At 39.8% G+C, this 236,944-nt stretch overlaps 5 protein-coding genes across 7 annotated transcripts; 3 read left to right on the forward strand and 2 right to left on the reverse strand.

Annotated features, from left to right (window-relative positions):
• Positions 1-552: 552 nt before the first annotated feature.
• Positions 553-201,517, forward strand: LOC135086029 (pyridoxal phosphate phosphatase PHOSPHO2-like). Of its 2 annotated transcripts, XR_010260266.1 has the most exons (5): positions 553-928; positions 6,554-6,742; positions 19,404-19,625; positions 20,352-20,657; positions 201,497-201,517. XR_010260266.1 is itself a non-coding variant. In XM_063980801.1 (4 exons), the coding sequence occupies exons 1-4, from the start codon at positions 785-787 to the stop codon at positions 20,499-20,501; spliced, it is 705 nt and encodes a 234-aa protein (XP_063836871.1). In that variant the 5' UTR covers positions 553-784; the 3' UTR covers positions 20,502-22,976. The 2 variants fall into 2 exon arrangements, 1 of the variants encoding a protein (XP_063836871.1); XM_063980801.1 differs by lacking the exon at positions 201,497-201,517 and having other exon boundaries at positions 20,352-22,976.
• Positions 23,848-48,323, reverse strand: LOC135086033 (putative pre-mRNA-splicing factor ATP-dependent RNA helicase PRP1). Its single transcript, XM_063980806.1, has 13 exons — positions 48,179-48,323; positions 47,042-47,166; positions 44,906-45,187; positions 39,719-40,274; positions 38,914-39,049; positions 37,510-37,688; positions 36,328-36,464; positions 33,402-33,539; positions 32,271-32,393; positions 31,181-31,280; positions 29,261-29,351; positions 28,264-28,426; positions 23,848-27,253 (listed from the first exon to the last, which is right to left on the reverse strand). The coding sequence occupies exons 1-13, from the start codon at positions 48,226-48,228 to the stop codon at positions 27,126-27,128; spliced, it is 2,208 nt and encodes a 735-aa protein (XP_063836876.1). The 5' UTR covers positions 48,229-48,323; the 3' UTR covers positions 23,848-27,125.
• Positions 48,585-81,640, forward strand: LOC135086026 (suppressor of cytokine signaling 5-like). 2 transcript variants are annotated; one of them, XM_063980798.1, is made up of 12 exons: positions 48,585-48,871; positions 51,443-51,515; positions 56,311-56,407; positions 58,212-58,310; positions 60,760-60,830; positions 62,980-63,052; positions 63,685-63,769; positions 64,766-64,852; positions 67,212-67,326; positions 68,270-68,448; positions 70,400-70,517; positions 74,621-81,640. In XM_063980798.1, exons 2-12 carry the CDS (start codon positions 51,491-51,493, stop codon positions 74,734-74,736), a joined length of 1,065 nt encoding a protein of 354 aa, XP_063836868.1. In that variant the 5' UTR covers positions 48,585-48,871; positions 51,443-51,490; the 3' UTR covers positions 74,737-81,640. The 2 variants fall into 2 exon arrangements, with proteins under 2 accessions (XP_063836868.1, XP_063836869.1); XM_063980799.1 differs by lacking the exon at positions 48,585-48,871 and adding an exon at positions 48,987-49,235.
• On the reverse strand, positions 82,657-235,856 carry LOC135085882 (protein slit). The gene is made up of 41 exons (XM_063980668.1): positions 235,733-235,856; positions 175,127-175,327; positions 145,853-145,924; positions 145,489-145,560; positions 144,787-144,858; positions 126,122-126,265; positions 125,325-125,486; positions 124,602-124,672; positions 124,116-124,263; positions 123,307-123,450; positions 123,037-123,108; positions 122,887-122,958; positions 122,735-122,806; positions 121,571-121,734; positions 115,887-115,977; positions 115,415-115,440; positions 114,791-114,941; positions 114,184-114,275; positions 113,462-113,588; positions 112,918-112,989; positions 112,274-112,434; positions 110,056-110,185; positions 108,052-108,229; positions 107,242-107,351; positions 106,470-106,639; positions 105,502-105,715; positions 104,591-104,730; positions 103,933-104,102; positions 103,156-103,320; positions 102,573-102,642; positions 100,217-100,318; positions 99,447-99,579; positions 91,808-91,917; positions 91,204-91,317; positions 90,453-90,604; positions 90,039-90,158; positions 89,438-89,567; positions 87,282-87,365; positions 86,855-86,934; positions 85,967-86,101; positions 82,657-85,095 (listed from the first exon to the last, which is right to left on the reverse strand). The coding sequence occupies exons 2-41, from the start codon at positions 175,285-175,287 to the stop codon at positions 84,988-84,990; spliced, it is 4,761 nt and encodes a 1,586-aa protein (XP_063836738.1). The 5' UTR covers positions 175,288-175,327; positions 235,733-235,856; the 3' UTR covers positions 82,657-84,987.
• LOC135085859 (uncharacterized) lies at positions 117,564-120,354 on the forward strand (the record flags this gene model as incomplete). The annotated part of the gene is made up of 5 exons (XM_063980642.1): positions 117,564-117,610; positions 118,447-118,587; positions 118,713-119,100; positions 119,950-120,144; positions 120,298-120,354. Coding segments are annotated over exons 1-5 (828 nt in total), but the record flags the coding sequence as incomplete, so codon positions are not given.
• Positions 235,857-236,944: the final 1,088 nt, after the last annotated feature.

Consider the following 236,944-nt stretch of genomic DNA (forward strand, 5'->3'; position numbering starts at 1 on the left):
TAGAGGCACATAGCTCGTAGAGCTAATAGCTGTTGGGATAAAAAAGTTCTATAGTGGTGACCAAGCCTCGGTGGGCTGAAACTGCTGGAAGACGTAGTGTGGGCGGGCAGACTCCCCATTAGGTGGACCGACGAACTGGTGAAGGTTGTAGGAAGAACCTGGATGCGGGAAGTGCAGGACCAGTCGCTATGGAAACCCACAGGGGAGGCCTTTGTCCAGCCGTAGGCGTCATTTGGCTGAAACAAACGAACAAACGACCTAATGTTTAACAACATTAACACACGTTTACTTAGAATGTCAAAAACAATGACAACAGAACAGAATGTCTACTTGACGATACCACCATAGATTTCATACGATTTGGTTTCCCTCAGTACGTTTTAGATAAAAGTATTGTCCATTTTATCACAAAAAAACATTGCAATATCTAATTTTACCGCAAAAGTAACAAATACTAAAATACCGGTAAAATAACGAAGCCACCAACTTTTGACGTGTATCCGAAACATGTCCGTGAAAATGGCAGGTCATTCAGGTCAATGTCATCTTTGTCATTGTCAAATCAGCTGAGAGAAGTGGGTGCTGAAAATTCGCCAGTTTCCCAGAAAAAACATGCAAAAACCTCCGCTATGCATTACTTAGATATTTTACGTCAAGCACCCACGCACCAGGCACGAGGTAGAATGTGATCTCTGGCTGCGTCCGGTTGAAAACTTTAAATATTGGTCAGTCTTGCGCCAGTCGTCGCTTAGAGAGGAGTTCGCGCGTAGTTTGAAAGATCGCGATGGCTTCGCTAGCCGTGTTTGATTTCGACCGTACGATCGTGGATGCGGATTCTGATGCCACCATAATAAGTAGATTGCGGGAACGGAAGCCGCCTCCGGAGTGGGAATCTGGAAACCATGACTGGACGCCTTATATGAGCGATGTAAGTCAGAATTATTATTTATTTTCTTTTTCTTGGAGCTTAAAGTTCAACTTATCGTTTGGTCATTGCATAGAGAAGCATGAGAGCTTGATATGGAATAGATGCCTGATTATTTGACTCGAAATCCTGGGTATAATTAGTCAGAGTCCATTTAGAATAACATTTTTTTATTTTTTTGGGTGCTTGAAGATTTCTTTAGTAGTTGGGTACATTTGTAAGTTATACTTGTAAGTTGTTATAATACACAGGTAAAGGCACTAAATTTCAGACCATAAACTTGTAGATATTTTTTATTTATTATGTAGGTAGGTACCTACTTGTGCTAAATTTTTTGGTAACTTACATGAAAAAAATGGTAAAATTTTAATGTTATTGCTAAAAATCTCTAAAAATCTTAATTCACATGAATCTCTAGAAGTACACATTGCTCATTTGAAATAATTAATTGGTGAAATTTATAGTAAAAGAGAAATTAATAAACTATTGTTTCAATATACTAATAATCAATGTTGGTTTTTAAAAACTTGTTGACTTATTTCTATGTATCCCAGGACCTATGTGTCATTATACAAAAATTAATCAAAATCTGTTTAGCAATTTAGATGTCACATCATCATCAGTATAGCAATCCTGACATAGACTTAGACCCCAATATCCTTGTTTTTGGACCTTCAAAATATGCTGGGAACTATGTTCCCACTTCCTTAAAAAGGGTTAAAAGGTACCTCACTTAATCAAAATAGAACAATGCATTACAGAATAGGTACATTATACACAGATTCCATTAGGAAGTGATAAAACCTGAACTTGCAATTACAAATCCTTATCAGTGATAAGCCATTAGTACCATTTCAGATAATAATGGTGCCAATGTTTGTATTTGCTGTGCTAAGCTGTGGGCAGTGTGTAGGAAGCATAACCTGAGTAAATAGGCTTTATAACCTAAGGAAATATTGATATACAAATAAGCATAACTGCTATTTGAGTAAACTCATACCTGACCTGAGACATGCTCTTAGCCATGGGATAATACTAGCTTTTTCTCGTGGCTTTGCCCGCGTGAAATTTAGCTTGTCACAGATTGTCATAAATTATAGCCTAATGTTATTCTGGGTTATAAACAATAATACTGTAAAGTTTCATCAAAATCTTTTCAGTAGTTATTGCGTGAAAGAGTAACAAACATCCAGACTTTCGCATTTATAATAATATTAGTAGGATACAAATAAGTATAACTGCTATTGGAGTAAACCCAAACCTGAGACATGCTCTTAGCCATGGGGCTAGATTTACGATAATACTAATTTTGCCAACGGCTTCGCTCGCGTGAGAATGATTAAAATAATATTTCCCGTTTTTGCAACATTTTTCTTTACTGCTCCACCCCTATTGCCTGTAGGGTGATGTTATGTAGACAGCCTAAAGCCTTTCTCGATAAAATAGGCTATCCAACACAAAAATACTTTTTAAATAGGTACCAGTACTTCCTGAGATTAGCGCGTCCGACAGCTTTATAATATTAGTATTGTATAGATAAGAAAGCTGATAAAGGTAGCAGGAAGACGCTGGATGCAGACCGCTACCAACCGTGCGTGCGATGTGGAAGTCATTAGGGGAGGCCTATGTTTAGCAGTGGACGTCCTATGGCTGAAACGATGACGATGATGATAGATGAGAAAGTAATTTTTATATCGCAGAAAGAGTTAGTTCGTTACAGTCAAATGACGTCCATTGCTGGATAAAGGCTTTTCCTAAGCATTTCCGTAACAAACGGTCTTGCGCTGCCTGCATCCAGGTGTTACCCGCGACCTTCACAGAAAGTATGACTATTTCTTTTTCCCCATGGAATGCCTAGTGTGTAATAATCAGTTAGATAGATAACAGATAAACTTTGAAATCAATGACTTAGGTACAATGTCTTGTGTTTAACGGACAAATATTTGTGCCGTATGGGATACAATTTGCGCCTACTAGCTTTGTAATTCAGTTTGCCGACAATTTTAGTCGATAGGTAGCTAATTTTATTATTGTTATTTAGGTGATTTCATAGTGTCTACTTCTCCTGACAATGAAATCTACACTAATATTATTAGAGGAAAGATTTGTTTTTTTGTTTGTATTGAATAGGCTACGAAAGTATTGGACCGGTTAGAAAAACTCTTTCACCATTAGAACTCTACATTAATTTTGTTAAAGTGGTAGGATTAATACTGGGACGTGTAAACGTGCCTTTTATTAAAAACCTACTTGCAAAAGTAAATGAGTGTTATGAGTTTTATTATCTAGGCTTTAAACAGAATATGGATAGATAAAGACATTTTTGACCGACCGAAATTAACGCGGGCGAAGCTGTGGGTAAAAGTTAGTTTTTTATAAAGTTAACCTTATGTAAGCATTTTACGTAACCCCACTCGTGTGTGCCTTTATTCTACCAAATTGTGAAAATACGAATGGCCGAATAGGCGAAACTGAAGCTTGGCTCGACCCCAGCGGTCGAGGCCGCGAGCTTGGCATTGACTTTAGCACGCGCTAGTTATAAGATATAGCGATTTTAATCACTTTTAAACGCACATTTTTTAATTTTAATCTCAGACCTAAATATTTATCAAATGGGTATGTACTAGCCTTTTGCCCGCGGTTTCGGGAATTTTTGGAAAAAAACCTATTCGGTTTTTTCTCGGGTCAAACTGGGTAGTTTGAGTAAAGGTCTACTAGATTTTAAATTAAATCGGTTCTGCTGTGGTTTAACGTGAAAGTGTAACAGACAGATGATATTACTTTCGCATTTATGATGTTTGTAGGTAAGTTACAATTTTCCTGATATGAGCCATCCTTCGAATTCAATCACGTGTATTCAAGTTCACAGTCACGCTATTTCACTGAAATGGCACTTTACCTTTTATGACTGCCTTTACGCAATATTCCTGATAATCCAATTTTTCGCGAATCGGCTCGTGTTTTCGAGAAAACACGACTTACGGAATTCAACACGATTTACGATCTACGATACATAGCGTTGAAAATTATTCAAGCTATTTTTATTTACCCCACAAGATGGACCAACGACCTCATAAAGGTAGCAGGAAGGCGCTGGATGCAGGCCGTTACCTGCAGGCCCTGGAAACGGCCTAAGTACTGAATAAATGATTTAATTTGTTAGTAACATTTTTAAATACAAAGAAGAAAGAAAGTTCTTTCGCTAGCAATTTGTGCCACATCCTATTCGCGTGTCACGGGCTCTCGTGAACACTTCAGGGCTCCATTAACATATCTGATGGAGAATGCCAGCTATGCTACATACTCGTAAATAGGCAACATTATGTGAACTATGAGCTAGAAATGTGAATTTGTAGCGATAAAGCACTTAATAAATAATTAAATGTACCTACCTACCAAGGCAGGCGGCGCAGGACCGGTCTTTGTGGAAATCCTTGGGGGAGGCCTTTGTCCAGCAGTGGACGTCTTTCGTCTGAAACGAACGAACCTACCTATGTAAGATGGACCGACGACATTATAAAGGTAGCAGGAGGGCGCTGGACGCAGGCCGCTACCAACCGGGCAACATGGAAAGCATTGGGGCCCTTGGTCCCAGGCCTATGTTCAGCAGTGGACGTCCTATGGCTGAGAAGATGATGATGATGACCTACCTAATGCGCTACCTCATCATCATTTCTTTCAGCCATAGTACGACGTCCACTGCTGAACATAGGTTTCCCCCAATGATTTTCATATTGTTGACCGATTGATATCTGAAAATTAGTTTTTTAGAACCTATTGTTTAGTATTAGCAATAGGTTTTAAAAAAAATAGTTTTGGCAGACCTGATGCTATTAATTTTTGTTGCAAATCGCATTGTACTTTTCACAAGATTTGTTATCCTGACGTTGTCCATATCTTACCTACACAAAACCTTCTTTAAAAACGTTTAAACTTAGCAATAGAAGACCATGTTAACCCTTACACGAACAAAGCAAATTCACCATGTATAAGTTATTTGGACCTTAAGACAATACCATAAAGTTAAAAATTTAGTGGGAACAATATTCCCACTTTTTTATTAAGGTTAAAAGACCTTAAGGCAACGATATAAGATTAAAAATATAGTGGGAAATGTATTCCCACGTCCTTATTAAGGTTAAAGGAAAGCAAAAGCGAATTTAATCATTATAATCTCAATATGAATGACGTGCGAACTCGGCCTTCGAGTAGAAATAGTTCGTCCAAAAATAGTTTATTATCGCTTCCTGAAAACGCAATCTAAATTGAACTGTGGTCAAATACACAAGTTACTTAAAATAACTTGAAGGGCGAAAGAAACGCACATTTTTCATTGAAAGTTTCTACGAGGCGAGAGTCTGAATAGCCACTTACAGGGCAGATTTTTACCATCCTAGACTGAGCTTACTATGGGCCTCATAAGAAGGCTCAAGGTCACCCAAAGGGCGATGGAGCGGGCTATGCTCGGAGTTTCCCTGCGTGATCGAATCAGGATCGTGAACCAATCGAGATCCGCAGGAGAACCAAAGTAACCGACATAGCTCGCAGAATTGCTAAAATAAAGTGGCAGTGGGCGGGGCACATAGCTCGTTGAGACGATGGCCGTTGGGGCAGGAAAGTTCTCGAGTGGCGACCACGGGCTGGAGGACGTAGCGTGGGCAGGCCTCCTACTAGGTGGACTGACGATCTGGTAAAGGTCGCGGGAAGAGCCTGGATGCGGGCAGCGCAGGACCGTTCATTGTGGAAAACCTTGGGGGAGGCCTTTGTCCAGCAGTGGGCGTCATTTGGCTGAAACGAGACTGAGCATCTCACTTGAAGATCAGGTGCGGTTGCGGTCAAATACCTGCCTTGCTCTGCATAAAAAAGTAGTAACTTAGATATACTCGTATGTAGTCAATGACATAATCTTAGTATCTAGTTAATCAAAGGTATTTTATTGTTTAAAACACTTGCTTCTTCTTCCGTTCTTCAGTTTGTCACAGAAAGATAATCTACTTACTTAGCTTAGTATGCAAGTCACTCAGGAATAATAAAGCTTCTGGTACTGCTATAAGATTTTCAAAATCATTTCAGTTTTTGTAGACAAAACAACAAAACTTACATTGCGTAAAATTAATCATGGACTTTATTTCTTTAGTCTAGATCAGTGTTCTTCAACCTTTTTCATGACGCGACCCCCCTAGTATGCAAAAATTTTTTGCGACCCTCCGACCGTCCGCTTTTTTTTCATGCCTTTTACAAAGATGTTGTAGGGACCGAATTCTTCAATCTATACAACATTTATGCATTTGCATAATTAGATTTCGGATAAATCTAGCTTTTAAACTTCTCTGGCTTTTTTGCTAAGGTAGTTTTTACGACCTCTCGCGACCCCCCTATAGACGCTTTGCGACCCCCCAGGGGGTCGCGACCCACAGGTTGAAAAACACTGGTCTAGATAAAGATAAAATATTTATTATAAACTCTGACAGAGTTTCTTCCGCCACTTCTCCTCGGCTCTCCGAAACGTGTACCTACATTATGAATATTAAGTCAACATTATATTGGTTTCTTTACGGTGTCTAAGTAGTCGTAAGTTTTGGACTTCAACTTTCCAATTAAATAGTTAACCACATAATAATCCCACAGGTATTCGAGCACGCCTACTCAGCAGGGCTGCACCAAGACGACATCCTGGACTCTATCGGCTCCATGCAGCCCACCCCTGGCATGGAGCGGTTGCTGTCGACCCTGGCTGCTGAGGGCTGGGACATTCTGCTGGTGACTGACGCGAATAGCGTCTTTGTGAAGCATTGGCTGAAGGTGCATGGTTTAGAGGTAAGTTAAGTGAATGTTTATCCCAAGAAATGTTTTTCTTATGCAGAAGAAGGCAGGCATTTTACCGCAATCACACCTGATATTTATTGATCATGAGACACCTATTCATGCCTTGAAGAAGCCCGGACTAAAGTTTAATTTAGTAGGTATGCATCTCACCTGGTCCAAAGACATGATCAGGCCTAGGGTGGAAGCGAGTTTAGGCGGAATCCTCAACCACAGAGGAACTGGCTATCATAAGTCCAAATGTCGGAACACAAAAACGCTGTTACCATTGTTGTTATGTTATGGCGACAGACTTAGGTAAGGTGGTCTCTCCCAATGATTTCCACATCGCCCGGTTGGTAGCGGCCTGCATCCAGCGTCTTCCTGCTACGGCACCTTTATGAGGTCGTCGGTCCTTGTGGAAATAAAAATCAATGAATAAAATAAAATATAGAAACCACGATTCCGTTTCTTTGTTTAAAATAATAGATAAAAACTAACCAGTGCCAAGAAACTGTCTCAAGCAGCTCGTGCCAAAATTAGTTAAATTAATTTAAATATTACGGACGGCACAGAAAGCTAAATATTGTGGTATTCTATGTAGGTGTACATAGGGGCGATTTTCCAATGAAATTGTTCAGTTTAATGTGCAGTCGATTGTATATCAATTGGAACCAGAATAGCTCCCATTGTTGTATTTATAAAACAATCACACGTATTAAGAACTATGCCAATATAGCGTGAAATATTTATTACCAATTGCCTTCCTAATTGCTATAATAGCATTGATATTTTCATCATCATCTCAGCCATAGGACGTCCACTGCTGAACATAGGCCTCCCCCAATGCTTTCCATGTTGTCCGGTTGGTAGCGGCCTGCGTCCAGCGACTTCCTGCTACCTTTACAATGTCGGTCCACCTTATGGGTGGACGTCTCCACTCTAAAACCTTGCTGCCCCATCGGCCGTCAGTTCTGCGTACCTAAAATAGTAAGCTGAAGTCGCAATGGGCAGGGCACATTGTGTGCCCTGCCCATTGCGACTTCAGCTTACTATTTTAGGTATGAGGAAAACCAGGGATAATCTGATACAGAAAGTTATTTTAGGAGTGGAATAAGGATAACAGGTCATTTAGACCCCAAAGCAGAAGCACGACCTGTTCTAATTCACCTCTGGCAAATGGAGGGTTTGGTCTACACACCTCACGCTGGCCAGACAGGTTGGGGAGGCCTGATGTTCGCATATTTTGCCCCTTAGTCAACTTTCTAGAGAAGAACCATAACTTCGAAGTTCGAACTCACCCTATATGCGGGTCCAATGACAGTTTAACTTTCCCCCGGGACAAACTTGACCTTCACTGGTTGGTTATTGGCGGTCAAGCTGTAGATCCTGGCTACACAGGAGTTGCAGCGGTGGGAACGAGAGGTGGGAATAGTCCCGTTTCTAGGGAAGAATGTGGTACTATTTATCTACCAATAAGAATTGGTATTATAGCGCAAATACTTTATGCGGAAAATTGTACAATTCGAAGCGCTACGCGCTAGCTCGCACACCGAAGTATGGGCGACACACGGATGGGGGAAGGAAAAAGTAATCGAGATGGTGTTCACACTAATATATAGTCCAGTCAAATTAGACATGAACCGTTACCACATAAACGGTGACTCTTAGGAAAAAGGGGTAAAGACAATTTTAATAGATCATTTTATGATCTACTATTATTTCTTATCTATTTTTATGATAAATTTACTACTTGGCCAAAAAATGCAAAAAACTTGGGACTTCGAGAACTTTTTTTTTAAATGACGGATCGTCGGGGACTTTTGACATTTCATTTAGGATGGTGTTCTCAACATTCACACAAATTTTCAGCTCTATGCGAATTATTATAACCTGGACTGTCTAACTTGGTCGGGCTAAAAGAGTGACCATAGAGTTACAAGTAGAGTAGTAACGTGTGCATATAAGAGCTCTTAAACATAATAGACACGAAAACTTCGTATCTTAGAAACTCACGGTGCAGTCCTTCGTCAAAGTTGCACCCATTTTTCGATAATTAAAGATGACAGACGACATTGAGGTTGATCATTTTATATTCGACGTCGACAACACATCATGATACAATGCTGAGTCGAGGCACGAGGCGATATCACATTGGATTTATGTGTAAGACCGTTATGAAGAAAACACTTTTTTGACTCTTCGGATCATCGAATCTCAGAAACGCTGACTCTTAGGAGAAAGTGTATAGACAATTTTGATAGATAATTGTATGGTCTTAAACCTTGTCATACATATTTTTGTGATAAAACTTACCGTTTGGCTGAAAATCTCAAAAACCCGTATTTTTTAAGTTTGACCTTGAATTTTTTTTTTAGCACACGTCGGATCGATGGGGACTTTTCACAGTTAATTCATAATGGTGCTCCGAACATTCGTACCAATTTTCAGCTGTATGCGAATTATTGCAGGGTTCATGTCTAATTTGACTGGACTATATATTAGTGTGAACACCATCTCGATTACTTTTTCCTTCCCCCATCCGTGTGTCGCCCATACTTCGGTGTGCGAGCTAGCGCGTAGCGCTTCGAATTGTACAATTTTCCGCATAAAGTATTTGCGCTATAATACCAATTCTTATTGGTAGATAAATAGTACCACATTCTTCCCTAGAAACGGGACTATTCCCACCTCTCGTTCCCACCGCTGCAACTCCTGTGTAGCCAGGATCTACAGCTTGACCGCCAATAACCAACCAGTGAAGGTCAAGTTTGTCCCGGGGGAAAGTTAAACTGTCATTGGACCCGCATATAGGGTGAGTTCGAACTTCGAAGTTATGGTTCTTCCCTAGAAAGTTGACTAAGGGGCAAAATATGCGAACATCAGGCCTCCCCAACCTGTCTGGCCAGCGTGAGGTGTGTAGACCAAACCCTCCATTTGCCAGAGGTGAATTAGAACAGGTCGTGCTTCTGCTTTGGGGTCTAAATGACCTGTTATCCTTATTCCACTCCTAAAATAACTTTCTGTATCAGATTATCCCTGGTTTTCCTCATACCTAAAATAGTAAGCTGAAGTCGCAATGGGCAGGGCACATTGTGTGCCCACAAATAATACAAAAATATGTATGACAAGGTTTAAGACAATACAATTATCTATCAAAATTGTCTATACACTTTCTCCTAAGAGTCAGCGTTTCTGAGATTCGATGATCCGAAGAGTCAAAAAAGTGTTTTCTTCATAACGGTCTTACACATAAATCCAATGTGATATCGCCTCGTGCCTCGACTCAGCATTGTATCATGATGTGTTGTCGACGTCGAATATAAAATGATCAACCTCAATGTCGTCTGTCATCTTTAATTATCGAAAAATGGGTGCAACTTTGACGAAGGACTGCACCGTGAGTTTCTAAGATACGAAGTTTTCGTGTCTATTATGTTTAAGAGCTCTTATATGCACACGTTACTACTCTACTTGTAACTCTATGGTCACTCTTTTAGCCCGACCAAGTTAGACAGTCCAGGTTATAATAATTCGCATAGAGCTGAAAATTTGTGTGAATGTTGAGAACACCATCCTAAATGAAATGTCAAAAGTCCCCGACGATCCGTCATTTAAAAAAAAAGTTCTCGAAGTCCCAAGTTTTTTGCATTTTTTGGCCAAGTAGTAAATTTATCATAAAAATAGATAAGAAATAATAGTAGATCATAAAATGATCTATTAAAATTGTCTTTACCCCTTTTTCCTAAGAGTCACCGATTATGAGGTAGAACGATTCAAAAAGTTAGTTTTGATGTTCTCGTTATATGCACATGTTTCCACAACACCTATGAGGGTTATTTGGCGTATTTTATTTACCAGGTTTTCCCAGTAGGCCTTTTTTAAGATGTATTTGTTATCCTGTTCAATTCAAAACTATTTTAATACAGTTGAAGTTGTGGACTTTTGGAGTAGTTAACAGAATGCGAATTCTCCAACTTTTTGCATCGTTACCACATAAACGGTGACTCTTAGGAAAAAGGGGTAAAGACAATTTTAATAGATCATTTTATGATCTACTATTATTTCTTATCTATTTTTATGATAAATTTACTACTTGGCCAAAAAATGCAAAAAACTTGGGACTTCGAGAACTTTTTTTTTAAATGACGGATCGTCGGGGACTTTTGACATTTCATTTAGGATGGTGTTCTCAACATTCACACAAATTTTCAGCTCTATGCGAATTATTATAACCTGGACTGTCTAACTTGGTCGGGCTAAAAGAGTGACCATAGAGTTACAAGTAGAGTAGTAACGTGTGCATATAAGAGCTCTTAAACATAATAGACACGAAAACTTCGTATCTTAGAAACTCACGGTGCAGTCCTTCGTCAAAGTTGCACCCATTTTTCGATAATTAAAGATGACAGACGACATTGAGGTTGATCATTTTATATTCGACGTCGACAACACATCATGATACAATGCTGAGTCGAGGCACGAGGCGATATCACATTGGATTTATGTGTAAGACCGTTATGAAGAAAACACTTTTTTGACTCTTCGGATCATCGAATCTCAGAAACGCTGACTCTTAGGAGAAAGTGTATAGACAATTTTGATAGATAATTGTATGGTCTTAAACCTTGTCATACATATTTTTGTGATAAAACTTACCGTTTGGCTGAAAATCTCAAAAACCCGTATTTTTTAAGTTTGACCTTGAATTTTTTTTTTAGCACACCTCGGATCGATGGGGACTTTTCACAGTTAATTCATAATGGTGCTCCGAACATTCGTACCAATTTTCAGCTGTATGCGAATTAATGCAGGGTTCATGTCTAATTTGACTGGACTAATAGTAGTACTTGTGACATTATACTGTGATTGAAAGGAGTAAATTTCCGCAGAGTGATGTAAGTTGTCCAGTTTCCAATAAAAATATTGACATTTCCGCCATTATAATGTTTTTGTTGCTCTGCCAGCGTGTCACATTCTCACAATCACCGGGTCATTATTGAATGATGATTGTTCGAGAACAATGGTGATTCCCCGTGGGTTTGTTGTATAACATCCCCCGGGCACGTGGCATTGTTTTTTACCCGACTGCGTAAAAGAGGCCGTGTGTCATGCTAAAAAATTATGGTTGATAATCCTTGGGGGAAGCCTATTTTTTTTTATCCACAACGAGGAAGCTCTTGGCCTGTATCTCACCTGATGGTAAGTGACGATCAGGCCGAAGGTGGAAGCGAGCTTCACCCGGAATCCTCAACCACAGAGGAACTGGCTATCTTACCTCTAACTGCCGGAACACAACAATGCTGTTAACATTGTTGTTATGGCGACATACTTAGGTAAGATGGTGGTAGCTAGCCAGGCGGACTTGGAGCAAGCCCTACCACCAACCAAACCGAACAGAAAATTCTGCCCCCACTGGGAATCGAACCCGGGACCTCTGCGTTTGAAGCAGGTGGTCTAACCACTAGACCACAGAGGCGGTTATATCCAGCAGTGAACGATTTTAGGTTGAAACAATAATTTCGTAGTGAATGTAGGTCACTATCAGTGCCGTAACTAGCCTTTTATGCGCCCGGTGCGAGCTTTCAAAACTGCGCCCTTGAAAAATGCTCTTGTCAGAAATTACCAGAAATATTAAAAAATGTAACCTTTTTGAATAAAAAGTAACCTTCTAGGGGGGGGGGGGGGGGGGGGTGCGGAGCGATTGTGTAAGGTTGTTCATGGATGGAAAATGAATACAATTGATCATCAATCATTTACCTAAAATCGAAATTTTGACCATTCCATGAAGACCGAAAAATGACCGGTCGTATAAAAACGTTTCATGGATTTGCGTTTCACTATCGAAAAACATTGGCTAAAACTCTTTATAACAAATAATAAATCAAAATCATGTTTAAATGCAGTTTATGACATAATTTTTAAATTGTCACTATTAATATTTTTTACTGAATAATCTGTAAAAGTTAATTCTACAATTTCTGAAAAATCACCTAAAAGTAACCTTTTTATTAGTGTAACCTAAAAGTAACCAATGCAGTTCAAAAGTAACCTAAAAGGTTACAAAAGTAACCTTCTGGCAACACTGCGGCTATCTGAATGCGTGATTCTCGATGTATCGGGGAATCCCCGAACATTGGGTGGGACGGCGCGGCAGAATGGAACGTTTGTGAATCGTTTAGTTTTGTAAGTCATCCTTTTCACTCTTGTCGAACGATAAATTTTCTATCTATCTCTCGCACGCTAGTGCGTCAGTAACGCCGCACGTAGTTAATGAATAAAATCAAAGATAAAGGGAGGACCAATGAATGTGGCTGACAGCAATGACAGCGTAACGTGAACTATATGTACATCTCCTCAGCTAGATTGACAGATTTGCTTAGAACTTCTAAGTTAGAAGTGGCGCCCTCCAAATGAATATAGACAGAAATTGTCTCATAGTTACGGTATAGGTACTTTTGTTTGTGTATGTAATATTGCGAGCAAGACAAGGTGGATTTATATTTATCTGATGTGTCGTGACGTGACGCGTCAGAACTGTATCGGTTCTATACATAAGCCATCACAACACAACACGTTACGCACTAGTGTGAACGTTACCATCCTACTAATATTACAAACGCGAAAGTTTGTATGGATGATGGATGGATGTTTGTTACTCTTTCACGCAAAAATTACTGAATGTATTTTAATGAAACTTTACAATAATATAGCTTATACATCAGAATAACACATAGGCTACAATTTATAAACATATTGTTCGAAATACGCGGGCACCAGCTAGTACTAAATGTATGAAACCGACACCGTTCTGACGCGTCGTCACGTCACGACACATCAAACAAATATAAAACCACCTTTACAAGTGTTGTTGTTTCAAGATCGCTTGAAAAATTCCATATAGATCTAGATAGTACAGAGGGCGCGTCTACACCATATTCGCAATAAAACAAAATGTACCTACTAACTACCATGCATGAAACAAAACTAGATACTGGTCGGGTCATTTCTGCGCCCCTCCAGGGTCTGCGCCCTGTGCCTGGGCACCGCTGGCACCGCCCTAGTTACGGCACTGGTCACTATTAAATCTTTCAATGGCTTCCCGCAACATTAATTAACTTAACCGTCCATAAAGGATTAATCTATTAAAGTAGCCTATAACAATTATATGTGGGCGGGGCACATAGCTCGTAGAGACGATGGCCGTTGGAGCAGGAAAGTTCTCGAGTGGCGACCACGGGCCGGAAGACGTAAGTCAGGCCTCAGGTCGACCGACGATCTGGTAAAGGTCGCGGGAAGAACCTGGATGCGGGCAGCGCAGGACCGTTCTGACAGGACACTCATACAATAGTCACTCAATCACAGTCATCCCCATTTTTAGGGTTTCGTAGTCCTGACAAGGAAACCTTATAGTTTCGATATGTCTGTCTGTCTGTCCGAGGTTTTGCTTGGAAACTATTGGCACAAGGGAGCTGTAATTTTGTAGAGGTATGTATATTAATCACGCCGACAAAACTCCTCCCGTGCCGCTTCCATACCTCAGGCACTAAGTTAAGCGCTATTTATAAAATTTGAATTTATGTAGGTACCAGTGATTCTGTATCCAATCATTGACCTTATAAGGACGCCGCCATGTAGATTGTAGAGTTAGCAAAAGTATCGTAAACACACAAATTGGATGGTCCTTCTCGTGTTTGCCGACCGTACTCTAATTACTTACATTGTCTACACGTGATGGCTCGTGATGCCTGACGTCATTGGGCGTGACGTCATGGGTGTAGAAGTGATCTCACGTAAATCATAATCTATCTAAATAGTGATGAAATCTGTAGTAAGCTGTGATTAAGTTGGTTAGTTTTACAAAAGTAGGCTTACTTACCTATAGGTACTAATACACAAAATTTAATAATGTCTGAAAAAACTGTTCTCAAGTTTTTTTTTCGAAAAAAAAAAAACTGCCAAAATTATAGCAATTTCTCCAGCAGCGCAAGGTTTCAGTGTTGCTAACTTGGCTTGGGTATAAACTATATTTTTATTTTATTTTATTTTATTTAGGATAACAAACAATTGTACAATTCAGATATGCAGTAAAGTTATACATAGACATTTAGTTATTGTACAACCCGCACCGCTATCCCCATCTTACAAACATGCCTTGCCTCTTTGCACTACTAGCTGATTTATGGAAATGAACAGAACAATCAGTGGAGCCCACGGCCACGGATACCTCTATTCATTCCCACAAATCATTTAAATTGGAATTTTCCAAGTGAACAGAGTTATTTATATAAACAGTCAGACAGTTAACACAGCATAATAATATTTTATAACAATATTCTGATTTAAACAATGAATTTAATTTAATTAAATGAGATCTATCAGTTTTACTATTGAAAATCCACTAAGTTTACTGTTCAAAATTTGAATACTAAATTTAACAAAATTATAAAATTATAAATTTTACAATCCTTAGGTTTAATTCAGGTAGCTAAGTATATTAAATTAAGATATAAATTCCTCTAATTTAAGACGTACTTCCTTTTTAAAAGCTATTGGCGTAAGTTTAAACAAATCTATATCTGCAAAATATGTATTGTATGACTCCATAAGACGATGAAGTGGGGCACGCTTTCCGGCATTAGTTCGACATGATCTGGGCATAAATAAACGATGTACATGAGTGTCACGGATACGTTGAGACCGGCTAGGGACGCGATAATGCAATTGATTAGTTAGTTCATTACAGTCAAGTTTATTTTGACAAATATTAAACAATACACCTTGGTCTAAAGAATGTCTCCTAGCCTCGAGCGACGCGAGTGAGAACTTCTGCAACAGTACTTCATAAGAGGACTTCGCATGAAAACATTTGTAATTAGTAGTTTTAAGGAATTTGCGTTGCACACGTTCTAACTGATCTACATATTTAGCGTAGAGAGGGTTCCAGATGACACTTGCATATTCCAACTGAGACCTGACCAGTGATTTATATAAAAGAAGATAGGTTGATGCCTTTTTAAAGTTACTGCTAGCTCTTACAACAAAGCCAAACATCTGGAATGTCTTACTCACAACAGTAGAAATATGAACATCAAAATGTAGCTTAGAATCGATAAGCAGGCCTAGATCCTTTATAATAGAAACATTTTCTAGGCCAGTGTAACACAATTGATAGTTAAAGTTGATGGTTGACCTTTTTTTTTTTTGTATAAACTACACATAAAATCAAAGGATCTCCCTATCAACCATTTTACGCGGTTGCGATGTTTAAATAAATAAATAAATAAAAATTCATTTATTTCCAAAAATACAGTATACAGAGTTAATTACCGAGTCTTCCCGGTAAGTAGTCAGAGACACTTGTATTGGGAATAACTCGCTACTTCCCATTAGGATATCTCTAATTAATTCTAGGAGTATTAGTTCACTAAGTAAGCATTCACTTTGGTATGTAAGAAAATTACAGCAGTAAATTGTAATAAGTTATGGTAGATTACTGACTCTCATTCATTGACATAGAAAGATTGACGCTTAATGATAGTGATATAGATAATGATATTAAAAAAGAAAAGAATAGGATAATGCTCGTTATGTGTGGTTGTGTGTAGGAGTGTGAGTGTGAGTGAGAGTGTGTAAGTGTGAATGTGTAAATGTGAGTGTGAAGGTGTGAATGTGTAGTGGTTCTATATTGGCTCACATAAAATTCTAAATCCTATTCTTTGTCTTACTACCGATTTGTGTTCATAATAATCTCTCTTCATAATTTTATTTTTCATACTTTTTTTATTCATACATTTTTATTACTACCATCGGAGCTCATAACAGTTAGTAATCATAATTTTTTTATCAATACTGTTACTACCAAGAACCATTTAAAAAACATAATTTTTATTTTCAGATCTTTTTTCTTCATAACATTCATTGATCTTATTGTTTTAATTAATAATGTTGTTACTAAGAACATACTTCAACTCATAATGTTGTTGTTCAGAATAATTTACTTTATAACAGACATAATCGTATCTTTAAAAAAATCATGTATAATTTAATAGAGTAGATAAGCATGCAGAGCATGCAGCATGAAAGCAAGCATGCAGCATGCATTGGTATCTCCTCGTCTCCGGCGCTGTGGGATGTGCAGCCCTTCCGCCCTTGCGTAACGAGGCTCAGGCGCCCGGGCGAGCTGGAGCGGCTGAGGCTGGTCGCCGAGGCGCCGAAGGCGCCGATGGCGATCCAAAAAGCCGAAGCTGCGGAAGCAAGCATGCAGCATGCATTGGTATCTCCTCGTCTCCGGCGCTGCGGGATGTGCAGCCCTTCCGCCCTTGCGTAATGAGGCTCAGGCACCCACGCTTGCTTCCGCAGCTTCGGCTTTTTGGATCGCCATCGGCGCCTTCGGCGCCTCGGCGACCAGCCTCAGCCGCTCCAGCTCGCCCGGGCGCCTGAGCCTCGTTACAGCGGGCGAGGGCTGCCCTCCCTCCGCGCCTCCGGCTTTTAAATTACACTCTAGGGGTAGGGCAGACAAGACTACGTGGAGTCGGTTTTGCAGCGATTCGTTTCTGTCACGTTAGTTTTGTGGCACAAAATATTGCCTGTTTTGGACCATTTCAAATGAATTTAATGTTAAAATACGATTTAATACGAATATTGACATCATGATTTTCAATAATATGGATAAATACACTTATGAGTAATAAATTTATGAAAACAAATATTAGGATACATCATATTTATGAATATTATAGTTATTTATTCGAATGATTATGAGTTTCGATCATTAGTATAGAAAAATATATGAAAACAAATATTAGTAAAAACTAAGTGTATGATTAGTGATATTATGAATATCAATGATTATGTTTTTAAATATGTAGGTTTTAATTTTTTTATGAAGAATGATCATTATGATATCAAATTGTATGAGAAATATTTTCGGACCTTCAATGATAGGAATTGAAAAGTTATGTAAGAAAATGCGCTACCATGTGTAGTATATGTATTCGTTAAAGCATGAATAATATGAACATGTTCAAATATGTGTCTTGTCACGAGTCCGTCCTGTATGCCCTACGGAGTGGGTTCCTTGGGATCAGTATAAATGTATGTACTGCATACAGGGATCGTGTTCGTGATGGTGAGTTTTACAGTTAGGTTTTTAGTGGTGAAATTTGTTTAAATAATTCGTACTAGTAGGTTTTCAACCTCCTCATAATTAAGTGAATATAACCATTTAGTTAAGGTTTCCTTGCAAGTATGAGTTATCATTGGGTAAATATTCAGTAATTTATTAATTTTATTGTAAACAAAGGCAGACTGGCTCAAATATTGCCTTGTGGCAAAAACTGTACGTATTGTGGGGGCAGGCGCAACAGCATCTTTCCTTCTCTTGTGGGTAAGGTCGACATGAGTTAAAGATTTATGGCATTTCGGTACAAGGTTCAAAATATAAAGTTTCCTAATTGTAAGTAGACCGCTAATTTGATATAATTTATCCGTAGGAAAACGGTAAGGTTTAGAATACATGACCTTGATGAGGGATCTCTGAGCTCTTTCTAATTCAAGAGCGTGGGTTTGGCCTGCACCACCCCAGATTGGGATACAATATGTAAGTACTGACTGAGCTAGGGCTATGTAGATTTTGTTATTTAGTTTATTTGTCATGACCTGTCTCAGAGACTTAAAGACCCAAGTGAGCTTTCTGGTTCTATTGATTAAGAGCTCCATGTGTGGGTACCAACTAAGTCGCTGGTCAAGTATAACACCCAGATATTTGGTTTGATTGACTTTATCTATAGGGGGACAAGTACAGTTCAAGTTACCAGGGTTTCGACAATTGTGAATTTTTATTTGAAAATTACTGTTAGGTTGTGATTTGTTAGATGGAGTAAAGCAAATATAATTAGTTTTCTGGATGTTTAATGTTAGGAGGTTATCTCTGAGCCAGTTGAATATGATATTCAAGCCCCTCTCAGTCCGTACAAGAACTTCATTCCAAGTGTTGCCAGCAAACACCACAGCAGTATCATCCGCATAGGAGAAAATCCTCCCCCCAACATCCCGGAGATTACATAACTCGTTTATATATATTAAAAAGAGTGTTGGGCCGAGGACACTTCCCTGCGGGACTCCGAAGTTGACTGTTGCTTTTTCACTGATGAAGCTGTCAATTTTTACTTCCTGGGTTCTGTCCTCCAGGTAACTTTTAAATAGTAGGAGTGGAGTGCCTCTTATTCCTATATCCTCAAGCCTGCGCACAAGAATAGGCACAGAGACGGTGTCAAAAGCCTTTTTAAGATCCAAAAAGACTGTAAGACATTTGTTGCCTCCGTCAACCTCTTTGACTATTACTGAAGTAAGATCTAAAATGGCATCTTGCGTCGAGAGACCCTTCCTAAAACCATATTGTGAGTTAGATAGAATTTTAAATTTATCAAGAAAACTAACCAATTTATTATTTAAAAAGTTTAATGTTGATAAACCTAGAATAAAAGCTGTACTTATCCTAGTATAGGTATTTTTACAAGTCAATAAATTGCGAAGTTTTCAAAATTATACGTTCTAACTGTACCTAAGACTTGCCTAAAGCATTTTTAAATGCAGTCCGTTTAGTGATTATATTATTTTTCAAAAGTTACAAAATTAAGTAAGTATATTTCAATATTCTCCACCATCTTTCCAGGACGCCGTGACTTCAGTGATCACCAACCGCGCGTTCTGGCAGGCCGGCCGTCTGTACATCGAGCCGTGCATGCGCCAGACGGCCTGTGCCCGCTGTCCGTCCAACCTGTGCAAGTCTCTGGCGCTAGCACAGTTCTGCAGCGGTCGGCCGCCGTATGCACGAGTCATGTATAGCGGCGATGGCAGAAACGATTACTGTCCGTCGACGAATCTACCTCCGCATGTAAGTTAAATATAATACAATCATTTGTATTTGCTTGCGCGATAAATCTAAAAGTCTATTATAGCGGTTTGTTGTCGAAACCTACCAAATCTATGTAAGACCACTTATGTACCTGGAATTACGCAAATAAAGAAATTTGATTTGATTTGATTTGCGCCAGACGATCTGTGCCCAGTTCTCTACAAACTTGTGCAACTCTGGCGCATGTAGTCACAATATAACATTGATGCAATATAATATTACGAACGAATGTTCTTTTGTACTTAAATAGGTAGTTTTCAATTAATAGTATTATTACAAAAAATGGCACATTGTTTCATAAAGGTTTGCCACCTTATAAATTAGCAAAATACTGTTTTCCTTCATAATTTCCGACGTCCACTACTGTACCTCTAGCATGAACAACTTTCGTCATCGAACCGTTTGCGTATTCGACAATATTCGATACTCAACCTTCGAATTAAACGATAACGTGACAATTTTGATTCTCAAAATAAGTTTCGTGCAACCATTTCTCATACTACGTTCACTTTACGACACGTTCACAAAGGCGCTGTTGTAGTTTTCGTACTAAATCTTACCTCCCCAATGATTTTCAGATTGAATCGTTGGCAGCGGCCTGCATCTAACGCCTTCCTGCTACCTTTATATTATGGCCACCTGTCCATCGTTTTCCATCCATAATAAAATGAAAATAAATGTATTAATTCAGATTTTTGTTCACAGGCCGTGGTGTTCCCGCGCCGCGGCTATCCCTTGGACGACCTCATCAAGAAGACCTTATCCTCGCCGACTCCCCAGGTCAAAGCCAAGGTGGTCCCTTGGGAGCACTGTGATACCATCCTCCGGGAACTGTTCCCGGGGAAGATTGTGTAGTTTGTAGTTAGTGATGTTTTACAAGTAACTGTGCACCTGGCTGTGACGTCACATCGTTCGTGGCGTAGTGTGAGTTTACGTCAAACGCTTTCGATATCGACTACGTTAAAAAATATATGAAGATTTTAGTTCTTGAAAGTTTCCGCTAGGGGCGCTGTTCGTTTCAGCCGAAAGACGTCCACTGCTGGACAAAAGCCTCCCCCAAGGATATCCACAAAGACCGGTCCTGCGCCGCTTGCATCCAGGCACCTCCCGCGACCTTCAACAGAATGGGCCTCATAAGAAGGCTCAAGGTCACCCAAAGAGCGGTGGAGCGTGCTATGCTCGGAGTTTCCCTGCGTGATCGAATCAGAAACGAGGAGATCCGCAGGAGAACCAGAGTGACTGACATAGCCCGCAGAATCGCTAAAATCAAATGGCAGTGGGCGGGGCACATAGCTCGTAGAGCTGATGGCCGCTGGGGCAGGAAAGTTCTTGAGTGGCGACCACGAGCCGGAAGACGTAGCGTGGGCAGGCCTCCCACTAGGTGGACCGACGATCTGGTGAAGGGGCGCTGTAGAATCCGTCACACAATGTCACTTTTTCACACAGTCGATATCGAATGCGTTTCGAGGGGAGGTGCGCAGTAAATTTGACCGGGTTGTACTAAAGTAACAACATTGGGAGAAATCATTATCTTTGAGGCAGTTGATCTGCCAAATGGTTACTACTTTAACTTGAATCTAAAATTATGATGTACGTACAGTCAGCGTCAAATAGTTCGAGACACCCAAAGTAGCCAAAAAGTTCGCAACACGTCTTTGTTACAATGAGGGCTATCGTTTTTATACTTAACAGTTGGCACCCCTGGCAATTGACAGGACCTTACTCTACAGTGGCGCCATCTTGATGAGTGCAAATGCGATAGTCCTACCACTTTAGCGCTCACCAGTTGGTGCCACTGTCTTCGCTACTAGCAAGTGACAGGACCTTACTCTACAGTGGCGCCATCTTGATGAGTGCAAATGCGTTAGTCCTCCTACCACTTTAGCGCTCACCAGTTGGCGCCACTGTCTTCGCTACTAGCAAGTGACAGGACCTTACTCTACAGTGGCGCTAACTGGTGAGCGCTAAAACGATAGCCCTCATTGGAATAAGGTTGTGTTGTCACTTTTTGGCCACTTTGGGTGTCACAAACTATTTGACGCTGACTACTGTTTTGGTCCACGTGTGGTTTTGTTTTCCAAGGCAATGTATCATCATAAAATAAATAAATCATCGAGCCTCTCTGCCCAGTGTAGCAATAAAAAACCTCGGTAACCGCCCTGCCTGGTAAAACCACAGAAGTAATAATTTTCTGTGGTCTTATCAGCTCTGGATATTATGATTTTTCTAGGTAAAAAATGGTAAAGTCCGGTCGCCGAGCAGATAGAATTTCGTCCAATGACCCCAAGCTACCCATCCTTATCGCTTGCTGTCGCGCTCGCACACTCACTGCGGCCGCTCGTCGCACAGTTGCGACACCAATATAATTACGCGCGAGCGATAAGGATGGGTAGCTTGGGGTCATTGTACGAAATTCTATCTGCTCGGCGACCGGACTTTAGTAGCACTTAAAAAGTAAATTACTCAGATACTACGGTAACTAAAGCAGTAGGATATACAGTAGAACGCCGATTATCCGAATTAATTGGGACCGGGGTCGATTCGGATAATCGAAAATTCGGATAATCGGACATAGACTGGTATTAGAGAAAAACCAACTGTCACACATAGAATAAACTTTAATTAGTTTAACAAACAGATATATTTCTACTTGGCGTTATTGTAGAACTGCTACAATAACGCTCAGTTGAAATATATCCGAATTCCAACAAAAAAATCAAAAATTACTTGGTTTTAATTTTTTATATTACGCTTAGGACCGATCGGTTAATCGGCGTTCGGATAATCGACGTTCTACTGTACTTAAAAGCAGAAAATAGTCAATTAACTAGATTAATTAATATTCTTCCAACACATTCAATGTTATAAAAGAAAATTAAATATTGTAAGTTTGGTTCTAAGAATGTATTATAATTATTATGTACTGTTTGACATTATTTTGATATTTCAGAACATTACAATTTATTTCCGTCCATTTTTAATATGTTTAAAGCAAAATTCAACTTTTTTGTTTTGTAAAAGTCTCGTATAATTTTCTTATTTTTAACAATTCAGATTTTTAATGTAATGTCCCAATTTTTAATGTTTTTGTGTCAGGGTTACTGTTACATTGTTTTTTAAATAAAAAGTTTAATTAATTATTTAAATTGTTTAAAAAAAGCTGCAGGCACAGCTAGTGATAAAAAAGTTGTCAGTTTTTTTCTACTAATTTCTTCCATTTAAAAAACTTAGTTAATTTATAGTCAATTATTTTTAGTATTAAATTATTTTAACTTGATATCGTGGGCTAAGTCCTCGTGTACTTATTTATATTAATTTGTGATCTGAATAAAAAAATATTAATATGTACTGCTTGTGTTATTTTTCCATCAATGAGGGTTTTCGCGTATGAAAGATCCGCTAGATGGCACGATGTGGATGTGGGGTCTGACTGCTGCGTGATTGGTGGATTTTGACATATCTGTCAATGTCATGTCAAAAATAACCAATCATGCAGCATTTGGACCTTGCGTCTACGTATTGCCATCTGGCGGATTTTTCATAACAACCATATTTTATGGCATTCTCTTCCAGTCAACCTTTGGGCCAAACAGAAAATGTTTAAGGCTGGGAAGCACCATCTTATTTTAACTTTTACAAACGTCAAAAATCTGGCAAAACTTGATAAAAAAACACCGGTTAACGTCCTTCTGGTGCATAAGGTTCATAGTTATAGTTACGTGGTGCAACTAAAGCTGGGTTGAGTTGCACCATCTTCTTTAATTTTGACAAACGTAAATAATCTGTCAAACTCATACAAAATACATCAGTTATTGTTAAAGTAACGGTTAAAGTTAGATGGTGCAACTCTGCCTAAGCCTAAGATTATAAGAATGAGTTGGGTTTTAAACAATGTGTAAGGAATCATCATCATCGTCTCAGCCATAGGACGTCCACTGCTGAACATAGGCCTCCCCCAATGCTTTCCATGCTGCCCGGTTGGTAGCGGCCTGCGTCCAGCGCCTTCCTGCTATTATGATGTCGTCGGTCCACCTTGTGGGTGGACGTCCCACGCTGCGTTTTCCGGTACGCGGCCTCCACTCCAGAACCTTGCTGCCCCAATCGGCCGTCAGTTCTGCGTACTATGTGCCCTGCCCATTGCCACTTCAGCTTGCTAATCCGTCGGGCTATGTGTAAGGAATGGATAGTTAAATAAAGAGTCTTGTTTCATTGTGTGTAGGTCTATATTGACACGTTCAATATATTCGCTATTTCAATTACAGTATAAGAACTTTTAGTTCTACCCTCTTTCCGGTAGCTTACAATGCTACCTTGGATGTACTGGACCACGACAGTTGAACCTATTGCGGTTTATAGACCAAGAGCTAAGCTAAAAGTGAGTATAGACTAACGCCCGTATTCACAAACGATGCTTGCTTAAGTGAAGCAGAAAATCGAATGCACAGCGTTGGATAGAGCTGTGATTGGTTCGTGTGTCACCCTGTGCGTCCACGCGGACTGTGAGATCTCATAGTAATGTTTGTGAATACGGGCGTAAGTTAGTTGAGCTAAAGCAGTTTAGACTAGCAATAAAACTTGCAGAAGTTGACTTCCGCAAGCTGTCACCACTATGCAAATCTTGCAGAAGTTGGCTTGCCACAGCTATTTGCACAGTGGTAAACAGCTTGCGGAAGTCAACTTCTGCAAGTTTTATTGCCAGCCTAAGCGACAACGCACATTGGGCATCATTTCATATTATTGGTGTCGTCGCAAACCTCGGATTAGCTCGCATAACTTACGCATTTTTATAGTTGTGTGCAGATTGCACGACACTATGACAAACTGTGTCAGCTTTGCGATCTAAGAAACTACCTTAGCCCTTGGTCTACCGGCTATGTTTTCGCACTATTTCCGATTCGAATCCGTCAAAAATACGGATCTAAATTAATACTCAAATAAAATGAACGCGACATTTGTGACTGAGTTACATTATGTACTCACGGCTTGACGTTTCGGCTGCTATGCTGCAGCCGTGGTTACAAGCAGACTGGTGGCTCGCTAAATTATTTATTTGCTGTCTTTGCTGAATATAGGCTTAAAAAGCGCTTTTACACGTCCCAGTATTAACCCTACCACTGCTTCGGGACAATAAATGGGCCAGTGCTGAGAAGCAGCGCAAGAAGTACTAACTAGAGAAATTGGATGTAGTGTAAAATAGTTCTACAACTACTTCGAACCGTATTTTAACGGATTGGGATCGGACGTAGTGCGACTTACCTTTTATTCATAAAAATAAAACGTTTCTATTATCTTAAAAACATAATTCTCTTATAACTAGATCAAAATTATAATAAAGTGACAATTATTAGCTAAAATATTGTTTTATTTTTATGAATAAAAAATGTTTTATTTGGAAACTATAAATGACTTTTTGCCAAGAAATGAACGCCCGTATTTACAAACATTACAATGAGGTCACACAGTGCGCGTGGACGCACAGGATGACACACGAACCAATCACAGAGCTCTATTCAACGCTGTCCGTTCGATTGCTGATTAACTTAAGGAAGCATCGTTTGTGAATACGAGTATAAATCCCAGCTGCGAAAAAAACAAGTTCATCGCCAGTAACAAAAGTAGAAATCCTAAATTTTTACTATGTAGTTGATTTTTCTATCTTCAAATGTTTACACTCCCTTTGAAGTTGTTGATACTTATTATCAAGTTAGCCTAGGCAGACCACCGATTTTTTAAGTTGGCCGATAGTTGGGTCGGGCTGTTAATCAGTATGGGCATGTATGGAAGTGCGCACGATACACCGATTTCGATTTCATACAAATTAAAATTGGGCCCAACTATCGGCTGAAAAAGTCGGTGGTCTGCGTCTAGTCTAAAGGTTCTACTTATCGTGGTCTCATAGACAAAGTTACGGACATGATATTACTAAAGCCCGGTCCGTGAGCACGTAGAATTTTGTCCAATGACCCCAAGCTACCCATCCTTATCGCTCACGCGTAATTATGTTGCTGTCGCGACTGTGCGACGCGCGCCCGCAGTGAGTGTGCGAGCGCGACAGCAACATAATTACGCGCGAGCGATAAGGATGGGTAGCTTGGGGTCATTGGACAAAATTCTACGTGCTCACAGACCAGACTGTATCATACATCAGTTTTTCAAATTATACTAAAATTCCAATACCAGGAGCAATTCAACCTGTATAACAGCTTAATCCAAATCATTGTAACAGATTATCCTAATTGAAATCATTTGGGAATGACTAAAATCTATATAAATAAAAATGAATTGCTGTTCGTTAGTCTGATTAAAATTCGAGAACGGCTGGGCCGATTGAGCTGATTTTGGTTTTAAAATGTTTGTAGTAGTCCAGGGTAGGTCTAAACGGTGAGCAAATACGCGCGCGATATTGTTTTTCTGTGACAGACAAAATTCCACGCGGGCGAAGCCGCGGGCGGAAAGCTATTAAGTTATAAATCCTTCAAATATCATCATATAGATGACTAGCGGCCGCCCGCGACTTCGTACGTGTGGACCCCGTTTTACCCCCCTTAGGGGTTGAATTATGCAAAATCCGGTCTTAGTGAGCACCTATGTTCTAAAAGGAATCCCCATGCAAAATTTAAGACTCCTAGCACTTAAAGTTTCTGAGATTTCGTGATGAGCGAGTCAGTCAAGATAAGCAGTAGAAATCTGCATCAATCATAAATCAACTATACACAAATGCCTAAATGACAAAATGTGCAAACCTCGCCAGCGTGGGAAGTGTAGGATAAATCTTCCATTTGCCTCTGATAAATTAGAGAGGGTCATACTCCACTGCAGGGAGACTAGAAGATTATGTAGTCGTAACTATATTGATGACAAGGATGCGTTGTCAGTTCAGTCTGCACATATTTGATGTACTTGAATTTGGTTTTCTTACCGTTAGATAATTCCTGGCAATGAGGGTTTTCGCGAATGAAAAATCCGCCAGATGGCAATACGTAGACGCGAGGTCCAAATGCTGCATGATTGGTTATTTTTGACATGACAATGACAGATATGTCAAAATCCGCCAATCACGCAGCTGTCAGACCCCACATCCACGTCCCGCCATCGAGCGGATCTTTCATTCGCGAAAACCCTCATTAGTGGTGACTGAGTTTGTTCCGGCGTTTCTTCTCAGCACTTGCCATATGTTTGTCTCGAAGCGCTGGTAGGGCCCATAAGATAAGGAGACATGTAAAGTGCCCCTTAAGGGCTACCTTTTTTAACTGTATTTTGACATTCATAAGTGCTGCTAGCGGTCTAAATTGAATAAAATATTTTTAATTTTGACTTTAGCATTTTATTAACTAACTTCGGCCATTCCCAAACGACTGCAACGGTCAACTATCTTTTACATCAGTTCTTCAACGTTCAACACACATCACTGCACTGTCACATCACTGTAGTCACTTGTTTCAGACTGGTCCCAGAGACCGCGAGGCCTGGTGGCGGGCCTTAGAAGCCCTCCTGGTAGGCCTTGGAGTCCAGTCTCGCTTGTAACAGCTCTAGTTGACGTCGGGCCTCGCATTGAGGGAAGTTATTTAGCTCGTAGTACTGCGGTGCTATTTTTAGGAGCCATTCCGCTGGAAAGATAATGGATAATATTGTTAGATTTAAATGTATAAGTGCCCTGAAACAGACCTACATACTATGAAATAATATTAATAATGTATGTACAAGCTTTGAGCCACACTTGTCTATGCTAATTTAATTAAATCTTGTTGCAAAAAGATATGTATGAGTTACACTGGTAAGAGAGGTGAGTCTGCAACATTAATAACATCTCAAAATATCAAAAACTGACCCACTGTTTTTGATATTTTTAACAACCAGAATTGTGTAGCCAGGATCTACAGCTTGACCTTTAATGAAAACCCAACCAGTGAAGGTCAAGGTCGTCCCGGGGGAAAGTTAAACTGTCATTGGACCCACAACAAAATTAATCAGAATAAAATAGGAGTTCGAAGTTAAGGTTCGACTTCCTTTCAATGCAAAGCGGATGACAGTTTAGTAGCAGCCTTCATCCAACGCCTTCTTGCAACCTTTACGAGTTCATTTGGCCACTTTGTGTGTGGATCATAAAGTTAATATACCCAACGGAATAGAACAACAAAGAACTGAGCGAGCGAGATGTCACTAGAAGCAACACACGCAAAGAGATGCGTGATATTTTCAGATTTTACACGTCGTGGATGATTATGAGAAATAGTGCTTCAGAAATGCGGTGACTGGTTCAGTGATTGTTTATTGTACAACAAAGTGAAATAATCCTGACAACAGACACAAATAACATCCAGTGTCATCCAAAATCGGTTGTGTTAGACAGCTCGTGGTTTTCATCTGTTCCGAAGGAATATTAACTTTATGGGGTGGACGATACTCACGCTTGATGTCCGTGACAGTCCGGATGTATTTTTAACTCGTTGTATATGACCCAGTCCGATTGTTGAATTTTAGCAAAGTTGACATTTTAAGAAGTTGTAATTCCGAGAAGTGGACATTTTGCGTCCCAGTTGTCATTTTGAGAAGTTGTCATTATGAGCTGAAACGGTTGTGCGTTCCGTCTGTGGCTTGAACAATAATTTATACTCACGCTTGATATCCGTGACGGTCCGGATGTAGTTCTTTGTTGTGAGCACGAACTCGTTGTAGATGACCCAGTCCGGCTTGTGGTCCAGGCAGGTGGAGGGGTGCAGTTGGACCACCTGGTTGTCTTTCACCGTCAGGTAGTGCCCGGTGCGCTCTAAGTGTGCCACCTGGAACGAGATATGATAAGGAGTGAGTGATAGAAGGAATAGAATGGTTACTTGTGAGTTGTAGCAACGTCTGAGACACATCGACGACGATTTGTCATGTCGGCTGTTGATCTAATTCGAGCCATGTTAAATGATACAGTGGATCATATAGGCAGAGTAAATACAAATGAGTAGGTCATCTTCATAGAAACGCACCGAGCGCGGTTTGTATGTGAGCGCGCCGCATACAAATATTGGCGCGCTCACATACAAACCGCGCTCGATGCGTTTCTATGAAGACCACCTACTCATTTGAATTTATTCTGATATAGGTCACCATAGCTGTGGAAATCTTTTGACTAAAAACTACCAAGGTAAAGTCGGAGGTCACCATCCGTCTAATCTGTTTTTGGGCATTAAACTACTCTAAAGTTTAACATAACATTATTTTTAATTTTCAAAATTCATAAACAAAATATCGAAGCTACAGAATCAAACACCGACGGATTGTTCTTTTTATCAATTCTATCGTCGATCCGTCTTTGTTCGACGATGACGACGAAATAGTGCTAAGAATCAATTCCAGACAGATAGTAGATCCAAGCCTGCAGCAGTGTGCTGACAAAGAACAAATTACAATATCCATTCACCATAGGCTGGATGACAATTTTCGCAAAAAAAATCATAGTTGTAAATACAGAAAAGACATAATTATTCTGAATCATCAATTATTTACCACATTAGGTACACTGGAGCTTAAGGGTTACTTTCAGTTATTTAAAAGTTAGTAACAAACTAACAAATAAGTAGGTAGGTAGATATTAGTACATAATAATATGACAAAGTTCAATTTACCTGCATGAAAAATCCATTAACAAGTGCTTTCCTAATATTAATATAATAGTCTTTGCTCGTGAATTCTGTACTCGTCCTCTTTAGGTTAAACCTGGAACAGAAAAACATTATCTTTAGTAAATCAATAATACCCTTGGTCGAATTACACAGCCCTACAGTCCTCTCAACTTAAGCTGAGAATTGCATTTGTGTGAGTGCACACCGATAGTGTAGAGTGGCAATCGGCTTGAGGCGCGGCGCGTCCCGCGCATGGTTTAAACCGGTTTATACTAGTTTATAGCAAGCGGCCTGAGGCGCGGCGCGTCCGCCACGCGTCACTTCCCTGCCGCTCACATACTTCACTTCACCCCCGGTACTGGTAGCAGATAGACGTGTCATTTTATGTGATTGTGTTCCAAATATTAGTGAAATGGCTCCTACTGTAAGTGAATTTCCTGTACGAAAACCATTAAGCAGCCAAGTGAAAGAAATTGTATGTAAATGGAATACGTATTTTAAAGGTGTGAACGAAAAATTTTTAGTCTGTTTTTATTTTGTAATTTTATAAATTTGTTTGTCTTTTTGTTGTATATTGTAAGGCTGGCTGGACGCCCTCTCTATAAACGGTGCTCGCAGAATATCAGCGTCGAGGTACTTCGTGCCTTGGCATATGCTGAGCGAGGACCTGTTTTTATTTATTTATTTATTTAAAAGGATGTGTCAAGTGTCGTTACATCGGCCCAATTGGTAGCTAGTGTTTTATCGACTTCCTTTTAATAAAACATTAATTTTATTTGTATGTGTTTTACTAACTGTACTTTTGGCGATCACTCACACAAATGCAATTCTCAGCTTAAGTTGATAGGACTGTATCTTGTCTAGAAAAGGTATGGCAAATGCAACATTTGCACAAAGTTAAAATATTTCAAAGAAAGAAAAATATTTATTTGGTACTAAATGATACACTTTTTACAAATATCTTGTCATATGTCTGTCAGCATTATGTGTGCTTAAAGTTTTATCTGTTCATCATCATCATCAGGTCATTTAGCCTACATTTCAAGAGCACAATCCCTCTCTTAATTTACCAGAATCAGACAGATGATTTGGCATTTGGCCACACTCCCCACTTTGACCAGATGGGTTGGTTAGATCACATAAGGAAACTAGCACACCTTATACGAAGAGCCATGATGTTATAAGGCTCATAGTAACAGTAGGCGCACACCGTTGATTTTTAGTCGGCCTATAGTTGTGCCCGATTTTAAATCGTATGAAGAATCGGCCAAATCGAATCGGCGTAGTGTGCGCACTCCCATACATGCCCATACTGATCAACTGCCCGACTAAACTATCGGCCGACGAAAAATCAACGGTGTGCGCCTACTCTAAGGGACGATGTCTCTCCATTCTGTTCTTGATCATAGTACTTTGTGCACAAATAACTAATAACGCCGTTAGCCCCTCGCGGTAAGCTAAATATGCTTGTGTCACGAGTGCACCACAATAGTCGAGCGGCGGCGGGGACCGAACCCGCGTTCCTCGGATCTCGAGTCGGCCAGTCCGACCCCTTTATCGTTCGGCTATCGCGGCTTTAGGCTTTAAAATTGGGAGATGTATTAAATTTAGTACAACGTTAACGAACTAAAGTCGCTGACATAGCCCGACGGATAAGCAAACTGAAGTGGCAATGGGCAGGGCACATAGTACGCAGAACTGACGGCCGATGGGGCAGCAAGGTTCTGGAGTGGAGGCCGCGTACCGGAAAACGCAGCGTGGGACGTCCACCCACAAGGTGGACCGATGACCTGATAAAGGTAGCAGAAAGGCGCTGGATGCAGGCTGCTACCAACCGTGCGATGTGGAAGTCATTGGGGGAGGCCTATGTTCAGCAGTGGACGTCCTGTGGCTGAAATGATGATGATGATTAAATCTAGTTACCTGTCCATGATTCTGCTGAGCTGCTGGCGTACATTGTCACCGGACTTCAGCGAGCGGTAGTTGATGAAATTGTCGTAGCACCAGTGTGGGTCCTCCATATCTGGGGAAACAAGATTAGTCATTAATTTTCCGGAAAATTTACATGAAAATCTTTAAAGAAAGAAAAGCATTTATTTAAATAAAGCGAACCGGAAAACGCAGCTTGGGATGTCCACCCACAAGGTGGACCGACGACGTCATAAAGGTAGCAGGAAGGCTTGGACGCAGGCCGCTACCAACCGGGCGGCAGCATGGAAAGCATTGGGGGAGGCCTATGTTCAGCAGTGGACGTCCTATGGCTGAGATGATGATGATGAAATAAAGCGAAGGAGTTGGCCGCCAATCGGCTACGTTTAGCCATCTTCAGGCGCACCAGCGCCGCCAAGACAAGAGTCGAAGTGGTGGCCATGACAGAAATCGGTCAGATGAATCATCATCATCACTGCTTCGGGACAAAAATGTGATGAAAATCAGTGTGAAAAAATATTGAATTTTGAAAAACGTTGTGACGCTGAAAATTGAGATTGGCATAGAACTAACCGCGACCTGCCTCTAGGGCGTAGATGATTAAATAAATGACTCACTTCAAAATTTGGTCCTTCGAGCCGGATTTGATCCGCCGAACTTCAAAAGTGAGAAAGGGCTTTTATGTAATTTGCCGTATTGCAGGTATCATATTGTATCGTTGCTTTTAGTAGGTAACTCGTGGTAGGTAATAGGGATGATGACTGGGTAATGAAATCGAAATTTTATTTAATCCGTCAGACAGATAATAAAAAAAAATTGACATTTTTTAATTTTTTTCATAATCGAATAATTACAGTATTATATTGAGTTGAAATGTCGCGTGACGTCACTTTTGAGTAAAAAATCTACTCAAGCGTGACGTAACGCGCCATTTCAACTTGATGTAGCACTGTTATTATTTAATTATGAAAGAAAATAAAAAATATGAGTCTAATATTTTGTAATTCTGTCTGACAGACAAATAATTGAAATTTTGTCATCTAGCCTATTGACTAAAGATGTTTAGTTTTCAAGCAAAACTCACTCTGTTTGAAGGCGTGATACACGTTGAGCAGTGTCAGATGGTCGCCGTCGATGTGAGCGAACCGCATTTTGGCCTCGTCGGCCGCTTTGCGCGCTTCGTTCGGCCGCACGAAGCATTGTGGCACTGTGGACAGAAATAATATTGTGTTAGGTACTTTTCGTTCAAATAACTTCGTTTACACTAGTCGAGCAATTTACACCCGTATTCACAAACACTATGAGGTCTCACAGTGCGCGTGGACTTATATGGTCCCAAGAACCCGTTCATAGACAATACTTGAATAGCGGAGTGACTCACACGAACCAATCACAGAGCTCTATTCAACCATGTGCGTTCGAATTCGAATAGCGTTGCTGCTTCACTTAAGCAAGCATCGTTTGTGAATACGAGTGTTAGTTTAGCTACAAATGTGTCGAAATACCAGAAATTTAGTCGAGTAGATTATTAAGGGCTGATTTTCATCGTCGGATAGCTTTTATCTGAAGAATAAGTTTGGTACATTGATAGTTTCAGTATATGGGAAATATTTATTTATTAGGTCTACAACATTGTTACATAATACAACATGTACACTTAAAAATAACAAATATCAATATGTCGAAATGACAAGTTTGTTCTTCAGTTAAAAGTTATCCGATGATTGTAAAATCAGCCCGAAATCGTTTAAAATCCGGTCACCGAGTAGATAGAATTTTGTCCAATGACCCCAAGCTACCCATTCTTATCACTCGAGCGTAATTATATTGCTATCACGACTGCGACGGGCGGCCGCAGGAGTGTGCGAGCGCGACAGCAACATAATTACACGCGAGCGATAAGGATGGGTAGCTTGGGGTCATTGGACGAAATTCTACGTGCTCACGGACCGGGCTTTAGAAGAGAAAAGCTGCAAAATTCCATTGCAACCGAAGTCGGGGCAGGTCGCTAGTCTATATATATAAAAATGAAACCCGTTTTCCGTTGTCACGACATAACATGAAAACGGCTTGACCGATTTGGCTGATTTTTTTTTGTAGTTTTCTAATACTCTGTACAAGGTTTTTACGGAAAAAAATATAAAGAAAATCTCTACGCTAAGGCGGTACGAAGTTCGCCGGGTCAGCTAGTGGTTGATAAATCTTGTGTAATGACCTGACAGCATGGCGGTGATGGACAGGATCTCGTTGGAGCAGTTGTGGTTGCAGCTGGCGATCAGCATCTTGGCTAATTGAGGGTCCAGCGGAAACTCCGCCATCACCGCGCCCAAGTCCGTCAGGTTGCCGTCGTCGTCTGTAATTAGATGATATTGATTTGTTAGACAAATCGATAAATTGATGATAATCGCTGTCCATAAGGCCTCAGCCTCGAGTTTAGCGGGCAGCGGGGCGGGAGCGGCAGGATCTTATGCGTAAAATCAAATAGACCGGTTCTCGAAAACAGCGGCGCGGCAGCGGGCAACGAGCGGGCGGCGCACTCCTTCTTTTGCCCACAATAAATCGAGCGTTAGGAATAAATTTGAATCGAAAAAAAATTGGACATTTCGTTTGCGAATAAAAACAAATATCTCGACAACACAACCCCGAACACAACACTTCGCCGCTAAAGCGCCGCGCGAGCTGCCCGCTTGTTTCGAGAACGGGTCTGCGTTGCCCGCCCAACTAAAAATTGGTGGTCTGCGCCTAGGCTTAGGTCCTTTTTAGGGTTCCGTAGTCCTACAAGGAACCCTTATAGTTTCTATATGTCTGTCTGTCTGTCCGAGGTTCTGCTTGGAAACTATTGGCACTAGAGTTATAATTTTGTGGAGGTAAGTATATTAATCACGCCGACAAAACGGTAAAATAAAATTTTGAAAAAAAAAAAACATTTTTTTTTCAGTGTTTGAGTGAGTGAGCAAATGAGTGTGTCACTCACCCAAGGCCGCGAGGTAGTTGAGTAGCTCCAGCGCTCGCATGAGTGTCTCGGGCGCCGGTCAGATCGTCGATGCCAAGTTTATTAGTGTTTCAGTGAGTGAGTGAGCAAATGAGTGATTGAGTGTGTCACTCACCCAACGCCGCCAATAGGGGTCACATAAAATTTAGGGATTGATAGTGTAAGCGGGCGTTAGTGTTTCAGTGAGTAAATGAGCAAATGAGTGATTGAGTGGATCACTCACCCAACGCCTCCAATAGGGGTCACATAAAATTTAGGGATTGACAGTGAAAGCGGGCGTTAGTGTTTCAGTGAGTGAGTGAGTGAGCAAATGAGTGATTGAGTGTGTCACTCACCCAACGCCGCCAATAGGGGTCACATTAAATTTAGGGATTGATAGTGAAAGCGGGCGTTAGTGTTTCAGTGAGTGAGTGAGTGAGCAAATGAGTGATTGAGTGTGTCACTCACCCAAGGCAGCCAAGTAGTTGAGCAGCTCCAGCGCTCGCATGAGTGTCTCCGATGCCAAGTTTCTTAGTGTTTCAGTGAGTGAATGAGTGAGCAAATGAGTGTGTCACTCACCCAAGGCCGCGAGGTAGTTGAGCAGCTCCAGCGCTCGCATGAGTGTCTCCGATGCCAAGTTTATTAGTGTTTCAGCGAGTGACCAAATGAGTGATTGAGTGTGTCACTCACCCAAGGCAGCCAATAGGGGTCACATAAAATTTAGGGATTGATAGTGAAAACGGGCATTAGTGTTTCAGTGAGTGAGTGAGCAAATGAGTGATTGAGTGTGTCACTCACCCAACGCCGCCAATAGGGGTCACATAAAATTTAGGGATTGATAGTGAAAGCGGGCGTTAGTGTTTCAGTGAGTGAGTGAGTGAGCAAATGAGTGATTGAGTGTGTCACTCACCCAAGGCAGCCAAGTAGTTGAGCAGCTCGAGCGCTCGCATGAGTGTCTCGGGCGCCGGCGGGTCAGATCGTCGATGCCAAATTTATTAATGTTTCAGTAAGTGAGCAAATGAGTGATTGAGTGTGTCACTCACCCAAGGCCGCCAATAGGGGTCACATAAAATTATGGGATTGATAGTGAAAGCGGGCGTTAGTGTTTCAGTGAGTGAGTGAGTGAGTGAGTGATTGAGTGTGTCACTCACCCAACGCCGCCTAGGAGTCACATAAAATTTAGGGATTGATAGTGAAAGCGGGCGTTAGTGTTTCAGTGAGTGAGTGAGCAAATGAGTGATTGAGTGTGTCACTCACCCAAGGCCGCCAATAGGGGTCACATAAAATTTAGGGATTGATAGTGAAAGCGGGCGTTAGTGTTTCAGTGAGTGAGTGAGCAAATGAGTGATTGAGTGGATCACTCACCCAAGGCCGCCAATAGGGGTCACATAAAATTTAGGGATTGATAGTGAAAGCGGGCGTTAGTGTTTCAGTGAGTGAGTGAGCAAATGAGTGATTGAGTGTGTCACTCACCCAACGCCGCCTAGGAGTCACATAAAATTTAGGGATTGATAGTGAAAGCGAGGGTTAGTGTTTCAGTGAGTGAGTGAGTGAGCAAATGAGTGATTGAGTGTGTCACTCACCCAACGCCGCCAATAGGGGTCACATAAAATTTAGGGATTGATAGTGAAAACGGGCGTTAGTGTTTCAGTGAGTGAGTGAGTGAGCAAATTAGTGATTGAGTGTGTCACTCACCCAACGCCGCCTAGGAGTCACATAAAATTTAGGGATTGATAGTGAAAACGGGCATTAGTGTTTCAGTGAGTAAATGAGCAAATGAGTGATTGAGTGGATCACTCACCCAACGCCTCCAATAGGGGTCACATTAAATTTAGGGATTGATAGTGAAAGCGGGCGTTAGTGTTTCAGTGAGTGAGTGAGCAATTTAAGTGGCAGTGGGCGGGGCACATAGCTCGTAGACGATGGCCGCTGGGGCAGGAAAGTTCTCGAGTGGCGACCACGGGCTGGAAGACGTAGCGTGGGCAGGCCTCCTACTAGGTGGACCGACGATCTGGTAAAGGTCGCGGGAAGAGCCTGGATGCGGGCAGCGCAGGACCGTTCATTGTGGAAAACCTTGGGGGAGGCCTTTGTCCAGCAGTGGACGTCATTTGGCTGAAACGAACGAACGAACGAACGAGTGAGTGAGTGAGCAAATGAGTGTGTCACTCACCCAAGGCAGCCAAGTAGTTGAGCAGCTCGAGCGCTCGCATGAGTGTCTCGGGCGCCGGCGGGTCCATGAAGTCGAAGTGCACCAGATCGTCGATGCCAAGTTTCTTCAGCTGCAAAACTACAGACCCTAAGTTTGATCTGCAAGAGCAATGCGGGCCGCATTAGATCACTGCCGGTGGCGATGTGGACGGCTGAAGGCACACTACACAATGGTAAACTGGATTAGGACTCTTTCCCGTTTTTTGCAGGATACCGTTTAATGGTATAGATCGTTTCATCCAATCGGACGCGCCCCAGCAATGTTTGGTCTAGGTCGCGCGGGGTGCGGGGAGTGTGGTCCGAGCAATCCGTAAGGCATTACTGTGCGTGTGCACTCATGGAGCATTTAGCGTGTACCGATAACACTCAAACATTAGCGGAAGAATGGTGGGGCGCGTCCGAGTGGATGAAACGTGTCTAAAATATTAACATTCACACGAACATACTTTTTGCAGCATCCCTCAAAAAACAGATTAATTCGAATTTTTAACACGTTTGTGTGTTCACACAACAACAGTTCTCCGGAATACTGCATCACTGGATCCCAAAATCGACTGCCGAGGGAAAGGGCCCTTATAATTTTTGATTACTACGTAAAAGCGAAATATCTGGATTATGCAGGACTCGTATAATTCTGAAAACACAATATGCTACGTCTAAAATTGCTAGTGTGCCTTTAGCCTCATAGACTACAGATTCGAACAAGTTGTCAGTTAATAAATCTACGAAACTATAATAACATAATTATAAAATTTAATGATATGAATAAAAAACTTACTTTCTAATGTCATATATTGGTAATTATTACGACGAAAAATTGGACCCATACCAACTTAAAGTAAATAAACAGTATTTTTTAATAGATCTACCGCTAATTTTTTCCCCAAATGATGTCTAACAAACACGTTCATCCACTTTTTTCATCCAACCCAAAAGGCTTAAGTGTTCTCCCCCCATAGACTTCAGTATATTGCGGTAGGACCGCCACAAGAGGTCGTCGGTCTATCGAACTTCTGAACTACTCCCCCTACCAAGTGTTGCCTCGGCTGACCTCTGTATCTCATTTTGAGGCCCTCCACAACGCTCATCTGTCCATAAGCTGTGACTATGCTCCCAATCGTCGGTCCATCTAGTCCCCACTAACCTCAATATCTCCGGATACGTGTTGTCCTGCATCTCGTGCTTGTAAGCCTTCTCTGTGTACAGTCGGAAGCATTTTCCTGGTCGGGTCCGGCCGGCGCGACCGGCTCTTTGCTGTGCGGAGGCCTTGCTGATGGGAGAGACGAGGAGGGATTCTACTCGGATACGTGGGTTGTAGACTTTCTGTGGGCAAAATAATTTGATTGTATTATCAACATCAAGACACTGGCTAACGTTCGTTTCAGCCAAACGACGTCTACAGCTGGACAAAGGCATCCCTCAAGGATTTCCAATGACCGGTGATGTGGTGTCCCTGCACATATCCGGTATCCGGCCAAACAACTATCCGTTTCATCTCTAATCAATATTTTACTTGTTCTTTAGAATCTATTATGGGTTTTCTTCATTGCCACCACAACTAGAAATGGCCTCTTCATAAATTAATGTGGTAACAACAGTGACTGAGTTTCTTGCACTACTTCTCAGCACTAGCCCATTTACTGTCCTGAAGAAATGGTAGATTCTAAGTAATATTGGGACGAGAAAAAGCACTTAAAAAGCATATTCTTTGCAGAAAATAAACTACTTTTCCCACATTACACAATTAGATTGTTTCAAGTTATTTTAAAGGACATTGGGAACTTTAATATGAGAAAATGCCCCACGGCGGACAAAGATGAAACGTATTTTATTTCAAAGCTTTATACTTGTAGGTATATTCACTTAAAGCGCTATATTGTGAGATATGGGAATTCTGAGATATGACGAGTCTAAGTTGAAAATATATTTGACTAAAATGATTTGATATTTTTACATGTTATGTTGTTTGGCATTGCAGAGTAACCAATAAAAGTAAATAAAATAATATAAATAAATAAAAAATATAAATAAAATAATATAAATAAATAAAATATTATAAATACTTAAATTAATATTAGACAACATCTCATATATTACTCCAACCCAAAATAAGTAGCTAAGGCATTTGTGTTATGGAAATCGGGAACGACGAACCACAACACACCCAAACCAGAGACAATGTGAAAAGATCGTTTTCTATATTGTCCCGGCCAGGAATCAAACCCGGGACCTCAGGATTGGCCCGGCACACCTTGAAAACCGGTGTGTGCGCCTCTCCGCCACGGAGGTCGTCAAAAATGTTACCTAAATATAAAATAAAATAAAATATTAAAACTTCATTTTCTCAATATTCCCATATAAGAGAGAAAAAAAAAATGCACGGAAATTCATTGGATATTAGTATGTATCATCTGTGATAGGTTTCGTTTGTGTCCGCTACTTTTCGAAAAGTGGGGCAAAAAGTTCCCAATGTCATTTAGTTTGAGATGAGATTGTTAATGGTAGAAAATTTTAATAACTAAATTACTTTTATGACTTTTTAACGTACCTGCTTAGCAAATCCGGGGTCTATCACGAACACCACTCCGTCTATAGTGAGCGAGGTCTCGGCGATGTTGGTGGACACCACCACTTTGCGGCCGATGGCGCCGTTGCTGCGGTTGGGCGGCGCTGGCTCGAATATCCTGGAGAAGGGCACAATAAATAAATATCCTTGGACATTTTACACTGCGCTTCTAGTCCCAAACTAAGCAAAGCTTGTACTATGGGTACTAAGACAACGGATATAAACATAGGGTAAACCGACAGTCATTGGACGCCGCCAGTCATTGGACAAAACACCCCTTGAATTTTCTTAAAATGAATATTCCTTCAAATACACTGAAGATTCCCTAAAAAAAAAACGCCCTTTTATCTCCATCAGTCGGAATCTCATACTTATTATACATAGAAAACACCCAGTCCAATAAAAACAAATATGTTCATGCACACAAATGTTTGTACTGTGCGGGAATCGAACCCGCTACCTCCGGAATAGTAGTCCGTTTCGAACCACTACACCAAACGGTCGACTAACAATGTTTATAGTTTTTACAATGTCTGTACGAGGTGCGATATCGACATGCGGTGACTGATGATGACGATCTTTGAGAGTAAAAATTACCCAGTCTTTTAAGTTTCATTGGTTTTTCAAAAGTAACATCTAACGATTTAGTTCAGTTTGAGGCAAGAAATTGGACCCAATGGCATCAGTCAAAAACACTTTTGACTGATTTTTGCAGTAAAAGTGGTTTTGACCGATTATGAGTTTTGACTGCAACAGATATAAGTAGTAAACTGTAAACATTTATTACCTCTGTTGCAGATTAGGTGGCAGCGTCGAATACAGTGGAATACACTTCAACTCCCCAGCATCTGGCCCCAAATTGTCTATCTCCCTCTTAATCCTTTTACACGCATCTTCTATCTCTTCCTGTCCCGTCAAAAACAGCAATATATCACCCGCAATCTCTTCGCATATGTGTATCTGAACGACTGTTCTGATCGCTGCCTCTAAATAATCTCTCTCTGGCTGCGGTGTGTAAAATATCTCTACCGGATGAGTTCTTCCAGGCACGTTCATAAGTGGTGCGTTGTCAAAGTACTGTTGAAACTTCCCAGCGTCTAATGTGGCAGACATAATGACCAGTTTCAAGTCTGTACGCTGTTTTATAACTTCTTTCAAGACCCCCATGAGAATATCAGTGGCTAGGGTCCTTTCGTGGGCTTCGTCGAGGAGTATCACTCGGTATTGTTCTAGCATGGGGTCAGACATGGCTTCTCGGAGCAACATACCGTCTGTCATGTATTTGAGGACGGTTTGCGGCCCGGAGCAGTCTTCGAAACGAATGCTGTAACCGACTTGCTGACCTGTGGACAGATAATGTAATTTGTAAGAATGAAAATGATGATGAAGTTAATTTGCTTAGAGGCTTATATTTTGCGGCTTTTGGAGGTAATTAAATTAACTAGGAAACTTTGTGTTCATTCATCGCGTCACTATAATAAGATCATAGTTTGAAACCACATAGAGTTCATTTCAAAGTATCACCTGATTCTAATGTACCACATTGAAGATTCTAAAATGAGATATGTGGTAATATGAATGGTAACTTTTATAGAGCTCTTGTTATTTGGAAAACTAGACGCGAGTGTGTAGAGCTTGCAGCTAAATTGTAATGTTAAGAGCCATTTTACATTTTCGTGCGAATTTCTAAGATTTTGGAAGCATGAATTACTATCTTAAGCAACACCCAGAGATTATTTAATAACTGCGAAAGATAGGTCGATCCTTGGTGTTGACCATTAATGAAACGGATTTACTAAAACTCTTTTGCTTAATTCTCAGTGCCCCATCTCCCAAAACCATTTTACGGAAAAATTGCCGCAGACTCTATTTCAAAGTCCTGTATCTATTATTTATGCTCATATAATAAGCTTAGAAATATATAGTAATCATCAAACATATATTCTTGTAGTCCATTAATGAAATAGATTCTTGAATTTCATTACCATTATTGAGTAAAATCTAAAAATAATTTGGCAAATTTGAAGATTAACGTCACATTTTGATCGTGGTTTTTAGTTTAAAAACACAGCAATAACTGCAATAAAAGTATCCCAAAATGAAGAATATTCATTGTAGTATTGATTTCTACAGTTATTGTTTTAATATTAGTAACCACTTTGTCAAAATATTGATGTGAATATCAGTATAAATTACAATGCACAAGCCGACATCGATTAGTATGGCGCGAGCGCCCGTCAAGGCAGGACCTGTGTCACTTTTCCCGCCATGACGTTTACGTGCGTTCGTGTCGTGAAGCGGTGATTTATACGGCGACCAAATACATTTGATACTATGCCGAGTGGTCCCTGTTTCGAGTCGGCCGTTTGGTGTAGTGGTTTGAAACGGACTAATTTGTTTGTTTGGAGGCAATAGGCTCCGAAAAAAAATTATTTCACGATTAGAATTCAAAATGTTTTCGTATTTTATGTAGGCTATAAAATATTTTTAAAAAGTTTAGTCCAAAATCTTTAATAAATTGGACGTTTAATAAATAAATTTGATAACACATTATTTTTTTTTGTTTCCAGTACGATTTTAGTACTAGTTTTTCAGAAATTCTATGATTTAACTAAAGTTTTTATATTTTATGCATATTTATTAACTTCTAAAATATATTATATTCTATTGATAGATGACGTGCTTCGTATTTTATTAAAATTATTACCTGACTAGGTTCTATAGGTGTAGAATGTTATTTTGGAGATAACTTGCTTCCATAGAGATATTTTATAGAGATGCTTAGTAATGCGCTGAGTTCGAAACTCAGTGTCGCATTAGGAATTCACACACACAAAGTCAAAATATGTGCTCATTATCCACTGCGGTATTAGTATTTAATGTTCGAATAATCTTTAGTACTATGCAAGCAATGTAAACTGTTTACATTATGTCGTCGCTGCTGTCATTATTGCTTTCACAAGCAATATGTTCTGTTTTTGGGCATATTGTTGCGACACCGGCTCCGCTCCCTTGTCACATCTCCCTTTAGTTTCTGTAATCTGTGCTTGCATCGAGGTTGATATCAATTAAAATTAAATATTCCTTAGTGCTTTTGATTTAAATTATTTTTTTATTTTGACACGTGTTTGAAAAATCAAGGTCAGATCGCAATAAAATAACAAGTGAAAACGTAACATTGATGAGGTAATTCCATTAGAAAGTAGGTATGTATTCATTCCTAGGATTCCCCTAACACCATCAAATTCAAGAGAATTCAAGGGAGTGCAGTTTCCCATCTCATGCTTAGGGGCCACGGTTTAAAATAGCGTGGTTGCATAGAGCAACTACGTGCGCTGCTCATACTAATTTTCGATACAAAAGCAAGTGTTGGCGCCCTCACGAGTTTTAGCGGAGTGCCATATGGTAGCGGGAGTAGACTTAAGGGAAATCTATGCTTCTCCGACAGCCAGTTGTATGTAGCATGCTCCAGAGTATGCGCACAATTCTGGTCGATGCTAGGGATGGATAAGCGTCGCTGTCGCTGGCGACAGGGTCTTCTGGTTCAGGGTTCATGGCGTAGGTCTCAGGCAAAATTAAATCCACTCGTAGAGAATAATAGGCTAGATGTCAAAATTTCAATTATTTGTCCGTCAGACAGTTATTTAGAAAATATTACTCATATTTTTTATTTTCTTTCATAATGAAATAATAACAGTGCTACATCGAGTTGAAATGGCGCGATACGTCACGTTTGAGTAGAATTTTTACTCAAAAGTGACGTCACGCGACATTTCAACTCAATACAATACTATTAAAAAATATGTCTCCAAAATTTTTTAATTATCTCTCTGACGGACTAAACAGAATTTCGATTTCATTACCCAGTCATCATCCCTATTACACACAGCACTAGAGTCGTATCGGAACTGAGTGAACCAACGGTTTTGCGATAGGAACGTCCGACCCGAGTGATAGTACTGCTGTACTGTAAAGTTTCATCAAAATCTGTTCAGTAGTTTTTGCGTGAAAGAGTAACAAACATCCAGACATCCACACAAACGTTCGTATTTATAATATTAGTAAGACTAGTAAGATTTAAGATAGTTAGATGAATTATTTTAGTTATTTGTTTAATAATAATAATATTTATTTATTTATTTATTTCTTAGCTCTGTCTGATAATGGATCTGGAGGAGTTGCAATGGCCACCTCCATTGCAACTCCGTAACAAAACAATAGAACCCTATGGTCCAAACTCCATAGGCTATGGAGTTTGGGCTTGTGTGATTTGCTTTGAAGAATACTTCGTCCCTAAATAATATCCAGGGTCCGATGATGGAGCTGTAAGGGGGCAAATTTTTTTTTCACTATGTCACTGTCTTTATTTTTTACCTTTAGCCCGACCAGTAGGCCTACGATGCGCGCCGTGATAGGCGGTTATCACGCCATTTTATCGATTTTGCCCATACAAATTGACGTCGATAAAAGTTATCACGGCGCGCATCTTAGGCCTACTGGAACATAAAAACCCTGGCATAGAGGCGCGTTAATTGCATTTGATAGTGCAACACTGAGTACAGTCGTACCTGTGTTAAATTAATAGGCTAATTTTATGTATCAGGATTCAGGATTACGGGCTAATTTGATATTTTCATAAATTAACGAAAAAAGATTATACATATAGGTAACTTGGTCTAAATAAATTAAATGAAACCATCAATCGAGCTAGTAGGATTTATTTTATTATTCATCAATAATCAAATTCAGAACTTGAATATTGAACTGCAATGTCTGCTCATGAACGCTTCAAACTCGGTACTTCTTTCCCAATTCCATAAAATTCAACACTTTCAAAGTGACAAAAATCTTTAAAATAGGTAGTTGAAACAAACCACAGCTAATTTTCATAGTGGACTATACTATACGATAAACATGTCAGTCAATTTGACAACCTTTGTCGGAAACATTATTCAATGAAAATATTGTCCGAACCCTTAGTACTTCTCTTAGACAAATAATTTAACACATTGTGAACCAGTTTTCTTTCACGACTATAAAAAGTTTTTAGCAATTTAATTCCCAAATCCATTGCACACATTTAAAATAAAGTTTGTTTACACTTTGACAGCAATAGACAGTTTATTATTGACATGCAAGGTGACATGTCAATGAAGTTTTCAGTTACTGTTGCCATTAAAAGAAATTAGTACCATTAGTTTTCCGCAACATGGCGAGGCTTTTTATGTTCCTGGTCGGGCTATAATATATATTTTACATATTATACCTATACGTGTTTCATTTATTAATCGAAATATAAAAATCTTTGAAAGACTAAATACCTAAACTCTATTAAAATTTTAAATTAATTATTCATGTTTTAATAAGTTTTAAGACTTGATATAAGAAAAAAGAATAACTTATATCAAGTCTTAATACGGTCACGGCTCAAGATTTTTTTGTCCATTTCGGCGTTCTTTTTACTCTTTTGTCTTTGCGTTGACAGTTTGTAGCTAAATTCGCGCGGAATATTTTTGTGAAATGGCTCTTAACCCTATTCCTCTAATAAGAATATCTAGCTGGATGATAACATCATAAATTCCAGTGAATATGGAAGACATTGGCAAGTATTCATGTAGGCGCGCGGTTGGTCAAATAATGAACAATTGCGAATTTGTAACTTTTTACACCAATGGAATGAGACCAAAGGCTTTTTGATTATTGACATTTAGGGCGCTTTCAAAATAAACGCTTTTAACAAGTCAGTCGTGCGTTCTCAAGACTCAGTGCATTCTCAGGAGGATTTGATGAGTGCTACTGACAACGCCACTCTTGTGGCGGAGTTTTGGGCTGACACTGTGTAGGTTTGTTGTCGACACGAAGAACTTACTGATGGTAATTTGTCATTTTTATTCCATGCAATTGTCATACAATTTTCCATGTACACGGAAAACGTCTTATTTAAAAGCGCCCTAGAACTGACGTTGTCACATACCTAGAGCCACATCCATCTCCTCAGCCACTCTCTGAGCCACCGACATAGCTGCCACTCGTCGTGGCTGCGTACACGCCACTCCCTTCGACTTGCCAGCGGTCACCGTCGCAAACTCCACCGACCACTGCGGTATTTGAGTCGTCTTGCCGGAGCCCGTCTCACCGACGAGGACCACGCATTGGTGCGTGTTGAGGAGTCTCATGAAGTCGTTCTTGTATTCCCAGACTGGGAGCCCGAGCCGGCGTCGGAGAAGCTCGTGGTAGCGCTGGGAGTGTGGAAGACCTGTGGAGGGTAGAGAGTTTATTTAAAACTAGCTGACCCGGCGAACTTTGTTCCGCCTTAATGGCAATAAATAAGCACTTTTTTTTTTAAATTTCGAACGGGATAAAAAGTGTCCTATGTCCTTCTCCTGGCTCTAAACTACCTCCCTGACAATTTTCAGCTAAATCGGTTCAGCCATTCTTGAGTTATAAGTGGTGTAACTAACATAAAACTGTTACCCCCTTACTAATAAAAAGTTGCACAGTTATTGAACACTGATTTAGAATGACATTACCATACTAAACTGATTAGTAAGTGGGTTTATGTATAATACCAACACCCTGTCTATGAATCTAGTCATTTAAGTAAATCTATCTTTGATTGAAAAGTGACATAAGGGAGAGTCCGCTAATTTGGACCAGTTTTTTTCAATCCCAGTTTACACATAGTTTTCTTTTGTTTTTGCTAATGTCCATGGTATATAATAAAAGATACATTATTCAACTTACTATTTCATAAGTATTAATTAACATGATTGTTGTATATTTAGCACAAATCAACAAAGTACGAGTTCAGAGCTTCGGTCCAATTTAGCCAACCGGTTCGATAATTTGTACCACAGGGTTACTAAATTGGATTTCAATAAATTTCAAGCCTTTAAAAAAACTATGGCAAAATATTATACGATACATTCTTAACAAATTAGGGAACGAAGAGGAACAGTAGTTAATAACATAGACAATCGATATTGTTTTACACGTTATCACGATTTTGAGTACAAGTTTTGTAATTCCAATTATCGTAACGCATACTTGTACTTAATCTACTTTGCCAGTCTTTTGCTTTCATTTATTGTTAGTCAAACATAACTCCGCTATTATAACTTCAAAATATCTTTTACTAAAAAACATTTCAAAATCCTTTGGTAAAGTTCCATACAACTTGATGTGGTACAATTTAGCCGACTAGGTGATAGTGCTTTTAAAAAATCGGTAAAAAATATAGCTTATAAATACCGAAAAATGTTTCAAATAATTGTAATCCACACTAATTTACGCTTCTAAATAATATATTAGAAACACCCTGTGATTAAATTTAACAAAATTACAATCTAAACATGTATTGTCAAAAGTTACTTGAAAACAATGAAAAAATACTTTTCAAAATAAAACACACGTGTTTGTTGTCACGGCAAAAACCACATGGCCGATATTAATTGATTTTAGTTGTGTATCGCTGAGTGTTGCAATTACAGACATTCAATAAATACTTTACGAAATATGAGGGTGGTACAATTTACCCGGCGGTACAATATACCGAACTCTCCCCTAAGTGAAGGTGTTGAACTACTGGATTATTTTTTGCTTCCATTATGAACTTAAAAATAGAATATTATGGGCTCTTATCCCTAAGACCGTTTATTTAATTTTGCAATAATACAGTGAAATAGACGAACTTAATGGCCATAAATGGCATTTAGGCTAAAGAGGAATCAGCTCAAAGCAAATCTGGTTTTAGGACGATTTCCCCCAAACTACTTCATCATAGCCTGTAATATTTCAGTAGGAATTCTGTAGTACTGTATCATATACTCAGAAGGACTTAAGTTTTAATCAAGGAGTTACAGTGGTGGAAACGAGTGGTCCCAAATCCTGGCAACACACGAGTAAGGCTGGTTTTAGTATCGCGCTGACGCACGCTGATCGGCGGCGCTGACAGCCAAAATGTATGAAACGTCGGCGCCGAGCGGTCAGCGTCACTCAAGAATTAAGAAATCCTTCAATTACATACATATTGATCAGTCAGCGCCGACGGTCAGCGTGATTCTAAAACCCGCCTTACAGTAACAACAAAAGTCGTTTAGTTGGATCGTACCTGTAAAATGGTTGATCCCAGGCGTGCTGGTAGTCGTAGGCGGCATGCTGCTTCCAAGGCTGGCCGCAGGCTCTGACGACTCCCCGCTGCTCCCCGACTTGGCTGCGGCAGCTGCCTTCTCCTCTCTGGTGAATAACGATTGCATATTTTATGCAGGCTAATATCGGTAAAGACAGTGGAAGATACAGTCCCAGGTATTTATTTTATTCTTCTTTTATTGATGGCGATGAACTTGTGCTTATTTATTTTATTGTTAGGAAAACAAACAGTAGCATACATAGAGTTACTAATTAAACTTCACATTTGCCAAAACAGTTTTCACAAATTTCAATAGTTCTTTTTGAATTCGAAACCAGTGTGCACTACCACTCATCTGATGGTACAAAACGTAACTACCACATCAATCAAGTGGTCGCAAAAGACTGTGTAACAATTGATTTCTATTGTGTCTCGATTCAGGTGCTTGAAGGGCTACACAATAATACAAAACATTGATACAATGTTTTGCAATGCTGAGTATAGCATAATATTGAGAAATTCTTCACATGAGTAACTATAATTGATTAAATTACTGTTTCATCAAATAATACAGAATTATCACAATGTGTTGAAATTTATCTGAGTGAAGCCATTTTAAAGTAACAGTAATGTACTAAATTTTTAGATGACGTGAAAATAGATTTACTTGAGGAAATAGAACAAATTAGGAAGAGGATTATAAATGGAAAAATAGCATTCTATCTAGTTAATTAGATTTGGGCAAGGTTGTTAGCTTTAATCTTAAGGCTTATTTATCAGCATCAAACATGTATACTTGAAATAACTGTAATACTTAGAGAGTCGAACCCACTGCCTTACAGGAAATGTGAACGTCAATTTTAAATGGAGGAGCATCTAGTGGTAAACTTACATTTAGCGACCGGTATGTTTGTTTTTACTCACGAAAATTGTGAGTTGACATCAAAAGTAACTAACCTATACGGAGCTAATTACGATACAAGTAGTAATAGCGAAAATGTTGTAGATTTGTGGGTAATTTCAACCACAACAAAGAAACATTCGAAATCAAGCATGGTAGGTATACATACCATCAACATGTTGAGGTACCAAAGAATTAGGAAATTTGTTAATACTGACCTTTTTTTCTTGATAAAAGGGTCCATCACTTCAATCCGACGTTTGGACATCTTATACTAAACACCTAGAAGACAAATTATTTGAATTTCACGTGAAAATTCCGCTGATTTTCAGAAGAAAACGCGACGCACAAAATGGCGTCCGAAATTATTTTGAAAGAAAGAAAAATAAATCGATTCTCTATGGAAGACTAGTGATGTCCGATACATTCGATTTAGTCAGTTGAGCTTTTCTTGACATAGCTCAGTTCTAAACGGTAAGTGGTTATTTCTTTGCGTTACTAGTTGCAATAAAAAAAGAAATTAGATAGAAAACGTTTCATCGTATGCATTACACGTTTCATCATATATTTCGAAAAATAAATGACGATAAAAATAATTATGATCGGTGACCGGTATGTGAAACGGAGCGCTGTTAAACAAAAATGTCAGAATCAACAAGGAACGACGTATTTTGACTGCGTGCTAATTACTAAAAATTTGTAAATTACTTTTGTAAATGTGTAAATATCTTGTTTGTTTTACAAGTATAAATCAAGTGCCGTAGATTGGTGAATAAATTAAGCATGTGAGTGGATGTATCGTTCCACAATTGTTTATTGTGCAGTCGTCAATCGAGTTCACGTGAATTAGTGTTACATTACAACGAAAACGAAGCAGGCAGACGACTTTATTGCCAAGTTTCTCAATAGACGTGAGTATAGAGACATAATTACAAGATTTCCATGGAAATTCTGTATGAAATTCCTTCGATGTTCTTGGTGAGGTAAATTCAAAATGGCGGAGTGATTCCATGAAGTTTGTTTTGTTTATATTTTATTTATATCGTGACTAATCTGAGGTGATTTCGCGTGTGCTTTGTGCAGTAGTAGGCGCGGTATGTATGTGCGCTGGAGTGTGAAAACAAATTATATCGTTTTTAAAAGGTCAAAAGAGGTTAACGAACTTGTTCTAACTTGTCCACACTTGCACACTGATCATCACTGTTGACCCCTTCACGCATGCAATTTGCTAAATTGCGTATTTATATTCGCACGATATTACTGCCCTGTCTTTACGTAAGTACGTCTTAATTTTTGTTGTCATTTTTAAAACCAGTTTTTAATTTCTTATTTCTTGGTTACACATATCAATATTAACTTGTTAAGTCATTTGTTACAATTTAAATTAATTAAAAGTAATTATTGAATTTGTAATTTTAAGTATATCATGTACTAGCTTTTGCCCGCGGCTTCACCCTCATGAAATTTAGTTTGTCACATATCGTCATAAATTATAGCCTATATGTTAATCTGGTTTATAAACAATAATACTGTAAAGTTTCATTAAAATCCGTTTAGTGGTTTTTGCGTGAAAGAGTAACAAACATGTTCACATCCAGTCATCCATACAAACTTTCGCATTTATAATATTAGTAGGATGTCAAAATTATAAATGCAAAAGCAGGTACAAAATTTCTGTAAAACATTGTAGGTACATTGTATTGTAATATCTGTAGAACTATAGTTCTGAAAGATTATTCATACATGAAAGCAGAATTTATGAATCTTTAAAACGTAATTCAATTGAAATAAAAGAAAACAACATTGTATCCTTCTGTATTCCAACAGACGTTGAGTGTTTATTATTGAAATATTCAAATTTAACCATGTTAATGGGTTCACACTAACCGCTGTGACGCATGTCTCTCCGAGCCCTGTGTTAATGCACATCTGCTGAGATCTGGCCCATTTTTGTCCAGTTAGTGTTTTATTCCACTTTGGCTTGTTTCCAGCGTTGTTAAACGTACTTAAATTGAGACTAGACGTCTAGGTGCCCAGGTAAAATACCCATTTAATTTTGGAGAATGTATTTTTTGTTTCTATGAGTTACTTATTGAAGTGCATGAAATATTAAAATGTGAAATTTGCTAGGAAAAAATAACTATTCAGGCTGATTTTATGATACCACAAACTACTTTGGAGAAAGACAGTATTCACATTCAAGATAAAGATTCATACAAAATGTAAATTACAATTCAGCCACTTCTAAATTACGTTTTCTGCATCGTCGTTCGTTTCAGCCGAAAGACGTCCACTGCTGGACAAAGGCCTCCCCCAAGGATTTCCACAAAGACCGGTCCTGCGCCGCTCGCATCCAGGCACCTCCCGCGACCTTCACCAGATCGTTGGTCCACCTACTTTTTTGCATACTCTTTTGTTAAAGTAAATAGAAATGGTGGCCCCAATTACATCATTTTTGATTATAATACATATCTTGAACATGTCGTACCTACGTACAATGTTTTACGAATGATTCAACGCTTTTTACAATTGTAATGTTGCCAACATTGAGTCACACGATGCCTAACATTTAATTGCTTCATAATTGTGCTATCCCAATTCACGTTGTTACAACTAATTGGTGTTTTTACAGCATCATTAAGCGATGGCAACTGTTCGTCTAAACATATTCACTTTAAGGTTTTGTTGCAATATACCATAGCGAGCCGGAAGGCGTAGTGTGGGCAGACCTCCCACTAGGTGGACCGACGATCTGATGAAGGTCGCGGGAGGTGCCTGGATGCGAGCGGCGCAGGATCGGTCTTCGTGGAAATCCTTGGGGGAGACCTTTGTCCAGCAGTGTTTGTCTTGCGGCTGAATGAACGAACAAATTATACCATAGCTATTCTTTGTAAGAGATACCAAAGTGACCTTGATGTACCTTTACGGTATAAATCCAGAAATAATTAAATTAAACACAAATTACTCAGTATTTGTTTATCGTGAAGACCACAAAATACATTGTATAATTTAATTAATAGATAAATTGCAAATATTACTTTTCCGTATACATGTATAGGTACATGTTTTCCTATTATTTAGTGTCTTGTAATATTTACTGTAAATTGTTTCCTAATATCTATAATTTGGACAGTTATATTCTAGCTTTGTAATTTGAACTGAATACCTGTGTATTAAGTTGAATTTAATATATAACGTATTCACAAACATTATTAAGAGGTCTCACAGTGCGCGTGGCCGCACAGGGTAACACGAACCAATCACAGAGCTCTATTCAACGCTGTGCGTTCGATTTACTGCCTCACTTAAGTAAGCATCGTTTGTGAATACGCGCGTTATACATTTATGTCCCTTGAAACTGAAAATCTAGCTTCTAAGTTGAGCCTTTTTTACAGACTTAAACGGAGGAAGTTCCCAATTTGGTTGGATTTTTTCTTACATTTGATCGCTTTTTTATTAACTTGTTTTTCTTTATTTTCCAGATGGTAGTTCGCTGGGCGAACCTCTCATTGTACGAGTAGAAAACCACCATGGGTCAACAGACTTCAAGGAAGAGTGAGTATCGTCCCCATTGTTTCATGGTTAAATGCGTATGTAACTCTGTTATCTATTAGTTTTTCATGTTTAAACCAATGAAAAACGACAAAATGTTAGTACAGAATAAATTAAAATGGAAGAGCTACGGGACTATTCCCACCTCTCGTTCCCACCGCTGCAACTCCTGTGTAGCAAGGATCTACAACTTGACCGCCACAAAAACCCAACAAATGAAGGTCAAGTTTGTCCCGGGGGAAAGTTAAACTGTCATTGGACCCGCAACGAAATTAATCAGAAGAACATAGGAGGAGTTCGAAATTAAGGTTCGACTTCCCTCCATTGCAAAGCGGATGGAAGAGCTAGTAAACTTTTTTATGGAGAAAAAAGAGAGCGGGGTAGTGTCGTGTGAAGGTATATTCCCTTTAATATGGTCGAGTGAAGCGATGGCTGGTTCACACGTCATGTCTGTGAACAGGCGCTGCCTTCGGGGACTGGTCAAGGAAAGATAAAGCAAAAAAAAATGATTTCATGTCAGTATCGGACTGCCGTTCGTCGCTGGTTTGTGGTGAACCCACTACTAACACAAAATCTATACTATAATATTATAAATGCGAAAGTATCTCTGTCTGTCTGTCTTGCTTTCGCCTAAACCACTGAAGGGATTTCGATGAAATTTGGCATCTATAGAGATAGTTTGAGTCCCGGGAAAGAACATAGGATAGTTTTTATCCCGGTTTTTGAAACAGGGACGCGCGCGATAAATTTTTTCTGTGATAGACAAAATTCCACGCGGGCGAAGCCGCGGGCGGAAAGCTAGTTGCTAATATTTCTTTAAAAAAACTATCAGATTTCTTACTACTTCCGCCCGGTACGGTAATTTCGAAGCTAAAGACTTATTTATCAAACTACCGATTTTAATGATAAAAAACCGGTTCCCAAACCGCGGCGCCGGTGTAACATGATAGTTAATTAAGCTATCAATTAGTAGGACGGGTTGTGGCGCTCTCAACTAATTATTACGATTAATTTACTTTTTATAACTGTTCATGCGATAGTAGTTTTGGAAGGTATAGGTGTACTTTGTGGTTTAAACTATAACCAGACCTGAGACCTTAGACAAAGTGCAAATTATAATCGCAAACCAGTCGAAAAATGGTCGAAAAGCCCCTTTTTTGTATGGAGTTTTGACGGATTCGATTTTCGATTCGATCAAAAAGTGCGTTTTGTCTAGGGGGGCTGTTCATCTCCGCGAGTTTACATCGAAAACAAAACACGCACGATGGCCCACCTACAGGATACTATTCGACAAGACCTCACATACGAGCGAACATTGACTCACGCACGCGTATTCTTGTGTGTGATAGAAGAAAATAAAGAAAATGGTGTACCTACTAAATACTATGCAGTATTTAACTGCCTAAATAATAATAAAAACAGAATGTACTTTTTTAAGTTGCCTCAAGACACTGAGAGGTAAATAAGTAGTTAATATTATACATGATAATATTATACATGATAATTCATGCTAAATCATGTATTTCCTCCGCCATTTTCCGCAGTTTGGCACCTCACGTCACATCATTTTACCGAAGTCAGCCCTATAGCTTCGGCGCAGTGCCGATCACTGACGTTTGTCAACAAAATGGTGCTTGACTCTTGAAACAGGCTAAATTACAGCATATTGTTAATGTCATTGAGCATACATTTTTTTAAATACCTTCGCGAAGTAAAACTTCTGTACGTAGTACTTATTATTATTCTGTGCTATAACTTACGCCCGTATTCACAAACGATGCTTGCTTATGTCAAGCAGCAAATGGAACGCACAGCGTTGAATAGAGCTCGAAAACGTGCTCGTAAAAAAAACATAGCTCAGCTCGTAGAGACGATGGTCGTTGGGGCAGAAAAGTTCTCGAGCGACCACGGGCTGGAAGACGTAGCGTGGGCAGGCCTCCTACTAGGTGGACCGACGATCTGGTAAAGGTCGCGGGAAGATCCTGGGTGCGGGCAGCGCAGGGAGGAGGCCTTTGTCCAGCAGTGGACGTCATTTGGCTGAAACGAACGAACGAGGATTACGAGTCGCGACGACAGCTACTTAATACAGGGTGGCCCAGAAAGAAATTCACTTTTGAAAATTCAAGGAAAAAAATTCTGTGTAATTTTGTAGAACTTTATTCATTACAATTCAAAGAAAATTAAATGAAATTTATTTTTAAATTTACCTCCATTAAATTACATCATCCAAGAGATTTCCTTGACGCTTACAACATTCGATCAACATACATCAAAATCTTGAAATGCGTTCGTTACAATACCTCGAAACCTATTTTCCATTTTTTGCCGAATGTTCAGCTTCAGTTGTTGCATGGTTGTTAGATTATAAAAGTATACTCTATTCTTATTAGGGTTTATGATTTCTCGACTTATTTTTTTTCTCGAGTTTCGGGAATTCTCGAGGCCAAAGTCTCGAGTTTTCTCGGGTCTCGAGTCTTTTAATTAAAACTGTTGAAATTGGTTGAAATTTAATAAAAACACTGGTTTTTATTAATGTTATAATGTGTCTGGGTTATAATCAATAATACTGTAAAGTTTCAACAAAATCCGTTCAGTAGTTTTTGCGTGAAAGAGTAACAAACATCCAGTCATCCACACAAACTTTCGCATTTATAATATTAGTAGGATAATTATAACTTAGTAATTAACTAAAGGAACAACAGTCATAAAGTCGCGTGTACTTTAAGGATAAAAATAACCATACATATCTGGAGCTCCAATTGAATCACTTGTTTTCCAAAGAACACAAGTCCAAAATTAATAGAAAAATTACGATAATAAACCTACATTTACAAACAAAAAAAAAACTTTTAAATAAATTTTTAAACTTAAAGATAACGACTTGAATAAACGTATTTACGAGTAGGTACCTAAACTAACAGATAGTTAACAAAAAAAATTCAGTCAGTTATACAAACATAATAAAATATAGCATACTCGTAGGTGAACATTATTAGTTTCGGTTAAGATCATTACTTGCAAATCAAATTAGTTAAAAAAAGGAAAGACTAGGCCAGTATAAACGCAACGTTAACCTATTAAATAATTAAAAAACTTACTTTTGTCTAAGAAAATAGGCTTTCAAGAATATTAAAGCTTCAAAATCGAAACTCGAGAATTCTCGAGCTCCGGTAATTTTTTTCTCGTCTCGAATGAAGCCAAATTTCTCGAGTTTTCTCGAGTTCGAGAAAGCTCGAGCAGAAACCCTAATTCTTATGGTAACGCCACAAAAAGGAGTTTTCTGGAGTGAGATCAGGGCTTCCTGGTGGCCAGGAGATGTCACCGCTGCCTGAAATAATTTTTTTGTGGGAACATGTCTCTTACCATCTAAATGCTCTCATTTGAAGTGTGACACGTAGTCCCATCTTGATGAAACCATGTGCTTCTGTTATAGCCTTGCGAATTTTGCCACTTTGAAATCAAAAAGCTTTTCAGCATGTCAGTATAGCGCTCTCAAAAATTAATCATCCTTTCGATGCTACAAACTAATAAAGCAGGGGTGAAATCTCATTGCCACTAAGAAGCCCTAATCTTATTCCAGCAGACTTCTTTTTGTGGGGTTACATTATGAGCAGAGTATACTCTAAAAATCCAAAACCTCTGCAGCATTCATCCATCCTGAATCCATTTCAAGGCAACTCTTACGAAAGTTTTCCAAAATTTTTATGTATGTTGACCGAATGTTGTAAACGTCAAAGGAATCACATGTTCGATTAAATTTAAAAAAGAAAGTAAAGGACAGTGCCAATCCATGTATGGAAGTTGGACCAAGTGCTGCCCCGAATGAAACGATAGTGCATTTTGTTCCTCAGGCCAATACTAATTTGTAAACCGAAGCGCACTGAAATCTGTCCCTGGAGTTAGGAGAAAAAAAGATTTTTGTTTTGAATTATTTACATACAAAATATCATCGATGTATACGTACTACGCATAAGATTTCGCAATTGTGGCATTCAATAACACTTTCTACGTTGAACTTAACCATACTGCATCCGTACACCTTACTTTAGTACGACTTCGACATTCTTTATAAGCGATCAAGCGCTGTTTTAGTAGTTTGGTTACTTGACAAAAATTAATTATTTCCAAAATGGAGCAAGAAGTTTTAGCTTACAATAACTTCAATAATCGATTGTAATACACCTATAAATTGATTTTTTGCAAGTATAGAAAACTAAAACTTCTTGCTTCATTTTGGAAATAATGAATTTTTTCAACTTACCAAACAATTAAAACAGCGCTAGATCGTTTATAAAGAATGTCTAAATCGCACTAAAGTAACGTGTACGGATGCATTATGGTTAAGTTCAACATAGCGAGTGTTATTTAATGCCATAATCGCGAAATCTAATGCGTAGTACGTATACATCGATGATATTTTGTATGTAAATAATTCAAAACAAAACTCTTTTTTTCTCTTAACTCCAGGGATAGAATTCAGTGCGCTTCAGTTTACACATTAGTATAGGCCTGAGGAACAAAATGCACTATAGGTTGATTCTGGGCAACACTTGGTCCAGACCCTGGCACTATCCTTTAAAAATAAATTGCATAAAATTTCCTTTAAATTACGATAGTTAAAGTACTACAAAAATTTACAGTTTTCGTTTCCTTAAATTTTCAAAAGTGAACTTTCTTCTGGGCCACCCTGTATATGAAATGAGGCGCGCACGCGTTTTGTGGCTGCGTCTGTCGCGCGATTTGTCGCCCAGTGTGCCCTGTCGCTAAACTATTTGATTTGATTTGATTTGATTTACAGGCGGCGAGTGCACATGCGGTTGCGGCGCGTGGGAGCGGCGCCGCTACGCTGAGTCGCCGAGCAGCGTGCACCGCTACGTCAGCGCCGTCACCGACCGGTATGTAGCGTGCTCGCAGGCGGCGAGTGTAGCGCGGCTGCGGTATGTAGCGTCCTCGCAGGCGGCGAGTGTAGCGCGGCGACAGGTATAATAGATCGTTTCATCCACTCGGCCGCGCCCCAGCAATGTTTGGTCTCGGTCGCGCGGGGTGCGGGAAGTGTGGTCCGAGCAATCCGTAAGGCATTACTTTAGTGTGCGTGTGCACTCATGGAGCATTTATAACACTCAAACATCAGCGGAATAATAGTGGGGCGCGTCTTCGCGGATGAAATGGTCTATGCTTACATAAAACTTAACATTTTTACTTGATATAGTGTAAAGGACAATGGGCAAAATGGTACCCGGCTCCAATAGATATGCTTCTAGTGTCGTTTGAAAGGTCTTACCAAGACGAACAACTTTTACTATGGCCACTAGCCTCAGATCTGGTTGTGTTCGAAGATAAACATACTTTTTTGAAAAATGGTACCCGGCTCCAATGGTTATGTTTGTAGTGTCATTTGAAAGGTCTTACCAAGACGAACAACATTTACTATGGCCACCAGCCTCAGATCTGGTTGCGTTCGAAGATAAACATACTTTTTGTGTAACCGAAGTATCATACGTGTCCATCGTATGGTACTTAGGTTATGCGAGGCATGAAGGGTTTACTGCTGCAGTATCCTTCCATAACTCTATAATTATTGATAGGGATAATTGTGAAATAAATGTTTTTATTTGAAGAACTACTACCCCCTTATTAATAAAATGTTATACCTAGGATGAACCTTGGATTAAAATGACATTTCCATACCAAATGACAATTTAAGCCAGAGTTCAACTAGGGTGTAACTTTTATTAATAAAGGGGTTGGAGTTTTATTACTTCTTAAGGGTTTTATTATGGGTTGCTAAAGCGAATAAACCCACAATACCCAATAAGTCCACCCACAAGATGGACCGACGACCTCATAAAGGTAGCGAAAAGGCGCTGGATGCAGGCCGCCACCAACCGGCCATTTTGGAAATCATTGGGGGAGGCCTATGTTCAACTAGATGTCCTATGGCTAAAATGATCATGATGATGATGATGAAAGCGAATAAAGGGCTAATGGCTTGGGTAGTTCATCGTAGGTATAATCCTTTCCTTTTCAATGTTTATTTTAGTTTTATTAATAAATTCTAGTCATAGTACATACTCGTATACATGGATGATTGTGTTATACTTTCATAATAATACTTAGTGGAATTACTGCTTTCAAAACGTGAATTAGAACTGGCCCCATAGCAGACATTTTTCTACATCTAAAGGCCTTTTAAAATATATATTGGTTATGGCTATTGGAGCGGGTACCACTTTCCATACATTTGTGCCCATCATCCTTTGACTCTTGCGAAGTCTTCCAGCTATAGACAGCCATTTCAACTTTAGCACCTTCAACCAGCAAATAAATGGTTACTTACTTGACTTTCACTGGTTGGGTTTTTGTTGGCAGTCAAGCTGTAGATCCTGGCTATACAGAACTGGGAATAGTCCCGTTTAGCGGTCATTTCATTCGTTCAACCTAATGTGATCGATTGACGGGGATAACGTGGTTGTTAAAATATTTTTTCCCAACATGACAACGTGTTGGTTGGTCTTTCTAGAAACAAACGGACGTTATAAAGTTGGAAAGATGATTTTTGTATTGAATAGGCTCCGAAACTACTGAGCCGATTTGAGAAATTCTTTCACCATTGGAATCTTACATTATTTCCGATCAACATAGGCGGTACGAAGTTCGCCGGGTCAGTTGGTTTATTATAATAAATGTATTTTCCCTCAGATGGAGCGGGCGCGAGTGCGCGTGCCGCCGGCGGCGCGCGGCGTGCGTGTGCACCGCCTACCGCCGCGTCAGCGATCCCGAGCCCTGTCCCGACGACAGGTGATCACTACCCTCATTTTATAACTACCTTCGTTTTATAACTACCTTCATTTTATAACTACCTTCATTTTATTTCCTACCTACAGCTAAGAAGCTCTGTTGGCCTAAAGTCCGGTCGCCGAGCAAATAGAATTTCGTCCAATGACCCCAAGCTTCCCATCCTTATCGCTCGCGCGTAATTATATTGCTGTCGCGACTGTGCGACGGGCGCTCGCAGTGAGTATGCGAGCGCGACAACAACATAATTACGCGCGAGCGATAAGAATGGGTAGCTTGGGGTCATTGGACAAAATTCTACGTGCTCACGAACCAGGCCTTACCTTCATTTTAGAACTACCTTAATTTTATAACTACCCTCATTTTATAACTACCTTCATTTTATAACTACCTTCATTTTATAACTACCTTAATTTTATAACTACCTTCATTTTATAACTACCTTCATTTTATAACTACCTTCATTTTATAACTACCCTCATTTTATAACTACATACCTTCATTTTATAACTACCTTCATTTTATAACTACCTTCGTTTTATAACTACCTTCGTTTTATAACTACCTTCGTTTTATAACTACCTTCTTTTTATAACTACCTTCATTTTATAACCACCTTCATTTTATAACTACCTTCATTTTATAACTACCATCATTTTATAACTACCTTCATTTTATAACTACCTTCATTTTATAACTACCATCATTTATTACTACCTTCATTTTATAACTACCTTCATTTTAAAACTACCTTCGTTTTATAACTACCTTCATTTTAAAACTACCTTCGTTTTATAACTACCTTCGTTTTATAACTTACCTTCATTTTATAACTACCTTCATTTTATAACTACCTTCATTTTATAACTACCTTCTTTTTATAACTACCTTCATTTTATAACTACCTTCATTTTGTAACTAAAGCCTGGTCCGTGAGCACGTAGAATTTCGTCCAATGACCCCAAGCTACCCATCCTTATTGCTCGCGCGTAATTATATTGCTGTCGCGACTGTGCGACGGGCGCCCGCAGTGAGTGTGCGAGCGCGACAACAACATAATTACGCGCGAGCGATAAGGATGGGTAGCTTGGGGTCATTGGACAAAATTCTACGTGCTCACGAACCAGGCTTTACCTTCATTTTAAAACTACCTTAATTTTATAACTAACTTCCTTTTATAACTACCTTAATTTTATAACTACCTTCATTTTATAACTAACTTCATTTTATAACTACCTTCAATTTATAACTACCTTCATTTTATAACTACCTTCATTTTATAACTACCTTCAATTTATAACTACCTTCAATTTATAACTACCTTCGTTTTATAACTACCTTCATTTTATAACTACCTTCATTTTATAACTACCTTCATTTTATAACTACCTTCGTTTTATAACTACCTTCATTTTATAATTACCTTCGTTTTATAACTACCTTCATTTTGTAACTAAAGCCTGGCCCGTGAGCACGTAGAATTTCGTCCAATGACCCCAAGCTACCCATTCTTATCGCTCGCGTGTAATTATATTCCTGTCGCGACTGTGCGACGGGCGCCCGCAGTGAGTGTGCGAGCGCGACATTGAACGAAATTCTACGTGCTCGGCGACCGGACTAGTCTTATGTTCCCCGCAGATGTAGCGAAGAATCACTGCTTTTTCTTTTATCCACAACGAGAAAGTTTGGCGTGTATCTCACCTGATGGGAAATCGTACAAAATCATTTGCTACTAGATCACAAAGACGGGTATAAATAAATACAGAATAAATTAAAATAAAGAACAAAATTAATTAATCACGAATCAAAAACCATATCGTCGCTCACTAGTTGGCTCGTTAGTACATTTTTACATCGCTAACTGCCTGTATTGTTAAATCGTAAAAAACTAAAATGCAGTTCACCAGCGAGGAATCCAAAATAACTAGTGCCCATTAAACGATTTTCAACTTAGCATAGACACCTTGTAGGTCATAATCGAATGAGGTCAAATAGACTAGGGATGTTATGGATATGTAGTTTCGGTTTTTGGATATGGTTACGGATATAGGAATAATATTATACCGGTTTCGGTTACGGATATTTTTTTATTTCGGATATCTGAAAGTTTCGGTTACTGTTACGGATATCTGTGATTTAGAATTCAATTTGCAATAGTTGTCCAACACGGTTCATTCATGGCTGCACACTTTACATCGAATAAAAAGATAATAAATTATACTAGATGGCATTATAAAGGTAAATCAGGCTGTTATGCCTTTACATATAAGGCTATACAAAAACAATTTAAACTGCCTACATCCGTAACTATCCGAAACTTTTAAATCGGTTACGGTTACGATTTTGGATATTTTTTTATTTCGGATATCCGATAGTTTCGGTTACGGTTATCCATAACATCCCTAAAATAGACTGCTAGCATCACAGGATTCACGTATCTTTTCGTTGGCAGACTGGCCGCGGTACTGACGCTTGGAGCCAGGGACCTGCGGCGCGAGCTGGACGCTATCGTCATAAACGAAGGTACTGTGCACTATCATCATCATACTATTTAAGTATTTAGCATAAATTGAGAAACAGGGTTCGAAAGGATAATTATATTATCAATGATAATTATCATGATGTCGTTAACGCCCACCACTGGACGCAAGTGCGGAAATACACGTTCGAAAACTTCGAATACAGGTCATTTTCCCAACCGATAATTATTCATCTGTTATTATCATTGATAATTATCTTTTCGAACCCTGCCGCTGACAGATTGCCAGGGTCGCTGACCGACTGATTTTTAAAAGATGATTAAAAGGCTTGTTACTTCGATAGTTATGTGTAACTTAGGGGGCGTCCATAAATTACGTGAGGCTTTTAGGGGGGGGAGGGGGTCAACAAAAACCTCACCAAATCTCACGTGGGGGAGAGGGGGGGTCTCGGGAAATATCACGTATTTTTTTCCACAAGAAATAGAGAAATAGTTTGCCAGAAAACTGGGTTAAATCTTAAGTAAAAAAATTGGCCAAGTGCGTGTCGTGCCACGCGCAGTGTAGGGTTCCTTAGTTGTCCGTCGTTATCACAATATATTTCAGAAAGCAATTACTTCACCTAAAGTCACTTTTAATATTTTCTTCTAAGGAATTTTTATTAGGTATGAAATTTTATAATACATGAGTAAAACGACTATTACTCTTGAACTAACTGATCTATCTTAACCGCTATAGTTTTCCTTGAAAGTTCATAAAAAGCACTATAATCTTTAATTTTTCCAGATTTATCAAGCCAACAGTTTAGTTTTTAGCGGGGGGGAACGCCCTACTCGGACAAAAATTGGCACTTTAAACTTTAACATTTTGCAAACGGATCCCTAAATCGAAAAATGGTCTTAGAAACCCCTAAGCCATTTTAAAAGACCTATCCAACGATACCCCACACGATGGGGTAGAAGACGAAAAAAAAAACCATCCCCACTTTACATGTAGGGGAGCTAACCTAAAAAAATGTTTTTTTCAAAATTTTATTCTACCGTTTTGTCGTCGTGATTAATATACATACCTCTGCAAAATTACAGCTCCCTAGTGCCAATAGTTTCCAAGCAAAACCTCGGACAGACAGACAGCCAGACATATCGAAACTATATTAAGGGTTCCTTGTCAGGACTAAAAAATGATATTTGTATGATGATAATGTCATTTTATTCTATACAGTCTAAACAAATACAACTAAAAATTCTTCCGTCTGCATGTGTGAATACTAAAATGCAGAATAAATGACGAAATTAAGAAAATTGTAAAACAAGTTCTTTTTTATCAAAATCGATTTTGCTAGATTATTAGTGATTTTGTAGAAAGGAACAATTAGACTAGGTACTTCTGTAAAAAAACAATGTGACCCTAGTACTAACCGCTGTCACTACACGTGTTTTTCTGGATCTATTCGTAATCAGTGGGCTTAGTGCGACTTTACACAATAGTCATCCGCTAGCGACTGCGTAAAAAATGACATACATTAAATGTATGATGATTGTACAGCGTCCCTAGCAGATACTTTCAAGAACTAAAATCTTAAACTTTATAGATCTTTTTGATGCACTCGTTAGCAACAACGTTAAAGCACACAAAAAAAATGTTTCTCAGTTATATTACTCCAAAACTATTAAAATTCGGATTTTTTTTAATATCACGTGAGATTTGGGGGTGGGGGAGGGGGTCAGGCAAAATCTCACCAAATCTCACCAAGGGGGGCGGGGGGGTTGAAAAATAGCCAAAATTGTCTCACGTAATTTATGGACGCCCCCTTATGACTTATGGCTCGTTCGTTCGCCGAACGCTCGCCGCTCCCTCCGGTCACGCCGCCCGCGGGCAATGTCCGTGCGTAGACAAGGCATCATCATCATCATCATCATCATCATCATCATCATCATCATCATCATCATCATCATCATCATCATCATCATCATCATCATCATCATCATCATCATCATCATCATCATCATCATCATCATCATCATCATCATCATCATCATCATCATCATTTCAGCCATAGGACGTCCACTGCTGAACATAGGCCTCCCCCAATGCTTTCCACGTTGATCGATTGGTAGCGGCCTGCGTCCAGCGCTTCCCTGCTACCTTTACGACAAGGCATATTTATTTATTAATAATAAATATTTTTTTCCCAGACGGTGACGCTTTTCGTCGTACCAACGGCGAGCCCACAGCCGAGGTTTACGTGTTATCCGTCGCGCCTCGAACGTAAGTATACCCTTCTTAACCTTTCCGTACTAAATATATTACAATCCTAATCTTAATATTATGTGATTAATCAGCGTTTATGAAATGAACCCATTGGCGTCGTGTTAAGGATAAGAAAAACTTTGACAAAAAAAAAATCTAAAAAGAACAAAGGGACTTAAAAGTATACACGCATATTTTTGTGTCAAAAAGGCGCCCGCTCAGCATTAAGAAGGAATTAAAAAATATGCTTGAAAGCTTGGGTTAGCTTAACTCAATGTAAAGACATTTCTTCCAGTGACAAATTAATATTCTTTATGGATGGATGGACGTTTCACTTTCTGAAGGACGAACATGATCTTTTCTCTCACGCAAACGTAGAAATAATCCCTACTAAGTATTATAAATGCGAAAGTAACTCTGTCTGTTTGTGTCGCTTTCACGCCTACGATTTTGATGAAATTTGGCATAGAGATAGTTTCGAGTCCCGGGAAAGGACATAGGATAGTTTTTATCCTAGTGATAAAGTTTTTCTGTGACAGACAAATTTCCACGCGGCCGAAGCCACGGGCGGAAAGCTAGTTACTCTATAAAAAGATTTCTTGCGGATCACATTAGTGTCATCATTCTTTATTGTATCATTGTCCTTGCAGGGCGGACGGAGAAGCGTCTTCGGAGCGCCGCAGCGACCTGGCTCAGCCGGCGGACGGCTCCATCCGACTGCATCCGCATTTCCAGGTGACTGACTGAATTACAACCCCTAAACTAAATGGCAATGCCGGAAATTGGCGTCTTTTTTTTTCGCGCGGCCATCGACCAAACTTTGTTTTTTTTTTATTACAAAATAGTGTAATAAACCAAACTTACTATGCCATGTATACCTCTAAACTCAGTCTGAACTGAGTTACGAGCATTAGAAGTTTGATGATTTTCATACTAGATTTGCTTTTTGCGCGCAAAGTTTTCTAACAAATTGCAACAAAATAGTGAGATTGTATGTGTAAACAAACAATACCATCCATTAAAGGCTCCAGACATCAGTGTGGAGCAGAATCAGCGCAAAAAAAAGACACTATTTTGTTCCAATTTCTTACAAAACTTGCGCGCAAAAAGCAAATCTAGTATGTAAAATCATCAAACTTCTAATGCTCGTAACTCAGTTCAGACTGAGTTTAGAGGTATACATGGCATAGTAAGTTTGGTTTATTACACTATTTTGTAATAAAAAAAAAACAAAGTTTGGTCGATGGCCGCGCGAAAAAAAAAGACGCCACCTTCCATACAAAATCTGGCATTGCCATTTAGAATTTCCCAAATTCAAATCGATGAGCATAGAAATCATGATAATGCTTCTCACCACTGCATATTACTGTTCCGAGTGCTCTTTGAGAGCTTACTTGCATAAATAAACGGATTTGATTTTAAGTAAAAGACAAAATGTATTTATTTGTATAGATAGACAATTTAAATAGTGCTTTCAAAATATTTTGCTCTTATATGATAAGTGTTGGAAAGTACATCAAAATAATATATAGAGACATCTATTGATAGCTATGTGAACCTAAATGTCATGTATGATTTGTGTCACATTCAAATTGAAAAATAAAAGACAGTCGTAATTCAGCAACTGATTCGTTTTACTTATAATAAGATTAGATCTTAGATTTGATTTAACCTTGGAATGTATATTTCCCATGTGTATTTCCCATGTAAATTATTATTCTCCTTGCACAGGTGGTGTGTGGCGAGGAAATCCGCGCGTTGTTGTTACGCGCGCACGCCGCGCCGCAGCCGCAACCGCCGGCTAAAGTGCACACCCAGGTCTGTATATCTCTATCTTACTCACTTTTAGAAGGATAAAACTATACTTATTCTTTTGAGCTTAATGAGACAGCATTCCCTCACTTATTATAATAGCCAAGTAGTGAATACTCGAAGACGTTTGAACATAGTTACATTAGAATCATTTCGAACAGTCTTTGCTAAGAGATTTTTTTGTTATCTGGGCAAAAAGTTATACAACCAAGCAAATAAAATTTTGAACATCTATTCTAAATCTAAATCGGAAGTTAAAAAGTTAATTACTAAATGGCTTTTGAGCCAGAACTATGAAGAAACGGAAAAAAATATTAAATAAATAATAACAAACACATACACACCACATATACACACCACACATGCATACATAGTCACACGTCATAAAACATATTTATAGTAAATCTCCACAACACCTCTAAATTAATAATTACAAATTGTAAGATGTACCTACTAACCTAGAAATTATGTATCTTGGGTTGGAGGCCTGGTGCTCTAAGATACAGGCAGGTTACTGCCTAGTTTAGACACCAGTCTCCCACAGACAAATGTACCAAACTAAATTTAAGACTATTTTTAAGAATCTGTTTGTGGAGAGAAAATAAATATATTTATTTATTATTATATTTATTATTTATTATTATACTTACGAGCAAAAGTGGAATCACACCTTTGTGTTCCGAGCGGTCTTAAGAACTGAATGACTACGTATTGTATGTATCTATGGTATCAATTTTAAGTTTATAATATCACCTTTAAAATGGTACCATTTTTATTAAACTTCTATTAGTCATTTAGTTCTTATGATTGCTCGGAAAAAATGGGGTGATTCCATATTTTTGCTCGCGAGTGTATATTGTATTGGTCTTGTCATCTTTGCATGCATTGTTTGTGTAAAGATGTTGTTGGTAGATCTTTGTCAATAAAATAAAATAAAAATTACGAGGGTGGTCTGAAAAGTTTCCGACCTAACATAGATACAAGATTTTTTTTCTTAAAATTTATTTTTATTTTTCTACATAGTCTCATCTACAGTAATTAGTCGGCGCCAAAACTCGGATTTATTGCGCCTAAACTGCGCCAACAGAGCATTGGAAATGTTCATTCGAACACGTCGTTGGTCTGACGTTAGCAAACGCGGCACCCAACGCGCGGACAGCTTTCTCATGCCTAAATCTTGATTTAATATGTGACAAACACGTTCTTTGGACATTTTCATTGCCTCTGCTATCTCTCTCACTTTAATTCGGCGGTCGTCTAACACCATTTGGTGAACTTTAGCGATGTTATCGTCAGTAGTTACAGTTTTTGGACGTCCCGAACGTTCATCATCTTCCAAGCTCTTACGGCCACGTTTAAATTCGGCAGCCCAAAATTTTACTGTGGTAAATGACGGTGAAGAGTCCCCGTACACAGAATCTAACTCATCTTTGATTTGCGTAGGGGTATTCCCTTTCAAAAACCAATATTTTATGACAGCTCGATACTCGATTTTTTCCATTTTCACAAAAATACTCACATCGACTCACTCAAACGACTTTCAAATAAAAACCGCGCGTCAAAAATGGCTGAAACTTTGAAGTGTTGCTGTCAAAAGATGCACAATTACATTCCCTGACTTTAATTGATGTGTGCTGCCATCTTCACGTTGAGGTCGGAAACTTTTCAGACCACCCTCGTAATAGCAGGGACCAAGACCGTATCTATCCTACTTATCTCTTTCTTTCTTTTAAGGTTCTATAGTATAGAAGGAAAAACGAAACCTGTGTAGCAGGATTTCCCATGTAGGAGGGGTAGATAAATGTCAAGGGGGCGTAAGAAGATATCATGGGAGCGTAAAAAAAAAATCAGGGGAAATGGGAATAATGTCAGGAAGAAGAGAAATATGTCAGGAGGTATGGAAAAGTCAGGTGGTGTGGGAAAACTGTCTGGAGGAAGGGTAAAATGACTTGAGGGTCTGGGAAAATAGCAGGAGACGTGGAATATGTCAGAAAGGTGTGGAGAAATTGGCCCTTTGTTTCGGTCCATTCTATTGATTTTATAAATCATCATTGTTGCCGACGCGTAAAACCTCCGTGGTAGAGGTTTTTCTCTTAGGTTTGATTTTCATTAAAAAACTTGGTTTGACATCCTGTCAGTTGAAAAGTATTCCGTGCATATAGTTCCAAAATACTGGACTGTCCTGTCGATGATATTGACAGTGGGGCGCCACCGTCAATACCGGATCGCTGGTTCCGATTTTTGCCATGTTGGAAACCATATAGTTGAACGATGGTAGCGCCCCCCTGTCATTGAGTTTGGTGGGACAGTTCAGCGTGGGTCATCTATACGCTGGTGGCTTACAATCATTATGTCTATTTTACAGGTGGACTACATCCATTGTCTGGTGCCGGACCTTCAGCAAATCACGGCGTGCTCGTTCTACTGGGGCAAGATGGATCGCTACGAGGCGGAGCGGCTGCTGGACAACAAGCCCGAGGGTATAACAATATATCACCATTACAACGAATGAAAACCCAAAGAATATAGACAAATAGTCCCAGAAGAGAACTAAAGCTGGGTTGCACATCTTTAACTGACAAACTTCAAAAATCTGTCCAAATCCATTGTTCTATTTTCTCTTTCTCCGGGACGAATGTTCTTCTTTCTCGAGGACGAATGTTCTACTTTCTCTTTTTCGAGGACGAATGTTCCATTTTCTCTTTCTCCGGGACGAATGTTCTGTTTTCCCTTTCTCCGGGACGAATGTTCTGTTTTCCCTTTCTCCGGGACGAATGTTCTGTTTTCCCTTTCTCCGGGACGAATGTTCTGTTTTCCCTTTCTCCGGGACGAATGTTCTGTTTTCCCTTTCTCCGGGACGAATGTTCTGTTTTCCCTTTCTCCGGGACGAATGTTCTGTTTTCCCTTTCTCCGGGACGAATGTTCAGTTTTCTCTTTCTCTGGGACGAATTTTCCATTTTCTCTTTCTCAGGGACGAATGTTCCATTTTCTCTTTTTCGAGGACGAATGTTCCATTTTCTCTTTTTCGAGGACGAATGTTCTGTTTTCTCAGGGACGAATGTTCTACTTTCTCAGGGACGAATGTTCTACTTTCTCAGGGACGAATGTTCTACTTTCTCAGGGACGAATGTTCTACTTTCTCCCGGACGAATGTTCTACTTTCTCCTGGACGAATGTTCTACTTTCTCCTGGACGAATGTTCTACTTTCTCCTGGACGAATGTTCTACTTTCTCCTGGACGAATGTTCTACTTTCTCCTGGACGAATGTTCTACTTTCTCCTGGACGAATGTTCTACTTTCTCTTTCGAAGGGACGAATGTTCCACTTTCTCCGGACAGACAGACGGACATATCGAAACTATAAGGCTTCCTTGTCAGGACTACGGAACCCTAAAAATGTGTAAGTTTTTCTTATCATTGCAGGAACCTTCCTCCTCCGCGACTCGGCGCAAGAGGAGCACCTATTCTCCGTCTCGTTCCGCAAGTACGGGCGCTCGCTTCACGCGCGCATCGAGCACTATCAGCATCGGTTCAGCTTTGATTCGCACGACCCCGCTGTGTTCGCCGCGCCTACTGTCACTGGGCTCATCGAGCATTATAAGGTTTGTTCAAGCACACAGTAACTCACGCGCGTATTCACAAACATTACTATGAGGTCTCGCAGTGCGCGTGGACGCAAAAGGTGACACACGAACCAATCACAGAGCTCTATTTAACTCTATGCATTCGATTTGCTGCTTCACCCTATCCGTCCCCCGGACACGGCCTGAGCCGAGGTCCGAGCCTACCGTGGCGCCCTCAGGCCGCGTCCGTAGTCCCCTCGATCGGGCCCACTAGAGTGAGCCCGCCGTAGGCTGGACTTTGGTCCAACACCGCGGTGGGCAACCCTCTAGTTGGGTTCGCCACTGATCGGGCGCCTTATGCGCGAAGTCCACAAAAAAAAATTGCTGCTTCACTTGAGCAAGCATCGTTTGTGAATACGGGCGTCACTCACTCATAAACTTACCGTTGTGTAAGTTAGTGAGTTAAACAACTTAAAAATGTTTAATGTTTATTTTGTGACTTCTTCTGGCACAGGTGACACCTTTATTTATACTCGTATTATGTTAATGTTTGAATGCGAAATAAACGTTTTTGATTTTCATTCAATGAGTGAAATTCTTACATTGCGCGCTCGCGTGTATTGTGGACTCACGAGTATGTCAAGTGTTATCGGTTACGCAGCGTGAGTTCAAGCCGTAAAAACATTACACAAGAATGGTGGCACGACAGTTAGTGTGGCCCTGTATTCTATACTAGAAAATAAACGGAGTTATTCAAGAAAGTGCGTTTACGTTGCGAAGCCCGTTCTTACATACAGGGTAAATGATATCATCATTTTAATTATTTTAATTTTCATACAATGATGAAACAAAATTCCTGATGTATATGTTACGGTTAATGTGATAAATTGAAAATTATTAATAATAACCGGTTATTATGAATAATTACCGACAGTCGCGGTAAAAGTGATAAATTAATCACATTTAACAGTGATTATTTAATAATTCAACCTTAGTACTAACAAATTTCTTAAAAGAGAACAACATCTTGTGTACGTGCTCGTGTACAGCCAAACTTTTGAACGTTTTGATATCATATATTAATAAATTTGGCATAATGAGTTTGGAATGTTTCTTGCATAATATTACTTTTCCATGATGCCTATAACATAATGTTTTGATTTAAAGTGAAAAATAGGTAAAGGTGCGGCGGGGGTGGCCCTTGGGCCACCCCTAAGCCGCCTATTTAGTTTTATACACACATAAATGACCTCATATTAATCACATTAACCAAATCATGCGGTAATTATTCATAATAACCGGCGATTATTCATAATTTTCACATTTATCACTTTGACCGTAACATATATAAAAATGGCCCTACAAAATTGATGGTGAAAAAGCTTCGGGAATGGCTGACTACTGTTTGTTTCTACAGTGTTCGGGAATTCCTTACCCGTAAATTTGCATGTTAATATATTTTAACAGAATAGAGTCCTTAATACATGTAACATCAACAATAACATGTACTTACCTATTCTTGCAAATAAATATCTTTATCTTTATCTTTACAATTTTTGTATGAACATTTAAAAAATTAAAATGCTGATATCAAATTTCTGACTTCACCATACCATTTATATGCATATGTTAACATGGGCTAGTGTCGGCTCTTCCTGTATGACATTTAAAGTTTATTTATCTCTTAAAATATCTTAATGTAGATGACCCACGCTGAACTGTCCCACCAAACTCAATGACAGGGGGGTGCTACCATCGTTCAACTATATGGTTAGCGATCCGGTATTGACGGTGGCGCCCCACTGTCAATGTCATGGATAGGACAGTTCGTATTTTGGAACTATATTTTCCACAATGACCTTTCACTATGACATTCATTTGCCAAACGTCAAAGTCATAGACAAACCATCGACTAAAGTAAAAAGTATTTACTTTACAAATATTTGAGCAATATTTTAGTAAATGATAATGATGATGATTGTTTCGTCAGGACCCGGCGTGCGTGATGTTCTTCGAGCCGATGCTGACGGCGCCGCTCCCGCGCGCGGCGCCCTTCCCGCTCCAGCAGCTGGCCCGAGCTGTGATTGTCTCGCACACCACCTACGACGGTACGTTTAGCCTATAACATCCTATAATCATGCGTATATACAGGGTGTCCCAGAATGGGCGAATCAGACTACTAGGGGAGGTAGCTCTACTAATGTACTATCCCTAAAAATATGAAAAAAAAAATTGAGTTCGGATTTTTTTTTTAATAATGTGCTCTTAACTCGAGATCTAGTCATTATTTTCAAAAGTTTGTTTACAGATAAACGAAGCGATCATGTACAATTAATATTAGTAAGAAAAAAGTACAAATAAACTCCAAACGCAGCAATTATAGCTAGATACTTAGGCAAAGCTGCTTTATTTCACTTTTTCAAATTTTTTTTTGTTTCCTTTTTCGCTTTATTTTTTTTTCATATTTTTTAGGAATAGTACATTAGTAGAACTACCTCTCCTATCAGTTTGATTCACCCATTCTGGGACACCCTGTACAGCAGGTTCAGAATGGTCTGGTGCCCCTCAGGATGTTAGGCTACCGATTTGAAGTTGTTAGTACTAAAATCCGGTCACTGAGCAGATAGAATTTCGCTCGCACAGTCACTGCGGGCGCCTGTCGCACAGTCGCGACAGCAACATAATTACGCGCGAGCGATAAGGATGGGTAGCTTGGGGTCATTGTACGAAATTCTATCTGCTCAGTGACCGACCGGACTTTAACTTGACTCATGGACTATGATACTCTACGGAGGATACGCCCTTCCCGCTACAGCAGCTGGCTCGCGCCGTCATCGTCTCGCACACCACCTACGACTACGACGGTACGTTGCAGCTTATAACGTTCCCAAAAACAATGGATAATCCTGTAACCATCGATAGGCCTCGCCATCGTGTAGTAACCGATGGTCCGCGGACCACTGGTGGTCCCTGGAGGCATTCCAAGTGGTCCACGAAGTGCACTTGCACACCTTGATCAAAACCACTTTTAACAGATTTTTGCAGTCAAACTGGTTTTGACCGATTATGAGGTGGTCCCTGACAAGACAGAAATTTGGTATAATGGTCCCTCATGACTTAAAGGTTAAGCACCACTGGTCTAGAATGATAGCGACCACCTTCATTTTTGTGTTTGTGTGGAGGATGTTTCCTTCCCGCTACAGCAGCTGGCCCACGCTGTCATCGTCTCACACACCACCTACAACGGTACGTTGCAGCTTCGTTTCAGCCACAGGACGTCCACTGCTGAACATCGTTCGTTCGTTCCTTTCAGCCAAATGACGTCCACAGCTGGACAAAGGCCTCCTCCAAGGTTTTCCACAATGCACGGTCCTGCGCTGCCCGCATCCAGGCTCTTCCCGCGACCTTTACCAGATCGTCGGTCCACCTAGTAGGAGGCCTGCCCACGCTACGTCTTCCAGCCCGTGGTCGCCACTCGAGAACTTTTCTGCCCCAACGGCCATCGTCTCTACGAGCTATGTGCCCCGCCCACTGCTGAACATAGGCCTCCCCCAATGCTTTCCACGTTGATCGATTGGTAGCGGCCTGCGTCCAGCGCTTCCCTGCTACCTTTACGATGTAGTTGCAGCTTATAACGTTCTATTGCCCAACTACAACGAACCGTCACTAGTGGGTGACATTGACAGGGGGGCGCCACCGTCAATGATGCTGTATTAGAATGGTAACGACCACCTTCATTTGTGTGGACGATGATTCCTTCCCGCTGCAGCAGTTGGCCCGCGCTGTGATGATACCTTCCTAATGTACTTGGATAAAGATACTAACCATTTGGATCTGGTTGAGTGAAATAGGTCAATAAAAATCATATAGTGTCCTTTGTCTCCATGATTGATCCTGCTTTTAAAATGGTCTATTTCCTCCCATTCCTTTGTTGACTAGCATTTCCCAGTTCTTCTTTTCATAAGATCCTTCAATAGTTAATTAACATTTAGCAGTAGAATAACTCAATAAGAATGTGTGTTTCTGTGTTATCTTGTCAACTCTTAGTCACTTTAACTAATAGGTGTCGATCTATTGTGATCAATGTTAGTTTATCTCCAATTTTTATTAGATAATGCAATATCTTTTAGATAAAGATATGTTTTACATCCTAATCGGACACAACTTATCATGATGATCTTAATAATAGTCACTTATAACATTTTGTCTAGGGACTCCCTAGACAAATGTGTCCTGAAATGAGTCTATGAAGATTGAATTACTAATTAAGAATATTTAATTTGATAACAATGATAACAAAATCATATTATCATATTTCAAAGTACCACTATTGCATGCCGTGGCAAGGGCAACCTATAATTAAGGCAGTACTTAGATTACGTTGTTAAGATTGTTGTTGTGTATCTTGTTGTTGTATATCTTGTTGGTTGTCCTATTAAATAAAAAAATAATGGCGTCTCCCAGGTGTGGAGAAGCTCCCGCTCCCTCTGCGCCTCCGAGCATAATTTCTATAACATCTCCCAGGTGTGGAGAAGCTGGAGGTAGCTTTGGGTCATTGTACCAAATTCTGTCTGCTCGGCGACCGGACTTTAATGAGGATCAGTACTGTTGTAGAAAATGCAATAAAACTAGTATCTACGTTAATCTTTAAGACATAAGAAAGATATATCTTTTTGAATTATCCAAATCGGACCATTACTTACGAAGATATTAAGTAATAAACATAGGCCGTTTTTGCCGCTAAAAGTCAACGTACGCAGGGCCGCGTGACGTCACTATATCCGAATCGAGCGCAGCCGGCGTACTATTGGGATGGAAAATATTTTTTTCCAGCTAAACTATCAGTTTTAGAAAAAAACTTTTAATAACATTTATTCATCAAAATAAAGTAACCTATCGACCAGTAATTTTTAAAAATAAAAATTGTGAAAAATAAGTATCGCTATGTCCAAAAACCACATTTTTATAGGATTCGATGGAATGCGGAGACGCGGTTGGGGAGAGTGTAACTTTATGATTGTTTGTATTGAACATAATAATACATAATATGAATGCTAATACCCAGTTTCTGGCTTAGAGGGAGGGGGGGGGGGGGATAAGTCAAACCCAGCTTAAAGCCTGGGGGGAGGGGCAAGCCTTACCCAGCTTCTTGCCTTGGTAAGAGGGGGGGAGAGGCAAGTAATAGGTACCCAGTTTCTGGCCGGGGGGGGGGGGGGGGGGGGGGTAGTCATACCCAGCTTCTGGCCGAGGGGGAGTCATAGTCATACCTAGCTTATGCTTATGGACTGGGGGGAGGGGCTAGCCTTACCCAGCTTCTGGCCTGGGGGAAGGGGGGGGGGGTGTCAAGTCATAACCAGAAGTCATACCCAGCTACTGGCCTAGGGGGAGGGGCAAGCCTTACCACCCAGCTTCTGGCCTGGGGGGTGGGGGAGGGGTCAAGTCATACCCAGCTTATGACCTGGGGAGAGGAGAGGGGCGGGGGAGTCATACCCAGCTTCTAGGCTAAGATTAAATAGATTTCCAGGAGCAGCTGGCCCGCCCATGGGAACGGCGAATAGATAGTACGTAGGTTTAACTCAGAAAAACTAAATAACAGGTAGGTATTGCGTGTACATCGAAATGATCTTCATAGCAATGTCTTGTAGCCTAGGCAGAGTGTATCTGCCTCAGCTATACTTATTGTTAGAAGTAAGTAAATTAATACTTATACATTTTTATACTTTACTTGGACGAAGATATGACTCTAACAACACTTATGAACACTTTATTTGCATAAATCGCCAAATATACCACCGCGGAGACCCTAATCGCGTCTCCGCGTTCCATTGAATCGTATGAGCGTATGGATTTTTTGCGATATTTTTCACAATTTCTATTTAAAAAAATTACCTATCGATAGCTTACTTTATTCTGATGAATAAATGTCATAACAAGTTTTTCTCTAAAACCGATAGTATGGCTAGAAAAAAATATTTTCTATCCACGCAGTACGCCGGCAGCGTTCGGATCGGATATAGTGACGTCATCGGTCCCGCGCCGGGCGGTCAGTGAACTTTTTTAGTAATTTGGCCATAACTTTGTCAATTTTTGTCGTAGAACAAAAATTTTTGGACTGTATATTAAGGATTTCTTAGACCTATAAATCTGCATTCACAGCTAAAAATCGAAATGATCCTCATTGTCACGTTTTAATTTCTATGACATCTCCCAGGTGTGGAGAAGCTGCCTCTCCCTCTCCGCCTGCGAGCATACCTCAAGGAGTACCACTACCGGCTGCGGGTGCGCGTGCGCCGCCTTGAGCCCGACCTCTTCCCGCCGCACTGCTGAGGCGCCGCCTGCGCGCTGCCGCACTGCCAGCGCGCCGCGCTGTGGCGCTGACACAACCGCTGTCTGCTGTCCAGGCACGCTGGACACACTGAGTTGACGGTGTTGGACTGGCTGGCTAGACACTGTGTTTAAACTGGCGCTGGACTGTGTTAATGAGTGATAACTGTGCAATTGAGTGATTACTGAGTGACTTAATGATTACCCCTTGTGCGACTTAGTGACAACCCCTTGTGCGACTTAATGACAATCCCTTGCGCGACTTATAAGTCGTCTATAGACAACCCCCTGTGCGACTGAATGAGTGAGTGACATAACACCTGTTCCCGCCGCACTGCTGAGGCGCCGCCTGCGCGCTGCCGCACTGCCAGCGCGCCGCGCTGTGGCGCTGACACAACCGCTGTCTGCTGTCCAGGCTGTCTGAGAAGACAGTGCTCGACTGGATGGCTAGACACTGTCTATAAACTGGCGCTGGACTGTGTTAATGAGTGATAACTGTGCAATTGAGTGATTACTGAGTGACTTAATGATTACCCCTTGTGCGACTTAGTGACAACCCCTTGTGCGACTTAGTAATAACCCCTTGTGCGACTTAATGACAATCCCTTGCGCGACTTATAAGTCGTCTATAGACAACCCCCTGTGCGACTGAATGAGTGAGTGACATAACACCTGTTCCCGCCGCACTGCTGAGGCGCCGCCTGCGCGCTGCCGCACTGCCAGCGCGCCGCGCTGTGGCGCTGACACAACCGCTGTCTGCTGTCACGGAGTGCCAGCAGCTGTGGGAAAACTACGCTGGACTGGCTGGCTAGACACTGTCTATAAAGTGGCGCTGGACTGTGTTAATGAGTGATAACTGTGTGACTTAGTGATAACCCCTTGTGTGACTGACGGACAACTCCTTGTGCGACTTATAGACAACCCCTTTCGCGACTTATAGACAACCCCTTGTGCGACTTATCTGTAGTGCTCTGTCAGCCCTGTGTGAATGAGTCAAAACAGGCCATGTAACTGACAGATTACTCCTTGTGTAAATGCTGAAAACCTGCTATACAACTAACTTATAATTACTAACTACTCTTACTTATTTTTAACTACTTGTGTCTGACTGACTGACTGATGAATAACCCCTTGAATGAATGACGAGTAACCCCTTGTGTGACTTACTGATAACCCCTTATGTGAGTGACTGACTGATATTAACCCCTTATAAAATAGATCGATAACCCCCCTGTGTGAATGTGATTTTTCGTGGGGGTTCACCCCTTTCGTTAAGGACTAACTGGACTAACAACAGTGGACTGTAGAACCAGCGCAACGTATTGCTTGCTAGCAATGTGCGACAGTGATTCAGCGATGCAGTGTACAGTGACAGTAGTGCCACCAAACCCACGTGTGTGACTTACGATGGCTGGCACAGTGTTAAAGTGCGATGTTAAAGAATAGTGACTAAAACAGTTCAACATTAATATATGGAGTATCGTTGACCTATGCATAAGTCAACAAATCTTTTTTGTGTCTGGTTTTGTGACACTCGAATGGTGTTGAAGTTTAGTATCTCATCATATCACCAAGGCGTTCAGCAAAAAACAAGATCTACCAATAGGGTGACAGTACTAAACTGGGATATGGAAGAATGGAATCCCCAAACGTATGGTACATGGACCCATCATAACAGTATCTTCAGTGACAGAAGTATTATGCAATTTGGTGCCATATTGCTGACACAAAAAGAGCTACATTAGACTAGCAGTGAAACTGGAGTAAATATACTTCAAATCAGTGGGCCAATAATAGCCTGAGCTTATAAAAATGGATACTACGGGACTATTCCCACCGCTGCAACTCCTGTGTAGCCAGGATCTACAGCTTGGCCGCCGATAACCCAACCAGTGAAGGTCAAGTTTGTCCTGGGGGGAAATGGACACTAACAACAGTATAAATTATCGTTGATAATCAGTAAGGTACTTGAAAATACCTATTCCTGCTAAGATATTGGTTAATCTCAGTTTATCAAGAGAAATTATGAACAGCTGTTGGGAATTTGAACTGCGCACGGATAATAAAGAACATAATGAGCCTTGCTCAATTTACCATGAGTATTATACTATTTAAAATATTCGTTTGGCCATTATAACATAGATAGAGTGTGCCTACCGTATGATGATGTTGAAATATCGGATGAATTATCGAAGTGAGTTATGAGAAACACAGTATTCTGTGTTAATGAAAAGTGATTTGAAAGTGATTTAGAAATTAACGAATAAATTGTAGCTCAATATAAAAATGTGTCATAAAAATTTAAATAGACGTTACATTGAAGAAACTACTTGTAAATTGGTAAGACCGTCCTTCGTACGTTGGTGAGACAATTCAGTAATATTAACGGATAAATCATGGTAAAATCAATACAAATATACTAAACTACGAGAATATTATAATGTGTGTATATTAACAGAGGATATAGTAAATAACTATATTTTATACTAGTGTAATGGATATGTACATAAGACTATGTACAGGCAAGTGTTTGCTTGTGAAGTTAAAGTGTCATTAAATTTAATTTTTTATAAGTTAGCAAAATTATTTGTCTAATTCTGTGCCTTTCATAAGTCTCATATCTTCAAAGGGCTTAGTGTGAGTTTACATCAAAAACCGTCACTAGTGAGCTTGTTAATAAAAATTATGAAGATTTAAGTTCTTGAAAGTTTCCGCTAGGGGCGCTGTACAATCCGTCATACATTTAATGTCACTTTTATACGCAGCGACATCGAATGCGTTTGACGTAAACTTACGCTACGCCCCCATTTCATTAACATTTAACGATCAGCGCTTCAAAATAGAATGTTACATTATCTTATAGTCTGAGTAGGCGCACACCGTTGATTTTTCGTCGGCCGATAGTTTAGTCGGGCAGTTGATCAGTATGGGCATGTATGGGAGTGCGCACACTACGCCGATTCGATTTGGCCGATTCTTCATACAAATTAAAATCGGGCATAACTATCGGCCAACTAAAAATCAACGGTGTGCGCCTACTCTAACTGTATAATTATTATTGTATTTTTATTTTGTGTAATTGTTTAAGACCAGCTTACATAAACCGCTTTCACATTGGGGCGTTAGATGCGCGACAGTGGTTTTTTTTATGATGTAAAGGCAGACATCCACTGCCGTATTTAAAGTAGTATGAAATTCAGCAGTGTCTCTGTCGCGCGTTTGTCGCGCTGATGAATTCGCCTGAATGTGAAAGCGTTCTTACAGTCTTATTCTGTATTTGAAACGATGATTCAAGCCTTTGATTGGTCTAAATATCAAAATTCAACCAATCTCAGGTCCGAACCTTGGCAAGCATCGTTTTAGAATAACGCTCGTATTCACAAACATTACTATGAGGTCGCACAGTGCGCGTGGACGCACAGGTTGACTCGAACCAATATTTTTAATGCTGTGTGTTTGATTTGTTGCTTCACTTAAGCAAGAATCGTTTGTGAATACGGGCGCAAGAGCCTTTATAAAGTAACTCTGGGTCTAAACATATTTTTTGTACTTGAAGCATCGATTAAGGATTTGCCACACTTAGTGCGGTCTACGGTCATGTTTGAACCACGTTATCAATCGCTATGCATCTTGTATTGATGCGATCTGAAAGTGCGGGCACGAGCAAAGAACGCAAACTGACAGGTGCGGGCTGCGTTCATCTGACCTGTGGCCTAATTCACGTATTTTGACAGTCAAGATCTCGCTGACGTTCAGAAGTCGTCCGATTGAAAAACAGTTCTAAATCCGTATTTACAAGGGTCATTTTGATAGAACGATTACTCGATAGGATCGCAACTATTGTTTTGTTGTCGTCGTGAATAAGGCTACTGACCTCAGATCACAATATCTAGTGTGACAAATGCTTTATATTTAAGGAATTTCTACCCAACCAACAGACTAACGCCCGTATTCACAAACATTACTATGAGGTCTCACAGTGCGTGTGGACGCACAGGGTGACACTTGAACCAATCGCAGAGCTTTTCAACGCTGGGCGTTTGATTTGTTGCTTCACAAGCAAGCATCGTTTGTGAATACGGGCGTAAGACCATTTGATACGGTTATGGTATGGTTTTCAACTTCTCTGTCTCTGTATTTAAGTTACTGTATCTCTCTCACTCACACATGAGATGATAGCATGAGACAGATAGATGAAAAACGATTACCCATATCCCTACCCCAAAACTGCTAAGACGTTGTCCTCTTACTAATAAAACTAACAGATTGCTTTATAATTTTGTCTCTTTCTTTATAATTTCCAAAGATAGACACAACATTAAAAGCTGCTGATGTATTTTGAAATTCTTCGAGTAAGCAAAAAAGACTCATGTCTTTGCGAATTGTAATTAAAAAATACGTCTCATTATTTTATTAGTGAGAGATATTTAATTATACTGGATAATAGTGTATTTAATTAAATAATCTTACGGCTTGGAAATCAAGAATATAGCTGTCTCTTTTCAACCCATATTATATGAAAAGGTCAGCTATATTGATTGAAAAAAGTCGACAAACTTGTTTTAAGTTATGTTCTAAGAAAGAGAAAACATTTACTAAAGTAAAAATGTATTTTTTTTTCATTTTTTAATGTATTTTGTATTAATCATGTTTCAAAATTGTCTTGGGAGCCATCAACTATAAGTATTTGTACATATTGTATGTAAACGTTAAGTTTGAGCGCCTAGCGAGGTGTTGTTATGTATTTTGTGCCTGGACACTATATTTGGAGTTTGGAAACATAAAATCTTTAAGTTTTACTTTACAGAAGTCAGAGCCCCTCTAAAATTGGTTGAAAACCAATTTGGCACGTTATGTTATTACAAAGTCCGGTCGCCGAGCAGTCCGAGCACATAGAATTTCGTCCAATGACCCCAAGCTACCCATCCTTATGGCTCTAAAATATTGCTGTCGCGCTGGCACTCACTGCGGCCGCCGCTCGTATAATTACGCGCGACCGATAAGGATGGGTAGCTTGGGGTCGTTGGACGAAATTCTATCTGCTCGGCGACCGGACTTTAGTAGTGCTAAATTCAGTCAGTGCCTGAGGTATGGAAGCGGCACGGGAGGGTGTTATAGATGACCCACGCTGAACTGTCCCACCAAACTCAATGACAGGGGGGCGCTACCATCATTCAACTATATGGTTTCCAACATGGCAAAAATCGGAACCAGCGATCCGGTATTGACGGTGGCGCCCCGCTGTCAATGTCATGGATAGGACAGTTCAGTATTTTGGAACTATATTGTGCTGTCAAATGTCAGCGACACTTCAGATCTCGTTCAAATTTGTATGTTCTATAACGTCATAGTTCAACCACCCCTCCCGTGCCTCTCCCATACCTCAGGCATTGACTGAGTTAAGCACTTAGACCTATACAGGGTGTTAGGTAAATGGGTATATGAGCCGACACTAGCCCATGTTAACATGGGCATATAAATGGTATGTTGAAGTCAGAAATTTGATATCTTCATTTTAATTATTTTAATTTTCATACAAAATAAATTTTATAAAATCCGATTTGTATGAAAATTAAAATAATTAAAATGAAGATATAAATTTTCTGACTTCACCATACCATTTATATGACCATGTTAACATAGGCTAGTGTCGGCTCATATACCCATTTACCTAACACCCTGTATAATTATCCTGGATTGAAATGAAATATTCAACTTCTGTATATGTTTCTGAAGTCCATACATAGTTGTTGACCACCATTGATGAAAGTTGTCTGTACTAAAGTATATTTTTGATAAGAAAATTTTGTTCGTCTATTTCTTCTTTCATATAAAGTCAGCGTCAAATAGTTCGTGACCCCAAAGTAGCCAAAAAGTTCGCACGTCTTTGTTACAATAGGGATGATGACTGGGTAATGAAATCGAAATTCTACTTAGTCCGTCAGGCAGATAATAAAAAAAATTTGGACACATATTTTTTAATTTTTTTCATAATCGAATAATTACAGTATTATATTGAGTTGAAATGTCGCGTGACGTCACTTTTGAGTAAAAAATCTACTCAAGCGTGACGTAACGCGCCATTTCAACTCGATGTAGCACTGTTATTATTTACTTATGAAAGAAAATGAAAAATATGAGTCTAATATTTTCTAATTATCTTTCTGACGGACATATAATTGAAATTTTGTCATCTAGCCAATGAGGGCTATCGTTTTAGCGCTCACCAGTTAGCGCCACTGTAGAGTAAGGTCCTGTCACTTGCTAGTAGCGAAGACAGTGGCACCAACTGGTGAGCGCTAAAGTGGTAGGAGGACTATCGCATTTGCACTCATCAAGATGGCGCCACTGTAGAGTAAGGTCCTGTCAATCGCCAGGGGTGCCAACTGTTAAGTATAAAAACGATAGCCCTCATTGGAATAAGGTTGTGTTGTCAACTTTTTGGCCACTTTGGGTGTCACGAACTATTTGATGCTGACTGTACTGCAATCTGCTTTAATATTTAATTTTATACTAAGTTAGGGCTACAGAATATCGACAATATTTATATTTACGTTGTAGAAAAATCTACGATTATAGTTCTTTCTTTAGGTATTTTTTCATAGGAAATTTTTGTATCTAAACTATCATGTAAATTGTATGTACAATATTTTGTAAATAAAAAGATATATGAATTAAATTATGTACTAAATTATCTCTTTCTTTCTATCTTTCAATGTAATTTTTTGTTCTTTACAAGTTTCTTTTTATATTTTTGTAAAATGCGCGTTTTTGTAAAATTACAAAATGGTGGTTGACATATAAATGTAGGTACAGATATTATAATTAATTACATAATACTATTATGTGATAGTATTGGAAGTGCATAATAATATGTTCTTTAAAATATATAAAAAGTATTATTATATCACTTTGTTTTATTCTTATTTATTCAAATGCTTTTATTTGATTTTGGGTAGGTAAAGAAATAAAGATCTAGACTGAATAGAATTTTACAATTCTAGCGCATAACACCTAGTCAGTGCATATACACTCAACATCAAATAAACCGCACCTTCCGCGACGCGAACTTTAAAGATTTTCTTCTGACACAATCATGGTACCCCAACAATATTGGTGTTATTTGAAAGCCCAATAAATATCCTTAAAGAAAAATACATTTCATTTCTAAATAAATGATTAACATATACCATAAATGTGACTTGAAAATAGACCTCACTTTGGGCTCACCTGTGGGATCAATTAGACCAATTTTTATGGTTATAAAACCAAATAAAGATCTCACGTGTCCTCTTTAACAGATTGATAGCGATTAATCCCAACTTAACAGTTTTATAGTCATAAAAAATGGCTATAGCGTAACTACCTATTTTTTGAAGAAGTGACTCTGGATCCTTGTAAAGACACATTTTTGGGGTAAAAACCTTTCCTTTAATGAAATGAAGTTTGGAACTAGGCTTTCAAATGGTACCAACGTTGGTGGGAAGTGGGGATGCATACGTTTGATAAGTGCTTGTCGCGGGAGGTGCGATTTATTTGATGCCGAGTGTAGTTCCAAAATACTGAATTGTCCTATCCATGACATTGACAGTGGGGCGCCACCGTCAATATCGGATCGCTGGTTCCGATTTTTGCCATGTTGGAAACCATATAGTTGAACGATGGTAGCGCCCCCCTGTCATTGAGTTTGGTGGGACAGTTCAGCGTGGGTCATCTATACAAGTCTGAAGCACATCTGAAGTCTCGCTGACGTTTGACGTCACAATAACACCCTCCCGTGCCGCCCCCATGCCTCAGGCACTGATTTAGCTATGCGTTAGAACTGTAGCTATAAGGGAAATTATGTTGCATTCGTTTTCAACCTTATTACGTCTAATTTAAAGTTGAAATTAGCAATTATTAATGTAAAAAAAACTGCAGTAATATCTAACATCATCTTTTATTACATCAAATAAATTATAAAGGTCATAGACAATAATTATTATCGTTATTTATTAATAAGAAGCGCATGCAATGCCTGACACCCGCGACACATTCACCTAATAAGACCATTTCCATTATAAAGTAAATTTTAATAAAATAAAACATACGAAATACTAGAAACAGTCTTATCTCACAGAACTTAAAGCTTATACAAGGTACATTAACGCATCCACTGTCCTTAGCACTTAAAATAACAATTTAAGAAAAATCTACCAAAAAAATCTCATTATTTGATGTGGCAACATTAGTAAGATCCTCAATGGCAGTGACTATGGCAGATTTCTGATAGATTTCCCTAAATTAAAATTAAATATCTTTAATACTGATAATAATATAAATCACTCTATTTTCAGAAATTCCTAAAATGTGTATAGTCCGGTCGCCGAGCACGTAGTATTTCGTCCAAAGACCCCAAGCTACCCATCCTTATTGCTCGCGTGTAATTATATTGCTGTCGCGACTGTGCGACGGGCGGCCGCAGCGACTGTGCGACTTCTACGTGCTCGGCGACCGGACTTTAGTATTTAATTTAACTGCATTTACTACAAGGAATATTTCCTATAAAATGTATTAGGTCGTCAGTTGCGTTGTCCAGTGTTACCATGTTCAGAAATTCTACCATTTTGGTAGTGAATAAATACGGAATGCATATTAATGTATTCTTAAAATTAGTCTTACGTCTAAAAATTTACAATAACGCCTAAAGCGGTGTAGCAACGTAAGGGCAATAAATACAATACATTATATTACAAAAGTGTCACATTAAATTAGCGTCTTAAATGTAAAGATGGCAAGATTACTGAAGTACAAATCACAATAAAAAGATATTGAAAAAAACTTAGATATTTTAGGCAGAATAACTTCTGAATAAACTTTATAAAAAGTAATTTCGACTCATGATAAAACTGATCCTATTTCATTTCATAACTTATTCTAAAATATTATTATCATTCTACATCAATAATACTAAATATTAAACAACTAGAAGTAAAAATAAATATTTTATATAATTAATTAATAATTACAAAATTGAACACATATTTTTGTAATAAAACAAAAAAGGTTTATTTTAAATAGCGTCTTAGAAAAAAACGATAAATGCAATACTTTTTGTTCTTAAATATCTGAGTATGAAAGTTTTAAGTATACAAATTTATACTAAAAGGTATATTTTAGGACTAAATATTCCGTAGGTGCTAGGTTTCATACAAAATGTTAATAAAATGCTGGACTTTGTAAGTAGGTTGCATAAAATATAAGTATTTTAAAATCAGACGTTTTTGACTAAAAATTACTTCAATATAAAATCAGTGTTTTAAAGAACTGAAGGTTTTATATCAGCTTTAGAAAAATGTTAAAACATCTATGTTTCTTAGGCCACGACTACATTTTGTATTACTTATTTTTCGTACAGTAAATTCGTTAAAATTATGGTCTTCTACAATATTCTTAGCTTAAGTGTAAATTTAAAACTGTCCAAAAGCAGAGATAAGGGGTCAAAATTATTGTCTATGGCAACTCGTTGGTTTAGGCCCTGTTTTGTGGGAAACTACCATTATGGTAGGTTTTTGAAGAGATTTTGAAGTATGGCAATACATGAGTAGGGTTTTAGATTTTGAGACGTAGAAGATTATGGATTATGACTTGTGATAATGACTAAATTAAATATTATATGGCCACTTGTAAACATCATTATTAGATCAATAAAATAATGAATGGTAATATGATTTTCTACTAAAAAAATAATGGCAAGGTGGCATTTAGAAGTAATCATTTTGCCATTTCTAAAAAAAATATTTGAAATATAGTCTCCAAAACAGAGACAAATAGATATAATCCACAGAACGCAAAAAGAAGCATGTGGCACCACAGCTCTTAAAGTGATGAACCGATTTGGTTGCGGTTTTTTAATGGCTGGCTTCACTCCTACGCAAAGATGTTACAATATGTTTGATCGCTGTGTGTGTTTTGTGACACCGTAGCTCTTAAACGGCTGAACCGAATTGGATGCGGATTTCATGATATCCATGGTGTATGGGGTTCCATGGAGGTGTATAAGTGGCGACACCGTAGCTCTTAAAAGGCTCAATTGATTTGGATGCAGTTTTTTGTATGAGGTTCTATGGAGGTGTATGGGTGGCGACACCGTACCTCTTAAACGGCTGAACCGTTTCTAATGCGGTTTTTTACGATGTCAGTTGTGTATAAGATTCCATGGAGGAGTGTGGGGTTCTGAGCTGTATGGGGTTCCATGGGGGTATGGTAAGTATCCTAGAGCAGGAAGGGCGAGCTTCTCGGGCACTTCTTGCCGCACGCGCACTTGCGCACAATCTCTATCTCTTTGGTGTACCGCGTGCCGTCTGCGCACACTAGCCGGATCTGAAACGTAACAAAGATTGGAGTAAATAAGGGAAACAATAATAAAAGGCATTCTCTGCCAGTTAATAACTGAGTTAACACCATTTAACACCAGGTGAGATTGCGGTCAAATACCTGCCTTGTCTAGCATAAAAAAAAGAATAGTTTTAACTACGTCAGTAGTGCTGAAGTGGTGAAATTTGATGTAAAAGAGCGCTCGAGTTGAAACGTTACAGGCATTGCGTTTATAGGCCTGTTAACATCCGGCTCGAACGACCAAATCTGACACGAATAAATATACCTAACAATGTAGAATTTCAACCAAATACTGTCTATAGCTGGATAAAGGCCTCCCCCAAGGATTTGCAAAACGACCGGTCCTGGTCCCGTGCTTCACGCTACCTTCACAATCGTCGGACCGGTTGTAAGGATACTAAGTTCTAAATCAATTGGTGAACTCGTATCTCGATTTACACTATACAGAAAGAAAGCTGGAAACTTATAAGCGTTTAACAGCGCTGGTAATCCGCGCAGGAAAATATATAAACGCGCGCCGATAAGCACTGAACGGCGCCGACAAGTTTCAACACGCGCTGGTCAGCGCTGGACGCTGCCATATAAAATGCCATTCAACTTGCTTCCTTTATGAAGAACGAACGGACCAGCGCTGGTAAGCGCTTACCAGGTAAGCGCTTATAAGTTTTCATCTTTCTTTCTGTATACGGCCTTAGGCACGAAGATACCATTCTCTTTGTTTTTTATTTGAATTTTCATGTCAAAGAAAGTTTTTCGATATGGGAAACATCGGAGGCCTATGTTCAGCAGTGGACGTACTGTGGCTGAAATAATGAAAGTTTTTTTCTATTCTATTCTAACTCCATCGTCAACTAACCTTCCTCTTCTTAGTCTTCCTGGGCGCGCAGCAGTGCGCGCGCGCGCACGCTCCTTTCGCGCTCGCGCAACGCGCGCCACGCACCGCGCGCCGGCTGCGGCACTTGCCTTCCGATATGAACTCGCGCGTCGCCTCCTGATACGGAAACATATATTACGTTAAACTTGTAAAATCATACATGAAATCCGGCTCGAAGGACCAATTTCACTATTACTGTAAGATTTATTTAGTTCAACGCGTGTCAAAGTCGCGCGATGCGACACTTGCCCTCCGATAATGAACTCGCACGTCGCTTCCTGATATACAAAAAATATGTTAGGTTTAACATGCTGAACATCCGGCTCGAAGGACTACATTTTTTCTTTCACCCGCAGGAATAACAACGTTGAGGAGACATTCTACCTTTAGGAGGAGTGTTTATGTGAAGGACCATTTTTTATGTTCTTTTACTCGTCAGCACTAAAAATAACGTGGATACTGACTGAATGTTAAACTTGAAACATACATAGAAACATGAAACCCGAAGAACCAATGTTTTTTCTTTAATTAAGTAAAAAAAGTGTTGACGTAACAATATTATGGTCCAAACAAATCTCAAAACTGGATTCAATCTTAGTCATAGATTACGGAAAAGCTTAAAATATTAAAGTAATCGAATCAATGAGGGCTATCGTTTTTATACTTAACAGTTGGCACCCCTGGCGATTGACAGGACCTTACTCTACAGTGGCGCCATCTTGATGAGTGCAAATGCGATAGTCCTCCTACCACATTAGCGCTCACCAGTTGGTGCCACTGTCTTCACTACTAGCAAGTGACAGGACCTTACTCTACAGTGGCGCTAACTGGTGAGCGCTAAAACGATAGCCCTCATTGAAAGAAACATACCTTTCTACATCCTCCGCTAGCTGGCGTTGAGGGCGATGGGGCATGCTCGGCTGGTAACTGCTGTTTGTGCGCCGGCGCCGCTGTGGGAACACATTAACATCATCATCATCATCAGGTCTTTTAGACTCCACTATTAACTTTCTGGATGAGAAGGCATAATAGGTAGTTAGGTAGGTACTTCATAAACGAATTCATTCCTGCCCTACGTTTTTGGTATGAAGTTACTTCGCTCAGTGAAAGGATCTCGAAATTACAACTGTCAAGTCTGTGTGATGTGTTGTGTAGATGCGATCTGTGATGGAGTGAGTGAGCTTGCCCCAGAATATGCCTTCGTTCATAAAATAGTTACAGCGTTAAGTCCGCTCAGAGAGTATGTTTACCGTGACGTAAGGGTGGTATCCTGTAAAACCAAATATCAAAAACCAACCTGGAGAAGCCTGCACATTGCTGATGATTGAGGACTGCGGCTTCCTGACCGGCAGCTTGCTTTGCGTGATCACGGGGGCGCCTCCTGTCGAACAATTTAAACATAGAGGTTAAACTGCCTTTCTTTCGTCAATTACTTAGAGCAGTGTTTTTCAACCTTTTTCATGACGCGACCCCCCTTGTATGAAAAAATATTACGCGACCCCCCGACCGCTCGCTTTTTATTTTCATGCATTTTATAATGTTACAAGGATGTTGTAGGGACCGAATATTTCAATCCATACAACAATTATGCATTTGGATCATTAGATTTCAGATAAATCTATCATTATAACTTTACTGATTCTTTTACTGAGGTAGTTTTTACGACCTCTCGCGACCCCCCTACAGAGGCTTGGCGACCCCCCAGGGGGTCGCGACCCACAGGTTGAAAAACACTGACTTAGAGTATCATCTGGCATCTTTGTAAATCTGAACGACGATGGAGTTCTAACGGCGAAAAACAAGTCTCCTTTTACAGGCTGGTGGTAAATAAATAATTATTCTTACCCATGATGGCTCTGGAGCGATCTTTGTCAGTTCTAAGAGGATATATGCCATAATAAAGAAACATAGAACTCACCAATTTAATAGAAGCTCACAGCTCGCATTATTTGGCGAAGTCTTTAAGCAGCGTTTTGTTGTAACAACACACCGCTTGTGTGACACTCGATGTGTTGAAATTAGCGTCAACGCTCGCGTGGCAGCGCTCTAAGATTATGATGATGGCTAGAACTGTGGCGCCGCAATGGTTCCTAATGTTTAAAGGAATAAACAAACAACATATTCTTACCAATAGAAGCCCTAAGCTCGCACTGCGGGCCCGCGGTTCCAGCGCGGCAGCGGCACGTGTAGTCTGAAGGCGAGCCTTCTTCTCTCACGCAGCGCCCGCCGCGCGCGCAGGGATTATTATATTATGTCACTGTGAGAGTATATCCGTCTCTTTTACACCTTCATAGAGAGAAACTCCAGCAACATCGTCTCCCTGTCTCTTACCGTCACCATACGTCGTTAAAACCGTTCAGCAGGGTTACTCCGAAAGGTATCTGTCACCGTCGCTCATGCTAGCATCTTGCTTTGTGTAAGAGAGATGGCTTGCTGCCTGTTTTACGTACTAGTACGTAGCCTTTTTTCCAGGACCTTGCTGCCCCATCGGCCGTCAGTTCTGTGGTCTAATGTGTCCCAATAAAGAAACATAGAACTCACCAATAGAAGCTCACAGCTCGCATTATTTGGCGAAGTCTTTAAGCGGCGTTGCGTTGTAACAACACACCGCTTGTGTGACACTCGATGTGTTGAAATTAGCGTCAACGCTCGCGTGGCATCGCTCTAACATTATGATGGTGGCTGGAACAGTGGCGCCCCAATGGTTTCTAATGTCTAAAGGAATAATAAAGAAATATTCTTACCAATCGAAGCTCGTAGCTCGCACTGCAGGCCCGGGATAGGGTCTTAAAGGAATAAATAAATGAATAATTCTCACCAATAGAAGCCCTAAGCTCGCACTGCGGGCCCGCGGTGCCGGCGCGGCAGCGACATGTGTAGTCTGAAGGCGAGCCTTCCTCTCTCACGCAGCGCCCGCCGCGCGCACAGGGATTATTATATTACGTCACTGTGAGAGTATATCCGTCTCTTTTACACCTTCATAGAGAGAAACTCCAGCAACATCGTCTCCCTGTCACTTACCGACACCACACGTCACTGAAAGTCGCAGTCGCAGTTCAGCAGGGCTTCTCCGAACACTGTTCAGGGCAGTTTTAAGTGTATCTGTCACCGTCGCTCGTGCTAATTAATATCTTGCTTTGTGTGAGAGGGATAGCTTGCTGTCTCATCGGCTGTCAGTTTTATGGGCTGTTACATGGATAAACTCTAGAACATTGCTGCCTCATCGGCCGTCAGTTTATGCATAACAGAGCTCACCAATAAAAGCTTGCAGCTCACATTATTTGGCGAAGCCTTTAAGCAGCGTTTTGTTGCAATAACACACCGCTCGTGTGGCACTCAATGTGTTGAAATTAGCGTCAACCCTCGTGTGGTATCGCTCTGTGTGTGCTGTGGCGCTGTTTTGGTTTCTAATGGAATAGGGTCCTAAAGGAATAAATACAGAAATATCCTCACCAATAGAAGCCCTGAGCTCGCACTGCGGGCCCGCGGTTCCAGCGCGACAGCGGCACGTGTAGTCGGACGGCGAGCCTTCTTCTCTCACGCAGCGGCCGCCGCGCGCACAGGGATTGGGGACGCATGGGTCCTGCGAAGAGAGAAGAAAGGTTAGTATAGGTACATGACTATGATATCATGATCATCAGATTATTTAGGTCCGTTAATAAAACACCGCTCAAAATATCCACCAAACCAAAGGTGCGTGGTAGGCAGGGGATATGAGGAGAGGAGTATGGAGGTAGAATGGAAGAGGATAGGAGGAGGGATATGGGTATAGGCGATAGGGGAGGCATGGGTGATAGGGGAAGGAGACATGGATAAAGAGGATTGAGGCTTTGGGCTAGGGGGGAGACAAGGAGTTAGAGATGAGGACAAGGGGTTAGGGACGGAGGACAAAGGGTTAGAGGATGAGAGACAAGGTGATGAGAGGCAATAAGGGGTTAGGGGAAGAGACAAGGGGTTATGGGAAGAGACAAGGAGTTAGGTGGTCGAGAGACAAGGGGTTAAGGAAGAGATAAGGGGTTAGGTGGTCGAGAGACAAGGGGTTAGTGCTAGTTACCTGGCTATGCCTCTGTCCGTCATCTTGCACAGACGGCGCGGGTTGTGGAGCGGGCGGCTCGTCGTCGCCGCAGCCCGCCGCCGGCCGCTGCATGCGGACCGCGTTGCTGAAGTCCACGCGCTTTGTGGAAGACAGGGTGTAGGGACAGAGGGAAGGGGATAGGAAGAGGAGTATGGGGATAGGGGAGCAATGAGTGATAGGGGATGGAGACTTTTGGGGCATTGGTTTAGGGAAGAGACGGAGTTAAGTGGAAGAGAAAAGGGGTTAAGGGGAGATGTGCCATAGGGTTAAAGGGAGAAGGACAAGAGGTTAGGAAAGAGACAAGGGGTTAGAGGCAGACGGGATAAGGGGTTAGGGTAAGAAATAAGGTGTTCGTGGAAGAAACGAGGTTTGTGGAAGAGAGAGCCTAGTTACCTGGCTATGCCTCTGTCCATCATCTTGCACAGACGGCGCAGGTTGGGGCGCTGGCGGCTCATCATCGCCACAGCCCGCCGCCGGCCGCTGCATGCGGACCGCGTTGCTGAAGTCCACGCGCTTGTGGTTGATCCACGCTTCTTTTAGGCAGCCTGAGGTTACAAAATGATTACAGGTATTAAGTAGTCGCAAATTCGAATAGGCATGTTGAAGAAAAGAAAAAAAGGTTTAGGTGGCACTAAGCAAATAAAAAAAAATTCAAAAAATTTAAAAATAAAAAAACAAAAAAAAAAAACAAATAAAATGGCATTGAAATTATCTTCATTCAAAATAAGCCCGTGACACAGAATTTAGAGGTAATAAAGGGAAGCGCTAGGATGCGAGAAGCCAGGATTGCTCGTGGTGGAAATCCTTAGGGAAAAAAAATCTCACAAAACTCATATTTTATTTTTGCTTTTAAAAAGCACTTTTAGTTACAGGTTCCTGTATTTAACCCTACCATTGCTTCGGGACAATAAATGGGCCAGTGTTGAGAAGAATCAGCGCAAAAAAAACTGGATCCCTTTTGTTAGCCCCTTTTTCAAGGGTTTATAATACCTACAGTATCTATAATGTATAATTAATAAGCCAAAAAGAACAAAAAAAAAAACATAACTTTCCAAACTTGTTCAACAATATTGATCTTGACATTACTTAGACGTGTTTAGGCATTGTGATAGTTTTCTGATTTGATCACTCTTCGGTGCCTTACCTTTGAAGCTGGTAACGTTTCTGAGGTGCCAGCGCCCGAAGGCGACCTTAGCAGCGTCGTCGGGCAGCCCGCCTAGATACATTGCGTTCTCTAGTCGAAGGTACTCCTTGCTGCCTGGAAGATTAGCACTCATCAGCTGACTAGTTAGTTAGGAGTGATCCTAACTAACTACCTAATTCAAAACACATTATTATGCTCTTGTTTACAAGATTTGATTTTATCTTTGTTGAGTTCCGGTAGAATAGGATCAGTTTGACTCGTCCCATGGACATCGAAAAGGGCGACTATGAGACAAATATTTGCAATCATCAGGCGTTGCATCCCCAACACCGAATAGCATGCCTATACTATGCAGGAGCACGAACCTCTCTAGAACCAGAGGCAAAATTAAAATTTCGTCGATTTCGAATCTTAAAGAAAGATTAAGGTGTTATATGACATGCGTACAATTAGTTGTCATCTGGGACATTAGTTCGCGAAAAAATTATGCAATTTGATCACTTAATATTATGTTAAAATTTAGTTATCTACTTAACTACATAATATTACGTGTAAATCAGCCTTTAAATCCGGCCCTGCACTGCACACAAGTCTGTAAGCCTACCTTCATTGATGATGGAGCGCGCGGGCCCGTCGTCCACTCGAAGCGTGAAGTTCTTCTTGACGGCCAACAGCTCGGCTTTATGGTAGTTGCCGTCGGACACCATCTCGAAACTATGAGAAATAAAGTTGGTCTACAATGTAATTATTTGTCGTTTTCCTCTAATAAAATAAAATGAAAGAGGTTTGAATAAACCACGGATACTCTCGGCGCACTTAAGGGACTCTTATCTAGGTTTGCACAGCTGATTTGAACTTGTCCCAATTTATTTACTGATTTTTATTTAATTTAATATCATAAAAGGTCTCTAAACTCATCACTGTTACTGTTTTATGTAATTATAAGTGAAATAACGTTTAAATCTGTGTATTGCATTGTGTTTATGGTGCAAATTGTGCAAATACTTAGAACCGATTTGACAGTGCAATTACGAAAATATTACGTTGGATTTTGTTAACATTGTTCTATCTTTCGAAACAGGTACCTATTTGTTTTATATTTACAACAGTAGTGCATATTTTAGAAACGAAATACTATTATTGTGACCTTATACTGTCACCCGCGTAAGAGGTTATATTTACCTACATTTTTGTCAACCTCCAATTATTGATCAATTGATCCTTTGGCATTTACATTTTAATACTTTATTATTTACCAAAAGAAACAATGCTTACACGTAAAGCCTTTGCTCGCCGGGAGGAGTCCCAACTCCAACTGGCTTTGAGAGATTTGAAGGCAGCCAAAGACTTGATTGAGCAATTAAATAGGGAAAGAGAGGACAATGAGAGGGAGCTGATGGATGTGTGGGATAAAAACAAGCATTTAAAGAAAGAGATGGCTGAGCTGCACACCAACTATGATACAATTGTAGAGGAACGGAATAGGCTACAATTAATCATTGACGGGTTTGGTGAGTGCAATGAAGAGTAGGTACGTACACAACCTCAGACGTATGACCATCATGAAACAAGACCTTTATGATGCTCACAGCCATATCGAATTAATGGAAGCTGAAAGAGAAGCCTGCACAGCCACCAAAACCCAAATCATGTTTGACGAGTTAGTCGGTAGTGCGCCCAGCCTGACCCAAACTGCATCTGACAAACAATTAATTACCATAGACCTAACTTGTGATAATACTTTAAACAATACTCCTGTATGTGGTAAGATTGTCAGATGCAGTAAAAATAAATTTAAAAAGTATGTAAAAATTAGTAATTATATTAAAAAAACAAATAAGTTGATTAAAAAACAAAAATGCTTATACAACAAAGTAAACTATATAAATGAGAGACAGCGTCTAAAGAATGAGCTTGACATATGTTCCACAATGTTAGAGAATAGTGTACTGAAATATGAACATGATGTCGAAAACCTAGAATATAAATTATGTAATCTTAAGAAATCTTTGAACACAATGTCTGAACGGTATCAATGTACAAAAAAAGAGTGTGATGAACATTTCCAGGCTTTAAAAAAATTTATATCTAATTGCAACTGTCAAAATTCTATCCTATTGGATGAATCTTGTACAGATAGTTTTCAGTCTGGTTGTGAGTCACCACCTACTCTAAACACCCTAAACAAAGACTACTGTCCTAGGATATCACACACATTTACCAGCGGCTCCCCAACTAAAAATATTGAAAAAACCAACATAGTAATGTTCAGTGATGAGTTAGGCAAAAATATGGGCCAACTTATTAATAGTTACTTGGGACAAAGTGTAATCAACCATTGTTTACCGGGTGCTTCCTATTTACAAATTATGAGAAAAATAACAAATTATTCGTTCTCAATAAATACCACATTAGTAATTTTAATAGGAAATAGGGGCAATGTAGGCAAAAAAGACCTACTAAATATTTTTGATAGCTTATGTTTACTCAATGTAGATAAAATAATTTTGTTCACATTCCCCTACAGTAGAAGCTTGCCACAGGAGGAAAATAATTTAAGATATAAATTGAATTTGACATTGAATACACTGACATATAATCAATGCAAATTCCATGTAATTGACATTAACAATTATTTAAAAAATAAATGTTTATTGACAATAGATAAATATAATTATCTAAATAAATATTGTAAAAGACGAATAGCGAATTCGCTATCATATTTTATTAAATATTTAGCCATTAATTTGGCTAGCCAAACTGCTTTTATTGAGCAGAACATGGATGTTCGACCCTTGGAATCTGTTCCAAATCATAATTTAAATTACATCGTAAGACAATAGAGGATAACTCTGGCATACAAAATTCGGGTACAAAGAAATTTAACGGTTTTAATTTGGTGCATCAAAATGTACAAGGCTTCTCCGGCAAAGACTTGGAAATTGAGTTATTTATCCAAGAATTGAATATTCATGTCTTATGTTTAACGGAACATTGGCTCAGGCAATATGAACTAATGCTGAGCATTAATAATTATAAGCTTATTAGTTCATTCACTAGAGAGTTAGCTATTCGTGGAGGGTCACTAATATTAATCAATGATAAATTAAAATGTAAAGAGCGTAAAGATATTGTATCTCTCTCTGTCGAGCGAACTATTGAGCTGTCATGTGCAGAACTGGACGACTATGTTATTGTATGTGTATATAGACCCCCATCTAGTAACTATGAATTATTTGAAACCACAATGGAAGAGGTACTTAGAAGAGTGTGTAATAGTTCAAAGAAAGTAGTTGTATGTGGAGACTTTAATATTAATATAATAGAAGATTCCTCTCTTTCAATACGGTTTTTAAATTTATTCAAATCTTTTAACTTGTTAAATCTTTTCTCTGAACCAACTAGGGTGACTCCAACATCAGCTACTTGCTTAGACAATATATTCTGTAACTGCTTAGTGCTAGAGAAATCAATAATAAATTTTGTTAATTCTGATCATTGCGGTCAAATAGTGTCATTTCAACACCATTTTGTGCCATCGAGCAAGGAAATAGAATATACCTAGACCAGTCACTGCATCCCAGAAAGACAAATTTAAATCTCAAATATCTAATAAGGTCCCACTTTTGCATTATTTTAACTGTAGTATAAATATTTTATATGAGCAATTATTTGAATTAATTAAAAATGAGTTCAATAAAACTTTTCCTAAGAAAACAATTATTATTAAAAACAATAAAACTAAATTCAGTGACTGGGCTACAGTAGGTAGGTATTTATATTAGTAGGAAAAAAATGATTGAATTATATGGTAGAAAAGCCTATAGTAGCGACCCGGACTTTATAGAATATGTAAAAAAATACTCAAAAGTTTTTAAACAAGTTTGTACCATGGCAAAATCTATTTACATACGTGACAAAATTAAAAACTCTGGCAACAAAATTAAAGCTACTTGGAATTGTATTAATAAAGAAACTTGTAGAATTATATCTCGGGATGACACATTCGCATTAAAAATTGATAATAAGTATATTAAATGCAATGATAAGGTAGCAAACGCATTCGAAGGTTACTTCTCAAATGTACCAATCATAACAACAAGCAATCTTAATTCATGTTCATATCAGGCAATGTCTCTTCTCGAGGGTTGTGTTGATGTTTGCAATAGCCCATTAAAATTTAGACAAATAGACCCCATAGTTATTATAAAAACTTTCAAAGAACTAAATATAAAAAAGACAGAGGATATATGGGGCATATCAACAGACATAATAAAACCCATCATTCCTCTTATAGCTCCCCATTTAGCTCATATCTTTAATGAATGTATTAACGAAGGTCAGTTCCCTACCCTGATGAAACATAGTAAAATCATACCATTATTTAAAGCAGGAGACAAAAGTGACCCATCCAACTTTAGACCTATATCGATACTACCTGCGCTCAGTAAAATATTTGAAAAAATTATTTTCAATCAACTACTGTCTCATTTTAACTTAAATAAACTGTTTCATGAAAAACAATATGGGTTCACAAAAGGGAAAAGTACGACCGATGCAGGGGTTGCTCTTATCAAACACATTTTCGATGCTTGGCAGGAGAAAAAGGATGCTATTGGTGTATTTTGTGACTTATCGAAGGCGTTTGACTGTGTTGATCATCAAACTCTGTTATTTAAGCTAGAACATTATGACGTATCAGGCAAGGCCTTAAGCCTATTACACTCTTACCTCTCAGACAGATTACAAAAAGTAAATATTCACGGAACTAACTCTTCGGGCGCCCCCCTAAAAATGGGAGTGCCCCAAGGCTCAATACTGGGACCATTGCTCTTTCTGATTTATATAAATGATCTACCTTTTTATTCAAAGGACCTTTGTGAGATAGTATTATTTGCTGATGACACTTCTTTAATTTTTAAAACTGACAGGCGTCAGGAAATATTTGACGACGTGAATAATGCTCTTTCCAAAGTATTAGACTGGTTTACAACTAATAATTTGCTATTAAACGCAAAAAAAACTAAATGTTTAAAATTCACTATGCCTAATGTCAAACAAGTTAATACTAATATTACAGTAAATAATGAACGCATTGAACTGATAAACTCTACTGTCTTTCAAGGTATTACCCTAGACTGTAAATTACAATGGGGCCCCCATATTGCTGCCTTGGCGGGAAGACTTAGTTCAGCTGCCTTTGCGGTGAGAAAGATCAGAAACTTGACTGATGTTGAAACAGCAAGGCTTGTATATTTTAGTTATTTTCATAGTATTATGTCTTATGGTCTTTTACTGTGGGGCTCAGCAGCAGACATAGAATCAATTTTCATTTTACAGAAAAGAGCTGTTCGGGCAATATACGGTCTTAAACCACGTGACTCGCTTAGAGAAGTTTTTAAAGAAATCAATATATTGACTGTGGCTTCGCAATACATATTTGATAACATTATGTATGTCCGTAAACATATACATTTATTTACTAAGAAAAGTGACGTCCACTCATTTAACACGAGACATAAGAATAAACTTGCTGTTCCATCATTTAGGTTGCATAAGATAGGTAATTCATTCTTGGGGAAATGTATTACCATATTTAACAAAATACCACACAACCTTGTCGAATTGCCAATAAACAAATTTAAGATACATATAAAAAATACCCTTATGTCCAAAGGGTACTACAAGGTTCGAGACTATATTGATGACAAGGATGCGTGGTCAGTTCAGTCTGCACATATTTGATGTACTTAAATTTGACTATTCTTACCGTTAGATAATTCCTGGCAATAAGTGGTGACTGAGTTTGTTCCGGCGTTTCTTCTCAGCACTTGCCATATGTTTGTCTCGAAGCGCTGGTAGGGCCCAAAAGATAAGGAGACATGTAAAGTGCCCCATAAGGGCTACCTTTTCTTTTTTTATTATTTTCTATTGACGTTCATAAGTGCCACTTGTGGTCTAAACTGAATAAATATTTTTTGATTTTGATTTTTGATTTTGTTTAAATAAGACGTCAATATTTAGGTGACAATTTATTGCTTGACACAGGTTGTCAATGGTTCACACAGGTTGTCACAGGTTAACAGATGTCAAAATACTCCAGGTATATAAAGCCAGGGAAAAAAATCTGGACACCGCGGTACAGCTTTACGCGTCTCAAAGAGCAGTGACATCTCTCGGCAAATAACACAAACAAGTTTCATGGTAGGTTTATACAAGGTTTATTGGTAGGGCAAAAAAAGAATGAGACATGCAATGATATTATATAAAAACAAAAGCAGATATGTTATAATAAGCGCTCGCGCTGTGAATACTCAAATACGTCCCAATTGGGACGTCTTGTGTTTAGTCTTCGTGTGGCCTGCGTCGTGCGCAATCGCGTGTACCACACCGTAAGTTCCTGTGTTCTTACCAAAATAAATAAAAAATGCCATCGTGAGTGTTTCGAAAGTGTACCAATTATGACTCTAAAGTAAACAAAATACAAGGGATCTCTTACCACATGTGATTATGCAAAATTATTTAGTATTTATATTTTCAATTATTTATGCAAACAATCAAGACGCCATGCGCCATGTTCAAGTTAAGAAAGAGAAAGCGATCTTGTTTTGACGTTAGAGCGATAAGGATGCGTGCGCTGCGGACATAGATTAGTTAGTGCAGAATCGTTAAAACTATAGCTATCTCTTTCATTTGCGTGCTATTTCGTATCTTTTGTTTCACTTATCAGTTACATTTGTCAATGTGTGCAATTTGGAATAGCTCGGCACGGATTAAAATCGTAATTTCTATGAACGTAACATATCTATAGTTCTATAATATCATTGGAGACATGTATAGGCTCCTTAAGCGCATTTGACGATTTGCAAGTACTAATTTAATTAGTCTAAACAAATAAAGAAAATTTTGATTTTGATTTTCGTTATTAAACAATAAAATAAATAGAAGTGGACGTAAGATAGCTTCAAGGCCAGTTCGGATAGCACGAAAAACTTTCGAGTTCAAATCGTTTGCGTACTCGAATCGCCATCAAAAGATTTAGTACGAAAACTACAACAGCGCCCTTGTGAACGTGTCGTAAAGTGAAGTATAAGAAATGGTTGCACGAAACTTATTTTGATTTGAGAATCAAAATTGTCACGTTATCGTTTAATTCGAAGATTGAGTATTGAATATTATCGAATACGCAAACGATTCGAAGACGAAAGTTGTTCATGCTAGAGGTACAGGTGTTAGTGGTGGCTCACTGTAAATAGTAGTGTGGTGGCTCACTGGTCGCAGTGGCTCACTGCACTTGATGGCTTGGTAGCGCACTAGCGCGTACACGGTAGTGTGGTGGCTCGTAGTATATGGTGTCGTTGGTAATTCACTTTACATGGTGGCTCACTATTTGCGTGGTAGCTTACTGTACAATGTGTCGTGGTAGCTCAACTGTATATTGTGGTAGTTCATTGGTGGCGTGTTGCTCACTAGTGACGTGGTTGCTCGCTGATGGACTGGATGCTCGCTGGTTACATGGTGGCTCACCTGTACATTGCAGTGTTGCAGCAAGTGGGATGGTTTCTCACGTCGTAGCTGACACGCAGACGGCTGTTGATCAGCTCCACGTCCGGTGGTGCTCGCGGTAGCTTACTAGATAAAGGTAGCTCACTCGTTATATAGTAGCTCACTGGTTATACGGTAGCTCATCTGTACATAGTAGAAGTGGGATGGTTCCCCACGTCATAGCTGACGCGCAGGCGGTCATTAAACAGTTCCACGCCTAAATGCTCGCGATAGCTCACTGGTTTCATGGTAGCTCACTCGTTACATAGTTGCTCACCTGTACATGGTAGAAGTGGGATGGTTTCCCACATCGTAGCTGACGCGCAGGCGGCCATTGAATAGCTCCATGCCAGGTTCTAATGGTAGCTTACTGGTATCAATAGTTCCACGCCTAAATGGTCGTGGTAGCTCACTGGTTACATGGTAGCTCACTGGTTACACGGTAGTTTACTGGTTACTTGGTAGCTCACTGATTACAAGGTAGCTCACTGGTTACAAGGTAGCTCACTGGTTACAAGGTAGCTCACCTGTACATGGTGGATGTGGGATGGTTTCCCACATCGTAGCTGACGCGCAGGCGGCCGTTGAATAGCTCCACTCCTAAATACTCGCAGTAGCTCACTAGTTACATGGCAGCTCACTGGCTACATGGTAGCTCACTGGCTACATGGTAGCTCACTGGTTACATGGTAGCTCACCTGTACATAGTAGAAGTGGGATGGTTCCCCACGTCATAGCTGACGCGCAGGCGGCCGTTGAATAGCTCAACTCCTAAATGCTCATTGTCGCCGAAGTACATCAGTACGCCGTGCTTTTGGGTCGTACTGAACACTGCAATTGAAGAAAAACATGATAGATTAGATTGACTCGATGGATTGACGACCATAAGAGAACTGTCGATGGCTCAAGAAATAAATATAGCTTAGAGATGTTACAATTCAATCTCAATAATAGATTCTGTCATGTAATCTTACATACCGTCCAGAACAATACAAACATAATATTTATTAATATTTTCTGGAGTTAAGAGTCGCCTCTCGATCTAAATTTTTAAAATAACTTGAAATGTCGAACAACCTAAGGTGGTAATCGAACCCACGACCTTTCGCTTGCCAGGCGAATGCTCTTCCATCTGAGCTACTTAAAACACTTGAAAATTTCGAGTTCATCCAGTGTCTAAGTAGGTAGCTCAGTTGGAAGAGCAATCGCCCGGCAAGCGAAAGGTCGTGGGTTCGATTCCCGCCTTAGGCAGTTTGATTTTTTCAAATCACGCTAATATTATAAATGCGAAAGTTTGTGAGTGTATATGTTTGTTACTTCTTCACGTCTAAACGGATGGAGCGATTTTAATATTTGGTTTGGAGGTAGCTGACACCCTGGTTTTATACATAGGCTACGTTTTACGTCACAGCTAGTTATTTATAATTTAGTTCGAACTATGGAACAGTTAGGTTTAGAACGTACTTACGTAAAGTAACGTTTGCTTGCGGCATAGTGCGCAGAGGTTCTAACTCCACCCAGGAATCGTTGTGGCTGAACGTCAGCGACGTCAGGTACTCGCAGAAGCGGCCTAGGGAAGACAAATAAATAGATAAAAATATTATAAAGCTGAAGAGTTTGTTTGAACGCGCTGATCCCAGGAACTAATGGTCCAATTTGAAAGATTATTTTTGTGTTGGATAGCCTATTATCCAGGAACGCTTTAGGATAAAAAAATATCATCATCCTACAGCCAACAGGGGCGGAGCAGTAAAGAAATATGTTGTTTGCAACATTTTTCCGGGAAAATGGAAATATTATTCAAACTATTTTCACGCGTACGAAGTCGCGGGCACAGCTGGTTAACCAATAATTTGAAGACTACTTCTTTATTAACCTTCAATTATTGTTAGGCCTAGAAATTGAGTTAAGGTAAGTGCCCCCTACTTCGGTATATTAAGGCTCTTACGACTTTAACATTTTATTTAAAAATAACCAAGCATGATATCAGTATGAAAGCTTTTGTATGCTAAACTTTGGTCTTTTGACAGTAAGTTAATACATAATTTATAGTTATATAGTTTGAACTTTTTTTTATATTAATTGTTCTGCGGACCTCTTGTTTGGATCCTGTTTCGTGACAAAATTTTGCTCTGTTTCTAAGTTCGTGAACTCATGTCCCCTATTTCGGGATAAGGTTTTATGCATACAGTTAGGATATTTTAATAGTGATTAAAGGTTTAATAAATTTAAAAATGATAATAAAAATTTAGAATAAAATAATTATGTGAAATTGACGATATTACTTACCTGAAATATTCATAAGAAATAATGTGAGTCTAGTACAATATTTTGATTTGTTCATTCTAACAATATGTGAAAATATTTATATAACCATTAGAAATGTAGGAGCGGGGGGGGGGGAACTTAAACCCCCCCCCCCCCCTCGTACCCATAAAATTTAGATTTGTTATTTCTAGCGATATGTGAAAATATTAATATTAACCATTAGAAATGTGGCGGGGACTTACCCCCCCCCCCTTCGTACCCATAAAATTTTGATTTGTAACCCCCCCCCCCCCTTCGTACCCATAAAATTTTGATTTGTAACCCCCCCCCCCCCTCTTCGTACCCATAAAATTTTGATTTGTAACCCCCCCCCCCCCCTTAATCCCACCTGTTTCAAGTGAGGGTAGCCCCCCCCCTCCCCCCTGAAAATAATCCCAGATACGCCAATGACTCATAATAAAAAGTAAGTAATTAATTAATTTCTTAGGTAGGTAAGTATTAAAAACTAAAAAATATGTCGATTTCTTTGATGGTGTGTGTCATAAAAGTACCTAACACCATACATTTATATATCACGAACTTGGAAAAAAGTAACAATAATACGGTTCCTTGTTTCGTGATACTGATTATTCCAAATTCCCCAAGTAAAATTCATGGATTATTGTCAAAATGTGTCAATTAACTATTATCTATCCCATATACAATACAAATAAACAAAGATAAATAAAACAAATCGAAATAAAACCAAAATTATGCTGGTTCTACTTATGCTAATTTATCTTAAAATTGGTCATATATGTGAACTTCAAACTCGTGTCATATAAATTCTAGTGAACGAAACATATACCGAATTTAGGTCATGAGAAACTTAAATAAATGCATTATTTGTTTCATAACTTACATTTTAACTATCATAAATAATTATTTAAAAACCAAGCATCAAAATGTTATCCATAATATCCTTGAATCGGTAGTGTCACGAAATAGGGGACACCCGAAAAATAATATGTACGCTATTTCGTGAGTCAATTAATCGCAATTTTAAAGGAATTCTACGTTTTCATATAACTTTTTTCTAAGCCAAATCAATTGTCAAGGAACACATGAAACCACTATTACAAGTTTTATTTAAATGGACGTTCCTTCGCCTTTTTATAAGCTTAAGAAGTTGGAGCGCTAACCTTACGGTGAGAGCAACCTTTGCAAGCCGCACGGCTGTTTTTGGCTCTCTGAGAGTTTGAAGCTTCGTATTGCTCTCATTTTTGGCGCCACAATGTTGGTACTTGGTTTTTTAGATAGCTTAAATAATAGAGTTTTCGTAGTAATGAAGAATTTTTATAAATAATATTCCATTTGCTTGTTATTTGAGCTAAAAAAAAAACTTACGAACTTACGTACTATCACGAACTAGTAGCCGTTTACCTTAGTTTTCAATTTGCTGTTATAAACGATTTTTAGCAGCTTTGGAACCTTTTGTTAGCTTCAATTGTCCTCAATTAACTACACTGTTATTCTTCAGGTTATAAAGTTACTGTGTTATTTACTTATCAATTTACCTGAGTAACCTGGCGCGCACTTGCACAAGTAGTCGCCAGCTAGTGAAGGCCGGTCCATTAGCATGTCATCCTAAATAGAAAAGAAAGATTATTTTAAACATTTTTAAGTAAGACTGCTTGGAGATATGCACAGTTTCATGTCGCACAGATCTAATTCAATTTCTAAAACATTAAAATAACTTCGCCGAGGTCCAGGGGTCCAGGGGTCCATGAGTCTGGTGGCCAAGGGGACCTGAGGGCCACGATCTTGGGGGGGCCCGGGACCAGGGGTCCATAGTGTGGGGGTCCAATACCTGTTGAGGCCGGGGCAGGTAGCACACGCCGTGTCGACAGTCGTGGTGCGCGCAGGGCGAAGTCCCGAGTCCTGCGTAGGTCTGAGAGTCCAGTATCTGGGGGTCCAGGGGTCCATTACCTGCTGTGGCCGGGGCAGGTAGCACACGCCATGTAAACAGTCGTGATGGGCGCAGGGCGAAGTCCCAAGCGCGGCGTGGGGCGCAGCCTCGTAGTACCGGCCGGGGGTTCAAGGGTCCAGGGGTCCAAGGGTCCAGGGATACAAGGGTCCAAGGGTCCAGGGGTCCATTACCTGCTGTGGTCGAGGCAGGTAGCACACGCCATGTAAACAGTCGTGGTGGGCACAGGGCGAAGTCCCAAGCGCGGCGTGGGGCGCAGCCTCGCAGTACCTCCCGGCGTAGCCCGCGGCGCACGCGCACTTGTACTCGTCGAGGCCGTCTACGCAGGTTGCGCCGTTCTAAACGAACAGAAAAATACATAATCAGCAACATCAAGGTGGACAGACGACCTCTTAATGGTAGCAGGAAGGCGCTAGATGTATGCCGCTGTCAACCAGCCAATCTATACTAATATTATAAAGCTGAAGAGTTTGTTTGTTTACTTGAACGCGCTAATCTCAGGAATTATCGGTACGATTTAAAAAATTATTTTACTGTTAGATAACCCATTTAATTTTATCGAGGAAGGCTGGCTATTAATATATAAAGAGCACACGTCAGTTCCGCATTGTTCTAAAGAGCACACGTCAGCTCTCACGCTTACCTGGCACATGTGGTTGATGCAGTCGTCGGCATTGACAATGCAGTTCTGCCCCGAGTAGCCCTTGGGGCACGAACAAGTGTAGTGGCTGGTGTGATGTTTACAATTAAAGGACGACGCACATTTATCAACCCGGAAAGGGATCGTAACCATATCAACTCGAGGCGGTCAATATTCTTTGTATGAACTCCTTAATGAAACACTCAATTATCCGCACCGGAACGTAAACGCCTCGCCTCGTAATTGACAGCGCGCGAGAGGCGATGACAGCTCCACTTTACTAAACGGCCAACTAAGTTACACTTCTTACCTGGCACATGTGGTTGATGCAGTCGTCGGCATTGACCGTGCAGTTCTGTCCCGAGTAGCCCTTGGGACACGCGCAGGTGTAGTGGCTGGTGTGGTCGCTGCACACCGCTCCGTTGGCGCACGGGTTGAACTCTGCTGTGCAGAAGGGTATCTTCTTCTCGCAGAATTCGCCTGGGGAATGAAGACTAGAATTAATATTTATGCCTTTAAAGTTCCTAAATAGAGCCTTTTTCATCATCATCATCTCAGCCATAGGACGCCCACTGCTGAACATAGGCCTCCCCCAATGCTTTCCATGTTACCCGGTTGGTAGCGGCCTGCGTCCAGCGCCTTCCTGCTTTATGATGTCGTCGGTCCACCTTGTGGGTGGACGTCCCACGCTGCGTTTTCCGGTACGCGGCCTCCACTCCAGAACCTTGCTGCCCCATCGACCGTCAGTTCTGCGTACCCATAGAGCCTTTTTAGCTTGGGTTTTTTTTCTAATTTCTAGCCTGTTCCTCTGTGGTTGAGGATTCCGGATGAAACCTTCCACATTCGGTCTGATCACCACTTTGCATCAGGTGAGATTGAGATGCAGGTCAAGAGCTGAGCTTCCTCATTGTGGATTTTAAAAAAGGGATGATGACCTACAGATGACGATTATGATGATGATCACTCACCCATATACCCCGGCGCGCATTTACACGAGTATCCCTCCAGTCTGTCCACACAAGTCGCGTTGTTCTGGCAGCGATGCGCCGCGCAGTCGTCGATGTTCGCTTCGCACCGCACTCCTGTGTAGCCTGGCTGGCAGGAGCAACTGGGTAAGAAAGGGAGACGTCATTAGAAATATTGGAACATTGATGTCGGACACTAAAGCGACTGAAGTTCTTCTTCAACATCAGCTGAGAGTGTCAGTGCTGTGTTTTTGAGCACACGGGGCCTAATTACTCTAAAGAGCACACGTCAGCTTCGCGTCGTCCTAGAGAGCAGACAACTCCGAGAGTCAGCTACTCACTGGAATCTTCCGTCTCGCTCTAAAGAAGAGCACACGTCAGCTACTTAATTACTGAAATCTTCCTTCTTCTAATAGCTGACACTGACCGTGAGCGCACGGGGGGAAGCCTTTCGACTCGTTCTAGAGAGCACACTACAGTTCCATCTCGCTCTAGAGAGCTTACGTTAGCTCTGTCTCGCTCTAGGAGAGCACACGTCAGCTCCGTCACGCTCTAGAGAGCGCACAGCAGCTCCGCCTCGCTTTAGAGAGCACACGTCAGCTTTGACAATTGGCTACTTACTGAAACCGTCCCTCCTCTAACAACTGGCACTGCCCATGAGCGCACGGTGCCCCGTAGCACGCATCAATCTCGTGCTGGCAGGCGTCGCCGTGGAAGCCCCGAGCACAAGCACACTCGAAGCCGCCGCTGCAGGTGACGGAGCAGGCTTCACCGTAAAAGCCTTTCGTCTCGCTCTAGGGGAGCACACGTCAGTTCTGTCTCGCTCTAGAGAGCACACGTCAGCTCCGTCTCGCTCTAGAGAGCACACGTCAGGTCCGTCTCGCTCTAAAGAGGAGCACACGTCAGCTACTTACTGAAATCTTCCTTCCTCCAACAACTGGCATTGTCCATGAGCGCACGGGGCCCCGTAGCACGCATCTATCTCGTGCTGGCAGGCGTCGCCGTGGAAGCCCCGAGCACAAGCACACTCGAAGCCGCCGCTGCTGGTGGCGGAGCAAGCGCCGCCGTTGCGGCACGGGTTGTTGTGGCAGCGGTCGCATTTGGAGACCACTTCGGACGGTGGTTTGCCTGGGGAGAAAATAAAAATTATAAATAGGTAAATTTTCTATATTTAATCCCACCAACAACTGTGAAAAAGTTATTTGATCGCATGTAGAGCTAAGTTTCTAACTCTACACCTTAGTAAAAAAATATTTGACATGACCATTTCACTGTCGCCACCTAGGCGTAAGGTGAAAATTCACTGGTTTTTGCTTTTTTGCTATACAATAGTTCTTGTAGTAATTAACGAAACGGCCAAGCAACATATTTTGACTACTTATAGTGTAGTTGTAGGTAGTACCGTGCCCCCAGATTTTAAATTAAATTCACGGCCCTTCACTTTGAAATGCTCTTATCATTGAGCTACTGAGCGGACAAATGCTCTAACCAATGAGCTACCTACTTAGCGGACAACTGCTCTGACCGCTGAGCTACTTAACGGACAACTGCTCTGACCGCTGAGCTGTATACACCCAGGGTTGTGCTGATGTGAACTTCAGAACGTGAAATTCAGTTAACTGCTCCTGAATCGAATGTACCTACTACTGCTATTTCTATTTATTTATATTAACCGGCAGACAGTGGTGACTGAGTTTGTTGCGGCGCTTCTTCTCAGCACTTGCCAAGTGTTGGTCTCGAAGCGCTGGTAGGGTAAAAAGATTATGAGACATGTAGAGGCTCCTTAAGAGCAAAATGACGATTTGTAAGAACTATTTATTAGTCTAAACAAATAAATAAAATTTTGACTTTGACTTTGACTTTGATGATGATGATGACTTACCCTTGCATACGAATGCCGAGGTCTGCGTACTAAGCACCAGCTTATCTCGCATAGGCGGTGGACCAGCGCATCGCGCGATGCCTGGTTCGACGTATTCGCCCGCAGTCTTTACCCATTCTGATAGCCAGCGAGCGCCGCAATCACAGTAGAGAGGGTTCGAACCCAGCGCTCTGGGGAGAAAAAAAACATGAAAAGTCATAAAAATAAATAAAAAAAATAAAAATAAAAGTATTTATTTCAGATAACAGGGATCCATAATGTTAGTAAAAAACTTAGGCTATGTTAGTATCTTATTTCTAAAACAGACTTCGTCCTGCTGAGCATGTGGCCGATCAGTGGACAATCCCCACTATCGGCTATTTCCTAACGCCAAAAGTGGTTTGAAACGTCTTCTTAAAACTTATCGCTGCTTCAAAACAGAACAATAAGGGCCTTTTAATGGCATCCAGTTTTGTGGGATCCTGCATAACTGGATCCTGTAAACTGGACTTACGTGCTGCAAAAAAGCGGGATATTTCCGAAGAGTTAACGTCGACTAGTGATAAGAAAGAATCTCAAAACAAATATTAATAGCACCCCAATAATAGGACCCCCACCTAGGTGGACTGACGATCTGGTGAAGGCTGGGAAGTACCTGGATGCGGACGGACAGAGCAAGACCGGTCGTTAAGGAAATCCTCGGGGGAGGCCTTTGTCCAGCAGTGTGGACATGATTGGGCTGAAACAAACGACGAGCACCAAAAATTAAAACAATGTAATAATAAATACTCACACGTGCGAAATGGATTCCAAGTCCCTGAACACTCCGTCGGCTAGCGTGGAGATATTGTTTCCATGAAGAGATAGCACGCGGAGCTGCGTCAAGCCTCGCAGGGCGTCGCGCTGTCAAAGATAATGTTGACAGTTCAGGTCTCTAAAGAACAGGTTGACACTCAACAGGTCTGTTGAGGGAAGTCTGCGGAGTACAGTGGCCTAATTCACGTATTTTGACAGTCAAGATCTCGCTGACGTTCAGAAGTCGTCCCATTGAAAAACAGTTCTAAATCCGTATTCACATACAGGTGATACAGGCTACAGTAGCTTTATTCACGTAACAAAACTTCAACGACAACAAAACACTGAGTTGCGACCCTATCGAGTAATCGTTCTATCAAAATGACCCTTGTGAATACGGATTTAGAACTGTTTTTCAATGAGGAGACTTCTGAACGTCAGCGAGATCTTGACTGTCAAAATACGTTAATTAGGCAACTGGTCTGTAACATACAGGTCCGTAAAATGCAGGTACTGTCTGTAATGAACAAGTGTATCGGATGCAAGGTACTGATCTGTAGGTACCTACTACGTAAATAGAGTACCTACAGTACACCGAGCTCTTGTTGTAGCGGCGCTGTTCTGTTTTTCATACAAAAAAACAATTGCCGTAACATATTGATTAGTGCTTGGGGTACTGATCTCCGAAAGACAAGTCTGTGGAATAGTTCTATGATATAGGTAAGTAGAGTAATACTATAAATAACAAGCCTGTAGAATACAGGTCTGTGAGATGCAGGTATATACTTACAGCACTACAGTAACTGACCTGTACGCATCTCAGCTGGTTATAGCTCACAATCAGGGTAGCCAGTTTAGTCAACCCTTCAAAGGTGTCGTTTGCGAGCACACTGATCTGGTTGTTTGATAGATCAAGGCGCGTGAGCTGCGACAGGTGACGGATCTGGTCCGAGGTGATTGTTGTTATTTTGTTGGATTCTAGGTACCTGGAAAAAGAAGAGGATAATAAATGCTTTAGATAGGGCTGTTCTGCTTCTCCTTTGGTCCAGTGAAAGTTTAACTGTCCCCGGGACAAACTTGATCTTAATTGGTTGGGTTTTTATGGCGGTCAAGCTGTAGATTCTGGCTACACAGGAGTTGCAGCGGTGGGAACAAGAGGTGGGAATAGTCCCGTTCTCCTTTGGTCTGGTAGGATTCGATTAACTTAGTCTACTTTAGCTACAGCTACACAGCTCGCTTAGTCTACTTTAGCTACTTTCATAGCCTAATGTCATATGGAATCATGCTATGGGGCAAAGCTGCAGATTTTGAAACAATATTTATTTTGCAAAAACGTGCGATAAGATACTTGTATAAAATGAAAGCAAGAGCGTCCCTTAGAGAATTGTTTAAAGAAATTGGCATTCTCACGGCCGCTTCACAATACATCTTAAACTGTATTCTATTTATTCAACAAAATATTAACGAATTCAAAAAGAAAAGTGATATTCACCAAATTAACACTAGAAATAAAAATAAATTGGCTATACCCGCTTTTAGACTTAATAAAGTGTTTGCCACTTTTATGGGACAAGGTATCCATTTTTATAACAAAGTCCCTGATAAATATAAAGAGCTACCGTATAATAAATTTAAAGGTATAGTTAAAGATCACATGCTTAAAAAAGCCTATTATACAACTCGAGATTTTCTTAATGATAAGTCATCCTGGGAGTAGGATTATGGTCCTCTCATGCTCGCACTAAAAAGAATTAAAATGAAAAGTAATATTGTATAAACTAATAATAATTTCTCAAATGTTATAGTGTCATGCTTCTCAATCTAGACTGTTACTTAGCTTTATTATTAGTTTTTTAAAGAGATAACTTGGCATTGTCATTCTCACTAAAATGTCTCTGGGGTGGTGGCGTAGTGAGGCGGGTCGTTACATTCCCTCTAATATCGACCATATTATACAGTGAAGCGATGGCTGGTTCACTCGTCATGTCTGTGAACAGGCGCTGCTTTCGGGGACTGGTCAATCCAAGTTATTCAAATTTATGTATGCGAGTCATTTCTACTAGTACCTTAATATGTAAGTCTAGATAATAATATACCACGCAATCTTGTATACCTACCCATTCTTATGAAACACCATGCAAGAATGCATGGTAAATTCAGTGAACTGCTCCTGAATCGAATGTACCTACTACTGCTATTTCTATTTATTTATATTAACCGGCAGACAGTGGTGACTGAGTTTGTTGCGGCGCTTCTTCTCAGCACTTGCCAAATGTTGGTCTCGAAGCGCTGGTAGGGTAAAAAGATTATGAGACATGTAGAGGCTCCTTAAGAGCATATTTTATGACGATTTGTAAGAACTATTTATTAGTCTAAACAAATAAAGAAATTTTGACTTTGACTTTGACTTTGACTTAAAGATTGGATTTTCTTTTAAAGATAGATAAATAAAAAAGGTCTTCAAACGCGATACCTGGTAAAAAACACTGTATTAAAATTTTGGCTAGTCTGTTACCTCTTTTGGTTTTGTGTTATAATTATTTCTTCAAAGGAACGTACAGAATGCATAGTTTCAGGTTTCGTGATGCATTTTTACGTGTATTTGTAGTTCAGTGGTTACTAACTACATCTCAGTGGTTACTCACAGCCCAGCGATCACAGTTCGATTGCAGCTCATAGCTTAGTAGTTACACGTCAGTGGTTGCATAGCTCAGTGGTTACTCACAGCTCAGCAATCACAGCTCAATCGTTATCGAAAGCTCAATGGTTCCCTTACATTTTAGTAGCTACTATTAGCTCAGTGGTTACTCACAGCTCGGTGGTCTGTCTCGGTATATTAGCTGGCAGGGCTGTTAGCTGAGCGCGCGAGCAGCGGACGACGGTGCCGGTGCAGACGCAAGCTGAAGGACAATAGTCCGGTGCGAGGCAGCCCTTGTCTTCCGCTGCGAACAAAGTAATATTTAGTTATTTATTTATTTATACTTTTGCACAAAAAACTGTACAGTGGCGGACTTAATGCCAGGTGGTATTCTCTGCCAGTCAACCACAGGTCGAGTTGAGATACTAAGGCGGTGCAATAAATATGACGTTTAGTTAATATACTTACATAGGATTAGATAAAATAAATAACATAAGAATACATATTAATATAATAGACATCCCAACTAGTCCCAACTAATATTATAAATGCGAAAGTAACTCTGTCTGTCTGTCTGTCTGTTACGCTTTCCCGCTTAAACCTCGCAACCGATTTTGATGAAATTTGGCATAGAGATAGTTTGAGTCCCGGGAAAGAACATAGGATAGTTTTTATCCCGGTTTTTGAAACAGGGACGCGCGCGATAAAGTTTTTCTGTGACAGACAAAATTCCACGCGGGCGAAGCCGCGGGCGGAAAGCTAGTACTATATACTATATACATATAATAGACATAATATGTAATCAATGCGAACTGCTAGGGACTGGAACAGACTATTTGACACCATTCCCCTATAATTCGAAATCAAAACTATTTAAAAATGACACATTCTGTTCTTAAAAACTTAATTAATTTTCATGTAAATAAATTAGGAGTTTTGGTTGCATTGTATTTGAAAAGGTAGTTTTGAGTTGACAAAATAGTGACGTCACTTGCTTGTACCATACAAAAACTATGGTCTCTCGTTTTGACAATTTTAAAAAGTACGTTAATTGATTGGTAGTGTCAAATAGTCTGTCAACTGCCTGCTGCTGACCTTTTTAAGACGCTTACAGGGATGTACCTTCCAAGCTTACCCCATCTCATAATAATTTATCGTTTCATAAGTACATAGGTGGTGATCTTAAACTAAAAGTCTCAACTTATGACCCTGTAAGTTGTACTTACGCAAGCATTTAAAGTCGCTCAGTTCTAAGTGATGTAAATTAGCATCCCGTAGCGTTGATGGCGAGCCGCAAGTTGATAGCCAGGAGATGTGGCACGCGCATTCCACACTGCTCCGCTAATACACACTGCTTCTCCGCTTCGCTCTGCTAACCCAGTACTAATGGGATAGGAGCTGGACCCCCAGTGTCTAAAAAGGGGTTTCTCCGCTTCGCTCCGTTAACGCAATTTGCTTGTCCGCTTCATTCCGCAAACTCACTCTTCGTTGCCGCTCCGTTAACCCACTGCTTCTCCGCTAACCTTCTCTGCTTCTCCGCTACTCTCCGCTAACCCACACTACTTCTCCGCTTCGCTCCTTTAACCAAATTTTCTTGCCCAATCTACTTATCCATTACGCTCCGCTAACCAAATTTGCTTCTCCGCTTACCTGCGTCAATTTAATCTGCTTCTCCGCTTCGCTCCGTAAACTCACTTCCAATGCACTCTCATCCTCTGCTCCGCTAACATATGCCTCCGCTTCGCTCCGCTAATCTATTCCTCATCTCCGCTCCGCTAGCTTATACTCACGCGAGCACTTAAAGTCGTTGAGCCAAGATATATGACAAGTACACTCCAGTGGGTGTGCTCTAGGCTGTCTAAGGACCTTGGTTCGACTCCCAGTGGATGCTGCCCTACAGTGTCTAAAAGAGGGGCTCGACTAGCCTGCTCCACTAACGCTCCGCTAATACACTCTGCTTCTCCGCTACGCTCCGCTCACCTTATCTGCTTATCAGTTTCGCTCCGCTAACCCGCACTACTTCTCCGCTTCGCTCCGCTAGCCTAATTATCCGCTTCGCTCCGCTATCCCACACTATTTCTCCGCTTCGCTCCGCTAGTCTATTTCTCCGCTTCGCTCCGCTAGTCTATTTCCCCGCTTCGCTCCGCTAGCCTACTTCTCAGCTTCGCTCCGCTAGTCTATTTCTCAGCTTCGCTCCGCTAGTCTATTTCTCCGCTTCGCTCCGCTAGCCTACTTCTCCGTTTCGCTCCGCTAGCCTACTTCTCCGCTTCACTCCGCTAGTCTTTTTCTCCGCTTCGCTCCGCGAACCCACTCCACATCTCCGCTCCGCTAACATACTTTGCTCCTTTACCATGTTTACCAGCTCCATTCCGTTTAACTAAGTTATACTCACGCGAGCACTTAAAGTCGCTCAGTTCCAAGTGATGTAAATTAGCGTCCCGTAGCGTTGACGGCGCTCCGCATGTGGCTGTCGGAGCCAGGCGACGTGACCGCAGCCAGGTCGACAACCAGGAGATGTGACAAGTACACTCCAATGGGTTGTGCTCTAGGTTCCTAAAAAAGAAAGAAATAAAACTTTATATAAACATACAAAAAACTAGAAACACAATAGAAAAACTTGTTAGTTATGTTGCCATGTAAAAATATTATCATCATCGAGTCAGTTAGGGCTGAGCTAAACACAATGCAAAAGTGGCGCACTTACCTATTCTAAGTTGAAAGGTTATAAATTATAACTTTTTGTAATGATTGATTCTATTATAATGATATTCAAAAATTACCTCAACTAAGGGGGAGTTGAATTTCTTTGGCTTGGCCGTACGACCCATAATACTAGCTACCACTACCCAGCATTTATGAAGCAACACTGGCCGTACACTTTTACTGTACCGTACACTGGTTTACCCAATGTCTAAGTAGCTGACCGTTGGTCAGCGGCAAGCGAAGGGTTAATAAATATAGGTTTGATTCCCTTCTATTAAAAAATGAATCTAGGTAGGTATACAATTATTCATTCTAGATTGATCATCAACTTACAGAGTAGACAGCATGGTCAGATGATCGAACGCCCCCGGTGTGATGCATTTGATTTTGTTTTCTCCCAATGATCTGAAATTATAAATAATTAAATTCTATAAGGTTATAATAATCAGCATCAAATTATTCTAAAGATGTGAACACACAAGTATGTAATCATTGCAAACATCATCATCATCATTTCAGCCATAAGACGTCCACTGCTGAACATAGGCCTCCTCCAATGATTTCCATGTTGCCCGGTTGGTAGCGGCCTGCATCCAGCGCCTTCCTGCTACCTTTATGGTGTCGTCGGTCCACCTTGTGGGTGGACGTCCCACGCTGCGTTTTCCGGTACGCGGCCTCCACTCCAGAACCTTGCTGCCCCATCGGCCGTCAGGTCTGCGTACTATGTGCTCTGCCCATTGCCACTTCAGGTTGCTAATCCTTCGGGATATGTCAGCGACTTTACTTAGTTCGTTTACGCATCTCTTCATTTCTGATTCGATCTCCTGAAGAAACACCGAGCATAGCCCTTTCCATAGCACGACTACATAATACTCACAGCACTGTCAAGCTGTGCAGCCCGAAGAACATCTTGTCAGTGACAGTCTGCAGCAGGTTGCCATCAAGCAGCAGTTCCTGTATGTTGGCAGCGCCGTCGAACGCGTTGTCTTCGATTACTGTTATGCCTGTATAGTGAAATAGCGTCAGTAGGTGCGTGCTCAAAGAATGGTGGATCAGGAGGGTAGTTGAAGAAAAAAGAGACGATGTGTGTACTAGGGCTTGTTCCCACGGAGACCTAAGGGGACTATTCCCACCTCTCGTTCCCACCGCTGCAACTCCTGTGTAGCCTAAAATACGTCTCGTCTCCGCTTTGGGGGAAAACGGCCTTTAAGAGGGTAGTTGAACAGAAAATATTTTCAATATACTAATGTAGTTACTACAACTGTTAAACTCAAATAAATATCCACCAAAAACAAAGTTTTTTAGAAGTTGTTTAGTAGGTACCTAATTATAATTTAAAGAGTCGTGAATAGATGAAGACATAAATATTGAAAATCTGAAGTCTAGTCATCGTATAGCCTAGGCGCAGACCCCCAACTTTTAGTTGGCCGATAGTTGGGCCCGATTCTGATTTGTATGAAGAATCGGCTGATAACAAATCAGATTAATGTGCGCACTTTCATACATGCCCATACTAATTAACTGTCAGACTAAAAATCGGTGGACTGCGCCTTGGCTAAACGAGAGTTAGTTTTGCGTAGGGTATGTTAAAGTCCTTACCGTTATTCCTGAAGTCCAGTTTAGTGAGGTCCGGCAGCCTGCCGAACAGGCCGTCCGACTTGATCTGCCCTAAAGCGTTGTCGGACATCAGTCTGTAACAAGTTTACATGTAGGTACACATAGTATAGCGTTTGTCGTGTAAAAAGAAATGCATCAGAAGTTCTATTTAACCAACTTGTAAGCATCAAGTAACTTTGGAAGCCTACATTATGTTGTCAAAAGATTAGAAATGCCTCTTACCTTTTTTATTAACATTGACTTTCATAAGTGTCACAATAGTGACTCATAATTTAAACTAGTGTCCAGTATTTGAACAAGCAACTCAGAATTTGAACAAGTAACTCAGAATTTGAACAAGTAACTCAGAATTTGAACAAGTAACTCAGCATTTGAACCAGTAACTCAGCATTTGAACCAGTAACTTAGTATTTCAACAAGAACTTAAAACTTGAACCAGTGATTACATAAATAAATTTTATTAAATTTTAAATTGGAACAAATAAATTGGAATTTGAACCAGTTATTCAGAATTTGAACCAACATTGGTTCAAATTGCCATTGCAATGGCTTGGAAATTAAACCAGTGACTTAAGAAGCAAGTACTTACAGGGCATCAGTGTTAAGCGGCAGGTCCTTAGGCACTTCGCTAAGCGACGCGCGCGCGCACGTGACGCTGACGGAGCGCGCGCCGTACTCGCACGCGCACGCTGCCGGGCACGCGCCTGACACGCCACACGCGTTGGCGGCTTCCTCGCCCGCTGGCAGAGAGAAAGAGAAAGAAACGTTTATTACAATGAACAATACTCAGAAAAGGACAATAAAGGTACAATCCTGACGAACTAACTGCGCACCTGGGCCCCGATTACGCTAATTTTTAACGTCTCCAATACAGACGCGCTTCTTCGATTTCTTCGATTTCTTCGATTCTGCGATACGGATTGGTCAAAACAGCTGAATCCGTATCGCAGAATCAAAAGTGCGTCAGTATTGGAGACGTCAAAAATTAGCGTAATCGGGGTCCTGGCGGCCGTGACGTTACTTCGACGCTCTGAAACGGACGGGGCGAAGTCGAGTGGTCTGCGGGTGAGTGCGAGGGAGAGTCGCATTATAGCGAGGTGCGTAGTTGGCTCGATGTGATTGGAATCACACAAAAAACAAAAAAGGTATCCACATACATAAAAAACATGGCCCAACGATGCTGAAACGTCAAGTGGCTAAAATCAGAACTAACGACCCAGCATTGATAGTAGCGCCCTCCTGTAAATATCATAATTACATGAGAAACTTCTGAACTGTCCTATCCATGACATTGACAGTGGGGCGCCACCGTTAATACCGGATCGCTGGTTCCGATTTTTACCATGTTGGAAACCATAAAGTTGAACGATGGTAGCGCCCCCCTGTCATTGAGTTTGGTGGGACAGTTTAGCGTGGGTCATCTTATAATGATATTAGCGCCTTCTTGTAAATGTCATACATGTCTGGGACACTGAAGTGTTGTAGGGTCGGGTGGTCGACAGTGGACCAGAGGTACTGAATGACCCAGGCAAATAACTTGGAAACGCGACGTTGCCAATTGGTGCACATCACAGTAAGCAAGCCTCTGTTAGAAATATCGCTCCCTACAGCTAGTATACAAGTGGCTGTTTTGTGGACCCTGTCAATTGTCAATCGAATATATTAGCTAAGTGACGCGCGCGCACGTGACGCTGACGGAGCGCGCGCCGTACTCGCACGCGCACGCCGCCGGGCACGCGCCCGACACGCCGCATGCGTTGGCGGCCTCCTCGCCCGCTGGTAGAAAGAAAGAGATGTTATTGTAGTGGACATAGGGCTTGCTATCCCGTGGGACATCATACAAAGATGAGGGATCCCGCGCGGAATCGAGGAATCCTGCATATTATCCCGCGGGATTGAATGTAACCCCTAAGTGGACATCACTCGTAAAACGACGAAAAGGTACCCTTAAACACAGAAGACATATAGCCCAACAATACTGAAACGTCAAGTAGCAAGAATTGGAACAAATAACCCCAAGGTCATGCCCCCCCCCTGGAAGTGGAAATTTGACTTGCCCCCGAGGCCAGAAGCTAGGTCCAGTCATAACCGATATTCCATAGGAGCGGCCCTAGGACCGACCCCTGTCGAACACCGCACTCTACTGGCCTTCGGCCCCACCCGTCAGCCGTCGGAAAGATCTATCTATCAGATAGATATTCTATCTGCTAGGTAGGCCCGGATAATCTTTTGTAAGTATTGAGGGACCCTATGGTGCTTCAGAGCCTCTTGTATGCAACTGTGGGGCTTGTGGCTGTTTTGTGGACTGGACACTGTCAATTGTCAATCGAATATTAGCTAAGCGCCGCGCGCACGTGACGCTGACGGGCACGCGCCCGACACGCCGCACGCGTTGGCGGCCTCCTCGCCCGCTGGCAGAGAGAAAGAGACAGAAACATTTATTACTATTGACAACACTCAGGAAACGACAAAATGGTACAATCCGGTCGAATTAACTGCGCACCTGGGCCCCGATTACGCTAATTTTTAACGTCTCCAATACAGACGCGCTTCTTCGATTTCTTCGATTCTGCGATACGGATTGGTCAAAACAGCTGAATCCGTATCCAAAACAGCTGTATCCGTGTGATTGGAATCACTCAAAAAATGAAAAAAGGTATCCACATACATATAAGACATAGCCCAACGATGCTGAAACGTCAAGTGGCTAAAATCAGAACTAACGACCCAGCATTGATAGTAGCGCCCTCCTGTAAATGTCATAATTACATGAGAAACTTCTGAACTGTCCTATCCATGACATTGACAGTGGGGCGCCACCGTTAATACCGGATCGCTGGTTCCGATTTTTAGCATGTTGGAAACCATAAAGTTGAACGATGGTAGCGCCCCCCTGTCATTGAGTTTGGTGGGACAGTTCAGCGTGGGTCATCTTATAATGATAGTAGCGCCTTCTTGTAAATGTCATACATGACACATCCGGGACACTGAAGTGTTGTAAGGTCGGGTGGTTGACAGTGGACCAGAGGTATTGAATGAACCAGGCAAATAACTTGGAAACGCGGTAGGCAAGCCTCTGAACGAAATATCTCTCCCTACAGTTAGTATAAAAGTGGCTATTTTGTTGACCCTGTCTATTGTCAATCGAATACATTTGCCAAGAGGCGCGCGCGCGTATCGCTGAAGATGTAAGTAGGGTAAATTTTTCAAACGTGATTTTTTTATCAATATAGCTTCGCGCGGTTTTCACGTACTTCCTACTAACTACCTTTCTGAAATCTGCGATCCACCTTGTGGGTGGATATTCCACTTGTCGGTACGTGGCTTCCATTCCTTACTGCCCCATCGGTCGTCAGTCCTACATGTCCTGCCCGTTGCCTCTTCAGCTCTCTTATTCGTCGCTTCTTAAGTCAGTCGCAGGAGAACGGGCTGCGGCCGCCGGTCAGCGGAGAGAGAGAGGAGGGAGAGAGGAGAGAGGGGGGAGAGAGAGGGAGAGAGAGGGAGAGAGAGAGAAGAGAGAGAGGGAGAGGAGGGAGAGAGAGAGGAGAGAGAGATAGTGAGGAGGGAGAGAGAGAAGGGAGAGAGAGAGGAGGGAGAGAGAGGAGGGAGAGAGGAGGGAGAGAGGAGAGAGAGGGAGAGAGAAAGGAGAGAGAGGGAGGTGGTAAGAGAGAGAGAAAGAAAAGTGGGAGAGAGAAAGAGAGAGGAGAGGGGAGAGAAGAGAGAGAGAGGAGGGAGAGAGGGAGAGAGGGAGAGAGAAAGCAGAGAGGGAGAGAGATAAGAGAGAGAGAGAAAGAAGAGTGGGAGAGAGAAAGAGAGAGGAGAGGGGAGAGAAGAGAGAGAGAGGAGGGAAGGAGAGGAGGGAGGGAGAGGGAGAGAGAAAGGAGAGAGAAAAAAGAGCGAGGGAGCGAGAGAGATAAAGAAGCCAGTCAGTCGTACTCACGCTTGCACTTGAAGTGCTCCTCCCTCAGCGCGTCTATCCGCTTGCGACTCATTCTCTTGGGCGCGTCGCACTTGGCGCCCGACGTCTCGGTCGGGTTCTTGCGCAAGTCCGCGGCCAGCCAGCGCAGTGCGCAGTCGCAGGAGGACGGCGCGGCCGCCGGGCAGCGGAGAGAGAGAGAGAGGAGGGAGAGAGGGAGAGAGAGGAGAGAGAGAGGGAGAGAGGAGGGAGAGAGGAGGGAGAGAGAGAGAGGAGAGGGAAATGAGAGAGAGAGAGGAGGGATAGAGGAGGAAGTGAGAGAGAAACAGGAGGGAGAGAGAAAGAAACAGGAGGGAGAGAGAGAGAGAGAGAAACAGGAGGGAGAGAGAGAGAGAGAAACAGGAGGGAGAGAGTGAGAGAGAAACAGGAGAGAGAAACAGGAGGGAGAGAGTGGAGGGAGAGAGGAGAGAGTGAGAGAGGAGGAGAGAGAGAGCTGAGGAAGGGAGAGGAGGAAGAGAGAGATAGGAGGGAGAGAGAGACATAAACAAGTCAGTCAGTCGTACTCACGCGTGCACTTGAAGTGCTCCTCCCTCAGCGCGTCTATCCGCTTGCGACTCATTCTCTTGGGCGCGTCGCACTTGGCGCCCGACGTCTCGAGCGGGTGCTTGCGCAAGTACGCGGCCAGCCAGCGCAGTGCGCAGTCGCAGGAGGACGGCGCGGCCGCCGGCAGCGGAGAGAGAGAGAGAGGAGAGAGGGAGGAGGGAGAAAGGAGAGAAGGAGAGAGAGAGAGGAGGGAGAGAGAGAGGAGGGGAGAGAGAGAGGGAGAGAGAAAGGAGAGAGAGAGAGATAGAGAAAGGAGAGATAGAGGAGGGAGAGAGGAAGAGAGAAAGAAGAGAGGGAGAGAGAGAGAGAGAAACAGGAGGGAGAGAGAGAGAGACAGAAACAGGAGGGATAGAGTGAGAGAGAGAAACAGGAGGGAGAGAGTGAGAGAGAAACAGGAGGGAGAGAGAGAGAAACAGGAGGGATAGAGTGAGAGAGAAACAGGAGGGAGAGAGAGAGAGAGAGAAAGAAACAGGAGGGAGAGAGTGGAGGGAGAGAGAGAGAGAGAGAAAAGGGAGGAAGAGAGAAAGAAACAGGAGGGAGATAGAGAGAGAAACAGAAGGGAGAGAGAGAGACAAAGAAGCCAGTCAGTCGTACTCACGCCTGCACTTGAAGTGCTCCTCCCTCAGCGCGTCTATCCGCTTGCGACTCATTCTCTTGGGCGCGTCGCACTTGGCGCCCGACGTCTCGAGCGGGTTCTTGCGCAAGTACGCGGCCAGCCAGCGCAGTGCGCAGTCGCAGTAGGACGGCGCGGCCGCCGGGCAGCGGAGAGAGAGAGAGGGAGAGAGAGAGAGGAGGGAGAGAGAGGAGGGAGAGAGAGGAGGGAGAGAGAGAGAGAGGAGAGAGAGAAACAGGAAGCAGAGAGTGGAGGAAGAGAGAGAGAGAGAGAGAGAGAGAGGGAGAGAGAGAGAGAGAGAGAGGGAGAGAGAGGGGAGAGAGAGAGGAAGAAAGAGGAGGGAGAGAGAGAGAGAGAGGAGAGAGAAAGGAGAGGGAGAGAGAAGTGACAGAGGGAGAGAGAAAGGAGGGAGAGAGAGCTAGAGGGAGAGAGAAAGGAGAGAGAGTTGGAAGAGAAAGGAGGAAGAGATAGAGAGAGGAAGAAGAGAGAGGAGGGAGAGAGGAGAGAGAGAGAGAGAAATAGGAGGGAGAGAGAGAGAGAGAGAAATAGGAGGGAGAGAGAGAGAGAAATAGGAGGGAGTGAGAGAGTGAGGAGAAAGGAGAGTGAGTGGGGAGAGAGGAGAGAGAGAGGAGAGAGAGAGGAGGGAGAGAGAGAGAGAGAGGAGGGAGAGGAGGGAGAGAGAGAGAGAGAAATAGGAGGGAGAGAGAGAGAGAGAGAAATAGGAGGGAGAGAGAGACAGAGAAACCGGAGGGAGAGAGAGAGAGAGAAACAGGAGGGAGAGAGAGAGAGAGAGAGAAACAGGAGGGAGAGAGTGAGAGAGAAACAGGAGGGAGAGAGTGAGAGAGAAACAGGAGGGAGAGAGTGAGAGAGAAACAGGAGGAAGAGAGAGAGAGAGAGAGAAACAGGGGGAAGAGAGAGAGAGAGAGAGAAACAGGAGGGAGAGAGAGAGAAACAGGGGGAAGAGAGAGAGAGAGAGAGAAACAGGAGGGAGAGAGAGAGAAACAGGAGGGAGAGAGAGAGAGACAGAAACAGGAGGGAGAGAGAGAGAGACACAGGAGGAAGAGAGAGAGAGGGAGAAAGTGGAGGGAGAGAGAGAGAGAGGAGAGAGAGGGGGAGAGAGAGACAAAGAAGCCAGTCAGTCGTACTCACGCGTGCACTTGAAGTGCTCCTCCCTCAGCGCGTCTATCCGCTTGCGACTCATTCTCTTGGGCGCGTCGCACTTGGCGCCCGACGTCTCGATCGGGTGCTTGCGCAAGTACGCGGCCAGCCAGCGCAGTGCGCAGTCGCAGGAGAACGGCGCGGCCGCCGGGCAGCGGAGAGAGAGAGAGAGGGAGAGAGGTGGGAGAGGGAGAGAGGGGAGGGAGAGAGAGGAGGGAGAGAAAGGTGGGAGAGAGAGAGAGAGAGAGAGAAAGGAGAGAGAGGAGGGAGAGAGGGGAGGGAGAGAGGAGGGAGAGAGAGATAAAGAAGTCAGTCAGTCGTACTCACGCTTGCACTTGAAGTGCTCCTCCCTCAGCGCGTCTATCCGCTTGCGACTCATTCTCTTGGGCGCGTCGCACTTGGCGCCCGACGTCTCGAGCGGGTTCTTGCGCAAGTACGCGGCCAGCCAGCGCAGAGAGATGATGATAATGACTGAAGTACACTAGGGGACAAATGTCTCGCAACACGTATCTGTAACATGTCGAGCGAAGTCCAGCGGTTTCGCTTCGCATGTGGCAACAAAGCGACTTGGTCAGTAGCGACGTCAGGCGATTCGCAAAACTTCGCCTGACATATCTTATTGACATTGCCAGTCGATATCATGACACCTGTCACATGACCTGTCGAGCAAAGTCCAGTAACGTCACACGATTTCATTTCATGACGCTGGCGACACGTGTCGCACTACTTTAGTCCCTGTCTAATTTAAAGTAAGTACTCACGTTTGCAAAGGCTCATTCAATAGCGAGCCATAGCCTAAGACGGAGCCGCAGACGAAAATTCAAGTTAGCTCCGTTTCATTGGGCTCTGGTGGTCATAGGCTGGTTTTAGTGTCACGCGGACTGTCAGTGCGGATCGCTCCGCACAGCCGATCTGTATGAACTGCTAGGGAGCGGAGCGGTTCCTCCGGACCGCATTACTCTAAAACGCTCCCTAGAAGTTCATACAGATTGGCCGTGCGGAGCGGGTCCGCATTAAAACCAGCCATAATGGTTTGGTGATGTCTTTCTCCCAATCGATCTGTGAAAAAAGGTACTCACGTTTGCACTTAAAGTTCTCTTCCCTCAGCGCGTCGATACGTTTCCTACTCATTCTCTTCGGCGCGTCGCACTTGGCGCCCGACGTCTCGATCGGATTCTTGCGTAAGTACGCTGCTAACCAGCGCAGTGAACAGTCGCAGGAGAACGGGTTGCGGCCTAGGTGGCTGGGGAAAATAGAAAGAATAATTAAATAATGAGAAGATTCTTTATTTTGGAAACTTGGAGCTCTTTTCGCTCTCCCTCGCTCACTGGTCGATCTATGTAGCGCAGCAGTGTTCTTAGTTCGAGTTTTACCAAACTGCGTAAAAAAATAATATTACAGCGTCTCTAGCAGATACTTTCAAAAACTGAAAACTTCATAATTTTTTGGACGCACTCGCTAGCGATGACGTTCATGCAAACTCGCACTAACTTAATTTTGTTTTGATTATTGCAATGTAAGCGCGTACCAAATCTTCCCCTTTGTTCTAATCTATGAATTAAAAACAAATTCGGATCGTGGAAAATTAATGCGAGAAAAAATAACAGACATGACAGGCGAGAAAATTAACAAAAGTGTAACGAAATTGTTGGATGTAAAAGAATATCATGGTACCTATTCGTGGTGGCCAGTGTCGCGCGACCAAGGAGTTATGAGGGCCAATTATTGTTATTTGTAGATTTAAACTAGGGATGTGATGGATATGTAGTTTCGGTTATGGATATTGGAATAATATTATACCGGTTTCGGTTACGGTTACGGATATTTTTTTATTTCGGCTATGGTTACGAATATCTGTGCTAAGTATAGAACGCAAATTCTAATAGTTGTCCAACACAGTTCTTGCCTTACGAATAGAATGGGCACAGAATACCTTTTTCTAAACCTTCTTTTGGTCTCACAAAAAGCTTTTTTTTGCAAAATGCAATAATTAAATCAGCGTAGGGACTTGCTTGACTCTGCCTACATCCGAAACTATCCGAAACCTTTGAATCGGTTATGGTTACGAATTTTTATTTTATTTCGGATATCCGAAACTTTCGGTTACGGTTACGGATATCCATAACATCCCTGATTTAAACACCGTCGTTAAGGAAATTATAAACTCAACTTATGTAATGACCTCAAAATAGTATTGTACTAACTAATTTCTTACTTCCTAAAGTTCAAAAATTTCTACTTACAGCGTTTGTATCCCAGTCAAAGCATCAAAAGTGCCATTTGATAGAGACCTGATGTTATTATCGTACAGCGATCTGAAAATAAATATTAAATGATAGCTAATTTAAAGAAAATATCATTTTATTAAAGGCATGAATGACGTTAAAGTACTCACAATAATTTCAGATTCTGCAAGTCTCTAAACGTGTCTTTCCTGACGCACGTTATTTCGTTTGAATTCAGCAATCTGTAAAAAAGTTGTTGTTATAATAAAAAAAAATATAGTGGGCAGATACATAAAGAACTGTCAAAATTTTAGACTCACAGTAGTTGTAGAGACGCCAAACCGTGAAATATTCCAGATGGAAGTTCCTTGATTTTATTCCCGTACAGGACCCTGAAAAATATACATTTTCAGTTAATAAACTAATTCGTTTAATGTAGTAACCTACACTAGTTCTGCCTTTGCAAATTCAATCAACAACGGAAAAAAAGATGTCAAAAAGGTCACTCACACAGTAATCATCTTGACATGTTACTGGCAATTAAAAATAAATAAAAACAAAAATAATAAAATAAATATAGAAGGACTTACAAAGAGCTCAGATGAGTTAACCCAGTAAACGCGTCAGCAGCGAGCTTCGTGATCTTATTGTTAGACAGATCTATGCGCGTGACCCGCTTCACAGCTGCGAACGCTCCTGTCCCCACTTCTGTTATCTCGTTCTGTTCGAGGCGGCTGGAAAAGGATAGACATATGTTAGGAATGAGAATCAAAGGTAATTTAGTTTTTATATCATTTGTTTTAGTAAATATAAAGAAGGACCTAGAATCGACCCCTGCAGGAGCCTTATTTGTTGTAAGAGAAATATAGTTCTGAGACAGATCATTTTAATTTTATTATGAGGTATTACAGAACATGGGTTAATAATTAACGAATTAACAAGGCAATTCAGGCGTAAGGTCGAAAATCGGTTCATAATTAACACTATCAAAAGCATTAAGGAAATCATTAATACAGAAAATACCCAAAGAGTGCAAAAGTTGCGAAAAATAATCTAAGTATCTACTTACGAAGTGGTGGTAGGGCAAGCAATATTTAGGACGTGTATAAAAATGACCTTAATACTAATTCGTATTCGTTTCAGCCAAATGACGTCTACTGCTGGACAAAGGCCTCCCCCAAGGATTTCCCTAACGACACACACATCTTCCGTCTCGTAGTCACCACTCGAGAACTTTTCTGCCCCAGCGGCCATCAGCTTTACGTCCCGCCCACTGTCACTTGATTTAAGCAATTCTGAGGGCTATGTCGGTCACTTTGGTTTTTCTGCGGATCTCCTCATTTCTGATTCGATTAGGTACATAAGACTATTAAAGAATTTGACTGTTTTTAAAGCTTACATCTCAGTGGCTCTATGAGGGATGGTGGTGGGCAGTTCTGACAGCAGCTTCTCTCTGCAATCCACGGTCCCGTCCAACGAGCAGCGGCAAGGCGGCGGACAGCGAGGCTCGGCGGAGCACTCGCCTGAGGATATAGCGTTGGTTGGACCTGGAATAAAAATATTATTCAGGTTAGAGAAACTTCATCACTGTCATTTTCAGTATAATTTTATCCACATGACGTTTATGGCTGAACAAAAGCCTCGCCAAACGATTTCAAGATTAAAACGGGACTATTTCCACCTCTCGTTCCTACCGATGCAACTCCTGTGTAGCCAGGATCTACAACTTGACCATCAATAAAAACCCAACCAGTGAAGGTCAAGTTTGTCCCGGGGGAAAGTTAAACTGTCATTGAATCCGCAACGAAATTAATCAGAAGAACATACGAGGAGTTCGAATTTATGGATCGATTTCTCTCCAGTGTAAACTGAGGTATGAACGTACCACTGCAGACCAGCTCGTGTGCTTCCAAGTCAGTGAGCAGGGCACCTTTCAGCGCTGCTGGCGCTTGACACCTGTTGATAAAGAAATAGTTGTACTGTAAGCTCATAATATTTCATATTCTTTTGAAAGTTATGCAGCAGATGCTTCGTTTGTTTGTTTTCAGCTAAATGACGTTCACTGCTGGACGCCAAGCTTCCTCAATGACTTCCATAACGACCGGTCAATCCGGCGACCTTCACCAGATCGTCGGTCCACCTAGTGGGTGGCCTGCCCACACTACGTCTTAATGCCCGTGGTCGCCACTCGAGAACTTTTCTGCCTCAACGACCATCAGCTCTGCGCACTATGTAGTGGTCTCTGGCCTCTGGAGATGGTTACTACAAAATACTACTACTCGTACTAGTGTCACAGAGGGTGTGCAGCAAGCAGGAGTTTCAGCCAAAAGACGTCCACTGCTGGACAAAGAACTTCTAAGGATTTCCACAAGGACTCTTCCTTAGCTGCCCCAATGCCATCAGGGGTTACACAAGTTATCTTGTACGAGCTAGAACTCACCTGGCACCAACTCCCGGAATAGCGGCCTGCATCCAGCGTCAAACTTTTAGAGGTTGTCGGTCCACCTTGTGGGTGGACGTCCTACTGCGTATCAGTATGTGGCCTCCACTGCAGAACCTTGATGCCTCACCTGCGTACCGTACTATGTGCCCTGCAGCAGATGCTTACCTGGCACCAACTCCCGGAATCCCAGCGGCCCTCACAGCAGTAGACAGTCTCGCCACCCTACAGTCGCAGACCACCGGGTTATCCGTGAGCCTCAGGGTGTGAAGCCTGGTAATGGCGGCCGGCTCCAAGGCCAGGTACGTCAGGTTGTTGTTATTGAGGGTGCTGTGGACAACATTATAAGGCCATAAGTCATGGAATGTGTTAATGAATATCATTTCTGTGCTGTGGACAAAGGAACTAATTTGGTATTACCTATATTTACGTCACAAGGCCATAAGTTAAGAATGCCAAGATTTGGAAGTTTAACTTGGCTTGTCTTCTGAACTGGCACTCATTAAGATTCAAGTCGACAACTTATGACTGTGTCATTAGTCTAGGCGCAGACCACCGATTTTTATTTGGCCGATACCAAATCTTTGTAATGTGCGCAATCTCATACATTTCCATGCTGATTAACAGCCCGACCCAACTATCGGCCAACTAAAAGTCGGTGGTTTGTGCCTAGGCTTAGAAATCTGACAATTTGTTAAAACATAATGGCAATCTACAAAGAGGTTGATAAATGCAGAATCTTCTATTATTACATTTACATACTTTACTTCATCAAAGGTACCTTACAGAAATTACAATATAGGCATCTTAACATTCTGTGTACAAGTTATTCGGGTTTATTTGTTAGAAGAAACACCAGTTTCTATGGTTGGCTAGTCACATTTGAACTTGATGGGATTACGAGTACCTATTCTTACACGTCTCAATAATTAAATACTTAATTATGTCTAAAATTAAATACTCACAGCACTTCAAGGCTCTTCAGATGCTCCAGCGCCTTCTCATCCACACACTTGAGCTGGTTCCCATCAAGATGGAGGCTCTTCAGCGCCGTCAGCCCACGGAAGGTGCGCCGGCTTATTGCGGTCAGCTCGTTCCTGCTTAGGTCTCTGGAATGTACAGGTAATGTTAGAAATAGGCAGGTGGGATGCCAAACGTATCGTCAGCAGAATATGAGTAGACTGTGAGAGGGAACGTGAAGAGAGACTGCATGATGAGTTTATAATGACAGTGAGGCATTTAAACTTTTTAAGACCAGTGCAGATGGACAGAAAAAAATAAATAAAAAAAAATCTCCGAAAAGTACACAGGCACTGACTTAACACTCAAGGTGTGCGGAAAAAATAGTACCTCGTCTGCGTAGGCTTTTTACGTTAACCCTGAGACATAAGATTTTAAACTTTCGCGTTCCATTTCAACTAAAATAGTAATAAAGAACTTATGGACATCGAGTAAAAAAAAAAGCCTAAGAAATAATAATAATAAAGTCCTTTATTGCTTCTACAACATACTTATTCTAGTTACAATAATGTTGATTGACATAATATTATGAGGAAGCAATTGGAGGTGGCTCAGCGAATGCTGCCTGAAAAATACTCAGGCTGCGCTGATTTTCAGCCACTCCCATTTCTCTATAGGTCTTATGCGAGAATTGGGTAATGAGGGCTAATAGTAATACATTTACAAGTGGCAATTAAAAAAAAATAACAAGGATGTTAACTAAATTTAAATAGTAAGACACGAGCCGCCAGTCTGCTTGTGACCACGGCTGCAGCATCGCAGATTCGCAGCCGAAACGTCAAGCCAGAGTACATAGTGTAACTCATTAATAAACGTCGCGTTAAGTCGTAAGTTCGTGTCTTACTATTTTGAGACAGCTTCGTGAAAATAATATGGCTGAGAAGAAGCAGCGTCAGCAACTCGGCCATTTTGTCGGCCTCTTCTCATAAAAAATACTAAATTTGAATTTGGATCTTCTACCACAAGGTAGATCGACAACCTCATAACGACAGCAGGAAGGCGCTGGATGCAGGCCGCTACCAACCGTGCGATGTGGAAGTCATTGGGGGAGGCCTATGTTCAGCAGTGGACGTCCTGTGGCTGAAATGATAAATTATGATGAATTTGGGTGAATAAGGTAAGCTAAGGATACCGAAATGCAGTAAATAAATATTGTTCTCTCTCACAGTCATCGGCTGACAATACGTTTGGTTTTTTCTTGGCCAAATGCCAAGCTCTGGACATCCATTGGGGTAAGCGTCAGGGGTTAAGAGGGTTAGCTGACACCATGTTAGGACGTAGCATAGAACGAAGGTATTTTGAAATGTTGTAAAGGATATAAAATATGATGATGTATAATGTTTTTAGAATGATTCAAGTACGTAATACTGTATCCTGTATCCTAACTGAGAAAATAAAACTACTGCTATTTCGAATTCAATTAGCAGTTTTCTTTGTAAGTAGGTATACTCGTACCTAGAAGTGAGCCTTAAGTATTTTTTGTATGTGAACACACAATACTTTACTAAACACATCTTTCAGGAAAGAACGAAAATATTTGATGTGTCACATACGCAAAATGTCAGATACTCATTGGCAGAATTGCAAAAGCCCAGAACCGAGATACGCAAAAAATTTGATGTACCTACACAGAAGACCGTACGTGGAATGGGACACGGAACCATTGAGATATAATGTAATGTACCTACTAGTAATATTACTTCAATGCATGGAACGCTGAATGTCAGACACGTATAATGGTAAGATACCTACACAAAATGCTAGACATAGGTACCTACGAACTGTAGGTACCTACGAACGATCTTCTAATGACAAACGAAAAATGCTCACAACTTAACTACGAATTCTCACCGCTAATTTCCCTCGCAAATCTCTACTTCAAAAGTAGCCTAATCAAAAAGGCTTGTCCACAATTTCGATTACAAAGTTTCAATCAACAACTCCTCAACCACTGGAACCCTGAGACTTGGCTAATTAAGGGGTAGGATCGTTTGCACGCGATCTCCCCGTTTTACTTGTAAAATATTCATAGTGGAGAAGCGAGAGGATTGTATGGACATGACCTCTAATATTAATAAACTATAGGCCGATAGAACATGTAGTCCACGGGAACTGTAAGGGCACTTTTAAATAAGATGTTTTTGAAACATTTGTAAAATAAGTTTATAAAAGTCAACAAGCAAATTAAATAGAGTCTTTAAGTATTACAAGAACTACCTATTGTATTATTATTCTGTTAAACGGCTTCAATATTGGTGTGTATTTAAAGCACAATGCTTTCGCCAATGTGGAGTGTTAAAAAGAGACATGGTGGACGATGGAGTTTGTAACGGAAAAATAATGAAGAGTGGATACATTTTTTACGACGTTTGCGAAACTAAAGACGGTGTAGGTAGAGTTTATGGCAAGGGTTTTTAGAGTTATAATTCTTGTAATCTTGGCTCTACGTGAGATTTGATAACATTTTAAGCGAGCCAAATGTTCTTGTATTTACAACAATTTACATGAAAATGTTTTGGGGGGATGTTTCTTGTATGGTACCCAATCACCCCATAGTACTACAATACTTGCTTATTTCGAGACTACCAGCTGTTTAAAAGTTGGACATAGTCAGGTCCACACTAAGCCTTCCCACCCGTGGGGTCGGCAAATTGTTTCCTATCATGAATAATAGAGCTGCTCTCAAATTGGGCGGTGAGACTTTACGAGCTTTAGCGAGCTTTTTATTGGAGGTCGCTTTACTTCGGCTTAGAGCTTGCGAATAGGATGGAATTCTGATTTAAGCTACTAGATTTTGCTAGTGGCTTTGCACGCATGGATTGAAATTGATATATACTAATACAAAGCTGAAGAGTTTGTTTGATTGAACGCGCTAATCTCAGGAAGTACTGGTCTGATTTGAAAAAATATTTTTGTGTTGGATAGCCTATTTATCGAGGAAGGCTTTGGGCTATTCATCATTACCCTACAACCAATAGGGGCGGTGCAGTAAAGAAAAATGTTGCAAAAACGGGAAATATTATTCAAACTATTTTCACGCGTAGGAAGTCGCGGGCACAGCTAGTAAATTATAGCCTGTATGTTATTCTGGTGTTCAAAGAACATTACAGTAAAGTTTTATATAAATCCGTTGAGTAGTTTTTGCGTGAGAGAGTTACAAACATACCTACATCGATCCATTCTCACAAACTTTGGTACGAATACGAAAACAGCGCTGGTAGGGCAAAAAAAAGAATGAGACATGTATAGGCTCCTTAAGAGCATTTGACGATTTGTGAGTACTAATTTAATTAGTCTAAACAAATAAAGAAAATTTTGATTTTGATTTTCTTGTTTCACTGCTAGGATAGGGTACAACGAATTAAAATGACTTCACAGTAAAGATGTCAGAGTATTTTGAGCCAAAATACCTAAATACACCAATTTTCTGTTATTATCGACGACCAATGCCAGACAATTATTTGGTCAATATTGGTTACTAACATGCCGTTATTAACAAGCCGTTAGAACGAAAATAGATAGTATTGATTATTCCTCAGACGATGTTGGATGTCAGGTTAATAAATTAAGAAATCAGTATTAATGGACTCTCTATTTGAAACTGCTCCTGAATCGAATGTACCTACTACTACTATTTCTATCTATTTATTTATATTAACCGGCAGACAGTGGTGACTGAGTTTGTTGCGGCGCTTCTTCTCAGCACTTGCCAAATGTTGGTCTCGAAGCGCTGGTAGGGTAAAAAGATTATGAGACATGTAGAGGCTCCTTAAGAGCATATGACGATTTGTAAGAACTATTTATTAGTCTAAACAAATAAAGAAATTTTGACTTTGACTTTGACTTTGCCTAGCTAACACCAGCACCTACCTATACAGAAAATTTATTGAAAAAGAGGCTGACAATAGTGACTGAGTTTCTTGCGCTGCTTCTTCTCAGCACTGGCTCACACTACTGTCACAAAGTAATAGTGCCTTTAAAAGAACACTCAAATCCCAAATTTCAAGACAATAATGTGGGCTGATACCGAAAAGAAGTAAGTAGAGCAAAGAAAAGAAGTTATTCAAAGAAAATGTAACAATCACGTTTAAAGAAGTTTGACTGCCATTAAACAAAAGAAGAAGAAGAAAAACTGACATTCAGTCCACAGACAAGCAATTAGAATCAAGTGACAGCTGTCAATTTACCACCACTTGAATTTTTCCTCTTTTCCATTCACCCTGAGCAGTTGTGTATTTGAAAAACCCAATAATACCCGTCGGAAAATCTTCAAGAGTCCTGAAACGTTTCAAACCCAGCCGAAACCACAAAGAAGGCATTGTTTTTGGATTGCTTCAGAAGTCGAGAGGTCCATTAGACGCCATTTTGGATTTGGCAAATGGCGGACGGATTAGTTGGCGGGAAACTTTTAGTGCTGCTTTTTTAGGTTAGTTTTTTCGGAAACGCTTTAGTGTTTTGAATCTAAACTGTTTTTGGGGAACAAGTGCGAAATAACACGGAATTTAATTGTTTAAAATCTTATTGTGAAGACAAGAATTCAATTAAACTTTCTGACTGAGTTTTAGAACCATTTTGGAAGTACCTAGGTGACTGTCACCAACGAAAAGTTCGAATGTAACAACTCAATTAAAAAGATGTAACAAAGCGTTTATTATGATTTGAAAATTAAATAATTGATTATTGTTAGTTTTTCAACCTTTACATAGGTTTTACACGTTTGGTGTAAACTCGCACTAAGCACAGTGTTTCTCTCGCTCACTCACAATCGGCTAAATAAATCCCTAAGTTAATATTATAAATGCGAAAGTAATTTGTCTGCCTGTGTCGCTTTCACGCCTAAACCACTGAGCTAATTTTGATGGGCAAAGAGATAGTTTGAGTCCCGGGAAGGGACATAGGATAGTTTTTATCCCGGTTTTTGAAACAGGGACGCGCGCGATCAAGTTTTTCTGTGACAGACAAATTTTAACGCGGGCATAGCCGCGGGCGGAAAGCTAGTTACTCATAAATGTCAAAAACATGAAGAAAAACATCTCAGGACAACCTGTCTAAAACAAAAAGTGTTTGACCCTATCTATCTAGCCCAGACGAAAGTCATTAATCTGTGGGACAGCCGCCATCTTGCGGAGCGCGGGAAGCTGCAAATGGCGGATTACGGCGAAAGCTTTTACTTGTCCCGCGGTTTTATATTATTTTTTCTCCGAGAGGATGCGACTGTTTTTGAAGTGAGGGAGGTTTGTCAAGTTCGCGTTGTGCTAATTGATTGGTTAACTTCTGTGGACGCGAAGTACTTAATTAGAAGTGGACAGCACGAATTTTTTGCTGCAAAATACCTCCTTTTTTTGAAAATTATAAATAACTTGTAAAAATCGAACTGCCTAAGGCGGGAATTGAACCCACGACCTTCCGCTTGCCGGGCTTTTTTTTTGCTTGACTCTTAACGCTAAAAATTAAATAACTAAAATACCTCCTATTAATTAGGTCCTGAATTGCTAGTGTCTTGCTTTATTTCCTATAGTTAGTTATACTATGTTCAGCAGTGGACGTTCTATGGCTGAAATGATGATGATGATACTTAATTAACATACCTACACCTACCTATAATTAATATACCTACCTATAGCTTGAAAATCTTATGTTATGTTTTATTCTTGTAGCATCAAGCCTTGTCAACTTTTCGGTCAACTAGCTTTTTCCGCGGTTTCACCCGTTCATCCATCCATCCCCACAAAATTTCACTGTCTGGTACCTTAAATATGTAAAAGTATTTCCATTTTATATTTTCAACACAGCATTAAAGACATTTTCCTTAATCACGAAAGAAAACTTGGACATTGTCTTCAAAACTCTCATTAATACACTAATTATAACCCTTCGCGGAGTAATTCAGTTGCGGAGTTACCAAAAATCCTGCCAAATTGCTTTCAGCCGCCATTTTGTGGCGCAACAAGATGGCGGTGTTTCCTGTCATAGATTAAACAGAAAAACCAATGCAGATTACAGAACCATTTAGATCATTGGTTACCAAACTTATTAGAGACGCGCCCCCTTTCGACCATATAAAAGCAAACTTGGCGGCGCAGAACAAGGCGAAAAAAATCGGAATAAAACGCGAAGCTCAAGACCGAACGCGATGGAGGACTGTTGTGACGCCCTCTGCCCCATCTAGGGGATCTATGTATGTAAGACATTAACACCCGTATTCACAAACGATGCTTGCTTAAGTGAAGCAGCAAATTAAACGCACAGCGTTGAATAGAGCTCTGTGATTGATTCGTGTGTGACTCTGTGCGTTCACGCGTAATATTTGTGATTACGGGCGTAAGTCAAGTTATTTCACGAAAGATTTTCTTGAGCTGGCTGTTATCCCACGAGCTACGCCAAGATGGCGCCTCCCGAATCGCGGCTCATCACGCTAATTGCTTAAATTAATTATTGTTTAAGACACTCGGTTTTAGTTACCCTCAGGGCGAACGTGTTGCAATTGGGATATAATTACTAATTGAGTACATTTCGCTGGCTTTTGGCGGATTGGGATTACTTCTGGGTCAGATGATAAGGTTTAAGATACAGATATGAGCACCTACAGAAGTACCTAAAGAAATAAAAGTAATTGAATTTGTGCAATATTAACAATATTAGAGACCCGCCCCGGTTTTGGACGGATTCAATGTATTATGCCTTGAATCGCTCTATATTAAAATCCGTTGCATAGTTTAAAAGTTTGCATATAGACGGCGGGAGCGACTTTGTTTTATACTATGTAAAGATGACGTTGAAGAAAATTAATAATTTATATGCTAGATCCGTGTAGTTCTGGCAGAATAAATTAGGACCACTCACACTCTTCCCATTAAGGCGATTAAGAGACAATTATGCGAGCATCAGGCCTCTCCAGGTTCTGGAGTGGAGGCCACGTACCGACACAAGGTGGATCGACGACCTCATAAAGGTAGCAGGAAGGCGCTGGATGCAGTCCGCCACCAACCGGCCTTTGTGGAAATCATTGGGGGAGGCCTATGTTCAGCAGTGGACGTCCTATGGCTGAGATGATGATGATGATGGTGATCCTGAGGCCTCTTCAACCCGTCTGATCAGCCTGGGGAGTGTAGGCCAAATCCTTCATTTGCCTGAGCTCCGTGCTCTAGCAGTGATGATGATGATGATAATGCGCTCTACAAACAATAATGTCGTTCATAGTCTGTGCCATGATTACACAAAACTACATGAGACAATGGAAGTTTTTCTCGGATTTCCTGTGTTATGATTTTGGAAGAATCGATTGATCAACATGTTTTAAGTTTAAGACTCATAAGTAGGTAACTCATAAGCAGGAAGACGCTGAACGCAGGCCACTACCAACCATTCATTGTGGAAATCTCAAGTCATTGGGGGAGGCCTATGTTCAGCAGTGGACGCCCTAGGTCTAAAATAATGATAAGTAAGTAGGTAACTGTTGTTTAACAGGTATTTAGTGGACATCTTAATCAATTTAAATTCTTTTTATGAGGTGGCAAAACTGAAATTCTTGAGTATTAACGTCAACTCTCCAAATGTAGCGTCTCTCATTTTCACAGTTGGGACGAGGCCTGTCCCTACAGTTCTGCAGTTGGACGTTTAAATAGGTAGACTTTTTTTTTAAACTGTAGATCTATTCAAGCACTACAGACAGATAGAGAAAGGTAATCCGTCATTGGACCCGCAACGAAATTAATACCCGTATTCACAAACATTACTATGAGGTTTCACAGTCTGCGTGGACGTACAAGGTGACACACGATCCAAACACAGAGCTCTATTCAACGCTGTGCGTTCGATTTGCTGCTTCACTTAAGCAAGCATCGTTTGTGAATACAGGCGTAAGTACAAAATAGGAGGTCGCAAGCAAGATAGGGTTCTTTCAATTGAATTTTTTATGACACACATACCTACCTCCAGCCTTTTCGATTTACACGCGAAAATATTCATCGAAATCCATGTGAAATTCAGGAGAACCTTAAAATAAATCGCCAGTAATCCTCGATCGCTACCCTCCTCAAGTTTTCAGGAGTAATGTGTTTCGGCTAGAAGATTGACGTTCCGTTTTACTGAAGGTGTTTTATGGATGGGATTTGTTGACGGGAATTGAAAATATCTTACTACGTAAATTGGAAAACTCCCCATACAGAAATATAAAATAAACATTTACTGACCGAGATTGGTTCAAAAGTCGATATGCCAGCAGGCCTGTTCATCTCCGCGAGTTTGCATCAAAAACAAAACACGCGCGACTACCCCTCCTGAGATACTTAATCGACAGGACCATCACGAGCGAGTATTGACGCACGCACGTGTATTCTTCACCCATTTGCATTGTAAAGACAATAAACTATGAACATGTAAAAACGGTGGTGTAATTAGTACTGTGCAGTATTTTAACTTCCTGAATAATAATAGAAACACAAAATATAATTCATGCTTATTCATGTATTTCCTCAGCCATTTTCCGCAGTTTGGCACCTCACGTCACACATCATTTTACCGAAGTCAGCCCTATGGCTTCGGCGCAGTACCGATCACTGACGTTTGTCAACAAAATGGCGCTCAGACAGACAGACTTGACTTTGGAGTAAGTATAAATAGGTAAATGAAATTACAACATAGATTTATTTTGGGGCTAGATGGCGCTGTGTGAGACTGTCCAAAGATATTTATATTATTTATTTATTTACTTTATTTATTTATTTATCAAAAATAAACTATCTACATAACATAAGTAAGTATATGTATTAATGTATAAAATTCGCAGGTAGACCGAGCGAAAAACATTGTTCTACGGAGCTCATTAGACGGAGGCACTTCCGGGGCGACAAAATGGCGGGCGCACTTCCGGTTAGGGAGGGGACATGTAATCGATATATCGATATCGAAATTGTACATGGTATGATACACGAATAGGCAAAAATGGCAGCCGAGCTGGTAAAAATCAATGCGACATGTACTGGCTATTAGAGCCAGTTTAAGATTTGACAACTACACTTTGATCTTCTAAATAATTAATTTACCAACTGGTGTTTCGATACTTATTGGTGATCAAATAAATAAATACCTAGTCGTCAGTTTAGTTTCCACTGCAGGAACACGACCCTCTCTAATTTACCAGAGGCAAATTAATGATTAAGAATACATTCCGCACACTGATCAGATAAGTCGGAGTGGCTTATTTTTGCAATTTTTCAAACTTTACTAATAGTCAAAACTGACGAAGGGGTTAAAAGTTTAGAACTATCGATCCAATTGATTGACTCGATTGCTTTCATATCGATATCATCATCTACTTATCGATAAGTACTGCACATCACTAGCGCCTTCAAAGCCAATACCGTCTGTCGTTCTTCCGGAGCGATATCGCAACTTTGATCACTTCGCGTCACTACCAAAGTACCAAGGACAAAGCTTTGTGATCGACTCTGAGGGTAGAACAATCAGAGAACTTGTATGGAATCCTGGTAGAGACGGCAAATCATGGTACAAATACTACGGCATCTTAACTATGTCACTAAAATCAAAATTTATTGAAGCGTTTAAAGTTTTCTTTTCAAGATTTAAGTACGTAGTATTTCTAGTAATAAATAGGTAGGACAAAGTTTCTTTCGCCAGTTCTTCTTAGCACCAAGCTATTTTTAGGACTTGTAAATAACAATTGCCCTAATAAGGCAAATCATCTATACTAATATTATAAATGCGAAAGTAACTCTGTCTGTCTGTCTGTCTCTCTTTCACGCCACTGAACAGATTTTAATGAAATTTGGCATAGAGATAGTTTGAGTCCCGGGAAAGGACATAGGATAGTTTTTATCCCGGTTTTTGAAACAAGGACGCGCGCGATAAAGTTTTTCTGTGACAGACAAATACACGCGGGCGAAGCCGTGGGCGGAAAGCTAGTTCTAATATAAATAATTTGAATTAGTTAAAGACGGATACGTTCCTCAGTCAAAACTTCTTATTTTTCTCATCAACAAATTTCTTTATTCAATTAGGTACCAACAAAGGTACAAACAAACAAAGCAAAGATTATGGATTACTTATCTGTACTAATATAATATTTCAATGCGAAAGTATGGATAAATAAGAAGAAGATAGATAAGATCGAATTTATTTTCAGACCTGAGACGAGGCCCCATAAAATTATGAGTTGAGAAGTTTTTATCCCGGCTTAAAAAATGTGAACTCATGCGGGAAAATCTTCGAGTATGCACTTATATACATACATTATATTTTACAAATATTTTGGTCGCCCCGATACAAAGATAGACATAATACCCCAAAGAAAACCCATGTCCCCAGCCATCCAACCACCTCAGCAAAGTTCACAATCCTCGGCTGCACCCCCCGGAACGTCTTAAACTACAATGGAGGCGAAAATTGCGAAGGAATCTCCCGAGGGACATGCGGACTGACGCGAGCATCACAGACTACTATAGTTCTAGACTCTAATGCCCGTCTTCACAAACATTACTATGAGGTTTCACAGTGCGCGTGGACGCACAGGGTGACACACGAACCAATCACAGAACTCTATTCAACGTTGTGCGTTCGTTTGCTGTTTCATAGTTTGTGAATACGGGCGTAAGGCTGGGTTGCATCACCAAACTTTAACAGTAAGTATGTTTAACAATAACCGGTGTTATTGTCGACATTTTTGTATGGAGTTTGACAGATTTTTGACGTTTGTTAAAGTTAAAGTAAAATGGTGCAACTCAATCTATACTTTTGTTAGTTGACTAGCTTTTACCCGCGGACGCGTTACTCCTGTCGTAAAAAATCAAAAAAGCTCATAAAACTAATTTTATTTTTGCAAAAAGCACTTTTATAAGCCCCAGTATTAACCCTACTACCAGGCCTGTTCATCTCCGCGAGTTTACATCGAAAACAAAACACGCACGATGGCCCCCTACAGGATTACTATTCGACAAGGCCTCACATACGAGCGAACATTGACTCACGCATGCGTATTCTTGTGTATGATGGAAAAAATTAAGAAAATGGTGTACTAAATACTGTGCTGTATTTAACTGCCTAAATAATAATAAAAACACAGAATGTACTTTTTTAAGTTGCCTGAAGACATGGAGAGGTAAATAAGTAGTTAATATTATTCATGATAATTCATGCTAAATCATGTATTTCCTCCGCCATTTTCTGCAGTTTGGCACCTCACGTCACATCATTTTACCGAAGTCAGCCCTATAGCTTCGGCGCAGTACCGATTACTGACGTTTGTCAACAAAATGGTGCTTGACTCTTGAGACAAGCTAAATTACACCATATTGTTAATGACATTGAGCATACATTTTTTTAAATACCTTCGCGAAGTAAAACTTCTGTACGTAGTACTTATTATTCTGTGCTACTACCACTGCTACGGGACAATAAATGGGCCAGTGCTGAGAAGAAGCAGCGCAAGAAACTCAGTCACCATTGTCAGCCTCTTTTTTAAGGGCTTACAGTTTTTAAAATAGTATACATAGTTATACATTTTCAAAACTGAACTGTCGTGTGGAAACACAGAATATGAGCGTTTGAAGTTCAAATAGCTTTGAATAGATCGGTTTTTTTTATTAAGACACGTTATTATTAAACGGGATCCTGCACTAAACAGGACATGTCTCCTTTTATTTTCGTCTAAAAATTAAAAGCCTAATTTTAGAAGCACTTCAAACTCCTTCTATGTTCTTCTGATTAATTTCGCTGGGGGTCCAATGACAGTTCAACTTTCCCCCGGGACAAACTTTAACGTTACATTAATGCACTAAAATGTTTTGGCATAACCTTAATTTTTAATTACTTTTTTGTCGTCTATTGCTAGAATTTGTCTGCATACCCCTCAGACGGCGGACGGAGTCTCTAGTACATAATTCAGGACAACATTTAATTTTACAAGGGCTGCCGGGGTAGTGTGGGAGTTGTTCTTTGTTTTGTTTGTGTTTTTTTAGTTTTTAGAGGGTAAGATGACGTGACTACACTAAGATAAGTTAAAAAGTAGCTTTTTCCTACGAATGCGTGTTTTCAAAATATATCAATTATTAATTATAGTTTATCCCACCAAAAACATCTACATAAACATATTTACATAACTTCACAAACTCTACAGTTACTTAATGCTTGAACATTTAGGCTGATTTGCACTATCTTACTTTAACTTTGACAAACGTCAAAAATGTGTCAAACTCGCAAACTCCATACAAAAAACACCGGTTATAGTTATTGTTACGGTTAAAATAAGGTTGTGTAACTATCTTACCGTATTGCAAATAAGGGAAAGTCGTAGGTAAATAGATCCTAGTCAGTAATATGTTACTTAAATAAGCTACGGCATCACTAATTCACGAACTAAATTTAACAACCTAGCTTTAGAAACTTTAAAGGTCAATGTATAACCCACTTCATTTTAAGCTGCATGTGTCAAACAAGGCTGTATGTTTCTTTAATAAAGATAAATAAAAATAAATTGAATATTTATTGATACAGCTTTCAGCCAAACTTTAATCGAACTTGAAAAAAGAGCGTTGAAAACTAACTCTGTATTCAAGGTTCTATATTAAACCGTTTTAAAACGAATAATTAATGTGTCATCTACATAATTATGTATGAATATAAAAACCCCAACTAAATCCCAAAAAAAAGAACTAGTGTACAAAACCCTTTTTTCCTGTTAGAAACAAAACTCAAAAGCTCTACCCAGCTTTAGCAATGAGCTTACTCTCAAAGCTTCGGGTATTGTGTGTACGCACGGGCGCTTTAGAGCTCACCTTTGAAATCGTATACTGCAGGCCACAGAAAGGTAACACTACAGATTTTTTTTAAAACTTTGGGCCAAAATTTGGGAAAACGAGAGGGTTTCATTAGAAAGATTTAAGATGGAATGTCAGGCGATATTGACATTAAAATTGTCAGAAAGTCAAGATCAGTTTCGCAATAAATGTTTGGCAATTTGCATGCATAAACCCACACATACATACGTTGTGGAGGTATAATAGACCATGTCATTGCTGCAATTTCTTTTCCTCTCTCCAACAATGGTTTCCGCAGAATAAGCATGACGTGTCATGCTCTGGGTTCTACTACCTACCTCCGAGCATGACACATGCTGAGCGGGAGCCATTTTTGGTTCTAACTCCGTATAATTCCAACTTGTTAATTGTAATTTATGTTCGAACCAAAATAAATGTTTTTCTTTCATTCAGTTTTGCAGTCCACTTCCCGCGACGCCAACTTCAAGTTGTGTCAATCGTCTTCTTCGTCGTCGTTCGGTCGTCGGTTAATCGATCTGGGAACGTTCCTTGCTACGTTTACCGAGACGTGATCCAATAATCCGGTTACTCCATCTTACATCACTTCTACGACATACGAAGCTCGCCCACTGTCAGATTTTTTAAAATAAGCTAAAGTAAAAGTCATTTCCTTTTTTTACACGAGCTAGGAGCGCGCTACTTTCTGCACAAGCTTTAGTAGGTACCTATATGGCTAAAATACGCCCTAAAACTTAATGTTGCCAGTTTCTTTGCCTCGCAGTGCACGCCACTTTTATCGTAAACGTCTGGAGGATGAAAGGCGCGTGTTATTCCTCGCCTCAGTTAAGTCTGTGATTGTGCCTCTGCTGCTTTAGATTCTACAAAACAACGCTTAAAACGCAATTTAAAATGTAGAAATTGAGCCAATTAAAGACTTAATTTTTGCTTGAAATTGAAACGTGCTTTGGGCTTGTAATATGCTTCGGGATTGTTAAAACTCATTTATTTATGCAAGTAGGCTTTTAAAAAGTACTTTTACACGTCCCAGTATTAACCCTACCACTGCTTCGGGACAATAAATGGGCCAGTGCTGAGAAGAAGCAGCGCAAGAAACTCAGTCACATTGTCAGCCTCCTTGGGTTTGGTTGGCGTTGCACGAAGACATCCCGTTTATTGCAGGAACGGTTTTTTTGTAGGATCCCCTTTTATAGTATCAATGTTCACACTAACATCCCGTTTGCAGTGTCCCGCAAAAAAACGATCCGTTCGAATTTGTAATTCGAATTTCAAACACACATTTATCTGTGTTCAGACGACATCGCAACAGTCCAGTTTTGCGGGATACTGCATTACTGGATCTTTTAATAAGATATCTCTTTCGAAGCCACACAATTTACCCTGCATTTACACTAAAGTTAAGTTCACTAATTTCACACAATAAACTACCCTTAAAACAAAGCCGGAAAAACCCCCCAACTTAAATTAATTAGTGGCTACGTCACATCCGGGGCAAGATGGTGGCGCTTCCCGCGCTACAATTTAATCACTCCCCGTCGAACCGCCTAGCACGTCGGTCGTGCATGGTCTTGCATTTATTACCAAGGATGTTATTTTTTTTTTTTTTTATGTGACAGGAGCAGACGGATCACCTGATGGTAAGTGATTACCGTCGCCCATAGACACATGTTATGGATACGGTTAAACAATTTACGGGACTATTCCCACCTCTCGTTCCCACCACTGCAACTCCTGTGTAGCCAGGATCTACAGCTTGACCGCCAATAACCCAACCAGTGAAGGTCAAGTTTGTCCCGGGGGAAAGTTAAGCTTTCATTGGACCCGCAACGAAATTAATCAGAAGAACATAGGAGTTCGAAATTAAGGCTCGACTTCCCTGGATACGGGTAGGGATATTAGAATAATATTATACCTGTTTCGGTTACGGTTACGGATATCCATAACATCCCTTAGCGCTCATAATAAATTATGTTCGAGACGTGTACATTTGCGCAGCTGATATGGAATTTTGTGCGTCTACGAGTTGGGTTGGATGGAATTTGCTTGGAAAATGGGCGTAATAAATTGTTTTGTAGACTACGTGCTCTGGCAGTTAAGTAATTAATAAAAAATATGACTTTAATAATTTTATCATTAAGTAAAACACAAATTATGCATTTTTGTTAAGTCAATCTAGAAATCTACCACAAAGTATTTTGGTGGATAGAATATTCACTATGAAAGGATCATGAAAACCCTTCTGTATCAATGAGAATACGTCATGGTCAGTACAGTAACTTGTTCGAATAATATTGTTATTCTACTAATCTCGTTCTCTCTCAATTTTGAAATCGACAAATAGTGGTGACTGAGTATTTTGCGGCGTTTCTCTTCTGGCAAATGTTTGCCTCGAAGTGCTGGTAGGACAAAAAAATTAGACATGTAAAGGCTCCTTAAAAGCTTTTGACTATTCGTAAGTACTAATTGAATTAATCCAATACTCAATCGTTTATTGCATTTCAAGTAACAAGTGTAGTATAGTTTGTATCCAAGCAAATAAAGACATTTTTTATTTGATTTGATGACGCGAGCGACATCTTCCGATTGACGATTCGCACTTGCCTAGTTTTTTTAGACAGTTTAACTTTCCTCCAGGAAAAACTTGACCTTCACTGGTTGGGTTATTGGCGGTCAAGCTGTAGATCCTGGCTACACAGGAGTTGCAGCGGTGTAACGAGAGGTGGGAATAGTCCTGTTTTTAACCAGAGTTTTATAATCAAATCATTACCAACTTCACAACTTACCGTCTACAATAATCAAACAAACATTGTATCTCTAATTAGATTCATAGCAAACATTCATACTAAACCTCTCGGAATCACGTTCCCATTCATTTGTAACGAGTCTAACGCCCGTATTCACAAACATTACTATGAGGTCTCACAGTGCAGACGCACAGGGTGACACACGAACCAATCACAGAGCTCTATTCAACGCTGTGCGTTCGATTTGCTGCTTCACAAGCAAGCATCGTTTGTCAATACGGGCGAGAATCACGTTCCCATTGGGTTTGTAACGAGCCTATGACATTTACGGGCCCTTAAACTTAAAGTAAAGACACCTACACACACGTCCGGTTGTCTGTCTGTTCACATGCGCATATATCACGGCTGTCATCGTAGGGAAGGGCCAAGATTCGGCGCTGGCGCATCGTAGAGATGGGCGGCGCTTTCTAGTTTTATCGATGAAAATTGACTTTCGCCTCCAATCCATTTGCCAGAGGGTTTGGCTTTCTCTCAGACGGGTTACGGAGGCCCGATATTCGCACATTTTGTCCCAGTGGCATTTTACACAGAAATATTTTTTTTTGATGTTAGATGATAATGATCAGACGTGGAATTGTGTAAAGCAATGGTAATCATTTGACAGTTCATAACGTACGATAAAGTGTTTTGACAGAATAATCGTACGTTATGAACTGTCAAATGATTACCATTGCTTTACACAATTCCACCTCTGGCTGGGTTACTGTTATATTATTATAATGTATACCATCAAAAAATAAGAAAGGCACTTAAATTTAAACCCTGCTGTAAACCCAGTTAATAAAAGCACGTAACTATAACATTATGCTTAAAAGAGAAATTCCAAACTCTATAAATGTAGAATAAACTCATTGAAAACCAAATAAAATAATTTGGTCTTATTTGAATTAATCAGAATTTTGCGCCATTCGTAGTTGACACATCTGCGCATCATTTAGAAAAATAAACCAAACATGACCGACTTACAGTAACAATAGGAAAGTCAACAACAGAAGATTAAAACCAAATATAAATTTCGTCTCTAAGTACACTCATACAAAGCCGGAACACAAATCAACTGTTACAGGACGTGATAAATCCGCTACCGTATTTGACTAAGCAGAAACGAATGGCCCAAATCCTTTACGCTCCATTCAGTGGCATGCGCGCGTCGATATACGTTTTTATCGACATAATCCCCTCACTAGAGGCGTGAGCACGTATGTATAATAAAAATCTTTCATTGTGGACCAGTTTGGGCCTATTATGATGTATCCTGTGTGGACACTGTGGACATTGGCCATAAGAGGGCTTGGATTTATAATGTAATCATTGGGAGAGTTCATGAGTTTTTTTGGAAGTAGAAGGGTATTTAGGAGTGACGTATTTAACTTCTTAAGACCGTCGTTGTTTGGGAAAACTGTGAGACTTGTTTTCAAGCTTGTTAATTAACGTAAATTTGAAAGATTGTGAGCATGGATGGTTTTTATATTTAGCTTATACCACTAGAGCTATTTGGATGATATTTGCTATAATATGTAGAGATAGTTTGAGACCCAGGGAAAAATAATAGAATGGCTTTTATCTCTATTTTTTACAGGGGGACAAGCGCGTTTTTTGATTGATTTTTTTTAACAAACTTATGAATACTTTCTGTGATAGCCCGAAGGCGGGCGATGCCGCTTGGAAAATATTAGGGGTTATAATTTTTGAAGTTTGAGAAAACCTTGAATATTTTGGTCATTTTTTCATACCTAATGATACTAAAAAACAACCATTTTTAACTTCCACATGTTTAAAGAAAAGGTTTTGTAAAAAAATATAATGAATTTGATGTTATAGGTTCACAATGTTATATCATTATTAATATTAGTAGTGACGTGAATGTGATCCACTTAAAATGTAACTTAAATCTAAAACTAGCTTATATACAGTGTTGCCACCACACAGAAAGCCTAGGTCGGGGTTACCAGGCTAGAAATTTAGCACATGTTAACTGTCACCACAGACTGTGGAATACAGGGTGTTTATTGCAGGGAGACAATGTTAGAAGGGTTGGTTGCAAGTGGATTTTTTTGAGAAATTTTTTGTTCAAAAAATCTCAAAAAAGTCTCAAAAGCTTTTGTTAAAAAACAGTTTCTTTCACCTTTAACAGAGGCCATAATTGAAACTTTTTTTTAACAAAATCGTTTATCTTGCAACATTTTTTAATCTTAATGAAAGAAAGAGGTTTTAAAACATTGGAATTATAAACAAAATCGAGGAACCCATCTAATGGAAAGAAGCATGAGGGCATTAATGTGCTATTCACCGGACGAAGGGACCGCCACATACTTGCGACTCGCGACTAATCGTCCTCAGACTTAGTCGTCAGTCGCAATTCTGTGGCGGCATAGGTCAAGGCCAAGCTTATGGGGTTATTGAGACTCAAGCGTCGGGTCGTAATTTTGTTATGATCCGACTATTTTAAACGCATTTTTTCTACATTTTAACGTAAAAAAAATCAGTTACGTTATATTTTCTTAGTTTTTTTTTAATTTAATTTAACATCTTATATTTTTACAAAATGTAAATTCAAAAGTAGAGGCTATTCTTGTAGGTCGATATTATTATGCTGTTAGCTTTTAGAAAAACGTTTTCTCAAAAAATGACGAATAAAATAGTTCAGACATTGAGCCGTCATGAGCTGAGTTTTAGTGTGTTTCTTGAGCATTTCTTTTATTAATCAATAATTATTACATAAATATAATCTTTTTCAAGTTAATTGAATGATAAATAAATTTACCTGAGTAGGTTAAATAAAGCAGTTTTATCTTATTTTTATGGCCATGATTATATTCAATTACTTCAGCCAGTTTTTAAAAATTGTATGTTCTTTCATAATACCTATTATTTTGGGATGCTTTTTCTACGGTCGTTTTTTTTTCTATTAAATAAAAGGATTTTCTAAAATGTTTTGAAACACAATAAACTCAAGCAACACGACAGCCGGGAATCGAAGCGGGGACCACACCGGAGGATCCTGCCTCTACTCACAGCCGCTGCAGGTGTCTCAACCTCAAAAACAGACCGTCGGCTAACTGAGTCAGTCGGTTATTGTTCAGTTTCCTGAAATAATACACAGTGACAGTGATATTGGGACACAGTTAGGGTTTTTTAAGTTTTGAAACGAAAAATTGAGAGATTTAGAATTTTTTGAAAGGTTAAAAAAATGTTTTTTGTTAAAATGTCCTTCCGTCCTTTTATTGCACTCACAACAGGAATTGGAAATACACAATAATGTTTTTTTTTTTATTTCAACAATTAATTAAGTTAATTGTGATGCTTCTATTGACATTAAAAATGTGGAATTTATGCATTAACTGTCTATTTCTAATGCACAAGTTTGAAAAGGACTTTTTATGTTTTTTAATAAATGTGTCTCAAAATCTACACCGTTCTTCAATCTGAAATCTCTAGTTAGAAGAACATACGAAACTAATAGAGTTCTAAAATTAAGTATAGCTTTTATATATTTATTGAAGCCATAATTTTTCAAAAAATATATAAACAGAGAATTGAATTATGGAAATAATAAATACCAATTTTTAAGTGTCAACAAAATGACTAAAATATACTAGTGTTGTAATTGAACAAGAAAAACTATCGATATTTTTCAGATGAAGTCTATGTAGGTAACTTATGTAAATACTATAAAGGTAAATTATATTATGTAAATTGCTTAAAAAATGAACTTACAGTCTCTCCAAGCCGTTGAGCTCCAAAAAGGCGTCTCGTTCGATCGTGTGGATTTGGTTCTCCGATAGTTGTCTGAAATATGTATTTTTTTTTATTAAAAAAATAAGTACCTAAGTATTACACTAAAAACTAGAAACTATTAAACGGAGGATTGTTTTTAGTTATGTACCTACGTACAAAAAAAATTCTTATTTACTTGTAGAAAAACATTTTTTGTAATCTTTAAATATTTTTTTATAATTTCTATGTACATTTTATTTTTTTAAGGTTTTTGCACGAAATTAGAGTAGGTACATACTTAGATGTTTTTAGTTTCTTCTTCAACCTAAAAGAGTCTTATTAAAGTATTAAAAAAATAACTTACAATATCTTCAAATCTTTCATGTTCTGGAAGTCGCTCTGGAAAATGATGGTGATGTTGTTCCCTTGCAGGTCTCTGGAACAAGCGAAAAAGGTTTATTAATAATAAACCTTAAACCTTAATAAAAAATAATAAAAACAAATAATTATTTTACTAAATCAGCTGTTCAGAAAAAAACAGCGCGGACGAAATTAAACAGTCTGTGTAAAATAATTTCAAGTCACTTAAAAAATGCACACGTAAGTATTAGCTTATTTTTTTTAATGTATATTTGGAATTATACTGGCAGAAATCATGGAGAAATGATTCGCAGATTAAGGCCCGCGTTAAACCAAGGCGGAGCGGTGTGGAGAACTGATTTAAATAATCTATCAGATTTCATTATTTCCATTTTTATTCTCCGCTCCGCGCTAGCCCCAAGTCCCCAACCGCTGTCAAATTCTATAGAAAAATTCGTCCGCCTTGGTGGAAACGGGTAGGTAACCCTAAAACTCTGAAATCTAAATTTCACGAATCTTTCACCAAAAGGTAAAAAAAAAATGTTATAAATAAATAAATTATTATTAATTATTACTTTTTTTAATGTTGTTTATAACGAAACGTAACGTAACTCGACTTTTTTCATAATTTTTATTTTGCATTAAGATAATTGCATCTCACAATTTTTTCGTGCACGAATCTGATCCGAATATTATGTACTCCCAAAATATATCCCCAATGGTAATAGTAAGTAATATTGTCACTCACTAACGTACGTGATAGTGCCATATTCGTCACTAAGTAACACTAACATTTACTTAACGGCGCCACTTAACCGGCACTTAGAAGCACTCAGTCACCAGCACTTAAGTGTCAAATTAAGTGTGCTAAGTTCACTAAGTTAGTGTGTAGAAGGTCTGTGGGAAATTGTAGAGTAAAAGCTAGGTTTGGAATATGAATAGAATATGGGAATGGAATAGCTATAGGTTAGAGCTTAGCTGAGTAATGCCTGAGGTATGGGAGGGTGTTTTTCTTGAGACTTCAGAATGATGTCCTTCAGATTTGTAATAATGTCATTCCCTCCCGTGCCGCTCCGCTATATTTTAAAGACTGTAAACCCTTGAAAAGGAGGCTGACAATAGTGACTGAGTTTCTTGCGCTGCTTCTTCTCAGCACTGGCCCATTTATTGTCCCGAAGCAGTGGTAGGGTTAATATCGGGACGTGTAAAAGTGCTTTTTAAAAGTAACACTGTCTGTATGTTACTTAGACTAAGTTACGAAAATAAATTTATTATTTATTTCATTTATTATGAGTTATTTTTAAAGGCTTTCCTAAAAGCCTGTAGTCTGTGGGGTCTAACTCAAGAAAACTTTTTTTTTTTTTTTTTTATGTGATAGGAGGCAAACGAGCAGACGGATCACCTGATGGTAAGTGATTACCGTCGCCCATAGACACCCGCAGACCCAGGGGCGATACAGGTGCGTTGCCGGCCTTTAAGATAAAGATACGCTCTCCTCTTGAAAGCTTGCAGGTCGTATCCGTCCGGCTTACCTGCTGCCCGCTTGAACTCATTACCCAGTAGAATACTGATAGGGCACATCCCATAGTTTTAAGCACCGAAAAAACGCCATGGGAAATTACCCACTTATGATGGATTTTCGTACGAAAACTCCTTCGTTATTACGACTTTAATCATAAAGTTTCGCGCGGAAAAATGTTGCCAGCTAAATATTATAACCTCTTTCTACAGGGTAATAAACTTTTTACTGCCTCTCCGAGTGGATAATAAACCTGCCTTTAGTCCATCGATTAAACATTACATGCACTTACGTCTGACATAAAATTGCGATGTTCTCGCCGATAGAATTTTGTAAATAAGATATGAGAAGAAATGAAAAATCCTGCTTTTTAAGTTACACACTTTTTGCAGCCACCAATTTTTTTTAGTCTTACAAATTTTGACTTTTTTTTTGTGGCAAGCCGAAAATTTTAGTGACTGTTACCTACTGTTAGCTGTTAGTTAGTTAGACCACAGTTAATTATTTAATTTAGTCAAAAATGTAATTTATTTGTAAGACTAAAAAATAGGTGGCTATAAAAAGTGTGTAACTTAAAAAAGCAGGATTTTAGCATAATTTAATAATAAATAAATAAATTCACGCAACCGACGCGCCGTAGATGTTAGTCATAAAACAAAATTTCCATCTACCTTCAAGGAATGTCACTTGACTCGATCAAGACCCGCCGCGCCGAAAAAACGTAACAAAAATATATCATTCGAATTATGAGCAATCAAACGAATTAGAGACGATCACGAGCGATTGTGTGGAATCGTTGAAACCCAATGAGTGCACTAGTGATGTGCGTGGGAGTGTCGGTCGTTATCGACGTCGATATCGTAAAGCAGGAGGACTTTTTAACCGCAGCGGAGAAACTTTTGGCTTGCATGGGTATTTAAGCTGATGGAAAGTGGTGATTAGGCCGAAAGGTGGAATGCTCAACTATGGAGGATATTATGGCTGCTTCTTCTTAGCACTGATCCGAAGCTTATTTGAGACTAAATTATTACTTGAAGACATACAATTGTTTTTTAATATCATAATTATTGCAATAATGAATGAATTAAAATGAAAAATTATTTATTTAGTTAGTTACGTTAGTAACTTACGAAATAAATATTTACAACTAATCAGTAATTTTTCATGTCTTTTTTTAGTATTATCTTGTTTGAGTAAAAGTGTGTGTTAAACCAAAATAACAAATCAATGTCGTCTTTATTTGAAGGGTGCAGGGGCAAAACAAGAATTATGTGACAAAAACAAAAAGTTATGTAATGAACATTTAAATTTATTAAAGTTTAAAATATTCTTATGTGTCACTTAAAATTATAAACTACTAATATCAATACATATGACTATTACTTACTTGTTTTTACGATTTTGTATAATTTCAAATAAAAATACGCGGGAAATCGAAAATATTGCCATCAAAAATATACTTTTGAATTTTAGGGACATTCCTTGTTTTGCCCCTGTACCCTTCATTTGTGTTAAACTATAAAGTAATTTCGCTTCTAAACTTCTAAAATACATTCGCCACTTCAGCTTTATTTCAACAAGCCACAATTATAGATACAATCTATCCCTTCACTTTCAACCGTTTGATCCAATAATTACTGTCGATTGCATCCCGACTCCGACCAATTTATCGACACAACTATTTATATCCAATTATCGATACAATTTATCGACTGTGCCCCTTCACTACACGACGCCATATTGCAACTGTTTGTAATCCTCTAATTACACCAATCAAAGACTCCATTAAACAAGCTCTGTGATTAGTTCGATTGACTTGACTAATTAATTATAATTCATTTGGGAACAATAAGGAAGACTTTTATTTAGGGGTTTGTTCCCACAGTTTTGCGGGATCTCATGCAGAATCCCACAAAACTGGACTGTCATGTGTCAAATCTCGTAAGTTGTTTAAAATTCGAACTACAAATTCGAACGGATCGGTTTTCTGTGGGACACTGCAAACGAGATATTCGTGTGAAGGTGCTAAAACAAACACGTATGTTACTAAACAGTATCCTGCAAAAAACGGGATGACTCCGTGATAACAAGCCCTTAGCTTTTGCCCGCGACTTCGCGTGAAGTTCTTTCTGTCACAGAAAGATTATCACGCGTGTCCCGCTTTGAAAAACCGGTATAAATGTTACGGTCAAAGTGATAAATGTGAAAATTATGAATAATCGCCGGTTATTATGAATAATTACCGCATGATTTGGTTAATGTGATTAATATGAGGTCATTTATGTGTGTATAAAACTAAATAGGCGGCTTAGGGGTGGCCCAAGGGCCACCCCCGCCGCACCTTAACCTATTTTTCACTTTAAATCAAAACATTATGTTATAGGCATCATGGAAAAGTAATATTATGCAAGAAACATTCCAAACTCATTATGCCAAATTATATTAATATACTAGTGGCCGCCCGCGACTTCGTACGCGTGGATCCCGTTTTACCCCCTTCATCTATCTTACGCGGTTTAGATTTTTTCATAGAAATGTTTTTTCCCGCTAACTCCCGTTCCCGTGGGAATTTTGCAATATCCTGTTGTAACTAAGCTTTAAGTTTACTAAGATACCTGAATACCAAATTTCAAGCGTCTAACTTAAGCGGTTTAGATTTTTCATACAAAAGGATTTTCCCGCTAATTCCCGTTCCCGTGGGAATTCTTAAGTATACTATAACCTGCCCAGGAGTACGAAGAATAATTGTACCAAGTTTCGTTAAAATCCGTCAAGTAGTTTTTGTTTCTATAAGGAACATACAGACAGACAGACAGACAGACAGACAGACAGACAGACAGACAGACAGACAAAAATTTTACTGATTGCATTTTTGGGATCAGTATCGATCACTAATCACCCCCTGATAGTTATTTTGAAAATATATTTCATGTACAGAATTCACCTCTCTACAGATTTATTATAAGTATAGATTATGATATCAAAACGTTAAAAAGTTTGGCTGTACACGAGCACGTACACAAGATGTTGTTCTCTTTTAAGAAATTTGTTAGTACTAAGGTTGAATTATTAAATAATCACTGTTAAATGTGATTAATTTATCACTTTTACCGCGACTGTCGGTAATTATTCATAATAACCGGTTATTATTAATAATTTTCAATTTATCACATTAACCGTAACATAAATACTATTTTTTATTATCCTCTGGTCAGAAATTATATACGAGTATTTCATCCAAATCCTCAACCACAGAGGAACTGGCTATCTTACTTCCAACTGCCGAAACAACAATGCAGCAATGCTGTTAACATTGTTGTTATGGCGACAGACTTAAGTAAGATGGTGGAGGCTAGCCAAACTCTCTCAGTCTCACTCGGAGCACAATTAGAAATATTTAAAAGGAAAGTGATTTTTTTCAACCATAAACATCTATATACTTATAATATATCTGTAGAGAGGTCAATTCTGTACATGAAATATATTTTCAAAATAACTATCAGGGGGTGATTAGTGATCGATACTGATGCCAAAAATGCAATCAGTAAAATTTTTGTCTGTCTGTCTGTCCGTCTGTCTGTCTGTCTGTCTGTCTGTCTGTCTGTCTGTCTGTCCGCCTGTATGTTCCTTATAGAAACAAAAACTACTCGACGGATTTTAACGAAACTTGGTACAATTATTCTTCATACTCCTGGGCAGGTTATAGCATACTTAGGAGTATCCCACGGGAACGGGAATTAGCGAGAAAATCGTTTTGTGTGAAAAATCTAAACCGCTTAAGTAAGACGCTTAAAATTTGGCATGCAGGTATCTCAGTATACTTAAAGCTTAGTTACAACAGGATATTGCAAAATTCCCACGGAAAAGGGAGTTAGCGGGAAAAAACATTTGTATGAAAAAATCTAAACCGCGTAAGATAGATGAAGGGGGTAAAACGGGATCCACGCGTACGAAGTCGCGGTCGGCCGCTAGTGCTAAAATAAATTAAAACAGTAGTAAATGATATATTATTATCATCATCAATAACCAGATAATAAAAATAAATGCAGCCATTTTGCATCTACGTGCGCGGGAAAATTTACCACATATTAAAAACAGCCCATAAAACGTCATCCGTATTACAATAGCAATAAAGACTTCTTTCTTTCGTATTTCATATTTTTCCCGTTTGTTGTTTATTACTTATAGCCTGACCAGGAACATAAAAACCCTGGCATAGAGGCGCGTCAATTGCATTTGATAGTGCAACACTGAGTACAGTCGTACCTGTGTTAAATTAATAGGCTAACTTTATGTATCGGGATTCAGGATTACGGGCTAATTTGATATTTTCATTAATTATCGAAAAAATATTATTATAGGTAACCTGGTTTAAATAAATTAAATGAAACCATCAATCGACCTAGTAGGATTTATTTTATTATTCATCAATAATTAAATTCAGAATTTGAATATTCAACTGCAATGTCTGCTCATGAACGCTTCAAACTCGGTACTTCTTTCCCAATTCCATAAAATTCAACACTTAGAAAGTGACAAAAAATTTTAAAATATGTAGTTGAAACAAACCACAGCAAATTTTCATAGTGGACTGTACTATACGATAAACATGTCAGTCAATTTGACAACCTTTGTCGGAAACATTATTCAATGAAAATATTGTCCGAACCCATAGTATTTCTCTTCGACAAATACTTTAACACATTGTGAACCACTTTTCTTTCACGACTATAAAAAGATTTTAGCAATTTAATTCACAAAATCAATTGCACACATTTAAAATAAAGTTTGTTTACACTTTGACAGCAATAGACTGACATGCAAGGTGACATGTCAATGAAGTTTTCAGTTACTGTTGTCATTAAAAGAAATTAGTACCATTAGTTTTCCGCAACATGGCGACGGTTTTTATGTTCCTGGTCGGGCTATACTAATATTTTTTAAAACGCATAAAGGTTATTTATTCTTTGTTTTTTACAGCTGTCAATATGGCAGATTATTTATTGTTTTAAAAAGAAAGCAATTTATGTTGTTTTGACCGCAGTTAATAAATTGAAAGCCCATTGGTTATTTAATGAACAAAACGGTTTTGGAAAAAAAAATGAAGAAGTAATGGCCAGAATCTGGCTTTACAAGTTGTAAAATGCAAAAAGCGTCCATCTTGAAAATCATAATACGTTATTATAACGAAAAAATCTTTTTAAATTAACATGAGTTTAAAAAACTAAGACTTGAAGGTTATATTTTCTGGAAAAAAGAACGAGCCCAATAGAAAATAGGAATACTATAAAACACCACTGTAAGAAAGTTTTTCAGAAATCGTTTTGTTTATAAGTTCACTGAACATCCATAGTAAGTAGGTAATTATTCGTCAGCTCAATTAACTTCAATATTGAATTAATAAGTTTATTAAAAGTATAGAATTAAGAGATTAAGAATAATACAAATAAATAACCTGGCTGTAGATAATAATAATAATAATAATAAGCCCCGCAGGGCAGCTTTGTGGCGAGTTGTTGGTGAGTAGCGACACCACGGGGCCAGTTGTTAATCCGAGTGCTCCCGAGAGTCGGTCAAGACCCTCGTCTTCGGCTTGCCGAAGTGGAATCCGAGAGGGTCTGCAGGACTTTCACCTCTGGCTTGCCTTAACCGGCCGGCCAGAGTGGAGTCGCTAGAGCTATATGCTCCAGGGGTGGAAGTGTTAAAGGGCATAACGCCGCGAGTAACCTCGGAGAAAGCGCAGCACACCTCTCTACACCCCTGAGCTGGCAGACGCCAATGTTGCCCCTCAGTCCGGTCTATACGACCCATGACGCCAGGGGGGGCCCATTTAGTCGCTGGCTAGTCACCGCCTGCCATTTTTTCAGTCAGAGACTATGAACCAGGCAGGTGTCCCGTAGTCTCCATCCATAGCCCATTAACCAGTCCCTCCATCCTTCATCCATAACCCTAGTCCATTCTCCAATAACTGCAATAGCTCCTGTGCACAGGCTGGGGATGGTCTCTGGCTACATCCCATGATATAGTCAGAGACTAGATCCAGCATGTGCACCACTTTCACTTTTGTCGATTATTTTGCGCTTAAAACGGCCTCTACGTGTTGGATCTGTATCCCCATGCAAGCCTGTAAAGGACCGGGCCACTTTTGACCCGTGAGCTCCAAAGCGTACAAATAATAATAATAATAATAAATCTTTGGACAATTTCACACAGCGCCAGCTAGCCCCAAAGTAAGCAACTTAATGCTTGTGTTATGGGTGCTAGCTTAACGGATATACTACTTATATACTTTTTTTTTTTAAATACATACATATTATACATAGTAACACCCAGACCCGTCACAGAAATTAAAATTCATCATTTCAATTTCTGCCCGGCCGGGAATCGAACCCGGGACCTCTCGGCATAGTAGTCCGCTCTGAACCACTACACCAAACGGCCGACTGGTAGAAAGGTTTTTTTATCTTTCGTTCGTTTCAGCCGAAAGACTGGACAAAGGATTTTCACAAAGACCGGTCCTCCGCCGTTCGCATCAAGGCCGATTTATCTTTACAATTTGTTTATTGTATTTTCCGTGTTCTGGCTTTAAGTAACTATTCTAAAAATCCCCGTAAGTATTAGTATTTGGGGGGTTCCCTACGTTTTATCGAAAGTCGTTTCATCGAAGGTCGTTTCATCGAAGCCGTTTCATCGATTGGTCATAATCTCGAACGTACGAAATATCGAATGCCGTATCATCGAATGGTCACATTATCGAATGGTCGATTCATCAAATATCTTAGCGTCGAAAGGTTGTATATTAAAGAGTTACCTACTTACTAATAAAGTTAGTAATTCGCTGAACACTTGTTTAAAGTGACGTTTAATATGGAAATGTCACTTTAAACTACTGTTCAACGAGTGTGTAACTTTTTAATAGTAAGGGAGTTAATCATGACATCGATATAAAAAAATATAAAGTGAAAATAGCTATTGAATAACACAATAGCGTTGGGCCACGACGGCCACCAGACCTGGCTGTATGATGCACTCACGCCTTTACCTTAGTGCCTTAGTACAAGCTAAATTGAAGGGTACAGGGGCAAAACAAGAAATGTCACAAAAACAAAAAGTTACGTAATGAACATTTAAATTTTTTATCATCATCATCATCAACAGCCCTTTACAGTCCACTGCTGGACTATGAGCCTCCTCCACTATAGTGGAGGGTTTTGCCATAATCTCCACGCTTGGCAGGCGGGTTGGAGATCGCAGTTTAAAAGATTGATGTTTTTCAGAGAGCGCTGCTGCCCATTCTCTGTTTGATGTGTATTAAATTGCTATTGTGTTATTAAATTTTTTATAGTTTAAAATATTCTTATGTGTCACTTCACTTAAAATTATAAACTACTAATATAAATACATATTATTATGACTATTACTTGTTTTTACGCTTTTTGTATAATTTCAAATAAAAATACGCGGGAAATCGAAAATATTGCCATCAAAAATATACTTTTGAATTTTAGGGATATTCCTTGATTTGCCCCTGTACCCTTCAATTTAAAAAAACATCCATTACGGCGAAATCCAACTTTGACGTTCTAAATTTAAATCACTTTACCGCCCTTTTACTATTTTGGTGGTTTGAAAACGCATTTTCTTGATACTTAACTTAATACTTAACCACATGTCATTAAACTTGATAGTTGGATATTTTATGTTACGGAAAAAAATTTGGGTTTAAACTAACTTAGGCTGAGTTGCACCACCTAACTTTGACCGTATCTATGACGATAACCGGTGTTTTATGTATAGATTTTGATAAATTTTTGACGTTTGTCACAGTTAAAGTAAGATGGTGCAAGTCAGCCTAACGTCACCTTCCATATTGCCATATTTGAATAAACAACCTTTCGACACTAAGGCTGGGTTGCACCATCTTACTTTAACTTTGACAAACGTCAAAAATGAGTCAAATTCCATACAAAAACCACCGGTTATCGTCAAAGTTACGGTTAAAATTAGGTGGCGCAACTCAGCCTAAAACATTTGATGATTCGACCATTCGATAATGTGACCATTCGATGATACGGCATTCGATATTTCGTACGTTCGAGATTATGACCAATCGATGAAACGGCTTCGATGAAACGACCTTCGATGAAACGACTTTCGATAAAACGTAGGGAACCCGTATTTGGGACACCCTTTAAAATCCACGCACGTGAAACTGCAGGCAAAAGTTAAAGTTCAATATCATACAGATATAGGCAGTTCCATGAAAAATTGTAGTTGCCTTTTATAGAGGAAAATTTGCTTGAATTAATACCCATCGCTTCCAGCTCAGTGACAGCGCCTATAAACGAAAAATACGCTTAAAATCTGTCAAAAACTGCGTTCAACGCCAATAAAATTTGCACTCTCGTACGTTAGTGATAAAGTCTACAATGCACGGCTGCATTTTGTAAATTCATTCGAACTAAATGGAAGTGGCCAGTGATAAATTAGGTTCTGCAAATGGCCATCGCGCGGGAAATTTGAAATTCGAATTGGGCAGACGTTTGAATATTGAACGGAGAGATTCATTTTTCGGCTGCGAAACAGGCGAAGGAATAATTAAGTAAACAGCCTGTTCAAAACTTTTCAGTGCAGGATTTTGTTTTATTTTTTGGTTGACTGACTACCAAATTTAATGGCCATTTGGTCAGATATTTCGCTAGTTTAATTACGTGATTTTTTTGTTTCGAAATCGACTAAGAATTCACTAAGAATATTTTTATGATAGTGTAAACTTTACAACCTCGAAAACTATGCATTTTTTAAACTAATTTTTAAAGCCCATTATAGTAAACAATTTAAGCCGAACTGTAGCTCTATAAACCTTATGGACCAATCTATGGTCTTTTGAAGACAAACAATTTAAATTTTCGGTTTTTCTTTCGTTGGGTCAAGATCAAGTTAAAATCTCTCATCTTAAGATAAAAATATACCAACAAGACACTACTAAGTATGAAAAAGACATAAAGATTAGTCCCAATGGAATTTATAGACAACAATGCCCGACCGGGGAGTCGAACCCGCGCAGATGTTTACGAGCCGCTAACCGATAGCTTGTAACCGATCCGCGTTTTGTTTTATCTTATTTAGGGCAAAGATGAAAGGGTTAATACAGAGGCGCCTTTAGAATTTGTACTGCCAAGGAGTAGAGTTTTCTGCCTATATGTCACAGACCTCATACTAAACTTGGCCTTCAGTGGTTGGGTTATTGGTGGTCAAGCTGTAGATTCTGGCTACACAGGAGTTGCAGCGGTGGGAACGATAGGTGGGAATAGTCCCGTTTAGACCTCATACCATCCTAAAGCCGTCAAGCCGCGAGATAACAGGCATCTTCTAGACAAGATTTCTTTACCATAGATGGCACTTACATTTTATGGTTGTCAACGTGGAGTGCATTTGGCAAAATCTGGCAAGAGAACTCCAGGGAGCCTCAACCACAGAAGAACTGGCTCCTGCCTTTTTACCCAGAACGGGGAAGCTCTTGCTTGATGGAAAGTGATGATCAAGCTGAAGGTGGCAGCGAGATTCACCCGGAATCCTCAACCACAGCAGAACTGGTTAACTTACCATCAACTGCCGAAACACAACAATGCTGCTAACATTATTGTTATAGCGAAAGACTGCTAACATCGTGGTAGCTAGACAGGCAGACTAGAGAGCTCTTTCAAATTATAACAAGAGGTGCAAGATCGCACACTATCTGCATTTGAATTGACATTTTTATTCCAACGCAGTTGTCATAAATTTTTTCGAGTGAGGCTCTGCAAATGGATGACTAACATCCAGCTCAAAACGTCTTAATTTGAAATTGCCCTTAGAACGAAAACTACCACTAACTGGTTACCGCAGCTTAGGCAGAAACTAAACTAATAAAGTCCTGTCTGTTTTACTAATCTTTGCACTCGCATTTGCAATATAGCCCCGCGGCTGAGTTACAGCCATTCTAGTTGTGGGCGGGTCGCGGGTTCAACTCCCGTGTGTTCTAAAAGCGTTTTATGTATACTAACATGTATATTATTGTATACCTTCATTCTACACCCTGCTATGATATTGTGTAGAGACTTTTGATACGACATACTGGCGAACTAAGTCACTATAACTATCTAGACCTTTTTTGTCCACGGACCACTTAGGAAATCAAGCACAATTTTAACTAAAAAAGTAGCAATAATTTTCGCTGGATTACGAGACCTTTGGTGACATTATTATGATTGTTAAATGGTCCATATAAGGCTGCGGACCCCTATACATATGCTTGTGGACCCCTGGGGGTCCGTGGACCACAGGTTAAGAAACACTGATCTAGACGGAAGCCCGGCTTGTGGGTCCAACTGAGTATTGTAGCCAGTTCGGATCTCGAAATCGACAATATTATGATATAGTAGTATCCTATATCCCGGTTTTTGGAAGGGAAACACGGACGAGAATGTCTTTCGCTGACAGACCGAAAAACTAGTAGGACTTGCTCATTAAGGGCTGATTTTTCAATTGCCGGTTAACTTTATATTAAATCTATAACGATAACCGGTGTTTTTTGTATGGAGTTTGACAGATTTTTGACGTTTGTCAAAGTTAAAATAAGATGGTGCAACCCAGCCTTAGTTGGCACATTTTATGTCAAAATGACAAGTTAAGAATACTTCAGTTAAAAGATACCTGACGATTGAAAAATCAGCCCTAAGATAAAATAATGTCCTTGTTAGGGTTCTTTCCCATGGCGAAATTACGCTTTTTGTAAGCACGGTTTTGCTGTATGAACATACTTACAAGTCCAGTCATAATGAAGAATCAATGGATGAAAAAAATGGATTGTGAGAAAGTGTTTTAGTAAAGGTATACTTAGGTACATACTGCTATAACAGAGATATTGTAAAAAATAAACAAATGTAGTGAGAGTTATTCTTGTACCGAAACGATACTAAAATAAGCTTTATTGTGGGTTACGTGAGCATTTGTAGGGTTGTCTCTTGTCAATATAATTAATTCTTTGACCATCATCAGATAATTTAGTCTCCAAGCGTTTTAACTCTCAAATTTACCAGAGGCAAATGGAGGATTTGACCTACACTCCCCACGCTGGCCAGACGGGTTGGGAAGTCTAAGTCGCCTCTTATAACATCCACGGGAAGAATAGTCTGAGTGGATTTTACTTGTCAGAAGGAGGGTTATGATTTTTGAGTGTATTTTTTTTTTTTTGCAGAACAAAGGCAGGTATTTGACTGCAATCACACCTAATGTTAATTAAGATGTAATCTAGGATGGTACATATCTCTACCCTGTTAGATGCTTGCTTATTCACTCTCGCCTTGGAAAGGCCCGTATTATCTAAGTATAGTATAGTCTAGGCCCTCTGAAAAGAGGCATTTTACTCGTAGTTAAAAATTTGAATTTAAAGCTTGAAAGTTTAACTCTAGCCAGCCCTACACGATTACGCGGTAAACAGAATGATTGCAGTAAGTGCATTGTGACTGACTCACAAATCAACTGTGTAATTGGGGCAGAGACAAACTTGAGATCTCTGTTTACATTCTGTTTTCACGCCAAATATACATGTTTGTTTATTGTCATAGTTATAAGATAAAAACAGTTATTTTTTTCATTTTAGGTACGGAACTCTTCACGGTTCACTGGCAACAATATGGCTTGGCATCAGAGAGTTTAGTGTGAATTTACATCAAATATCTTCACTAAGTAGCGAGCGTGTTAAAAATTATAATATAATGATTTTAGTTCTTGAAATTTTCCGCTAGGGGCGCTGTACAATCCCTCATACATTTGTCACTTTTTTACGCAGTCGACATTATTATTATTATAAAACTTTATTGCACAATCAAATAGTACAAAAGGTGGACTTAATGCTATTTGACATCGACATCGAATGCGTTTGACGTAAACTCACACTACGCCCAGGGATTGTTCCCACGGAGATAATAATATTTAACAGTAACTGTTTTTTGCAGGATCCTGCTTAGAACCTACTTGTGTTTTGACGTTCATACGAACATCCCATTTCTCGCAAAAAACCGATCCGTTACAATGTAATGACGGCTATCGTTTTAGCGCTCACCAGTTAGCGCCACTGTAGAGTAAGGTCCTGTCACTTGCTAGTAGCGAAGACAGTGGCACCAACTGGTGAGCGCTAAAGTGGTAGGAGGACTATCGCATTTGCACTCATCAAGATGGCGCGATGACGCCTCTGTAGAGTAAGGTCCTGTCAATCGCCAGAGGTGCCAACTGTTAAGTATAAAAACGATAGCCCTCAATCCGTGACGTGACACACATAGGAGTCTGTGTGTTCACGCGATGACGGCACAGCTTTGCTGATCCTGCATTTAACTGGATCCCGCAAAACAAGCTGCTGGATTGCCGTGGAAACAATCTGTCTTATTTTACCAGCTGAATTAGCACTGCATGATATTTGCATTCCAATTGAGTCACTTCCGCGCGTACATGTCTAGACTCCAATTAATCAACCTAGAATTTAGTTCAACTCTAAATATAATAGTAAGCGACTTCTGGAGTGTCTTCTTTAAACTTTAACAAACGAAATTTTGAAAGTTAGTGATAAAAATTAAATTTTATGTCGTGAAAGTAATTTAGTTTCTGCAATTAAGCTTTTAAAAAGCGCTTTTACACGTCCCTGTATTAAATTAACCCTACCACTGCTTCGGGACAATAAATGGGCACGTGCTGAGCATGAAACACATAGACTTTATGTAAAATAATAATGTCCTGACAGGCTTGCAAAGATGGCGGCGCTCATTACAGCACCCTCAAGACTTGAAGACCTCTCTTCAGAACAGTCACGCAATTGTACAGCGTTTCAGCAGACATTTTGTTGAAAAATCGTCCTTATTATAACTACATATTATTATTTTATACGATGCCATTTATCCTGATGTGTCTGTTAATACGTACTTCATCATCATCATCATCATTTCAGCCACAGGACAGTATAAAGGTAGCAGGAAGGCGCTGGATGCAGGCCGCTACCAACCGTGCGATGTGGAAGTCATTGGGGGAGGCCTATGTTCAGCAGTGGACGTCCTGTGGATGAACTGAAATGATGATGTAATACTTACTACACTCGACGTCAAATAAATCGCACCTCCCGCGACAAGCATTTTCAAACGTATGCATCCCCACTTCCCATCAATATTGGTACCATTTAAAAGCCTAGTTCTAACCTTCATTTCATTAAAGGAAAGGTTTTTACCCCAAAAATGTGTCTTTAGAAGGATCCAGAGTCACTTCTTCAAAAAATAGGTAGTTACGCTAGAGCCAACTTTTATGGCTATATAACTGTTAAGTTGTGTTTAATTGCTATCCATCTGTTAAAGAGGACACGTGAAATCATTATTTGGTTTTATAACCATAAAAATTGGTCTAATTGATCCCATAGGTGGGCCCAAAGTGGGGTATTTTTTCAAGTCACATTTATGGTATACGTCATTCATTTATTAAGAAATCAAATGTGTTTTTCTTTAAGGATATTTATTGGGCTTTCAAATAACACCAATATTGTTGGGGCACCATGATTGTGTCAGAAGAAAATCGTTAAAGTTTGCGTCGCGGAAGGTGCGGTTTATTTGATGTTGAGTATATTACTAATAGCCTATTTCCATCTTAAATAATACGTCTTTCAATTAGGTAAGTATTCGAAGAAATGCTCATTAAAAAAAGGTAAAACCCTGAAAAGTAGCAAGCAAAATTATTTCGCTGCTGCCTCTCCCTTTGTGCAATGAAATGAAATGGTTCATTCAGTACGTAGGCCCTTTCCAGGGCACTTATACACGTCCCAAACATAGCTTGCCCTACCACCACTTCGGGACAACATATGGGCTGGTGCTGAGAAGAAGTGGCGAAAGAAACTTAGTCACCTTCGTCAGCCTCTTTTTCGATCCAATTATATTATTATTGTCTAGAAAAAGTGTGGTGACAGAGATAAAGCTAAACTTATTTATTGCTTTCATACTTCATCAAAACGTTCCCCTCACTAGCTATGAAAGCAGAAAGATAAACAACAGCAAACAAACTTAATTAATTTAAACAATTAATTCCCAAATTCAATGCCAAAAGAGAAGGCAATAAACAACTAACAAACTAACAAGTGTAGTTTTTAATTCATTTTCCAATTCCCTGCAATGCTATAAATTCTCGCCTGTTCCCGTGGGGTAGTGATGTGCTAAATTTTATATCGACATCGATAGTCTACTTTTTATTATTTACTAAATGACCACATGAACTTCGTATCACCTACATCTATCTATTATTCCACATGGATACGTCAAACATTTCAAAACCAAAATAAGCTTAATCGGTTCAGCCGTTCTCGAGTTTTAACCAGACTAACGCATAGCAAAAAAAATCGCATATTTATCTATTAGTCTTTTACGACATCCACAGGAAAAGTGGGGGTAGACCTCAGATCATAGAAAGAGAATAGATATGAAGTCGCGCGTAACTACAACGAGAACCAGTGTCCCCATTCCCCCACCACAGCCCCTACACACACATTCAACTGTGTAAAAACAAAGCGACTGAGAGTCTACGACAACATGTGCAACCGGCTTAAAAGTGCTGTGATTGGCCAGAAGGCGTGCCTTATGGCCAATCAATGGCCGCTTGACGTGACGCACACTTTGAAAACGCTAGTGAGAGAACAAAGATAAAATGGAGTCGACAAGATATCGATACTTTAAATCGCTAGGGGCAAGGCTCGAAACTGGTTTCACAAAATGCTTATGTATGAAAACCTTTTTATTATTATACGTTATTATTAACTACTATCACGCATTTACTTTTTAATTATGGCGATCTGCGTACCGCATATGTTTATCAAAAATAATGCCATAGAAAATTATAATTTACTTCTATTTATCGATAATAGGAAACCGCATTAGAACACGAGCACGGCACTATGTTACGACCGGCACTTGCGGCCGTACTGTGTATTTTCACACGACAGTGAATATCGGAAGAAATTAAATACATTGCGCAGTAGTTGAGCATGACATAAAGTGGTTGCTAACTAAATCGTCAATGTACAAGTGTGTTAGAATATTTATCACCACTGATTTCGATATCGCAGTAACTGTTACGGCACTGAATTCGTTCGTAAAAATGTTTAGTTTTTTTTATTTATAAGCAAAATACCAATGGATTTGCAATACTTACATGTAGTAAATGACTCCATTGTTCCTGTAGTTCTTCGTTTCACTTGTTTTATTGCACGTAACGACGCATTATCCAAAATATCGGAGAACATTTCCTTAGTACGACTGAATCGCGACTAACCTAGCTACGCGGCCGATGTTCGTTTCTGGGCATATCGCGGAGACACGCGCCACGCTCCCGTTTCACATCTATTCCCTTCTATGATCTGAGGGTTAGACCCAGCAGTGTGGAGACAAGAGGAGATGTGCGGCGAAGCTGGCAGGCTATTTCCACCAAAGCGGAGCGGAGAAGAGCGGAGCGGTGCGGAGACGAGAGTTGTGCGTAGCTGTAAGCTCTCAGACTATTGCTATCTATGAAATACCGCACCGCTTCGAACTTCTCCGCTCTTCTCCGTTTGATTCATTTTCACCAAATAATGGAATCTGATTGGTTATTAAAAACACTTCTCTGCTCTGCTCCGCCTTGGTGGAAACTGGGGCTTATTCTACTTAAGGTTCATTTTTAGTTATTTGTCGATAGTTTGAAAGCACAGCACTATTTCATGTGCTTTTTCAATGCACCGCGTCGCCTCTACAAGCTTGGCTTTCATCCAACGTAAGATTCTTTAACCATTCTTTATTAACTAAAGTCTACTCTCAAAAGAGAAGTTTAATATTCTACATGGTCCACAGCTTAGTGGAACAAAAGATAAAATAAGTATTACTTGTTTTTCAGGGCCTTGCGTTTGATTTTCATAATATGTTCCAAAAAGTATAAAATCAGCCAAACGCGAGATAATCGTGGACTAACAACTAGGGTCCAATCTGAGAATCTCACGAAATCTTAGTAACTACAAGTGCTAGGAGTCTCAAATTTTGAATGGGGGTTCCTTTTAGAACGTAGGTGCACACTAAGACGGGATTTTGCAAAATTCAACCCCTAAGGGGGTAAAACGGGATCCACGCGTATGAAGTCGCGGGTGGTCGCTAGTCACTTACAATAGAGATAGTTAAGCGCTTTTTCATCGGAAAACACTAGTTAATAGTTTATTGCTTCCATAATGTTTACAAAAGGTGTAATTGGTAAGGTAAGATACAATTAATGGACCCTGTCGGGCACTGCATTTTAGGAGAGAGGAAGATTTTTAGATTTATTGCATTAATTATTCTATGATTATATTAATTGTCATTTTTTAATATAGCCTAAGCTTAGGCCGGGTTCAGACACGCGCGATAACCGCACGATTTCTGGGTGGTTTTCATTGGCGGTAACCGTGCGGTGACACTTGATGCAAACGTACGAGAACTTGCGGTTGCTGGAAACGCGCGATTATCGCTGTGTCTGAACCAAGCCTTATAATTTATCTTATCAGTGCCCTAAAGCAGCTGAAAGCGCTGATAGTAAGCGACACACGCTGGATTACCGCCAACCCGCATTGCGGAGCCTTGCGAGTGCACTTCCACTCAGCAATTAATAACGAGTGCTATACAAAACGTCAGCGCTTCTTTTTGTACGACTTTAAAAAATTTGTCAAGTGCGAGTTCTTTCATAAGAGCCTTTACATGTCACATACACCCGTATTACACAAACGATGTTTACCTAAGTGAAGCAGCAAATCGAACACACAGCGTTGAATAGAGTTCTGTGATTGGTTCGTGTGTCACCCTGTGCATCCACGCGCATTGTGAGACTTCATAGTAATGTTTGTGAATACGGGCGATAATCTTTTTACCCTACCAGCGTGCAACGCTTCGAGACCAACATTTGGCAAGTGCTGAGAAGAAGCGCCGCAACTAACTCAGTCACCACTGTCTGCCGGTTAATATAAATCCCATCAAAAACAATACTTGTCAAAAAAACCAAGTCTCGCAACTCAGTTGTTCTACGGTAAAAAGTTGTGAGATCCATGTAATACCAAGTCCAGGCCAGGAAATCTTTAACTTTTTACATAAATTATTGACTTGGCCATCGCACTAAATAATTAAATTTACACGTGTTTTCATGCGATGGCCAAGTCAATATACATTTATGTAAAACGTTAAAGATTTCCTGGCCTGGACTTGGTATTACATGGATCTCACAACTTTTTACCGTAGAACAACTGAGTTGCGAGACTTGGTTTTTTTGACAAGTATTGTTTTTGATGGGATCTCATTTCTTTTTGTATTTTGTAGACAGCAGTTATGTATCTAGAAAACTGGACCGAAATTGAAAAATTTTACTCGACTTGGCGGTTGCACTACCGTGCCCCCAAATATTTTAGTTTTTCCTTGATTCATACACCAAACACTACTTATATTCCAAATTTGAAGCTTCTAGGTCTGCTAGAAGTGCCTTAGAATTTTGATGATCGGTGAGTCAGTGAGTCAGTAAGTGACAAAATTAAGTAACTTTGACCCGTTATAATTCTTAAACTACTGGTTCAAATTGAATGAAATTTTAAAAATACCGTGTCTTTACAATGCCTGCATAGCTAATGAAAATTCAGCCTTCTAGTTTTATCCACAACGAAGTTACAGGCAGTCGAAAATGGCCTGAATTGCTTCGAGAAAAGGATGGTACGGCCGTGCCGCTTTTTTGCTCGACTTGGTGGGGGCACTGCCGTGCCCCCAGATAAATAGAAACAGCAGTAGTAGTTATTATTCTGTGGTAGTAGGTACATTCATCATGATTTTATAGGTCTATGGAGAGAACCCATAAGGTACTGATTGCCCTATATGGCTCGATTTGAATGGCCGTAGTTTTAAAATTCAATAGTCTTTGACAAAAGTCAAATGACAAGTAGTTAAACATCAGACAAATATTTTTTTCGAACAATGGTTAACTTGACTTTTAGTACATTTTCTAACTATTAGCAGGCCTGTTCATCTCCGCGAGTTTACATCGAAAACAAAACACGCACGATGGCCCACCTACAGGATACTATTCGACAAGACCTCACATACGAGCGAACGTTGACTCACGCACGCGTATTATTGTGTATGATGGAAGAAAATAAAGAAAATGGTGTACTAAATACTGTGCAGTATTTAACTGCCTAAATAATAATAAAAACTCAGAATGTACTTTGTTAAGTTGCCTCAAGACACTGAGAAGTAAATAAATAGTTTATATTATTCATGATAATTCATGCTAAATCATGACGTATTTCCTCCGCCATTTTCCGCAGTTTGGCACCTCACGTCACATCATTTTACCGAAGTTAGCCCTATAGCTTCGGCGCAGTGCCGATCACTGACGTTTATCAACAAAATGGTGCTTGACTCTTGAGACAGGCTAAATTACACCAATTGTTAATGACATTGAGCATACATTTTTTTAAATACCTTCGCGAAGTAAAACTTCTGTACGTAGTACTTATTATTATTCTGTGCTATTAGTTTACATTTTGTTAATATTTATAGTAGCAAAATTTAACAATAATAATTAGTTATTTTAACTATGAATAAAAAAACTGGGCCTTAGAAGCTTAATTTTTTGCATAAACAACGCCCAATAAATCTGAAATAACATTAAAATTTTATCACTCCTAAACCTTAAAGCAGACATTTTAAAAAAGCTGCCCAAGCGGAATTAACTGAAACGCAGCCATAATAAAATATGAAACGCAGACGATAATAAAATAAATTGATTCTATTACCGTAACCGAGCCTTATCACTTCGGAGTTTGAAAACGGTGTATTTTCTGGGTTTTCTACGAGTAGGGTGACAGTCAGTTTAGATTTTTTAAGGACAATCGATTTTTAGCACGATAAAAATCTTGAGCATGTTATCATTATCACTTATGCTTAAAACAAGAGTTGAAATAAGAAAAAATTACTTTATGTAAGCCTTTTCAGGGCGCTTACACGCCTCAAATATTATTATAGTTTGCAAGTTTCATTAAGTTACTTTGGCTTTCGTCTAATTCAAAAATGTCTTAAACCATCAAACTAAAGTCTTACCTAAACAAAAAAGTAGATAGAAATAAGAGAGAAAATAATAAATATTTTAAAACCATAACTTTTCGCGTCTTTGACTATTTTACTTAGGAAGCAAAAAAGATCTTTAAAAGCGTAACTTTTTTCTTTGGCCAAAAACCAAAGTAAAAACCAAAAGCTTTCACTCAAAAAGTAAAAGTTAGAAATAAAAAAATTTTTTTTTAAACTGGCCGGGTTTCTCTCGCATCCATACACAAATTAGGAAAGTTCTCAATTTTAAACCTGTCCGGGATTTGCTCGCAACAGCAGCCACCCTACCTCAAAAACCCAACCCTCAACAATTAATATCAATTAACCCAATCCCGGGGGTGGCGTGGTGTCTACGAACGGGGATAGAGGGTGCTGATGAGACGGAACTGGATAGGGCAGGGGTTCTCAAACATTTTCGTCTACTGCCCACATTCATGGAATTCGCTGCCTGCTGCTGTCTTTCTTAAAGACTATAATCCGGGCCTTTTCAAGGCGAATGAATAGGCAATTAAAAAAAACGCTATTCCATATTCGACCCATATCTTTAAATATGTAGATGACATTATAAATCGCCCCCCTAAACTACAACACTTTTTCTGGGCTCCTTATTGCCCCCTTAAGCCTAAAGAGGGGGTTCTAAGCCTCCTTCGCCTACAAGGGGGCATTACCACCTCTTTGAGAACCTCTGGCATAGAGTATACGACAAATTGGTCATAAAATATTTAAATGCGTACTTTAGATTATTACAATGTAAATGCACTGGATTTAATTGGAAGGGGGTGTTTATGACACTGTTTAAGATAATTTACATTTTGAGTATCAGCAGTTACTCAAATGAATGAATGAGTTTGTTCCGCCACTTCTTCAAAGCACCGGCCTGTTTGTTGTCCTGATGGTGGTAGGGCAAGCTATATTTGGGACGTGCAAGTGCCTTGAAAAATGCCTACTTTTATAGAGTTAAAATTTTTGAAAGACGTTCATTTATTGTACTTTGTCAAGAGGTAGCTGTTGCACTCAATTATTCGGATTCTTCTTCTTCCTCGGTCCCTCACTGATGAGGATCGCGACCACAAATAGTGTTCCTCCACAGACTGCGGTCATAAGCTGTGTGGACCGCACGATGCAAACTCCCGCCCACCGTCTTCCTCACCGCGTCCGACCATCTCGTCGTTGCCCTGCCCCGAGCGCGTCTGCCTTCGGATTCGGATTATTCGGATAATTGTTCGTAACTCAGTTGTACACAATATAAATAAGAAGTATTAAAAGAACAAAGCTGTTATTGCCATTTTCGTTCGTTTTTAGCCAAATGATGTCCACTGCTGGACAAAGCCCAAGGATTTCCACAACAACCGGTACTGCGCTGCCCGCATACAGGAACTTCCTTCACCAGATCGTCGGTCCACCTAGTGGGAGGCCTGCCTGCCATTTCCAAATGACTGAAGCCTATTTGCCGATACTAGCGCGCGCATTCACAAACATTACTATGAGATCTCACAGTGCGCGTGGACGCACAGGGTGACACACGAACCAATCACAGAGCTCTATTCAACGTTGTGCGTTCAATTTGCTGCTTCACTTAAGCAAGCATCGATTGTGAATACGGGCGTAGACCTTATCAAGTGTTTCCGTTTGCTAAAATCCCCACGTATAAAGAAAAATATTAACCTAATTTTGTCAACTAAAGCCCAAGCAAAGCCACAGCTAGTATAAACAAAGCAATTTCCAAGTATCACTTTCGTTTCGTATAATATCGTGGAGCAATCGTTCGCAGGACGCGATGGCGGTATTACGGGAGTGGCGGGGATAGATAGCCGGTAAGGGGCACCATGCTTTGGGGGGATTGAGGATATGATGGGAAATTAGTATGGGTTGAGAAAAACAGGGTGATAATATAAATTAAACCAGACACTATCAGATCAGTAGTGCAAAAGGGCAGAAACTTAAAATGTCATTCTAAGTAGAAGGAATGACAGATTCTGATAAGCTATGGTTGACTGGAGGAGAGTGCCGAATGACATTAAATTCGCCCTATGCACCGTGATTTATGAGCAATAAAGTTTTAAATAAATAAGGAAGGAGTGTCTACGCTCTTATACCTACAATAAAGGATCAGACAGAAGTCACCAAAACGCTGTTTCTCTGTAAATATGCACGATTGACGTCTCTTGTAGGAGTTGCAGGTTTTTTGAGTTGCAATTTAATTTCATGAGAAGTTTTCCAGCTATCCAAAAGTGAATGGGTAAGTACTATCAAAGAATTTTTAAGTAAGGCATAAGTAACAATTACAAAGAATATGCACCCAATTAAGGAAACTACATTATCAGTTTAAACCAATTCCACAGTAGTTTTTTCTTTGTTAATACAAATAAATTACAGAACAAGAAGCCATTGTGACACTTTTTTCTTTTGTCCTGATTTCAACCATAAACCGTGGTCGCCCTACAGGCCCCAGGCTTGTTCATTTCGCAGCAATGTGGGGCTCTACTCCGGGGCTGTTGTCTCCAGGCGACGATCGGCGTGCTCTTGAGTTTCAACGTTTTAGGGTTCCATCCGATATTAAAGAAAATGATGTAAGATTTTTTCCAGGCACTATCCTTTTTTAGGGTGCCGTAGTCTTGACAAGGAACCCCTTATAGTTTCGATATGTCTGTCTGTCTGTCCGAGGTTTTGCTTGGAAACTATTGGCATTAGAGAGCTGTAATTTTGTGGATGTATGTGTATTAATCACGCCGCGGCGACAAATAATAAAATTTTGAAATAAAAAACTTCTTATCTTCTGTTTTTGAATCAGGGACGCGCGCGTAAAAGTTTTTCTGTGAGAGACAAAATTTCACGCAGGCGAAACCGAGATAAATGTCAAAACCAAAGGAAGGAATACAGTAATATTGATGTCATTGATTAACTAATAATAATGCCTTATGAAAATAACTTTTCACAAACCGTTTTAGAAAATACGGAACCTTTCCGACATAGAAAAAATTATTGTCTTTTTTAAAGTGTCCCCAGGGCGTGTTGTGGGTAAAATAGGATCCCTTAGTTTGGGAAGATCAAAGGATATTTGATACTTTATGTAATATGTGGCAAGACCGATTAAAGATAGAGTGAACGGGTACCCAAAATGAAAACTCTATTTAATTTTAAAATAAATAATCTGACTGACTCATTCATCACGAAATCTCAGAAACTACAAGTGCTAGAAGTCTCAAATTTTTCACGGGGGTTCCTTTTAGAACTTAGGTGCTCACTAAGACGGGATTTTGCAAAATTCAACCCCTAAGGGGGTAAAACGGGACCAATGCGTACGAAGTCGCGGGCGTTCGCTAGTTATTTATAAATTGACAAAATGCTCTCAGAGAGCTTTTACTTTAGATGTCGGTTTATTGCCATACCAGCGCTTAGAGACCAACATTTAGCAAGTGCTGAGAAGAAGCGAAGCGCTTCAACAAACTCAGTCAGCAGTGTCTCGAGTGATGTGACGTTTCGGCAAACGTAGAGTCGTCGGTCCATCAAATTGTGTTCTGTGGCGTAGTACCTCGAGTGGAAAGAATATAAGAGTGGAATCTAAAGATCACAGAGCATGGAATTCCATTCGACGATTCCATGCTCTGTGCTAAAGATGGACTGGAATTTTTTACTCGAAGGCGTTGAGTTTGATACCCAACCTTAAATAATAAATAAGCCATAAATAAAGTGGTGGTTCCATGATACGGTAGGTTCGAATGTGTTCACGTCAGACTCCAATGACGTTTGGTAAAGTATCATCAGATGAAATAAGAAGACATGTTTGGTTTTACCGATCATACTAGCTTTTTCAGTTGCCTATAAAAATTAAAAAAACGAAAAGAACATTATTTCTCGAAATTATGTACTTAGTTAAGTTACATAATAAGTTACATAATTTCGGGTCCAATCACAGTTTAACTTTCCCCCGGGACAAACTTGACCTTCATTGGTTGGGTTTTTGTGGCGGTCAAGCTGTAGATCCTGGCTACACAGGAGTTGCAGCGGTGGGAACGATAGGTGGGAATAGTCCCGTAAGTTACATAATAAGTATTTGAAATACTCCACAACATTCCTCCGCCAACTAAACATGAAAAGAAATAAAACTGAAATTAGCATAATCAAATTTACATACGCGCCCCGGAAGCAGGCGCCCTCCCTGCCGGAACTGGTGGCGCCCTCTGCCTTGGGGTTTACCAAATTGGGGGTAGCGCGACAAAAGATAGAGCTGTACGAGTTTGTGGATACAAAAATGAATTTATGGTAATTTGTCGCTATGTTAGTGTTTTTATTAGACATACTTTTTTATAATTTTTGTCACCCTATGGCTGTGTTATGCGATGAATAATTCTTGTATCTCAACTGATTTTAAGTTTAGATGCACTTCAGGGTATGTATGCAGAACAAAGCTCGACAAAACTCAATTCAATTTTTGAAAGAAAGAAAAAAGAAAAATTTTTTTTGATTAGTCCAAAATCCTCAAAAATACCGATCACATCTGTGTACCTACATAAACTAATAAACGGCAACCACTCAGCATGTTCTCTAGGGTAGAATCTAAAATAAAACTCTAGTATTCTATAATTTCAAGCTTTTTGAGTCTTGATTGGCTGAACTTCAACATTTAAAGCCTGGTCCGTGAACACGTAGAATTTTGTCCAATGACCCCAAGCTACCCATCCTTATCGCTCGCGCGTAATTATGTTGCTGTCGCGCTCGCACACTCACTGCGGGCGCCCGTCGCACAGTCGCGGCGACAGCAATATAATTACGCGCGAGCGATAAGGATGGGTAGCTTGGGGTCATTGGACAAAATTCTACGTGCTCACGGACCAGGCTTTAGAACAATCACAGGACAGAAATCTATGACCAAGATTAAACCGAGATTTTAACTAAATGCAACTTTGAAAATGCTGAAATCAATCTCAGTCTCAATAATTTAGAGAAAATGATGAAATTGAATGAAGTATTTGGTTTCAACAGTATATTGAACCAGACAGACATATTTCTAGCGTATTTAGGCGTTATTCTACTAAATCTTAATTGTATTGTCATTTATAATTAAAGGGAATCTAGGACTCTAGACAATCTCGGGTTTCTCAGTCGTGTTGGTTTCATTGGACCAATCATATTAATTTTACACATTACACTACATATTACTAGGTGGACTGACGATCTGGTAAAGGTCGCGGGAAGAGCCTGGATGCGGGCAGCGCAGGACCGCGCATTGTGGAAAACCTTGGAGGAGGCCTTTGTCCAGCAGTGGACGTCATTTGGCTGAAACGAACGAACGAACTACATACTTATTATAGTATGTCTTGTATATTTCTTTGTGTTCTTATCAAATTAATTATATTATATCTTGTTTGTTATTATTATATTGTTTCCTAAGCAAATAAACCAATTTCATTTATTTATTTATTTAAGATTTACAAAACAGTTTACAACAATATGAATTTCAAAAATTACATAATCTAGGGAGCCTGAGTTGCACCACCAAACTTTAACCGTAACTATAACCATAACCGGTGTTTTTTGTATGGAGTTTGACATATTTTTGACGTTTGTCAAAGTTAAAGTATGATAGTGCAACTAAGCCTTAGAGAGACTATAGTGAGTCTTATAGTCTATCTATTGTTTTGGGACACCCTGTATAAAATTTATCGATAGTTACAAGGATATCTATTGTTTTGGTACACCCTGTATAACAGATGTTATAATAATAACTTCAAATAACTACAAATGTTACGACCGCATCTATCAAACCGCCACATTCTGGGGGTAGTCGACAATATTCTCGAGCCGTCGGGCAGAATCGGCATCCGCGGCGGAATCGCCCACCGATATACTGTTAATAATCTTTCTACCCTACGGTACAGTGGCGGAGACAAGTGTTAAGTCATTTTGTATCTTAATAATATAGTGCTCAACGTATACAACAGTTTTTTTTAAATAAGTACTAGAAGGAAAGGCAGAAAATGCTACCAACTACAAAAATGTGAAATGGGTGGATATTTGTTACTTTTTCACGCAAAAAATATTAAACGGGTTTTGATAAAACTTCACAGCATAATTGTTTGTAACACAATAACATTTTATACTATAATTTTATTAACGTTATTGAAATAATTAGTCCTAATTACAACGATTTACAAAATACGACAATTTCAACTCAAGCGTTCGGAGCCAGAGGCAAAAGCTAGAATTCGAATTAGAATTCTAATCGAATTAGATTTTAATCGGTACGAAAGCTAAAACCTTTTATAGAGGCGAGAGTGAATAGGCATTACAGGGCAGAATGTACAAAATTCTAGACTGCACTCACTTAAACACCAGGTGCGATTGCGGTCAAATACCTGCCTTAGATAGAAAGAAATAAAGAAACCTTTTTTTCTGAATGAAAAAAAGGTTTCTTTATTTCTTTCTATCTTACAGTTACTTGCACCACTAATATTGCTGAAAAATATTTCCCCTTACATACGACTTTCAGAAATCACAGCAGCGCGAGCGTTATTAACACAAGCACTATTATACAGTCAATATATTGTTGTGCGCGACTGTCTCCATATCAATATCGCGTAATAGAAGGGCCCTCGTCGAGCGTGGAGGCATGGAACTTATAGAGTTAGGACTCTTATGGACAGACCGTAATATGAAAAGAATATTAGTAAAAATATACATATATGTACCCGTACAATATTTCTCCGTTCGTTCGTTCGTTTCAGCCAAATGACGTCCACTGCTGGACAAAGGCCTCCTCCAAGGTTTTCCACAATGCACGGTCCTGCGCTGCCCGCATCCAGGCTCTTCCCGCGACCTTTACCAGATCGTCGGTCCACCTAGTAGGAGGCCTGCCCACGCTACGTCTTCCAGCCCGTGGTTGCCACTCGAGAACTTTTCTGCCCCAACGGCCATCGTCTCTACGAGCTATGTGCCCCGCCCACTGCCACTTGATTTTAGCAATTCTGCGAGCTATGTCGGTCACTTTGGTTCTCCTGCGGATCTCCTCATTTCTGATTCGGTAACTTCATTCCGTAACCTTAGAATATTAAGTACAAAGCTGTTTGAACTGTACCTACGGTATGAGAAGTTTGGGCCTGTTAGACATGATTGAAGAAAATGTGAGTAATATGACTACAAAATAAAATGCTTGCATACAATAAAAGTAAAAAAACGCATAAAATTTTTGCAAGTTGGCTTTTACAAAGCAATTTTACACGTCCCAGTTAACCCTACCACTGCTTCGGGACAATAAATGGGCCAGTGCTGAGAAGAAGCAGCGCAAGAAACTCAGTCACTTACATATTATTATTTTTTTATGCATAACAAGGCAGGTATTTGACCACAATCGCACCTGATGTTAAGTGGGATGCAGTCTAGGATGGTACATATCTGCCCTGTAAGTGCCTATTCACTCTCGCCTTGAAAAGGCCCGGTTTATATTTAATATTTCGTGCAGCCAGCTTATTACAAAAACAGAAAACCAATTCTCCTTAAAAGCAATTTTTCAACGCACACAACATTCATGCTCGCATACGACATAAAATATTTACTTTCCATTTTTAGCGTCATGTCTACACATATTGATGTCTACACGCCCCAAGTGTCGTGGAATATACAATATACAGTGTATATTATACTATGAAAAGCGACGTTTTGGAAAATAAGAAAATACTGCGGGAGTAATATTTGGTCGACCGATTCCAATGAGAAGTTATATCAGTAGGGTGGGGTGTTTTGCTATTTTGATGGTTGAATAAACGTCTATTGGATAGGTATTGAGGTCATCAGTACGTAGTACAACTCTACAACCAGCTTGATGAACCGATGACCTCAAGATACTTAGCTGTGAGCGGCTCAATGAAAAGTAAGTAACGTATTATAAGACGATGCTGCTCGATGGACTGATGACACTTAGCTGGGAGGGACTGGGTAAAAAAGCGACATGGGACGCCGACCTGCATGATGCACTGATGACCTTAAGAAGGTACTTAGCTGGAAGCGGTCGCGTAAAAAAGCAACGTATCTTAAAACACTTTGTGCGCCCTTGCTAGATGGACTGATGACTTTAAGAAGACACTCAACTAGCAGCGGCGGAAGAAGTAATATAAGACACCCACCTGCTCGATAGACTGACGACAAAAGAAAATGGTTGGATGATGAGAGCGAGAGATCGTGCTTCGGCGCTTCTAAAATCCACGCTCTTTGAGAGTGACGTCAAGAAGATTTGGTACTAAGTAGCTGGATGAAAAAGTGAGAGATCTTACTTTAGCTACTCTTTGGAGAAGGCCTACTTCCAGCGGTTGATCGCTGAGAGAATTACGTCTAAAACCCGGTCTGTGAGCACGTAGAATTTTGTCCAATGACCCCAAGCTACCCATCCTTATCGCTCGCGCGTAATTATATTGCTGTCGCGACTGTACGACGGGCGCCCGCAGTGAGTGTGCGAGCGCGACAGCAACATAATTACGCGCGAGCGATAAGGATGGGTAGCTTGGGGTCATTGGACAAAATTCTACGTGCTCACAGACCAGACTATAGTAGAGTCTCGCATTGACCAATGGACTGTCTTTGGCAGAGGGGGTCTTTGGAGTCTTAGCGGCTATCTACTCACAGTCTATGCGCGTCTGTGGGCAGCCGCTTGGGCGCGTGCAGAAGCCCGCGGTGCGCGCAGTCGGCGGCGGCCGGCCGGCACGCGCAGGCCCAAGGGCAGGCGTGCGCGTGCGCAGCGCACAGTGCCACGCATAGCAGCGCGAGGAGAGCCGCGCGCGTCATGGCGCGGATGGGTGCCCGGGGTGTGGTTACGGCATTTTATCTGGAAAGAAAAATAATTAATTTAGACCAGTGGTTTTCAACCTTTTTCATGACACGACCCCCCTAGTATGAAAAAATATTTGGCGTTCGCTTTTTTTTTCATGCATTTTATAATGTTACAAAGATGTTTGTAGGGACCGAATACTTGAAAGAAAGAAAGAAAGAAAATAATTTTATTTTGACAACAACAGATTCAGGGAACAAAGACATACATAAAAAAAATTACTTAGTTGCCAAAAAAGGTCACCCACTCAGTAATATCTTGACAGTGTGACTGCCAAGACACTGATTTTCAGTGGGTGCCTTTTGCAGCGCTATTTAACAAAAACAGAAAGAAGAGTAAAAAATAATAATAAAAACCATAAATTAATAATAATTCAATAAATTAATCAATTATACAAATTTTACTTCAATCCATACAACATCATCTGTCTATAAAACTACTGTTTTTTTTACTGAGGTAGTTTTTACGACCTCTCGCGACCCCCCTGTAGAGGCTGCAGGGCCTGTGCTGGAGGCACAGGTTGAAAAACACTGATTTAGACATACAGTCACGGGATCATTAACCTAGATTGTAGAGCCAAACAATTTCAACTACATACAACTTATTCAATATTTCATCTTCATCAGATCATTTAGTCTTCACTGCAGGTAGGGTTGCCAGGCGTCCGGATAAAGCCGGACATAGTTAGGCTTTTTGATTGCGTGTCCGGCCAAAATAACCGATGTCCGGCCTGTCCGGCTTTTGTTAGGCTTTTTATTTGGCTGCCGCGCCACAGAATAAGGCACGCACGCATCAGGACGTTAGGCAACCGATGATGATGATACTCACTCGTGAGCTCACTAATTGCACCTAACCTAACCTAACCCTAACTGCAGGAGCATGGCCCTCTAGTTTGCTTCTTCTTCTTTTCGTGTCGACAACAAACCTACACAGTGTCAGCCCAAAACTCCGCCACAAGAGTCAAAGTCAAAAGTCAAAATTTCTTTATTTGTTTGGACTAATAAATAGTTCTTACAAATCGTCATTTTGCTCTTAAGGAGCCTCTACATGTCTCATAATCTTTTTACCCTACCAGCGCTTCGAGACCAACATTTGGCAAGTGCTGAGAAGAAGCGCCGCAACAAACTCAGTCACCACTGTCTGCCGGTTAATATAAATAAATAGAAATAGTAGTAGTAGGTACATTCGATTCAGGAGCAGTTCACTGAATTTACCATGCATTCTTGTATGGTGTATCTTATAAGAATGGGTATACAGGATTGCGTGGTATATTAAACAAGGTAGTGACGTGCTAATATCTAGACTTACATATTAAGATACTAGTAGAAATGACTCGCATACATAAATTTGAATAACTTGGATTGACCAGTCCCCGAAAGCAGCGCCTGTTCACAGACATGACGAGTGAACCAGCCATCGCTTCACTCGACCATATTAGAGGGAATGTAACGACCCGCCTCACTACGCCACCACCCCAGTGGCGTTGTCAGTAGCACTCATCAAATCCTCCTGAGTGCAGTTGCTTGGGCACTCAGGGCATGACATCAGGTTATAACATGACATAACATCTAGTTTGCTAAAGAACCCGTACCTATACTGTGTGGATTTCTTTAAATACCATCATCGTCAGGTCATTATAGTCTGCACTGCAGGAACAAGAAACTCTTTATGGAATTTTTTAAAATACCCGTATGCTGTATGGATTTGATGAAATATTATTCATCATCAACGAGGTAATTTCTTTTTTAGTGTCCAGTGGCCACTGCAGAAAGAAGACAAGTGGAGAATTTGGATTACTCTCCAAGCTGGCCAGAAAAGTTTTATAAATGCCTGTATGCGCGGGCGCGCAGGAAATTCTTAATTAGGGAGCTTCTTTATCCAGCAGTGGATATCTTTCGACTGACGAATATTTGTAGATCAGTGGCCACAAAGTATAGAATACAAAAAACCGCGCGGTAGAGTAGAATAGAACCACTCCCATTCTTCCCGTGGATGTTGGTAAGAGATGACAAGAGGACAAAATATGGGAAACCCAGACGTCCCCGATAAGGGTCGTGCTCCTGGAGTGGAGACTGATGACCTGATGATTATTTATAGTTGTTGCAATTCACGAAGGCTTTTTTTTTATGTAGGACAAGGCAAGGTATTTGACCGCAATCGTACCTGGTGTCAAGTAAGATGCAGTCTAGGATGGTAGGTACATATCTGCCGTGTAAGTGCCTATTCACTCTCGCCTTGAAAAGGCCCGGATTATAGTGTTCAGGAAAGATAGCAGCAGGCAGCGAGTTCCAGTCCCTAGCTGTTCGCATAGCTAGGTGAGTGAGCTTTACATGTGTGGTGGCTCGCTACTGTTCATTTTTCGAAAGCATGTACACACACACACAAGAAAAGCTCACTCGCCTTCGTGAGTTTCAAAAACTACAGTTACATGCTATAGGTAGATAAGGGCTAGCTATGGGAGTATCAAGTCAGACTGCTTGAAGACAATTTTAGTTTGTCGAATTTTTAGCATTTTGTATTGACATTTGGAAAGTACGAACTGTACTATGAGTGTCGGTACAGTCGCGAACGTAACACAATTAGCGGAGCCGCGTCCGCCAATCAGTGTCCGGGCCGTCCGGCAATCGGGTTAGCATTCATGTACTGGCGAGAACTAAAGTGTTACATGTACTCTATATACTCTAAATAAACTATTACTCGAGTAAAACTCATAAAACTCATTTATTTATGCAAGTAGTTATTAGGCTTTTAAAAATCACTTCTACATGTCCCAGTGTTAACCCTACCAGTGCTTCAGTACAATAAATGGGCCAGTGCTGAGAAGAAGCAGCGCAAGAAACTCAAGTCACTATTGTCAGCCTCTTTTTCAAGGGTTTTTACTAACCCTCATAATGCCGATGCCTCATAAGGCCGATGGGGCAGCAAGGTTCTGGAGTGGAGACCGCGTACCGGAAAACGCAGCGTGGGACGTCCACACACAAGGTGGACCGACGACATCATAAAGGTAGCAGGAAGGCGCTGGACGCAGGCCGCTACCAACCGGGCAACATGGAAAGCACTGGGGGAGGACTATGTTCAGCAGTGGACGTCCTAAGGCTGAGATGATGATGATGAACCCTCATTAAGAGGTTTGGTTGCCACAAAGAAAAAAAGAACTTTCTTTTGGGAATAATGTGTCGTCGAATGTCCACGGCGACCGCGCGTGTCGGCTGTCCGCCTCAGTTAGGGCCCCCACTCGGCGTAATTGAGCTCCCTTTATGCTACAGTATGTTGCTGTATGTTGGTATATGCAAGGTGCGTGACTAACTTTGCCGAAGCTAAATAACTATAAAAACAATAAATATCAACTTTTCTCTTATCCGTCGGCGTTAAATATTAAGTCTCTACCATTTTCGTGCGTTTTATTTTTTCAAGCAAAAGCTGAAAATCAGTGTTCTGCCCTTTTTTAGAGCAGTGTTTTTACACTGAGCTCTCTGATGTTTGCATCGCTGCGGCACACTTAGAGTATGCGCACACCGTTAATTGTTAGTTGGCCGATAGTTGTGCCCGATTTTAATTTGTATGAAGAATCTGCCAAATCGAATCGGCGTAGTGTGCGCACTCCCATACAGGCCCATACTGATCAACTGCCCGACTAAACTATCGGCCGACGAAAAATCAACGGTGTGCCTACTCTTAGATTTTTTTTATTGCTTGTAACGTAATGTCACTATTTTTTACTCTTTAAAAAAATATCTATAGGGTTAACCTCTCATGTGTCCTTTAGTCATTTCGCCACAGCATACTTCCTACCCCAAGCTACAATCTAAAAACCCCTTTAGAGCTACCATTTACACGCGTCATTGTGCAAATAAAAAATCTCTTTTAACACCATTGTGTGACTTTAAGTGTTCTTAAATGCCACCTTTTTGGATGAAAGAGAAAAAATTTGCCCCTTTGACAAGCATCCAATTTGTTCTTGTGTGAAATTATTAATAGTTGGAGCGCTGCATGGGAATTGCACACTTTTTTATTTGATGAATTAATTAATTTAATTGGAATTTTATTTCAATTAATGAATTTATTTAAATTTAATGTAGTTGTGAGGACACAATACAATTTATATGGTAGAGTAAACTTAACCCTACCACTGCTTCGGGACAATAAATGGGCCAGTGCTGAGAAGAAGCAGCGCAAGAAACTCAGTCACAGGAAAGCCGAGGGCACAGGGCCGGATCTACCTGTGGGCTGATTGGGCTGCAGCCCAGGGCCCCGGGGTTACAAGGGGCCCCCAGATCCCGCTAAAAAGTAGGCCATAATTTGAAAAAAAAAAAATAGTTGTCTGTAAAGTCGGTTTACGGACGATATTTTTACGTGACAACGTCCATAAGAAAATATTGATTAAAAATTGCATACTTTTATGAATGTAGTTGAGGGGGGAAATACGTGTAAAAGGTTGTTTTCATGCTGTTTTTCGTTTTGTTAAATTTAAAAGGGACACGTTAAATGTTGCGTTGGATAAGCTAATTATGGGCTTCTATGAGACATGTAGCAAAAAATTTAAATTTTTAATGGATTTGCAAGACAAAAATATCAAAAACATAGATTTGGAAAGTGCACGTCATATTATTGATTACTATCCAGATGACGTAGACGAACATTTAGTGAATGAGTGCATTCAATTAAAATCATACTTACTCCAATCTAAGCCAGAGTCTTACAACTCTTGCAGTGACATTTTTATGATCATGTATGAAAATAAACTAATTGACGTGTTCTCTAATTGCTATACCATTTTAAAGATTTTTTTAACTTTACCAATAACTAGCTGTGAAGCAGCACGCTCCTTCTCAAAGATGTCCTATACAGTGTGAGTCACGATAAAGTGCACATATGAAATTAGGTGAAACTAGACCTATTTTTATTGACAAAAAACAGGACAACTTTTTTTTTATTTTTTTTATAGAATTTTTTTTTAATAATTTTTCTCCAATTACTTATTGTAAAGAAAACGTAATAACTTTTAAACTAAGAGGTATATCCTGATAAAATAAAAACAGTAATAATGTTAAATAACAGACAATACTGAAAAAATACACAAAATACTCAGAAAATGCCAACAAATAATAAAAAATGAAAATTCGTGTTTTTTTGGTTATTGGTTTTTTTTTATGATACATTTCGGCAAAAAATGCCCCTATAACAGGTGGTTTTTACTGCTTTGTATTATTCTCTATCGTATTAGGTACCTTTGTAAAACCAAAAATCGCATGTCTCTATCCCTATCACAACATTTGCTATGATCGTTTGAACTAAGCCTCTCCGGGCGCGCCATTCAACGCTTCGTTAACAACGAAACTGAAAATGGCTCTAGATTTTTAATTTTGATACAGACAAGTTAGATTTTAAATAAAAACAAAAGATTTCGAAGTAAAATAAGCATTTTAGTTAAAATTAAAATTGTCCCCACCTGTAGCGGAGAATAATGTTGTGGTAGGCTTTTGTTCAAACTATCATAGCAAATGTTGTGATAGGGATAGAGACATGCGATTTTTGGTTTTACAAAGGTAATACGATAGAGAATAATACAAAGCAATAAAAACCACCTGTTATAGGGGCATTTTTTAGAAAAAAATATCAAATAACCAAAAAAACACGAATTTTAAAGCAGATTTTTTTTAAAAAGTGTCATTTTTTATTATTTGTTGGAATTTTCTGAGTATTTTATGCATTTTTAGGATCGTCTGTTATTTAGCATTATTACTGTTTTTATTTTATCAGGATATACCTCTTAGTTTAAGAGTTATTACGTTTTCTTTACAATAAGTAACGGAAGAAAAAAATATCTATAATAAAATTTTAAAAAATCTCAAAAAAATTTGACCTGTTTTTTTGTCAAAAAAATAGGTCTAGTTTCACCTAATTTCATATGGACACTTTATCGTGACACACTGTATAGAAAATAAAAGGACAACAATGGCGAACTCTCGACTAAACCATTTATCACTTCTGTCTATAGTCTGGTCTGCGAGCACGTAGAATTTTGTCCAATGACCCCAAGCTACCCATCCATAACGCTCGCGCGTAATTATGTTACTGTCGCACTCGCACACTCACTGCGGGCGCCCGTCGCACAGTCGCGACAGCAATATAATTACGCGCGAGCATTAAGGATGGGTAGCTTAGGGTCATTTGACAGAATTCTACGTGCTCACAGACCGGGCTTTATAAATTGTGATTTAACAAAAGACTTGCAATGCGATGACCAAATAAAAGAATTTGCAGCACAAAAATGTAGAAAGGTTAATTTAGAAATTATACTTAATTTCTTTTAATAAATGCATAATAAATAAATAAAATTATTTTGTTGTTTTTTATTTTCTTTTATACAATGTACCTACATCTCTGTTTCGGTTTCTCTCTCACCCAAAGGTTACCTGGAAGAGATTGCTACACAGCAATAAGGTCGCCTTTTGTACAACTAATACTTGCGTAGATTTAAGTAATATTTATGTTTTTTGTGTAATAAAAAATATATTTAAAAGAATAATATATCATTATAGAAACAGTTTTTTGGCATGGCTATTAGTTGAGTACTAAGATAGGCCCCCAAGTAGTTTCAGCCCAGGGCCCCACAAATTCACGATCCGGCCCTGCCGAGGGCAAAAGTAAGTAGCTACATAAATAAAGAGTCATTGTCTGTATTTCAATAACCAATTGTTGTCAAAATTGAATTTTGTGTAACCAAACACCGGGCGCCCTGTGGCGTTTGACAGGTGACGTTTCAATCAAAAATGGCGGCCGGCGATCTTTCAACAGGTAACTCGGTCAAGCCACCTGCCGAGGCGAAAGCTACTGTGTTTTGTTTGGAAAAGAATTGTTTATTGTTTGGCTTGTTGTTTATTTTTAAAGATGAGCTGCAAAGAGGTTTGAATGCATTGTTGTGTAAACTTAATTTTACACACTTTACTGAGAAAATAACTCTCTGTTCGTTCGTTTGTTTAAACATATAAATGTCGTTTTACGGAATCCATTTTGTTGGATTTTTGTATAGAAATGAACTGGGCCTTTAAAAATAGGTCTACATTGCTAAAAAAACTTTACTGTTCACATCATAGGAGTAATTTTTATGGGAAATCTATCGTTACTCAAGTTAGAGACATGAAAATTCGTAAGTTACCTATTTTTAATGACTAAAAGAACTCGAACTCTATCGAACTCCTCCAATGTTCTTCTGATTAATTTTGTTGCGGGTCCAATAACAGCTTAACTTTCCCTCGGGATAAACTTGACCTTCACTGGTTGGGTTATTGGCGGTCAAGCTGTAGATCCTGCCTACACAGGAGTTGCAGCGCGTGGGAACGAGAGGTGGGAATAGTCCCGTTAGTGAAAATGTAGTAAGATGGCATTAGATGACATTTGAATTTTGCTTCTCTTTCCACTATTTATCTAGGTGTTATTATTTTAAGTCACATTCAGGAGTCAAACTCTAGACATCCAATTCACCAATAAACCCTTTAAGGCATGAGTCAGTCCAATAAAAAACCTATTTAACCTATTCAGAATTCAATTCATCCAATAGAAAGGCTTCCAATTCCATTCCATTTCAATTCACTTGGAATTCCTCGCTCAAAGTAAGCTACTAAGGTATTTTAATAAGGTTTTTTCATTCGCCTAGTGGTTCCCAACAAAAGCGCGCGAAGTGTGACGTCTGACAGTTCAACAATGCATTTTGACAGCTCAATACTTTTTTTTGTTCCCGCCTTGGCACCCTGGCTGGCCATTCAGTTGTGTCAAATGATTTATGATTTCTGTTTGTTAATTAATGATTTGAGATGTTTAATTAAGGTGGGAATTTGGGATTTATTTAGGTTGATTCTGAAGTGTGGAGTGGTAGGGTAAAGTTATACTGAAAGAAAGAAAGAAAGAAACATTTATTACGATGAACATCACTTAATTAAGGACAGAGAAGGTATACGGAAGAAAGACAGAAATAGCACATAAATATTACAAGGAAATAAAAAGTAAACTGAGCAGTGCTATCTTTTCGTAACAGCGATGCCCATCGCAATGGGACTCTCCACTCAGCATATGCCGTGGCCTATACTGGTACTAGTAAAAGTTCTATAAAAGCCTAAATTGCAATAATAAATAACTTTATGACATTATTATAGTATTAGTACGGTACGGTTTTAGGTTACACAACCGTTATTCCCCTAATGTCCATTCAACATTTATCATTTCGTCCCATTTTTGGAACTCATTGATACAAAACAGACGTTAACCGTAAGTGGTCAGATAAGGAACCGAATCCGGGGCACTTACACTTACCAGCTAATGGGCGACTGGACTTGTTCTAAATATAGGGACTTTTACAAAGGAATATCCGGACTGGAGTCACTGTTTCATCATCATCATCATTTCAGCCACAGGACGTCCACTGCTGAACATAGGCCTCTCCCAAAAACTTTGTATCAGTGACTTGATGATAATGAAGTATTAACGTGTCAGTTTTCGTGTGTTTTCGTGTCAAATAAAGATTTTCTATTTCTAATTCATTGCTTTACTTGAGTGTTTGAATGAAAAATAAATGATATTAAGTTTTTGCAGTAAACAATAGAAAAATCACTCTTCTGTACCTAAGAGCCAATTGTAAGGATTAGTAACTACATTTGTCCATGAAATTGAAATCATTAAAAATAAATTAAAAACAAAAGAAACTCTACAATTGTTTGGGTTAACAAAATGTCAATAAAGACTGACATCATTAATATCTTAGTTGCGATCCTCATTATAAAAAGAACAAAGCAAAAGCACATATCCGACTCACAATCTTAAATTAATTAACATAATTGTTACTAACTAAACAATTTCATAGTCTCGTTGAAGTTTCTTAGGCTAAGTTTTTATTCAATAAATTTATCTTATCTTAATCCTTATTATAAAAAGAACGAAACAAAAGCACATATCCGACTCACAAGTTTGCCCGTCCCGGATCCGAATCAATGATCCACAAAACAATGCTCCATCCACTAATCCATTCAGTAAAAACTCATTTTTACATCCTTTATTCTTACAAAAGGCGGATATTCAACTGTACAAGAATTCAATTGGCCTGACCTGGGCATTGAACCGCATTTAATTCAGATTCCAATTGAGGCGACCTCACGACACGCCGTTGAGAGCAATTGATTGGTTTATGTTTATTAATCAAGACTCAAGGCATAGGTCAGTCACAGTGGAAAAGAATAGGGTTTTTGACACCATGAACTTTTTTAGAACTAAATTTTAAATAAACAACTTGAAAAAATCGAAACTGCCTAAGGCGGGACTCGAACCCACGACCTTCCGCTTGCCGGGCGATTGCTCTTCCAACTGAGCTACTTTAACTTTTAAAGGTTACCCTATAAAGTCTTCATTACAACGATAAGCACGCATATTATTATATTATCAGATATTTTACTTCAAGAATAAATTAACACCTTGACACTTCTTATTAGAACTGTCAAAACGAGACTCTCCCAACCGATTTTGAGCTACTCAGGAGAACCAGAGTGACTGACATAGCCCGCAGAATCGCTAAAATCAAGTGGCAGTGGGCGGGGCACATAGCTCGTAGAGCTGATGGCCGCTGGGGCAGGAAAGTTCTCGAGTGGCGACCACGAGCTGGAAGACGTGGCGTGTGCAGGTCTCCCACTAGATGGACCGACAATCTGGTGAAGGTCGCGGGAGGAGGATACGGGCGGCGCACGACCGGTCTTTGTGGAAAACCTTGGGGGAGGCCTTTGTCCAGCAGTGGACGTCTTTCGGCTGAAACGAACGAACGAAGCTAGCGTATAAATCAGTCAGTTCCTGAGGTATGGAAGCAGCACGGGAGGGTGTTTTTGTTGATGTCAAACGTCAGCGAGACTTCAGTGTGCCTACCATGAGTTTACGTTAGGTGTGCTCGCTAGCGACTGCATAAAAAAATGACATTAATTGTATGACATATTGTGCAGCGCCCCTAGTGGCTACTTTCAAGAAACAAAATCTTCATAGAGATTTTTGACGTACTCGCTAGCGAGCACACCTAACGTAAACTCATGGTAGGTACACAGCCCCCCTAGACAAAACGCACTTTTTGATCGAATCGAAAATCGAATCCGTCAAAACTCCATACAAAAAAGGGGCTTTTCGACCACTTTGCGACTGGTTTGCGATTAAAATTTGCACTTTGTCTAGACCCACGGGTTTATATGTTCTGTCCTGTCACGTTTTAATATGTCAATGCTAGGGATGTTATGGATAAGTGGTTTCGGTTATGGATACGGTTACTGATATAGGAATAATATTATACCGGTTTCGGTTACGGATATTTTTTTATTTCGGATATCCGAAAGTTTCGGTTACGGTTACAACTATGTGTGCTTTAGAATGCAATTTGCAATAGTTGTCCAACGCGGTTCATTCATGGGCGCACACTTTACATCGAATTAAATAATTTGATACTAGATGGCATTATACAGGTAAATCAGGCTGGTATGCCTTTACGTATAATGCTATACAAAAAACAATTTAAACTGCCTACATCCGAAACTTTTGAATCGGTTACGGTTATGGTTTCGGATATTTTTTTATTTCGGATATCCGAAAGTTTCGGTTATGGTTACGGATATCCATAACATCCCTGGTCAATGCCACCCCTCCCGTGCCGCTCCCATACCTTAGGCCAGCGGTTCTCGAATGGTGGTCCGCGGAACCCTGGGGTTCCGTGGAAAGGCCGCAAGGGTTCCGTAAAAATATTCCCACGTTTCGTGACCGACGTTGTTCGCTCACACCGACTTGTTTACGCACAAGGGAGGGCAGGGCGTGCGGGCGGAGTAGTACGGGGGTTCCGCTAGGAAAGGTATAATCAATTAGGGTTCCTTGGCAAAAAAAAATTGGGAACCCCTGCCTTAGGCACCGAGTGAGTTAAGAGCTAGACTCATAGCTTCCTTATCTACGCCGTAATATATTATAATCGGGCATAAGTCGCTTCACGAGATAAGTTGTGAGTGATTGTGACGGATCACCGTTGGGCAATTGTATGAGATGTATGTAATCTTTGTATGGACTGGGCTTAGAGAGCTGCTTGGACCGGACGTCCTGACATTAAAAATGACATTTTTTTTATCGTTACGAAAAATGACTACGCGAAATTATTTTAGCAATGAACATAAAGAACATACACAGTGCATTATAGAACTTCCCCCTTTTTTTAAGCCGGAAAAAAATGAGCCGATTCCAAAAAAGATGCATGTTTGTTACTCTTTAACGCATACTGTACCGATTTAGATGAAATCTATATTTAGAAAAGCGAAAGGTCACTGATTGACTGACTGACTCATTCACTCATCACGAAATCTCAGAAACTACAAGTGCTAGGAGTCATGGGGGTTCCTTTTAGAACGTAGGTGCTCACTAAGACGGGATTTTGCAAAATTCAATCCCTAAGGAGGTAAAACGGGATCCACGCGTACGAAGACGCGGGCGGTCAGCTAGTATGATTAAAGATAACATAAGATGTAAAAAAAAGAAGAACAGTTATCATCACAGTTTTTAGAAAATACTCGCACAATAGTGACTGAGTTTCTTTGGTCCATTTATTGTCCCGAAGCAGTAGTTGGGTTAAAATACTGGGACGTGTAAAAGTGCTTTTTAAAATCCTACTTACAAAAGTTTTTTTTTTTTTACAAAGAACTTTCTGTGCCAGAGAAATTCAGGCAAACCCGCGGGCAAAACCTGTCTCCTAAAATCGTATCAGATTACACTACGTAAGCGATTTCGTCACAAGTAGTATTGCTTAGCCATAAGTTCCAAGATTTACATATACAACAGTGATACAAAGTTTGTCTGTGCGTCCGCAGTAATGGCTGGGGCTCGAACCCGCTTAACGAGCGGCGCATGCCAACGCCCCATCTATACAGCAGGGGAGAAGAACATTTGGGTGAATAACAAAGAAAAATTTTATAAAGAACGTCGCGGGCTTTACGGGATACAAAGTGGGTCACTTTGTGCGTGTGGATCCCGTTTTACCCCCTTTGGGGTTGATTTTTCAAAAACGGATGCGCACTAAGCACTTACGTCGAAGGAATCCCCATGAAAAATTTGAGACTCCCTAGCAGTTGTAGTTTCTGTGATGAGTGAGTGAGTCAGTCAGTGACTTTTCGCTCTTAGTAATTTGTGCTATAATAAATTACAAATAGTCCCGTTAGCCCCTCATACTAAGCTAAATATGCTTGTGCTACAAGTGAGCTCACCACAATAGTCGAGCGGCGGCGGGATTCGAACCCGCGTTCCTCGGATTTCGAGTTCGCTAGTCCGTTCGGCTATCGTAGCTTCAAAGTTCTCAAGTGGCGACCACGTACCGGTGGTCACTATCTATGGTCACCCACATGGCGATGAAGCGATCGAATCGAAGAAATGAGGAGATCCGCAGGTAACAAATTGACCGACCATAGCCCACAGAATTGCTAAACTCACTGGCACTTAGCTCGTAGAGCTGATGGCCGTTAACATTATTTCTGATGAACATTAGACAGTTCGAAGTTCGCCGGGTCATCTACGTTTAAAATAAATAATAAAATCCCTTTAGGTTGACTACCCCTGCCTGCAACCCGATCCGCGTGATACCATCTCCTCTATTTTTGTTTCATCATCATCACTCACGTGGTGATTGTTGTGACGTCACTGCCATACCACTACCGTTTGATGTGGTGATAACATTATTGATTTATCATTTTATCGATTAGTTGATGATTTATGATGTAGTATGGGAAGGATCGTTGATCTAGGTTATGATGATTATGTAAATTAGGTTTAAAAGACTTATTATACAATGTAAATTAGAATTTAGCAATAGATGTAAAAAGTATTACTGCAATATTCGTTCGTTCGTTCGAAATACGGAAACTGGATTCTGCAAAAAAATGGAATGTCGCCGTGGGAACATGCCCTAACACAAGCCTATTTAATATTTAGGTTACCACGAGGGGTTAACAGGATTTTACAAAGCAGGTATTTGACTGCAATCACATCTGATGTTTAATTTGCATTCCAAATTACTAACATTCTTAAAAATAGACTCCACAGCACAAAATATTAGAAATTATATCGATAAACTTATCGACTACAGCACATCACTAGCCCGTGATTTATGTAAGCTGCGCTGTGAGTACAAAAGATTACCAATATCTATCAATAAGTTTCAAGTTCTGTCGATAAGTTTATCGAGCACAGCACATCACTAGCCGTGATTTATGTAAGCTGCGTACGCGCAGAGAATGCGCCGCGCATTCCAGATCTAATCCTTTCGTTTTTGTCGGACTTACCTTCCTAATATGGACGCTGGATTATTTTTTATATTTTTTTGGACTATTTAATGTCGAAAGAAAACTTTAGAAACAAACTATACTTTGAGTAATGCATTGTAGGTATAGTAGTTAATTTGTACTTGTGTTATACACAGGATATTTTTGTAAAAGTATATTTGGCATTCATTCAAGCGCAAAGTGCTGGACGGATTTCGATTAAATTTTTAAAAAGTGTAGTTCATAAATCGTGAGCATTTATAGGCTTACGCAACATCTCTTCGTCCAAACTCAATCTTCGAATTAAACGATAACGTGACAATTTTGATTCTCAAAATAAGTTTCGTGCAACCACATCTCATAGGTAGGTACTAAGTTCACTTTACGACACGTTCACAAGGGCGCTGTTGTAGTTTTCTTACTAAATCTTTTGATGGCGATTCGAGTACGCAAACGATTTGAACTCGAAAGTTTTTCGTGCTAGCCGTACGGAAACGTGGCCTCTCACTAATACAGAAGCTCAAAGTTGCACAGCGTGCTATGGAGATGGCTTTGCTTGGTGTTTCTTTATGTGTTCATCACCATAAAAATGATATCGGTACGTTTAACAAAAGAAAACGTGTTTTCTTTCTTTGTTGTAAAGAATAATGTAGTAGTCGGCCGTTTGGTGTAGTGGTTCAGAACGGACTACTATGCCGAGAGGTCCCGGGTTCGATTCCCGGCCGGGCAGAAATTGAAATGATGAATTTTAATTTCTGTGACGGGTCTGGGTGTAAATATGTATAATATGTAGTTATTTAATAAAAAAAAAAGTATATAAGTAGTATATCCGTTAAGCTAGCACCCATAACACAAGCATTGAGTTGCTTACTTTGGGGCTAGCTGGCGCTGTGTGAAATTGTCCAAAGATTTGTCCAAAGATTTAATGTATATTATTTTGTACATATTTAAATAATTTTCACTTCCTTTTCCCCATAAACCTTCCCAAACTATCTCAATGCGTCTCAACATCAACACGAGCTTTCCCTGCACGCTTCGTTTGGTTTAAATACAAGCTTTGTAAGCTCCGAGCTTTATGTGCAGTGGAACGCACAAAAGCGCCTTAATGTACCATGAAATTTCGTTTGCGTTCAATGCATAGTAGTTTTGGAGGATCTTGGTTTAGTTATAAAGTATCATGTACTTTTATTTGAAAAAAAAATGCTTTTAGTGGTTGAAAGTTACAAATGATACCAAAAAATAAAGGATAGTTTTTTTTCCCGCATTTCAATATTTGAAAAAAGTCTTTTTTAATACACCGAAATTCCAGTACCATAAGGTGCCATAGTCCACAAAGTGGACCGACGACTTCTAAAGGTAGTAGGAAGGCGCTGGATGCAGGCCGCTACCAACCGGGCGATGTGGAAATCATTGGGGGAGGCCTATGTTCAGCAGTGGACGTCCTGTGGCTGAAATGAAGATGATGATGACACCAAAAATCACGCGGGCGAAGCCGCGAGTAAAAACTAGTTTCACTAGAATTATTAGTGGTAGGCACTGTTTCTGGACCTAGTCCAGTGCTGAGAAAACTTCGACAGGTAGTCCAATATCTCCGTAACTTATTCTTACTTGCGTATACTTTTGAAGTGGTTCTTACCTGAAACAAAAAATAATAATCAATTAATATGATTGGTTTTACAACGCTTTGATCTAGGTACGACAATTTTATCAGTTGATATAACGTGAAATATTTTTTTACAGAATATTAACAATTTGGATTGCACAAATTACTACCTATAATCACGTTAATCCCTCGGTCTAATTTTAAGCTATTATGTTAGGACTGGATTTACAAAAGCAGTCTAGTGGACGACGGGGTTAGAACTACCGACCCTCTACCTAACAACGTTCCTATACTGACAAAATTGGGTTATTGTCGCCTTAAACTAACTAATGACTATTTATTTAGGTACTTGAAATTACAAGTGAGCTTACAGATCTAATAATTTGATCTCGACAAATATGAACTTTATTATCGACTATGGTACATCACTAACCCATTCACGAGTCAGCGACGCGTGCGCAGCTTTGTGTTTCAAGTTACAACCATTGTTTACTATAGAGATTCGTTCATCTTATTCAAATTAGAAAGAAAGAAAAAAATCAGATTGATACGGTCTGTTTGCTCAAAGATAAAAAAAACACTGGGAACGAATTAAATTTAATTACGATTGTTAGTTTTTACCAGGGATGTTATGGATATTCGTAACCGTAACTGAAACTTTCGGATATCCGAAATAAAAAAATATCCGAAACCGTAACCATAACCGATTCAAAAGCTACGGATAGTTTCGGATGTAGGCAGTTTTTTTTTGTACAGCATTATACATAATGTAAAGGCATAACAGCCTGATTTACCTTTATAATGCCATCTAGTCTCAATTTTTATTTTTTTATTGCTTTTTATTCGATGTAAAATGTGCGGCCATGAATGAACCGTGTTGGACAGCTATTGCAAATTGCATTCTAAATCTCAGATATCCATAATCGTAACCGAAACTTTCGGATATCCGAAATAAAAAATATCCGTAACCGAAACCGGTATAATATTATTCCTATATCCGTACCATAACCGAAACTACATATCCATAACATCCCTAGTTTTTACTATAAAAAAGACCCATTTTATAGCGTGTACAGTCAGCATCAAATAGTTCGTGACTCCCGAAGTATCCAAAAAGTTCACAACACGTCTAATTGTGTCTAAAGAATGTACCTATTTAGTTGGTCTCTAACATGTTTTGTTCCGGCAGTTGGAGGTAAGATAGCCAGTTCCTCCGTGGTTGAGGATTCCGGGTGAAGCTCGCTTCCACCTTCGGCCTGATCATCACTTACCATCAGGTGAGATACAGGCAAAGAGCTTTCTCTTTGTGGATAAAAAGCAGAGGCAAATGGAGGTTTTGGCCTGCACTCCCCACGCTGGCCAGACGGGTTGGGGAGGCCTGATGTTCGCATATTTTTCCCTTCGTTTGTTTCAGCCAAATGACGTCCACTGTTGGATAAAGGCCTCCCCCAAGGATTTTCATAACGACCGTCCATTTGTACCTTAGATGCCTTTTAAACCTAGACTCCTCCTATTTTCTTCTGATTAATTTCATTGCTGGTCCAATGACAGTTTAACTTTCCCCCGGGACAAACTTGACCTTCACTGGTTGGGTTATTGACGGTCAAGCTGTAGATCCTGGCTACACAGGAGTTGCAGCGGTGGGAACGAGAGGTGGGAACTCAATATCAGAATTGCAGTCAAATAACTGCTTTGTACTGCATAAATAAACGTGGCATTTACTAAAATATTGGATGCACAATGTTTTATTAATTTCTAGATATAAAAAAAAACCTTTTTTATACTTCTAAGCCCATGAATCTCAAAATACAAACTCTTAATTTAATTTTACCTCTCCCAAGTCCGAATTACACCATTGAAGTACCTACGTCTTATTGAATTATTAAAATGCCAATACAATGACCTCCCATGGGATACCATTATATTCCCCTCTCTTTTATTAGATTAAGGGTTCGATGAACTCCCATAGAATTGACCCTAGATGCCATGATAAAATTAGGTTACGTTTTTAAATATACAAAGTTTAAGAGAAGACAAAAGAATTAAATTCTTTACAGCTTAATGGTTCTATTCTAAAGCTTTAAGCCTATTACAAAATTGTACATACATTTTTAAAATAAAGAAGCTGAGCCCGCGACTTCGTACACGTGAAAATTGTTTGAATATGTCCCATTTTTGCAACATTTTTCTTTACTGCTCCGCTCCTGTTGGCTGTAGGTTGATTTTTATACTATAAAGTCTCAGAGATGCAACAGTTCAAGTCTCTAATAAGTACTAGAAGATTCTAAAGACTTTAATACCTATATTTCATCATCATCATCACTATTTCAGCCACAGGACGTCCACTGCTGAACATAGGCCTCCCCCAATGAGTTCCACATCGCCCGGTTGGTAGCGGCCTGCATTCAGCGCCTTTCTGCTACCTTTATGTGCTATATTTCATACTTAAAGTAAAAAAACAAGACCCTATCTCACTGGTTTTAATTATAGATTGTAAAAATACAAATTTGAAAGCAAAAAACTAAAATTTCAAACGGTTTTCGTTTCTAATTTCGATGGAAAAAAACACAAGTTTCGAATCCATCATCACGGTCGACCGAAAACCAAAAAAGATGTGATGTTGGAAATCGGCTATGCTATAAATAGAGTTCCGTAGGTGGATTAATGCTTTTTATTAACGCAATGTATAAGTGGTTGTTTTTGGAGGAACAGTTTTTTGCACGATCCCGTTTAGTTTAGTTTAAAAACAGGATACGATTTTGGCGGTCCTACTGCTTGACAGCGATCAATCAGAACAACAGGCAGATGTAGAGAGAGTGATAAGAAAAAAAAACACAAGAAAAATAATTACAAGTGCATGGACTTTTTTACTTCACCTATCTAGTCCTAGTTCGCACTTAAATTCAAATTCAAATTCAAATTGTTTATTTGCCTACTAAGTGTACATTAAAGGTTGCATTGCATTGCCATTGTACATTGTCATCAGTACCACATTGCCACAGTACATTGCCATCTTGTATGCAAACCTATTTCTATAAAAGATGATACAAATCGACTATTGAACTAACATGTGCATTGCAAACAGGTTGATATGCCTCAGTATCTATCTCTCTCCTTAATATTTCACTTTGAATTCAAATAATACCCGTAGATTTACCTTACCTAAACCCCCATGAAAAATGAATTTCCGACCGCGAACTATAGGCCTATCTCTGGGGTCACCCATTCGTCTACGGAACCCTAGATTAGCAAAAAATAGCGACACATCTATACATGTGACCGATCGTATCGGGTGACGGCGCCTCTACGGGGTGAAGTAAAGCTTAAAGCTCACTGAAAGCTACGCTAAGCTCTATTTTCAGTAAACGGGTTGCAGACCAAGAGCTAAGTTAGTTTCCCATAGATGCACAGCCCCATCTAGCCCCAGAGTAAGCAATAATATTCCTGTGTTTAAGGGTGCTAGCTTAACGAATAGCTTATAGTGTTTGTATAGTTTGCAGTTTGCGAACAACCATGGAAGCTCTTGATCTTTAATCCAAATAAAATAAAACCCATTAAAAGCTACGCTAAGCTATTTATTTTCTATAAGTTAACTGTTAAGTAGCGCTTTTATGCGTCCTAATTTTTTAGCTACTACTGCTTCGGGACAATAATATGGGCCAGTGCTGAGAAGAAGCAGCGCAAGAAACTCAGTGACTATTGTCAATTTATTTTTAATATTTTTTCTACCATATTACGACTAGTTTAGCTAGTTGGTAGACAGCTAGGCAGTTTCATTTCCAATTTGTGTTTTAAAGAATCGAGAGAAGAGCCTGAATGCGGGAAAAAAGTTTTTATTTTATTTGAAGACACGATTTTCCGTTGCTGACACATTTTTCGCAATCAAAGCCAGCGAGAAAAGCTAGTAATAAACAATTAAAAATATCTATGAATATTTTCGAATAAATTATTCTGCCAAAAAAACGCTTAGCTTAGCATAGCTTCCACTAGCATACCAGCCTAAACCTGTTCCACCATATTTTTTGCGCGCATTTTTATCTTTTTTCTAATCTAAGGCCGCATCTACACACAATGGGGCGGACGCAATTTGTGGTTCCACTATTGTCTACTCCGCCTTATCTGAGGATATGAAACTATGTTAGTTTAATTTTACTGCTGTTAAAAGGGTTTTTGATGATAAAATGTATTTAATATGGACGTAAAACGGAAATTATGATCACCACACAATGTGGAGTAAGTTTGACCAGTGTGCCTACCATGAGTTTACGTTAGGTGTGCTCGCTAGCGACTGCGTAAAAAAATGACATTTAAATGTATGACATCTTGTGCAGCGCCCCTAGTGGCTGCTTTCAAGAAATAAGATCTTCATAGAATTTTTTGACGTATTCGCTAGCGAGCTCACCTAACGTTAACTCATGGTAGGCACACTGTAGGTCTAAGAAAACGATGACGATAATATTATTTGATACGACAACAACGCAGAAAAATTGTATTGTTTTCAGACAAAAGCGAGCTGCGAATGCGTAAAATCAATTGACAGCTTTTTTTTCCTTTTTTTTATATAAATTTATCAAATCAGCCAGTATTAAGCATTTAGGTATTAAACACAATGTATATGAGGTTGGCTATCGTTCGTTCGTTCATATCAGCCAAATGACGTCCACTGCTGGACAAACGCCTCCCCCAAGAATTTCCATAACAACCGGTCCTGCGCCGCCCGCATCCAGGCTCTTCCCGTGACCTTCACCAGATCGTCTGTCTGTGGTCTGTGGTCGCCACTCGAGAACTTTTCTGCCGCAGCGGCCATCAGCTCTACGAGCTATGTGCCCCGCCCACTGCCACTTGATTTTAGCAGGATTGCTATATCGGTCTATGTCGGTCGCTTTGGTTTTCCTGCGGATCTCCTCATTCCTGATTCGATCACGCAGAGAAACTCCGAGCATAGCCCGCTCCATCATATGCATGGCAGCAGAAACACCTTTGAAGCTGACGAAAGAGCCTCAAGTGCCGGCGTTCCAATATAGATACAAACACATGTCAATGTATTACATTTGATACATGTTACGCTAAGAACTCACGGCGCGATTTTCACCCGCGACCGCGGCGGTTGTGGAATTGCGATTTTATTTCAAAACTCACGACGCGGTTGTTTGCGCGGTTATTATAAGAACTCACGTGCTAAGTCACTGGTATAAAATGGTCGCCCGCTGATCGGGCGGTTTTCGCCCGCGCGATTACAACCGAGCCCGCTGCGGGCGAAAACCGCGTCGTGAGTTGCGCATTAGTTTTTACATAAGTATCTGCATTCTACAGAAGCTGCGGGCCCGCAACCGCCGCGGGCGCGGGTGAAAATCGCGCCATGAGTTCTTAGCCTTAATGTATCAGAATTGATCCAACTAATGCATCTGGGATCAAATCAATTACATTGCACAAGATGGGATTAGACAATATTAGTAGACACGTGTTAGCGAAAGTGCTCCTGTCATTCGTTAATAGTGATGTACCTAGCTACATGTCAGTGTCAAAATGAATTGTTAATTTGTAACTAATTAATTTCAAACTGTCCATGCGTTTTTGAGTGTTGACTTGAAAGACAGACAGCAAAGTTCATGGGTTTCGTTTTGTCTTTTGAAGTACGAAACCCCAAATTACCATTTATATTACCGTTTCACTTTCTCTACACTAATCTCATCTGTACACTATTATTATACAGAAGAAATATTTAATTTTGATTGTTTGCATTGAATAGAAGCTCCAAAACTGCTGGACAGATTTGAAAAAATCTTTCACCGTTAGAATCCGGTGGTACGAAGTTCGCCAGGTCAGCTAGTATTTGCATAAATCAAATCAAATGATTTATTTGCATTACATTTTTGTGGTTTAAATTGTTGGATATTGTGTAAAACTATATTTTTTAAACCGTTTCCACCGTCCATCACTAGCCCAAACCGGTTCGAAAGACTTTACCCTCCGAATACTACCCCCGGCTATTTGCATTCGAGCTTTATTACAAGGGGTCTTTTGTACCCCGTAATCTGAGGGGGTTGGACATTGTAGTATTTGTAGTGTTAAACAGAGTTAAACTGTGTTTCGCAAGGTACAGGGAGCACAATACATGAATCTTTAGGCTGAGTTGCACCAGCTTACTTTAACCGTAACTTTAACAATAACCGGTGCTTTTTGTACGGAGTTTGATAGATTTTTGACGTTTGTTAAAGTCAAAGTAAGATGGTGTAACTCAGCTTTACAATTTTGTTGTATAAATGTTACCTACATATTATTTTAAACTACGAAATTGTACTCACAAATGTTGGTTTTCCTAAACAACTATAATTTAACCCTTGAAAAGATGACTTTTATAATATCTTTTTTGTCTAAGAAATATTAAACAGTTTCAATAATAATCACGCAGTTTTGTAAAGTGCACTTTTTTGGCCAATTTTTTATTTTTGTGCACTTTTTTGTAGTCGCTTATTTCAAGTCATATTAATAGTCATATTAATTAACCAGTGCACGCCTAACTGTGACGCAATTTTAATCCCAAACAGCTCACATGAGCACCGACTGCGCCGAGAAGCTCGCTGGTGGGGCACCTTCATGCCGGAACTGCCAGCGAGCTAAAGCGGAGCATGTCGCCCATAACGCTTTTAGCAGCGACTGCCCAGTGCGCAGGCGGTGGGATGCGCTGGCCAGGTCCACAGTGGCATACTGCTGAGATCGCCGGGAACTTCCATCCAGCTCTCGATCGTCGTGGCTACCGAAAGTATTCCTTTCAAACTGCGTTAGGTTTGGTAGGTAATAGGTCTTGGCATTAATAGGGCTCCAATTGCAAAAATTCGGCTTTTTAATTCAAAATTTTTAAATTCAAAATTATCTCAGTCTTACAATCACAATTGGAGACAATTTGTTGCACAAATTGCACAATTTGAAAATTAAAATAGAAATAAAATATAGTAAAATAGAAAGTAGAAACATAGTAAATAGCACATAAATACAGCACAGGGAAACAGCACAAGAGTTAAATGTTGACATTGTATTATTGAATACAATAACGCAACATTTAAAGTGTAATGAACCCGCAAACAACCACAATAGGAAAACAAATTAGCACATTCGGCAAATCATTGGAAAATAAATATTGATAAAACATTAAAATTGGTAAAACACGAAAATTATAAAAGTAAAAATTTAAATCAGCAATTTGGAGAAATTTGTTCAAACGAAAATAAATAAAACGAACCAAACATAGACATTTAACCCAAAACAACTTACTTTAACATCTTAACACCATAGAAAACAATTGAAATAAAAATAATAAAAAAGGCTCTGGTGACCATGCTAGAGGTAGAAAGAGGAAAAAAAAAAAAAAAAAAAAAATCCCAAACAGCTTGTCCAGTTCCTATTGAATAATTAATTAGTTCACCCCTCCAAAAATTCCAGCAAAGTGACATTTGCGTCGATTTATAATCTGTGAACCGCCACGTGTCACAAACGACGTAAGTGCGGGTCAGTAGCACCCCCACTGAGCGTGAAATTGTTTGACCGTGGCCGTGGGGGAATTGGAAAGGTTAATACGTATATTTTAAGTTGCGGCACGATTATTGCATGCATAAATCATTATCAGGAATTCGGCTACTGTGCTTCTTCTTCTTTTCGTGTCGACAACAAACCTACACAGTGTCAGCCCAAAACTCCGCCACAAGAGTGGCGTTGTCAGCAGCACTCATCAAATCCTCCTGAGTGCAGTTGCTTGGGCACTCAGGGCACGACATCAGATGCTTCATCGACTGGGGAACAAAACCGCATCTGCACTCCATGTTTAAGCCATCCAAGAATCCCCACCTGACCAGATTGTCCTTACTACGGCCAACCTGCGTCCGAAGTCTATTGACTACTGTGCTAAAGCCTGGTCCGTGAGCACGTAGAATTTTGTCCAATAACCCCAAGCTACCCATCCTTATCGCTCGCGCGTAATTATGTTGCTGTCGCGCTCGCACACTCACTGCGAGCGCCCGTCGCACAGTCGCGACAGCAATAGAATTACGCGCGAGCGATAAGGATGGGTAGCTTGGGGTCATTGGACAAAATTCTACGTGCTCACGGACCAGGCTTTAGAAGGAACGGATTCGATCCCTTTAATTAAATAATTAAAGTATAGATCGTTTCATCCACGTAGACGCGCCCCATCAATTTTTGGTCTCGGTCGCGCGGGGTGCGGGGAATTTGATCCGAGCAATCCGAGCGTCATTATTGTAGTGTGCATGTGCACCCATGGATAATTTAGCGTATACCGATGGCACTCAAACATTAGCGAAAGAATAGTGGGGCGCGTCTTCGTGGATGGAACGATCTATACAAATAATTGTAAAGAACTCTATTAGCTTTATTCCGCGGTTTCGTCTGCGTCAGAGAGCAACTATGTATTACATTTTAAAATTAAAAAATCATACTAACCAAATTGAGAACCTCCTTTTTAAAGTCAGATAAAAAGAATGTTCATCCCTTGAGAAAGTCGTAGGAACCTACACAGTTATGTCCTTAGCCTATACATACATACACATCTAAATATTTTTTTATATTTGTTTGTTTTTGAGTTCTAAATATTCGAAAAGGGTTTAAAGTGATGCTGCTAGGTCAAATATCGATATTAAAAACAAAATCAATACTGAAAAAAAAAAACACATACCTACTACAGACAGCGATTTAAAGCGAATCATTTCCATGTATCAGTCATGTTTATTTAATTACTAGCTTTCCGCCCGCGGCTTCGCCCGCGTGGAATTTTGTCTGTCACAGAAAAACTTTATCGCGCGCGTCCCTGTTTCAAAAACCGGGATAAAAACTATCCTATGTTCTTTCCCGGGACTCAAACTATCTCTATGCCAAATTTCATCAAAATCGGTTGCGAGGTTTAAGCGGGAAAGCGTAACAGACAGACAGACAGACAGACAGACAGACAGAGTTACTTTCGCATTTATAATATTAGTTGGGATTTATCGATACTCAAACAACACTAGTGCCATCCTAAAACGTAACTCAACGCCTGTCAAACGTTTTTCTATCTTTTTTTAAAAGGGAAAACCCGTCGCGGTGTTATTTAATCCCATTTTACATGTATTGTGTCCAATAAAGAAATCTATCAGTCATTCACGCATCAGTACGCATTATTTGGGGTTCCTTATCAAAGGAAAATGACCTTTCGATATGGACCCATGGTCTAAAGATGACTGAGGTGAGAAGGAAAGACCCGATAAATACTGGTTCGGATCCAGGAAGGGGCAAAGTTGACATGTATAAAGCAGGGATGTTATGGATACCCGTAACCGTAACCGAAACTTTCGGATATCCGAAATAAAAAAATATCTGAAACCGTAACCGTAACCGATTCAAAAGTTTCGGATAGTTTCGGATGTAGGCAGTTTAAATTGTTTTTTGTATAGCATTATTATGTAAAAGCATGACAGCCTGATTTACCTTTATAATGCCATCTAGTATAAATTTTTATTTTTTCATTACTTTTTATTCGATGTAAAGAGTATACGGCCGACTCGGTGTTTAATTTGGCCGGACATTTACCCTAAAAGACGAATTTGGTCGAACACGTCCGTAAGCCAAACATGTCCGGCTAAACCCGGACACTTGGCAACCCTACTACCGACTCTAGATTATAATTAGCGTTAAAAACAAATTCCTACATCAATGATAACTCTATTAGACCTTTAGTACAGTCAACAGTACATCAGACAATACATTGTTGTTGCATAATAGCCCCTCTTACAATCAACGTAAGTTGCTGTGTATACCTTAAAGATATTTTCAGTATACTTGTTTAGAACATCTGCTTTAACGAGTACTAGTTAACGAGTATTATGAAGCTTTGTTAACTTGTTAATTAAGTTAGCGACTGAGAACTATGGGAAATACATACTTGGAAGCCAGGTTACATCTGTCCAATAGAATGCCTTAAGCATAAAAAATAAATACGTAGGAAGTCCAACAAGGTGGCCCGACGACCTCATAAAGGTAGCAGGAAGGCGCTGGATGCAGGCCGCTACCAACCGGGCGATGTGGAAATGATTGGGGGAGGCCTATGTTCATTTTTAGCAGAGGACATCCTGTGGCTAAGATGATGATGATGATATTTAAATATCTAAACATCCTGTTGTTTTAACTGGAATTAGAAATCCATTTTCCATAGAAATATCTAAAAAAGATACAATTTTTGTTTATGTTACAGATCATTTCTAAACGGCTCTACGTGTGAATGATTTAGAGCTCTACAAACAAGGAATCTCAAAAACTATTCCGGTTCTTTAAATGGTGGCCAAAGTAAACAAAAGCAGCTTTCTGTCTGTCTATTTTATATATAGATGTGTATTTACACAATTTAATGGAAAGCAAGGAAAGAACAGTTGGTCATTTTAAGAAAGTATTATTTGTGTGTTGAAGAAATAGCTCAAATCAATTGTGTGATTTATACACAGTGAAATGTTGTTTTAGTGAAAAGGTAAGTAATGTTTAACTATTTAAACAGAAATACAGCTTTGTTAAATAAATTACAGGATGTTTTCATAGTGAAGACTCTGAGTATAATGATTAATAATATCCTTGGACATTTTACACTGCGCCTCTAGTCCCAAACTAAGCAAAGCTTGTACTATAGGTACTAGACGACGCATATAACATACTTAAATACTTTTTTTGTAAATACATACATAGTGTATATAGAAAACACCCAGACTTTAAGAAATTAAAATTCATCATTTCAATTTCTGCCCGGCCGGGAACCGAACCCGGGACCTCCCGGCATAGTAGTCCATTCCATTCTGAACCACTACACCAAACGGCGGTTTGTATACCAACATGCAATAAAGAATTTGAATTTGACTGATTAGCAAGCTGACGTGGCAATAACTAGTTCAGCAGTGGACGTCCTGTAGCTGAAATGATGATGATGATAAAGATCACTTTCAGAACCATAGGTAGATGCCTAATAAATACTTATTTTTCTTATATTTAGCACTAAATTATCTCATCCAACTAAATGGGTGTCGTGCGTGTATCTGTAGCCGCCATGTTTGTTTTTATGTTCGGATATGAAGTCGTAAAGAGAGGTCGTGATTAACTCCTGCCTTGTTAAGGGAAAGCTTTAATATTCGTTTAGTTCATACAAAATAATAATAATTCTTATAAGTTAATAATTCTTATTATAACGGGATTTGGCACAAAAATAGTTAAAACTTTTGGTTCTTTTAGGTTCGTTCGTTCGTTTCAGCCAAATGATGTCCACTGCTGGACAAAGGCCTCCTCCAAGGTTTTCCACAATGGACGGTCCTGCGGGCCATGCTTGGAGTTTCCCTGCGTGATCGAATCAGAAATGAGGAGATCCGCAGGAGAACCAAAATGACCGACATAGCTCGCAGAATTGCTAAAATCAAGTGGCAGTGGGCGGGGCACATAGCTCGCAGAGACGATGGCCGTTGGGGCAGAAAAGTTCTGGAGTGGCGACCACGAGCTGGAAGACGTTGCGTGGGCAGGCCTCCTACTAGGTGGACCGACGATCTGGTGAAGGTCTTGTAGGTACTTAGCAGTAATTTGAGTTCATAAGATGGCCGTCAGTCTTATACAGGGTGCCAATTTTTTTCGCAAATAGCAACGTTTGATTTCAAAAACGGTTCGAGTTAGGTAGGGTGATGGGAAACTGTGCATAATTTCATGAAATTTAGTCACTGTCGAGCGCTTTGTGAAAGAACATCGTCTTTTTTACGCATTTAATTTTTCCAAAACTTAACGATTTGGTTTCAGTACTACAGAAGAATTTTAGGTATATAAATATAAATAGTAATACAAATACTACAGGATGCAGGCAGCGCAGGACCGTTCATTGTGGAAAACCTTGGGGGAGGCCTTTGTCCAGCAGTGGACGTCATTTGGCTGAAACGACGACTACAGAAGAAGTGTCTTCAAAAAATTGTGTCTTGAAATTACTAGTGGTGTCAGCTACCAAATTCGTTAAAATTTTCAGAGCTTTATAAAAGCTTTTGAGAAGCTTCCCCTTAACGTGTTTGTGCGCTCGCCCACGTACACTTAAATTGTTTGTTGTTATTCGCATTGTGAGCTTTATAATGTTTGCGATGCAGTAAAAGAAATGCTATAAATATAGTTATAATAACTCTATTGACTTCTGTGCAAATAAATAAAATTACAGACTCTAATTCGATGGCTCCTACGTATACTGGCGTAAGTGAAAAAAGTAAATTTTACAGGAGAGCCATTTTAGTGGCCAGAACCATATTTTTGGGTCATATCTTCTGACCTACTAAAACGAATTTAATGAAATTTCACATTTAGCCTTAACATGTAATGCTTTTGCTACTGCTGTTATCAATTTTTATATTTTTCTTATATATTTTGAGATTTTACGCATTGCCCTTTTACGTCGTCACATTTCTATAATTTCATGTATATTGTTCAACGTAAAGAGACTTAAATGACAACATAAATATAATATTTTAAGCGATTACTCTCTTTATTTATGCATGTAATTATTTTAATTGTTATCATGTGCTATATCAATAATAAATCAGTTAGAAAAAGTTGTTTAATGTATCGTTATTACGTTTTAACGCAAATACGCCCATATACTGTGCTCGAGATTTAGTTAGGTCTTTTAACATAATGTGTCATATTTTTAAAAATTATAAATAACTTGAAAAAATCGAACTGCCTAAGGCGGGAATTGAACCCACGATGCCTTGGGCAGTTCGATTTTTCCAAGTTATTTATAATTTTCAAATTAGTTTTAGATGCGACTCTTAACGCTAAAAATTAAATAACTATATAATGTGTCATAATTTATAAATAAAACAATTTGCTAAATATTTTCATGGCTTTATTTAAGATTTGGATTATAAAAAATATATATTTATGTAAGCAACTACTCGTATAGATTGACGAATCGTATGATTGGGCTTTATACGTGGCGTAGTTTTGCACATACGCCTATTTGCCTAAAATTTTATTTTGTATCTAATGGAAAAAAATTTTTTTTTTCTTACTGACGTTATAGATTAGAGCAAAATGAAATCATTGCTTAAATAATTGGAAAAAGGCGTAAGCGGCAGTTTCGCCTTTATACGTAGGAGCCATCGCTATGTAACATTAAAGTTTTTCACTAAACGCTACCATAAAACTAAAACTACTAGAACTTTGATGGGATTTTCAAACGATTATTTTCACATGATAATTGCCAAAAAAGCATCACATTTTTTATTTAATTAAACACTGCAAATATTAAAAAAGCACTTTTACTCGTCCCAGTATTAACCCTACCACTGCTTCGGGGCAATAAATGGGCAGTGCTGAGAAGAAGCAGCGCAAGAAACTCAGTCACTAGGTGCTGTCAGACAAATCTTTATAATAAGGGAAAATTACACAAAGCATTTTTAGGTAGAGGCATATTAAAATGAAGTTTTGTGGACAACAAGCCTTACATAGCCAGCGTTCGTGCAATATCTTTCAACTTTTATTGCCAGCTGGTTTTATTTCTTCATTCAGTCGCACAATGAAAATAATAAGAGTGGTTCCACTCACCAATCTGTTACTCTACTTTTCAATTTTGTCGCTGGACTATAAATGAGGAGAATCGAATCTAATCAGAAATGTGGAGATCCGTAAACGAACTAAAGTCGCTGACATAGCCCGACGGATTAGCAAGCTGAAGTGGCAATGGGCAGGGCACATAGTACGCAGAACTGACGGCCGATGGGGCAGCAAGGTTCTAATTTCACATAAAGTTACATAATTATGTATTACTAGCTGTGCTGTGCCCGCGACTTCGTACGCGTGAAAACTAGGGCATGAATATCGGAATCTCGGAATCTCGTAATATCGGAATCTCGGACTGCGAGATCCGATATTTCAATTCCGATATTGAGCGACCCAATATCGTAATATCGGAATCAGATAAAAGTTTTAATTGAGATTTTAAACAAAGCGTTTAAACTCGCCACAACCTGCCACAAAGCCCAAAGTACATGATAGGCAAAGACCAATGATTTTCTCATGTCTCTCACCATCACTCTTGTTCCACTGCAAATATTTTAATATCTTTACTATTTATGGTTAATTTAACTTGTTCTAAACCAATTTAAGCATTTGCCATAGGTGCTTGGTCAACAAAGAACGACATCTCAACTCCCTTTCAAACATTAATTTTACTGGACTATGGACCGTCAGTTCTGCGTACTATGTGTCCTGCCATTGCCACTTCAGCTTGCTAATCTATCGGGCTATGTCAGCGACCTTAGTTAGTTTACGGAGCTCCTCATTTTTGATTAGATCTCGTAAAGAAACACCAAGCTTATCCCTCTCCATTGCACGTTGTGCCCTATATTCAAATGCCACGTTTTCAAGCAGTATATCATCACTGATCTGGTAACACACACTAATTGAAGACTTTCGTCTTCGTATTCGACGATTTACCTCTTTCTCGAAATTGCATCTAACTACCTAGCTGATCGTTTGTCCGAGATAGACATACTTTAACTTTACTTGTCAACAATCTCGAGAATCGAGCTCCTAACCGAAACTGGGTAAGGAGCAACATGGACATCCGACATAAGCTTTGTTTTTTCCATATTCATCCGAAGGCCTACCTGTTGGGAAACTCGATTAAGGTCTTCGAGCATTGTGATAAGATCTTCCAACGGTTCTGCCTTAGTACGCAAAACAGACGGACGATGAGGCAGCAAGATTCTGAAGTGGAGGCCACGTACCGGAAAGCGCAGCGTAGGACTTATAACCACAAAGTGGACCGACGACCTCATAAAGGTAGCAGGAAGGCGCTGGATGCAGGCCGCCACCAACCGGCCATTGTGAAAATCAGCATCGGAGCCTGTGTTCAGCAGTGGACGTCCTATGGCTGACATATGGCTGGCTAGTGGTTTTGTGAGTTGTACATCGATAATCAAAAAGGAACAAATTACAAGCATATTCAAGTTTTTTACCACTCTCTACAATTTTTGTAACACGTGATTTGAATGACTCTAAAATTCGTTCCGCCAACTTAAAACAGGGTAATATAATGAAGGAGTAAAAGTTTGTTTAATACCTGTGATTTTACAAAAACACTTTAATTATGTGCTAGTCCATATAGGCTCATTATCTGTAACCATTCATTATCAGGTGATCCGTCTGCTCGTTTGCCTCTTGTCACATAAAAAACCAAATGCAATAGATACCTACCTATAACGTAAAAATGGTTTTAAAATACTTCAATATTATGAAGTGCTGTTTTGTGCCAAATTAAAGATTTTGATTAAAATCATTATTTTATTGTAAACAATCCAGAATTCTTACGAATATAACCAAATATTAATTTTATAGCATATGAACTCAATTCAGATATTAATATCGGAATTCCGATATTGAGATCTTATATCGGAATCCAATATCGGAATTGAAAACCTTCCGATATTACATGCCCTAGTGAAAACCCGTTTTCGCAACATTTTTCATTATTGCTCTGCTCCTATTGATCGTAGCGTGATGTTGTATAGCCTATAGCCTTCCTCGATAAATGGGCTATCTAACACTGAAAGAATTTTTCAAATCGGACCAGTAGTTCCGAAGATTAGCGCGTTCAAGTAAATAAACAAACAAACAAAAAAACTCTTCAGCTTTATAATATTAGTATAGAAATATAGATTAATGTTACCCCCACTGGGAATCGAACCCCGTACCTCAGGGTCTGAAGATGTAGTTGTAAGTGTTTACAAGAACAAAGTTCGTAAAACGACCAATAGATGGCGCTGTGCTTACTTCGCTCGCGCAAGTGAAGTATTCGGCGGGCCCTTTTATAGTAAAATCTGTTCTTATGAAATCTACTATCTGGGAACAATATAACGTTTGCGAAGTTGGCTTTTATTTAGCTAAGACAGTGTTTTTCAACCTTGTTCATGACACGTATGAAAACATTTTTGGCGACCCCCCCGACCGTTTGCTTTTTTTCATGCATTTTATAATGTTGCAAAGATGTTTGTAGGGACCGAATACTTCAATCCAGACAACATTTGCATAATTAGATTTCGGATTAATCTGTCTTTTTTTTACTGAGGTAGTTTTTACGACCTCTCGCGTCCCCCCTATAGAGGCTTCGCGACCCCCCAGGGGGACATTTTGAAAAACACTGAGCTAAGCATTCCCTCGACTGGGCCTAGGGTGTGGGCCTACTGTATCCCACTGCAGGTACACTGCTTTTGGCTTGCACGCCTCAATGTGCATTTGAATTAATCGTAAAGATTAATAAAGAATGTACTGGATAAGATTGGGTCCAGAAAAGATCGTGAGTTGAAGCGAAAGCTTAATAAAATGACGTAAGAGATTCAGGAGCGCAGTCGGTTCGAAGAGCCAGTAGTTGTAGATTCTGATCCCGCAAGAGACAAACGAAAGTGGACATAAGTATCATTCGTACCTTTAACCATAGAAAGTCCACTGCTGGGAAAAAATCTTCCCTAAGGATATCTACAACGACCGGTCATCGCTGCCCGCAATCAGGTGCATCCCGTGAACTTCACTAGATCGTCGGTCCACCGGGTGGGAAGTCTGCCTCCACTAAATTTTCCCTTCCGTGATCATCACTCGAGAACTTTTTTGCCCTAACGGCCAAGTTCTACTATTATCTTCATCATCAGGTCATTTAGTCTCCACTGCAGGAACACGACCCTCTAATTTACCAGAGGCAAATGGAGGATTTGGCCTACACTCCCCACGCTGGCCAGACGGGTTGGGGAGTCAGATATTATAAAGTTAAAGATTGTATTCAGTACTTTAGGTTTTAGTACCCTTCCAGGGCGATTATACATACACGTCCCAAATATAGCTTGCCCTACCACCACTTCGGGACAACATATGGGCTGGTGCTGAGAAGAAGTGGCGGAAGAAACTCAGTCACCTAAGTATGTCAGCCTCTTTACATTCAATCGTGTATTAGTCGTTTGAAAAGTGCTGTTGACACCTACTCGTACATTGTAAATTGACTATGAATTTTGAAATGGCTTGATAAAAACGGATTATTTATAATATTTATTATAAAGAGCTGTGGTTTTCTGAATAAAGAAAAATTAACTTATCCCGTTAAGTTACAGGCGAAAATATTTACAGGATACAGACATAAAGATGTCATACAAACCGTTTAGTTTTTTAACTGACAGTTAAATCTTTCGCAGCACGTGCTGTTAATGAGTTCGTAATGACTAGTGATGGGACACAGTCATGTGTATCGAGTGACTGGAATATCAATTGCCAATTTTGCCAATGATTTTTTTATTTGCTAAATTAAAAATATTAATAACTAGCGGCCGCCCGCGACTTCGTACGCGTGGATCCCGTTTAACCCCCTTAGGGGTTGAATTTTTCAAAATCCTTTCTAAAAGGAACCCCCATGCAAAATTTAAGACTTATAATTTATGAGATTTACCTATTTCATGATGAGTGAGTCAGTCAATCAGTGACCTTTCGCTTTTATAGATATAGATAAAATAAATGGAACGCTGCAGTGTAGTTAATTTATGTACTGAAAGCAAAATATTTTTTAGCCTCAGAACACAAAGATAAATAAAATTTTGCATCAGAACAGAAGGATGCGGGCGGCGCAGGACCAGTCGATATGGAAATTTTAGGGGAGGCCTTTATCCAGCAGTGGACGTCATTTGGCTGAACCAAACGAATGAAGCATTGATCAATTTGATCAATTTAACACTCGATCAAAACCGTATTATTATGAACACATAAAATGATGTTTATGTTGTAATAAAATACCTTATTGATGTCTATATTTCCTTCCATTAAATCGTAAAAAGCATTCAACTGAATTCACAATGACTCAAAGATATGACTCAGTAATTATACATTCCCTCGTGAATATAATAATAATGTTCCAAACATAAACTAGTAATTCTCACAGATAAATAACTTAAAGCGAATGTTGTAAACCATGTAGTGATGTGACTTCCAATGCAAGGTAGGCTATCGAAGTTCAGCATTCTACAACTGTATGTTTAACTTTACCCGGGACAAACTTGACCTTCACTGGTTGGGTTATGGCGGTCAAGCTGTAGATCCTGGCTACACAGGAGTTGCAGCGGTGGGAACGAGAGGTGGGAATAGTCCCGTAAACTGTATGTTTGCGTCGTATTCACGTTTAAGGACGTAGCACATCACACTTATCAACCCGGAAAGGGATCGTAATCGTATCAACTCGAGGCGGTCAGTATTATTTGTATGAAACTCCATACTGCAACGCACACTTATCCGCACTGTAACGTAAACGCCTCGCCGCGCGGTTGACAGTCTGCTATGACCTGCGCTCGCTGGAGCAATTTTGGTAAATTATGGTATAGAGATAGGTGGCACTTTGGAGAGAGACAGGATACCTTTTGTAAAAAAAAAGTATATGAATAGACGGCAAAAAAAATACATAATTGATACTTAGTAAGTAGAGTCTACTTTAATATGGGACATTTTCTAATCAGATTTATAAGTACCTAAATACAAAGTTCATGGTTCAATGGATACCTTTTAGTTAATTAACCGTTCAGTGTACCTTTATTGTAATATTTTATTAGTATAGAGTTAATTCTCGATATCGATACGTTCATTGACTGAAACTTAGCAACACTATTAGCATTTAGATTTGAGTTATTGTACGCACGAAATGCAAAGTCCTGATCTTTGCCTAATATGGAATTGTGGTAGAAATACTACGAGTAATATTTTATAGTTGAGAGAAACCGTACTTCGAATCGATACATAGCACAGTATGTTATGAGACTGTATAATCGGACATTCTCATTTATGTGATGAACCGTATAGAGCTCAGTTATACAAACATGATAGTAAAACTCCCGTTTGAAAATTCCACGTAGTTTTCGCGGTAAATAAATTCAAAGTTACCTATTTATTTAATTAAAAATTATGCAAAAATATTCTTACTCGTTAACTAATAACATTTAATGCAGAAATGTTACAATACTTCATAGAGCACTTAAAACTACACGTAATAAGCGTATTAAGTGCTTCGTAAACGCATTCAGGTTATTAGGAAAAATGATTTCAATGACTTGTGTTTTTATTTTTTTTCTCCATTGCACCATAATATATGCAAACATTTTTAATTGTACTTTTTTGTCACGTATATCCCGAACTGTGACACGTGATACACCACGTTCCCATCACTAGCAGAATGGAAATAGCGTTTGTTTTTAGTGTCGCTTCCGGACTGTGGGGCTCTGATGACTTCGTTGACGGTTTTAATGGCATCTTCGAAAGAAGTAAGTGATTTAGCACGTGGTGGTCTAGTGGTTGAGGGTAACACTGTTACTAACACAGGTTCGTATCCCATATAGGTCAGACTAGTGAAGCGAAGCAACGGGCAAATAAGTAATTCATACAAAATTCTTATTTAAATATAATAATATGTATTATAACTCAAAGATGACTGACTGACTGACTGACTGACATAGTGATCTATCAACGCACAGCCCAAACCACTGGACGGATCGGGCTGAAATTTGGCTAGGTAAATGTTATGACGTAGGCATCCGCTAGGAAAGTATTTTACGAAACTCCACCCCTAAGGGGGTAAAACGGGATCCACGCATACGAAGTCGCGGGCGGCCGCTAGTTTCGTTCGTTCGTTCGTTTCAGCCGAAAGACGTCCACTGCTGGACAAAGGCCTCCCCCAAGGATTTCCACAAAGACCGGTCCTGCGCCGCTTGCATCCAGGTACTTCCCGCGACCTTCACCAGATCATCGGTCCACCTAGTGGGAGGCCTGCCCACGCTACGTCTTCCAGCTCGTGGTCGCCACTCAAGAACTTTTCTGCCCCAGCGGCCATCAGCTCTTCGAGCTATGTGCCCCGCCCACTGCCACTTGATTTTAGCGATTCTGCGGGCTATGTCAGTCACTCTGGTTCTCCTACGGATCTCCTCATTTCTGATTCGATCACGCAGGGAAACTCCGAGCATAGCACGCTCCATCGCTCTTTGGGTGACCTTGAGCCTTCTTATGAGGCCCATAGTAAGCGACCACGTCTCAGAGCCATACACCATCACTGGCAACACACACTGGTCAAATACTTTTGACTTGAGACACTGCGGTATTTCGGACGTGAGAATTTCGCGAAGCTTCCCGAACGCTGCCCAGCCGAGTTGGATTCGACGATTAACCTCTTTCTCGAAGTTGGACCTACCTAACTGGACTGTTTGTCCCAGGTATACATAATTGTCAACAACTTCGAGTGTAGTGTCTCCAACCTTCAGAGGAGTGGGTACAACACGGGCATTTGACATAATTTTTGTCTTGTCCATGTTCATTTTAAGACCCACTTGTTGAGAGGCTCTACTGAGGCCATCGAGCATTGTGTTTAGGTCCTCCACGGTCTCAGCCATGACTACGATATCGTCCGCGAAACGAAGGTGGGTGATATACTCGCCGTTGATATTTATGCCGAATCCGCTCCAGTCCAGAAGCTTGAAAACATCTTCCAGGGCGGTGGTGAACAGTTTCGGAGATATGACATCTCCCTGTCTCACCCCTCGCTGCAACTGGATAGGTTTCGAGTTCTGATCCTGGAGGCGGACCGACATTGTGGCGTTTTCGTACAAGCCCTTCAGCGCTTCGATGTATCTATAGTCAATTTGGCACCGTTGGAGAGACTGTAGCACTGCCCAGGTCTCGATCGAGTCGAAGGCTTTTTCATAGTCCACAAACGCCAGACAAAGTGGCTGATTATACTCCTCGGTCTTCTGTATAATCTGCCGTAGCGTATGTATGTGGTCTATGGTACTAAAGCCTTTTCGGAAACCGGCTTGTTCGGGAGGCTGGAAGTCGTCGAGCCTGCGAGCGAGACGATTCGTAATGACTCTCGAAAACAGCCTGTAGACATGGCTCAGAAGTGAGATGGGTCTATAATTTTTCAACAAGGTTTTGTCGCCTTTTTTGAAAAAAAGTATCACCACACTTCTGTGCCATGCCGTAGGCGTTTTTCCCTCAAGTATGACGGAATCGAACAGCCTCTGAAGAGCCCTCAGTACCGGCGTTCCGCCTGCTTTCAGAAGCTCAGCCGTGATTCCATCATCACCCGGTGCCTTGTTGTTTTTCAGCTGTTTGAGAGCCATTCTAATCTCGTACAGGCTGACGTCCGGGATATCTTCGGTGTAGTGTCGGGTCAGTCTAGCTCTTGGGTCTTCGGCTAGATTTGTGACAGGTGTACGTACACTCGTGTATAATTGTCCGTAGAACTTCTCAACCTCTTCCAATAACTCAGGCCCCGACGAGATGTCTCTGCCATCCTCGGTCTTCAGCTTGGTCAGTTGACTTTGGCCAACAGACAGATCCCTAGCGAACACTTTAGAGCCTTTGTTACGCTCAATCGCCTCTTTAATACGATCTGTATTAAATTGGCGTAGATCGCGAGTCAAAGACTTGGAGATCTGTCTGTTAAGATGCCGATACTGAGCAGCATCTTCAGAGGACTGCAGAACCAAGTTTCGTCTCTCTTCCATAAGTTTATTGGTGAGGTCAGAGATCTTTTTGGTTCCTTTTGGACGACGGGTTTTAAAGAACTTAGACCCAGTCGTTTGGACAATTTCCACGAACCTGTCATTGTATTCGTCCACATTTTCGCAGTCTCCTAGGCATTCGAAACGATTTTGCAACTCGAGCTGAAAACTTTCGGGGTTTTGGAGTTGGATGGGCGCTGGGCGGAGCGTAGACTTCATCAGTCGACGCCTCTCGAGCTTGGGTCTGATATTCAATGTGCCTCTTACCATTCGGTGATCGCTTCCTGTTTTGACCGAGTTGATCACAGAGACATCATTGAATATATGCTTCTTCGTCGACAAGATGAAGTCGATCTCATTTTTTATAGCGCCATTGGGATGCAGCCATGTCCACTTTCGCTGTTTTGGCTTCCTGAAGAAGGAGTTCATCATAAAGAGGCCCTCCCTCTCCATAAAGCCAGCCAGCAGTTGGCCACGTGCGTTCCTCTCTCCATACCCAAATTGCCCCACTTTCAGCTCATTATCGCTTCGTCTAGCCGTCTGGCCGCTAGTTTAATATAAATAAATTGCCCAACATAAATCAAAAGAAACTTTAAAATGTTTGTTGTTTCAATCATAATTCCCCTTTAACTCCCTGTCAGCTTTAGATTTATGGGTTTCTAAATGGCTCTAACGATTTTGTAATTGCTTCCCCACGGTTCTGTAGCTTTGAGATTCATTTGGCTTAATTTTTGATAAATGCGCCACTAAATTAAGATTTTGAAACAATAACTTCGAAATATATCTACTACAAAAACATCATCAGGGCATTTTTAATCTCCAATCTAGGAGTACTATCTAAGTCTAAATTTATAAAACTCAAAGGTGACTGACTGATTGACTGGCTGACTGACTGACTGACTGACTGACTGACTGACTGACTGACTGACTGACTGACTGACATAGTGATCTATCAACGCACAGCCCACGGACTGGACGGATCGGGCTGAAATTTGGCATGCAGGTAGATTTATGACGTAGGCGTCCGCTAAGAAAGGATTTTACGAAACTGGGTGGAGTTTCGGAAAGGGGGTAAAACGGGATCCACACGTACGAAGTCGCGGGCGGCCGCCGCTAGTCTTCTATAAATTTGAAACTAGACCCTCTCAAATACGTCCACTGCTGGACTAAGTCCACCCAAGGATTTCCACAACTACTGCCCGGACTTACCCATTTACTTGCATGTAGCTAAATAATAAGGATTTTGATCTTTTTAACAGCATTGCCACTGAGGGAGCACGATGACTTACCTGAAATAAACAAAACAGCGATGTTAAAACATAATAAAATGCCAAAGTAGGTAAATAACATGATTTTAGCATTGATTTGCAATCTGTTACTAAATAATAAAAATAAAATAAAAACACTGCTTTATTACATTGCTATGCCTAAATAAATTGTTGAACCAATTTTGATAAATCATTGGTCTGTGAGAAATACTTTAATAACTTTTTGTTTTGTTTGCTATAATAATATGACGTAAGCCAGAGGCATACTATGCGGAATCAGTTATATTTCTCGTGCAACATGAACATAAAAAAGTATGTACCTACAATGGAGAAGTTTCCAATTTTCTTCTTTTAATAAAACACGAAAATATAAATAAAACTTATAATTATTGTGAAAGAATCATGAAAATATCTCTACAAATACAAAAGTTACAGGGCCCAATATTCGCGCGTTTGATGTAAACACACTCAGGCCTCTGGTCCAGTGCTGTTGACAGATCCAATTTTTTTTTAAATCTAGTCGTTTTTAATTTTTCAGCCAGGGTCTCTCAAGATTCTTAGTAACCGCAGAGACTTGTCGGCCGATAGTTGGGTCGGGGTCTAAAACCACGAACAAAAGCAATTAATTAATACCAAATCTAATATCAAAGCTAGCTAGTTAGCCTTATCACTAATTATAATCATAATACATCCCGGTCGGTTCCTGCCCGGGCCAAATTTATGGGCTTATATCCCTTACAATTTATGGCATGCCCAGGATTCCTTGGGGAGACAAAAAACCTTGGTGTTAGAATTTCGGGCGGTTTTCTGATTTATATCTTGAATATTGGATGGTTAAAGGGTTTGGATATGGAAAAATATATTAAAGTGGTGAAGTCAGAATATCAATGAAAGGAGTAATTTTGCACTAAATATGTATTTCAATTGACGCAGGCCGCTACCAACCGGGTAACATAGAAAGAACTAGGGGAGGCCTATGTTCAGCAGTGGACCTGGACGTCCTATGGCTGAGATGATGATGATGATGATGATGTATTTCAATTCACATATCAATCCTATCATAATTTAACTGTTGGTCTCAAAGTGCTGGTAGGGCAAAAAGATTATGAGACATGTAATTGTAAAGGCTCCATATGAGGAAGTTCTATTAAAAGATTACCTTAAATATTGTAGAATCTTTTAGGGCCGATAACAGAGCAAAGTAAAAAAAGTTTTTATTTCTAAAAGATGTCACATGCGGTCTCTGCATAACAATTTTACTTCCTCTGCGTCCGATGTTTGTCCAGGTGTAAGCTACGCTTGTGCTATAAACCTATATCTAACTAGCTGACCCGGCGAACTTTGTTCCGCCTTAATGGCAATAAGTAAGCAGACTTTTTTTTTAATTTCGAACGGGATAAAAAGTATCCTATGTCCTTCTCCTGGCTCTAAACTACCTCCCTGACAATTTTCAGCTAAATCGGTTCAGCCGTTCTTGAGTTATAAGTGGAGTAACTAACACGACTTTCTTTTATATATATATAGATAGAAGATAGATAACGCGTACTAAAGCATTGGTTCCCAAACTTATTTGAGACGCGCCCCCTTTCGACCATACAAAAATACCGCGCCCCCCCCTCCTCAGTCAAGATTATTTATTGGTCGTATCGAGCAGTCTGGAATGCATTCTCTCAGCGGTTGCAGGTTTCTTACAGATGACCCGCGCCTCCCTTTAAAGGACTTTAAGCCCCCCACTTTGGGAACCAATGTACTAAAGGAATAGACATGTTGACACCACCAATCAATTGACGTACTTTTTAAAACTGTCAAAACGAAACTCTCCCATAGATTTTGTATGGCACTACAAGCAAGTGACGTCACTATTTTATCAACTCAATTAAACTACTTTTTTCAATTACAATGCAAACAAAAATCGTAATTTACAGGTAATTTAAAATTAATTAAGTTTTTAAGACCAGAATGAAGGGTCTATTTAAAAAAGTTGTGGTTTCAAATTATCTGGGTATGGTGTCAAACTGTCTATTGTAATAAAAATGTAATAAAAAAGTGTAATGGAAGTGTTTTTAATATGATGGGCGTGATTGTATTTTTGATTTCGTTAGGATAATATTTAAATCATGCGAAAATGTCAGAAACGGGGAATAATCCCGATTTTTACACGCTATAATATGTTATACTAGGTATCCATCATCACACTACAAGAAATTGGAGCAAAATTAGGAAAAATATTCAAACGATATTCACGAGTGCGAAGTCGCAGGCGCAATCAAATTTAAACTCATAAACTCATTAATTTTTGCAAATAGGCTTTTAAAAAGCACTTTTATACGTCCCAAAATACCTACATACGGAACTCTTGTAACAAAATTAGACACACTTGACCACTTATGAAATATTGTTAACCTCTTCGCCGCCAGTTAAATAATAATTTAACTCTAATTGCATGTTCCATTGGAATTTATTTTTAATGTGTTGATTTTTATATGTTTAGAGATATTTATCTTGGTTTCTATCAATGATATGATTTATGCGTGTGAATGAGATGGTTTTAAAGAAAGAGAGAGAGATCTAACGCCCGTATTCACAAACATTACTATGAGGTCTCACAGTGCGCGTGGACGCACAGGGTGACACACGAACCAATCACAGAGCTCTATTCAACGCTGTGCGTTCGATTTGCTGCTTCACTTAAGCAAGCGTCGTTTGTGAATACGGGCGTAAGTGCGAAACATAAGCTGTTACGCCGCATTGCATCATCTTACTTAAGCCTCAAAACTCTGTCAAATTCCATACAAAAATCACCGGTTATGGTTACGGTTACGGTTAAAGTTAGGTGGTGCAACTCAGCTTAAGAGCATTTTCAGTGTGTAGGTACTTAATAATTGTTTTGGATTTTTTTTAACATAAGAGTCGCATCTCAAACTAAATTTTTAAATAACTCGAAAAGTTTAATTATCTAAGGTGGGAATCGAATCCACGACCTTTCACTCAGTAGCTCATGGTGAGAGCAGTCACCGGTAAACGAAAGGTCGTGGGTTCGATTCCCACCTTAGGCAATTCGATTTTTTCGAGTTATAACTAGCGGCCGCACGCGACTTCGTACACTTGATCCCGTTTTACCCCCATAGATTTTACAAAACTCCACACGAGTTTCGTAAAATCCATTCTTAGTGAGCGCCTACGTTCTAAAATGAACCCCCATGCAAAATTTGGGACTCCTAGCACTTGTAGTTTCTGAGATTTCGTGATGAGTGAGTCAGTCAATCAGTGACCTTTCGCTTTTATGGATATAGATTCTTTTACTTGTTACTACTCTTTTATTTTCTGTGTATCAATTGGCATACGTCATAATATTTCATAATTTAGGCAGTCTTATCGCTACGAAGCGATCTCTACTATATACATATACATATTATTATGTTTACAGCGGCCATATCGCGTTATATTAATTACTGTGCGTTACATCCTCGTTGTTTACATTAATGTCACGTGACCTACATAGCAGGTCACTCGCTGTAGGCTGGCGACACACTTGCGACTTTATTTCGAAGAGAAAACATGACCCTTCTTCAAAAGCACTTGGATAAAATGAAAAAAATAACCCTCCTCTTGATGCAGTTGAGTAAACACAAAAAAATAACCCCTTCTTCTGGCGCAGTTGAGTAAAATGAAAAAAAAAACCATAACCCTCCTTCTGGCGCAGTCGGGTATAATGTTTGTCTGGTGGTCGAACTCAAAAGTCAAAATCAATATTTCTTTATTTGTATAGACTAATTAAATAGTACTTACAAATCATATTAATTATGCTCTTAAGGAGCCTCTACATGTCACATAATATAATCTTTTACCCTACCAGCGCTTCGAGACCAACATTCGGCAAGTGCTGAAACAGCTTCTTTTGGGGCAGTCGGGTAAAATGTTTGTCTAGTGGTAAGTGTGCTTCTGGCAGAGTACGGGACTATTCCCACCTTTCGTTCCCACCGCTGCAACTCCTGTGTAGCCAGGATCTACAGTTTGATCGCCAATAAAAACGACATAGCCGCCGATATAAACGACGGTAAAGGTGTCGGTGTTTTACTGCCAATTCGACGAGTTAATAGTTCGACCACAGAATAAAAATAAGTACGTTCGACCCCCATCGACCACTGGCTGATGGTCGATGGGGGTCGAACTGTGGTGAACCCACTTCTAACACAACTTCAAAAAAAATCTTCTCACTTAGCTGGAAGGACTAAATGTAAAATTTAACGCAATTCAAGCTTTAATGAACCTGAAATTGATCACCTGTCCATTATTCATTGATGTTCAAAGAAAGAGTCGCGAGTCTGCGGCCGCCCTATTAGTTATCAAAATAATTAACGTGCCGTATTTCCAGCAGATTGCCCTTTGTTGGAGATATTAATCACCCTACATTGTGTGGATTCATGCGATCACGTCCTGTTTGCTATATTTATAAAAGCGAAATACCATTCACTGATTATTCACGAAATCTCAGAAACTATAACACCTACAGCGTGGGACGTCCATCCGCAAGGTGGACCAACGACATCATAAAGGTAGCAGGGAAGCGCTGGACGCAGGCCGCTACCAACCGGGCAACATGGAAAGCATTGGGGGAGGCTTATGTTCAGCAGTGGACGTCCTATGGCTGAAACACCTACAAACTTGAAATTTGGCAGGTAGGTTCCTTATAGGGTGTAGACATCCGCTAAGAACGGATTTTACGAAACTCTACCCCTAAGGGGGTAAAACGGGATCCACGCGTACGAATATCTCTACTAGCTGTGCCCGCGACTTCGTACGAGTGAAAATAGTTTGAATAATATTTCCCGTTTTTGTAACATTTTTCTTTACTACTCCTACTACTTTCCTATTGGCTGTAGGGTGATGTTATAAAGCCTAAAGTCTTCCTCTTTAAATGGGCTATCTAACACAAAAATATTTTTTCAAATCGGTCCAATAGTTCCTGAGATGAGCGCATTCGCTGCGCCCGAGCGCGATTTCGTATGCGTGGAAATATTTTTTTTACCCGACTGCGCCAGAAGGAGGGTTATGTTTAAAACATAACCCTCCTTATTTTTATCTATACTATGAGAAAGCTTGGCTTGGCTCTTAGGTTTTTGGCTGTCAAACTGTAGATCCTGGCTACACAGGAGTTGCAGCGGTAGGAACGAGAAGTGGAAATAGTCCTGTGCCCATAAAAGCCTACTTACATTAAGAGAAGGTGGTAAACTTCTAAATTTTTAACTTAAAAATAATCAAGCAAGATAAAAATGACACCTACACCATAAGTATATGACATCACGACTTGCCCTACAACCATCATCGGTAAGTGATGTCCACTTTTCACTTCAAAAAAGCACATAAAAAGCTTTGGTATAAGCTCGAACAAAAGTTTTACAACTTTTCAAATCAATTCAAATTCTATGCTGGCCCTTTTGGGCACTTACGCCCGTATTCACAAACATTACTATGAGGTCTCACAGTGCGCGTGGACGTACAGGGTAACACATGAATCTACCACAGAGCTCTATTCAACGCTGTGCATTCGATTTCCTGCTTCACTTAAGTAAGCATCGTGTGTGAATACGGGCGTTAACAGCTTTTAATTCCCTAGTCATAAAACAAGCAGAGCTTTTAAAAAAGCTTGTAAAAAGTAGAGCTTTTTTTTTAGAAAAGCTGAACTTTTAAAAAAACTCCTGCCTTTCAGAAAAGCTAGCAGAGCTTTATTTGTTTATTTATTCATTTCCAAGCAAATAAATAAATTATCTTATCTTATCTTATCTTATCCAAACATCTTCAAAAGCAAACAAATTAGTGTTTTTAGAAGCCAACTAGCAAAAAATAACTATTTTTTTAGGAAATTAGTTCCAAAGTGTAAAATTTTGTATCTGTTTGTATTTTCAAAGAACTCATATTTTAACCGTAAAGAAATGAATCCTTTAAAACTATAGATTTTATTTATGTATTTTGTACTTGCCAGTACTTAAAAGCAAAAAAGCGAGCACACGAGCTTGTCGCGCGGCGTTAATGCGAGTGTCACGTCTTGGGTATTGGCTCTTACTAGTGACGTGCGCGCCGATACGTCGATATGTCGACATCGATAAACTTAAATTCACTGACCGAATGATTTTTAAAATAATTTAATATGTACAAATTACTAATAGTCCAGTTTACACCTCATACTAAGCTTGTGTTTGTATTACGAGTGGGTTCACCACAATAGTCCAGCGGCAGTGGGGTTCAAAACGTTCTTTACTATAGCGTTCTACACTCCACACTCTGGCTTGACTGGATAGGGAGGCCTTATAATACGCACATTTGTCCCTAAGTCGTCTTTTACTAACTATGGATGGAAAACTGCGACAGATATGCTAACTAAAGCTAAACTACCTTAGCTTTTGGTCTGCAACTTTCATTTAAAATGCAAATGAAATGGAAAACAAACCATCGATACGCGAGTACTGCGCACATCACTAGCACTACAAATATTGACGTATCGATTCGTCGGAGAGCCCTCCAGCACTATCCCGGTGTTTGCTGCGAGTTAATTTTGGGCCACTACAGTATAGAACTGTTGGGTATATGACATAACATAATAGAGAAGACATAGTAGTGGCAGCGAAAACATAAGTAGGTATACATCGTTTCATCCACGAAGACGCGCCCCAGCAATGTTTGGTGTCGGTCGCGCGGGGTGCGGGGAGTGTGGTCCGAGCAATCCGTAAGGCATTACTGTAGTGTGCGTGTGCACTCATGGAGCATTAGCGTGTACCGATAACACTCAAACATTAGCGGAAGAATGGTGGGGCGCGTCTTCGTGGATGAAACTATCTATAGCCTATCTTCTTACTCAGATATGTAAAACTCATTTTATATGCTATCTGTATTAAAATATAAGCTGTATGCTTTCCAAATGCGAAAGTTTGGATGTGTAGATGTCTGGTCTGGTTGGATGTTTGTTACTCTTTCACGCAAAAACTACTCAATACTCAATACGGATTTTGATGAAACTTTACAGTATTATTCTTTATAACGCAGAATAACATAGGCTATAATTTATGACGATCTGTGACAAACTAAAGTTCACTCGGGTGAAACCGCGGGCAAAAGCTAGTAAAAAATAAAATAATCGAATGAAGAGAAGTTACGTAATATTTCTCTGTTATTATAATAGGCAATATTGTATAACTAACACCATCAATCACATTCGATCTAAATAAACTTGTAACAGTTCGGAATAGTTTGATATATCAACATGTCTGACCGATAAAAAGGGGCCAAGTGCGAGTCGGATACTATAGGCCAGGGGTGGCCAACTTGATTAGACATAAGAACTACTGTTTACTAACAAAACCCTGGGCGATCTACCAGGTATACATACTTCTTGAAATCTTAAATGAAAAAGCATAGTTTAGTAACAATCATGTAGTATTTTTTGCCTTGCCACGATCGACTGGACTAATAGTCGATATCGACCGGTTGGCCACCCCTGCTATAGGCCTAGTACTGAACTCAGTCAGTACCTGAGGTATGGGAGCGGCACGGGAGGGGTGACATTGACATTTATGACGTCACAGAGCGTACAAATCTGAAGTATTTATTTACAAGCCTCGAGGCTTCCGAGTCCTTTTGCCGAGAGCTCAGAGTCGTTTACAGGGCTCGCCTCGTTTATGAAGCTCGACGACTCGGAAGTCTTTTTTAGAGTTCGAGCCTTTTTCGGGGCTCGCCTCGTTTGTATGAAGCTTGGAGTCTTTCGCAGAGCTCGAGCCTTTTTGAGAGGTCGAGCCTTTTTGAAAGCTAGAGCCTTTAACCACCTTATTCTCTGCCAACATTTTCACCACCTTATTCTCTACCATTCTCGTACGTCTTCTTTCTTTTTTTCAAGCAAGAGCTGAAAATCAGTGTTCAGCTCATTTTAGAGCGGTGTCTACACTGAGCTCTCTGCTTTTTTGCATCACTGCGGCACACTTATACCTTAGCGCAGGATTTTCTTTTTTACTCTTTGTAATGTACTATATCTTTCCTGCTACTCCTGTGTTTATTAATCTTACTTTTTGCTTCTTGTGTGTCAATGTGTTTTGCAAATAAACCATATATCTATCTATCTTTTTGAAAGCTCGAGCCTTTTTGAAAGCTGTGCTGCGTTCATATCTCTGACAGGCTTGCGTTCATTTTAAGACTCGAGCTCTTTTGAAGATTCGAGCTCTTTCGAAGGCTCGAGCTCTTTTGAAGGTTCGAGCTCTTTCGAAGGTACGAGCTCTTTTAAAGCCTCAAGGCATGACTCAGAAAGCTCGCAGCTCGGCTAAGCTCGGGGCACCGAGCCTGCCGAGCTCACTGAGCCTTTCCATTCCGCCTCGAGACTTCAAAAATAGGACTCGACGCCTCGAGTCATAAAACTCTTTATTTTTGCAAATAGGCTTTTAAAAGCACTTTTAGAGTAGGCGCACACCGATTTTTAGTTGGCCGATAGTTGTGCCCGATTTTAATTTGTATGAAGAATCGGCCAAATCGAATCGGCGTAGTGTGCGCACTCCCATACATGCCCATACTGATCAACTGCCCGACTAAACTATCGGCCGACGAAAAATCAACGGTGTGCGCCTACTCTTACACGTCCCAATATTAACCCTACCACTGCTTCGGGACAATAAATAGGCCAGTGCTGAGAAGAAGCAGCGCAAGAAACATCTTGTACATCACTAATTTGAAGTCTCGCTGACGTTTGATGTCACAAAAACACCCTCCCGTGCCGCTTCCATACCTCAGGCATTAACTAACTGAGTTTAAAGCTCTAGACCTGTACCACTTTCCGTACCCCCCATGAAGATTCAAGCATAAACTCGCAGAAACCAATATTTTTTCTACATTAACATAAAATTCGACAGAGGCACAATCAATTAACTATTTCAGCAATTAAACCTTAAGGATTTAAACTTTTTTGAACAAGAAAACATCGTAAAACCTTATAATAATAAACACAGCGGGAAACATTTGAAACTATCAAAAAACGGCCAATAAAAACATAGTTTTTGATTAAAAATGTTGACACAAACGTGAAATATGAATTTATAATGTAATCAAATATATCGTTTTTGAAAGAGAATTAGGTTTTTACGGCCTTGAGGTTAATTTAACCTTTTTATATGGATATTATAAAACCAATTTGTTAAAGAAAGATAAACATCTACGTGGACTAGTGGATAAAATTGGACTTCTCAGGTCGATTACGGTGAGGACAAATCCTTGTTATTCCTAGTTTGTGTGGTAGGTTATAGGTATTTCAGGTTTCAGTATAATCATCATCATTTCAGCCACAGGACATCCATTGCTGATCATAGGCATCCCCCAATGATTTCCATAATGGCCGGTTGGTAGCGGCCTGCATCCAGCGCCTTCCTGCTACCTTTATGAGGTCGTCGATCCACCTAAGGTCCATCTTCAGTATAAAAAACATTATTTAATTTTGCAGTTAGGCTTCTAAACGTCCCATTATAATGTTAACCCTACCGCTTCGGGTCATAACGGGCCAGAGCGGAAAAGAAGCAAGACTCAGTCACTTTCGTCAGCCTAATCTCTATTTCAAAGTTTTCATCATCATCATCAAGTCATTCAGTCTCCACTCCAAGAGCACGACCCTCTAATTTACCAGAGGCAAATGGAGGATTTGGCCTACACTCCCCACGCTGGCCAGACGGGTTGGAGAATGGGGAGTCAAAAGTTTATTAAGAGGAAAGAGGAATGTTTATTGCGTCCCTGGTGACGCTCTTTTCAAAATGGTTCCTACAGAATACCAGCATCATGTTCTTTACGGAATATGATACAAGCTGAGTAGGAGCCATTTTGGTTCAACAATTTACTTATAATTACTATCCAAATTGTGTAAAATTACTATCATCATCATCATCATCAACAGCCCTTTACAGTCCACTGCTGGACTATGAGCCTCCTCCACTATAGTGGAGGGTTTTGCCATAATCTCCACGCTTGGCAGGCGGGTTGGAGATCGCAGTTTAAAAGATTGATGTTTTTCAGAGAGCGCTGCTGCCCATTCTCTGTTTGATGTGTAGTCCCTAAGTCTTTTTAAAAGTCGCTTTCTAAAATTACTATGTTTGAACCAAATAAACAATTTTTCTTTCTTTCTTTCTTTCTTACATTGTTTGTTAGTTTTGAATAGGCTCCGAAAGTACTGGACCGATTAGAAAAAATCTTTCATCGTTGGAATTTTACATTATTTCAGACTAGTGGCCGCCCGCGACTTTGTACGCGTGAATCCCGTTTTACGTGGAGTTTCGTAAAATCCTTTCTTAGCGGATACCTACATCATAACATCTACCTGCATGCCAAATTTCAGCCTGATCTGTCCAGAAGTTTAGGCTGTGCGTCGATAGATCACTATGTCAGTCAGTCAGTCAATCAGTCACCTTTGAGTTATATGTCAACGTGAAATTGTGAACTCTGTCAGTTTATAATATAACGCGTGAGATTGTAAACTAACAGTGGGTTAGGTTAGGTTAGATCAATGGTTCTTAACCGGTGGTCCGCGGACCACTGGTGGTCCCTGGAGGCATTCCAAGTGGTCCGCGAAGACATCGTAATAAACAAGTGACGTGACGTGATGAGTCGAGTCAACACAACGCAAACGGCGCACAGTGGGCGAGAAATCGACCTCCCCTTTCATAGGATTTTGAAAAAAAAAAAGTGGTCCCTGACAAGACAGAAATTTGGTAAAATGGTCGCTCGTGACTTAAAGGTTAAGAACCACTCGGTTAGATTGTAATTAAACTACGTCAGATTATAATCTGACGGAATTCACAATTTTACGGTGACATAGGTATATTTAGATGAACATAGGCGGTACGAAGTTCGCCAAGTCAAGATAATATAACTGTGTAAGAGCCACGAGCTTCAGATTACCTAAATAATGCGTACAGAAGACCCGGGTGACGTTTATAACAAAATATGGCCGACTTAAAGATTACCGTGGGTGGGACGAGGTTGTGAGCCAGTGAAAGATATGCGATAGATTTATTTCAAGAATCAACATCATCATCATTTCCACTGTTGAACATAAGCTTCCCCCAATTATTTCCATATCGCCCGGTTTGTAACGGACTCATGCGGCCCATTGCCACTTCAGCTTGCTAATCCGTCGGGCTTGTCAGCGACTTTAGTTCGTTTACGGATCTCCTCATTTCTGATTCGATCTCGTAAATAAACACCGAGCATAGCCCTCTCCAGAAAGTTTGACAATAAACTGATACTTATAGAATTAAGGTAGACTATTTGTGGTAACTCGTAACACAAATATTCGTAAGCAGTATGATTGAATTCCTGCGCTATGCATCCAGGTGGTTCCCGGGACCTTACTAGATCCTCGATCTACCTACCGTGTGGGAGGGCTACCTACGTCTTGCCCATGGTTGCCATTCTAGAGCCGTAAATGGAGATGGGCAGGACACATTGCACGGATGAACCAAGATCGCTGGTCCAGAAGGACCATGGAGTGGAAACCCCGCAACAACAACCGCGGCAGGGGAAGACCGCCTAAACGGTGGACAGACGACATCTGGTAGCAGGCTGGAGTAAACTGGATGCAAGTGGCCACTGACAGAAGTCGGTGGAGGGTTGAAGATGAGGCCTATGTTCGAAGGCGAACCTCCTAAAGGCTGATATAGATAGATAGAGTGGGGCACATAGCCACTTAAGTATCAGCAGAGTAGGTAGCTATGTGAAAGATATTATAGCTTTCAGTATAGCACGGCCTTAAACCGCAACGTCTGCAGATTAAGCAATAAATGATATGCTCAGCCATGAAATATTCCAGGGATATTCAATTCCAAGATTGCGGAGCACTTTCGAATGTGCTAGCACTTTGCCCGCGGCTTTGGTTGTCTTTTTCGATGGAACTACTCAGGTATTTTTGCCGGAAAGTGAAGCGTTATGTTTTTAACTTTGTTTTAGCTGCCCCAGCGAACTTCGTACCGCCAATGTTCATCAGAAATAATGTAGAATTCTAAAGGTGAAGGATTTTTTCAAATCAGTCCAGTAGTTTCGGAGCTTAATCAATACAAACATACAAACAATCAAATCTTTCCTCTTTGTATTGGTGTAGAAAAAGCCACCCGTGTAGTTTTTATTCAATTGTTTTTTCTATACGTCAACATTAACATCAGGCCTCCCCAACCCGTCTGGCCAACAGTGGTAGTGTAGAACAAATCCTCTATTTGCCGCTGGTGAAGAGAGGGTTGTGCTCCTGCAGTGGAGACTATGAAATGACCTGATGATGAAGTTTCCTTATCATTTCTTATGGTGATAACATAAAATTTTGACAGGCAGACAGCTGAGGTCTATTAATAAGGTATTTTTTTATGCAGAACAAGGCAGGTATTTGACCGCAATCGCACCTGATGTTATGCGAGATGCAGTCTAGGATGGTACATGTCTGCCCAGTAAGTGCCTATTCACGCTCGCTTTGAAAAGGCACCCTATGGTTACGGAACCCTAGTAAAAAAGCTCTATCCCTTTCACACTCCTACGCTTATACAAACACACTAGTGACTATAGAGCGTTTATTATATTATTATGGGTACTTTATGGGATGGGCGCCATACCGTAACAAATTACAGAGTTTATGTGTAACAAAATTTGAAATTCCAAGTGTTTGTTTGTTTTGATCCAATTTAAACACATATTTACATGGTAATGGTCGTTCCAGGTTATTATTTTAGTTTATGGGGACGACCATGGGTCGACAGTACCATTAGTGTTTCTCACTTAATACACTAGGCTGCAAAGACAAAGAGTCGGTTAGAGAAATCTATCTATAAAATCTAAAGGTCACTGGCAGAGAATGCCACGTGGCATTAAGTCCGCCACTGTACAGTTTTATGTGCAAAAAGTATAAAAAAATAACGGTCACTGACTGACTCACTCACTCACCACGAAATCTCAGAAACTACAAGCATTAGGAGTCTCAAATTTTGCACGGAGTTCCTTTTAGAACGTAGGTGCTCACTAAGACGGGATTGTGCAAAATTCAACCCCTAAGGGGGTAAAACGGGATCCACGCGCACGAAGTCGCGGGCGGCTTCAATATCTTCCAAAGCACCTGACGTATATCCGTTAAGCTAGCACCCATAACACAAGCATATTAATTGCTTACTGTGGGGCTAGCTGGCGCTATGTGAAATTGTCCAAAGATATCAAGGCGACCAGACTTAGGTAAGATTGTGGTAGCTAGCCAGGCGGACTTAGAAAAAGCCTAAGAAATAAATGTACTTTGAACGGGATCCTGTAAAAAACGGGATGTCACTTTGGGAAACAGCCCTTACTGCCAATCAATCCAAGCACAAATTTTTTCCCCCACTGAGAATCAAACCCGGTACCTTAACTTCGAACTCCTCCTATGTTCTTCTGATTAATTTCGTTGCGGGTCCAATGGCAGTTTAACTTTCCCCCGGGACAAACTTGACCTTCACTGGTTGTGTTATTGGCGGTCAAGCTGTAGATCCTGGCTACACAGGAGTTGTAGCGGTGGGAATGAGAGGTGGGAAATGGGAATATTCCCGTAAAACCCACCTGCGTGTATACAGGGTGGAAACGATGCTGGAAACATTGAATTTTCAGATAGTTCCAGTTTATTCTGTAATCTGTTATTGGTACCGTTTGAAAGAGCTTAAGTGCTTCTTTCAGGATCAGTAGCCAGTTTTTCGATATCGTGTATAGTTTTGATATAATCGAGTAAGATCATTATCTGTATATTTCCCTAAAATAAATACAAAAAAGTAAACAAAACTCTACTACCACTGCAGTTCTCTCCCTACCCAGTTACTACATCGAATTGCACAAACATTCGACAGCATTTCAACTTATACATTATACATTGTTGTTGCAATATAGCACGTATCACAACTACATAAGGTTGATATTTAGCTTGAAGATGTAGTCACAAATTAGTGCGCTCTTTGTACACACTGCACCCGGCGATAGCGGCTAATTACGGGCTAGGGGTGGGGGCGTGTCGATAAAGTTGATATCGATACATTACATTCAAAATAAAAAAAATCAAATCAAAATCAAAAATATTTATTCAGTTTAGACCACAAGTGGCACTTATGAACGTCAAATATAGTAAATATAAAAAAAGAAAAGGTAGCCCTTATGGGGCACTTTACATGTCTCCTTATCTTTTGGGCCCTACCAGCGCTTCGAGACAAACATAATTATGGCAAGTGCTGAGAAGAAACGCCGGAACAAACTCAAACGACGGAATAAATTACACTAACGCCCGTATTCACAAACATTACTATGAGGTCTCACAGTGCGCGTGGACGCACAGTGTCACACACGAACCAATCACAGAGCTCTATTCAACGCTGTGCGTTCGATTTGCATCGTTTCGTTTGTGAATACGGGCGTAAGGTCTTGAAAAAGAGGCTGATAATGACTGAGTTTCTTGCGCTGCTTCTTCTCAGCACTGGCCCATTTATTGGCCCGAAGCAGTGGTAGGGTTAATAAGTACTGGGACGTGTGAAATTGCTTTTTAGAAGCCTGTTTTATGAGGTTTACAGTTTACTAAAAATAATCATTCAAATAGGAAAACTTATTCAAACGATTTTCACACGTTAGAAGTCGCGGGCAAATATTATAAACTTCAAAACTGGTATTTACTAAGCAAAAAATATCATTAGTGACCAAAGTGATACTGCGACGTTTAAATGCCTATTTGACTTCAAAATTGTCTATGACTTTGAAAACCTTTTTGTTTTCTATTTTTTTACCAAGAAGGAACATCCAACAATCTTCTCTCACGCAATGTGTGGCCCTTCTTTAGTATATCGAATGCACCGTGAAATACTCTTATAGTGACATTGATTAACCATCAGGTGAGTTTGTCTTTCCAGCCCATTAATAATCCTACACCACCATAGCTAAATTGCTACACAAATTTACATAGGTACAGTCAAAATTGAATCCTACCAGCTTATTAATAGGGTGTAATTCGTATAATTGACAGTGAAATGCGCAGTGAGCTTATTAAAGCTGTTTAATGCGAAGCTTGCAAACAAACTGTGCGCTTCGATAGCGACAATTATGCAGTAGTGTTGGGATAGTCGATAAAATTTGTCGATAGAGTCAAACTGCATCAACAATTAATATATCAAATTTTAGAATTATAAAAGTAATTGCATATTTATCTACCAGGTTGACGTATCTGACTGTGGCTGTGCTAAGATAAATAAATAACTTTGGACAATTCATTCGTACATACCTATTTTATAGGAACTATCATAAAAAATCAATATAAGTATTAGATTAATTAAATTAGTTCTTACATAACGTTAACAAAGTAGCTTTTCGAGTAATTTTATGTACAGTTTGGAAAAAAAATTACATTGCGCCATCTAATCCCAAACTAAGTAAAAGCTCTTACTAATACCTACCTACATAGGTACACTAAAACACTCTCTTAATACCTGCTTCATTATACATAAAAAAAGCCCCAAAAATATAGGTACAGTCAGCATTAATTAGTTCGTGACACCCAAAGTGGCCAAAAAGTTGACAACACAACCTTATTCCAATGAGGGCTATCGTTTTTATACTTAACAGTTGGCACCCCTGGCGATTGACAGGACCTTACTCTACAGTGGCGCCATCTTGATGAGTGCAAATGCGATAGTCCTCCTACCACTTTAGCGCTCACGAGTTGGTGCCACTGTCTTTGCTACTAGCAAGTGACAGGACCTTACTCTACAGTGGCGCTAACTGGTGAGCGCTAAAACGGTAGCCCTCATTGCAACAAAGACGTGTTGCGAACTTTTTGCTACTTTGGGTGTCACGAACTATTTGACGGTGACTGTACACAAATGCTTCTACTCGTATTGTGTAACCCATCAACAAACAAACAAACAACTTGTAATTTTCCCCCAAAAAACAAGTTGTTTTCACAAACATCGATGTTATTCCCCTCCCTACCCGCTTGATTGCGAGTCCTGCGCGGCGGCGATAAGCAGAACGAATAGTGATGCGAATTCAATCTGCATGCATTATCGAGGACTTCTCTAAACAACGATCGATACTAGACGGAGACTGGAGAGACGATGTTTGTTGCAGAAAGGGCACTTTAAAACGCAGACATTCTGTTTTTTGCAGGGTCTGTATTTTGCAGGATCCCGTCTCTACCATAAAAATATAGTTGTCCTACACTGAACCGTCCCACCCGTGACATTGACAGGGAGGCGCCACCGTCAATACCGGATCGCTGGTTCCGATTTTTGACATTTTGAAAACTATGTAGTTGAATGATGGTGGTGCGCCGCCTGTCAACGAGTTTGGTGGGACAGTTCAGTGAAGGTCATTTATTAGATATTTTCGATCTTTCCCATTTGACATTACAAAATCGTTCAACTGTATAATAGGACTTAGAATAGGCGCACACCGTTGATTTTTCGTCGGCCGATAGTTTAGTCGGGCAGTTGATCAGTAATGGGCATGTATGGGAGTGCGCACACTACGCCGATTCGATTTGGCCGATTCTTCATACAATTTAAAATCGGGCACAACTATCGGCCAACTAAAAATCAACGGTGTGCGCCTACTCTCACTTAGCACAGACCTAATATACCTTTTTCAATAAACTCAAAGAATATCCAATTTTGCAGAAATGCCAAAACACTGTTACTAATATTGAGCGTCCAATTGAAAGCCTAACATTTCGCACCCGGTGCCACCGCCTGTCTAGACAGGAAAAGTGCTTGATAGAATTGTTTCTTTGGAAAAATATTCAGGTTTTTGAGGTAGAGGGTAGTTTAAGATATAAGATATAGTGTAGGTATAAGACAGACATAATGTTGCAGAGTTCTGAAGGTACATAGGTAGATTCTATGTATGTTATGTATTGTGTGGTACAAATAAAAGAAATTACAAAATTGGAACGGAAAAATTAGGTAGAATTATAAATAAACAGATATGAAAAGAATGGAGGTTCTGTTCTTAGTAGGAATTTAAAAAATAATTGTATGAGAAAAACGAAAAACCAATAATTATTCCCAGAAAATATTTGACCCTAGGGACTATCACCACTGAATTTTGATTGCGAAAAGAGTTTTTTTTACTGAAAATAGATATTTTTTCGACAATGTCATGGATAGATAGGTAATTTTTAATTTAACTAAGTGGTATAATAATATGTACTTGTTACTTTATCGACTGATGAATAAAATAATTGTGAAACCTAACTAAAAATTCGATTAATCGATATAACAAGTATTTTGAGACTGCGATTCGTTGAATAACTTGAGTAGATTAATTTTCAAGTTTCATAAAGTTTAGCAGTTTTAGCATCCCTTTAAAGATAAAATCAATTTTTTTCCCAAAGAACCAAAAAGTCTCTTTTTCTTTTATTTACTTTCTTCACGTTGGCAAAGTAATTTGTCCTACCCTAATGCGATTATAAAAATTCGAAGAAAACGTAACCTAAACCGCTTAAAGGGCTTCGGTGGGTTTCTTCGTTTTGCGTCGAGGTATTTTTAGAAATTGAGCTGAGAAACTCCAGTTTGTTAACTAGCTAGAGTTTGCCCGGGACTTGAAAGTAGATTTTTATATTAAGCAGACTACAGGTCTAGTAATTAACTCTTAGTTAGTGCCTGAGGTATGGGAGCGGCACGGAGTGACATTGACATATGACATGACAGAGAAACAGATCTATGTATTTTTTTGTGTTGATAAGCCCATTTATCTAGGAAGGCTTCCCAGTATTAACCCTACCACTGCTTCGGGACAACAAATGGGCTAGTTAACAATAAAAAAAAGAATCTCAAAATGTGTTGGCAAGCGCATAACTCAACGCCTGGATGGACCAATTTCACCAATTCTTTTTTTAAATGTTCGTTGAAGTCCAAGGATGGTTTTTACGGCGAAAAAAATTCGAATAATTTCTGGGAAAAACCCTAAAAACAGCCCATTTTTTACGCGGGCGAAGCAGCGGGCGGAAAGCTAGTTTTAAATAAAACCAGATTCTTTACCGCCCGATTTTGTACCTTATGTAACAGTTTAAAAACTCGTTTGCTGCATAATTCACACAGCTATAAAATCGTCATGTCCAGTTGTTGTACAAACTTATCGCCGTTAATTTAAATATTGACTTTCCCACGGCTGTTGGCAGTATCACACTCGCTATCTTGCGAGTTCAGAAATCGATGAATGAATAACGGTTGTGTGATGAAAATCCAATTTTATTAAGAAGTAGAGATTTTACGCTTTAAGTAGAAGACAAAAAATGTTTGGAATGTTTTTTTCTGCTTCTTTCCAGCACCGGCCCATTGACCTGAAGAAGTGGGGAGTTTAAAATGAAACTGGGTCTATAAAATTGCTTTATGCCATGATTACAAAAAAATAAGTGATAAACTTATATGACTGTTAACTATAGTATTACTGCCTAACTGCCTAGCTCGCATAAATATTTGTAGCTATGTAATATTTTAAATAAATAATTAAAACGTTTATTGCCAGGAAAACGAAATACATAAAGTCCCTATATCTAGTGGATACCGCAGTCTGTAAACCTTTGAAAAAGAGGCTGACAAAGGTGACTGAGTTTCTTCCGCCACTTCTTCTCAGCACCAGCCCATAATATGTTGTCCCGAAGTGGTGGTAGGGCAAGCTATATTTGGGACGTGTATAAGTGCCCTGGTAAGGGCCTATGTACTGAATAAACTATTTGAATTGGAATTTGAAGAACTTAATCTGAAACGCCCAGTTGGTTTTTTGAACACATCTACTCGCACATCAGTCACGAACCTCGACGACCTTTTGTTATGTTGTTTTAGGCATTTTAAACGCTGTGAGAGGGCGCCACAATAAAATTTGGCCCTGGTAAAAAAATTGAAGATCCGTGATTAGTAAATAACCCCTAATTCCGTTAGCCTGCTCCAAAATTATCGACTATACGTCATATGATATCACGATCGACGAGATAAGCGAGAATCAGTTATCGCACCTAAAATTGACCGGAAGTTTGACAAAATCCTTCAGTTCCTGTCGGTCTGATTACATAGGTTCATCAAGTCAAGCTTCGGTTTTGACCTCGTTGTTACAACTCCGATTGATAGAAGAAGAAAAGTGAACTCATCATATAACTCATTTATTTATGCAAATAGGCTTTAAAAAAGCACTTTTACACGTCCCAAATATAGCTTGCCCTACCACCACTTCGGGACAACATATTATGGGCTGGTGCTGAGAAGAAGTGGCGGAAGAAACTCAGTCACCTTTGTCAGCCTGTTTTTCAATAAAATACAGGTAGTAGACCCGGTTCGCCATAGATTCGTGCCTATTACTATTTGGTCAAGCTGTAGATCCTGGCTACACAGGAGTTGCAGCGGTGGGAACGAGAGGTGGGAAAGTCCCTCAAAAGTAACTGGAATATTGAACTGTGACCTTAGTAAATGAACTAAATAACTGTCCAAAGTCAACGGTTGACTCATTTATTGATTTCCAAGCTATTAAAAGTTGAATGAACGTGTAATTAAAAATGAATCACTCTTCATACGAAATGTGTGTTATTGATCCATAGATACGAATATACACAATAAAGAACTTACTTACTTACTTACAAAATGCTTACTTTTAATGTGTAGGTATGTCTGTTACCTTCACAGAATTCATAAAAAAACTCATAAAAACTCATTTTATTTTTGCAAGTAGGCTCTTAAAATTCACTTTTACACATCCCAGTATTAACCCCACCACTGCTTCGGGACAATAAATGGGCCAGTACTGAGAAGAAGCAGCGCAAGAAAGTCAGTCACTACCGATTTAGATGGGTATAGACAGATTGAGACCCAAGGAAAACAAGGATAGTTTTTATCCCGGTTTTTAAAAGGGGGATACGCACGCGATTACAGTCGAAGCAGATTGTCAAAGAAAGACAGTCCGATAGTCACTATTTCCATAGAAATGCGTAAGTAACTCTGTCTCTCTCTGTTTGTACATAGAGTTAAATTGGAATCTTTTTTTTTGTCAAAAAAATTCGATTTGGGACTTAATAAGGACTTTTTCTTGAGAATGTGACTGAGTCTCTTGCGCTGCTTCTTCTCAGCACTGGCCCATTTATTGTCCCGAAGCAGTGGTAGGGTTACAGTAATACTGAAGTATAAGTAGGGTTAATATTGGGACGTGTAAAAGTGCTTTTTAAAAGCCTATTTGCAAAAATAAATGAGTGTTATGAGTTTTTTATGAGAAGCAGCAAATCGAACGCACAGAATGAATATAGCTCTGTGATTGGTTCGTGTGTCACCCTGTGCGTCCACGCGCACTGTGAGACCTCATAGTAATGTTTGTGAATACGGGCGTTAAACTATTTGCCTATCAAGCTGAGGATAAGGATGTCGGTTTACACTATTTGTTGATCCTTAGACGTAGATAGAGCACGGGTGATATATCAAATTGACAAGTTTTATCGATAAAGTAGTTAAATAATAGTTAAGAGTTAGGTGGAGAGAGATTTCTATCGAATATTCCAACTAGCTTTCCGCCCGCGGCTTCGTGGAATTTTGTCTGTCACAGAAAAGCTTTAACGCGCGCGTCCCTGTTTCAAAAACCGGGATCAAAACTGTTCTATGTCCTTTCCAGGGACTCAAACTATCTCTATGCCAAATATCATCAAAATCGGTTCAGTGGTTTAGGCGTGAAAGTAAGACAGACAAGAGTTATTTTCGCATTTATAACATTAGTATAGTAGATTATACTTTTTAGGCCATTTCTAAAAGCTTTTAACAAAAGCACAAAAAAGATTTGTATTTTTTGGTGTTAAATTAGTATGTGTATGTCACTGTATGTACCTTTTTCTACTACAACGTCAAACTTTAGGTAGGTATGCACCGCCTGTAATTTCTTGCTTGGCTCTAAGGTTGACTGGAAGATAATATCATTTTTGCTCGACCAAAAGGTTAACTGGAGAATGCTGTATGGCGTTAAGTTCGCCTTTTGTTCTTTGAATAATGTGCAATGGTTTTAAATAACTTAAAAATAATTCTCAAAATAGAATCTTCCAAGTTTAGGTGTATCTCCTCTCCCAAATTTATCAAAATCGGTTAAGCAGTTAATACGGGACATTAAACAAACGTTCCTTAATAGATATCCGCAATGATTTGATGTATACCGGTACTTTTAGGCGCTTAATTACTAATAATGTTAATTGGATAATCTACCTCAATAAATACCTCTATGTACAGTTAAATCTCTACATTTTTAATGACCAACAAATCAATCAAGATTCAAGACTACAGTCAAACTAGATCCAAAAGTCATTTCTTGGAAATAGGCTTTCAAAAAGCGCTTTTACACGTCCCATTGCTTTGGGACACAAAATGGGCAAATACTGGGAAGAAGCAGTACGAAACTCGTCAAAATGTACGCCAAAGTCAATAACTTTCTGCAAATTAAGCTTTCAAAAAGCGTTTTTACACGTCCCAATCTTGATTTAATGGGCCAGTGCTGAAGAGCGTAAGAAACTCAGTCAAAATGTACCCAAAAGACTCTTACTTTTTGCAAATAAGCTTTCAAAAAGCGCTTTTACACGTCCCATTGCTTTGAGACACAAAATGGGCCAGCGCTGGGAAGAAGCAGTACGAAACTCAGTCAATACGTACCCAAAAGTCAATAACTTTCTGCAAATAGGCTTTCAAAAAGCGCTTTTACACGTCTTAATTACTTTTACGCTACCACTGCTTCGGGACAACAAATTGGCTAGTGCTAAGAAGTATACGAAACTCAGTCAAAATGTACCAATAACTTCTGCAATTAATAGCCTTTCAAAAAGCGCTTTTATATGTCCCAATATTACCTACTTTAGCTTTAAAACTACCACTTCTTCGGGACAATAAACGGGCCAGTGCTAAGAAGTATACGAAACTCAGTCAAAATGTACCCAAAAGTCAATAATTTTCTGCAAATAGGCTTTCAAAAAGCGCTTTTAAACGTCCCATTGCTTTGGGACACAAATTAGGCAAGTGCTGGGAAGAAGCAGTACGAAACTCAGTCAAAATGTACTCCAAAGTCACTTACTTTTTGCAAATAAGCTTTTAAAAAGCGCTTTTATACGTCCCAATATTAATTCTGCCACTGCTTCGGGACAATTAATGGGCCAGTGCTAAGAAGTATACGAAACTCAGACAAAATGTACCCAAAAGTCACTTACTATCTGCAAATAAGCTTTCAAAAAGCTCTTTTACACGTCCCAAATTACTTAAATTACTTTAACTCTACCACTTCTTCGGGACAACAAACTGGCTAGTGCTGAAGAGCGTAAGAAACTCATTCAAAATGTACCTAAAAGTCACTTAATTTCGGCAAATAGGCTTTTAAAAAGCGCTTTTACACGTTCCAATATTATTTTAACTCTACCAACTGCTTCGGGACAACAAATGGACTAGTGCTGAGAAGAAGCAGCGCTAGAAACTGTCAAAATACTCCTTGAAAATTATAAATTCATACCTAAAATCAATCGACAAACCTTATGTAAATTGAAACCTCTTGAGGCAAGCTTTCAAGCAACGCAATGCGGGCGGATACCAACCCAACATTAAATTGAAAAACCCGACGCGAAAACTCAAAATCTACTTAAAATAACCTACTAAATAAGCTAAAATACTTACCAAAATACAAAAAAGAGACAGCCAATGTAACAATGTCGAACAACAATACACAAACACTGTCACAATCACAGAATGTAACACGATATTTCGTTTGGGAGAGCGATCGGCACGCGCACTACGAACGAGGTCAAAACACGGACTGGCAGGCAGGGTTCGTTGTGTTTGGAAGACTGGTTGCAGTGGTGTTGCTAGCGTGGGGGTAAATTCCCCTTGGGTAATTGGGAATTCGAATTTGGGTAAAATAAGACAGAGAGAGAAAAAAATGGATGCAAGCTTTTTACCCTTTTGAGGAAAGATTTGAGGGAAAATATTGAAATCATTGCATAATTTGTATGTTTTTCAAAAACGAGCACTTGGATGCGGACAGTGCATTATAGACGGACGTAAGAGTTAATTAAAAATGGTTTTTAATTACGAGAACACTACATAATAAGCTTTTATTGTATAAAAACCAATATTAATTCAGTCGGACTTTTTATGAAAATACTGGAGAAATGTGCTGAACTGCTGCTGAAGCTTACAGCTTTAATTTAAAAAGGCACTCTCTTAAACTTAAAGAATAAAACTCTTTATTTTCAGGTAACTAAAATCGTTCAAAACGTCAAACCATCAAAAAATATGAATTGAATTAAAATTTCTTAGTGAATAAAGTCGCTCCTCAAACTAAATTTTAAATAAACAAGGCCTTAGGCAGTTCGATTCAAACTTATGAATTGAATGACTATTCATAAAATTTTACTATAACTGGTAGAGAATGCCTTATGGCATTAAGTTCGCCTTATACTAATTTAAATGGCATTAAAGATTATATAATTATTACAAAACCTAAAAAATCAACGTAAGAAGGTGATAAGCAAAAATTATAATTCCGAAAAAATTAAAACAAAAATAAGAAAATTAAGGATTTGCAACAATTGATGGAAAATGGTGCATTCGTACCTTCCTATTAGTATTCCTTACAAATAAAACAAGGGCAGCATTAAAACCTTTACCCTCAAACCGGGGTAATTTCCCCACGCCGCCACCCCAAAAACGATACCTGTATACGCACACAGCTGTACCCACTGGCCCTATCCAATAGAAGGGCGCACTCACACGACGGTAGCGGGTTCGAGTCCCGGTCGGTCAAGACTTCAAACAATTTGAAGGAGCGGTACAAGTTGGTTATGTAACACTAATGTGCGAAAATTGAACGGCTCTTTGGCGCCATGT

The sequence above is a fragment of the Ostrinia nubilalis genome, chromosome 30, assembly GCF_963855985.1.
Source record: "Ostrinia nubilalis chromosome 30, ilOstNubi1.1, whole genome shotgun sequence".
NCBI lineage: Eukaryota > Metazoa > Arthropoda > Insecta > Lepidoptera > Crambidae > Ostrinia > Ostrinia nubilalis.

Excerpts from the sequence above, each read along its gene's own strand:
- LOC135086029 (XM_063980801.1), top strand. The coding sequence starts at position 785 with ATGGCTTCGCTAGCCGTGTTTGATTTCGACCGTACGATCGTGGATGCG. Across the intron at positions 6,743-19,403 it reads TGAAGGTGCATGGTTTAGAG|GACGCCGTGACTTCAGTGAT; the intron begins GTAAGTTAAGTG and ends CCATCTTTCCAG. Across the intron at positions 19,626-20,351 it reads CGACGAATCTACCTCCGCAT|GCCGTGGTGTTCCCGCGCCG; the intron begins GTAAGTTAAATA and ends TTTTGTTCACAG.
- LOC135086033 (XM_063980806.1), bottom strand. The coding sequence starts at position 48,228 with ATGTCCAAACGTCGGATTGAAGTGATGGACCCTTTTATCAAGAAAAAA. Across the intron at positions 31,281-32,270 it reads GTATCACGCCTTCAAACAGA|ATATGGAGGACCCACACTGG; the intron begins GTGAGTTTTGCT and ends TTGTTTCCCCAG. Across the intron at positions 29,352-31,180 it reads CTCAGCAGAATCATGGACAG|GTTTAACCTAAAGAGGACGA; the intron begins GTAACTAGATTT and ends TTTCTGTTCCAG.
- LOC135086026 (XM_063980798.1), top strand. The coding sequence starts at position 51,491 with ATGGGTCAACAGACTTCAAGGAAGA. Across the intron at positions 68,449-70,399 it reads GGCTCATCGAGCATTATAAG|GACCCGGCGTGCGTGATGTT; the intron begins GTTTGTTCAAGC and ends TTGTTTCGTCAG. Across the intron at positions 70,518-74,620 it reads CTCGCACACCACCTACGACG|GTGTGGAGAAGCTGCCTCTC; the intron begins GTACGTTTAGCC and ends GACATCTCCCAG.
- LOC135085882 (XM_063980668.1), bottom strand. The coding sequence starts at position 175,287 with ATGACGCGCGCGGCTCTCCTCGCGCTGCTATGCGTGGCACTGTGCGCT. Across the intron at positions 144,859-145,488 it reads CTCAACGGCTTGGAGAGACT|GAAACTGAACAATAACCGAC; the intron begins GTAAGTTCATTT and ends GTATTATTTCAG. Across the intron at positions 87,366-89,437 it reads CGAGCTCAGGGCTTCTATTG|GAGGCGCCCCCGTGATCACG; the intron begins GTGAGGATATTT and ends ATTGTTCGACAG.